General features: G+C 36.0%; 2 protein-coding genes and 2 pseudogenes across 4 annotated transcripts; all 4 read right to left on the bottom strand.

Moving 5' to 3' along the window:
• Positions 1 to 25,121: 25,121 nt before the first annotated feature.
• TAS2R16 (taste 2 receptor member 16) lies at positions 25,122 to 26,021 on the bottom strand. The gene has a single exon (XM_016125145.2). It carries the CDS (start codon positions 26,019 to 26,021, stop codon positions 25,122 to 25,124), a length of 900 nt encoding a protein of 299 aa, XP_015980631.2.
• Positions 26,022 to 49,305: 23,284 nt separating this feature from the next.
• Positions 49,306 to 175,506, bottom strand: SLC13A1 (solute carrier family 13 member 1). 3 transcript variants are annotated; one of them, XM_016125214.2, is made up of 16 exons: positions 175,369 to 175,506; positions 155,913 to 156,041; positions 147,937 to 148,073; positions 145,673 to 145,860; positions 145,010 to 145,067; positions 144,883 to 144,931; positions 120,526 to 120,677; positions 111,432 to 111,551; positions 107,179 to 107,277; positions 106,653 to 106,754; positions 103,429 to 103,535; positions 101,238 to 101,347; positions 96,306 to 96,467; positions 94,740 to 94,877; positions 93,405 to 93,569; positions 49,306 to 49,622 (listed from the first exon to the last, which is right to left on the bottom strand). In XM_016125214.2, the coding sequence occupies exons 1-15, from the start codon at positions 175,465 to 175,467 to the stop codon at positions 93,432 to 93,434; spliced, it is 1,788 nt and encodes a 595-aa protein (XP_015980700.2). In that variant the 5' UTR covers positions 175,468 to 175,506; the 3' UTR covers positions 49,306 to 49,622; positions 93,405 to 93,431. The 3 variants fall into 3 exon arrangements, with proteins under 3 accessions (XP_015980700.2, XP_015980698.2, XP_015980699.2); XM_016125213.2 differs by lacking the exon at positions 49,306 to 49,622 and adding an exon at positions 92,620 to 93,321; XM_016125212.2 differs by lacking the exon at positions 49,306 to 49,622 and having other exon boundaries at positions 92,619 to 93,569.
• On the bottom strand, positions 53,094 to 53,212 carry LOC118611174 (annotated as a pseudogene).
• A 73,316-nt stretch (positions 175,507 to 248,822) lies between the features above and the next one.
• LOC107500195 lies at positions 248,823 to 251,344 on the bottom strand (annotated as a pseudogene).
• Positions 251,345 to 288,358: the final 37,014 nt, after the last annotated feature.

The following is a 288,358-nucleotide window of genomic DNA, read 5'->3' as shown; positions in this document are numbered from 1 at the left end:
GTTATATTCCCACTTATTTACCTGGTTATATTTCCAATTATTTTGTAAAATTTTTACAAATTATACAAAACATAACATAACAATTATGCAATCTGTGGGGTATGATCCTCAAATTAAAAAGAAAAAAGTAAAACCTCATAGTATGGTATAACATTGAGTTCCAATAAATATTTGGCAGTATTACAGTCCTTAGTTTTTGGTGTTCCGATAGATTATAAATCTTATTTTCGCTTAAACTTAGAGGACTTTAATATTCACTATAAGAGCATATTATAGAAAAGAACCAGTTTGGATCTTTTTCTATGCCTCTACCAACATTCATAATTAACGAAGTCTTTCATTATTTAAATAAATATGCTGAAACCATTTGTCTCAACTACCAGCTACATATTAAACTGAATTATTAATAGTTTTGAATGGGTGGAATTTAAGAATTTATGTATACTATAACATTAAGTGTTACTAATATATATTTAAAACAATATACTTAGCTATGATTTTCCTTTTTAATTTGTATGCCATTTGATGTTATTGGAACAAAAGTCTTTATAATGGATTATCATACTTTTGTGTTTAACCACTGAAAGCACTGAATATAGATTTTAACAATCCAATTTACGTATTTTCCTGTTTGTTTTGTATTCCCACTAATCCTATTCCCTGCCCTCCTCATTAGCACCCTCTCTAACTCTTAACGTTTTGACTGGGTTGCTTCTTCAGACCGGAAGCTTGGGTCCAGTTGCCCCTAAAAGTCATTATATGTGATCTGTGGAAATCCTCTCATCCTCTCCCTTCTTCCTTCCCCTCTTCTCCTCTCCTTCCTCTTCTTCATCCTTCTTTATGCTGCTTTTGCAGAGGAGAGGAGAAGCAGAATTGAACCGATCCCCCAATTGTTCCATGTTTCTGTGAAATTTTTTCCATTTTATTTAAAAACAATACTTTCATTTTGTTCTATACTTTGCATATCTCATGCTATTAGGGAAAGAAAAATAGGAAATAGAGAAGGAAAGACAAGTGGAAGGAATTAAGAAGAATGGAGCTATAAATACAGACATTATGGAGGGAAGAGAAGGAAAATTTGAAATGGGGTTAAAAGGAAAAGATAAAAGTTGTGTTTAAAGTGAGATCCAAAAATTCCCATAAAGTAAAGGTGGAGGAATCAGAATGGAAGTTGGTAACTAACTTCCTTAACCTACCCTCATTCTTTGTAGATTTTCTTTTTGTATTTTAATCTCTATCAGTTTTCTATCTCTCTGACTTCTTTTTTCTTTATTTCATAATAAAGAAAAATTTTAGTATACCCTGACAAAAACGAACAAACAAACAGACTAGATCCTCATCCTCCAACCGCTCTCTAAATCCAGGTATGGACTCCAAATCTCCCATACCGGTACCTGTGCCCACCTACTTCAGTACCCCCACGACACCAGGCACAGAGGGCTGTCCACAGACTCAGGGAGTTATAGAAAAAACTTCATTTTTTTCAGTCTTTCATTTTCTTTAGTAACTTTAAACAAAAAAGTCTCAACTAGGGATCGTTATTGCTCACAGTTCAATAAGACAGAATTTAAAGTCTTCTTTTTAGTGTGACCAGACCACTTGCCCTGACTATTAAAAAATACTTTTCCTTAATATAAATCAGTATTTTTCAAAATTTCTTCATGGATTAAAATTGGTTCCTTTCTTCCTTTCCCTTGGATGATTTTTCCTTGTCAGAGTAGAGAGGTTGCTAATCTCTCAGCACAAAGGAGGTAGGTGTTATTTCCTGAGGGAGAGGCTGCGGCAACTTGCAGAGCAACTTCTAGTGTTTACCTATCAAGACCTTACACTGTATGTAAATACAAGCTGTGTTTCATGTAAATATGGGGATCTTTTCATGCTCTTAGAGTTGTTTGTTTAAACAATTGACTGAAATATATTTTTTTAGATGAGAGCAAATTCTTTACTCAGGGTTATGTTTTTAATTTATTATCATTTTCTCCCTACTACCTCACCTGACCCCCATATAGGTAGGGAAAGAGGACAAGGGAGATTTTTTTCTAGTAAGAATGTAGATATTACTCAGCCATAAGAAAGATGAAATACTGCCATATGCAACAACGGGGATGGATCTTGAGATTATCATGCTAAGCGAAATAAGTCAGACAGAAAAAGTTGAGAACCATAGGATTTCATTGAATATGTGGGATATAAAACTGAAAGGGAAAGGGGGAAGGGGAGGAGGTGGATAAAGGAAAGAGGGTCAAATACATGGTGAGAGAAGGAGATTAGACTTTGAGGGGGTGAACACACAATGCTGTATACAGATGATGTATTATAGAATCGTACACTTGAAACCTACATAATTGTATTAACCAATGTTGCCCTAATACATTTAATTTAAAAAAATGCAGATATTGAAAATAATTTATAAAACATATATTCGATGTGTTTTTACTTTGTGTTATATGAAACAAAATGTAAAGAGGTGACTAGGACAGTTGAGTGCACAACAGTGGCAATGTTAGGAAATATTGTCATGATTTCATATTCCTGCTACAGTTTGAAAAGCAAATTCTAAATGGAGAATAAAATCTGAACATCAGAGCAGACGCTGATCTCAGCTTTCATGTATAAAATATTTAAGTTTTCTAGAAAGGTAAATCTTTATTTGCCCTTCCTCCGGGCCTTCCTTGTCTCTATATTTTATTTGTGAAATTAGCCATTCTTCTGAGAATGACAGAACTAACATTCTACAAAAATCTTTCTCATACGGTTTGTCTCCTTAAACGATCATCTCTGCAGGACCCTTAGGTTCATGGAGATTATGTGTTTCATGCAGATCGACCTGTAACCTGGGCAACAGTGTAGACAGCCTGGGCCGAGCTATTACAGAGTGAACAATGACATTCGATGTCACAGCTCCATTTAAAGAAAAGATGAAAAATTGCCATTTGTGACAACATAGATGGATCTTGAGATAATCATGCTAGGTGAAATAAGTCAGACAGACAAAGTTGAGAACCATATGATTTCACTCATATGCAGGATATGAAACTAAAAGTAACAAACAAACATGACAAACAAGCAGAGACTCATGGACACAGGCAGTGGATTAGTGGTTACCAGAGAGAATGGGGAGGTAGATAAGGATGAAGGGAATCGAGTATTTGGTGGCGGAAGGAAATTTAACTTTGGGTGGTAAACACACAATGCAAAATACATATGACATATTGTTGAATTGTACACTTTAAACTTATTTGATTTTGTTAACCAATGTCACCTCAATAATTTCGATAAAAAATTTTAATAATTAACAAAAAGTTCTTACATGGAACAGAAACAGAGACCAGTGAAATTTCTGCCATTGCTCTGGCAGACATCAGCCTAGACTGTGAGGAAAACAGCTTGGGAAAATAGCTTGTAATTCAATACAGGTGTGTTGAATCACTATTTACCCTGCTAATCAAATTATCTGAGATTGTATCTCCTGATGGAAGGGAAGGATAGAATAGGTAAGCAGAGCCAGGAGTCAGGAGTTAGGATAGGGTAGGTGCAAAAAGTTATGAAGAAATGCAGAGGATTGTTAGAAATCAAAGAAAACTGAAATATACAAGCCCATGAATTTTCACAGAAGCCTTGTGTTTCGGAATAACTGGGAGCATAGAATGAATTGAACATTGTGGAGGAGCTGATTGCGTTTTCTCATTCAGTGTGACAGCAGGAAAGCGATGGAAACATGCAGAGAGCAGAAAGAGAACGGGGAGGGATGTGGGGCCTGGGAGAGCCTGGGAATTAGAACTGCTCAATTAAAGATGGTTAAGAGAGGCTCCTTTTTTTCTTATTTTTTTCTTCATCTCTCAGAGCTCTTTTTTTTCCTTACCATTATGTAAGCAATATATACCCGATGTTGAAATTTTGGAAAATGGAGAAATATACAACAAGAACAATAAAAATCACTTGCAATCATCCATTCAGGCAACCACATCATGAACATTTTGGTGCATTTTCTTAATCTTTTTATTTGGCTTTTATATCTTGAAATACAGTTTTAGCTTTTATCCAACTTATACATGCACAAGGCTTTAAGAGAATAAGAGTTCTGCAAAGTTTGTTAGGAAAAGCAGCACTTTCAAGTTTTAATGGATTCTTTGGATATTAGCCCCTATTACTCTAAGTAACATGCTTATTTTGCCTTTTTTAGTATTAGTTTTTGTTTTTGTTTTAAAGTTTTTGACGTTATCTCTTGAGAAAACTGAGAACCTGGCTGTTCTTTATTATAATTTTTTAAAAGGTAATAGCGTAACTCTCATGCAATCTTAAAATGAACGTATGTCAAAAACTTAGTGGTTTAAAACAATTCAACTACAATTTTTCATGACTCCATATGCTGGCTGGGCAGTTCCTGGGTCCTAAGAGAGCAGGAGCAGGGGCCTCCAGGCTTCCTAGATACGCCCTCACCCCAGCGTTGGTCAAACAGCCAAAGCACATCACAAGCTCGCCCAGATTCACCCACATTTCCCAGGTAGAGAAGTGGACTCTGGAGTGCCGATGGGAGGAGCGGCAGTGCACCCCTTGCAAAGGGTGTGGCCATAGAGCTGTGATTTGTTAGGGGACCGTTCATGATAAAATCCTTCTTAAGTTTTGTTCCTGCCAAGTTACTGTTCCCTGTATCTTTGTTTCTCTACTTTTCCTATCAGAAGATTTCTTTAAATATCTGAAGATCTTTCAAATATCTGGAGACATTGTTCGATTTGTATTAAAAGATATGACACTAAAATGCTCTTGAGTCTAAGGCCGTGCCGCTCTAAACAAGCCCGATCCAGTCTGATCTCAGAAGCTAAGCAAGGTCGGGCCTGGTTAGTACTTGGATGGGAGACCACCTAGAAAGACCAAGTGCTGTAGGCATCATCATCATCATCATCATCATCATCATCATCATCATAATAAGGGATTGTAAACTAACAAGATCCTTGCAATCTGTGAGGTCAATCAAAGGTTGCCTTGCCTAAACAAACAGACAAACAAATAAAATTAAAATAAATAAATAACATGCTGTTGAAAAGCTCTGTGCATAAGGCTTGAGTGTGTAAAATGTGGGATTCACTGCTGTGTGATCTGGGGCATTCATTTGAGGGAACCCCTAAAAGTCAAATTCCCCAGAAAAGTGTCCCTAATTTCTTGCCCAGAAGGTACACACTTGGCTGTTGGGGCTCTCTATTTTGAGTGCCGCGGAGGGCTGGTACTCTATCTGAGCTACGCTGATGTCCTGTTACAGGTACCCTCTGTTTGATCTTTTCCAAAGGACAAATCTCCAGGCTTCCACCAGGACTGGCAGAGAAATCGTGGTTCTCATTGCTCTTGTCAATAGACTTTAGCAAAATCTCTTGTTCTTCCTCCACTTTCACTCCTACTTCCAGAGGTTCCTGGGGCCTTCATTCCTTTCCTGGGTTATGTGGTGTAAATTGGTTTGCTCCTTGGATTTCTATATTACCAGTTTAGAATTCAAATTTCTTATTATTGCTGAGTTGGTTACCAAACACTTGCCTTCCACCTTTCAAAATCTTGTTCTTGTTCTCTCCCCTCCCTTTTTCTTTGTATAAGTTTATTTCTATCCTCCCACCCCTGCCTCCTTTATCATCATAATTAATGTGCTTTTGGGAGTGATGACTGTGTAAATTCAATTTTAACCAGAAATCTCACTGCTTTATGCATACTACATGTATTGTATATTAGTTCATTGTGAATGTTTTTTTCCAGGGTTTTTCTGCACACAGAGTGAACCACATGAAGTACTTGCAGTTACAATGACCCTTCTGCAAACCACAGTGCTATACCTATAGTCTTCACTGCAGAATATTTAGGTCATATGATGCCATGTTTTGTGCCACCAAAGTCACCACAGATGATTGAAGTATGGACAAGCATCTGATTAAAAGGACCCAAATCTGTGGCTGATGTCATGGCCTTTGAAGTGGCCACACACAAGTGCTCTGTCTTTATGTGTTATTCCATATTGAATGATGACTGTCATTTTTTCTAAAGTGTTAGTATTAAAAAGTCACAAACAGAAAGAAAAAGCAGTCTGTTATTAGTAAAAACAAGAGCATTAAATTTAGAGATTAGCTGAGTCAACACCATATCAGAACATTGGAATAGAGAACAAGGGGCAGCTACTGCTGATTGAGAGTGAAAAAACTGAGACTTAACTGCTTTGCAGTAGCAGCCAGTGTTCTGTGAAGCCTAGTTATGAGATAGTTGATACTGTTTACTATTTAATTAACTTCCTTTTGTATCCACCCAACAAACCCAGTAATTAGCATAAACTAATCATAGTTCTGTTCCTCGTATAATCTGAAAATAACTAGGTCCCTATAAGCCTGAGCAATGGTGAATACACTGCGACTGTTACTGTGATGATAATGATCTTAGAAGAGAGGGCCTGCAAGTGTCAGTCTTGTCTTCCAGGGGTTAGGATGAGCACACTCTGTTAAGAATGTATGAATAAGAAAAAAAAAAATACCATCTCAATTGAAAACTGGAAGATACAATTTTTAACTCTAGTTTCCCCACTGACTACTTAAATTTATAAACCATGTCACCTACTCCCTACTCCTTTTATTTTCTTTATCTGTTAACTAGAGGACTCAAAGATCTCTCCTGGTTCACAAATTCTATATCAACACACCCATGTCATCAGAGTATTTTCAGCTCATGGGAGGAGAGATTTATAAGTAGCTCTCTTTCTCATGCAGTGGCCTCATTGTTACTCTAAAACGACATTTCCTCCATTCTTTTCAATTCTATTTTTATTTCTCTGTTATCATCAGTCAAATTTTTTTCTGCTCAAATATTTCATTAGTAAATTGGCGAAGCCCAGGTAAAAATGTTTAGATGTCCACGGAAAAAGAAAAGATGTGCAGTGCATGTCAGTGTGTGTGTGAGAGAGTGTGCACACACATGGTGGACATAGGGATGAAGTGATGGCAATAGCAAAGGCAGGAAGAGGACGTGTGATGGGAACCCGCAGCATCTAGGGAAGCCTTTGGCAGGGAAAGTTTACCTTTAAAAATAAATGGATGCCTCTTGGACATAGTAATTCTCTAGTATGAAATTTAAAAAAAAGTCAATATTAGGTTGTGATACTGGATCTGGAAAATTATAAAAATTTGGTATGAAATTAATTTTGTAAACATGAGTACATTCGTCTATCCTTTAACAACGTTAAAAGAATAAGGTGAAAATACATTAAACCAAATGGCTACTGGTGGAGATTTCAAGGAGGGATATTGTAATTTGTCCCCAGAGCTTCAAAAGCCATAGTCATTTTCTAAATAAGTGAAAAATAAAAAATAAGAAAAAACAATTATGACTACAGTTTCTAAGTGAGTTTTCTTATTAAAAATGCAATTAGAGTTATTAAGTTTTTTTAAGTAGACAATACAAAACATTCTGGACAAAAGTACAGTTTTGTTTATCCCTCTAGCTAAATGCATTTTTAAATTACATTATCTCCTCAAAAAATTAAAAAGAGAACTACCAGGGAATCCAATAATCTCATTTCTCTTTATATTTATCCAAAAGAATTTAAATCAAGATCTCAAAGAGATACCTGCACTCCAATGTTCATTGTAGGATTATACACGCTCGTGGAGATATGGAAACAACCTAAGTATCCATAAACAAGACTGGATAAAGAAAATGTGGTATGCACATGCACTAGAATATTATTTGGTCTTAAAAAAAGAAGTAAATCTTGCCATTTGTGATAACGTGAATAGATCTGGAGGAGGTTATTCTAAGTGAAATAAGCTAGACACAGAAATACAAATACTGTATGATCTAATTTATATTTGGAATCTAAAATAATCAAAACACAGAAGCAGACAGTTGGAAAGTGATTATCAGGAGAGCAGGGAGAGGAAAATGGGAAAGATGATGGTGAAAGGATACAAAATTTCAGTTATGCAAGATAAATAAGTTGTGGAAACCTATTATACAGCAAAATGCCTGTAGCTAACAATACTGTATTGTATACATAAAATTTGCTATGAGGGTAGGTCTTATGTTGTGTTCTTCTTTCTCTCTCTCTCTCTCTCTCTCTCTCTCTCTCTCTCTCTCTCTCACACACACACACACACACACACACACAATGATAATAATAATAAGGGGAATAGGAGGAAGGTTTGGGAGGTCATAAATATGTTATGGCCTTAGCTAAAGTGGTGATAGTTTTATGAGTGTATACTTAACCCACAAACTCATAGAGCTTGGTATATTAAATATGCACAACTTTTTACATGTCAGTGCTATCTAAAAAAAAGTGGTTTAAAAATAAAATTAAATGTTTAATACAGGCATACCTTGAAGATTTGTAGGTTTGGTTCCAGATTGCTGCAGTATAGCAAGTACTGCAAACAAAGCCAGTCATACTCTTTTTGTTGGTGAAGGGTCTTGCCTTTAATTTGTAAAAACCTCAACATTTTTGAAGTACAATTAAGCAAAGTGCAATAAAATGAGGTGTGCCTATATTTGGCCTTTTCCAGAAAAGATTTGCTGAACTCTGCATTATGACACTAATTTCCTAACTTCAATGATTATCTAAATAATTTGGGAATGCTTTAAAAAATGCATCCTGGGTTCCACACTTAAAATATTAATCCAGTAAATTGGTAGAGGACTAGGAATTAGCCTTTTAAACACTTCAAGTAATTCTGACTAAAATAATCTTGAGCCAAACATTAAGAAACACTGCCTAATTCACACTCTCACCAACAGTACAAGAGGGTTCCCTTTTTTCCACATCCTCATCAACACTTGTTGTTTGTCGACTTTTTGTATTTTTTATTTACCTGATGATTAGCAATGTTGAGCATCTTTTCATATGGCTGTTGGCCATCTGTATGTCTTCTTTGTAGAAATGCCTATTCAAATATTCTGACCATTTTATAATCAGATTTTTTTTTTTTTTGATGTTGAGTTATATGAGTTTCTCAAAACATTGAAAACAGAATTACCATAAGCTCCAGCAATTCCACTCCTGGGTATTAATCTGAAGAAAATGAAAACACTAATTTGAAACTATATATGCATCCTTACAGTCATTGCAGATTTATTTATAATAGCTGAGATATGGTAGCAACTTAGGAATCTATTGATAGATGAATGAATAAAGAATATGTAAGATATATATATACATATACACAACGTACTCTTCACCACCAGCTACATTGCCACTCTAAGGTTCAAAGCAATCCTTGGTTTCCACTTATATATATACACAATGTATATTAGACATATATATATTATATATATACACACACATATATATATACGCACATATACACACACACACTATATATAGCTATAGACACACTGTATCTATGATATATTGTTCGGTTCCAAGAAAGAATGAAATCTTGCCATTTGTAATGATCTATATGGACCTAGGAGGTATTATGCTAAGTGAAATGAATCAGATAGAGAAAGGCAAATACTGTTTGATATCGCTTATATGTGGAATCTAAAACACAAAACAAACAAAACAGAAACAGACTCATAGATACAGAGAAAAAATTGACAGCTGCCAGAGAGAAGAGGGGTGGGGAGAATGGATAAAAAATGGTGAAGAAGAATATTAGGTACAAACTTCCAGTTATAAAATAAATAACCCATAGGGATGTGGTATACAGCATAGGGAAAATAGTCAATAATATCATAATAACTTAGTATGGTGACGGATGGTTACTAGACAGATGGTTACTAGTGTTGATCATTTTGTATACTATATAAATGTTGAATCACTATGCTGTGATTCAACATTTAGACCTGAATCTAATAGAATATCGTATGTCAACTATACTTTAATTAAAAAAATAAATTTAGAAAAGAGAAATACTGTCTACGAGTCAAGAATAAAAGCTTAAGAGGTAGTTTGTAGGAAAATTCGAAGAGCTCACCCACCGTATTTTCATCTCTTTCCTCAAAATTGAAAGCACGCTTCAATGTCTTTTGTATTTTCTACAAAAGACAAAGTTCTCCTTGTAAAAAACTCTCCATTTTGTGTAAAACAAATACCTTCCCACTGAAGTACATAGCCCCGGATATTTTACAAAGAGGCTCTCCAAGTAGGTTCAGTTTGAGATATACTCTTAAGAGGTTTGGAGCAATAACTCCGCTCCATCGGTCATGTGTTTTTCATGAATAAATTTTGATTTGTTCCTCCACATATAATTTTAAATACAATGGAATAATTTATTAAAAACTTTATCTCTTGTCCTTGAATAATCTTCTAATGTTCAGGCAAAAATAAATCAAATACTTTGCTTAGTTTGCTACCAGCTTCTCACTGAAATTTACTATAAAGTGAATTCAATATTGAATTTCTTCTGTGCATATCTCCAGAAAGGAAATTATAGTTTAATGAGTATACAGGCAGCTCTCAGTATTTAATATTTTAGTGTTAAGCATCAGGATTACCATGCCTTGATCATCGCAAATGATCGGCTAGTAACAAAATGCTGGTTAGGATAAGATATTGTGAAGAGACTGTGTTCTAAGACTGTTTTCCAAATAATTCTGATCCAAGGAACCTCATGGGCCTTGGTTGAAAGTACACATTCTGAGGAACCTCGCCTGGAGATTGATTTGTTAATCCAGAATTGTTCCCAGGAATCTTTATTTTTAATAAGAAGCTAGATGATTCTTATGATGAAATTCAGGAACACTGTTACAAGGTTATATTTTACTTAGCATTGATAATCACTGATAAAGAGGATAAGCTATATTCTTCAGACAGCACATTGTAGATGCTTCTGATTTCTAATTTGCATGGCTGAGAGAAAAGAGAGGTATGATTTGAGTCTGTACTTTCACCTCAGTTCTTTGGCTTACATTTAGCTTAGATGCATTGAGTCCTTAGATGGAGCAGTTCTGTTATATACAATCTATTTTTTAATCTCATCGAATTAAGTACAGGCCTGACCTTCCTCTCTATACTCATTTTATATATGTCTCTGTGCTCATGACCACTGTTTTGGTGTGTAGTGTCAGTATAAAGAACTTTACTTCTCTCTGTAAGCACATATTCAGTAGGAGGGTATTTGTATAACAAGTGTTGGGAATAGATGAATTATTTTCAAACTGAGGAGGGGAAAGATTCCATATGGTGCTTTTAACCAGAATCAGGAAAGGGCTATATAGTTTGAAAACATTCTCAATATTATGATTTTTATTTGTAAAATAAAAAATTATTTCCATGATTTTTATTTTAGCTAAAAGAGCAACTGATATTTTTTGATTGGTGGGGATGTGCAGAAGACATAGTGATTTTAACTAGAAGAAATTGTCTCCTGGAAGAAATATGAGTAAAATTTTAATTTTAACAAAATAAGACATAGATTAAAGATTTTAGCACTAGGATAGGTGGTTTCTAATATACTCCTTCCAATGTTAATATTCTGTGGATTTTCAAACATTCAGAATCTTTTGTTTCAAAATATACTATTCTAATTACTTCCTCTATTTTCATTCCTCCTACATGTATGTTTAATTATAGTACATACAAAGTTAAGGAGGGAAAAAAACCCTGGAGTTCTGCTTACTCCTAGGATAAAGAAAACAGAAAAGAATATACTTCCACCTATCAATGAGAAAGAACTGCGTAAATAATAAAATTATAGCTTTTCCTAAACCTATCAGAGAACTAAGGACACAAGACAACTGAGCAATCTGAAACCCGGGGAGGATCAACCTTCTTAATGGAGAGAAGAGATGTGTGGAATAAATCACTGATGACAGAACAACGTAGGAAGAGATATCAGATATATACCCTCACAGAAGAAAAGGTATGCCTGTCTCTAGGCACAAATATTACTTACCTCAATCTCTACTGTTCTACGTAAGGTGTCTGGCAGTCAATCAAAAATTATGAAACACAAGGAAAATAGAAAAGAAGAAATGACCCAAATGATAAAAGTATTTATACAGAGAATTTAATTGCTCATTAAACATACACTTTGATTTTAAAATACCGTTAGATTTTCAGGAGAGTTGCAAAGATGGAAAAAGAGTACTAATACCTGGTTTTCCCTGCTGTTAATTAGGGTACATAGGGTGCCCATGGTGCATTTGTCACAACCAGGGGTCTAACATTGATGTACTGCTACTAACTTCTGAAGTTTATTCAGATTTCACTACTTTTTCCTTAATATTCTTTTTCTGTTCCAGAATCTTACTCAAGATATCACATTGCATTTAGCCATCATGCTGCTTTAGCCTCCTCTGGTCACTGGTAGTTTATAGAACTTTCTATTAACCTGGACAGTTTTGAGGAGTACTAGTCAGGTATTTTGTAGAATGTTCCTAAATTTGAGTTTGTCTGGTGTTTTTCTCATGGCTAGGAGGAAGACCAGAGAGGCAAAGCATCAATCTCATTTCTTGATCCCACAGGCCCCTTTATTAGCATGACATGTCAATGATGAGGTTACCTTTATCCTCTGGCCGTGGTAATACTTACCAGGGTTCAGTTTGTCTGGCTTTTGACTTTCTGTTAGGATGAAGTGGTAACTTCTAAGTTCTTTATATGTGGAATAAAAATTGGAATTCCTTGTTGCAGTATTCTAGAAAATGATATATTTAATCTAGATTTCGAAATTGAATTGCTTAGAATTTTGCAAAGTAGTCTCGAGATTTTTGAAAAAAATCACTCTGTTTAAATTTTTTATATCTCTTTAGTCATTTCTAATTTTGTATAGTTTTGCTTTTACCTTTTATTTCTGGCTTAAGTTAGTTAGTGATCTGTCAACTATGTTAAAATTTTCAGCTAACACTTTTCAATTTTATTTAACTTTTTCTGTTTTTGAATCCATTACATTTTGTGTTTATCTTTAATTTCCTTTTGCTTCTTTTGTTTTCCTTTTACAGCTTTTTAAATAGGGTGTTTAATTAATTTTTATTTTCTATTTGTATTTCTATAGGCATTTTAATTGCTTTAATTGAATCTCCATAGGCATTTTAATTGCAACTAAATTGCTTTAGTTCTACCTCATAAATTTGATGTGCTGTATATTTATAGTTGTGGACAATAAATTTTAAAATCTTAATTTGTGTTCTCTCTTTACCTAAAAGTTGTTTTATTAGAATACTTTTCAATTTTTATATGAAAATATCTTTTGAAACATTTTTATTATTGTTATCTAGGTTTATTGCATCGTGTCCAATACTGTTATTATTTCCATTTGGAATTTATGGATTGTTTTTATTTTGGACTAATGTATAGTCAATTTTCATAACATGTTTCATCTACAATTAAAAAGATTTATTTTCTAATGTTAGAATTTAGAGTTTAACATATATCTACCTTATTTTTAATACTGGTTGGTTCTCATATATTTTTCTTCACTAATTATTTGTCCTTCCTTTTTTTCTTTGTTATTTTCTATGTTTCCTATCACAACAATACTGATATTGGTTTTTCTAAGTTCATATTCATTCTCTGGAAACAAAACTTGAGCAACGTCCTGGTCAAGTGATATATTATTGAAGGAATGCTCTCAGGAGAAAAAAAGTGAGCGATGCTGGATAGGGCAAGGGGGTTGGGAAAGCTAGGTAAGGATGGGATGTAAAAGCCCAAGGGGAATTCCATGCATGAATTACACCATGGCCTAGGGGACTAGGGCTTTTATACCCCTGTATCACTTAGTCATCAGCTGTAGGCTGTATATGTGGGCTGGAAATAGTCTCCTGAGGGAGGCAATTCTGTTGCTTGTTGGCAATTCTCTTAAGAGGGAGCACCTGTTAGCAGCCCACACTGACAACACTAGGAGATAAGTTCACTGACTCGATAAAGTGGATCAGGGATGGAAAAGACCATTTACTACAGCTAGTAATCTCTTCTTCCCCTTCCCTACCATAAAGTTTAAGGAAAATTTCCTCCACTGAAATAGAAGGTAAACAACACGGGGAGGGGTATCACATGTATTGCTAAGCTTACCATTTTCTTGTGTGTACTTCACATATTTATGCTACCAGCCCGGAAATTATTCAGATTTGGAATTCTTGATTTTAGCAAATGCCAAGATAGCCATATTTAATTATCCTTGTTTATGTTTATTTTATATATATATATTTTCTGGCATAAACATTCTAAGAATTTTCATGATTTATTTTCATATCCATTTCAAGTATAAATGGTAATAGATGTGTAAGGCCTATAAACTACAGGTTATATGTATTTGTGTAAGATAGTCATAGAGAGACTGCTAATCTCACTCCGTTCCCCCTTATTGCTCCCTTCCTCTGAGCCTTCACTGAAGGCTAGAAAACTAAACATGACATTGTCTAGCCTCTTTGCAGCTAGAGCTCTCTGTGTGATCCAGGTTCAGTGAAACAGAAGCACCCACCAGAGTCACACAAAAAGGAAGGAAGTGATGTGGGGTAGTGAGTGTGTGGGAAAGAGTTGATCTGGGGTCTAATGCTCCCAGGGCACCTGTGATGCAAGTTCTACTGCCTGTTCCCCAGCATCATGAATGCCAAGTGGCCATTTCTTCTGGTTATATTGCTTCTCTTTATTTTCCTAGTTCTTCCTGAAATTATGTGCTGCCTAAAAACTTGTAGTAAATTTTTCCCTCTTCAAATGATCTACAATGGATTTCACTGCCTGAAATTAAGAACAGTAATCTATAGAGTGACAGTAATAATCTTAAATATGGCAGGATTATTTCAAAATAATATCTTGGATTCTTCTCCTTAACTTTGTGGGCCCAGAGACCCATCCTTGTCAATTCTCTGGTGTTGAAAGATTAAGAAATCGGTTCATATTCTGAAACCGATACTGAAACAAATGAGACTGAAATGGGCACAAGAATGTGTGTAAATTAAATCATCAAGATATTAGAGAATTTCTGCCTATATTCAAGCTACATACTCTTAAGTCTGGGTTAAAAAAAAAAAACTGGAACTGAGTTTTGAACCCACAAACACCAATAAATCAGTATTAATCAAATATCAAAAATATAATGATAACATCACAGCACAGAGTGAATAAATCCTTGAGTTTCTCAGGAAATGCTGTCAGGGTGGTGACAAAGGTTGCAGAGCAGTCTGTCTGGGGTACCAGCCACCTGCCTTTAATGTCTGAGACCTGGATCCAGAAAAGTCTTGTTGCGCCATACTCACGTGTGTTATACATCCTCCCCTTACCTGTGCCCATATTTCAGGACCTAGGAATTTTCCTTTGACGTCCACTTAGTGACAATCATAAACTATCATAGCACGAAAGACCAAATTATAATGACGAGTGAGTGAGAGTGTTTGGAGCAAAAATTGATGGGATTTATATGGCCTTGTGACAAATCCCTCAGATAACAGCTTGAAGGACTTGTCAATAGGATTTAAAAGCTTCAAGTTGGTTGACCAAACATCTCCCTAACATGAGCAAACCTGGATAAAGATTATGAAGTTCAAATTTGTTACCTTTTTGTTTATTTAAGACCTGTTTTACCTCTTTTTGTATATTATGTTACACCTGGACTCTACCGAGACCCAAATCTTGAGGTTGGATTTGAAGACATTCACCCATTTCCTGGTTAGTTCTTAGGTTATTACATTTAGACAGAAGTAGAAGGAAAACTGATTTACTCCTCAGAAGGCAATATTATTTTCAAGTCTTTGGGGTGAGCCTCATCCAAACCACCAAGTACTGACAACACCAATCTGCCAATATTCTCAAGATATATCTACCTACACAGTCTGTCTTTAGATTTTAAGAATGAAAGTTTGTGAAACTTATCTTTCCTCTAATTTTAAACTTAAATTATAAGATTTTTTAAAATTTTATTTTATTATTAGTTTTAAGGATACAGTACATCAGTTAGACATTTATATAGTTTACAAAACGATCCCCCTGATTACTCTTTCTCTCCTCTGGCTCTCCATCTAGCCATTACATTAATGCTAACTGTATTCCCTATGCTGTGCTCCCCACCCTTGTGACCAACTGTCAACTACTAATGTGTACTTCTTTAACCTTTCACCCCTTTCTTCCAACCCCTCCACCCCCATCCGCCCAGGCCATCATCAGATTGTCCTCTATATTTGTGAGTCTGTTTTTGATAATTTGTTCTTCTTGTTCCTTAGATTCCACATATAAATGAAATCATATGGCATTTATCTTTCTCTTTCTGACTTATTTCACTCAGCACAATAACCTCTAGTTTCATCTATGTCATTGCAAATGGTAGGGTTTCATTTTCTTATGGCTGAGTAATATTCTATTATATATGAACTGTAACTTCTTTATCCAATCATCTAATGATGGGCATTTTGGTTGCTTCCATATCTAAGATCTGTCTCCCTTGCAAATGCAAGTATTATTCCCAGTCATTTTGATTTTATCTTGACTGTGTTTCATTTGCTTATATCTAGCACATTTTAATAAAAGCTAATATTTTTAAAAAACCCTACCGTTTGTGTTAAAACTAAAAGAAACATTTAATTTATGTTGTTATGTTTTATTTAATTAATGTAACCTGTCATTTTTTGCTATATTTTATCTAAAAAATTATTTGAAGAAACTTGGCACTGCATTAGAGGTTAATGCCACTAAAATTAGCAAAAAGTCAACTCACACTTGGGATAAAATTTCTATATTTTATTAAAAAATAACAAGTAATCTTTAAAAAATGTTGTTTTGGTTGTTTGAAACATGGCTAATAGATGGCGAAGGAGTCTCAAGTATTCTATTAAAAGCTCTGTCTAGAAAGTCCAAAGGAGAATCATTTCTCTCCTATTAAGAAGCACTTTGACATTATGATAGTCATATAAATAAATATTATTTAATACTGATTCTAAGTAGATAATTCTCCAGGCTTTATAAGAAAAAGTTCCCAAACTCTTTCCTCTAATGTGCATTTCTGGAATAAAAGTAAAACTGGAAAATTTTTAAAAATTGGTTTATGATTACAGTTATATCACGATTATTTTGTTGCTACAATGCCACTCATACTATCCTAGGTAGTCATTCTCTTCTCTTGCTTTTTCTTTATTTTTAGTAAGACCAGTTGTTTTAGAAATAACTTGCCACAATTTACAATAGAAATACAAGAACAATAAGGATGATTCACACAAAAATAATAACACCATTAACAAATTATAAACACATAACACCAGATTGAAAAGGAGAGCAGAACTTTAATGTTCTCCTCATGAGCTTTGAAGTACAAGGGTATTGTGATCAAGCCCAAAATTTAAGGCTGTTCTCTCTGGATTCTGGTAGAAAAATCTTGATGTCTATGGTGGCAGAAAAACTAAGGATCATCAGAGGTAAACCTTTACATTAGTCTTTGGTTTAGCTCCTTTTGAGAAAGAAATTTATCTCAGAGTCTTTTTATAAGGAGAATATAATATACAGCACCTGAAAATGTAGAGGTATTTCTCATCTTATTGACTTATATGTCTTGTGTAACAAATTTATTAAAAAGACGGAGCTCAGAGGAAATAAGTTTTCTCCAACCTCTGCCTTCAAATATATTCTAGAGATTGTTTTGGCCCACATCTTGATGACATTATAGATTCCACAGGTTTCTCATTTTCTGATTGTAAAGAGTGTAAGTCAAAATATCAATCTCATATCTAATTAAAATCGTCTTCTCTTCCTCTATCTTAAGTCTGACGTAGAGGTTGGGTACCAGCAGGGAAGAAAGTAGAGATTCAATGGTTTCACTCCTATACTACCCCCTCTTTCTTTTTCTTGCTCTTATAGGATAATGGAGTTGAAGAGGTGGGAGAAATAAAATTAAAAAGTCTTAATTGACTGATGCTACTGTAATCTGACCATTGGTGCCCTCTGTTGGGGAAGAGGTACAAATGTATGCTGTTTCCCATTCAGAAATGAGAAGATTTCTGGATTTTATGATTTCTTGGTAAGCGAGAGACACTTACCTACTAAACTCCTCTCAGCTTTTACCCCACTGTAGAAAACCCACAGCCTCTTTCCACCCAGGTCCTCTTGAAACAAGAATGGTCTACGCTGATCTAAGCAGTTCCACTGTGGATCATAGAACTCCATCTTTGTATTCCCAGTAGTGCACAGTAGGTTGACAGTAAATATTTATGGCATAAATGAGATCTCTGGAAAATTCTAAGTTCCAGAATTCAATGTTGTTCCTCATCATCACCACTGAACATTAATTGAATTCCCTGTGTGTGTAGAAAATTGTATTGTAGAGAAAGAGATTGGGCAATGTGAACGTCAGAGTGGCCTAAGATGTCCTTTTTTTTTGTCCCCACTTTAACGACTAAAATTCGACATCCATTCGTGAACAAAAGTGCCTTTGTGGTAGTTGTGGGATCCAGCAACATGTGCCAAGGAACTTAAGAGTCTTGTTCACCAAGAATTTTTTCTGACCACAGTAGTATGAAACTAGAAATCAATAAGAGGAAAGCTGACAATTTGCGAGTATGTGGCAATTAACACACTCCTAAATAACCAATGAGTTAAAGAAGAAATCAAAAGGGAAATAAAAAAGTATCTTGAAACAAATGAAAATGAAAACACAATAGCCAAAAACCTATGAGATGCTTCAACAACAGTTCTTTCAGGGAGGTTCATAGTGATAAATGTATATATTAGGGAAAAAGAAACACTTCAAACAAATTAACTGTACACCTCAAGGAATTAGAAAAAAAAAAAACAATGAACTAAGCCTAAAGTAAGCAAAAGGAAAAAAAACATAACAAAGATCAGAACAGAAATAAATAAGAGAGCAGAAATACAATAGAAAAAAAAATTGACAAAAGTAAAGCGATTTATTTAACAGATAAAATCAATGAACCTCTCACTAGACTAAGAAAAAAAGAGAGAAAACTCAAATAAATAAAAGCATAAATGAAAGAAGAGACCAATACCACATTACAACTGATACCACAGAAATACATAGGATCATAAAAACTATTATGAATACCAATGAATGGGTAAACTAGACTAATGGATGAATTCTTAGGAACATAAAAGTTGTGAAGATTGAATTAAGAAATAGAATATATGAATGGACCAATAATGAAGAGAGACTAAATCAGTAATCAAAAAACTCCCAAGAAAGAAAAGCCCCAAACCAATTGGTTTCACTGGTGAATTCTACCAAACATTTAAAGAATTCACAAAAATCCTCTTGAACACTTCTAGTAAAATGAAGAGAAGGGAACATTTCCAAACTCAATTTATGAGGCCAGAGTTACCCTGATACAAAAGCCAGATGAGAACATTGATGAACACAGATGCGAAACTCCTCAACAAAATACTAGCAAACCAAGTTCATCAGCATATGATCACACAATGATCAAGTTGGATTTACTCTGGAGATGCAAAGATGATTCAACATACACAGATCAATAAATGTGATGAGTGAGCCACAGTAATATAATGAAAGATAAAAATCAAATGATCATCTCATGATGCAAACCAAGCATTTGACAACACTCAGCATCCTTTCATGATGAAAACCCTCAACAAATTGGGTATATAATAAACATACCTCAACATAATAAGGATTACATATGAAAAACCCATGGCTAACATTATTCTCAATGGTAAAAGGTTAAAAGTTTTCCTCCAAGCTCAGGAACAAGACGAAGGTGCTCACTTTTATCACCCTTATTCGGCACAGTGCTGGAGGTTCTAGTTATAGCAATTAGATGAGATGGAGAAATAAAAGGCAATTAACTTTGAAAGGAAGAAACAAATTATCATTATTTGTAGATGAAATGACCAAATATATAGAAAATTCTAAAGAATCAACCAAAAAACTGTTGAAACTAATCAATGAATTCAGTGAAGTCGTAGGATATGTAATCAACATACAGGAATCAGTTATATTTTTATACACTAACAATGTACTATCTGAATGAGAAATAAAGAAAACAATCCCATTCATAATAGCATCAAAAACAATAAAATACATAGGAATAAATTTAACAGAGGAGGTGAAAGATCTGTAGACTGAAAATTACAAGATTCTGATTTAAAAAAATTGAAGAAGACACAAATGACTGGAAAGATCTTGTGTACATGGGTTGGAAGAATTAACATTGTTTGCATGTCTACGCTATCCAAAGCTATCAATAGATACAATGCAATCTCTATCAAAATTCCAATGACATTTTTAACATAAATAAAAAATACCCTAAAATTTCTACTGAACCACAAAAGATCATGAATAGTCAAACAATCCTGAGAAAGAACAAAGCTGAAGGCATCATACTTTCTGATTTCAAACTATATTACAAAGCTACAGTGACCAAAACAGTATGGTACTGGTACAAACATAGACATGTAGACCAGTGGAATAGACTGAGAGACCAGAAATAAACCTTAACATATCTGGTCAACTTATATTTGCCAAAGGAGCCAAGAATATCTAATTGGAAAAGGATAGTTTCTTCAATAAATGGTGTTGGGAAAACAAAATAATCACATGCAGAAGAATGAAAGTGCCCCCCTTTATTATACCACTTACATAAATTAACTAAAAATGGATTAAAAATTCAAACATAAGACCCTAAACTGTAAAGTTCCCAGAAGAAAACATAGGTAAAATCCTCCTTAACATTGGTCTTGACAATGTCAAGCAACAAATGCAAAAATAAAAAATTTAAAGGGTTCTGAAAAACAAAAGAAATAATCAATAAAGTAAAAAGGCAACCTGTGGAACAGGGGAAATATTTGCAAACCATATATCTGATAAGAAGTTAATATCTAAAATATATAAAGAGCTCATAAAACTCAATTACAAAAACAAACAATCCAATTTTTCAAAAGGCAGAAGAAATAAATACCCATGTTTACAAAGATGGAGAAATGGCCATTAGGTACATGAAAAGCTGCTCAAGATCACTAACTGTTAGGGAAATGCAAATTAAAACTGTAATGAGATTTCACCTCACACCTACCTGATGACAAGTGTTATTGAGGATGTGTAGATAAGGGAACATTTGTGCACTGGCGGCGGGAATGTAAATTGGTTCAGCCATCATGAGAAACAATAATATGGATGTTCCACAAAAATTAAAAATATAGCTACTATATGAACCACTAATCCCACTTCTGGGTATACATCCAAAGGAAATGAAATCAGGCTGTTGAGATATCTGCTCTACCATATTTATTACAGCATTATTCACAATAGCCAAAATGTGGAAACAATCTGTGTCCAACAGCAGATATGATATATATACGCACACATATATACACACGATGAAATATTATTCAGCTATTAGATAGAAGGAAATCAATCCTGCCATCTGCGGCAACACGAATGGACTTGAGGGTATCATGCTAAGTGAAATACTATATTATGTCACTCGTATATGGAATCTAAAACAGCCAGACTTGTAGGAACAGAGTAGAATGGTGGTCACCAGGGGTGGAAGCATGGAAAACTTGGGATATGTTGGTCAAAGGGTACAAACTTGCAGTTAGAAGATAAGTTCTGGGGATCAGATGCATAACAATGTGATTATAGCTAACGATATTGTCTTATGTACTTGAAGGCTTCTAAGTGACTAGATCTTAAATGTTCTTACCACATAAAAGAAGTGATGATCATTATGTGACATGCTGGAGGTACTACCTAATTCTATGGCAGTAATCATATTGCAATGTATAAGTGTATCAAATCAATATATTGTACGCCTTAAATGTACACGATGTTACATGTTAATTACATCTTTAAAAAAAAGGTAAAATAGAAAGAAATGTAATAATGGGATAGACTTATATTTGGTGCCTAGTTAATTATTAAGATAGAAGATGTTACAGAAAGGGGATTGTCCTCGAAGGGGCAAAAATGTCTAATGCAGTTCGGCATACAGAGAAATGTAAATAGCATCAGCAAATGTGAGGCGGTAGAGCTCTGCATGGATATTGAGGATACAATAAACAGATGTGTCAGGTGCAAACACTTGCATTTATGTTGGAGGTTATTGGGATTGAAAGCTGAGTGGGAGTATCTAAGGCAGATCTTGGAAAGTCTTGAATACCATGCTTCAAGATAGGTAAAATTGTGCAACTGAAGTATTTGAACCCATGTAACCTGAATGGTAGGAACAAGAGGGGCATAAAAAATATCACCAATAAATAAATTCTATGCTGTGTTTAATTAAGAGCAGACTTTATGCTAGGTGCTACCATGAATTTACTATTTTTGCCAGTCTTCTCTGCATCCCAAGGCATTCATTTAAGTTCATGGCATATTGTGTGAAGGGTGGAGGGTCTACTTTCTGGTTGCCAATGGTTTAATAAACATATGGTATATGTTTGTATACAGGTGCTGGGCTGCAGAATTCACATGGCTCCTAAATTCAATGGCACTACACACATTTGTCTAAACATTGTCCCCTAAAACCCCGGACACAGCCTTCTTTATCTTCATACTCCCTATTTGTTGTGAATTTTCATGCAATGTACTCTATGTGTGTGTGTTAATGAGTGTTAATAATGAGTGTTTTAGGGTAGGCTACTTATAAGTTGAATGACAAAGCCGCATAATAGCCCCTTGGTGCCTGAGATTCATATCTAGCTAATTCAAACTCTTAACATAATTTCTTGTTCTTTGTCCAACATTGCTGTTAATCTTTCTGAGGTATCTCCCTTTGAAATTCTAACCTTTTTTTTTTTTTTCTAAATTAAAACTCTTCGCTCCTTTCAAATTTATTCCTTAGTTTCCTCTCCTTTCCTTTTGTTTCTTAGGTATGGTATTAACTGGTCATGTGAATTTAGATATTCTTAGGTCTGTTTTTAAGCTGAGTTGGATTGAATATTCTTACTTTGTCTTTTCAGTTGAAAATGGTAAAATGTCTGTAAAAGCTCTTTGTGAATATTAGGTGCCACAAGATAAGGGAGAGTTATTATTTCTGTTTCTATTTTGTTTCTGATTTCTGGATCCCTCCCTCAACTGCCCCTAACACCCCCCACCTCATAGAGTATCATGACCTGTAGCATATCATGCACATCCAGGATAATTTTCCCATTGTATATAATACAAAGAAGGCAGAGAGAGTATTAAAAATATTTAACAGCTTCTGGAAGAATGTATATATTGTGGGGAGGGAGTTTCTTTTTTTCCTATTCTCTCTAATATGTGAAGGAAAAAGTTTCTGTTTCTTCCAGTTATCTCTGAGATTTTAGCACATGCAAGATATGGATACAAATGATCAATCACAATGATTTAAATTTCACTGGCTTTTATCCCACTTATTTCAGCAAGATCCTAAACCCTTGCAACCCATCTCCTAACCAGCCTCCTAGGCATTCCTGGAAGTCTTTCTCTGGTCAGATAACACAATGTTGATACCTATCATTTATTTTCCTTGTTTCTACTCAGTCTCACTTCATCTGGTTATACTTCTGCTCCCCAAATATCACTGCTTCCATGAGGTTCCATTATATTTCCTACTACAGTTGAACCACTGGAACTCGGGAGATGCTGAGGCCACATTGAGTACTGCTGTGAACTGGAAAAATATGCTTTCTCCCATTTCTGTGAAATAGTAGAAATGCTGCTGAGATATGCCAAATGGCACAGAGTCTTTGGTGAAAATGGTCTTTCAGTTTGTACTTAGATTTCAAATATTAATTCAAGAAATAACTTGACTGGGACACGAATTGAAGTGATAGACCCAAGAACAGATCAGAATCTCTGTTTTCTTCTAGAGAGTAAATGTTTCTTTCATAGTCAAGCTTGAGATACCTGTGTTCTTTTCCCCATAGGATGTGTTTTTTTCCTCAGGAGATGTTTCAGTCGTAATGGCGGAGCAGAAGTTCAGTTGATCAGACATGCCCAATATATATAAAATGTGAATAAAAATTATATCCTTAACTTCTAGCACCAAAAATTCTTAAAAGATGAAGCTGTCTTTAGGAAAAATATCTAGGCAATTGCCTGAAGAAGATGGAAGATGAGACCCAAAAGCCTGGAAGTTGGCTATTACCAAGATACCTTGTTGCTAGTGGGTGAGGGTGAAGAGGAGAGAAATGATGAGAGAGGTGCCTTGGGGAGAAGGTGGCACTGGGTGCTATCAGGAAAAGGACATGAAAGAAGACTGTGAATTTTGGGAAGGCTGTAATTCTAAAGAACAGGAAAATCCTATAGATGATTTTTAATTGATTACTATGTAGTTCCTGTATTCTTATCCATTTGGGAAGAGTTTTGGACTTCACGGAGTGCAGAATAGGAGTGTATATAAAGAATTTAAGCCAATGGCACTTAGATTTTATGAAGTAAGAGGAGTTTCCAAATGACATCTGAGTTATATATGGAAGCAAACCAGTTAAGTCTCAATCGGGAAATTTTTCTAGGAAGTTCATTTCAAATTCTAGTACAATACAGAGGCAACAATTCAGCCAATGGAAAAAATATGCAATTGATCCAGTTGAGTTGCCAATATCTGGGCAGTTTCTAGGATTAACCTAGATTAGGTAAGTAGTTTGCTATTCTGGGGCAGAATATAATGTTTTACCAAATGAAAATGAAAGAAGAGTTAAGTTCTGACTTAAGTTTTGAAACTTTTTCAATAAAGGCAAAGTATTTGTAAGAGAAATAAATAAGAAAATTTATGTCATTGGATAAAAGTCCACAGCAGTGGCAGCAGCAGCAGCAGGAGAGAGAGAGAGAGAGAGAGAGAGAGAGAGAGCGCCAGACCTTTTCCTGATTAAATTTAGAAATGTGAATTGGTGGCTTTGCCTGGGGAATATGCAGAGTATGGGCAATAAATTCATACTAGGAAGAGATACATATTAGTGTGTGAAGTTATGAGAGGATAAAATAAAAACAATGTGTGGACATCTTGAATTTGGCTCTCTTGTGTGAAATATACTGGGAGTAAGACTCCGGGGGTCTAGAGGACTAAGGAGAGATGGGGAAGCCATGAGAGTCAGGGCCAACCTGGGGATTATGGGAAGGAAAAGAAAGGAATGGCATAAATAGGATTGATAGTTTTAGGAATGGATGGCTTTGGGAGTAAAAGAGAATGAGGCTCACATCTATGATACATCTCTATGACAGAGAATTGTCAAGAGTAATGCTGTTGACTGGTGTTAATTTTGATGCAAACTCCATTGGCGCAGAGGTCTTGTTGTACCCAGTGGCTCAGGCAGTCTCTAGGCTCCAGCACCTTGCCCTTAAAACCTTTTTCAATTTAGGGCTGCTCAGCATCAGTAAAGTGGAGTGAACAGAGACTATAGCATAGATGACTGTTTCCCAGACCCAGAACCAACGTCTCCTATTTAACAGAATGCCTGTTATGGCGGTAAATATGGCCAGAAAGTAAGAGGTGAAGAAGATGAGGAAGAAGGCAAGGTACCTCAAGGCATTAAAGTGAGCTTTCAAGCTGGAGTCGTGATGGCCAATGTTGTGACGTTGCATCTTCCCCAAGTGTTGACACAATGAGGCTATGAGCGAGATGGTGGAGACCAGGAATAGGAGGAAAGGAATAACCAAGAAAATCAGGTACTGAAATATCAGGTACTTCTGCATCTTAATTCTCTCAGTCACAGTGTTGTTTCCAGGCAAATGCATCATGGCGATTAACTGAAATTTGATGTGATTCTTAATGATTGAAAAGATGATTGCTACACAAGAAATCATCAGAGAGCCCAGCAGCAGCTGGGGAACCAACCTCAAAATTCTCCACCTCAGCCAGAGAAAGGCGGGGTGGGCGAAGGAAGAGACTTTGACACAGTAGACAACAGCAAGCAAGCTGGTTAACCAGAACGTAAGAGTATTAGTAAATTCCCAGATCATCCCTATGTACCAAAATGTGGTGTTAGGGTTGAAATAGAAGCAAAAATTGTACAGCATCGATGACCACTGCTGAAAGAAGCGGCAGAAGCCCAGGCTGATGAAAATCATGTCCACAGATGACATCCTTTTGATTTGCATCCATTCTCTGCCCAGCACTGCAACAATTAGGCTACTCTGCACAATTATTGTCAAGGACTCAAGCACATAGATGACCATGAAGAAGATGGTGAGTTGGATGGGTATCATCCTTTTACTCCAAATTATCTTCCTGGACACAGACTCAGAATATCTGCAACAATTTCCAGATAGGGAACATGTTCCTGATCTCACTACTGTCTCATGCAAGAAAGTACCTCCTGTGGATGCAAATTTCCCCCCTGCTCACTTTTGACTTTGCCATTTCTGTCTGCAGGATTTGCTTATGCTTTGCTCACTGGTTTGTTATCAGGCCCAGATGCAGGGAAATATTTGAATGTGGATTTGTGTTCCTGAGGCGATTTGATTATTTCCATAAAAGACATAACTATTTCATAACCATGCCCTTTATTTTCTCTTTATCTCTGAGGAATCTTTAACTTACTTTCCCATCTTCTTTAAATGATATCCTCTCTTTAACCTAAAATTTGAACCACAGGAGAGATAACTCCTTCACTGTTCTTTCATGTCCTGGGCAATCTATCTATTCTGCTAAGTGAGCGCTATAGCAATGTCAACTTCAGAAACTCTGTCTCTCCAGCTTCCATAGTAGCTGGTGGTGGATGCTACAACCGAAGTGTGAACGTCAATAAAAAATACTAAAGAAAAGTTCTTACTCTGTGATTCCACCCATAGAATTGCTGGAACTCCAGATCTTCAAGTATTCCCAGCACAAGTTGCTTTCATAACTGCCCGCTGAATCCTTCAGCTCAGAGAAACCACTGCGCACTCCCCATTGCTCTCCCCACAGTCAAGGTGTGGCATCCTTAGCTATTGTTCTGTCAAGTCCAATGCCTCAAGCTTTACGTCTCTGGGAATTGTTCTTGGTCTATTGACATCTCTGTTTTGTTTTTTTTCCTCTTTACCTGGCTAGGCTCTTTCTGTCACTGCTCACATTACTCGGGATGAATAGAAAGGGGGCCACTTACTGCTAGGAAAAGCGCTTTTAAAAATTAGGCCTACTGAACAGCCTTGATGGCCTTGCTCGCTTTGATTTTTATTTATTGTCCTTGAGAGTCTCGAACCAGCCTGTGGTGACAAATGAAGTCACCGATGGTGGTAACATTAAATGCTATTGACTCTGGTGTATTATGGTTCGGTAAAATTGCAGTCCTCTGTAGAGTACTAATTAGGTACCTTGAAGAGTGTCCTGTGAGCTCACAAGCAAGTCCGACCCCAGTGGATGCAGGATGGTCTGATTTCTTAGGTACCTGCATAGGATACTGTGCCTGCCAGCTGCTTCCCTTCCCAGCAGTGTAGCATGGATCTGCTGCACCTGTCATATGCTTGCGCTGCTCAAAGGCCCATCCCCACAGGCCCATCCCCACAGCTGAGTAACCAGCGGTCTGTGGTAAAGCACACCTGTGTTCATACTCTGACCTGTTTGAGGAGACAGAAACTTAATCCCTTGCCCTTATATCCTTTGTAATTTCACCAGAGGCAAATTTGATTTGCAGTCGCACAAATAACTATAATAGCAACTTCACGAAGCAAGCTTTTTTCCCTATCTTGATTCTAGGACTACAGTTCAAAAGAGCCAGTGTCTCTAGTATGGATGTGAACACTTGATGTGTGGCACCTTGGGACATGAAGCTGGTAATTGAAAGGCTCAGAGGCAAAAAAAAAAAAAAAAAAATCCCTATAAGCATGGAACTTGTGAAATTGTAGACTTTGGGTGCTGTTTTGGACTAGAAATTAATTCATAGCTATCTAGGCAGCCTAGAAAATGAATTCAGGAAATGAGTTCAGAAAAAAATATACCAGATAGACACTAAATATTTAATTAATGGCTCGAAAATGAGAGGAGAATTCTATTAATTGTTACTTGGCGAGGGAGACAAAGTGGAAGTCATGGATCCTTTGGGTGATAAGCACCAAGTCCGTATGGACTTTAATCATTCAAGGAAGAAACAAAAACAGAAGTGATCTAATATTAAATTTAGAATTCGTGAATATAAAACAAGAAACCACTGAGCTCATGATGCAAAGGTAAACTATAGTAAAAAATTATACTAGAAAACAGAATATTAAAAAGCACATGCTTTGCATTCTAAATAAAATGTAAGAATTGAGAAATTAAAAATGAGATGACAAAATAATAGTTTGTAATTAAAAGGTGAGTTGGTTAAGATGTATCCAGCCGTAAGAAGAAAGATAAGAAATGAAGGTAAGTTAGGGAAATATGCAATAATAGCATTAACATCTTCCTTTGGTCCTGGATACGCTAAAATGTTGCCTTCCAATTATATTGTCTCATTCTGAGAACTCCCAGAACATCCCAAACCTCCATCTGTGTGTGTTTGAAGGACAGTTCACGTGGCATCCCTTGACTGTATACCACACATAGTAGTCTGACCAGGAATGAGCATCTGTCCAAAGCATCACTCCTACATTGGCCTACAGCCTGAGAGATGGCCTGGAACCACTCTACTCCACAGTGGCACTCTCTATGCAATAGTGACCAATAAAGTAACCAAGATAATCTCTTTGGGAAAGATTGAATGTGAGACCTACAAGGTGAGTCTTTATACTGGAGGTTGATATTCCTTGGTGTTAGAAGTTCAAAGCTGGGCTCTTTCATCATGTATGCATGTGAACCCTGCAAAGCTATTTCTGGGGTCCCTTGATTCAGCAAATAGAACATTAAAACACCTAGTAGATACTTAGAGAATATTTGTTGGATGATTAATGAGAACAGGAAGAGTAGACTAAAGGGCATGTGTCCTACTATATTACAAGTATAAGGGTCTCGATAATCATAAAACCAGCATCCTAACATAGTAGACACACGTACACTGTTATTATATGTGATTATATTGCTCTGTCATTCAACAACTGAAATTGGCAAAGATATAACATAAAAATGTGCCCAAATCGACAACTATTTTTTAGGGAAAATCTTGTATGTCGGGTATTTCTTTTGAACAAATCTATTGAAATTGAATGAGACAATTAGTGATTTCAAATTTTTATGCATCACATGAGACAATGTGGAGAGTGAATCCCATGAGTCGTATGCACTTCTGTGAATGTGCGTTATTGATCAGTGTTTGAGTGAGTGTGGACCCCATGTTAATACAATGTAAATTCAACAATGCTCTGGTCATACTCCATCCCCTGGTAGTGTATTTACACTATTGTAGGTAAAATAATAGACCCCCCCCCAAATATTCACATCCTAATCCCCTGAACCTGTGATTATGTTACCTTATGTGGCAAAAGGGACTTTGTAGATGTGATTAAGGATTTTGTATGGGAAGATTATTCTGGAAAATCTGAGTGGGCCCAATGTAATCACAAAGGTCCTTATAAGAGGGAGGCAGGGGTTGAGAGTCAGAGGAAATTGAAACAATAAAAGCAGAGATCAGGGTCGTGAGCCAAGGAACTCAGGCAGCTTCTCAAAGCAGAAGGCAAGGAACATTTTCTCCCTAGAGCATGGAGAATAAACCCAGCTCTGCCAATACCTTGATTTAGACCCAGACTCTGATCTCCAGGACATTAAGATAATAAATAAATTTAGTATACAGAAGTTCCTTCTTATCCACGGGGAATATGTTCCAGACCCCAGGTGGATGCCTGCAAAGTGGAGAGTACCAAACCCTATATATACTATGGTTTTTCCTATACATACATACCTATGATAAAATTTAATTTATAAATTAGTTTAATTTATAAATCACTGTGGTGATGAACAACAATAACTAATAATAAGATTATAACAATAATTGTGATAAAAGTTATGTGAATGTGGTCTCCCTCAAAACATTATGGTACTGCATTCCCTCTTCTTGTGATGATGTGAGATGACATAATGCCTACATAATGAGATGAAGCGAAGTGAATGACGTAGGCATTGGGACATAGCATTAGGCTACTATTGACCTTCTGCGAATAACTCAGGAAGATCACTGAACCATGGTGATGTCATGTCTTCCACACACAAATTTAATGCTGTAAGTAAGCACTTATGCGTCATAGCTGTAACCCTTGTAGTCTGAGGTGCAATGACAAAACTAGCAAGAATTTCTCTTCTTTGTTCTTACCATAGGTTTTTGCAACCTTGCATAGGTTTTGCTTTTCTTATTAACTTGAGAGCTTTCATCTTTTTTGTGCAAAGGAAGCATTTTACAGCTTCTCTTTGGCATATCTGAATTGCCAGCATTGCCATTATGGTGCTTTGGGACTATTATTAAATAAAATACAAATTTCTTGAACATAAGCACTGTGATACAGTGACAAGCTGATAACCAAGTGGCAGCTCCTAAGTGATTGAGGGGCAGGGAGCATATGCAGGGTAGATGCATAAACAAAGGGATGAGTCACGTCTGGGACAGATGGAGTAGGACATTGTGAGATTTTATCATGCTACTCAGAATGGCATACAATTTAAACCTTATGAATTTTTTTTCTGGAATTTTTCATTTCATATTTTGGACAGCAATTGACTGCAGGTAACTGAAATCTTAAATACTCTATAAACACAATGGAATATTATTCAGCTTTAAAAAGGAGGAAATCCTGCTATTTGTGTCAACATGGATGAACTTTGAGGGCATTATGTTAAGAGAAGGAAGAATATTGCATGAGTCTACTTACATGAGTTATCTAAAATAATCAAACTCAGAGAAGCAGAGAATACGATAGTGACTGTCAGGGGCTGGGTGGTGTGGGAAGTGAGAAGTTGTTATTCAATGGGTATACAGTTCCTGTAATGCTAGATGAATAAGTTCTAGAGATCTGCTTTACGACATAGTACCCATGTTAATAATATGATATTGTGTATTCAAAATTTTTGAGGGTAAATCTCATGTCAAGTATTTTACCACAAAGACAAAACCAAACCAAAAACAAAGGAATACAGGGAGACTCAGAAGGTGTTGTACATGTCTGTTATCTTGATTGTGTATCACCAGAGTTTATATATGTCTAAATTCATCATATTATACACATTGAATATGCATAGTTCTTTGTATACCAATTGTACCTCAACAAACTTTAAAAATAAAAAAATAATGCAGATTACAATAATAAGTGAGGCCTAGGTTCCATCCCTAATACTCTGGTTTAATTGTCTGGGGTATAGCCTGGGTATCTGGATTTTAAAAGATCGCCCTATCTAATACTGAAATGCAGCTCAGTTTTAGATTCACTGCTTTAGGGCCACCTGGTGGGGAAGGTACCTGTGTGGGTAGTAATAACAACACAACTACTAAATGTCTTACTTTGAAAATCATCTGTGGGGAGGGAAGTAAGCTCTTAATTTCATAACTATTAGTAGCTAGAAAATGACAGGAATGTCCACTTCTCCAGGAAATATTTTTGTGATCCATGCTATGAAAATGGTTCTCTTTACATATTGTTTTATCCTCCAGTGCAATCACACAATATAAATCTTGCCGGAACTTTCTTAGTTCCCAAATTTGTGAATAGGCATAAGTTTCTTCTGATATCATCCCCCAAATCTGATATATCAATTATGCTAAAAGAGCCAAAATTTTTCTGTGACTATAAACGAAATGTTTAATGCTATGTAATATTTTCAAAGCTTTCACCAACTCTCTAGGTGCTATAATAATCTAATAGCATTAGAACCTGCACATTATATAAAATCTAGGGCCTCTGAACAAAGCTGTCTTCTCTGAAGAGCCTATGAAAAGTTATACTTTATGTTCCTCTCTTTTCTCCCTGTATTATATAAATCCAGAGATAATTTAGCTTTAGAGGTAACTTAAACCTATTCTTACTTTCTACAAAGAAGCTCCTTGCTTCTTTTCAGTCTGTGACTCAGTCTCATTTTTCCTGGTATATATTTGTACTGTGGAGGAAGATTGCATCCAACCTTGAAGATTGTGGGGAAAAATGATTTCAGCCTCACCCCAAAATGAACAGCATACTTTGTTTACCTGCCGACCCTTTTATAATTCTTTTTCCTGAAAAATAGAACACCTTCTCTCACAGGTTCGTCATGGAGTTTTTTTTCAGTGCCTTTTAGCCTTTTTAAAACAATCCAAAATTTGTCATAAAACTCTGGATTCAGATGTTTCCCAATGAGCATTCAATAACAGTTCTGACTGCTATGTGGCAATGACTCCCAAATGGTGGATATTTAAAAGAATACCTGATAGTAACTAATGTGGTCCAAACACAGGATCAGACAGCATTCTCTCCTGCTTCTAATTCTACCATCAACCTGTATGGCTTGAAGCAAGTACTTTTTTTCTTTGCTTTCTATTTCATTCTTTAAATAAGAATCATAGCATTAATTTGTTCAGTCTGCAACTTATCGAATGTATATATTACTGAAACTCTGGGAGCATGCACCTATTCAAATGACAAACTGCAAATTATAGAAAATATAAGAACTATAATTTAACATTAAAATGATGCCACCCATAGGCTTTAGGCAAAATCTGATCTAAAGATGTTAACCACCATCATCATCAACAACAAAACAATTGTATTTCGGGTGACACGTGTAATTCCACTAGGCATGGCCTCTGTTTTCCTCTTTCTTACCAGGAATTATCTTTGATGTCCTAGAACTTTTGAACACTCAGGGTGCAGAGCTTCTGGTAATCTTTAGTAACATGGAGAATAAACTCCCCTCTCCTGTTATATTCAATTAGAGGGGTACAAAAGTCAAACTCATATTCTAGAGCCTCAGAGATGTTTTATTGACTTTGTCTTCCTCCCTAGGACATAGTATAAGTCCATGAGACTCGCAGGTGTTAGGGCAGATTGATACACGCTACCCTCAGAGACATTCCTCTCTTGCAATATCTAAAGCCATAGTTCCCATGGATTAACAGCATCAGCACCTCCTGGAAAATAGTTAGAAATGCAAATTCTTGGCCCTATCTAAATCTACTGAATCAGAAATTCTAGGAGTGGGACCCAACGATCTGAATTTTAACAAGTGAATTTGATGGTCCATAAAGTTTGAGAATCATTGATTTAAACAAATCACATCTGGTTCCTGCTAACCTTGAGATGAGTCAAGTCCTTATACATATAGGCTATCCTGTGGTCACTTCCAAGGATGCTCAAGTTATAGATTTATATGACTCCAATGGAAGATTCAGTTTAGTCCAAGCTGAGACTCTTTCAACATATAAAAGTGATGTTTTTGTTCTGTTTTTAGTAAATGGTATACCACTGTGAAAATTTCCTTGTTCTAAATTTGGGCTAGTATAATATTTTCAGAGATTGAGTACCTTACAGAGAGGTTTTGGAATAAATCTTTATTAAATAGTATGTGATAAAGGAGAAGAGAGATAGATGGGCTACTGAAGAGCTGTGAGAAAACTTCACTTGGCTACATTCTGTATCTTTCTCAGCTACAAGGGCAGTAATTCATCAGCCAGCCCTGGGTGCAAACAATTCTGCCAACCCTCATGGATGACTTGGATACCTCTTTAGGAAAGAGAGAACATGGGGAAAATGAAGAAAAGAGAAGGAGTAAGAAATGAAGAGAAAGAAGACAAGAGTTCTCAAGCCTCCTGGGTTTTTTTTCCGATCTCAGAATTCAGACTTATTTACAGGCTGATTAAATCTTCTTTGCAGAGGCAACAAAAGCTTTGCTGGGGCTATGTCCCTGGGGTTTGGAAACAATCATGTCTCAAGGGTAAAGATGCCAACCACATGCCATGATCCTGTTAGGACCTGTTCCCATTCCTCAAATTTTCACACCCATAAATTTATGAATATCTAAAAGATAATGTTTTTACATAATGGGAATAATCCAGTAGAGGAGGGGAAATAAATGATGCAGGAGAGAGAAGACAGACAGACAGACAGACTAACTTTTGGAGTTTTGTCTTTAATAGGCAAGAAGTGGTGGGATTTAGTCAAGCAGAGGAGTTGGCCTTTACCGTAGATAAGGATATGGTAGCAGGAGGAAAAGAAGTATACACATACTAATATGTCGATAGTGATAACATGACAGAGGTTTCTTTTTTATTATGCTTACTTTTACAGTAAAGTCGAAACAAGGTCCAATGGGTTGAGAATGAGGAATGGATGGAAATGTTGGAATTTGAAGACAGGTGAATTTTTGGAGAACAGATATTTAGGAGTCAGAGACATCTAGGGGGTTGTGCCTTGCAGAACTCTAGAGGGCAGTATTTATATACACTAGTCAGCAAGAAACTGTGGTGGGTGTGGCTATGAAAATGTGCCGCTCAGATTTCCTGCTACTGGCGACATAATTGACTGATGGCCCCAGTTTCTGCCCTTCTGGATCCACAAACACATTTATAATAAGAGCCATGCTTCCCACGGGCTGCTCTCACCTAGTGACTGACTGAGCATGGTGGGGGTAAAATGAGGAATAATGCAGATCCATTCCTGTTAGATGGGGGACTTCTCGACTGTGTGCCGTTGGCTCAAGGACACCCTTCATTCTGGCCAGAACATTCTTAGAACTGCACTGCAGTCTAATAATCTTCTTACCTAATCTTCTTTCTTCCCTCTACTCCTTTATAGATGTTGTCTCATCTCAGTCTGAATACTATCTCTCTCTCTCCAGCTTCATCCTCTTTTTGTTTCAGAGGCATTTCTCCAATAAATTTCTTGCATATCTAATACTATTTTGATATCTACTTTTTGGAAGTCTGAATAAACATAAGTAATCCTAGGAATAGTCTGAGAAACAGGTCATAAGGTAGGATTTGGGGACTGGCTCACTCGTATCCCAGTAAGCAAAGGAGACCACAATATGAGTGTTATTTCCGGCACAAAGATTCCCTGAAATAATATGGTAGCCTGCCTGGTTGCGAAAGATTTCACTCCTAGTGAAACATACCTGTGGAATGAACGGCCCTGGCAGTTGTGATTATTTAGTCATTTGAAAGATACAGAGGGAACAATATCTACAAAGATAGTCAAGTTGGTTTGTTACTAATAAGTTATATTGACACCCCAAAGAGGGAAAAGTGGCAAGTGCGGTCCATTGACAAGCAAGTAAAGGCTAAGTGTGAGAGCAAGAGGTACCTTTGGTAGATTATAATGCGGCCCTTCTCTCTTATAGTGGAAGAGCGAAGACCAAATACGATTAAGCAGGAAAATGAAGATCTGATAGTGTTGCAGAAACCCAGAATCATTTCTATATTCACCCAAAGCAGATCTGTTAGATAAAGTCAGGGCCATGGTTGGGGAGATCTGGGATACTTTACACTTGGATGGAGGATATCTGATTATCTGTTCCTGAGGATTTTGGCTATGCAAACTCCACTGAACCCTCAAAACTTTCAGCTCTTACAGGGAATGGTATTCCACCATTCTCTGTAAGAGCTAATACATCTCCCACACTGGAAGATGATATAGAGACCTCTTTCTACAAAGCAACATATACAGTCCTCTCCTGGATGACAAAGGCTGATAACAAAGGGTAAGTTCCAGCAGGACCTAGATGGGGATATGGTGAACCTGATAAAAGATGGAAAGAGATTAAAAATAAAGGGAACTGCAAGAAATTGGTTAGGTAGATTAATAGCAGATTATACTCACATCGGAGAAATGCAAACAAAAGCCATAATGAGCTATTGTCCCACACCTGTTAGAGTGGCTATCACCAAAAAGACAATACGTGGGGATATGTTGACCCAAAGGTACAAGACAAACTTCTATCTATACAATGAGTAAGTTCTGGGGATTTAGCATGCAATATGGTGATCACAGGTAATAATATTGTACTATTTACTTGAAAATTATTAAAAGAGTAGATCTTAAATGTTATCACAACACACACACACACATGAAGGTAATTTATGGAGGGGCTGGAAGTGTTAACTAACCTTATTAAGCTAATAATTTCACAATATATATGTGTATCAAGTCAGGACATTATGCTTCTTAAACTTACATATATTAAATGTCAATGCTATCTCAATAAAGCTGGAAAAAAATAACAGATTGGACCCTGCATATGAAAAGATCTGTGAACTTGAGGAAATAATAGTAGAATTTATCTGAAACAAAACAGAGAGAGAGAGAGAGAGAAAGAGAGAATTTCTATAGCACAACTTCGAGTGGCCTAATATACATGTAATTGGTGTCCCTGTAGGAGATGAGATGGGGAGAGGGGAAGGAGCAGAATGACATTTAAAGACGAACTTAAAAAAATACTAGTAGGCTCAGTAAATAGATAAATGGATAAAGTGTAATACATCCACCCAATGGAATATTATGTAGTGTTAAAAATAAATGAGCTATCAAGCCCTTAAAGACATTGAGGAACTATATTACTAAGTGAAAGTCATCAATCTGAAAAGACTACCTACTCCATAATTACAATTCTATGGTATTTGGGGAAAAATAAAATTATGAAGACAGCAAAAAGATCAGTGATTATCAGGAGTTAGGAAGAATATGGAGGATTTTTAGGGCAAGGAAATCATTCTGTATGCTACCGTAATGGTGGGTACATGTTATCATATATCCAAAGAATGTACATCAAAAGTCAACCCTAATGTAACTTATGGATGTTGGATAGTGGTGATGATGTGTCCATGCAGATTCCTTGATTGTAATAAATGTATTACTCTGGAGTGGGATGTTGATAGTGGGGCAGGCTGTGTGTGTATACAGGCAGGAGGTACATGAGAACTCTGAACTGTCTGTTCAATTTTGTTGTGAACTCAAATCGTTCTTTTAAAAAATAAAATACATTAAAAAATAATGGTAGGAAAATCGTCCAAATTTTATAAAAATTATAAACTCGTGGATCTAAAAAGTTTAATGAACCCCAAACACAAGAAGAATGAAGAAAATTATACCAAGCATATAATAATCAAATTACTTAAAACCAATGCTAATGAGAAAATCTAATAGTTAGCCAGAGGAAAAAAGATGCATTAAGTACAGAGGGAAAATTATAAGAATGAAAGAAGACTTCTTGCAGGAAATGACAGAATCCAGAAGATAGATGAGCAAAATTTTAAGGTCCTGAATAGATAAAGTCAACCTCAAGTTCTATAACCGCAAAACATATTTTCAAAAAGTCAGGTGAACTGCATAGTTTTTCAGACATATGAAAGCTGAAAGAATTCATCATTAACTGACTGACCAGACCTAGTGCTGGTAATACTATGATTACTCAAATCATTTTTTTTTCTTTGAAGAGTAAGAGAATGAGAGTGAATTATTTCATAAACTTATTTCTTAGGTAAAGACACAGTCAGAAAGGACTAGAGGTGAGATTAACCACAATTTTAAATCTTAAATCAACCAAAGGAAGACTAAGAAAATAACTATTATCACTCATCTCCTATATTAGTACAAATCTCCTGAAAAGCTGACAACAAAGCAGGGTTAGATATACAAGAGATTTATAATTTCTTATGGAAGAAAAATGGAGGCAGCTAAAGAAGGTGAGGAGATTCTTCAGACAATGATAAGGTCGACCTCTAGTGAAAAAGAGGAGTCAGAAAGGAAGATGGGGTAGCAAGAGTCTTAGACTGCAATACAGTTCAAAGAAATTTTCAGTTGGGCCAATGAGGAATCCTCAAGCCAAAGTTGTCCGGTTAAGGAGTCTCTTGTCTTGCAGGAGTGAGACAGTTTTCACTGTCATGAACAGTTCTCAGCCTGAGGCTTTTCCTAACCTCTCAAAAATATCTGCTTATTATCACAAAGGGAACCAGACGAAGGAATGTATATAGATAATTGGAAATTCATCCCATGTTGGGAAAATAATTCAGCACGAATGCTATAATGGTATTGAAACCATAGGACTCTCCTCATGGAGAAATCCATGAAGATTAACAGAGCTAAAAGTTGCCGGCTTGTGGCAGTTTGGTTTTGTATCTGGGGTATATAATGGTTTGTTCATTATTTCACGGAGCAATAGTTCAAGGTTTTATTTAACCCAACAGATAAATTTGTAAACAGTGTCATAGAAGTAAACTGTAGTGGTGGTGAGAAAAAAAAAAAAAAAAAAAAAAGGAGTACTTGAGAAAAATGTCGATTGGATATAACGACTCTGTGATTATGAAATATGATAATAAACAATATGCTGTTGCTTTGAATATCCTCACAGATTAGATCTGTACAGGATGTTCTCCTTTTTCTCTTACGTTGTCATGTGCTAAAATAGCACAGTTTTTCAAATTACCTTGGGAATGCGATGGCCTGACCAGAGAATGTTTATCAGAGGGAAAGTCCACTTGTGTCTCACCTCCCCCAGTCACCTCGGTCTTTCCCTCCAGATCCCCAGACCATGTTTTCAGTGCCCTTTCTCCTCATTCATTCTCCTGGATCCCTTCCCACTTGTGACGTCTTCATTAGCTCCTTCAGTATTACTGCTGCTACCATTCTGGCTCACCCATCTGTAGCAATGTTCTGTGAAGTTTTTTTCTGTGCCTAACCTCCCATATCTAGTTCATGGCTAGACATCAAGATTTTTCCTCTTTTATTCCTTTTTATTTATATTTCCTCTCCTAGCCTCAATTCCTTAACTAACAATAGCGCCTAACCAAATCTTTGTAGAGGAGAGTCCTTTGTTCATATGTCTCTGTCCTTCCACACAGCTCAGTGAAATGGATTTTCATCTCCTTGCTGAGACTGTGCATTTCATTTACTCCTTCATTTCATCTGGTCCCATTTCCTTTGGGGTTATATTCACATTTTCCATTATCTATCTTCAGAGGTTTTTCATACCCTCAGACAGCCTCAACATTCTCAGATGATAAAATCAAGGCAAATTAAAACAAAACAATCAGAATTCAAATCGCACAAAATTATCATGGTCTTTATTTAACCTCTAATCATTTAATGCAAAACTCAATCAAGTAGATTCTCTCAATACTTCTGCCTTTTATTTCTCCTCACACTTTATATTTTGTTTCCTCAACCATTTGCCTGAAAACTCTGAAACTATTCACCAGTATATCACCAATTATCTTCTTCTGACCTTCTTTCATTTTGCCCCTAATAATTTCGTGATCAAGGGACTATATTAGGCAGTGTGGACATGCTAACTAACCCTAAATTGCTTTTTAAAAGAAAGGTTAAGTTATTTACCGAGTGCTAGTTAGAGAATAAGTAGAAAAATGAGTAGAATATGGGTTAAAAAAACAGAAGGTAAGGGAAACAAGAATTGTGTATGGAACTAGCACGAGGGACAAACGATAATTACAGTAAGTGAAGAGTGCTAGAGTATAGTGAGAACAGAACTCCCTGGTCAGAATGACTGCGTTGGAGTCCTGGCTTCACCACTTACTAGTTCTGTGACTTTGGTCCAATTACTTAACTCTTTAAATTTGTTTTCTATAAAATGAGGATACAATTATAACCACCTCAAAAAGTTGGCTTGAGGGTTTAAAACAACTCTTAAAACAATTTAACTCATTGACTAGCACATAGTAAATGCTCAATAAATTGCCTCCAGAAGGTATAAGTGATACTGTGAGAGATGAGAACAAGGAATTAAAATTTAATTAAATTTTAACAAATTTCAAACAAAGGAATATTTAAAATAGTTGGGATTTTGTGTGTGTGTGCTACAGCACTTGTGTTAATATAATTTTGTCTATAGTACCTATTGCTCACTGCATTCCTTATGTACTTTATTTTATATGTTCTTGGAATTTGTGATTGAGACTGCCAGTTGCTCTCCACATCCATTTTTCTTCTTTAGAAATAGAATCTTGATTTTAGCTAGTTACCTTGAATTTCATTTAAGAGACTACATTCCCTAGACTCCTTTGCAACTTCATGTGACCATATAACTAAGTTCTGGCCAAAGAGATATAAATACATATGATGTGTGGAGCTTTAAGGCATTTTTCCCTTTCCCTTCCTTGTTGCCTGGAATGTGAATAAGAGAGTTGGAGCTCTAGCAGCCATGCTGGGTTATGAATCAGCCTGCTAAAGATTCTGAGGCAGCAAGGTACAAGCAGCCTGGGTCCCCAAAAACCATGGAGCTGCCATCTCGACTGAAGACTGCCTACTTTTAGAGTCCTTTTATGAAAGAAATAAACTTCTATTTTACTCAAGATGTTATTTTCTTTGTTATTTTTGTTACTATTTTTACATGCAGCTGTGCCTCATTCTGATACAGGCTGCTTTTCAGTTATCTTCCTTTGATAATTTATTTAAAACTTCTCTATTTTACTTGTGTTCTTATCTAAGATTTTCCAAAATTTACCACTAAAGAGCAGCAAATACTCCAAATAAGTTGAATTACCATTTTATTTTTAAAATATATTCTATTAATTAGTATTGTAATATTCTGTTAATTGGAAGCACAACCTCATTGTTTTCTACACTACATTAATCTCTTCATTATCCTGACAAACACAGGCAAACAATAGTTTTGCTGGATAGGAAGGTAGAAAAGTGGATAATTAATCATGCATTGAAGAGAATTTTGAAAGAATAACATTGTTAAAGGAGGTTAAAAAAAAATGTTGCTTTCCTCAAGAGTAACTTGAAAAGGGGTCAGTTATTTTAATGTAGACTTCATCATGAGAGGTAAGAAATATTGAAAAAGTAGTGTTTGTGTTCAGATGCTTCAATCTCAATGCAGGAAGACTGCCTCCTTTAGAAGCAATTGTAGTGTGTAAGTAAGAGGCCAACATGGATGGAACACAGTAATCAAGATTTAATAAGTATGGGTCACAAAGGCTGCGTAACTCGTTGAAGCTGAATTTGGAAGATGAACAACGCAGACCTGTAACCATGGAAACACAATGGACCAAGGATAATTCTAAACCTCTGATCGGTTTTTGCTTAGGATTAAATGCCACTTGAAAAAGAAAGAAAATAAAGTGCTGAGAATACCCAGAGGTACACTTCACAAACCCTTTTAAAGACAAATAAGCAGAGAAATGTTGAACATTTTCCATGACTAGAGGCAGGCCCATCTGCCAAAACCTGTCCAATCAGACACAGGAATGAGTTCTCACAGAGGAAGTGACAGGACTAGAAAAGTTTTCATTCTTCTGTTGGTATAAAAGATAGAAAATCAAAGTTACTACAGACACATGATCAGAAATGTGACTGATAGAAATGAAATAATGTGGACACTTATAGACCATTTAGTCTATCATTGTGCTGAGAGAAGAGGGCCATAACGTTACTAAAGTTCAAATTTTGTTCAATGAACAACCATTTATTGGCAACTTCTGTGTGCTTAGGACTGCATTTGGCAACTGCAGCCCGCCTGCGATGCATTCTGACGTGGACATACCGCTTCAGGAGCCATGTGAAGACGGCCTCTGGAAAGTACAATGCATTTCACAGAAGTGTTGGTACTCATGCTCAACACCACACAAGGAAACTCTCTCGGACTTTCATTTGCAATATGTTTATTCTGATTTTATACACAACTGTGTTAAATCTGAATATTTACCAAGCACCTACACAGATTAGAAGCAAAAACTAAGAAGAAACAAAGATACTGCGATAAGCACACTATGATAATAATGACAAGTGTAACTGCTGAGTACATGAGTGAGGAATAACAACAAGAAAAGAGATTTAAATATCTTTTAAATAAAAAAAATGTGTTGATAAGGATGTGGAGAAAAGGGAACCCTTGTACACTGTTGGTAGGATTGCAAATGGGAAAACAATTTGGAGGGTCCTCAAAAAATTAGAAATAGAACTCCTTTTGACCCAGTAATTGTACTTCTGGGTATTTATCCAAGGAAAATCTAAACACCAATTCATAAAGATCTATGTACCCCTATGTTCATGGTAGCACAATTTACAATAACCAAGATATGGAAGTACCTATTAATAGATGATTGTATAAAGAAGTTGTAGTTCAAATATACAATAGAATATTACTCCGCCAATAAAAAAATGAAATATTACCATTTGCTACAACATCCTGGACCTAAGAGTATTATTTTGAGTGAAATAAGTCAGACAGAGAAAGATAGATACCATATAATTTCACTTATATGTGAAATCTAAGGAACAAAAGGAACAAACTAAACAAAAACAGACACAGAGAACAAACTGGTGATTACCAGAGGGGAGGGGTGTTAGGAGGGCTGGGTAAAAATTGGTGAAAGGGTGAAAAAATACAAGTTAGTAGTTACAAAAATAGTCACGGGACCTAGAGTATAGTATAGGGAATATAGTCAATATTATTGTAATGGCGATATGTAGGGCCAGATGGGTGCTAGAGTAATTGAAGGGATCACTTCATCGATTATACAAGTGTCTATACCTGAAACTAATAAAGACTTTTTAAAAAGATGAGGAAAACCTTGAAGATAATAATTTGCAATCATTAGCTTTAGAAATTGATGACCCTACTTAACTCATAAGCCATGAAACATCATATTATATAGTGGAAGCCAATAACAGATGATAACTAACTTTTACTGAGTCTTTACTATGTGCTAGGCATTGGGTAGGCATTTTTAATATATCTATTATCTCATTTAATTCTTGAGACAACCATATACTATAAATCCTATTATTGCTCTTATTTACATACACATTAGGGCTGTCTCAGGTATTTTAATTAATTTGTAATGTGTCAGTAGGCTTTGGGGGTGGGGGTCTAATAAGTGATTCAAACTCTGGTCTCTAGGATTATAAAATCCATGCTTTTCCTATATTTTTATAGCACTCTTTCACTATCCTATGCTGCATCTCAAAAGAGAAATATTGTTTTAAACCCAGTTACTTTGTATCTAGAAGGGAGGTGAGCTAATCAAGGTATATTTGCAATGACTACATTTATTGAAAGTTTAGCATATGCCAAGAGAGAGAATTATATGTATTATTTCATTTACCAGCACAGATAAAGCAGAGGAAAACTACTAGTATCCCTATTAAACTGCCATAGAGACTAAGTTTTAGAGAAGTTTCACTTGTCCATAGTCACATGACTTAAATAGTGGAGTGGAGTTGAGATTGAGAACCAGGTATTCCTGTATCCAGAGCATGGTGTCCCTGGCTGCATGGAGAAACACTGGCTCTCTCCTTCACCTGAACTCAGACTTTCATCTCGGTCTCTCCCAGACTTCTCCAGCTCCTTTTCCTTTTAACACAGGCATTTCCCGTTTCGCGGTCCTTGCACATTTAATCATATCCTGATGGTCTGCTTCTCAGAGAATCTGGACTAACATAGCTATTTGGTATCTGCTCAAAAATTTGAAAAAGGAAGACTCACTGGTAGATGGTGGCATATTATTTTGAATTACCGAAAGGTATGGGTTGACAATCCCTTTAACAGAATTCTGTTCCTTGGTATCCAGAAACTTCCATCTTATTGTTCATGTAAAACAACAATTAAATTGGGCCTATTTAAAGTAGGGTGTCATTCTGATATTGACAAGGTCCTAAAAGAAGTTGCAGGGCATTGCAGGGTACACTGACTGATTCCAAAGCTGCGCCTGCCCTGCAGAGGGGTCCGTCCGTGTACTTGGGCGCTATATTGTCTGTGAAGTAGAGGCCAGACACTGTCGGAGGTACAGACCCATGTCCTATTTCGTGAGGACGGTCTAGTGAATACTGGTTGTTGCCTCTATTGGACTAGGTTCTGGCCAGTTTTCCTATCTGTATTAGTGTTGGGAGATGTTTTGATAATATTTTTTCATTTTCAGGTCTATTATAGCAGGTGTTCTGCTAGTTAAGCCCTATTTTAACTTGACTATAAATCTGAGTTAAAGTTAAGTGAATGCAACTTTAACCTAAATGGGCATCATTTTTTCAAAAATTTGAAGTATTCCTTATGAAAAACAATTTAGCTTTTGTGGGACTGTATAATCTCCAAGTTTCCTTGGACAGCTAATGGTCTTTGAGTCTATGTATTTCTAAGTATGCAGTGAAATCTATTTCTTCTATTGATGTAAGGCCTGTGATTTTATTAACTTGGGGGATAACAATAGATGGTCTCTACTGTCAAGCATTTTATATGTTCATGAATATAGAAATAAAAAGCCAAATGTATTTATATTCTAAAAGATTAGGTATATATTTCTTGGTTTGGACAACTCCAAAGCCAGGAGATATAAACAATCTGTGATAATTTAATCACAATCAACAAAAGTAGCTGTATCAGTTTATATTGCTGTTTTAACAATTTACTGCTAATTTAGTGGTTTAACACAAATGTATCATCTTACAGTTCTGGAGGTCAAAAGGCTAAAATGGGTTTGCAGGGCTATATTTCTGAAGGCTCTGGGGAGAACCCATTTCCTTGCCTTTTTGAGCTTTTCAGAGGCTGACTGAATTTTCTGGCTTGTGGTGCCTACCTCCATCTTCAGGCCAACAGTGTGGCATCCTCAAATGTCTGTCCCTGTCTCCTCTGCTTCAGTCGCCAGATCTTCTTCTCTGCCTCTGTTGTCACATTGCCTTCTTTGACTCTTCCTGCCTCCCTCTTATAAGGACCTTTGTGATTACGTTAGGTCCACTAGGATAATCCAAGAGAATCACCCCATCTCAAGATGCTTAACTCAATCGTATCTGCAAAGTCTCTTTGGCCATGTAAGGTAATAACATATTTACAGTTTTTTGGAGATTAGAGCAAGTGCATCTTTGGGAAATCATTATCCTGCCTACCACAGTGGTCTTCATAGTAATAGTAGATACAAGCTAAAACAATGAGAATTTTTTTAAAATGCAAGTATTCCATATTTATCTGGTGGGAGTATAAATGGTTAAATTCTGTAAGACATTTTAGTAATATGCATTAAAGAATTTCAAAATAGCTATAACCTTTGATCTCCCAACACACACACAATACTGTTTATCAGAAAGAAATTTAGTTACAAAAAATGGAAACAACAATGCATTACAAGAGAATTAGTTAAACACATTTTGATATATCCAGAATAATGTACCAAAAGCATCTTTAGCCAAATCATTTTGAAGAATATTTAAAAATATGGGAAAGCCTTCATAGTATTTTAATAAGTAAAAAGAAGAAGTTATATCTATTATATACTATATGACCCAAATATTTTACATTACATATTAAAATATTTACATATAGGCATATATAAAGGCTGAATGGATATACAGCAAAATTCTTACTCTTTACATTTCAGTAATGGAGTTTAAATAATTTTAATTTTTATAGATATGCTTCCCTATATTTTCCAGTTTCTAAGTTGAGTATGAATTGTTATAATAATAAGAATAAATATGCTTTTAGGAATTTCAGTAATCTTGATCTATTGGGATAAAGATTTTGGAGAAGTAAGTTAATTATGTAAGCATACTACATAATTATAGCTTCTAAGATGATAAAGCAGGGATGGATGAATTGATGTATGTATGGATGGACAGACAGACGGATGACTATATCATTTTAGTTGTGACCATTACAAATGCTTTTCAAGCCTCTGTTATTGCTCAGAAACACTCCGACAGACTTCTTATTTTTCTGATTGCTTTATTTTGGTATTAATATTGTTAATTAAGCTTTTACTTATGTAAAATTTAGAGGATTTACTTTTCCTGTATGACTACTTAGTGAAACTCCTTTTAAAATGTATTAATATTGTCATTGGTTATCTTGCAGTCAGATTTTAGCTTGTAGAATTACCATATTTCTATAAGCACATTATTTAAAAATGAAACCATGCAATTGTACAGACATAGAAGAAACTACTATGGCAAATCTTTGCATTGCCCCAGCAATTTTATTATATAAGGAAATGAATGCTCAATTAGCCAGAAAGCTTGAGGAGTAATCAAAAAAGCCAGTTCCCCAATTATATCAGGTAATAAACATTTGAACATTTAATACTAGTTTGTACTAAGATCATAGAAATACACTTTAAATATATACTCTTTAAATATATACTCTTCTTTATAGTACCCCAGATAGCTTATTTTTAGTAACTGGGAGACAGTCAAGACATTTTCTTAAGTCATTCAGTTATTCAATAGGTCAGCAACAGAGATTCAACAAAATTACTTTTTTCAGAAGTAGAATGCACAGTATCATTTGACCTATAATATAGACCCAGGGGGTATTAGAATTATAGTGATCTTGGAAGTGATTTTACATGGACTGCAAGCATTGCTTCTGCAGTAATCTTGACACTTTTCAGTGTTTAGCCCCAAGAAATAGGTATAGCAAATGACTAGTTTACTGCAGAATCAACTGAAAACATTCTTTCAGTGATTGTTTTAACTTTCTAGTGAATTTAAGCACTTGATGTGTGTAGGTCTAAGAAGGGAGAATCACTAGTATCATGATAAAATAGAGTATTTACCAGAGGCCATCCAGGAGTCCTGTGCCATGACTTCTGTCACTTAGCCCTTTGGGCTTCAATTTTCTCATTCTCAGTGAAGGGCAGGTGAGAATGGTCCAGGCTTCAAATGCCTAAGTGACTCCTCCGATGTCTTAGAGAGAAGAGATCTGGGATTTCAACTGGATTCTCTCTTGACAATTAAGGAATATCCAAATATGAGTTGTCAATGCCAGAGAGAAAGTGGGTAAGTATCTCATATGAGGATTTTGGAAATATATCTGAGAGAAAACAGAAGGGAAGCCTATTTTTAAATATGTGCAGAACCATCATCCAGCGGGCTAGAGTCAAAGGATCTGGGGAATGTAACCAAATGCTAGGCAGTGTCCTACGCAGAGAGGGCAGATGGCATAGGTGCTTTGAAGTAGAAAGGAAGAAAACATTGGTTCCATAGAAGATAAGACAACTTATAGTAACAGTGGAACAGGCTGCCATATGCAAGGTGGAATGATCCTTGACAGTGATCATAAGAGGAATCTAGGAAATCTGATATGTTTTGGAAAACAATTTATGGATGGAGTGAGAGATTAGACTTTAGGACTTTTCTTGCCTTTAGACTCTATTTTTCAACAATCAGGAGAATAACATTTTATGAATAGAGATGAACAGATTTAAAGTTTATTTTATTATTTTATTTTATTATTTTATTTTATTTTATTTTATTTTATTTTATTTTATTTTATTTTATTTTATTATTTGTTACATGTCTAGACAAACCATTGAGGAGTGGAATCAGATGACTATGTTTTTAGTCAAAGTTTTGATTCCCTCTAAGTGTGTGACCTTGATCAAGTCATTTGAAGTCTCTAAGTTTCCTCACCTGTAATACCTATTAGCTATCTAATTATTGAGTTTGTTGCAAGGTCAGATTAGAAAATATACATGTATGAAACCTGAATGTGAAATCCCTTTGCATTGCTGAGGGTGCTAGATAATCATTTTCTTCATGTTATTAGTTTTCTTATTATAACTTCTTTTATTGATCATAAAATAGGAACTTTCTCCTATTTTCATAACTACTCTGAAAAGGATTACTCATTTCTACTTTACGATTTAAAAATGAGACTAACTGCAGGTTAAATTACTAGTCATATCTAAACCCAGAATAGGAGACAGATTTTCTTCTAAGCATAGAGATGAAGATGCCCTTTTCAGGTGAAGAAGACATTTTTATGAGCTTCTTCATTTCAACTCACTGTGCTTGAAATTGGCGTTCAAGGTTACTGGTGTCTGATGTGTAATTTGAACAGCAAAAGGGTGAAAGCTGAAAAATGACAGAGAGAAGTAATAGAACCGAAACTAAGGGGTAATTCACAGGGGGAAATGGAGAGAGTATTTGTAAATTGCACAAGATCTGCTGGCTCCTAAGCAATCCTGACTGAGTTCAACCACTTGAGGAGCAATTATGAGATGGGAGATCACTTAATTTGACATAGATTTTATTAGACTTTAAGCTGTCTCTCTCTATATCTCTTGCAAAGGTCATATTTTCAATTTTTCCAGTGGGTGAAGAAAAAATTGCCTTTCATTAACTTCAGACATTTTTCTCTTCACTATTTGTGAAGGGCTGAGAGTTTGAGAATGAAAGTAAAAAAACATATTCTATATTTCTTAGCTGTTGGAAGTAGGAGAAGAAAATAGAAGGCAGGAGGAACAAAAAAAAACACGAAAAGATGACACAAGTCCTGACAAAAGCAGTAAAAAAATAAATCTGAAAAATTACCTGAGCCGCCCAGAATACTCACCACTTGAAAAATGCAATTGTTCTTATTACAGAAATGAAGAAAGCCACAGGGTGTTGAGCACTCAACTGATCACCGAGATGTGGGCAGCTCAGGAAAGTGTGTGGCGTGGCGTGTTGTTCCTGAGAGAATACACACAAGTATGGGGAATGGCTTCATTTCCTATACTGCTGTGATTCCTGATGGATAAATTTGTCTTTCACAAGTAATGAAAATGACTCTCACAACAGAGGTTAATGGAAAATAAAATTCTTAAAGGTTTTGTGTAAGATTGTTTTCCTAAGATTGTCATAGCACTTAAATTTTTTACTAAGTATTAATTTGAAAGGTAAATAGGATGGTAATTGAAAATGAAATGTATTAGTCACAAAGGAGAACTGTTGAAAGGAAAGGAAGATTGGTGGGTATGATGTTTTTAAAGCAGAAATGTCACAAGTTGATCTGTTTACATAATAATCATGATCATAATAAATGATTTTTACTTAATGGGGAATTGCTTAGACAAGAAAGATTAAATGTTTTGTGTGTGTGTGTGTGTGTGTGTGTGTGTGTGTAAGGAAATGAAGTTTTTAGCAAATTTTGTCATCGTACTATCTCATTTGGCAATAGAGAATGCCAGGGAACAAACCAAGAAAATTGACTTACAAGGCATGATTACCAGCAAAGGAGCATCACAAATAAATAAAAGGAAAGAAAGGATCACTGAGGAAAAGATTGCATTTTTATGGAGTCACTTTTGTTATTCCTCTTCAGAATTTAAAGGCCACCAAGCAACACTTCTCTATTCCATTTCTCTTTTAACATTCTCTAACTTTCTTCCATTAATACTGGCAAACTTCTTAAAAATTATGGAGAAGATATCTGAGTTCTAATCTCAGCAAGATAGCACAGAATATTCTAGTTTTGTTTCTCATCTTGTGACATTATGTTGTCATGTGTTCAAGTCTTGATTTGTTTAAAGATCTAGCCCAGCTATACTGAGATTTTAATTTAATGATCAGTTGATGAGAATCTTTAATTTCAGAGGTAGCACAATAATTTGACTGTAACCTCAGATGTGGAGATTCATACTGCTAACATGTGGCAAACCAAAAAGAACCCGGGTCCTGAGTCTATGTGGAAGATAACATATTCTGCCTTTTTCTTTCTCTCCTTCGAGTGAAATTTGTACTTGTAAAAACTCTCTCTCTCTCTCTCTCTCTCTCTCTCTCTCTCTCTCTCTCTCTATATATATATATATATATATATATATATATATATATATGATATCAGTGCTTCTACTTCCATATGGTATACTCAGCTATATAATAAGGAGGCATTAATAACTAAAGATAACAGGGTGCTGTAAGTTTTATGACACAACTAATATTTGGAGTATTTTCAACAATTTATTTTATTTTGATCAGTGGATTTACTCATGTTTACAACATCTAGAAATGAATTTGGGTATAGTCCATAAGGAAAAGAAAACAAATTCGTAGCTAGCTGATTCAGATGCAAATGAAAGCCCACAGGTAGATGAAACTTTCTCTTTACATTGTCTTTCTGTACATACAAAAGCTGCCTCCTGTGACAGTATCTTCTTTTTTCCAGTCTCTTCTTCTTTTCTTCTTTCAGATTCTCCTCTTCTTTAGCCTCTGTCTCCCCTGCAAGGTCCAACTTCATTCTGGTGGCAAGTTTCAGTGTCTCTGAGGTAAGGGTGAAGTGTGAATGACAGTTCCCATGGCCAGTGACAGGCTCTCAACATCCCTTAAGGCAAGAGGCTGCTTTTTCCCAGTATCTACAAATGGACTATCTACAGTATACACATTCAAGTATGTTTCATAGTAAACAAGGAAATAAACAAAGAAATAAACAAGGAAATAAACAAAGTCTCCGCTTTACTAAAATCCCCTCCCCATCACAGTAAGTAGTATCTGGGAACAAAGGAGTGAGAGGAAACAAACTGATCATCAATTTTCCTGACATTATCTTAACCCTAACATATGTGATGAGCATCCATTTCAAAGAACCTTGTGATGCCATCCTCATATTGGCTCTTGAATTATTTAGTCTAATGTAGACTTGTTTTAAAGTTGATGTCACCTTGGAAATAAACTGCTGTAATTTCCTGTACCTTCAGAAGGATGGAAAAACTGGGCTTACTTAATATTAAAAATGTCAATTCAGTTAAAAACCAATTAGTCTTGTCCATTACTACTAGGCAAAAGTGCTAATCTTATAAAATTCGGCTTTTTGTTTTATTTTTGCTGCCTACAATCTCTTCTTTTTCTGTTGCTACTTTAAAATAACTGAGACAATATGAATGGATTTTGAGATTATCAAGCTAAGCAAAATAACTCAGACAGAAAAAGTTCATAACCATATGATTTCACTCATATGTGGGATGTAAAACTGAAATCAACAAATGAACAAGACAAACAAACAAAAACTCACAGACACAGACAACAGTTTAGTGGTTACCAGAGGGAAAAGGAGAAAGGAAGGAGATAAATAAGGGTAAAGGGAGTTAAATATATGGTGATGGAAGATTTTATTTTGGGTGGCGAATACACAATGAAACATACAGATGATGTATTATTGAATTCTACACTTGAAACCTATATACTTTTATTAACCAATGTCACCTCAATAAATTTAATTTAAAAAAATGAGAAAGCATTACTTCTCACCTATTTCACTGGGTTGATATGAGCAGGAAATGAGATAGTGTATGGGAAACTGCTTTGAAAAGTACAAATAAAGAATTATATAATTGTGGAGTAGCATCTTTTTAAAGTAAGAATTCAAACGATGCCCTCCTCCCCTTTTAATCTGTGTAGGTTGAGTGCCAGGGACTACTGGTAATTCAGTCAATACTAATTTTGCTTTTTCCTTTTTTGATAGAACTTTGATTTAGTTGGGATAGCCATTTGCCCAGCTAAGAAACCACATTCTCAGTCTCCCTTGCAGGTAAAGACAGCTTCACAGATTTGATCGCCCAGGTAAAGGTAGAAGTTATTGGATAAGATCTCTGAAATTTTAAAAGAATAACTTCAGATGACACGTGCCCTTTGTCTTCTCCTCTCACTCCTTTTTCCTTCATGGAATGTGGCTGTTTCGGCTAGAATTCCAGAAATCATTTTCTGTCTTGTGGTGACTTAAAGGCTAGAAACCACCAGAAAGCGTAGTACAGTGGAAAAACTCCAGGTCCCCGGGCTCATCGATCAGAACCTGATGTGTCAAGTCCTGGGATACCCAGCTCTAGACTGGTCATGCTACACGGAAAAAGGATCTCTATCTTGTTTAATCCACTTTTTCATGTATTTATTATTCACAATCAGGGTAGTTTCTAACAGGAACAAGATCACTGTAGTATCTATTAGTTGATTTTTTAGGTACACGTATACCCGGTGGTAGTATTCGATATTTCTACTGGCATCCCATATGTGTCTTACATGTTCCACTGACATTTGACATTTGATATGCAAGTACTCTAACAATTCATTCTTCTCACAAAAATCTTAAACTCAGTGACAGGCATCATTATGCTCTTAGTCGAAGAAGCTAAAATGTGGTGCCATCTTTTTACCTCCGTGGAGGTACTAATTGTACCTTCTTGTTATCAATTCTCAACTCTGAACTTGGCTTTTAAAACCTTCTTTATCTCTTATGCAGTTCTTAGTGATCCTTCTAAACTGCCTGTAATTCCCCAGATTAACTTGAATTTAAACTTCTTCTGACTGAAGGAGTATGTCTCTACTTTTCCCCTTATCATGACATACATAGAAAATAATATGTATTTGGAGGTAAACGGATGAGATTACGTGTCTGGCATGACCACCCTAAGAACTTTTATTGTACCCTCAGCCACCTGAGAGCTGAGTTATTCGTGAATGTGTATCTAACAGATTTAGCATGCCAGCCAAATGTGGTGCACTGTTTGGTAGGAAACTTTGGCTTAGAAGATACAAAGTCAAAATATCTTAACATGTCATACAAAGCTCTGGCAGGATCCAGTCTTTGCTTTCCCTTCCAAAGTCATCTCAAGCTGCATTATTTTTCTGCTCCTTCCATCACCCTCCATGATTTTATCTCTTACCCTTTTCAACCCATGGTTATATATATACATATATATACACACATGCACAATTGTATATATGTTGTATTATATAGATCATACACATAAGATGTATAAATACATGTGTATGTATATACACACATATATGTGTTTTTGTGCATGTAATACCTATATCTATACCTATCTCTGGTAATTCTGAATTTTTTTCATGGAATTGTCAATTTTTTTCATCCTCCTGGCCTCCGCTTTCTCATATCATCCCCATCTCCAATGTACATATTAAATATCAACTAATCTTTTCAAATTCAATTGAACCATTGTCTCCTTTCTGAAGCCTTTTCTTCTGCCTCAGATATAATTGATCTTTTCGTTTGTATATCCATTAGTTCTTGTTAACACTTCTGTAACACTTTACTGCCTTTTTAATTGACATATTACTCTCCCTGTATGAGACGATGGATTAACAGAAGTCAGGGGTCATGTAACACTAATTGTTGTACCCAATATCTATTTATAGCCATGCCTGACTCATGATACTCAATAAATATTTGTCAAATATTGTTTGTTGACTTAAAAATATAAAATACTTTGGGGAAATGTTCAGAAAAATCGTTAGGCCATATTTATAGATCCTACAGGCTGAAAATGTACAAGTTTACCCTGCTTAAGGGTGCTAGTTAAAAATAAAAGCCCTCAAATGTGTCCCCCAAATGTGTCCCCCAACTGTTATACTCTATGGACTATGGCTAATTTTAAAGATGAATGTTACATTTGACATAGTTCTTGAGTTATTTTGGCTTTATCTCTCTGGGTATAGATATAGCTTTAAAGCTTTAAAATGTAAGGCTTTAAATTACTTGGCTCTCATTTGGGAAAATGAATGTTCAGCTTGCTTGAAGATCTATATTATATATATCCCTGGTATTTGGTATCTGTTAAAACCCATGACCTTTACTATTGACACTTTATAAAAATTATTGAAAAGTATTAAATTAAATTAATTATTGTTTTTTAAGGCAAGGCAACCCTCGGTTGACCTAACAGATTGCAAAGAACTTGTTGGCTTACAATTCCTTATTTTTTTATTTTTCACTTTTTATACCTACAGCACCTGGTCTTCTTAGGTGGTCTCCCATCCAAGTAATAACCAGGCTCAACCCTGATTAGCTTCTGAGATCAGATGAGATTGGGCTTGTTCAGGGTAGCATGGCTATAGACTTAAAAATATTTTAAAATCTTCGGCTCATCCCAAGAATGACAATGACTCTAGAAATCAGAGTAAAAGCAAGAACAATTTAATCCATAGAAACATCTGCACACTGGGTTAATGAATTTTTATGGAATAGATGGGAGCAAATAACTTTCCATCCTCCTTGCATTCTTTTTGTAATTTCGAAAGAATGTGCTACATTCTAAGTGCTACTTCTCATTGAGACGAGCACATTCACATCTCTAAAGAACAAGAAGCTTCATTATATCAAGGTAGAAACATCTTCCATGGATATGATGTTCTCATAAGTGATTTCCATTAAAGAAATTTTTTGCTGAAGGGAAATTGACTGTATCTATCAAAATTTAAAATGCATGTCCCTTTATGTAAAGCATTGCTTATACTACTAAGATCTGGGAAACAAATGCCCAGTAGAGAACTGATTAAATGCATTATAGCATATTCACTTTTTATAAGGGCTGATATGGAAACATAAATATCATAACATTGTTATAGTATTTGGTGGATTAAACTGGTACAAAAGTGTGCATAGAATGCTATTTTTATGAAAAAGCAAACTATTTATGTATAGTTTGTAAAAGCTTAATATTTCTCTAGAAAGATACACAAGAAACTGGTAAAAGTACTGGCTCAGGAGAGGGGGACCTGGTAACCAAAGAAGAGAAAAAAGATTCAGATATATCTTTCACTGTTTATGTATCTTACCTTTTGAATAATATCCCAAGTATATTCATTACATATTAAACAAACAAACAGGCAAGTAGGAATGTATTTCAAAGAAACTGTGTTCTTAGTTGGAAAAGAATTAAATTCATATATCCAGGACAAGTTCTCAACTAGTCAGTGTCAATAAGCTACATAGAAATGTGGCAAAAGATTAAGATCACAGACTATCTCCGAAGAGTTACTAATAAGGGTTTATGCTCTTATATTAGGAGGATGTACATATTTTTTTAAAAGCTCTAAATTTCCATAGCTTTATCAATTCTATAAACTTGAGATATAGTATATATCTATATACATGTGTGTGTGTGTGTGTGTATGTGTGTGTGTATAAAGTTTTCCTTCCTAAATAGATGATAAGTATCTTTAGGTTAGTGACTCCATTTTAATTTTTGTAATGCATCAAAATACTTACTATAGTTTCTTTAATATGGCAGGAGGTCTAAAACATTTTTATTCATTGTATAAGAAAGAGATTACAATCTTTAGTAATTCCTACTTCTTGCTTTGTGGGGTCAAAATGTAATAGTTTATTTCAGCCTGCAAATAAAAACTTAGTATCTGCCACCTTCTTTAGCAATTGAGTAATTTTAGAGAGGTATTAGCTATTAACTGAATTCATTGAGTATACTTCTCAAATAGACAGCTAGATACATTCATAAAACTATGACATCAAGGTGGAATTGTTGCTGTTTGTGATGAAAGTCATCTAGAAGCAATCCATAAAAGTAGCAACTGGATATAATCTGGCATATACTGCTACTGCTACTCATCTAGTTTAGAAATAATCTATATGTATTTCTAATATAGTTTCTAAGCATAATGTTTCTCTTACTTTAGTGTGCTTATCTGTCTTAGCATCCAGTCAATTTTATTCATTCCATATAGCTTTTTAAAGTGATGCAATGGACATTTTGAAAAGTCTCAACAAATGCTTGTTGAAAGAATTATTATGCACAGTTTAACCTCCTTGTGACTTAAGGTTCGAACAAGTTCTTTTGGGCAGATCCTAAGGGATTGATCTAGATGAGTTGCTTTACATGAGGCTTGTTTACAACAACAGAGGAAGAAGTCTCCAGAGCCAGAAGAGCTCAGGTAGGACAGAAAAGAAAAGGAGGAAGCGGAAAGAATAGCATGCTGTAAGTCTCCAGCCAAAACTTCTTGGGAGAAGGAACATGCACAAAAAGAGAATCACCTATTTTCAGGAAGAACAGGTGAAAATGGCAGAGCCGCAGCACCATGAGAATGTTAGCGTCCAGGGCCCTACTTGGTTCTTTCCAGGAAAGACTTCGAGGGGAAGAAATATGACAAAGAAGCAGCGAAGTCTTACAAAATTAGAGTTGTTTTAGAACATATGTTATTCATGGGACTCCCAGAAGTAATTGATGGGAATCTGTGTGGTGGAAGATTTAGTTGATGGATTGACGAGAGTGAAATGAACTATTACCATTATTCTGTCTCCATCAAAATGATAAGTTGGGCGTTTATAAATAAATGTAGATAAGGCATACTTAAACACATGAATGAATTTGGTAAAGAAATATCACCACGGCCATATATTCATAACATGTCAGCTAACAATTTTTTCTGAATTAAAATATATTAGCCTGTGTTTTTAGAATGAAATCAGGATAGGCATACTGTTGTTTGATCAAGTGTTAAAGCTCATGATGAATAAATATCATCTTTGTAACTAAACTTTATGGTATTTTCTTACTAAAAATGTTTTCATGTTACGGGAGGGTATGTAATAATAAGAGATTCTGTGTTTTTACTATTCTAGGCTCTTCTACTACAAAGTACTAACCCTAAAACATACACACACACACACACACACACACACACACGCATGCATATATATATATGTGTGTATTATTCCTTCATTTACAAAATAGGAATATGTAACATTTATGATCTGAGTTCTTTGGTAGATCCTTTTTCCCATTGTGAAAGGAACTGCTTTCAAATCAATGCTGTATTTTTTGTATTTTTCTTATTTAACCATCAGGCATTCAATGTTTGCTTGAATCATCAAAAATTTATTTCAGATGGCAACTGACATTTTCTCATATTAAAAAAATAATAAATCCTTGAGTCGACAGACATTTAACAGTAGGAAGGAAGGCTTGAGCTGACAGTTGCTTCCTCGCATAGGCTTTTAATTACAGAGTCAGCATGCAAGCTTTAGAAGCCCTCAGGAGTTGGTAGCTAACATTGACTCGCATTCAATCCACTGCTAGAATGGTAACAGGAAGAAGTGTGGCAATGACTGGGTTTTACTGGGAATGAAGAATACACACCTGCTCTAGGACAAGGAGTTTTAAATTCATGTAGAAAAAAAAAAAAAGACCATCATTTCATCTATATAATTTTATCAGAAAATAAATTATTTGCCATAATTAAAATTTTATAATATTTAAGGCCTTAATTAATAATTCACTGTTATATTTAAGTCTTTTAGATATTTAAGTCATATTTTTAAAATGTAAATTAGATATTTTCTTGGCCTTTTAAGTACAGTATGCTGAACAAAATATAACTTCTGTTATGGAACCCAGTGATAAATTTAAATTTTTCTAGTTTTACTACGAACGCAAGACCCTATTTTTCTAGGCGTAGGTCTTTTATTAGTTATTTTTTCTCAGCATCAGCTCTAACAAGAGTCCGGTTGATCTTTCTAAAAGGTTGTTTTCTGAAATCTAGAGACACAGATGACCAAGTTTGTTAAATTAGAAAACATTATTTCTTCATCATTGTAAATCAGTGGGCTTTTATCTAACGCTTGAAAGACTTCTTTTCCTGTAGATTTAAGTATTTTATTATTTCTCATTTTTCTGATCATTTTCCAAAAATATTTACAGAACATCTATTATGTGCCAGGCGTGGGGGAAGCTGCTATAAATGTGTCCGTCCTTTGCATGAGCTAAATGCTGCTGAACTCAAATAGTTTGGGAAGCAGAGAAGGAGGGCTGTGATAATTTTGGCCAGGCCTTTTGCATCTCCCAGCATGGTTAGGAGCTCAGGCTTTTCAAGATCTCTACCATCTTTTGCATCGGCAGAAGATTGGACAACATCTTACCAAACTTTAGATTTTAAAAATAGAAGCATAGTGTTTTTTTTTGTGGCATGTCACCCTACATAGTTTTTAGACCCTCCTGGGTGAGTGAAGTCCTGAGACGACAATATAAAAAGTTCTGGTCCACATCTTCATATAAAGAAACTTGTCTGTGAGCTTCATTTCTAAATTAAGATGACTCATTCTTAGTTTCTCTAAGTTTGTGTCCCCAATATGCTTGGCTCAAAAATAAAGGCCCCACATGAATTTGGGTAGACCAAATTTAAGAAAATATGTAAGAATAGCAAACATATGATAGGAGATAAGGGATTTTTACATCACTACTTAATTATAAATTCTTCATGGAATAAAAAGATATAAACTAATGTACAAACGGAATCCTGTTCCTATGATTTCCTCTGACACTTCGATTTTCTCTTTTAGAGAAAATCAATGGTTCAAATCTTGGCTCTTTTTAGAAGTACAACTCTAGCCCAATTAAATAAAAATCTCTTAGCTTTTTGACTTAATATAAAAGAAATCTCTGGTGACTCTAATGTATGGTACTGAGTTCAATAGATTTAACAGGCACAGTGAACAGACACTGCTTTTGCCAGGTTCCATTTCAAACAGGCATCTGTTAATTTTAGTTACTCTAGTTTCTGAGACAATTTCATTTAAACAGAAATTTGGAACAAATATAATTAAAAACAATCTGTGGAAAATTTGTAAATCAAAGGCAACATACAGGGACATACTTTTCCTCCAAAATGGCTAATCACTGACTGTGAGATGTGATAAGAGTATGTCATATGTTGATGTTTAAATAATAGCTATTAATAATAGCATTATATTGTATTATTGAAAAATTTCCATTTAAATACTAGTTGTTTAAATACTATAAGTGCTTTGGAAGTCTATCCATGTGTAATCTAAGAGTGAAAATAGTTCATAGCCTATCTTGACTTATACTTCAAATTAAAAACCTTTTGTTAAAAATAATCCGTAACAGAAAAGATATGGTGTAAGGCACTAAAAATGTATGCTCTAGAAAGAAAAGTAGGTGAGCTAGTTTCTACCTCTTTTGATTTTTTTCTTACATAGTTTTCATTTAATATAAAGGGCAATTTATAAAAAAAAAAATCAGGAAATAAGAAAGTTAGATTAGTCTTTTTTTTTTTTTTTTTTTTTACTAATATGGAAACTTTAAATAAAAGTGTTATAACTCTTTCCCCCCACCCCTGCCCCAGGGAGTCTAAAATTTCTTAAAGAATTAAATTTAAAAACTGTTGGAATCGAGAGAAAATTACTTTCTTGCTTCTTTAGAGAAACCTATACCATACCCTTAAGGTTTTAAAAATCATATTATGAAATATCAAAACTGTTTTCAGGATAATTCATTTACTTTCTGATTAATTTTTGGAACTGTTCTGGATAAAATTAAAGTGGTTTTATATACTAAAAAACAAAAACAAAAACTAGAGACTGAGAGTATCCTAGATATTTTTATGTGAACAATAGTGACCTGAAATTATTAAGATTTCAAGGAAGAGATGTGCTGAGGTTAACTCAGTGATAAGGCCTTATCTACAGACAAAAGGGGAAGGGTAGGATCTCGGGACATCATCACAGTTGAGTGACTATTCTGATGCCAGCACCTCCAACTTATCATACAAAAATGGGGTACCAAGTGGTTGTTAAGAACCAGAAGCAGATATGAGAGAGAAAGAGGGAGAGAGAGAAGAGAAGAGAAAAGGGGAGAGGAGAGGAGAGGAGAGAAGAGAAGAGAAGAAAGAGTTACTTTACAAATATGCTGCTACAAAGTACAATTGAGTGAGGAGAAAATATTCTGTCAGGACTATCAGGTGGCCTCAAGGCAGAGAGGTATTGGGCTTCTCCATATTGCCTGAAAAGTAAGACCCTTTGCACTTGACTCAAGATGGCCAAAATCTAAACTCTGCTTCATAAGCTCAAGTTAAGGAATTCCAAGGAGGCTGTTTTCTTTTTTCTTTCCTTTCTGTTTTTTATTTCCTTTTCCTTTTTTCCTCCCTCCTTCCCTTTCTCCTTCCCTTCCTTTCCCTTCCCTTCTCCCTCTGTTTCTCTGTCTCTCTGTCTCTCTCTCTCTTGAAAACCAGGCTAAGCAGGACACTTTCTCCTCCCTAAGTGAAACCCTAATGCAGGGGTTTGGCTCATAGACTGCCTGGGGCTGGAAAGGGGAGCCCTGAAAAGGAAGAAAGCAAATGTGAAAGATCAAGTCTTCAAAAGGATTGTGTGAAAAGAGAGAAAGGGTCAATTTTTGACCAGCTTTATCCAAGAGTAGAAATTTGAGGAGAAAGAGAAAATATTTAAACAAACCTCTGGGTTGTGTATGAGTATTTTCCTGATGCATCACCATGCTGAGTCCCCAAGTGACGATTTATCGTGGTCATATTAAGATCTAAGATTCATTGTTTGATTTGTCTCTACCTGCAACTCTGGTTGAACTGGTACTCTCACGTCTCATTTTCCAGGATGCATGATTTATGGTTTTAGAAGAATGGAAGGCAAACATCTTAGACTAAGAGAGAGAGTATGGAAGCTGGTCTGAAATATGTATTATAACTACTGTGAGAATGTAACATCTGGAACTTGATGTATTAGAAGAAAACAACCTCCTTGCAATCAACAGAACTTTGTCACATTTTCTCAAAGTTAAAAACTTAATTAAAAATATCCTTAATAGTTTATTCTCTTGAATAATTAAGAAAACATCTTCATACAGCTTCGGTGGCAATCTCATTATCGTTCTTCTGATTATCTTAATTCTCCTTAATGCATACTTGAATATCTTTTAAAATGTAATGGTTTTACAAATTTTGTTCTTTTTTTGGTTGAAGGCTCATCTTCCACTGCGGATCCTACAGCAATTCCTGAGGGTTGGGAAATCTTGGGTTGGACTGTACACTGATATGTCAAGAAGGAGATCTGGTAAATCCTTGTCTCTGGTCGATGATCTCATTGGTTTGTGAGTACTCACAAAAGCCATATTTCCATTTTCTAGGCTATCCCCTTCCCCACTACCCCTCACACGCAGCTGATGCAGGCAGTGTTACATGAGATACCCAGAATGAAAGTGTATAAGAAACTCTATATCAAACTTGCAGGCTGGAAATAAATTTTTATCTTTTCTTCTCAGACACTATTTATTTAGATATTAGAGTTCTTCTCTGAAAGTGTGCTGAGGTCTCCGACACTCATATTTAGACCGAAATCTTCGCAGTAGCTGAGATCAGGTCTCAGGGTGACTGGGCTACGAAGATTGAGTACATTTGGGTAACACTACTGTAAGCTGCCACCAAGAGTTTCACATATATCACTGTGTCAGGGATGAGGGAAGAGAACATTATCTCATGGTTAGAAAATGCATTGAATTATAACAGGGTTTGTAGGACTTGGGCTAAGCAGGGACTTGGGTTAACAAGATAGTCGTAAGGATGCAGCATTAGGAAATATTTTTGTCCACATTAATTTTTGTAGCAGAACACCCATCAGTCACAGAAAGAAGATAAAGAGGTGTAGTTCCTAGGCTACATGTTGAGGTCATACCTTCATGTAGACAGAAAGGTCAGTACATGTCCTACCAATGGGTTTAGGCTTAGGGAACATTGGTAAGGGTCCAACAAGCCAGATGTGCAGTACAGTTTAGTGAAACTGAAATGTTAAACCAATGCAGGTTTCAAAGATGGCCAGGAGTTCCTACCAAATGCAGATATTCCTCAGAACTCCTAAATTCTTGCTATTGGTAAAACCGCTCATGAAGTATAAAAATAAAACAGTAATGCCTCAGACTATACAGAGACACTCTGACTAGAGCTTCAGTGTGAACTTCAGGGCCCGGAGGTGAGGTCGGCACAAACCAGGCCACTGAAGCCAGATCCTCAACCAGCTAGGTCTGAGCGAGCAGAGAGGAAAAATCTTTACCTTGAGTCAGTACCTCCCAACTATCAGGCAACTGGGTCATAACATGCACACTCAAATTTGCTTTCCCAATAGCAGAATGTTTCCCAAATGAGATTGTTGACCTCGGTATGAGACCCTTGGCACTCTGTGTACCTCATCATGACTGAGACATTCGGAAGTAAATCCAGAAATACCTAGACACCAGAGAGGGAAACATTCAGTCCCAACTTCTTTGAGCTACAGTGAGGAAGAACAACTAATGGCAGAGTGCAATTATGAGGGTTAAAAAGGTAAACACCCTGCCATCCTCTCTTAGAACAAAGACCTGTGGCACGGTGGGCAGAGAGAATTAAATTCTGATGTTGCTGTGTTGGTTTTTTGGGTAGTAAATAGTTTTCCCATCTTGGTATAGGCTCATTTTTATGCCAGTTCTAAACAGACACATAGACACAAACATTCAAATATAAAAAATATATACATATATTCATACCTATGGGTACTGTGCAGGTACACCATAATAAATGTTTGTATACTTTGCTACATGTAATATTATACTGCCTAATATATATCTAAAGTATGGGTAATTTTCAAGGTGACAGAAGAGCATTTATTTATTTATTCATTTTTTTCAACAAATATTCACTGAGCACTTATGATAATTCAGATACTGTTCTGGGTGCTAGAAATATAAGTCAGATAAAATCTCTCTCCTTTTGGAATCTATATTCAAATTTGGGGGGCCACAAAATAAACAAAGAAATAGTAAAACAAATTAATTCCAGATATAAATAATAATTTCTATGAAGAAATTAAAATTGAGCAATGTAACTGAGAATGCCTGAACTGAGCTAGGCAGGTTAGGCAGGACCTTACAGAACAAAATTTTACTTGAATTCTGAATAACAGTTTATTCATACAAGTATCTAGAGGAAATAGATGAACAAAAAGTATCAGGCAGCAATGAGCTCGGCCTTTTTAAGGACCTAAAAGAAGGTCCTGGAGAGAAAAAAATGACTGAGAAAGTTGAAGAGTTGATGTTCAAGAAGAAGGAAAAGTCAAATCACTCAAAACTCAAGTTTTGTAGGACATTATAAAGAGGAAGGATTCTATTCTCTCAGCCTTTAGAAGTTGCTTGAGAGTTTTAAGCAGGAGAGTGATATGTTCTCATTTATAGTTTAAGAAGTAAGTCCTAGATGTTGCACAGAAATGTTCCACAGGGTAGAAAGAGTGGAATCAGGAGGCAGACTTTGGAGTTTCAGACTCATCAAATTAGAGGGGCCTGGGAGACACTTTGGGTACTCTAGGTCTATGACAAACAAAATGTAAAAGCAATCCTATTCAAGTACAAGGTGATAAGCCTATAAATGAATTACCTATTCACAGGAAGATAACAAAATCCTGAGTCTCTATGATGTAGCATCCTTGAAGCCCAGTATACAATAAAAAATTATTACTCATGTAGAGAAGCAGAACACTCACAGTCAAGAAAAAGGCATCAACACAACCTCCCCTCTCCAAGACAGCCAGCATGTTGGATTTATTTTCAAGTAAGATTACAAAAATGTATGGAAAATATGTTCGAATAACTAAATAAAATATTTTTTTCATAAGTGAAGAAATAAGTCTCAGCAAGGAAATGGAACCTATAAAAAAAATTGCAAATTCTAAAACTGAAAAGTATGGTAACTAAATTGAAAACAGATTTGAGAGTGGAAGAATGCATTAGTGATCTCTAAAATATACTTTTCTAGTGAGGAAAATACAGAGAAAAAGATTGGAGAAAAATGAACTGTGATTTGGAAATATGTGGGACAATATTGAGTAGTCTAATATACATGCTACTTAATAGCAAAAGATAGGAAAAGAGTGAGAATATTTTCTTTAGAAGAAAATATTTGAAAACAATAAACAAAAGTCATCAAACTTGATGAAAATTTTAAAAATTCAAGGAAGGCAGTGACCTCAAGCAGAATATTCTTTCAGCTATTAATTCAACAATTCATTGATTACTTATTGAATGCTTAGTCATTCAATGTTTATTGAGTACTGGCTGTGTTGGGCAAGAGGGAATATACATCTGAATATGGCACAGTCTCTGCCATGTTTAACCGTCTAGATCTGTAATACCCAATACTCTAATCAGGATCATATTGTCTATTGAGAACTTAAAATGTGGATAGTGTAACATGATCAAATGATAATATTTTTGGATTAAATAATTTATATTATAGAACTTAATTTCAACTGTTTCTTTTTATCTCTTTAAGCTACATTAGTAAAAAACTTAAAATTGCACAGATAGCTTATACTGTATTTATATTAGACAGCACTGATCTAGAAAATCATAATCTAGTTGGTAAAATAGGGTTCACACAAAAATAATAAAGTAGCAAAGTCTCAAATCAGATACATTGGAGCTAGACACTTTTTATTGGTATTTTTATTTTATTAGCATCACTTTCATTTAGTGTAGTTTTGTTTGTTTCTTTTGGACATGTTTTAACTTGTGTTTCTGGAGAGGAACCAGAAACATAGTAGGTATCAAAAAAAAATCTGTCATCAATAATTAACAACGGATTATTCTGAACTCAGTATAAGACGCTTGGGGTTTTAAGGTTATCAGTTTGGACTACTTCAACTCTTTATCTCATGATCCACAACAGAAAAAGGAGGTATGATTTGGTATGCTTATTTCACATTTTTAAAAACTATATAATTTAAAAATTATATTAAGCATTAATATTTAATACATTAATTATATTAAATACTAACATTAATGTTAATATTGTATTAAATATAACAATAAAATGCTTCAAAAAACTCAAGTGTTACATACAATGGAACTTACTTAACATACCATTTAAAATAGGGTAGACTTTAAAAGTGTTTGTTTTACTCTTTGAATGTCTTTTTTTACTTTTATTTGGTAGACATTAAATTAAGGAAAAAATTGTACTTGTAATCATTAAAAACTGTGTCCAATAAAACATTTTTTATTGAGTTAGGTTTCAAAGGTATTATTAAGCTAGTGAATTGAAGAGAAACTACAAAAGAGAAAATAGTAAAGTAATTTATTCATTCATTTAAGCATGTGCTGTATGCCAAACAGGATGGTAGACCCTGGAACACAACATTTTACTTGATCTATGTGATTCTTGCCCTCAAGGAACTAACAGTCCTGTACATGGTTATTTCTTTTGTAGAGTTAGCTCCCCTGCCGCCCCGCCCCCTCCCATCAAAAAAATCCTCTACTGGTTTGCTCTTTGATCTCTTAGATCTCAACATTTAAAAAGTGAATAGCGTTAAGTTCTCTCTTTAGGAGCATCCTTTTTGCCACTCCCCAATATAACTCTCCCTTCTTAAGAGGCAGCTGTGGGTTTTTGAGTTAGGGTGTCCACAGGGCAGAGGGGCTAGTGAGTGGTGAGATGGCTCAGACAAATAGGATTTCTAAAGTCTACTGGAAATGATGGGGCTAAAGATTCATGCTGACATTTCGCACAATGACTAAGGTTTCCTGCAGTTAGTAGTTGCCAGACGGTGAGATAGTCAGGAAGCCACCACTGCAGGTCCTGCTGTCCCTGCCAAGATAACAAGGTCATACTTTCACAAAGATAAAGTCCATACAAATAATTTTGCTGGGAATATTTTGTTCAAACAGATTTTCTGTTTCCATCTCTACAGCACGCCTTGGCTTGAACAGTGTCTATTTCCAGCAAGACACATATTTATAAAGGACAATGAAAATCTGTTCCTGCAGTACTTAAACCTATAAAGGTGTTTTAACAGGTGCACAAAGGTGGGAAAAACCTATAATGAAACTATTTAAATATGATTAGAATCTGACTTGTTCTAGGAATTGAAGTGTTATATACAAGGCTTCCATGTAAAGGTGGGTGGGAGAAGTAGGCCAAGGCATCTTTCTCACATATTCTTAGATTTCCATCAAAAAGATCAAGGGAACATAAAATAGCATTAAAATATATAACTGTGTTAGAAACTAGGAAGAGGTATATCCATGTGACAGAAATATTAAACAAATTTGCTAGATGTAAATGTTAAATCTGCTTGGTTATTCTGAGAAACAGTAGCATCAAAGGGAAGAAAATAAAGGAGACTCTGCAAGAAACATCCATAATTCCTGAGGAGTAGACCCTAGCAGTATTCATTACTGATTGGTATTTGCAAACACAGGCACCAAAAGACAAATGTTAAGGATACCAATCAAAAAGTTTGAGTATTGATAATACCAATGGAAAGTTAGCATGGGTTAAGAAACATAAATAATCAAAGAAAAAACCTATTATGTATCTATACAATGCAATATTACTCAGCAATAAAAAGTGAAGACCTACTATACACACTAACACATGGTCACAAAGCAAAAATACTGTGTGAAGTAAAAGAATCCAGATGAAAAATACTACATATTGCATGGTTCCATTTAGATGAAACGTCAGAAAAGTCTAGTTCACAGACACAGAAAGCAGATTAGTGGTTGCCTGAGAGTGGCATTTGAAATGAATATTGACTGGCGACCTGCACAACTGATCTTTTTTGGTTATAAGTGAACCAAAAATTATTTAGTTATACACTTAGGTGGACTTTATGGCCTCTATAATCATTTTAATAAAGCTATTAACAAAAATGAAACACTAACATCAAAAACAATTCCTAATAAGATGCACAGTTAAAAATCCAAATGAAGGAGTTCCAATCAAGATGGTGGGGTTAATAAATGTTGTGCTCACCTCCTCCTATGACCACATAAAAATTGCAACTAAATTATGAAACAGTCAACCTGAACAATGATCTGTAGACTAGCTGAACATAACCTCTGTTACTGAGGATATAAATAAGAGGCCACATGGAGACTGGTAGGAGGGCCAAAGATGTGAATCAGGCTGGTTCTACACCTATGTGTGGTGGTTGAGCATCAGGACAGATATCTCAGTTTTGTGGTCCCCACCCTAAAGAGTGAGGGGCCCCAGCACTACATCCGTTCTCCCCAGACCAGGATTTTGGTGCTGAGAAGAGGAGTCCCCACAAAATCTGACTGAAAATCAGTGGGGATTCTGACCGTCTGTATGAGACAGAGGGCAGCTGGAAACGCAGATGTCCCTTTAAAGGGCCCGCGCATAGATTCACTCGCTCGCAGGCACTCACCTGGGCTTTAGGCAGAGGAAAAGAATCTTGGGAGGCGCCAGAGACATACAGGGAAAGACTGAGTTCAGTGGCTTCAGGGTGAAGGCTAGAAGGAAAGCCACCATTTCCCCTGTGTTGAGCCCTCCTCCTATGCATCCTACAGGCAAGCACCATCAGGCCTGTGTTGAGCCCTCCCCCAAACAGACAAATCTGAATCTGGATTGGCCTGGATAATTTCACCTGGTCCACCTGGTGGCAATTTCAGATTGTTAATGGGCAACAAGCCCCACCCTGTGCTCTCAGCAGGAGGTCCCTTCTACAGCAATCAACAGGCCTCCTCTCATGCACCTTGGGAGATACTTTCAGTGTAATGTAAGTAGCCCTGGCCTGAGCTGCAGTATTTTTTGAGATGGGTAACAGATGGCCTTGGTGTGAGCTGAGTGGTCACAGGCTCAGCACAGGGAACCAACCCGAATCTGCACCAACCTGGGGAACACCAGTTGCCCTACCCTGTGACTCTTTGAAACCCTGCCTCATTCAGCTTCCGAGTCTTACAGGCAGCTAGAAGACAACCTCAAGCCTAGGGGTGCCCTGAACCTTTTCCTGAGCTGCCCTGGCCAGTACTGGTGACAGTTGGCCTTGGTTTGCCATGTGGTCTCACCCACATACCTCCAGGTTCAGCTCAGGCGGTGACCAAACATAGCTAACTTTATATCTCCTACTAGGTAGCCCTAGGCTGGTCACTGGAGTAGCTGACCTTGGCCTGCATGGGAGCCCTTCCCAAAAAGCTCCAGAACCAACACAACCAGAGACCAGCAGCATTAGACCTCAACATAGCACCACCTGATTAGCCCCACGAGTGGCACACCCAAAGAGCAGTCTAAATAGGCATGCAAACCCACTGGGGAAAACGCCACTCCAGGGGATCAGCCTCCACACAGCAGCTCATACATTGTGGGTGTGGTCAATCCTAACAGCCAGTCAGCCTGAGAGTCAATCCCACTCACTGATGTGCCGACAACAATCAAGGCTCAAGTATAATAGGAGGGCACACACATCCACACAAGGGTCACTCCTGCAGCACCTGGTGCCGGTGATCAGAAAGATTGTGCCACTGGGCCATACAGGACACCTACTACATAAGGACACTATGCTAAGATTAGGAGATGTAAGAGATCTACCTACTACATAGAAATGAACACAGAGAGGCATCCAAAATGAGGAAACAAAGAAACACATCCCAAATGAAAGAACAGGAGAATATTCCATAAAAAGAACTAAATGAAATAGAAGCAAGCAACCTATCAGAGACAGAGTTCAAAACACTGGTTATAAAGATGCTTAATGAACTTAGCAGAAGAATAGATGAGCTCAGTGAGAACTTCAACAAAAAGACAGAAAGCATAAAAAAGGTCATAAAACCATAAAAAAGAACCAGTCAGAAATGGAGACTACAACAACCGAAATGAAGAATATACTAGTAGATTGGATAAAGCAGAGGACTGAATCAGTGACTTGGAAGACAAGGTAGCAGAAAATACCCAATTTGAACAGCAAAAAAAAAAAAAAAGGAATCCTCTCCCCTGCCCCCCCCCCCACCCACAAGAATGAGGATAGTTTAAGGGGCCTCTGGGATGACCTCAAGCATGACATTTTCTTCACAAGTGTACCAGAAGAAGAGAAAAAGCAAGGGACTGAAAACCTATTTGAGAATATAATGACTGAAAACTTTCCTAACCTGGTGAAGGAAATAGACATACAAGTTCAGGAAGTGCAAAGAGTCCCAAACAAGGCACACCCAAACAGACCCACACCAAGGCACATCATAAGTAAAATGTTCAAGGTTAAAGACAAAGAGAATCCTAAGGGCAGCAAGAGAAAGGCAGCTAGTTACTTACAAGGGCACTCCCAATAGGCTATAAGCTGATTTCTGAAGAGAAACTTTGCATCTGGAAGGGACTAGTGTGAGATATTCAGTGATGAAAATTAAAATTGAAGTTGAAATAAAGAGCTTCCCAGACAGGAAAAAGCTAAAGGAATTCACCACCACCAAATTAGTATTACAAGAAATGTTGAAGAGACTTCTTTAAGAAGAAAAAAGGAAAGAAAAAAAACATAAATAAGAATAATATAATGGCAATAACTATGTAGCTATCGATACTCACTTATATGTAAATGGACTAAATCCTCCAATCAGAAGACATAGGGTGGCCGAATGAATAAGAAAACAAGACTTATGTGCTATCTACAATGGACTCACTTCAGATTGAAAGACAGATACAGACTGAGTGTAAAGGGATGGAAAAAGATATTTCATGCAAATGCAATGAAAAAAATACTTATGGCAATACTTATATTAGATAAAATAGACTTTAAAACAAAGGCTATAATGAAAGACAAAAGAGGGACATTGCATAATGATAAAGGGGTCATTCCAAAAAGGAGGACGTAACTGTAGTAAACATTTATGCACCCAACATAGGAGCACCTAAATATATAAAGCAAATATTGACAGATATAAAGGAAGAGATTGATGGTAGTGCAGTCATAGTACAGGAATTTAACGCCCCATTGACAGCAGTAGACAGATTCTTCAAACAGAAAATCAACAAGGAAACAGTGCCTTACACGATATGCAAGACCAGAAGGATTTGATATTTTTAGAGTGTTTTGCCCCAAAGCATTCTTCTCAAGTGCATGTGGAACATTTTCCAAGGTGGACAATATTTTAGGCCATAAAACAAGTCTCAACAAATTTAAGAAGATTGAAATCATATCAAGCATCTTCTCTAACCATAATGGTATAAAACTAGAAATCAATTTCAAAAAAAAAAGAAAAATACAGAAATCAATTACAAAAAAAAAAGAAAAATACACAAATACATGGAGGCTAAATAACATGCTACTAAGCAATGAAGGGTTAACAAAGAGATTAAGGAAGAAATCAAAAGATACCTTGAGACAAACGAAAATGAAAACAACCCAAAATGTCTGGGACATAGCAAAAGCAGTCATAAGAGAGAAATTCATAGCAATACAGATCTACCTCAAGAAATGGAAACATCTCAAATAAATGATCCAAACTTACACATATAAGAACTAGAAAAAGGATGGCAATCAAAGCCCAGAGTAGAAGGAAGCTGAAATAGAGTCTAGAAAAAGCAACACAAAAGATTTATGAAACTAAGAGTTGGTTTTTCGAAAAAGTTAACAAAATTGATAAACCAGACTCATTCAGAAAAAAAGGGAGAGTATCCAAAAATATAATATCAGAAATGAAAGAGGAAAAGTGACAACTGCACAGAAATACAAAGGGTCATTGGAAATATTACAAGCAATTGTGTACCAACAAATTAGACAATCTTAAAGAAATGGGTAAATTCCTAGAAATGTACAAATTGGAAAGGAGGAAGAAAACTATCATTATTTGTAGAAGACATGCTGTAAATAGAGAATCCAAAGATTCCACCAAAAAACTGTAAGAACTGATAAATGAATTCAGTAAAGTAGCAGGATACAAAATTAATATTAATAAATCAGTTGCATTCCTATAATGCACACTGATAATGAACTATGAGAAAGAGAAATCAAAGAAACAACCTCCTTTTGAAACTAATTAAAATTAAAACAAACAAACAAACAAACAATAAATAAAATGGAGTGAAAAAAGAGAAATGATCCCCTATATAGTTGCATCAAAAAAGAAAATAAAAGTACCTAGGAATAAATTTAACCATGGAGGTAAAAGTTCTATACTCAGGAAATTATAAGATATTGCAGAAAGAAATTGAAGAAGATACAAATAAATGGAAGCATATACTGTTATCATGGATAGGAAGAATTAACATTGCTAAAATATTCATACTACCCAAAGCAATTTATAGATTCAGTGCAATCCCTATAAAAATACCAATAGCATTTTTTACAGAACTAGAACAAATAATCTTAAATGTTATATGGAAACACAAAATACCATGAATAGCCATTGTAATCTTGAGAAAGAGGGACAAAGTTGGAAGTATCATACTACCCGATAACAAACTAGGCTATGCTACAAGTCTATAGTAATCAAAAAAGCATGGTACTGGCACAAAACCAGACACATAGGTCAATTGAAAAAAAATTGAGATTCCAGAAATAAATCCACACCTCTATGGTTATTTAAGCTATGACAAAGGAGGCAAGTATAAACCATCTATTCAATAAATGGTGCTAGGAAAACTGGACAGATACATGCAAAAAGAAAAAAAAAAGAAACTGGACCACTTTCTTACACTGTATACAAGAATAGACTCAAAATTGATTAAAGACTTAAATGCAAGACCTGAAACCATAAAACTTTTAAATGAAAACATAGGCATTAAACTCCATTATGTTGCTCTTAGTAATATTTTTGTCTGATATATCTTCTCAGACAAGGAAAACAAGAAAAATAAATAAATGGGAATATGTCAAACTAAAATGTTTTTGCACAGCAAAGGAAATCATCGACAAAACGAAAAGACAACCTATTGAATGTGAGAAGGTATTTGCCTCTGATACATCTGATACGGGCTTAATATCCACATTTATAAAGAACTCATATGACTCAACACCAAAAGAACAAACAATCCAATTAAAAATGCGTAGAGGACCTGAATAGGCATTTTTCCAAAGAGGACATACAGATGGCCAATAGAGATATGAAAAGATGCCCAATATCACTAATTATCAGAAAAATGCAAATTAAAATCACAATGAGATATCTATCACCTCACATCTATCAGACTGGCCATCATCAATAAATCAACAAATGACAATTGTTGGTGAGGATGTGGAGAAAATAGAAACCTTGTGCACTGCTGGTGGGATTGCAAACTGTTATAGCCAATATGGAAAACAATTTGGAAATTCCTCAAATAATTAATAATAGAACTAACTATGACTCAGTAATTGCATTTCTGGGAATTTATCCAGAGAAAATCAAAAGACTAATACTAAAAGATATATGAAACCTTGTGTTCATTGCAACTCTATTTACAATAGGCAAGATATGGAAACAATCTCAGTGCCCATCAATAGATGATTGGATAAAGAAATGGTACATATATACAGTAGAATATCACTCAGCCATTAAAAAAATAAAATTTTACTATTTATAATGATGTGGATGGACCTAGAGGGTATTATGCCAAGTAAAATAACTTAGATAAAGATAAATCCCATATGATTTCACTTATATGTGGAATCTAAGGAACAAAATAAACAAACAACACAATGAAAACAGACTCATAGATACAGAGAACAAACTAGTGATTGCCAGATGGGGGGTTGGGGAGCTGAGTGGAAAGGTGAAGAAATTAAGCAGCACAAATTGGTAGTTACAAAATAGTCACAGGGATGTGAGGTACAGCATAGGGAATATAGTCAATAGCATTGCAATAATAACAATGTTTGGTGCCAGGTGGGTACTAGACTAATTGGGGCGGGGGATCACTTTATAAATTATACAATAGTCTAAGCACTATACTACGCACTGAAGCTAGTATACAATGATATCGAATGTCAACTCTAATTGAAAAAAAATAAAATAAATAAATGAAATCTAGAAAAAATTCTAAATAAATATCAACTGAGTCTAAATTAATAGAGTTCAGGTGGATAATGTAGGATAAGATATGCCAACAAACGTAGATTTTTCTCTTTTACACTATTCTACCACTAAATGGTGGAGTAAGTCCTGTTTTTATAGTAGATTTGAAAAAAATAGGTAACAGTTGTTAACATTTAAACATTTTTAAAATTGTATGTCATATTTGAAATCAATGTTTCTAAATATAATTATACTTTACACATTGGGCTAAAGTTCCCAATATCCACCGCCCCAATCCCAGTCATCTTGGCTACTGCCATTTCTTTGGTATATATCTTTCAAAGCCTTTCTTGTACAGTTATATATGTAGCCATATAATGTATATACTGGTTTGTTGGTTTTTTAAAAAATGTTATTTTAAAGTTTGTATAATAAGATAATGTTAGATTCATTAAATGAGTTGAGACAACTTCCCTCTTATTTTAGCCTGTGGAAGAATTTATAAAATATGGAAAATAATTGTTTCTTAAAAGTAATGAGTCACCCCCAATACTCTTGTAACCTAAGATTTAAAAAAGTTCATCCATCCACCAGATTTTCAAGATTCTCTCCTCTATCTAGGTTCTCCCCTTAAGTTTCAATCAACCATGAATGCAGTCAGAAGACCAGTGGTGTCATATTGCTGGAATCACAAAGCTTAGATGAAAAGGAAGGGCCAGGTCTGGGCTTCACAGTCATGGACTTCTAAACTGCACAGGGCTTCTTTCTGGCTCTGCTATACCCTTGAGCTCTGACTCTGTGAGATGGGCAATAGGGAACTGTTACCCTGCTCTGGTGTAATTTTCTCCAATAAATGCTGTGCTGGGCCTGGTATTTGTAGTTGGGTTGTAGACCTTGTTTGCTATTTAGATGTATATCAAGCTGTTCTTATTAAAGCTTATTATAGAAGGTTTATAATAGTAAAGAATGTAGATCTTATAAATGGAATATTGATTAAATGGGTTACATATAATAAAATATGACACAATAAATAAAAATCATATTTTTCTAAGAAAAAAATTTGTTTTACTTATTCTACAAGCTATATGCCTATACAAGCTATATATATTTTGTTACTAACAGTCAATAAGACATTTTTTTCTCCATGAAAGATGTGTCATGTTACTTTAAGGAATTAGTAACGGTACCTAATATTGATAAAATGATTCTCTTTCATGATTTTGCATTGTATCTAAAACCTATGTTCTCTCCTATTTAAGTTTTTGGTCATAAAAACTGAATAAGACTGCAAATAATTTAGTGCTAACCAAAACAGCCCCAAACATATGCCTGCATAGGTGAAGCTGAAGTATTTCCTTCTGATTAGATGGCCATAATCATAATTATTATGGAAATGTTAAAACTTGAGTAAGGGTAAATGTGGGCAATCAGAGCTTTTAAAAAGCAGTAGGAATATTCAGTTACAAGATAAATAAATTCTGGGTTCTAAGGTTCAGCATGACTATAGGTAACGATACTGTAAAGTGTAATCAAAAAGTTGCTCAGAGAGTAAATCTTAAGTGTTCACAGCACACACACAAAAAGAAAGGTTACTATGTGAGCTGATGAAGATGTTAACTAACCTTACTGTGGTGATCACTTCACGACACACACACACACACACACACGCACACACACACACTCTACATCTTAAACCTACACAATGTTATATATCAACTGCATTTCAATAAACCTGGAAAAGAAAAACACACACACACACACACACACACACATATAGGAACACTAAGAAACCACACTTCTTAGAAAAAGCAGCTCTGTAAGTGGTTGGCTCTGAGTAGCTCATAGAGAAGTAGCAATTAGGGTAATATTCCAGCCCAGAGGGTAGGTAATTTTTGAGGGCTGGAGGTAGAAGTGAAAGTGCTGTGGGGAACAATTTATGCAGGTATGGATGATTAATCCCAGCAGAGGTCTCATGGATGAGTATTAGCAAATGAAGATCCGACTACTGGGAAGTGAGCTTCTTTCTAACTTATACTTTGCTGGTATGATTAGAAGTACGTGGAGTGATTCATACACAGAAAATTGTTCCTTAAGCAGCAGTTCTTTTATTTGGTAGGACAGGTGTTCTGATTGCAGGGATGAGAGTTGACTTTCATTCAGAAGCAAATTGTCTCAGTATCCATTAACCTGCAGTTAATTTTATTTATATGATGCCTCTGGCTTCTGGGTACCTAAAGGAACATAACTCAAATCATGTTTTTAAGACCAAGATGTTAAATAAGCTTCTCAACTTCCTACCTCCCCAAGAAAAAAGCACAAGGGGTCAGAGGAGAGGGGGGTTCAAATTGGTTTCATTTGAAAATGAACTTTGTGCTTTAATCACAATAGTCAGTAAGATTGGGAAAACATATTGACATCATGTAGTTTTTAAAACTACGTATTTCAATGGAAATCTGAAGGAAAACTCCCAGTGCAATCATTCTGCAGCTAAACCTTCTTGTATGAAGTTAAAATACGTTCATTTTCCATCAGATTTCGTTTTGTAGAAAATCATACTGTGAAGATACTCTAGTTAGTTCAGTAGTAACTAAAATGGACCCATGACCAACACAGGCTTAGCCTTCCACTCAGTTTGCTTGACTTTAGACAGGCTTCTTCCCGATTCCAGGTTCCTGACCTCCATTTCCTTGGAGCATTTACTTTAAAAAACATTCAAATTCCTCCTCTGCTCCTTTGAGATATAAACCTTATAGAAGCCTCCTACCAGGTGTAAAACCCAGGAATGTCTTTCTCCATATCCTTGCTCTTATGGACCTGCCCTCACGACTGAAACCTTCATCATGAAATATTTTTTTATAGACACATCCAGATTTATAATTCCTTAGAAATGCTTTTAGCAATAATCCTTTCAGAATTAGCATATAATAGTTTGCTTTCAAACATGCTTTTAAATGAAGTCTAAAGCCTAACGGCGTTGTTTTATCCTAATTAATAAGTTTCTTTACAACATTAGTTTTTGGGGGGAGGATTCTAAATCACTAAAGTATTACAATCTTTTATAAAAGTTTTCGTTAGGTTTTCCTTCAAGTATAAAAATATTTCTACCTACCCAAATAAAATTTTAAAATGTGTATTAGAATCAGATTCCTTTCTATACTAAGAATTAGGTATTTAGAATTTCAATAGCATTTTGAAAAGTAGGAAGTATATTTTTACCTGAAAATAAGAAAAGTCATCCAACTTTCTACAAAACAGAGAATGGAAGAAACTACCAATTATCACATAAGAGTTGAGACAGAGGACTTCGTGAAATATGTTTTTCAATAGCTTTTTTTTTTTTTTTTTGCAAAGAACACTGGTAAAGCATTTAGTCTGTGTCTTTGAATTAATAAAACAAGTCTAATCATGTTGTCACCTATTTCTAGAGTATTGGATCAGGATTAACATGATAATGGTGGTAAATCTGAGAATCTCAGATGAACGGCACTGAGTAAGAAAGTATTTATCTAAGTACTGGTTAAAATATATTCACACACATACAAACACACACACACACACACACACACACTTCTAACATATACCTCTGTGTATATATGTGTCAGAATGGATTCTGCATGTCTCTGTGTTATCTAGAGCAGGGTTTCTCAGTCTCAGCACTACTGACATTTTGGGTCAGATAATTTGTTATGGGAACTGCCCCATGCATAGTAGGATGTTTACCAGCATCTCTGGTCTCTATCCAATAGATGCCAGTGGTACCCTTCATTCTAGTGTTGACAACCAAAAATGTCTCCAGATATTGCCAAATGTCCCCTCGAGGGCAAAATCACTCTGGTCTAAATCACTGATTTTGAACCAATGTGAGGGAGTTTGAGCATAAGAATATTCATAAATTAGGCTAAAAGGAAGCTTTTGAACTAAAAAAGAATAAAACAGTTATTTTTTTAAGGTAATAGTTGAAAAGAGACTTTTTTGGAGAACTTGATAAGGAAACCTAAAAATTTATGTTGGAGAAATAAAAGGACAGGAATGACTTTGAACAAAAATGATAGGGAAATTGCCCTTTTGATAAGTTGTTATGTTGATTAAGGGGGTACTATTTGAAGAGGAATAGTCAATAGACCAACAAAACATGGCGAAAAACCTAGAAACAGAAACACAAGATACTCTAACATTTGCGGAATCTGGGGCAAGGGTGCAAATGGAAAGCCATGTAATATGCCATATGGTTAAATATTTAATCGAGCCAGTGAATAATTAAATGATGTATGTTTTATCTTTTTACCTTGACACATATACTTTTATAATGACCTAGAAGGCAAGGTGTAGATTTATAATTCTTAGATTCCTGGAGTTCTATGCCAGAATGTGGTGGCATAGGAAAAGTAGACCTCTAAATCCAACTCCTGAGCCTTAGCCCAACCTTGTTCTCTTTGCAATATTTTACAGAGGTCTCATGCACACAGGTGTGTGGAAGCCAGAGCCCTAGCCTGCACACCCAGACCCCCACGATAGCCTCCACTGGGCTAGCTCTCATGCTTACTAATGGTATGGTCTGCTCATGGGGGAAGTAGGTTGTGCAGGCCCTATAAGTAGGGTCAGAGTTGTTTGGGCAAAAAAAAATTCTGGGATCCAAATTATGTATCTATCACTAGGTAGGTTTAAAATTGGGAAATGGGCTCTGGATGGGCATGCCTCTTACCTTATCATCTCCTCTCACCATAGGAAGGATTATAGCTGGAGGGGAACCAGAGTAGACACTTTGAAGCAAAGTTCCTAAGCTAGAGGATCTTCTTCTTGAAGTCTATAGGTGGTATTGTACAGACATAAATGGGAATGTTTTTATATGACAGAATCTTTCAAATCAGTGGGAAAAGATGGGAGCATTCAACAAATAGTATTGGGGTAATTGACTACTTATATAGAAAAAAAAATGTATCTTTCCCTTAAAGCAGCACAAAATAAATTCAACTTACTTTGAATAACAAAATACTAAAATCAAATCTTTAAAGCTTTATTTTCTTTTTCTTTCTTTGTTTCTTTGTTTTCCTTCTTTCCTTCCTTCCTTCCTTCCTTCCTTCCTTCCTTCCTTCCTTCCTTCCTTCCTTCCTTCCTTTCTTTCTTTCTTTCTTTCTTTCTTTCTTTCTTTCTTTCTTTCTTTCTTTCTTTCTTTTCTTTTTAGCATAAGTGGATAACTATGATCTCAGGGAGGGTAATATGTTAGACCACAGGGGAAAGTCAGACAGATACAACCCAAAACTATCAACACAGAGTCATAATTGATATCCTAGTGAGACATTTAAAGGAATATTCAGTAATTCTCTAAACGTTCACTAGAATAAAGTTTAGAGTCTCAATTTAAAGAAGAGAAGTCTTAACTTGTTTTAATGAACAATGTAATTGTTATGGCCGCCCTACTGAGGTTAGTTGACTGTTTCTCCTTCCTGCTAATTTGGCTTGGAAGCCAGCTAATAAGCCACACTAGCACAAAGAGGGTACGAAAAGTTGTACTATTCACACAGTGAAGCTTTCTGGGGAGAGCAGGGCAGGCTCCCAAGCAGATTTTTTAAAAAATGATAACGACAACCCGGAACCGCAGTCTAATCATGAGAAAAAGATCAGACAAATGACGTTCTACAGAATACCTGACCAAACTCATCACGACAGTCAAGATTATCAAAACAAAGACAGTCTGAGAAACTGCCAGCCTAGAGAAGCCTAAGGGGATATGAAAACTTAATATAATGTGATCTGGATGGAATACTGGAATGAAAAAAAAAGGACATTAGGTGAAAACTAAGGAAATCTGACTAAAAGGACTTTAGTTAATAATAATATACCAATATTGATTCATTAATTGCAACAAATATACCATACTAATTAAGGTGTTAATAATGTAGAAATTGAGTGCAAAACATAAGAACTCTATATTTTACACTATCTTTGCAATTTTCTGTAAATTTAAAACTATTCTAAAAATAAAATTTATTTAAAAAAACTATTAAAATTTTATTTAAAAAACATAAAAAATAAAATAAGATAAAAAACAGAGAAGAAATTCAATGAAAGAGAATACAGACCCCATGTAGGGATTATTTTTATAAAGGAATTTAGCATGTGAACAAGGTGGTTTTATAAATCAATGAGGGAAATATTAGACTTCTAAAGTAATATTATTGGGGCAATAGATTTATTCATATTGAAAAATTAAAAATAAAATCCTATTCTCAGTATTAGCAAAATATACATTTCAAGTGGATTAAAAACAAATGTTAAAAGCAAAACTTAAATATTTTGAGAGATATTAGAGGGGATAACTTTCTAATAATGGAGGAAGCCTTTTCTTAAATAATGTACAGAATAGAACAAACACAAAGGAGATAGATGAATATGATAAAAATTAATGAGGAATTAAAGTTAACTTAGTGAGGGTTTAAGTGTAAAAACATCAACTTGGTAAAAAACAAAATAAAGAGAAAACACAGTTTTTCACCAGGACAATGTATATGCAACTCAAACAAGTGTCAAAGGATTACAAGCAAGAATGTTAAAAAATTTAGAAGTCAAACAGCAAAATAGAACAATAAATGGGAGGAAGATATGAACGATCAATTAATAAAAGAAGAAATTTAAAATATTCAATCTCATCAATCATCAAGGAGACACAAACTTAAATTATTAAATACTAATTACTCATTCATCAGATTGGCTAAGATTATAAGAAAATTGCAAATATCGACTGTTGCGAAAAATGAGGGTAAATGGAAAAAATCAATAATTATGATGGGAGTGGAAATTGGCATAACTCCTATCTAGAGTCACATGGCAATATATAGTGAAGCTGAAGATGTACACATAACTCTAGGTCTCTACTACACAGAAGTTCTCATGAGGAGTCATGGATAAGCCTTTTCATTGTGGTGTAACTCGTAATAAGGAAACATTGCAAATGATGCTAATCCCAGCATATACCAGTGGAGAAAATGCAAATACTTTATGGTATATTCTTACAAATAAATCTTCTACATTCATTATAAATGAATGAAAAATGCTTATTATCATGTCATATTTTGAATACATATTGTTAAGGAAAATATATAAATTAAAGGAATATGCATAAACATAAAATAATAATAAGATAATCTCAAGTCGTGTTTATCTAGTTATAAAATCAAATCCCTAAAATTTTTAGCTGTTAAGTTTTTATTTAGTTTAAATAACAATAGAAAATGCAAAAATAAGATTTACTTAATAATTTTAATTATTTCCAACGTTTTTTTCACTCACTAAAATTAGTGAAATTTTACTTTTTATCAACATCTGCAAAAATTGAGAAAATGACAAAATTTAGAATTAAACTTTTATTCAATGTCTATTTTACTGTGTCTATATTCTTTAAGTTTCTGAAAATTATATCTTCAGAAAAGCTTTTTGTCAAACAATATTTTACTTGAAGACAAGGACTATTTTGTCTTCTTTTGTTTTCATTTCCGTGACCTCTGCCCTCTGCACAGGTTCTAGAGAAATCACTCCTAAATTGCTGAAGGAATGAGTAGTGTGTCTTGGTCACTATAATCAATTGCCTGTCAGCTGTTATGCCCTGGTAGCTATAATGCAATGTTCTTGCTCACATTAACATTATCCCTATGTTCTGAATTATTTAATATTTTTGCCAATGTGATCAATTTTTAAAAATTCTACTTGCTTTTAAACATAGAATTTAAACCAGATTTTGTTGTAATAGCTACCTTGTTTTTTTAATTATTTATGTTCTGTAAATTAGATTACTATAATTTATAATTATAATGAAGTATATATAATTAAATATCTATTGGTAATTATCAACTGGAGTTAATTTCCCCCCACCCTGATCTGGGGACATTTGACAAAGTCCAGAGATATTTTTGGTTGTTGTAGAGTGTATGAGGATGGTATCTGTACTTTTCTCTTATTTGAATGTAGACAAAAACTATTAAATAAACATGTACAGGCAGTGAATATAAAATTGCAAGACTTATTTATAATCTACAGTCAATGGAGAAACTTTGAATGTATTAAAGGCCAAATAATCAGTTACATTTGGCTGTCTTTGCATATTTCCCCATAGCCCATGCAAATAATGACTGAAATTTTGCTAATCTAATATGTCCTGGCAATCTCAACTTAATTTTAACCATAAGATCAAGAGGAAAATGCTGAACACTTGTTTATCACTAACCTTACAGGAATTGAATCTGAACTAAAATAATTTTCCACCTTTAACAAAACATCAAATATATCTCACTGCAGGAAGAAAGCTACAAATGTCATTATGACTACTGTGAAATAAAATATTCATATCCAAAATATGTAAGTAAATGCAGGTAAATCTCCTAGAACCAGGCCTGCTGCACAATAAACACTCACTAAGTGTGAGCTATTATAATTATTAACACTAGGTTCTATTATAGTAATAGTATCTATTGATACTATTAAATGTAATAGTATTTTATGACTAACTGAATGAAGGAAGCATAACCAAATAAAGGAAGCAAGAAGGAAAAACTCAATCCGGAAGTCCTCATGTTGCTGATTCTGAACATTAGGAAAAATATTTTTGGGAAAACCCATCTACTTATGAGAGGAATATATTCTTCTGAGATACTAGTACTACTAATAGCAACACACAATTGTCATTCTTTGTGTTCTTTAAGCAACCCCTTTTCAGATTCAGAAAAAGCATAAGTAATCCGAATAGATACAGAAATCTGAGTGAAAAGTCAGTGACACATGCCATCTCCCAGCAAGAGCAGATGGGATGACAGTTTTTAGCCATGTTGAAACAAGTGAAGGGAGGCATGCACTGAATATAGTGAATTAGTTGAATGTTGTATGGAATTCCACAAAAAGATTAGCTCAGTTGAAATGTATTTGTTCTGCTAATGGAACATCAAAAACGAAAACCAGCATGGGACCTATAAGAATAAAACTGTGGAATCTTATTAAAACGTGCCAAACAAGATTGTAACAAATATAGCACAAAAGAAAATGCATATTGATAAACCACAAATCAGTTGTTAGCAATAAATGCTGAGAGCATAAAGATGTACTGGCAAGTAATACATAGAACATATGTAACATACACAATGTAATATACAATTTATGTAGTATTAAAATATCTAAACATATGGGATTATTTTGAACTATCCTTTTGCTATTTGTTGCTAATTTCATTGTATTGTGGTCAGAAAACATTGCACAAAATTGATTTGTTTTAATTTATTGAGACTTGTAAACTACATCATAATCAATTCATTTGTAAAAAAAAAAATGGAGAGGTAAGGGCATAGTTACAAATACAGTAGATAAAATAATAAGGATTATATTAGAAACTTTATTTCACTAACTTTGAAAACTAAGGTGAAAGTCACTCATAACAAATTTTTCAAAATTTGAATTGGTTTATAACATCAAAGTAGAATCAACATTTAAAAATCTACTTACTAATCGAAAACCTAGTTGGATAGAGGGATGGACAGATGGACAGATATGTGAAAAAGCAAGAGGAGTAAAATGTTACTGGTAAAATCTAGGTAGTAGGGGGAGAGATGTTCACTAAAATTCTGTCGACTTTGTTTTTTGAGAATTTTCATAATAACATTTTTGGGGAAAACTCCAGGTATTTATGTAGTGAATTTCTTTCAAGTCTTGGAAGAAAGACAATTCTTTTTTAATCTAAATAATTCCAGAAAATAAAACAAAGTGAGGAAGATACTCAAGTCACATAATACAAGTAGTATATCCTGGATAATGAAAATGAATAATAGTTAAGTACTATTATTATGACATTTAACAGACAGAGAAATTGGGGGTTAAAGAGTTAAGTACCGAGACCAAAGTAACTCAACCAGAAAGTAGTACTATTACTCAAGGCTTGGCACTTCTTACTCCAAATCGAGGCTCTTAACTCTTATTTTTTACTTTCCTAATCTTAAATTAGACAGTAATACTCTAATAAGCTAATGCAAAGGCATTTTGAAAATATTTTGATACCATTATATAAAAATCTTCCTGTTGCACTCTTTTAATGTCTCTCTTCGCCTTCCTTCCCCACCCTGAGGCTTTCACAACTCCACCCGAACATTCACAACAACAGCTTGGTGTGATCTTGAAAATCAACTGATCAATGAGATTTTCATATCAGACATCTTTATGCACTTGTATTTGTCCTAAAAGTGAAAATGTGAACTAAATGGTCTTTTCCAGAATGCTATTGTTTTTTATTTTTTTTCTTTTGTTACGAATGACAGGAACTAGAACAAATGATCCTAAAATTTATATGGAGCCATAAAAAACCCTGAATAGCCATGGCAATGGTGAGAAAGAAGAACAAAGTTGGAGGTATCACACTACCTGAAATCAAACTATACTACGAGTCTACAGTAATCAAAACAGCATTGTACTTGCATAAAAACAGATATATTGTTCAGTGGAACAGAACAGAGAGTCCAGAAATAAATCTACGCCTATACGTTCTCAATATATGATAAAGGAGATAAGAATATACAATGGGGTAAAGACAGTCTCTTCAATAAATGGTGCTGGGAAAATTGGACAGATGCATGCATGCAAAAAAAAAAAAAAAGAAGAAGAAGAAGAAGCTAGACCATCTTCTTACACAGTATATAAGAATAGACTCAAAATGGATTAAAGATTTAAATGTAAGACTCTAAACCATAAAACTTTTAGAAGAAAACATAGGCAGTAAACTCTCTGATATTACTAACAGGAATTTCTTTTCAGATATATCTCCTCAGGCAAGGAAACGAGAGAAAAATAAACAAATGGGACTACATCAAACTAAAAAGTTTTGTGCAGCAAAGGAAACCATCAACAAAAGAAAAAGACAATTGACTGTTGAGAGAAGATATTCACTAATGATACATCTGATAAGGGGTTAATACCCAAAATTTATAAAGAACTTATACAGCTCAACAACAGAAAAAAACAAAAAATCTAATTAAAAAATGGGTAGAAGACTTGAACAGATACTTCTCCAAAGAGGAAATACAGATGGCTAACAGACATATCAAAAGATGCTCAAGGCCACAAATTATTAGTGAAATGCAAATTAAAACCACAATGAGATATCATCTCACACCTCTCAGATGATTATCATCAATAAATCAAAAAACAGCAAGTGTTGACAAGGATGCAGAGAAAAGGGAACCCTCATACATTGTTGGTGGGATTGCAAATTGGTACAGGTGCTATGGAAAACAGTATGCAGGTTCCTCAAACAATTAAAAATGGATATATCTTTTGACCCAGCAATTGCACTTCTGGGTATTTATCCAAAGGAAACCAAAATAATAATTCATAAAGAGCTATGCACTCCAATATTCATGGCGGCACAATTTACAATAGCCAAGATATGAAAGCAAACTAAATGCCCATCAACAGATGATTGGATAAAGGTAGTAATATACACAATGGAATATTATTCAGCCATTAAAAAAAAATGAAATCCTACCATTTACAATGACATGGATGGACCTCGAGGTTATTATGCTGAGGGAAATAAGTCAGATAGAGGAAAGATAAATGCCATATGATTTCACTCATATGCAGAATCTAAGGAACAAAAAGAACAAACTAATCAAAAACAGACTCACAAATATAGTGGAAAATTTGGTGATGGACAGAGGTGAGGGGGATTGGGAGGCTTGGAGAATGGGGTAAAGGGTTAAAGGAGTACGAATTAGTAATTGATAATTGGGCATGAGGATGGGGAGTACAGCACAGGGAATGCAGTTAGCATTAATACGATGGCTAAGTGGAGGGCCAGGGGAGGAAGGGAGTAGTTGTGAGGATCGTTTTATGAATATCGTAGATGTCTAACCAATGTACTGTATACTTGAAACTAATTTAAATAAATTAATTTATAAAAAAAAGAATGACAGGAATATTTATTACAGTGATGCATTTTCATAAAGAACTCCGAGAACCTATCACAAGGTCTTGCTTTCAAATAATGCATTGTACATTGGATTGAGTCCGCCAACAAGTAATTCTAACCTCTGAACAAGGGGAATACCTGATTTTCCAACTCTTTCTAGAATTCTTGTACATACTGTTACAGGAATTTAGAACAATTGAGAGACAGAAGGCACTGTTAAATCATCATGTTATATTTTTTTCTTAGGGAATAAAAAGAGTGATTAGAAAATGTCAATAGAAAATTTTTGAAAAATCTCCTAATTCACAAGCTGACATTTCTTTATGGAGAAGTTATAAGATACACTGGTAATGATCACTTTGATAATTCAGATACTGTTGCTTTGCTTCTTAGGAGGCACTTAATCAGACTCTAATAAAAATGAACAATGTAAAAATTGCTCAAGAACATGCAATTATGATGTGATGCATCTTTCAATTCACACACTGATATTTTGAGTGCTTTAAAAAGGTACTCCATCAGCCATCCAGATAGTAGGATTACAAAAAAGATGGATTGCGAAGAATAAAAATAGGAAGAGAAAAACGAGTCTCGATATCACTCCTGCATGTGCACCCATCTCTCAGTTCACCGAAATTCAAATGTAGCTAGTAAGCGATACTTGTACTTCAAATAGCCAATTGGTCGACAGAATCTTTCATCCCAACGTCTACATCCACACTTTTTTAACCATAATTTACTGTTTGTAGTGAGAGGCCTTAGAATGACGTAAGGAATAAATATTTACAGCTACTCTGTCACCTCAATAATGCAAAACATCATCAACACTGAAGAGGCGCTCAAGGCATGCCCGGTCAGCTTGTGTGGCCAGAGACACTTTAAGAATTTCACTAGACCTAAGATCTTAAAAGGACCCAAAACTCAGCGCAAAGCAAAGTTTGTTTGTTTTTTAATGTTGAATAATAGTCCATGGTATATATGTATCACAGTTTGCTTAATCATTTACACTGTTAAGGACATCTGTGTAATTTCTGATTTTTGACTCACTAATAAGCAATAAATATTTGTAGGTAGGTTTTTGTATGAACACACATTTTTATTTATTTTGGATAAATGCCCAGGATCCCAATTGCTGGGTCATATGGCAGTTTCATGTTTGGCTTTTGTCAAGAAACTGGAAATCTGTTTTCCATATTGGCTGTACCATTTATATTCCCACCTGCACTGCAAGAGTGATTGAGTCTCCACATCCTTGCCAGAACTGGTGTTCTCACTATTTTTTATATTAGCTTTTCTGACAGGTGTGTAGTAATATCTCATTGTGGTTTTAATTTGCATTTACCTAGTGGATAATGATGTTGGACATCTTTTCATATGTTTATTTAACATCTGTGAAATGTATTTGCATTTCTTTTGCTCATTTTCTAATTGGATTGTTTCTTTACTAAGTTTTAAATGTTCTTTATATATTATCAAGATTAGTTCTAATAGCGATTTGCAAATATTTTCTCTCATTCTGTAGTTTGTTATCTTCCATACTCTTCATGGGGTCTTTTGCTGAGCATAAATTTTAAAATTTGATGTCCAATTTATTAGTTTTGCTTTTATAGACTATGCTTGCAGTGTCAAGTCTAAGAACTCAGACAAGTCGTAGATCCTGAAATTTTCTTCTATATTTTTTTTTCCTGAAAATTTTATAATTTTATATTTTACATTTAATCACTTAAGTCCATCATCTATTTTGAGTTAATTTTTGTGTAAGGTTTGAAACTTAGGTCAAAGTTTTTTATTTTTGTTTTTCCTTATCTATGAATGTTCACTTCTCCAGCACTATTTGTTGAAAGGCTATTTTTCCTCCATTAATTTTTTTTTTCCCCCTGCACCTTTGTCAAAACTCAGTTAAGCATATTTATGTGGATCTACTTCTGGGTTACTTATTTATATGTGTGTCTACCCTTCACCGATATCACACAGTTTTGATTATTGTAATATGTCCTGAGTAGAATATTTAGACTGGCTCTGTCTTGGCACTCAAAAATCTAAATCTAAATAAAGTCTATTTTAAACTTCCTTAAATGCTTTTATTGGCTATATAGAACCACCTAGGTACTGATTCAATATCCATGATATGTAAAGAACAGATTCAGAAGAGGTTGTATAAAATATGCTTACATATTATAGCAACTAATATTTGAGTGCTTTGTATCATCTCTGCTTTCTATATGTTTTTTTTTTATTTTCCAGGAGCCAAGCCATACCAAGGATTATTGCTAAAAGTACTTTCTTGCAAAGTAACTTTATATTTTGTGAAGTACTTGACTAATATCAGATTTTAAAAGGCAAGCACTTTAGGGAATTGTATATAGTTTTGTTTGTTTACATTCTTTAGTCAAGTGAATATATGAAGATAAAGAAAATAGATGTTTGTTGCTTTCAGTTTTATATCCCACATATGAGTGAAACATATGAAAACTCAGATACACGGAGAGCAGTTTAGTGGTTACCAGAGAGAAAGGGGGAGGGGGAGAGGTAGATAAGGGTAAAGAGGGTTAAATATATGGTGAGGGAAGGAGATTGACTTTGGGTGGTGAACACACAATGAAATATACAGATGATGTATTATTGTACACTTGAAACCTATATAATTTTATTAATCAATGTCACCCAATAAATTTAATATAAAAGTTTAAAAAAAGAAAATAGGTGCAGGAAATGGGATGTAAATAGTGGCCATTGAGACTTCCATCTCCATGGGAAGACTGAGATTCTTTATAACCTTCACAATTCTGGCTTTAAGAAAAACTAGGAAGCAAACATAAGTAACACTAGCTTTTGGGAGTATATTAACTATAAATCTGGCTTCAGCCCAAAGTATAAATTATCTATCAAGTGAAATCTCACATATAGTCCTGACCACAGTTGCAATGATAAGAGAATATCAAGTTCCAGTCCTGATGATGGATTCTAGCCCTGTTCAAACTCTGAGGAGGAGCCACAGGCAGGTTCTGGAGGAGAAGGAGGCCATTACATAGAAATCTATTAGATTCCATGAGGATAAGACTGTTCATTCCCAGTGGACCCCTGACTCTGACCAAAAGCAATGACTCTTCCAGCTAATATGAAGATTAAAAATTTATGGATAGGAATGGCAAGGACTATAGTCAAAAATGATTTCCCAGACCCTGATGGATAACCTGTCATGATTTATTATTCTTTAATATGATTAACAGATGAATCCCTCTCAAGAAGCATGAAGGAGGAAGGATCCTGGAAGCTTTTCTGGAAGCCCAACATTTAAAGATATAAAATTGTTGGAGAAATTGGAGTCTTCAAACTGGAAATAGACTTCATGGCTGTTATTGTTAGAAGGATTGAACATACTATCTTTAGAACACCTCTTCTCTTCAGACCTAAGCTTTTCCACCAAAATTCTCCCTCATTCTCTTTCAGAATAACTTGAAGTTTGGTGAAAATAATTGCATAAAATATAAGGTCATTTTCAAGCTTTACTTGAAATTTTATTCCTAGGTCATAGAACATGGAGGAGATATAGATAGGTATCTATTTTTAATTTCTTTATGTAGGAGCACTGCAAGAGGCCACCATTTTTAGAGACTCTAACAAACACAAGTATCTGACTCTTCTGAAGAGTCTAAGCACATTTGCATCTCTTAAAAAAAGGCAGTGTGTCAAGAAAGAAAGGTGTATTAAATAATTTTTTTAAAAGACAGAATTACAGAAGCTAAGCAGGGTCGGGCCTGGTTAGTATTCGGATGGGAGCCTACCTAGGAAGACCAGGCGCTGTAGGTGTAAAAAGTAAATAAATAAAAACCAAAAATAAGGGATTGTAAGGTGACAAGGTCTTTGTAATCTGTGAGGTAAACCAAAGGCTGCCTCATCTAAAAAAAAAAAAAAAAAAAGACAGAATTAAGCTATAAGAATAAATAAGAAAGAAAAGTAATGGAAATGTTCGCTATTACATGGATGCAAGACCATGTCAATTTTTTTGGAATGAAGGAGAGGCTACATGGTATTTCACATAATTTGGTAATCTTTAGTACATACTTTTTACAGAACAGTAACCACAAAGGCATAGATTTTGATTCAGTGGCCCAGCCATTGACTTGTAAATGAAGGGAGGTGAGAGGGTGGGCTCAGCGCACGCAGCTGGTATGCAGAGCAGTAGCTGTCCAGGTTCACCAACGACCCTGCAGAAAATGCCCCAGACAGCCCTGACTATCTAAAAATCCCTAAAGTGAAAACTACTAATGAGAATAATTTAATGGAGTGAGAAGCTTATTTGATAACAACATGCCACATTATTCCAATAGGATAGTGAACTTGTTTTCTTGTATCGTATATAGTGTCTAAATTTTCTTGTGTTTTCCTTGTGTGCTGAATTTTGTAAAGGGAGATTCATTTTTTTAAAATGCACATTTTGTTCACTGTTTTACTTCCAGTGTTCTCTCTCAACTAAGGAGTAATTGGGTAAAAATTAAATGATTCTTTGGAAATCTTTGCTAAGGTGTTATGACTTAGAGGAAACATTCTAAGTTAAAATTAACTTATCTATTAAAGTCAGTATTTTAATTCTAGCTTTTTTACTCCATATGTTTATCAGTTTGGTTATTCAGCATTTCTTACTGTGTCATACATCTTTCTTGAATCATTTTTCTTCATCCTTTGATATGTGGATTAGAAGTACATTCATGAGCTTTGGTTCATAGCAAGCTCTTTTAGTTTTCGTTGTTTGAAAATTCCTTAGTTTCCTTTCATTCTTTTTTTTTTTTCTTTTTAGGTGAGGCAACCCTTGGTTGACCTTGCAGATTGCAAGAACCTTGTCAGCTTACAATCCCTTATTTCTTCATTTTTTTAAATGTCTACAGCACCTGGTCTTCCTTCCTAGGTGATCTTGCATCCAAGTACAAACCAGGCCCAACCCTGCTTAGATTTCGAGGTCAGACAGGATCCGGCTTGTTCAGGATAGCATGGCCGCAGACCCTTTCATTCTTGAAACATAAATTTTTCTAGATATATAAATCTAGTTTGATAGTTCTTTGTTTTAGCACTTGAAGATATTTAACTGTTTTCAACTCTTCTTGAAAAAGTAGCCACAGTCTAATTGAAGTTACTTGTACATAGTCTGTCTTCTCCATCGTCCCTTCTTTCTCTTAATTGGTCTACTATTTCATTATCATGTAGGCAAGCATAGATTTTCTTTTTTCTCTTTAAATTCTTCTTTGAATTCATTATGCTTCCTGAAAATCTTGATTGATTTATTAATGTTGAGAAATTGTCACCCATTATATCTTCAATGATTGTCATTCTTTTTATTATTTATTCTTGGAATAAATATAATGCTACATTATATTTATCATCCTAGCTTGCATTTTTTAAAACATCCCTTTCAGGGTTCTATTTCTTTGTCTATCTCTGTGCTGCATTCTAATTAATTTTTTTTATAATGTGTCTTCCAGTTCACATACTTTCTTTTCTGGTTTGTATAGTGTGTAACTTAACCTATTGATTAAGTTTTAATTTAAATCATTATACTTTTCATATCTACATTTCTATTTGACACTTTTTCATAGCTATCTGGTCACTTTTCACAGTCCCTTATTCTTTATTGTATTTGTTTTCTATTGTTGTCATAGTCACTTAAAACTCATTATATTAAAGTGTTGAGGTTCAAAACCAGTGTCAAAGGACTAAAATCAAGATGTCTACAGGGCTATGTTGCTTACTGAAGGCTCTATTTTAAGAATAGTCTTATCATGTTGTTGATAGAATTCAGTTCCACACAACTATAGGACTGAGACCTCTGTTTCCTTGCTGAGTTTTAGCAAGTGTAACTTCTAGAGGCTGCCTGCATTTCCTGACGAGTGGCTTCTTTCATCTTCAAAGCCAGGAACAGTGAGTGAGTCCAGTCCTTCTCCTGTTTCTAATCTCGCTGATTTTCCATTCTGTCTCATCTCACTCAACTGACTCTTCTGCTTTCCTCTTCTGCTTTTAAGAGTTCACATAATCACATTAATCCCACTTGGAAAATCCAGGATAATCTCCCTATTTTAAAGATCTGCAAAATCCCTTCATAGCAATACCTAGATTAGTATTGGATTGAATAACCAGGAAACAGAAATCTTAGGAGGACATTTTTAGAGTTCTGCCTACCACACTTATATATCCAATACTCTCCTCGAAATTTTTAAACATTATGCTTCCTCATTTTATACTCTGTGTTTGATAATTAGAGTATCTTCTGTTTTTGTACTTTGGATTCTGTTTCTTTTGTTAATGTTGGCTCTTGCTCAATGTGCTTTATGTCTTGGCAGGTTTTGCGAATTTTGATTATAATCTTAGAAATTCTTTGAGCCTCAGGTTGAAGGTATTCCTTCTTTTGCCAGGTACTTGGGAATACTACCAACCTAGGAGAGTTTTAAAATAAAGGTGTAGACGAAAGTTCCCCCCGCCCCCCCCACACACACACACACATACACACTGGTATTGAGATTTTTAACCCCTGACCTGTGTGATTATGAATTTTCAAGGAAGATTCCATCCAATGCATAGGCCAAAAAATTGAATTTCTCTTGATGTTTCTCTCTATGGGGTGTTTTTTTTGTTTGTCCCCCCTCCCCACCCGCCCGCCCCCTTAGATCACATTTTCCACTGAGAAGATAGTCTTTTGAGATCCTAACTCTATATAGTTTTCTATTCAACTCCTGACTTGCTGGTGTCCTAGATTTGTCTCCCATCCCTTGTTCTCTGTGTACCTATTAAAATAAAATTGCAAAATCTCTCAGGATTACCATTTGTCACTTTCAGTCCCTGCTTAAGTCTCTGGATTCTTGCTGGTGCTTCACCATCTTTTCTTTTTGAAGACTTCCATTATTTTCTTGCTGATGCAGTAATGTATGTTATACACTATTTTTTAAAATTATTATTTGTCCTCTAGAAGGTCTCGCTCCTCCCACCCTCCAATATTTCTTTCACTAGACTGTCATTAAGAAAAACCTCGTTATTTTTTTAAAACCCTATGTCATTTTCTTCCTAGACAAATGAAGATCCTCATATTTAAAAAACCTTTTAACTTCTACTTTAGTCATATGCACTTTTTACTGTTTACTCCTGGGCTAGTCTATCTCACCTCTACAATGGGAGTCTTTGATTTTGATATTTGCATTCAGAGTTTAGTAATCTTTACTTTGACAAGAGTGCTTCATTTGGAAATAGCATGGTTAACAGTTACTGAAATAACAATTATTAACTATTTTCCTTTTTATATTATGTTAGAGTAATAAAACTGATCCTGTTTGGGTTTACTCTTTCATTTCTAATACGACCTTCCCCCCCTAAAAATAAAAATAAAAAGATTCATTTGGTAAAATCCACTCAGTCGAACAAAGATAATAGTCATTCATTAACTAAACCAAAAAAAATTTAGAACGTGTCATCACAGAGCTTCCTATTAAATATTTAGCTATGACATAGATATAATAATATATCATACACATGTCAATTAATGTACCATGATATCATTTTATTAATTTTTGCTAATAGGTTTAAATAGTAATATTGGCTATCTCTCTACTTCCCAGGCTGAAAAGGAGAGAACAAATCTTAGGTAAGAACTAAGGTGAAAATAGTGCACACTATTTGAAAGGAAGGAAGTCTGAATTCTAGAGATGCTGACATGCTCAGAGGCAGTTTGGGGTGAGTGAAGGATACACATATGCCAGTGAAGCCCTTCAGGCACTTGCATGAACAGACAGTAAATAGACAGTGAAATTGCTACTATTATCTAGACAAGATCTAATGCTAAGTAAAATACTGGAATTTAAGATGACAAAGATTTCCAGTTAACCTTAAGTAGACCAAGGATCAAAATAATAACAAAAACACTATCTACCACAAAGTGGGAAGACAAAGATTTGTTTAATTATTCGTTAAGACTGTCTTTTGAAACTTTCAAAGACAGTACCCAACTCTCAAACTAACAGAATTTGAGAACTTGATATAAATGGGGCAAATATAAAATGAGTGAGTTAAGTCATTTTTGATATATCAATCAAACATAAAGACATAGCAAGAGAACTGTATGTCTCACTTAAAAAAATTTTGACGAAGTATTATTTTTTCTGTAGTCAGCTGGCAGCTGTTGGAAGTAATTCATTACAATGATTCAAGCTGAAATGTTTATATTATATTCTTGAGAGCAAAACTTACTCATTATAATTTGAAAAGTCATTTCATTTTTTCATAATGCAAATGTATTCCTCATATAATATAATTCAGCAATGATAAATTGAATGACCAGAAAAAAAGAAGAAATGTAATAAACACTATGAATCATAAATAAATGTGTAACATATGATGGGGAAGGAAACAGGTGAATAGAGTAAACCTAGAGGATATACACAAAGCAGCAATATTATATTTTAAAGTTTAAATAATTAATTTTGAGCTGATTAATTTTAAGAAATTATTAATCTTGCTTTGACTAATTAATATGATGAACATGGGCAATTTATTATATTTAATTTCTTGAAGAACTATTCCTTTTTTAAAAAAATCATTTTTATTAAATTTAATTTTCAAGAATAACTTTATAAATGATGTTATTTACAAGAAAAGCAGGCCAGAGTTGATGACTTTTATGAAAATTAAAAAGAGCAAAAGTGGTTTTTAAATCTTGTCTTTTATTTTTAGTATGAGAAGTTCTGTGTTTTAACTTCTCCATCTTTTCCTAACTATACACTTTATTTGTTTTCTATTGTTATTTTTTCCCCTTTAGTCTAATTTTGTAATGCCAGTAGACTTTATTCTTTCCCATCCTGTGTGCCAGGAGACTATTCTCTTGCTACTTTTGTTTGAATGTTCAGCTCTCTTCTCTTTTTGGTTTGCCCATAAATAATTTATATTTTATTTGTAAATAATCAACAGTTTTAATTTTTCTTTTTTAATTTCTCTCTGGTATTTCATTTTAATACTGATATAATTGAGTTATGTGATTTTTTTCTATGTCTTTATACATAGTGATAATTTATTTAAATTTCTGAATTTCCTCTTTTTAATACATGACATCATTTATTTCTAAAATAAGGTAAACGCTTAAGTAAAATTGTTATACGTATATATAAATGTGTTAATAGTTTTACAGCGTTTAGTTTTCTTAACTAACTATATTGTGCTAATAGTGCAAATGATAGCAAATTTAACCCATAGCTCTACAAAATGTATTTTTCAGTGCACTGAGATCATAAAAGTGTGAATTACATTGCAGGGCAAGTAGAAATTAGTTCTTATCTGTGAGTTTTCTGTTGTTAATGGATTCACATTTATTTAAACTTTGCTTTTACACCATGAGATGACCACACTAATTCCCTTGAACGCCACTATGGAAATGATTTAGCCAAGTACCTAATTATCTTGTATATTTTATTTTCTATTTATAGCTTCATGAGAAGTTTCTCAAATAATAAATTGACATTTGAAATGGTACACTGAACCCAAACTGCAAGATGAAGCCAATGACCTAATTTCTTTGAAGGTCATATAATAAATTAGTCTTATAATGAAACAGGATACATATGGTCCATGAGCAAAATCACAACCATGGGCTTCTTGATGAAGGAAGGCACGTAGATGCTCTTTGGTTGAATCTCAAAGGAAATATGGATTCTGAGTTATGTCAGCAAGTTTTGGGTGTTCACTGGAATTGCAGCAGCTATACCAGGACGGAATTAAACGTGTCATCAGTTTTTTGGAGCTAAATCTTGCAGTGAATTCTTAAAAGTTCCCAAAACTCACCACGGGATGGTCAGAGATTTGTTCTTGTCATGGAATGGTATCATTACTTATTGATGGAGCCCAAGAAGGGTAGGAATTGAGGTCAAATATAGGCACAATCCAGGTGAACATACCAAGCATCACCACAGAAACACCCACAATATTAACGCCAAGTCCAGCTTTAACCTTGAATAGGAAAGAGTGTAAAGGTCAGTCTCCAGAAAAGAACCTGTGGGAGAATTGGAATACTGCTGCAGAAGGCATATGTCAGATGCATGTGCATCTGAAACAATTAGTATGAATTGTTGATTTCATAAAACAGGTTTTTCCATTTATGTCAAAAGAGAATCTGTTCCCAACAAAGTGTCATTTAATTGGAAAGTATCAAAGAGGTGCCTCTTAGGAATATACTAGAGTCATTCTGATTAGGGAAAAGTCCCTTTAAATATCTGCCATTTCATGTTAAATCAAAATTTGAGTTTTATGGTTTTGTATTTCAGTGGATAAGGTTCAGGTCAGTATTTGATAACTGGATCCTTCATAGTCAATATTATTAATAGTTGACCAGTATCCTCTTACTGAAATTTAATAGTGACTTCTATTCATCTTCCTTAGATTTCCCAGTTTTCTAGCTTTGACATCATCATTCTGGAGTCCATTAAACAATTTCAAAGTTGCTTTCTATTTGGTTATAGTCCTTTTTGGTTTGGTTTGGAAGTTAGCAATCAAAATTGGAGGAAGACCAGAATATTCTCGTTAGTTTTTGACGAAGGCTACTTTCATATTTTGTATTTGGCAAAAACGTGCATGTTTTGTCACTTAAAATTTCTATTATTATCTGTCTGTGCTTTCACTTTAGATGTCACTTTTAGAACCAGAATAAGAAAGATGATTTTTTCATCAGTTGGGAGCTAAGCCTCATGGCTTATTCAGAGCAAATGTCCATTGCATAAATGTTTGCGATAGAAAAACCACAAGCTTGATTGCTAAATTTCATTAATCCTATTTCTACCTTTTGCTTAGACCAATTTAGATTAAGATCTTGACATGTAAGTTTAAGCCACTGTGTTGAGCATATTCTATGCCCTTTTCCTTCACCCGGAACACTACTGATACATTTAATATGTCTGTATTCATGACTATAAATTCTAATGACATGTTCCCTCTGGTTATCACTCTTCGAAACAATTCTATAGCCAGTCATGCACTCATTTTTGGAAGTGGAATTCAAGCCATGCTTTTCCTGGCGGTCTACTAGTGTGTAAAAGGAGAGATTACCTAAGCTGTTGCAAACAAACAAACAAGCAAACAAACAAATTGCTATTGGACCCATTGATAGTCTTTCATTTTACTTACCATGTCAATAACTTTTAGATGGCCATATGAAAAAATTATAGCATTAGGTGGATTTGCTACTGGTAGGAGGAATGCAAATGATGTACATAGAGTAGAAGGTATTAAAATATAAAGAGGGTTCACGTGAATGGCTTCAGCCTGTTGAATAAGATAAAAAAAAGTCTAAGTAAAATTTTGAGGTAGGCACCAAGCATCAAAATGAGCAAAAAAAGCAGGTTGAAACCTAAAGACATAAAATTATACACATAAATGCAGTTATAACTTGAAGACTATTTTTCAGAAAATGTCTCTTCCTCTTGTTTATGTTTATTGGTGCCCATTTAAGCATTATAGCTCAGTTTATTTTTTAAACAAAGTATCATTTATTCCAGAAACTAAAAACAGCAACCATTTATTTATCTAACACAAGGTGCTGTGCTAAGTGTTTACATATATGTAAAATATATGTGTTTACATATAATATAAAGTTTACATACATTATATATAATGCACAAAATACTATAATAAACTATATTTACAACTCAATTTTCACAATGACATTATAAGATAGCTTCTATAGTCCCAAATAATAGATAAAGAAACTAAGGCACAGAAAGATTAAATTAACTTGTTGAAATATCCAGCTGGCAAGTAGTACGGCTTAGGGTCTCAGGTCTCTCTGGCTCCAAAACTCTCATCATTCTATTAACTTTACTGCCTCTGTGACATATATAATTAAAAATTTGCTTCAGGATCATCACAGAAGAAGAGTTATTATGATTATTTATCGCATATGTTTCTGACTGCTCTATGTTGAAAAATAAAAAAAGAAAAAAACAAAATAATGTTTTGCCAATTTCAACTTCCTACATTTCTTTTCTAATTTGAAGCAGTAGCTCAAGAATGCCAACATATGCCCCTTGGGCTGGTAGCAGAACAATTCCAGAAGGGCAATCCTTCTTAATTTAAAGTGCTTTTCTTTCACCAATCCCATCTGTCCCAATAAGAAAAACATTTACTTAAAGCTATTTCTTGTAATTGCTAGCTAGGTGAAGAGAAGAAGGGAAGACAATCTTTCTCTCTCCTTGCAATTCTGCTTTTTTACTTATCTTTTAAAATTCTTCCCTGGGGAGTAGAAAACTGTATTTAAGATATTTAAGCTTGAAGCCCGAAGTGTAAGTCTAGCTTTTCATTCACTTGCAAATCACTTCTATCAAGCCTTTCTCAGAACTTCAGAAATATTCAAGAGGGAGAAGTGTCAGAGTTAGAAATCTTAAAACTAAAGTTACCAGGAAACACTGAATCCCAAAGTTTTACAGCTGGAAAGGACCTTCCCATTTATCTGCAAATGAAAAATCTGAACTGAGAGAAGGTGGGTAATTAAGACTGTGCTGCATGAACAAGGAAGAAGAGAGTCTTCTGAGTTGAGGTCTCCTGAAAAATATTAATGCAAATAAAGACCACTCTATATGTTACTTACAGGAGGACCTCAGGCCCAAAACAATTCCACTTCACAATATCAGAACAAGCAAAGTAGAACACTGCTCTTTCGATGAAGAGTATAATTGGTATAAATGAGATACTCACCAATGGAGATAATATTGGTAGAAGGAGGGTAATGGTAGCTGGATTGCTGGCTACCTCTGTTAAAGATGTGACAAGCAAAGAAGATATCAGAATTACTAGCCATAATGGTAATGAACTGAGAGGAGATAATTTATTTCCTATCCACTTAGATAGTCCTGATTCCTAAAAAAAAAAAAATTGCAATTCTGTTATTCATTAATAATTCATTTTAATAGATATAATTTAATTTTTTAAAAAAGCATTATTTGCTCTAAGAAATCAGTTTCTAAAATATAATCTTGATCTCATATGTTTTTGTGGTTTGATAGATCTGGGTGGCTTTGACATGGAGAAGCTTTCAGTTCTTATTTTAACACTATAAACATGCTTTAGAAAGTTTAAATTGTCTCCCACATTTTTCAATTAAATTTCATTCTTATGTAACTAATATATGTGGATATTTTAAAGAGTAGTACTATAGGGTTTTAAAAGCAGCCCTCTGGTCTACCTCTTTCCACTCCTAAATTGTGTTTTCCAGAGGCAACAATTTTCAATCTATATTAGCTATTTAGAGCTAGGTGTAAGTATTTGTATCAATTTTTCAAAATTAGTTTTTTTCTCTTAATTTTCAAATTTAGACATTATTTGCCGACTTCTTAATATGTTACATAAAATTTCAGCTTTTTTATGCCACCTACCATATTTACATTTTCTGTCCCTCCATTCCCTTATACTTACATATCAACATTTTTGGTTAAGTCAATATTTAAAGTTTACTATTATGATTATATCAATATTGTTTATACCTAAGTCAATTAATGTATTGTGATTATATTTATTTATTTTTTGTTTTACTATTGTTTGTTTTGTTTGTTTGTTTTTGCCAGAGAATAGTTGCTTCATTTTTTTGCTTGGTTTTCTAATTACCTATCACTAATTCTTCAGCACACCCTCCAGTAAAACCAGAAAACTCCCCACAAGTAGACAAACATATCGGATCATTGTTCTTTTTCATTTTCCTTCATGAAGACATCCATTCTGGAGTACTCCCTCCTTCTGCCCCATCTGGACTAGCTGCCTTTTATATCTATTCTACTGTTATTCTGAGACCTCTCTTCACTAGTGTGCTATAAATTCCCTTCACCTGCCTCTTGTGTGGGAATGCTCTCTTGCTAATTCCTTTGTGTTGGTGGAGCACATTCTTCTATAGCTTTCTGAGAATTGGTGCAGGGGAAATATCTTTTTTTAGTTTCTGCATGTCTGAAAAATCTCTTTATTTTCTTTTCACACTGTTTTTATAGTACAGCTTTCATGAAATTTTAGACTTAAAATATCTTAGACTTAAAATATTTTAGATTTAAAATAATTATCACTTAACCATTGTTCTATTTCCTGTGGTTTCCAGTTGGATTCTTTAGAAGCCTAATGATAGTCTGATCTTTGATCCACATGCGTAGTACAAATAAGTCAGCTGTACTCAAATTAATAGGTATGTTATTCTATTATCCCTCAAATGGAAGGAAAAAAATTCTCTATGAGATTTCAGTGACCTACTGCATGTATGAATCTTTATGCCCATGACAAATTAGGATTGGCATCTTTTAGAAAAGCTCTAATTACAAGCAGCATACTCTTTGATCAAAGATTGGCAAAACATCCTCAGATATGGATACCAGATATTATATATGTTATTTGTGATTTTGATGTATGTTATTGTTTATTGGTCTTGACTTTTAGATGGAAAAAGTCTGCCCATCATTTAAGTCACATTGGTACAAATTCATCCTAGAATATAACTACATAAACTTTAAAAATATATTTTTATCTATGTCTGACTAGATGCAGCTGGCAAAGGTTACAGCACATATTGTCCCCTTTTCTCTGGAGGTTGGGATTGTATCATCACACCCGGAGTTCTAAAATTCTACATGAAGTGCTTTGAAATCGGGCACTTAGTAGCTCTCTCACTCCAGAATGTCCAAGTCTTCAGTTCTGGGAAATTTTTTGCATTAGTTTTTGGAAATGTTCTTCCATTTCTATTTACTTTCTTCTCCTTCTCCTTCTCCTTCTCCTTCTCCTTCTCCTCCTTCTCCTTCTCCTTCTCCTTCTCCTTCTTCTTCTCTCCTTCTTCTTATTTCTGAAACTCCTAGTTGGCTGTTGGACATAGTGGAATGATACTCCAGTTTTCTTATCTCTTCATTTTTTATGTTACCTTCTATACATTTTTTGTTCTCTTTTCTGGAGTATGTTCAAACTATCTTTTAAGTTTGATACTGAATTTTAAAATTTCTGTTATAATATTTATCTTCCATGGCTCTTATTTTCTGTCTATGCCTTTAAAAAATAACATTCCGTTTTAGTTTTGTGTGTTTACCGTTTCTGATATCTCTTTTAGGCACCAATAACAGAGTTTTAAAGTTTTCTATTGTTTCGCATATTTTCATTGTCTTTCTTGTGTTCCTTTTCTTTTTATTCTATGTTACTGGTTGTTGTATCAAAGGCTTTTCCAACTATTTGATAACCTAGCCTGTCTATTCATGTTTAAAAGAGAGGCAATAAAAGGATAATTGGAAGCTCTTTGTGCTGAGGCAAAGACTCTTGAGAAGAAGTCTTCGCTAGGTGATGGAGTGTGAGCCAATGTCTCATTGATTCAATTTTGCTACACAGTAAATTTAAATTTTCTTCTGTGGAGGAGAGAGAATATGTGCCTGTCCATTCAGGACTGGAGAGAATATCTGGGAGGCTCACAGTTCCTTATACACCTTTTAAAACCATCTTTCACTTTTAGTATGAGTTTTTATCCCAGCTGTCAATTAATCTGCTGCTTTCAATTTCTAAGCTCTTTCAGGATCCTGTGTATGAATTGGCTTGTTTCTTGTTGGTTCATCCTTTTGCAGGCTCATAGTTTTATCTTCTTGTATTTTTTCTATAGTACAAAGTCAGTTGCCTTTCAAATATCCTCTTTCCATCTTTTAAATTTTATTAACAGCTCTTATATGCATTGTTCCTGCTGTAAGTTTGCTTTCTTTATGGATTGACACTTTTTTTGTTCTGTTTTGGCCACTTTAGTGGAGAGCTGAGAAAAATAATGTTAAATCTTCCATGTTTCACTTAGGAGAAAAATTTTGAGGACTGTATGAAAAAGAGAGAGGAGGAGTTATTCACTACTAAGAATTTGAAAGTGACTACCAGCTCATGAGAGTTCAGTCATGTTAAAACATATCAAGGGACATTTAAGACAGAAAGAACTGTAATGAGATGATTGCTTTAGCAGTTACTATTTCACGGATTCCAACTAGAAGGGTTATCTATTTCTGGGCATTTGCTAAACTACTCACAATTGGGAATAAATTTTAAAAAATCAACTGTCTCCAAATCTTTGGAAAACCATTTTCTAGGGGCATATTTGTCAATAGCCATGTTTTTGTAGCACATGGTTTCAATCTAATCACTTTGAGGTAGGGTTATTCTGAGTATCTCATGGAAATCTGATTCTATGTAGTACTAGGATTTTTATAGCAAGTTAGATGTCCTTCCATGGTTTCCCTAATTCTTCCAATGAGAGAGACTACTACATCAGACTAAGTCCAAACCTTTTCATTTCCTTAGACTTTGCTATTCTAAGGTTTGGCCAATGCTTTTAAAACCACTTTGAACATCTGGGTCCAGTCCAGACATTCTGGGAAGGAGGAATGAACAACGTTCACATCAATGTCAGAATTGCTGATTCTAATTTCCTCACAATTTAAATGAGCAGACATAGGAATGGAAGTTATTTATTCTGAGAAACCAGTTATCATTATTGCTGAACCAGGAGAAAAGTGTATCTGTCTTATATTTCTATCATTTATATTTGAGCAGTCTATAAGGCAAGCCAAATCTAGACTGAAAATAACTTTGTAAGTGGCACTCTGAATTGCACCTATTACTAAGTCTCATTGCTGAAAGCTCAAGATCCAAATACCACAGAGAAAACCTGACAATAAAGTCAGGAGCAAAAACCAGTTTCTCTATGGATTTTAAAAAGAGAACAGAACAGAGAGTTCTTTGTCTTGAGAAGTGTAAAAGTTTAACTTCCCAGAAACTAAAAGGCTGGATAGGACATCTCTCTCACTGTTCTTTTTAGTTTGATGACTAAGAAAATGGAACAGCCATGAGTTTTGAGTGTTTTGTAGAAAACTAGAAAAATCTAGAAATTAGTCAGAGTAGAAGATTTTCGCGGAATTTTTGGAGGAGATAGTTTTCATCCAGCAACCCTACAATGTTCAGGGCAATTTCAGGGACAAAGATCTTCCCAGATTTCTACTTTATATCAGCTGGATAGATCAGCCAAAGAAATGGCCAACTCTATTCCTCATGGTGGTTTTAGTTCTTCCAAAAATTAGACATAATATAACATTAGTCCTGGTTGTGTGATATTCTCTCTAGAATTTTTTCAATAAGTATGTATTTAGTAACTTTATGCACTTACTATGTAAGAAATAATGTAATAAATATATAATGTTGTAAAGTACTAATATTTCTTATTCTCCTTCAACATTAGAACCATGATATATTGCACAGAACTCTAAGAGCTACTCAAATTCATCATGAAATAAGGTAAAAATATTATAAAAATGTTTCACTAGGAGTCACTGTACATATGATTTTTATATTGTTTTTTCTTACTAAGCTAGTCTTCTAATACTGTTTCATGAAATAAGAATTCTAATATTTGCTTTATTTCTTTTGACACGCTGGTACATTGTTTATAAAAAGAATGTTTTATGCTTGCAGCCTGCAAAAATTTTTGAACTCTGAACTGACCTCACTTGTGTGGTATACTTGTTGCATGGCTATTGAAATCTATCCCTTTACAACACTAGAATGAAGTTAAATATACCAAAAGCTTGGCTAACCATCTTCTTTGGAACAGCCTAGTTAATTGTTAAATATCTTAGACAAGAATATTACCTCACAGCCATCTGCTAAGGCAAACCCTCCACCGACAAGAATGGCTATGTCCCAGGGCATGAACGACTGGAATTCTTTCCAAGTAATCAGAGGAGAGTAGTCAAACGCAACTGCGGAAAAAAGCCCTACAGTTACCCATAGGTCGAAATGCGATAATATGACATCTTTTTTCTCATCATCTTAGTAGCCATCTCACAACAAGTTTTTAGTATTCCTAAGTTGTTTTTAGATAGGGGATTTGATCTGGATGGAATTTTAGCATTGGTCTAGGTGGAAGATTACATTCTTTTTTTAAAAAAAAATCATATCTTGGAAAAATTCTTTGGCTCATGTTATAGGTAGAGTTAGATAAATTATAACATCATTTATAATGGTATTCATTCATTCATTCATTCCACTATGAGTAACACAGTGTATTGGACTGTATTGTTCTTTGCTATACAAAAAAATGTAATATTTCTTTGGTTCTCATAGTATTGAGACAGCGTTATAATTTTTATTTCTTAATATTTACCTGAATCTTTACTATTTTTTCAAATCATGAGAGGGTCATAATAGAGTCTTTGGATTCTAGTTTAAAGTAATTCAAAGTTCAGGTTAAATAATTTAAGTATGATTCATGAGACCCTTAAAATGCTCGTAAAGCGATTATCATACTGATTTATCTTGATAGTTGGGTCCTGATGTCTCCATGGATTTGTTGAGAAATAGGGTCATCCATGAACATACTATGCCCACTTAACGTTATGTGTAATAGGCAGTCTTCTACCTGATGAGATCTTAAGGTTACTAATAAGCTTCCTTCCTATGCCTTTTTCCCAAACTTAAACCAAATCGACCCTTCACTGTTGACTGAAATTTTTCTATTTTTTACTTGAATTAAGGCCATATATCCTGTCAAAATGCAAACATCTCTGACATGTATTTTTCATGTAAATTTTAACATATTATGTCTTATCTGTCATGTTTAAACCAAGTGTGAATGTGTTTATTGGGAGAAAAAGAATCGAAGAATGAAAGGGATTGGTGGATAGGGGCAAGGCTCTCTGAGCGGGGATTCAGAGGAGGGAGCCAGGGAAGTTAAGCCAGGCACTGGTTCCTCAACACATGCCCCTGCCAGGCCATAGTGCTTTGAGTCCTCAGAGTCTCCTAGGAATCACTGCTCTGTATTGCAATATCTCTTATAACACGCTTTGAGAATTTCTAGTCTCAATGGAGAACAAAAGGCATTTATTCCTATATGGTGCTGTTTACATGTATCATGGCCTAGAAATCTGACTCATTAGTTATTTATTGATTCTGACTCAAGGAGCCCGGTGGGCTAACCCAAGAGCATGAATCCCAGGTCTATTCCAGTTTTTTTTTTGTTTTGTTTTTGTTTTTGTTTTAAAAAAAGAAAAAGTAAAAGAAAAAAGAAAAACAAACAAACAACAACCCCCCCCCCCCACACACACACCACCACCACAACTCTACTGTATAGTCTATTTCCAGGCAATTTTAAATCATTAATCCTACATTGGCAACATAAGAATCTAACTACCCAGATCATGATGTGGTAATATAAAATACAGACGTGGATGAAGCCTATGTTCAAGAAATGTGTGGGGAGGAGGAAGGAGCATACTCACATAAACGTGTGCATCTCTTTGTCCATGCTTTATAAAGACAATGGGTGCTCCTGCTGAATACCTTTCCTTTCATTTGTGGCACTAGGCTATGGCTAGTATAAGGCCGATTTGCATTTTCTCCAAGACTGCTCTGAGGCTGTAAACACCCTTCCCCTTGAAGCTCTTCACCTTTTTAGATTCTCAACATAAGTATCAAGGGCTCATCACGAAGTAATGACTTATAAGTTTTTGTTCCTACGTTTGCCCATGGTAAAATTAGTTATGATTATGGCAGGGGAAGCAGGTTTATCATGGACAAAGTAGTTTCACTCCTGGCAGAATCCTAACTATGGTGCATAAGGAAAACTACTTCTCACTTCTGCAAAGTAAAATGATCCTTCTTGTAGCAAGAGGATGTGTGGCTGCCTGAACAGCGGATGCAGTGTGCAAACAGTGCATGTGCTAGCCAGGGGTTGTGTCAGCATGTCCATTCCTTCTGCTCTAAGTACCAACTGAAACCAGTGGAATTTTGCATTTTTTTGTTCTTCTGTCAAATTCATTCAGAATTATAAATAATACTCAACCAATTTCTCCTTCAGGTGTAGTTTTAGTCAATGTCTTAGCTGGGATAAGAAAGAATAGGAGTCCTATGAGTAAGGCAACAGTTGAATCTGTAGCAAAACCAGGATACCTAAAAAAGGACAAATGTGTACATTAAAAAAATGGCATCAAGAATTTGCCGGAACTAAACTCTAATCGACTACACTAATTGCACATAAGTACTAGTGGTGGTATAAGTTATTTATTCAGGATAATCTGCTATAAAATCTATGGATTTCCAACTAAATAATTTGTCACTAAATAATTTAGGGGAACTAAAAATCTCAGACCATGTTTCCGTTGTTTTCATATAATGCTGACATACTAGGCCAACATGGCGAATTTCCCTTTCAGGTAAAGCTTACAGATCTTGTCTTTGAATTGTTTTTCTGTTTTTTTTTGTTTTTTAAAATTATATTGGCAGAGAATTAAGGTTGAAACAATTGCTGAGATAGGCAAAGTCCCATATAATTGATTTATAACAAAATAATATTGAATTGTGGCAAGGCATGGATGTTTCTAGAGTCCTCTAAAACTCTTCTGTAAATTGTGAAAAGGGATGGTCTGTTTTTCTAAGATAAAACATCTGCTTCTGTGATTATAAGCCCAAGCCTTATCAGAAAAATGAAATCAACCCATTTAATGCTTTTACCCTATGAAACTCAATCAAGAATGTTAATTATTAGAATGGCTTAGGAGATGCTCATAAGTGATCACTGTTCAAATTAAGAGTGATTCAGGAACAGATGGAGTCTTAGAATCACCGGGCCATTCCAGTAAATAAGACAGGTTCTCAGAAGCTTCAACAGTTAAGGAGCACCTGGAGACTAGATATGAATGAAGCAGGCATAAATTAGAATTCAGTTATAAAAGTCAGCAATATTTAATTAGAGAATCTTTGTAGGCTGAGAAGAAATTCTTCCATCCTATTATTTTGATACCTTGTAACTCAGCAATGTGTACATACTATAGAAGCTCTCCACTCCTGTAATTTACTTTAAAAATCTAAATAATCAAGAAAATGTATTACTTTATTCAATCTGACAATTTTATAAAGCAGTTTGTTTTCCCTAAATATAGATTTTCTTTATTTCATTGTTGAGTAAAAGCTACCTCAGTGTTATTTAGTCAATAAACTTAACTGATATTTATTATTTCATTGTTCCTTATTTCTTTTGTTTTAGTTATAATTTTTTGTTGGAGTTTTGCCAAATTGGGTCAGGCATCATGTAATTTGATTTTGTCTTTATGAAAAGACACATTGGATTCAGTCCAGATTCAAACAGATGGAATGAAAACATCAGGTGGTAGCTATAAATCTCGATCTAGCATTCTAGCTTCGGAACTTCTAAATGCCTAAAAACTCTACATCACAAATATAGTCTACAGAATATATACTTTAAATAAAATCAAGCTATAAATACTAAAATAACTTATTTTCAAATGGCTTTTAAAACTCTTATTATTTTATTATAAGTTTATTTTTATTTTAGTTTTAGTTCATTATGAACTAGGTTAGGGTGTCTCAATGTTACCAAATACTATGCTTATACAAATTCTATTCGCTTTAGTATATTGCCATTAGATTTATATCTTCAAATCTTTTCCTCTCTCAAACCTTTGTTTCTTTTCTTATTGTTCTCTCAGAATTTTAGGTAACATGAACACCTGCCCATAGCAAAAACGCTTTGTTTTTTGGATACAAACTAAACGTCTTCTGAATTATAGTTTTTTCCTGTAAGAAATAGATATTAGAAATGGGTTATATTGAATTTACTATTGGGATTTCTGCCAGATTTTTATTAGCTATTGTTTGATTTCACTTAGTTTTTACACATATGTTTAGAGAAGACTCTTCTTTTGTAGGATGGTAGGGATGGTATTTTAAAAAGGAGAAAGAATTTTTTATGTTGGTATAGGCCCTCTTACAAACTACAGAATACCATCAAACCATTAAACAATAGTTTGATTTGAATAGCTAGCTTTGAATAATTGGAGGCTGTCTTTTGTTTAGACCTCTCAGAGGGAAAAGTTTTAGTCCTAAAGGAAACAAAAGTTTATAAAGCTGAAGTCTTTGACACATGCTACCACATTGCATTGCTGCATTCGTGTGCTACTATGAATTTGAACTCAGCCTTTGTACCCTTAAAAAATTTTGGTAATGCCTGTATAACCAGAAGGCTCTGATTCAAGATAAAGGAATTTCTTTGTCTCATTGGGAAAAATACATTTCACTTAAATAATTTTGGTTTCTGCCCCCAAAATACATGGATTCTTGCTGGGGGATGTGAGACAGGAAGTCCGAATCAGAGATCTGCTGAATTTAGGAACCAGAGTACTTCAGTGAAAGGCAGATTGGGAAAACAAATCTCAAAAGTATGGTATTTATAATGGCATGTAGGATGGTCCTTAATTTAGAAAATTATGCTACAATCTTCCCCCTCATTTCACATGACTCAGCAGCAAGTGCTGGTATATAAGACACTGAGAGATTAAATTAACTCTGACCCAGCTTCTAATATTAGTTTGTAAAATCAGTCTTCTTACTTATTCAGGAATTCCTTATCTATAAAACAGGCATAGGTTTATAGTGAACCAGGGCTAAATGGACATAAATAGAGGAAAAGACAAGATCCTGAGCCAAATAAATAATCCTCCATAGAAGTAAAAAAAATTAAATTGGCAAAAATTACAACATATGAATTCATATCAGGTTAGTAAGAAGCATTGAGTAGCATTTATTTCACATAATAAACACCTATATTGCACTCTATATAGGGAGAAGGGTGGCACTATTCTACATGCTAGCGTTAGCTCCATTTTCTAGATGAAAAACTTGAGAGAGAAGTGTCCTGCCCAGAGTAAGTGGAAGAGCCAAGTATGGAACCCAGTGGTGTGGCTCCAAAGTTTATACTCCAAACTACCATGGAACATGGCTTTCCTGCAGATTATATTTCTAATTTTGTAAAGGGGGAGATAGCCTTCTCTAAAGAGGCCTGATTTTTAGTTACATGGTAGCTTCATTATCTTAACTGAAGCCCTACCTTATATTTCATTCCTTGTCATTTTTTTCCTATAAATATTAGGATTAAAAAGCCTTTTAAGTGGAAAGAAAGACCAACTCTCATATAATCTTTCAGAGTTATAGGAACCACTTCGAAGAAAAGCAGAGGAGGAAGGGCCGACAAACATAACACGTAATGCTTACTCTGAAAAAAGAACAGACCAACCAGAAACAAACCCAGGATCTCGGCTAAACCATAGCAAGGCCATTACAATGAAGAGGACCAAGGTCACAGTTTCCTGATACCTGTGGGAAAATTCCAATCATTTCATTTATTTTCTCAATCAGGACATTTGTGGAAACTTCCTGAGCTGTTGTCAGTAGTAATCTTACCAGAGCACTGAACACTAAAAACTGAATGTGTCAATAATTTGAGAGGATCAGTGCAGTTAAAAAGAACTTTATTCTTCTATGAGTCTGTCAGCTCCTTGCCATTCCACCTAGCAAGTTTTTAGACAAAGAATATATTTTGTCATGTTGAGATTAGCACTCACATTCACAAATAAGCACATTTGGGGCACTTATCGAGTATTATTAATAACATTACAGACAATGACGTGCTTATTTGCCCTCAAATAAATAAATACTTGCAGTATAAAGGGTGTGTGTGTGTGTGTGTGTGCGCGCGCGCGCGCGTGCATGCGCGCGTGCACGCGCACGTGAATCTTACCTTATTGGTCCAAGTTTTTGGTATTCTTGTTTAATCACCTCAGCACAAACTTTTTGTTCCACTGTTTTGGTCTTGCCACATTTAAACATTTCCTTAAAACTGAAAAGAATAATTAAGCCAGTTAAATAAAAGAGTCTCCCTTTATAGACTATAAGTGTGTGAGCGCTAATAACAGAAATTTGTGCTTTTTGCTTACACCTCCATTTCCATCTTTAAATGCCCTGTCCCCTCTTTTCTGTTTTTGCCTGGTTTGCTCAATTTTCAATGCTCAGTTTTTGTTCATGTTTTCCATGAGCCCTTCCACCGATCTCTTCTTTATTCAAGTCCTTTTGCGCCGTTAGAATTTTGCCATGGACCCCTCATCTCTAATTTAACACTTTATTGTGAACTTGATTGTTACATATTTTTAATATCTTTATTGTATATATTGATTGTTAATTGTTGCACATGTATAAGTTTTATCTCACTAGTTAAATCACGTGAGGGCAGGAGTGGTGTCATAAACGTTTTCTTTGGCCCAGTATCTCTAAACACTGGCATACATGGTGCATAGGTGACTCATCAACTCAATAGTACCTTCGTCACATTTACAACAGTTGGCTGTCAGGTCTATCAATTTTCACAAAATGTGCTAAACTCAAGTTATACTTTAGGGCAGGGAAGTCACATACACTGATCATGGACAAGTAGTCCAAATTATATCTATTCTCAGAACTGAAGCCAATGCTATTACATTATTTTCTTCAAGTTTCTTTACTTCTTGTGTCCTAATAGCTTCCATTAGATAATTTTCAAACTTATTTTCAACATTAGCTGCCAGTCTCTATTTTTTTAGCTGCTTATTTTAGTGACCCCCTTCCCTGGTGACTAATTTTTCTGTCTGGAAATCTAGGGTCTTCAAAACTCCGAATAGTTTTTTTGTGAAGCACTGCTCTAGACCTAGACTAAAAAAAAAAAAAAATCCTTCTAGAGGAAGGAACAAATGGGGAAATGGCTAGATTCTTATGGATTATCTCTTGAAATGTCTATGAGTAGTTCAGTCAGACTACATTGTATATAGATATAAAAAGCACCTCTGAGTGCATATCCAAAGGAATTGAAATCTGGATCTCAAAGAGATATCTGCATGCACGTGTACATTGTAGCATTATTCACAATAGTTAAGGCATAGAAACAACATAAAAGTCCATTGACAAACAAATGGATTTTTAAAAAAGTGATATATACATACAATAGAATATATTTAGCCATATAAAGGAATGAAATACTAATACATGCTACAGCATGCACGGACCTGGAGGACATTATGCTAAAGTGAAATAAGCCAGACACAGGAAAACAAATATTGCATGATCTTTCTTATATGTGGAATCCAAAGTAGTTAAACACATAAAAGCGGAGAGTAAATTGGTGGTTGCCAGGGGCTGGGAGGAGAGGGAAATGGGGGTAGGGAGCACAGACCTTATGCTAATGTTTTATCCACAAAAGGAAAAAGGAAATAAAGTAAATGACGCGTGTGGAATCTTTTGGAAGTGATGGATAGGTTTATGGCATTGCTATTGATGATGGTTTCATGGCTGTGTACTTGACACCAAACACCAAACACATCAAGTTTGGGGTACATTAAATATCGACAGCTCTTTGTACGTCAATCATACCTCAATAAAGCAGTTTCAAAACAGAATGAAAGCAAGGGCACTTTCTTCTGTAAAATTGCTTAGCTAAACATGAAAATTTGTGAGAGAATAAATAGGAAGACTGAGGCGGTGTGAAAGGTAGATATCACACAAAGACACATTTAAATTTATTTATTTATTTATTTATTTATTTATTTATTCATTCATTCATTCATTCATTCATTCTATGACTCTGCTACTCAAACTTGTTTGGACTATTATTCCCTTTGGAGGAGCAGAGTTTATTCAATTCTTAAGTCATCCATCCTACACATTCACAGCTACTCTGGCACATACTCTGACCATGAACATAATTAGATGGATGTTGTTGATTTAAGATTGATGAGGTAATTTTTAATTTGTATAGTCTCAATTAAATTACCGACTAGTGGCAGTCTCAAAATTCTACCCGTTGTCATATGTAAATGCAACTAGTATAAGAAATGAATCCATGGCCCACCTTGAGAACCATATGTAGACTGGAAAAGTAAAGAAAGAGGTGAGTCACCTTTGAAACTGTTTTCCATGCTGGAGACTGCATATGTATTTGCCATTTTGGTTGGGAATCATAAATAGTTAAGTCAAAAGTCAAACTGGCCTTACTGTAAACGAAGGTTAATACCTTCACAAAGGAACTGATGAGGCACATCACAATGCATCTGCCTCTCCATTTAAATAAGTTCTGTGGCACTGATAGATGAGCTTCTCCTCCCAAGTATGTTGGGGCCATTTATAACGTGTGAGTTAACTGTGTTAACAGCCAATGCACTAATCAGAATGTATGGTGGCCTGCCAGGGGAGTGGCTGATAATTCCTGCTTGTCGGTCTAAAACCCCTGGAGGTGAACACCCTGACAGACTGTAAAGGACACTGAAAAATGTGCTGGAGCATGAAGCTGCGTGTCCACTATTGCTGTCTAGCCAATAGTGGACAACAAAGGGACTGTTTAAATATGCCACTGACTGTGATTTATGGACGTTGCCTAATGTATGCACTTCACGGGATTTTTTTCCTCAGAGAGAACATATTTCCATATGTCCACCCTTTATCTTCTTGAATTTTTTTTCCTTTTTAAGTGGGGAGCCATTTCCAAATAATGAGAATGGTTGCAAATATATCTTAAAAAGTCATTATATATAGCAAAAAAGGAAGGAAATAGCTGTGGGTCTGTGAGAGGATTCTTCCTCCGTTGGTTGGGGTTTCCTGTCTCCTGCACCCTGCAATGCTACCTGTACGACTGAATAGACCCCCACAGGCTTGGGTTTCCAGGAAGGGGTATTTAGTACACAGCTGGCCTCTCCCCACTGATGCCCACCTGCTGAAATCAGTGACATTCCACACATTTGCTTCAGCAGGAGCACTGCCACATGCTGCTCCCACAATCTGGACAAATAGATTTTAAAAAACCCCATCAGTGCCATCTCCCACAACTAAAAAAAATTGCGCAGTTCTAGAGAAAAAGCAGGTGGAGGAACGGAAAGAATATCAGTCTTTATATGACTAGGGTCGGAACATTTTGGCACAGGCAGGAAACAGCATCTGATTGTGGTGTTTTGCTTTTCAAAGGAAGTACAAATAGCCGATGTCAGTATCACCTGCTTGGTGGATAACTTGCTGCTTTCTTCACTGGTCCTTAAAATTATTTAAATGAAATCCTGTAAGAATGACCTGAATTATTTTGTTTTTCAGGAAAAAATCCTCAAGTTTTGATAATATATAGCCTTTTCCCCTCCGTTTTCTGAAGTATGGTGATATGTGTTGAATATATCATGCTGCATTTTCTATTTTTCTGCGGAGCCCTTCATAATTTTAAATATTGGCTGTCATTTAAGTCATGTAACTCATTGGTACTTATCAGTCACCAACTTCAGTCCCAGCCAAGGTAATATTTGCAAATTCTCTTTGAATTAGTGGCTCTTTATTGATCAGTGTTTCTTACCTTAACCTTTGTGTTAAACTTGAGCTTTGTTAGAACTACAGCGTTCGAAGTGATCTTACTGATCTTGCAGTTAAATTCTATCATTTTACAGTTGAAGACGCTGAGACTGAGAATGGATCAGGAGTTGCAAAGATCACTCATTTGGCTTGTGAGAAGCCACAACTTTGTCCCTGGTCTGGTTCGTAATCCAATATTCTTTCCGCAAAGCACACACTCAGATCTTTATCTTTTCAAGGACATGTCAATTATTGTGTTAAGACAAAGCTGGAAGCCCTGAATGTTACAGTTTCAAGTAACAACCTGAGGAAATCCCTACATTAAACCAAGAGGAGGGCAAAACGTCCTCAAATTCACTTTAACAAGGTGAACTGGGTCCTCATCATTATGAGCCTCTGGCCTATGAATATCTTATTGGTTTAGGACTCAGAGGAGATCAAGATGGATTTGCTTTCCACAAATGCTCTTCCAATACTGTTGATAATATTTAGAGCATCCTTGAAATATCTGCTTAGATGTGTCAGTTTTGTGCGGAAGAGAAACACAGCTTCACAGAATAGGTGAAAGAGGAAGTGTGAGCAGCTGAGAACTCAGAACCTAGACACCTTCATTTATCTGATTAACATGGGCTATTTACTTACTTGAATCCCAGGAAAAGCCACTGAAGCCAGATCCAGGACAAGAACAAAATAATAATAGCAGCCGGGAAGGAAAGCATAAACCATGATCCAAAGTTGATGCAATGACATTCAGGGTAGCGCCTGTGGGAAGATATGGAAAATTGTTCACAGAAGGAGTACAAGTGGAAACCTTCCTGACAGTCAGTGGGAAGCAGTCGGTAGTTTCTTGTGCTAGCAGCCAAAGGAAGACGCAGTGGATATTCACCAGTAAGAAGAGAAGTTAGTGTTACTCCTGTCTCTTGATTCTGTAACTGCATAATTATCGCTACTTCCCACAAAACGAGAGTGGCTATGTTATGATTTCTGCTTCTTTTATTCAAACTGCAAGGACATGCTCATTAAAGACCCTAGAACAGTACCTGAAACTCATTAAATACACAAGAAATGGGTATTCATGGGGGCATGTGTCCTGGTGTTAGCAGTGAACTCATTGGTATTTGAATGAGGAAAGACAAATAAGCAGACTTAGAAACAAATGAAAATTAATTTAATAGAACTGAATGTTATAATTTCACATTGATAGTGGGCACCCCAGGTACCTAGAAAAGGACTCTGATCCAGTCCACATTGTCCCTCATAGCAGTTTTTCTGTTTCTTCTGCCTCAGAACAATTGTAGTAATCATACCAGACATATGCTAGTCCTTTCTTCCTAGAATTAGTGCTGTGGGGCTCAGTCAAATGGAATAAATCTGGACCAGATAAAATTAATTAAAAGTTCTATAGTAAACATCAGCATTTTCTTTATCTTTCCTAGTTATTTTCAGCTTCTTACCTCGCATTATAAGAAAACGATAGCAACAACAACAAAAAGTCAGGTACAAGCACGGTTCCTTTGGTAACCTCACATTCATTGTTTCAAAATGTAGTCCGAATTCCAAATAAATTCTCATATAGTTATCTATTTGATGACTATGGGGGGCGGGGGAAACAGGAAATTTGAAAAACAGTCTTTTATGTTTTTTTCTTGAAGCAGTAATACAAATACAGAATTGGAAATCTGGAAAGTACAGAATATATACAGAAGTAATAAAAATACCATTAACATATTTTTGTTATTTTTGAAGTCATAAAACATAGACAACTTTATAAAAATGATAGATTTTGCAATCCTTGTTTTATTTAAATCACATCTGTATTTTGCCATTGGGAAGAAGATCATGTAAATAAATGTTTCAAACTAAATGTATCAACATAAGCTAAATTTATGTATTTTAGAGCATTTCTTCTTCTATTTTAGGATGGATCCTAAATAATACAAAGACTTGGAAAAAAACAATAAGTTTTCAAAACTCTAGGTTTCTAATATTTTCTACAATTTCTTTGAGCTTAAAATTTGCTTATTGCCCCGAGTCTTATAGTTAAATTTGCAACTTGAGGGTGATTTTTATTTACCTTGAAGAGAGCCAAGGATTAGCTTACATATTCATGCATTAGAAAAATGACAAATAATAAATAAGAAATGCTAGAGAATACATAGAATTGATGAATGGAAAGATGCTTTATCATGTCCATGAGGCTCCATTGAGAATTAATTGCTTGCTTAAAAAAAATTGTTTTCAGCTTGAAAATAAGGGGAGAAAAGTGTAAGCTTATTTCCCATCAATTTATTGAACTTAGATTACAGGTTGATGGTCTATGCTATTCTGTCCAGCCTAAAGACATTTAGAAATGTTATTTAGATTAGGTTCCAAACAATGTCCCAAACCCAATTTCATTTTTCACCATCTGTGGCTCAGACTGCATTCATTGTTTGCCCCACCCACTGCAGAGAATCCTGTAAGATTTGTTCAGCTAAAAAGGAGATTTTTAGAATTTCTGCCTAGAGGGATAGTTCACTTAGAAAAATAAAAGCCTGAAAAAGCTAAACTCTGTTTTGTTTTTGTTTTATTCTTCAGTAGTAAGAAAGTAAACATCGCACAGCACTGTGGCCTTCTACTTCTACCTAGAGTGAAAAGTTTGGATGAAAATGGAATGAATGCCATACTCTAAAAGATATTTCACTGTCGCGTTTCATTTCCCACTTCCTCATACCCTAAAAGTGAAGCGGCTGTAAGTATCTGTCTAAACCAAATATAGATTTCTTCCATGAGCTATGCATAGACATTTAGTTATGATAAGATTCCTCCCCACCCCGCCCTCCCCATCTAACACTATGCTTTGGGTGTCTACCATGTGCCAGGTACTCTTCCAGCTATTGGGGATATAGTAGTGAATTAGATGGACATCGTCCAGGCTCTCGTAAAGTTTATATTTAAATGAGGAACACAGGCAATAAACAGGTAGGGATATAATGGATCAGAAAATAAAACAAAATTATGTAATTAAAAAATTACTAGGAGAGTAAGAAATTTTACATAGTATGGTCAAGGAAGGTGATATGTGAGATGAGATCTAAAGGGCAAGAAGGAGCCAGTCATTTAAATAACTGGGAAACAGCATTCCAGACAGAAAGAATAGCAAGTACAAAGGCCCTGAGGCAGGAATAAATTTGGAATGTTGGAGGACCACACAGAAGGCCAGCAACATGAAATAACACCTAAGAAGCAGCCAATAGGAGTCAGATACATAACATTATAGGCCATCAGAAGGAATTCAAAGTTTAGTACAAATGGGTTTGGGGTAGTAGGAACAAAGTAAGTAAAGTAGTGACATGATCAAATTTAAAGTCTAATTTAAAGTTGTTATTTACATAAGCCATGTTGGCTAGGTGGATTCTCAACATCAAAGGCAACAAGAGTGGAAGCCAAGGCCTGGTAGGCAGCGTTCCTAAGATTCCTGCCCCTGGTCTACATGCTTTGTACAATCCTCCCCACTTCTGTGTAAATAGAAATTGTGACTTTGACGAGATTTCATTGCAGTGGTTTGGTTCTTTTATGAGAAAAGTGAAGCGACTTTGCAGAGGTAGTCAAAGTTCCCATCAGTTGACTCTGAATTAATCAAAGGAAGTCATCTTGGGTGGGCCTGGCTTAATCAGTTGAGCCCTTAAAAGAGATTTTTCTGCTGGCCTGAAAAAGCAAGTTTCCATGTTGTTAAAAGAAGGGGCCATGTGGCAAGAATCCTGGGGTAGCCACTAGTTGCTGAGAGTGACCACATGCCAACAGTCAGCAAAAAAAAAAAAAAAAAAAAAAAGTGCATTTCATTAATTTAACTACAGGGAACTGAATTCTGTCAACAACCAGAAGGAACTTGGAATAGGACCCTGAGCTTCTGTGGTGATTACAGACTCAGCTGACACTGATTTCAGGCTGGTGAGATCTTGAGCAAAGAATCTAGCTAAACTGTGCCTAGACTCCTGACCTGACCCACAGATAATAAAATTGTGAGATAATAAATTTGTGCTGTTTTAAGACACTAAATTCAGAGTAATTTGTAACATAGCAATAGAAGACAAATACACCTGGAAATCAATTAGAAGACAAAGGTTTGCAGAGGAATAGAGGAGAGAGAAAGTAGAATGAATTTTAGCTTAACTTAGATTGGTAGTAGCGAAGATGAAGAGAATGCAATATATTTGAAATATATTTTGGATTAAATGTAGGAAATGGAGAAAAGGTTCCATTTATTGAAATAAAATCTGAGGGAAGAATTGGTTAGCAGAAGTGTGAGGAAGTGGTGGATCAGGAATGCTGCTGTGGACATGTTAATTTGAAACGTCCAAGTGGCCTTGTTGGATAGGCGGTAGATCAATGATTCTGGAACCGAGAGGAGAAAGCAAGTTAGAGATATAAAACGGGGAGTTACCGACACTCATTTCATAAACCATGGAAATGAGTGTGATAATTTTGGGAGTAAATGGAGACAAGAAAAGGGAATGCACCTGGGGGTACTCTAAGTTTTAGAGATCAGGCAGGAATGTAGGAATGAGCAGATGATCTAACAAAAATCATGTGAGAAAAAGATTGTATTTCTGTTGTATATGGGAAGACACTGAGTGTCAGAAAGTTAAGTGATTTGTTCAAGGTCGAGTTGGATTTTTAACCCAGGAGGAGTGTTTAACACACAATCTCTTTTAATTAAAGCATACTGTCCTCAACTCCAGCTCTCAGGTAAAAATAGAAAATTCCATGTACATTGCAAAATATCCATAAGCTACAGTACAAACTTGATGTTTGAAGGACACTTTAGAGCACTATGGAAATGAATGCTCCGTAACAGAGCTGTGCTTTGATCTGAAGCATGGATGCACACCAATGTTGAAACTTAGGAAGACAGTGTTGTTGTTGCAGTTCTTATGCCCAACTACAAAATGATAAATAACACTAATGAAATACACAGTGATGGTCTCAAAAGGATGGATGTAGCTGTGAAAATTTACAGCCTTGAAACAGATTTGGGCCATTAAGATCACTATAAGCTAGTGTCCACAATGATTATAGTCCTTTTGATTAATGACTATTTTGATTACTTCTGAGTCAAAGCCACTTTTCAGTTTTATATTTGCACTCTCCCAGAGGTTCCTTTTCAAATATTAACTACTTGTTATTCACAAGCCACGCTTAGATTTCTAGCCCCAATAGTGGAAGTAGAAGCAGCAGTAATAGAGTAGGATGATTGACAATTTCCTATGTGCCAGGCCCTTTGCTAAGAGCCACATATGCATTATGCCATTTAATCCTCATGATAATGTAAACTATAGTTTTGTCCCCATTTCACAAATGAAGAAACTCATGTTCATAGAAATTAAGCTAATATATGGCAAGATTGAAATCTGAACCAAAGTCTGAGTCAAACTCTGGTATATCCAAATTTTTTCTACGGTATTTGTCAGAGAAATTCTTTCTGGGAAATACGTATTGCTCATTTCTGAAGGGAACAATTGTGGTAAGTTTTGAAGACAGCTATTGCTAGGTGACTGGTTTAACTTCTCCCTTTGTAAGTGGCCAGGCAGAGAGGTTAAAGATGTGGGCTTTGAATTTACCGCATCTATAAACTAATTTAATTTATCATTTCTTGGTTTGTAAACGTATAGCAGTTATTATTTAACACATAATTAGTAACAGTGACAGTGCTAATCACTGGTGATACAACTTCCTTCCAAGATGCCTTGTATACCCAAGTATTTCACAGCTGATACCCACAGACTGAATAATATACTTTGATAATCAGCAAGCTATGAAAGTTTACTTGTGATAATTTCCCATCCTTAATCTGGTAGATTTATTTTGTGTGTTTAATAGCTGTTGTTTTTGTTAAATGACATTGATGCATCAAAGCTGCTCTGTTGTGAAAACAGTAGTTGTCCCTAATAATATTTCCCTTATAACTTTAACATTAAAAGATGATTTAGTTATTTAGATGATTCCCTAGAACAGTCAGCACTTTGTTGATGTCTTCGATCAGACCATCTCAGCTAATGTTCATTGATCCCTACCTGTGTCCCTTGTGAGATAAAGGAATAAGAGAATGATTCATGAAGCCTTTAAAGCTTGCAGTCATCAGGGGTGGTGGTCGTGCATGTGTGTAGATAAAACAAGTTTACAGAAATGTGAACACAGTTTATGATAAGAGGAGGTGGAGATAGCGCTTTAGGAGTGACTGAACAGAGTTTGAAGTGACAGAGCATCTACAAATAGAGAATGAAATTGGCAGAACAGGTGGGCCTTTCAAGAACAAGAGGAGGAAGAAATGGGTTAATCACAGGGTAGTATTTATTAAAAATCATGTTAGGACAGGAGGAGATTGGGTAATGACTGGAAGAGTCTATCAGTGGAAGAGTGGATAAGAATCATGTTGAGCATTTTAGATTAGAATTTTGCCAACATGACCTCCTCATATAGAGTCTGTGAGGCAACGAGGCTGCAGAGCGGAAAAGGCACTGAGACTCAGGCTGTCTGCCTCTGTCCCCCACTTCCTCCGCTGACTAGTGATCATCACTAAAACTCTCTGAGCCTTGGCTTTCTCGCCTGAGAAACAAAGAAGTTGTGTACATGATTTGAAATTTCTCCATCTTTACTTGTTCTCTTCTTCCCTTACTTTATCACTCAGGGACATAGGTCCTTCTTTCTAAGACTAACATTTCTACTCTTGTTTCTAATTCCATGTCATTTCTACCAAACTCTCAGCCAATCAATATTCTCTCTCTCTTTTTTTCAAAGCCTCACATTTCTCTCTTTTTACTATCTCCTTTTCCTGATCGTAAAACCAAACTGACATCTGCCTCTCTGCCTCTGGTTATACCGTGCTTGTTTTTTTCTTCTTTTCTTTGTCAAACTGGAAATAGCCATTTAAACTAGCTGCCTTTCCTTTCCCATTATGAACTCACTCCTTTAACTCTCTTCAGCCCGAATTCTGCCCCAGTCCTCACAATTCCACCGAATGTGCCCTTGTAAAGGACTCTGATGAGAATGTTTCTCAGCCATCATCTATTTGACCCTTCTCCTACACTGAATGCTCTTGACTCATCCTCCATTTTGAAAATGGTCTTCTTCTTTGGCTTTCAAAATAGATTTTCCATCTACCTTGATTAACTTTGCTCATCTTCTTTCATGTCGATATTTCCTAAGAGTCTAATCACATCCCAATTCTAACTTTTTTCTCCATATGTGACCATTTCTACAGTCAAGATCTTAATTTCTGTATTTTTAAAAATAGTTCCCAAATTTATAACAAACATGAACAATGCATTTGCAAATGCCTGCTGAAAATCTTGTGAATAGTCTCTTAGCATGCCATTTCAATATATCCAAACCCAATTTATTAATTTCTTTCATAAACCTGCCATGTCGTCCCTAGAAGTTCATGGCATCGCTTATCTATCTAGCCATATTGGCAAAAATTCCCGAAGTTGCCCTCTCCTGTCGTTACCCTTAAATCCTCCTCCCCTAATTACGTACCACCTTCTGACTGTACAGTGTCCTCAGTCTAAATCCTCCCGTCTCCTCATAACTAGCCTCGTTCTGCACCTCATCATTTGTCGGCACTCTGGATAGACTCTTACTTGTCCTCCTGTCTCCAGAATGACAATATCTGCACACTGCTGTTCTAAGCTGTGCAAGAATATGCACAGACTATTTTACTACCTCCTCCCAAAATCTATTACAAACTTTCAGTGCTCTAATTTTATGAATTATTTGCATTAATTTCTTCACGAAATGGTGTTTACCCCTTTTAAGATTGTACCATGTTGTATGGACACGTTTTCTCTAGTAATCAAGGGATGTAGCCACATCCAGGAGCAGCTACAGCTGCAGTCCTTTTTTAGGGCACATATTCAATTATATTTCCAGGGAGGTAGTTTTTAGGGAGACAGATTTTAGAGGTCTGACTGATGTTGGTTTGGTTCTCACTCTGTTATGTCGAACCTCAACTGTCTCAACTCTAATAATAATCAATGTTTATTGAGCATATGCTTTGTGCTAGGCGCTGTCCCACGTGCTATTTCTTTCATGTAAAACTCAAAACGACTTTCTAAGGGAGGGATATTATTATCCTCTTTTTTCTGGCAAGGTAACAAGTTTAAAGAGATTAAGTAATTTGTCCAAGATTACCTAAATTTGTAAATAAAAGAGCTGGGATTTGAACACAGACATTTTAACCCCAGAGGCTATGCTTTTAATCACCATTAAAATACCATCTATATATCCATCTACAGCAAGGATATATAGGATATGTGTTCACTATAATATTTGTAGATTATCTGGAAAGTGCTCAGTACATGTCACTTTACCTTTTCTCCTATATGTCAAAAAATAAATAGTTTTTACATACATATGTTTTATCTAGACAACTAGATGGAATCTTCCTTCTGGTAGGTTTTATTTTTTTCATTCTCCAAAAGAATTCCAAGCAGTGCCTTGCATATTGTAAGTCCTTAACAAACGTTTGTTGATTGACTGAGTGAATGAGTGAAAGTCTGCTTTTATTTCCACTGAATAAAGTTTAGCTTCCTCAGAATGTATTGCTTTTTTTTTTTTGGTGTAAAAAAGAGAAGATATATATATATATATATATATATATATATATATATATATATATCTGTGTGTGTATACATATATATACATATATGACTATATATATGTATATACAGACAGACAGACAGATAAGGCTCTGAAAGGTGTTATCCAAACTCTTCCTCGCTTAGTTTATTTGTAAGATGGTGCCTTTCTCTTAATGTCAATGATAGGAAATCATCGACTGTTAGAATCGTGTACCTTTTGAAGCTGGGTAAGAGACTCAAAATAAATTTGTACAAAATAATCACTGGTATTGCTCAAAATGATGGCAAGCAGTATCAAGAAGAAAAGGTGAGATTATTGTAGTGGACTTAAAAATAAAGGGCAATTTCTCTCCAGCACTAAAAATCTGGACAAAAAGAAATCTTTTTTTTCCTGCAGTTTTGTTTATGAAACTTTTCCCAATGAAATTGAACGCATTAATTCCAGTGTTGCTTTGGGATGCTGTTGTATTTTTTTTAGGGCTAATATTTAATAAAATGTCTATTAAACATCTAGCTTGTTTAATGATGTCAATTATATTTTGTTGCATAAAGATATTTCCCCTTTTCTAGTATTTCCTATCAAGAGGGAATACTTTGAGGTTTTTTTTCTCTAGTTTGAATATAATTTCTAATGTTAAAACAAACTTTTGAAGAAAAAAATCACTAAAGTTAAAGTACATTTTAAACATTTCTAAATTTAAAGAATATTTGGCTAAATTCCCATGACTAAGAGAATTAGGAAATTATACAATTAGGAAAAACAGTTACTGAAACATTTTGCTCAAAGTGCTACAATGCTCTCAATCTGTCGTTGCAAATGGATTAATGCCTTCAAAAAATTGGTCTAAATTTTAGAAAAAGATTTACAGAGAGTACAAAAATGTTATATCTCCTGAACTAATTTGAGGAATTTATATGCACCTGTTAATTTACTGTCTTGCATATTTAACTCTTAGTGGAACGGAAGGACTCTAGACCTATGAATGTCCTTATGGGGAACAAAGGAGAGTTAACTCAATATAGCATCTCTGTTCTTGGAGTCTCTGAATCAGGTAAAAATAATCCTTGTAGGTTGTGTGCTATTCATTTTAAGTCACCAATCCAGTAATATTACTTACGTATTGAAATGCTCAGCGAAGATCAGGTTGGTGGAGGTACCAGTGATTGTTGTCAGGCCACCAATGGTAGAAGAATAAGCAATGCACAAACACATAAGTTTACACATCATGTGGTCCTTCTTTGTTCGATATTTGGTTCCTGTGACTGTATTCTGCCCAATAAGAAGATGTAGTATGAGAACAGCTGTATTAGTGGTCACAACAAGCAATAATAGCATCTGTTATGGACTGAATGTTTGTGTTCACCCCAAGTTCATATGTTGAAGCCTTAAAGCTCAATGTGATGGTATTTGGAGAGAGGGCCTTTGGGAGGTAATTAGGGTTAGATGAAATCATAAAGGTGGGCCCCTAGTCTGATGAGATTAGTGCTCTTATAAGAGGAGACAACAGAGATCTCTCTCTCTCTCTCTCTCTCTCCCTCTCTCTCTCTCTCTGTCTCTCTCTCTCTGTCTCTCTCTCTCTGTCTCTCTCTCTCTCTCTGTCTCTCTCTCTCTCTCTCCCCCATGTGCAAAGAAAGAAAGAAGACAACCATCTACAATTCAAGGAGAGAGCCCTCACCAGACATGGATACTGCTGCACCCTGACCTTGGATTTCTAGTTTCCAGAACCATAAGAAATAAATTCCTGTTGTTTTAGACTTCCAGTCTATGGCATTTTGTTATTGCAGCCTGACAGTACCACATTTATTTTTTCCATCAACAAAAATGTAAAATAAAAATATTTAACCTGAAACTAATGGAATATTTTAATAGTTTCATTTATTTTTTTCATGCTTTTTCTAATCCCTAAACCAACTCTTCCCTTTTTTTCTTCCCTTCTCACCATCGCTCATGAATCTTTCCACTGTTTTTCTGCTATACTGGTAATTCACAGTCAGTAAGCTCCTCAACCTCTTTTTGGAGACTTTCTCTACCTTGGAGACTTAAGTGATGGCCTCCAGATACCACTTCTGAAATTGAACATTCTTAACCTCATATACTTCAGCATAGAGAGATGGAGTCAGTGACCTCCTTGTTCCCCAATATCTCCTTCAGAACATTAATCTTCTACTACCATGAAAATAAATTTATTTTTCTTTAAGGATCGTAATTTGGGTATCTTTTTCTCCATTCTTTTGAACATGATAGTCTCACCTCCTGGTTACACACTGCTATTATTTAAGATGACACTTGCACATGGCACACAACACTCTTCCATCCTCAAAATCCTGTCAGCATCTGGATAGTCATAACATGGTCATGAATAACCCTTCATATATCCTTGCCTCACAGATTTTTTTAACCTCATTTCCAGAGACCTTCAACTCTGCTCTACCTCAGTCACCCTGTCCTACAGCTCCATCTTGGACAATACCACATCCTCAAATGGCTCCATCTTGGAAATCACTATTTTGTTTTGTTTAAGAATAAAACTTTCTGGGTAAAAGACAAAAGCAACTGGTCCATGAGAAACAGGCACCTCTTCCCTGTTGGCAGTGAAAGTGCAGCTAAAACTCCATTAGGTAAAGAGATTCAACCATGACCTTCACTTTCAAATTTTTCAAGTGTGTGTCAAATACTAGTCCATTGATCCCTTCTAAGTCTGGAAAAAAGATTCTCAAGTTCTGCGAATGTAGTTTCTCTATTTCGTTATCTTGAGGTTAGCGAGAGGCTCCTCCCTACCTTGGTGGTACAGGTTAGAGGCAGTTGGGGAAGATATTACAACCTGTTCCAAAGGTTGACTACCTATTGGCCTTCTTGTTTTCAAAACTAAGTTTTGGAGCCTAAAACTGATTTTTGGTCATTTCCCTTGCAAGCCCTGTGTTAGGATAATGCAGGAATACTTACAGTATATGCTTGATATTATAGTTCCTCAAGGGTAGAAAGGGTCTCATCTTACCATCCTTTTAACAAAGAATTCTGCTCCTTTTCCACAGTTGCTGCTTCTGGCTTTGCTGTTGAATTACTCCTATCCTTGCTGTCCTCCAGCTCTGCTGGTAAGTCTAGGTCCCTGAGGCATCTATTTATTCCCAGTAGATTGCTCCTCCCCTTTCTTTAGTTCCTTTCTTATACAATTTAGATTCCATAATAAATCAATGCAATAACTTTCTTTTTTAGGCATTCTTAAGCCACTTTATTGAGGTATGGTTGACATGTAAAAAGCTATACATATTTAACATATGCAACTTGATGAGTTTGGGGATTAGTATACAACCATGAAACCATCACCACCATCAATAACTTTCTTAACAAAACCCTAAACTCTCTTTCTTGTCTCTCTTCGAATAGTAGTTATTAAGCAAACTTTCAACTTTGGATGAATCCAACCATTTACTTTCTCTGTGTCATGTCTGCCCATGAGCAGCCAAGTACTGTTGGTGAGAATTACACACAAAGTAGAGGAGATTAGGTTCTCTACATTCATGATCATGAACTTCAACTGCTGTGTCTTTGCCAATTCTCTATCCTACTGTGTTTCTCTGACCCAACTGCCCTGTCTCCACAAGAAAATTTAAACCTTTTCTATTCTCTTCTCAGTGCTCCTTCTCACTCTTCACAGGTAGCTTCACCTCTTATTCCACAAGTAAAATAGAAGCCAGCAGTCAAATGTCTCACTGTCAAATGTAGAAACTTACTTGCCTCTGACATGCCTTCTCTTTCTCTGCATTCATAATAGAATAAATGTCTTCCTTCCAACTTCATTTTTCTGGATTCCAATCCTTCAGGCCTTCTCAAAAACCTTAAACAGTAGGCTTTGCTGGAATTTTCCCACTAACATGTAATCATTTTCAAGTCATCCTTACCAAAATAACAAAAGCTTCTTAATCCTCCCCTCAATTAAACTACTGCCCTAACTCATCTCCATTTTCACAGCCAACCTACTCAAAAAGAGTTGTGTACATTTCTTTAACCACTCCAATCTAGTTTCTGTCTCCTCAATCCACTGAAAATTCACTTGCTATGATTACCAATAGCCTCCACATTACTAAACCCAACAAATACTTTTTAGTCTCGATTTTACAGACCTCACAGCAGTGCCCAAAAGAATTGATCATGCCTTTCTGCTGGAAACTCTTATTTGGGTTTTCATAATATCTCACCCTTCTGGTTTTCTTCTACATCTCTACCTGTTCCTCTGTCTCCCTTGCCAGTTTATTTACCTTTATCCTTCCTCAAAACTGAAATTTCTTGAAACTCTGTCATAGGCACTTGGTTCCTTCTCACAATAATATTTCTCCTTAGGAAATCTCATATGTTTTCATTGTTTTAATGAATATAAAAATACCAGACTACCAAACTCCTGTCTTCAGCCCAGACTGCTCCTTTTAGGCCAACTCATCAGATTGTCTGTTCAACATAATGTAAATGACTTAAATAAAACACCAATCCCAAAATGTTAAAAACCAAATTCATTATTTCCTCCCTCAAACCTAGTTCTTCTGCAGGATTAACCGACTAAGATAATAGCATTACCATCACCATAATTACAAACATTTATAGTGTGCTTAAGATGTAATAAACACTATTTTAAGTTGAAATCAAATAAATGGTTTATTTCCTGTTATTCTTACAACACAATGAGGTTACTACTATTATTATCCCACTTTACACATGAAGATACAAGACCTAGAGAAGTTAAGTGACTTGTCCAAGGTCGGAGAGCTGTCATGGCAGACTTAGATCATAAAACCATGTAGAGCTCAGATACTAAACTAGATTGTCTGTCCTCCTCAAAATCATCCTCTTCCTCATCCCACTAAGTCCTCTCAATTTTATCTATTTAAATTTGTCTAGACTCTGTTCAGGTTGTTCCACCTCCATTATCATGCTAGTCTAAGTTGACATCATCTCTGATTTGGGTTACTGTAATAGCCTCCTTCTGCGCTTCCTTGCACCAATTCTTGCCTATTTCTACACACTGCAGTCTTTTTAAAAAATCTAGATGTATTTATGAAATATACAAACAGAAGGATTGCCATGTTCCATACAGTTAAACATGCTGTCTGTGACTGAACCATCTTTTTGAGGCATCATGATAAGAATAAATTTCTACTCACTAAATGCCACCCTACATATGGGAATGGTATTTAGCATGACAGGGTCAGGTGCATTGGACTGTAATTTGCCTTTTACTTTCTAATTAACCTAAAGGTTAGCTCCCAGGGGTATCTACACTTTACTCAAAATAAATTAATTTACAAATGTCTCCTTTGCCTTATGTGCCTATGTGAAAATGACTTATATTCCATATGATAAAGGTTTCCATTAAAAATCTGAAAAATGGTAAATAAACAAAATAGCAAAATAAAATTATAAATGCTTATGAGTGAAACAAAGTGAAATTTAGAGCTTAAGTATTAATTATTTTACTATAGGAAAAACTTCAGAGGCAATCCAGAAGTGATGTATAATTTTGAAATTCTTAAATTGATCATAAGGAAGTAAACTTAAAGCTGTAATGTGTATATAATTTCTCATCATCACATTAAAATTTTCAGAAATGCAAAGTTAACAATTTGACTTTATATAAAAGCTTACCAGCAAATGTGTGAATATATGTATATATAACAATGATACAAAATGCATTGGAAAATATAAAATCAAAAATCAAAATAGGAAAATATCAATATATTTGCCATGCTTTACCCTTTATGGATTTTTCATGTATTTTTCTTATTTAAAGACCTTTACGAAAGGGGTCCCTAGCCCCGGGGCTGTGGGTCAGTCCTTAGCCTGTTAGGATCCTGGCTGCACAGCAGGAGGTGAGTGGCAGGTGAGAGAGCTAGTGAAGCTTCGTCTGCATTTGCAGCCGCTCCCCAGCACCAGCATCACCGCTTAGCTCCACCTCAGCTCATCGGGCATTAGATTCTCATAGGAGACCCAGTCCTTGGTGCCAAAATGTTGGGGACCACTGCTTTACAACATACATTAATGCTACTGCACCTAAGGTGATGTTTATGTAAAACACACAGACAAGTTAGAAATGTTAAAAATTCAAGGTAAATTCAAATTCTACAGTAAATTGCAACACTAGCATCATAATACAGTTAAAAGAAGGCGTTTGGGAGGTGAAATGGGGTGTACCACTTTTGCTGTCTGCTAGTCAACATGAGCCCCATGCAGTCAGTTCTACCGTTATTTTGCTTAGGCCATGTGATTGCTGGGCTGAACTAGTTGAAGAGATGATATGCTGTAATAAAGGGTAAAGAATGAGGACCAGAGGGACAGTATCTACTATTATTTTATTTATTTACCTCTACGGGCAATGGGCACAAAAGTAGAACTCTTAAAAAAGCCAGAGATGAACCAATAATTGAGCCAACGATGGGTACAGAAACTACAAAAAAGGAGTTGAGGAAGGCCCTCTGCAGATTAGTTAGCTCTGCAGTAGTTTCAACCTGAGACCAAGAGTTTGAATCTCACCTAAGAGTGAGTTGGAATAAATCATCTGGGGTAGAAAGACCCTGAATGCATGTGTTTGCAGGTATTAGAACAACAAAATAATCACTGCATTTCTCTATAAGTAGAAGAGGAATTTGGTGCATGTCTGTATTTGTGTGCGTTGCATTTTCTCTTAAGAATTTGAGAAAGGAAAAAAAAAAAGAATTCCGAAGTAAAGAAGGGAGGCGGAGCAAAGCATCTAGAGGAGTGAGGCTGAAAACAGGCAGGGAAGAGGAGGCCAGAGAAACTCTCCTGTGCTGGTATAATGCCATATATATATTGTAAATGGGAATGAGCTTGTTTTATAGTTTCATGATGATATTAAATATTCAGAATGATGTTATTTTTAAAAATAAAAATATATATCCACATATGTTTATATGCCTAGAAATAAGATTGAAATGAAATATAGCAAAATGTTAACAATGGGGGGTTATGGGGATAATTGCTACCTTCTTGATACTTTTTTGGATCATCCACAGTCATAAAAACTTTAATATATGAAACAGTCATAGGCTATTAGAGCAGACATATATTTAGAGATTTTATGATATGAACATCTCATTTTTTTCAGAATAGCAAAATGAGTCTCCATTGTGATACAGCTGGTCACAGCAGAATCGAAGCCAGACACAATGTATGAGTTCCCTCTCAATGACTTTCTTTGTATCCTCCTGTCTTCCAGAACACTTTTTATTTATGCGAGTTTTTAAACCTACATCTAAGACTTTACATTTAATTCCATTTCACGTTGCTTTCACCACAGCAGTTGTAACCTATCATGTTTTTATTCAATCCCAATCGTGTCAGACATTTGTATTTTGCGCAAATACATGACATCTAAGCCTTTGTGAGTATACCTCCCACAAATTCTCCTAAGTGACTGAAAAAAATTTTGTCTAGGACATGACCAAAATCAAAATTCTATGACACCGTCACAGGGGTGGTGCTCAAGGGACATTTCAGAGCAGAAATTTTGCTGGTCTAGGTATAACTCACTATTGCCACCTGGTGGCAGTGATTGCAGATTCCTCAGACATGTTGCATATTTCCAAGACCAGGTGTTAAAAACACATACTTGAATCCACATGGACTTAACCAGTACTCTACACAGCGCTGTGCATAACAACTCATTTGGGTGAGTGTGGCATGAAAACATTAGGGTTTCTATTTACATTTAAATAATTATGCAAGGCTAATAGCACAAACTATTAGTTCCTGCTTATCATTTTCTGCTTGCCAAAAGCAGCCAGTTTAAAAGCTTTAGCTCTTTGAATATTTATTTGCATTTACCTAAATCTTTAGCTCTTTGGATATTTATTTGCACAAACTATTAGTTCCTGCTTACTATTTTCTGCTTGCCCAAAGCAGCCAGTTTAAAAGCTTTAGCTCTTTGAATATTTATTTGCATTTACCTAAATAATATTGATATGACGCCATCTCTTGATTTCTCAGTTGTAGGCATTATAATTAAATTTGAATTATGTCAGATGAGGAGAATACAGCTTTCTTTCACAGCTTCATTCACTGAACACACTGACACTTTTTATGTCTCCATCATCGTCCCGTTATGGCTATAATTATAATTTTGTTTAGAGCAGAGTTCGATGTTCCGAATGTTGTCTAGGAATCTATTAACAGTTGAGCAATATGATATTTATTCATTCTCTTGTTTTGCACTCCCCTCATATTCTTACTTGCTGAGTTTTCCAGGTACATATCACTAAATCAGCCCTAAATATTCTGTGGTTGTTTAAATCTTCTCTTAGAACAATTAACTGATAGGATAGGTACATAATACACATCAAATATTTTACTAAATTCATTGCCTCGGAGATGTCTCTTCTAAAGCCTTTTTGTCTGCCCTAAATCATTTTATTTTCTAGATCTGCAACAAGTTAACTAGACATTAGTCATACTCTCACTTCATTGATAGTTTGACTGGCTATTGATTTCTAGATTGGAAATAAATGTTACTCAGAATTTGGAAGGCATTATTTCCTACCATCTCTGAGTTTCCAGTGTTGCTATAGAGAACTCTTCAGCCATTTATATTTTTCATCTTTTTTAAGGAATCTGTTTTTCCCCCTTTCTGAAAACTTTCTCTTTTATTTACCCATGGTATTCTGAAATCTCAGTATCTTTTCCTATGTGAGTCTGTTTCATCTCTTATACTGGCATGCAGTAGGTATTTTTTTTAATAAAAATCATATTTTTTCATTAAGAAAATTTTCTTGATATCCTAGAAACATGGTGGAGTGAGAGACATTCCCAGATCTCTCCCCTTAAAACAATAATAAGCTGAATACCTAAAACTCAACAAAAAACACCCAAACTGCACACCAGCACGTCTGAGCATGGAATCTGAGCATAAGAGCTACCACAGGACAGAACCTCAGGTGTCAGGCAGTGGACTGGGAGAAATAAAGAAGCTGCCTCTCGCATCTGGAGCTCCTTACAGGAGTAGGAGGAGAGGAGAAGGTACAGTGACTTCCCTGAACAACCCTGCCTGGGACATTTGTGAGTTCCACACAGTTGGCAGTAGGGCCCAGTCATCATGGCAGAAAGCAGAGAAACAGGATGGCAGGAAAACAACAGTTGATCTTTACCGGCCACAGTTGAAAGACCAAGGCTGAGCCAGAGCCCCCAAACCCCAACTCAGAAGGCCCCTCCCCACTTACCCTCTGAGACCAAACACCACAGAACCCACAGGGGAATCTGAGCAGATGCTACTGAAACCGTTGCTAACACTGACAGGGACTGAAATGAGAGTAGTGAGCATGATTAAATATCTATCAAAAAATAAAAAGGCATTGTTAAGGCTTTATATCAAGCGGGGATCCAAGAGGCTTAGATGCCACCTATTAGAAACCAAAAGAAAAGCACTTTCTTTGTAGCAGGCTAAAGAGAGACCTTTATATAACGAGTCTTCTTTCTGGAAAAAACAGCAGAATATACTTCTATTAATGTCCAAGTGGAGAATAGTCCATTAAACACCATAAACAACCAAAGTGACAAGGCGTCTCAGAAAGAAAGAGAAAAATCTCCAGAAAATAAGCTTGCAGATGTAGAAATATATGACTTAAATGAAAGAGAATTTAGGATGGTACTTCTGAAAAATTTCAATGAGATCCGAAATGAATCATATTAACAATTTCAGGAATAGATAAAACAACTAGATAAGCAGAATGAGTTCTTTAGCAAGGAGACTGAAACGCTCAAAAAGAACTGAATAGACCTTCTGGAGATAAAGAACACACTGCAAGACTTGAAAAATGAAATATTTAACAAGCTTTGGAAATAGAGTCGACCAAATGGGGGAAAGCATCAGTGATATCAAAGACAGAAATCTAGAAATAAATCAGAAAGAAGAAACCGAAGAATGAAAAATAATAAAAGAGAAATACAAAAACTAACTGATACCATCAATAGAGGAAACATAAGAATAATGCCCATTACCAAAGGCTAGGAAAAGGAGCAGGGATTGGAAAGTATTTTCAGACAAACAATTGACAAGAGTTTCTCAAATCTAAAAAATGAGCTGGAGCTTGGGATTCAAGAAGTCGATAGAACACCCAATTATCTCAGCTCAAAAAGGCCTTCACCAAGACACATTGTATTAAAGTTATCAAAAATCATTGACAAAGGGAATTCTCAGGGCAGCTAGTAGAAAAAAGACAGTAGTAACCTATAAAGGAAAACCCATTTGATTATCATCGAACTTCTCAGGGAAAACCTTACAAGCCAGAAAATAGTAGAATCAAATATTCAAAATATTAAGTGAAAGAAACTACCAGCCTAGAATAATGAATCCAACTAAGCTCTCCTTTAGATATAAAGGAGAAATTAAGACCTTTCCAGACATATAAAAATTGAGGGAATTCTCCACTATGAGGCCTGCACTGCAGGAAATACTGAAAGGGGTGAGCTCAGCTAAAACAAATGACAAAAAAAAAAAAAAAAACCAACAACAACAACAAAAAAACATAATTAGGAGTAAGGCGACCATCAGGCAAATAGAAGCAGAGGACTGCAATCCTTACTAAGAACAGGACATTATAAGCTTAAACAATAAGAAGAGAATCGCTATAGCAAGATAGTAAAGAACATTCCGCATACATAGGGACAAATTGAGACAACAATGACTGAAAAGGGGAGGATTCGAAGATCCGTATTTGCAAAGGGTAATGGAGAAGGCACGGGCAGAAGAAAATGAATGACTGTATATGTGTGTGTGTGTGTGTGTGTGTGTGTGTGTGTGTGTGTGTGTGTGTGTGTGTGTATCCTTTTTATATTCATAATGGTAACCATACATCAAAGAATCAGAACTGAAGTATATAATGTAAAACAATAAGAACCAGAGAGAAAACCCACAAAAGCCAACCAAAATAAAGAAAACAGAAACGTAAAGACAAGGAAGCAACGGGAACACTGAGCTACCAGAAAGCAAAAGATAAAATGGCTATAAGAAGACCTCGTATTTCAAAAATCACCCTAAATGTAAATAGACTGAACTCACCAATAAAAAGACACAGAGTTGCAGAATGGATCAAAAAAACAAAACCCAATTATATGCTGCCTCCAGGAGATATATCTCAGTTCCAAAGACAAATATAGACTCAAAGTGAAAGGTTGGAAAATGATATTTCAAGCAAATGGCATTCAGAGAAAAGTGGGAGTAGCGGTACTAATATCGGATGAAATAGTCTTCAAAATAAAAAAGGTAAAGAAAGATACCAAGGGACACTATCATAGTAGGGGACCTAAAAACCCCACTGTCAGATATGGATGGATCATCCAAACAGAAATTCCATAAGGAAATAACATCCTTAAATGATACGTTAGACCAACTGGACATAATAGACATTTACAGAGCCTTTCATCCCAAAACAGCTGCTAATACATTCTTCTCCAGTGCACATGGAACACTCTCAAGGATTGACCACATACTGGGACACAGAAATAGCCTTAAAAACTATAAGATGGTTAAAATCATATCAAATATATTCTCTGATCATAATGCTTTGAAACTAGAGATCAACTGCGAAAAGAAATCAGGATTAAACCACATACTACTGAAGAATAACTGGGTCAGAGAAGAAATAATAAAGAAGATCAAGAGATACATAGAAACGAATGATAATGATAGTTCAACATATCAAAACTTTTGGAACACAGCGAAAGCAGTCATAAGAGGAAAGTTCATATCATTAAACGCCTATCTCCAAAAACAAGAACAAGCCCAAATAAACAACTTAATGCTTCATCTTAAAAAATTAGAAAAGGAAGAACAAATGAAGCCTAAAGTCAGCAGAAAAAAATAAATTGTCAAAATTAGAGCAGAAATAAATGAAATTGAAAACAGAAAAAATAATAGGAAAAATAAATGCAACAAAAAGCTGGTTCTTTGAAAAGGTTAATAAAATTGACAACTCTCTGACTAGATTCACTAAAGAAAAAAGAGAAAGGATGCAAATAAACAAAATCAGAAATGAAAAAGGGGCAATTACAAAAGACACTGCAGAAATGCAAAGGATCATACAAGAATACTATGAAAAAGTATATAACACCAAATTTAATAACCTAGAAGAAACGGACCAGTCTTTAGAAAATACAACCTTCCTACACTGAATCAGGAACTGGAAAATCTAAATAGATTCATCAGCAGTATAGAAATTGAAACAATCATCAAAAATCTAACAAAAAGTAAAAGCCTTGGACCAGATGGCTTCACCAGTGAATTCTACCAAACATTTAAAAAAAATTTAATACCTATTCTACTCAAACTCATTTAATGAGGCCAATATTACTCGATACCAAAACCTGGTAAAGATAACACAATAAAGGAAAACTACAGACCGATATCTCTCATGAACACAGATGCAAAAATCCTAAATAAGATATTAGCAAACCGAATACAGCAACATATTAAAAAGATCCCAGAGGCACAGAGATGGTTCAACATATGCAAATCAATTAATGTGATACACTAGACAAGAAAAAGATATAAAAAGCATCCAAATAGGAAACGAATAAGTCAAATTGTCACTATTTGCAGATGACATGATTCTCTATATAGAAAACCTTAAAGACTCCACAAGAACACTACTAGAAACAATAAGCAAATTCAGTAAAATTTCTGGATACCAAATCGATGTTCAAAAATCCATAGCATTCCTATATCTTAATAACAAAGTGTCAGAAAAAGAAGTGGAAAAAATAATTCCTTTTACAATTGAAACAAAAATAAAAATAAAATAGAACACCTCGGAATAAATTTAACGAAACATGTGAGGACCTATATAATGAAAACTACAAGATCCTGTTAAAAGAAATTGAAGAAGATACAAATCAAAACCACAATGACATACCATTTCACACCTGTCAGACTGGCTGTAATCAGCAGGACAAGTAAGAACAAATACTAGAGAGGATGAGGAGAAATAGGAACCCTCATACACTGCTGGTGGGACTGCAAATTGGTACAGCCATTATGGAAAACAGTATTGAGGTTCCTCAAAAAACTAAGAATTGATCTACCATATGATCCAGCAATCCCTCCACTGGGTATTTACTTCACAGACTTGAAAACTCATATCCGTAAAGGTATTTGCACACCAATGTTCACAGCAGTGTTATTCACAGTGGCCAGGACATGGCAGCAACCAAAGTGTCCTACAATAGATGATTGGCTAAAGAAGATGTAGTACATATATACAATGGAATATTAGCCATAAGAAAGATGAAATACTGCCATTTGCAACAACATGGATGGACCTTGAAATAATCATACTAAACAAAATAAGCCAGACAGAAAAAGTTGAAAATCACACGATATTACTTTATATGTGGGGTATAAACCTAAAAGCAACAAATGAACAGGACAAACAAATGGAAACTCATGGACATGGACAATGGACTAGTGGTTACCAAAGCATAGGGGGGAGGTGGGAGAGGGAAAGCAGACTGGGGAAAAATTTTTAAATAATCTTTTCTATTAAAACAAAGAAACAAAGAAACAAAGAAACAAAGAAACAAAGAAACAAACAAACAAACAAATAAATAAATAAATAACAAGTATATCCTAAAAAAAAAAAAAGAAAATTTTCCTGTATTTTTAATGTAACCTTCTTGGTTTTCTCTATTCTTTTTTTGAAACTCCTTTTTTTCTTTTTCTTCCTATTTTTTATAAATTTTACATTTATATTTTATATCTTTAAAGTTTATATTTTATATATTTATTTTATGTTACATATTTTATTTTTATCTTCATATTCTTCTTTTGTAGAATGTCATTTATATTTCATGAGTCTAATATCTGTTTACCTTCCTAATGGATTAACGATAGTTTCTTTCCTTTTCTTGTGTTTTCATGTTCTTGCACAGTCTCTTTCCTGCAAGCTTCTGTTCCCTTTTTGTTTGTTTGAGATTCTTTCTTGCCTAAGACTTTCTTCAGATATCCAGGAATATCAAGTTGTTTGCCCTTACTTAAGTCAGTGAAAAGCCAGTTGAAAATTCTATACATGTGCTTTGGGATTCGTTGTCGATTGTGGGCTTCACTGCAGTATCATCTGACTGGGCTCTTTTTTTTTTTTTTTTTTTTTCACCCAATGTTATATATTTTTATCTTCCCGCTTGTGCTAACTGTACTCCCCAAGGGAAAACCTCCTGATTTCTTGCCTGCTCCTGGCAGCTGGAGGTATAGGCTTGGCTACTGAAGCCAATGGGGTGGAAGTTAGGGTTCTCATCATTCAGTGTATAAACTGTCACTCAAAGCCCCTATTTTCCTTGCGAACCCTCCCCGACCCCTGAACTGTGTCTGGTTCTCCTTATTGCCTACTTCATCATGTCTCAATGAAACACTGCTGTTTGGTGGAGGAGGAACAGTTGCATCCATGTAGAGCTGGGGACGAAATCTGAGAATTTAATTGTTTCATAAGCAACTTTTTACTTAACCCCACTTTTCAACATTTAAAAAACTTTGAGGGTAGCCGCTATGTAAATTGGATTATTTATTGTCTTTCCTCACTGTTGACATAGGATGTCACTTTTGTGTGATAACTGAGTCATTTCTTACTCATTCTTTTATTTTCCAGGTACCAAAATGATTATACTGTCCTCTCCTCCCTTGACATTTTTATAATTGTGATCTATGACTTAAAAGGTTTACCTGTCTTTGTTTTAATGGAGATTTAGGGTAGAGTGAAGGTAAATGAGCCTATTCAATCTGCCATCATATTGGAAGATGTGATATATCTGTTTTTACCTTAAAAAATAAATGAACATTAACAAATAATTAGTGCACAGATTGACCTTGGTGCCTTCATGGTCCATACACAGTGAATGATATAGGTAAAAGGGGAGGGGAGAGAAAAAGCTGTATAGTGTGCAGACTGATTGATAGTGGGGCCCTGTCTCCTTTGTTTGCTCTCAGCATACTGAATTTACAAGTGCTTAGTTAAGTGGATAACAGATTATGCTTTCTATTTTTAATTAAACCAGACCTCCTATAATGTGCGTATGGCTTTAAATTATTACTGCAGGAAATGATTTATGTAAAGAAGCTTCAGAATGAACTAATACATAATCTCCTTCTACTCTAAATATTATCTCTTCAGGAAGATCTGGTAAAGCTCTAATCAATAGTAAGCTGAACAACACAGAGAAGTTGGTAACGAAATTGAAGTTATCAACAAAACTCTTTGAAATATGATTTATATCTACTGTAGTTAATAAAGAATTATATTGCATGTTGTAAACTGAGATATTAGTTTATACAGTAATATTATGATGAATGGATAGATATTAAAAATTTAGCACGCAAGACAAGAGGATTCTTCATAAAAATTCTACTTTTTCAGCAATGTTGAAAATCAATTACATTTAAAATTATTTTATAAAATGTTATTCTTCTAATTATTAAATATTTATGTTTCCTTTGTAATTTCTTAGTGAAGAACAAAAAGTAAAAATGTACGTGCTATTGGGGAAAATCTTGGGTTGTTTTATAGTGATAAAAATGACCGAAATAATATATAAATAATATAGCAGATTTCTCTATCCAGCTGCATGACAGATTAGATTCCCTGCCAAATGAAATGCTGTTTAAAATATTTAAAAGCTCCTTTAAAAATGTATCACTAAACTTATACTAATGTAAGAAATCTGCCCCGACCCCAATAAAGTGAAAGTGGAATCTTAAGTGAGTGAATAGGCAACTTTTTGATGGAGGATTTCAGTTTGTTCTTATGCAGGGAGAGCTAGAGATGGCAAGTAATGCCTAAGGCCCGCCCTGTGTGGGGAGTTGCATAGGAAAACGCATATAAAGATGGTGTCTTTTGCGAATTGGACAGCAAGGAAATCTCATGCTGACTTAAGGCAAAACATAATGTACCCTGAAAACTCCTAACTATGAGTATTTTAAACCTTAATTGGTATGTATATTAAAATAAAAATGGTACTATAATTCAAAGCTCTTCCACACAGCTGCAACCCAGGACTTAAGGAATTCCCATAAAAATTTCAAGGAAAATTAACATTTCAATATTTAAAAGCACAAAACGGGCAAGAAAATAAGCCATCAAAAGTGAGAACCAGCAAAAACCAAGAATAGGCCTGAGAGAGAGAGCGATCCAAGACTTTGAGACACTAGAGTTAGACACAGAATATGAGTAAATTTATTTTTGATTAATAAAATTAGAGAAGGGATGGGAAATATGAATAAGGAAAAAGAGACTACAAAGATTACCAAGCAAACCCTCAAAAGAGACAAGTAGAATTTATAGAAATTAAAATTTAGGTAACTAAATTTAAAAACATTTTTTTTGTTATTGACATATTATTAATATATTAAAGAGATGTTAAGAAGCGTGGAAGACAAAGTTTAGCATATGTTAAACTAAAGACTCAGAGGAAATAATAGCTGAGAATGCTCAAGAACTGTTGGAAAAGACCTACACATAGATTTAAGTGTGCGTGTGCACACACAGACACACAAATTTTTAGAGTAACCATTGAGAAATGAATGAAGGAGAGAGGAAAAGAACATTCAGGGAAAAAAATGAAATTTGGCATTAGAAATTCTAAATTTATAAAATTGCAAAAAGTTCAAGTGAATCAACCTCATCCAAAAACTTTCAAACTGGAAAAAATGCAAAAGCGAGCAATAGGCTTTTTACAAGATACACCTAAAGTATAAGGACATAGAAATATCAAAAGTGAAAGGGTAAAGAAATGCCAGGTAAAAATTAGCCCCCCCAAAAGCTGATATTGGTACATTAGCATCAAATATACTCTAAGACCCTAAAACATTAGTATAGATTGAGAAGGGCACTGTAAAATCATAAAAGTGTTAATTAATCAATAATATATAAGTATTCAAAACTGGTAAGGATATAATAACATAACCTAAATAATCTAAAAATATATAGATACCATAACTGACAGAACTATCACAAGAAAGAGACATATCCATATCAAAGGGATATTTTAACAAAACAGTTTCATTAAGTGATAGGTTGAGCAGAAAAAAAATTGGTTAAGTCATAGATGATTTGAAAAGCACAACTAGCAAACTTGATCTAACAGACTTGAGGATGGCAGAGCAGTGATAAAAAAAAAGTCAGGGTTATCATGATTATGGAGCCACTAACCAGCCTATTTCTATCTCGTTAAAACTAACGCTATTTTGGGTTTTTTGTTGCAGTGAACAAGTAACTAACACAAGTGATAACACTAAAAAGAAAACAGGAGATAAATAACACAAAATTCTGGACTGTGACTATCTTAATAAGGGGATGAATGTGATTATGTGAGAAAAGACATAGAGTCAGAGAAAGGATCATGGAGATTTGGAATTATGTTCTATTTCTTAAGCTGAGGTATGGCATATCCCATTTTATTCATTTTGTTATTCTTTAAATTTGTCATTACATTTTATAAATATGTACAAAACATTTTATAATCAATATATAAAAAAACAATTAGAGGACAAAATAAATGTATTTCTTTGTTAGGAAATACCATTAGAAGATCCATAGAAAAAACACTGCTGAGGATTTTAAGAAACAAAACACAACAGTAGAATACATGATATAGTGTGGGAGGTTTACTGTATAATTAGAGGAAAGTACAGATGCTTCCAACATGGCTGAGCTTATGTTATTTGCTAGATAATATTTCAATAACATAAAATGTGAAGAACTACATTTTGATGATTCAAAAATTAAAGATATATGTGAGAAAAGATATCATCAACAGTCAATCATTTTCTAAAAAACAAAATGTTTTGTGGAAACACAGCTAATTATAGCCATCAATGGATCTAGGGCTTTGACTACAATAAGAATTGAAATCTGGAGTGAGGTCATGTTCACAGAATGGCTACTCTGATTCTTCTTATAAAATGAACATTAAATAAATTCTTTATTCAGAAGTGACTTTACCTTACCATCTGTTGCCACCAACTACTTTCTTCTTTCAGAAAATATCCCTGGCAAAATTTCAGACGGATTAGGTTTTACCTGCTTGTCTGTATCTGGGCATTTACTTTCACTCTAGACTCTTTGTGGAGCATATTGGATTCCCATTATGTGTCAGAAATTTAATCATTTCTTCTGATATAATACCATCGAAAATGAGGCGTCTGAATTTTCAGTTGAATAGGATGAGCTCTCATAAATTGGATTAGTGAGTAGAGTAGCTATTATTTCTTTTAAAATTTCAACTTTATCTTGGCACAGGAAACTGCCAAGTTAAAAAAGACCAGGTAAGGTAGAGACTCTCAGCTACAAGGTGAATTAGGACCAAGGAGCCAATGCAAAACATGGCAACTACAGTTGAGAGAACTGCGCTGCACACTTGAAATTTGCCAAGGGAGTAGAACTCAAAATTTTCACACACACACACACACACACACACACACACACACAATAATTAATGATAAATATATAAGATGATGTATGTACCAATCAACTAGATTGGGGGAACCTTTTTATATCATGAATATGTACATCAAATCACTGTGACATACATGTTAAATACCCCACAATTTTTCAACGTTACTCAGGTACAATTAACAAATAAAATTGTGACATTAACTGTGCACATCACAGCGATCTGACACATGTATACATGATGAAAAGGTCACAGCCATTTAGCCAATGAACACATCCATTACCTTACATACTTTTTTTTTTTTTTTTTTTGGTGAGACATTCGAGTACAATTCTCCCAGCCAATCTCAACAATACAATGGTGTTATCAACTGTATTCACCAAGTTTTACATCAGATCCTTGGACTTTATTTATCTGATAGCCAAAGGTTTGTACCCTATTACTAACCTCTCCCTATTTACTCCACTACCCCCACTTTTTGTGTAAAAAAGATGCAACCACTTGTGGTACTCTTTGTCCATATGAATTTTCCCGTCCGGGGGCTGGGGGAGGGGGGGGGGGGGAGGAGATCTCTCTTTATTCTTCTAGGAGGGAGGGAGGCGAGTCTCCCGTCTTCCAACGAACACTCAGACTCCCTCCCTCCCTCCTCCCTCCTCCCTCGTCCTTCCTTCCTTCCTTCCTTCCTTCCTTCCTTCCATCTTTCTTTCTTTCTTTCTTTCTTTCTTTCTTTCTTTCTTTCTTTCTTTCTTTCTTTCTTTCTTTCTTTCTTTCTTTCTTTCTTTCTTAAAGAAGATTACACATATAAATGATACCATGAAGTATTTGTTTTTCACTGTCTGGCTTATTTCACTTAGCATAATGCTTTCAAGTTTCATCCATGTTGTCACGAATTACAGAATTTCCTTCTTTCTTGTGGCTGAATAATATTCCATTGTATATGCACACCATAGCTTTTTACCCATTCATCCATTGGTGGACACTTAGGTTATGTCCATACCTTGGCTAGGGTGAATAATGCAGCAAGGAACATGGAAGTCCAGATATCTCTTTGAGATAGTGATTTAATTTCCTTCAGATATATATATACCAAACAGTGAAATTACTGGATGATATGGTAGTTCTGCTTTTAAGTTATTGAGGAAGCTCCATACTGTTTTCCACAGTGGTTGCACCAATTTACATGGGTTCCTTTTTCTCCACATTCTCACTAACATTTGTTTTTTCCTGTCTTTTTTATGCTGTTGTGATTCCTAAAAGGTGAGTGGTAGCCTGCGCCGCTCCCCTGCCCTCTTTCTCTCTTTCTCAACATCATCATCTCTCTGTAAACCATAAGATTTGGGTGGATGAGTGAAAGGAGACACCTAGGTTATGTTAGGCGAGAAATCAGAAGCACTAACAACTTCACGCAGTCTAGGAGAAGAGAAGAATAATCAAAGAGAACCAACTTTTGTTAGTAGCACCTACCCAATCTGATCTAAAACATCTTTTGCATATTTGATCTAGGGGCCAGATATTCTAGAATTGGGATTGCCTTACTTGGAAGTACTAATGACTCTCATCTCTAATATTCTGAACCATTCCTGTTGCTGTTATCTGGTTCTCTGAATTCTTTAAAAAATGCTTAAAAGTGCTATTCTATAGGATTTGATTTTCAGTAATAAGGATTTTAACCCCCAAACTAAACAAAACCTAATTATAAACAAGATTTAATTTGTTTAAGAAAATTTTCCCTTTGAGGAACTACAAATTATATACAATGAATAAAAAATAATTATCTCAGATATTTATTAAAAGTATACTTATTTTATAATTCTTTTCAATTGAAGATGGCTGGAAGTTTAGAAAGTGAGCTAGTGTAAAAATCTGGGGTTTTTGTTGAATAATACTAGTGCTTGTAAGGAAGGGGAAAATCTAGCAACTTTATTCTTCTTTTGGTATGTAAAAATTAATTTTGAGAAACCTGGAACTCATTTTTCATGGAAATAATATGAGCGGTGATCGGTCTCCCAGTTTTCCCACTAGAATCTGACAAATATATACCCCCGTGTACTGTCACTGTTCTTTTTAGGTCTTCCTTTCTTCTTGTTACTTTTCTTCTCTAAAAATATTTCAGCTACTTTTGGAGAAATAAATGCAGGATTTATGGGCTAAGCACCTACCCACCACTTTTATTCCAGGCACAAGAAGAGGGCTCTGCTAATGTTTGGGAAATGGGGAGAAGTGAGAAGGAAATATGGCGAGTGATGGAAAACCTTTCTTTTCTAAGTATGCTGCATAGGAATCTGACTCTTAGGTATGAGTATTCCTTAATTAGTTCCTGGAATCTGAGGAACTGCTGAATATTTAGCATCTTCAAAACCTACATACAATTATTGCCATCAGTATCAGCAGCAACAGTAACAATGGCAAAATTATTATTATTGTTATCTATATTGGAACTTTGCAGTTCTATTAACAAGAATTTTCAGGTTGATGATTTTTAGTTCTAAACTCTTATTTTCTTTCCATCAAAAATAAAAGTTATCTCCCAAATAGTCAAAGCAATCATGAGAAAGGACAAAGCTATCACATGAAGGTATCACACTTCCTGATTTCAAACTATATTACAAAGGTATAGTAATCAAAACAGTACTGGCTTAAAAATAGACACAAAGATCAATGGAACAGAATCGAAAGCCCAGAAATAAACCCTCACATGTATGGTCAATGAATATTTGCCAAGAGAGCCAACAATACTCAATAGGAAAAGGATAGCCTTTGTGGTGTCGGGAATATGGGATAACTGCATGCAAAAGAATAAAATTGGACCCGTATCTTACACCCCTCATGAAAATGAACCTGAACTAGATCTCAGACTTAAACATAAGAACTGAAACCATACAGCTCCTAGAAGAGAACATGGGGGAAAATCTTTTCCCTGGACTTGGTAAGGATTTTTTTGGATAACATACCAAAAGCAGAAGCACAAAAGTAAAAATTAACAATTTGGACTAAACTGAAAAGCTTCTGCACACCGAAAGAAACAATCCCAAAATGACAAGGCAACCTAAGGAATGGGAGAATATATTGAAAATCATATAAAAGGGGCTAGAATCCAAAATATGTAAAGAACTCATATACTTCAAGAGCAAAACAAACAAACCAACCCAAACAATGAAATTTAAAAATGGGCAGAGATAATTAATACAAATTTTTACAATAAAAACATATACATGCTCAACAGGTATGTAAATAGGTGCTCAACATCATTAATCATCAGAGAGATGCAAATTAAAAATGCAGTGAGAGATTATTTCGCATCTGTTCGAATGACTAGCATTGTAAGAGCATTGTGCTAAGTGAAATAAGCCAGACAGAGAAAGACAAATACTACATGGTATCATTTATATGTGAACTCTAAAAAAGCCAAATTCATAGAAACAGAGAGTCAAGGGGTGGTTATCAGGGGATGGAAGGAAGAGAAATGGGGAGATGTTGATCAAAGGGCACAAATTTCAGTTATGAGATGAATAAGTTCTGGGGATCTAATGTACAATATAATAATGCTTACATACTTGAAAGTTTAAAAAAGAGTAGGTCTTAAATGTTTTCAACACCTACACACACACACAAAAGTAATTATGCAACATGATGGAGGGATTAACTAACCTGATGGTAGTAATTGTTTTGCAATATCTAAGTGTAGTAAATCAACAAGTTGTGTACCTTAAACTCACATAATGTTATGAGTCAATTATATCTCAATAAAGCCTAAAAAAAAAAGTGATATTAATCTGATCGATAGTTTTATCTTTCATCTTTTATCAGTTTGTTTCACTTTTTATAGTTCGTATGCAAAATGAGTTGTTTTAATGTAATTGTAACTATTTGAGAAAAATGTTACTGAATTTATTCCTTCGCTCAGCAAATATTTACTAAATGCTTACTCTATGGTAGTTACCTGTTCCAGATATTTGCAATATAAATAAATGTAATGAAATTCCTGCCCCTCTAAATCTCCAGTATATTACATAGTTCGTATGAAGGTAATATATACCTTGAGGAAAGTAGGGCACGTTTAGGGAGATTCAGAGAAGGGATATACTGGCTTCAATAAAAATGGGTGGTCAGGGTAGGCATCATAAAGAAGGTAATATTTGAACAAATGTTAAATGTATGTTTGTTAATATTATTATAATCACTAAATTTAGAACTTATTTGGTAGGAATTCTTAATTTTCTTCTAATATTGGGAAATTTCTGCTTGCTACACACTAAACTTTACATAAATAAGTGTGTATGTTATTGCCCTTAGAGAGAAATATCCCATAGAATTTTTAAAAGTTAAGTAAGCATACAATTTTAAAAGATGAAATAAGATTATTGATTATCTTAGATTGATTTAATTGTATTAGTTGAGAGACTTTAATTAAATTTAGGAAAAATTCTTAATTATTTAGTCAGCAAATAGTGGTTTAAATATATAAAATTATAGTAATTTTCACTAGAAATCAAATCTATTTTTAATAGGAACATGGTAAAATAATTCGAAGTACTGAAAATATAAGCTCTTTATTTTTTTCTCTCTTTTTAAAAATTTATTTGAAACCATTCCCCCTCAAAGGTAGTCAGGGTCTTTTCTGAATTGTGGTTCAACTTTAAAGCCAAACCACACAGGATTTATTTTAATTCAATAGAATGTCTCATCTACTTCAAGAAGAAAGCAGAAGACCAAAATATTTACATCTTCTTCCCATTTATAGCTAGATAAAATACAGCTATTTCTGCATAACTGAGTGTTAAATTACCTAGTATAAAAACCTGGCAAAGGACAGGTACAATTTATTATAATCATAACACAAGCCATATAATATGTTTTTTCTAAGAAGATTTATAATTGTTAAAAATCAAAATGTATCCTTAATGTGCAATCTGTAAAATAATACTTTTGTGCAATCTCTTATAAAGAACATTTTATAGAGCAGAAAGTTAGCCCTTAATTTTTCCTTTACATAAAGTTGAATTTTAATGCATCAGGTTCTGGAAAGACCATAGAATTATCGTTCGAAGGTCTTGCTCTCCTCTCTTAAACTCAGATCTCAATTGCTACTGCCTAAAATGCACTCAAATGATCTTACTTTTCTCCATTTAAAACTTATTCCTCCCTCTGTGTTTCCCATCTCAATCAGTGGCATCACAATCTAGCTTTACCCAGTTGACTGTAGCAGAGGCATCTTCTATACTTCTCTTTCTGTCACCCCCGAAGTCTGATTAATTAAAAAGTCCACTGAAGTCCATACTCTCTGCCCTTCACAATGTTGCCACAGTAAGCGTCTCAAATGCAGAACTCACCATGTTGCCCCAGCTTCAAAGCTCTCTGTCTCCCCTAAGATAAACTAAACCCCTTTGCACAGCATTTTTAACTTGGCCCGACCCAAGTAGACATTTCACTTTCCACAACAACACATTCCTAGTACCTATACTGGAGGTGTTTCCTGAAAAAGTCCTGTTCTCTACATATTTAGTCTTTGAATCCATTGTATTTTCTGAATAGACTACCTCTTCCTTTTTTACTCATTCAGTTATGAAGAAAGATACATATCTATGGAATATCTCCTCTGTGTCAGGCAATGGACTCTGCCAGGGGGTTAAATGGTAAACAAAGTGGATACACACGGTCCCTGCACACGTGAAGTTTGCACTGCTGTGACTGCACATGCCATCTTCCTTCTAGACTCAAATCTCTTCTCCTATGCCCAGGTTGAACTAGTTTCTCCAGCTTCTGGAGGACTAGGCCTCTGTGCTTACCTTTGTTGTGGTATTTACATCACACTTATTTTTTTTCAAGTCCATCTTCCCCACTAGACACTGAGCTACTTGTAATAAGGAGCGGGTCTGATCCACCAATAGACTTTCCTATAATCCCTAGGACAGTGTTAGCTGTCAAATTAATTTGAAGGGACTTGACCCAAAATTGAAGCATTATGTCAGAAAACTGGGCTTCTGAAAATGACCACAGAAAATTACTGAGTGCAAGTATATTCTTTTTGTTTAGGCTTTACCATTTCCCTAAAAGCCCATTGTAATGTATTTTTCTGTAATTTACCTGGTATACTGTTAATTTTTTATGTTTTAAAAGAATGACTTCTATCCCTAAAGATGATAGTGTTTTTATAAATTTATATTCAGTTCTCATCTTTAAATTCTTAATGTACACTGTAAATAATGGCTTAAATCATATCTTTGTATTTGTTTTCTCCTGACACAGAAATTGCTCTTTCCTTGAAGATTTCTGTAAGTAATGAGAGGGTTTTCTTTTTCCTATTGAGTCGTGTGCTAATGCATTATAGCCTGAGGAAAAACAGATGCCCCACTCTCTTATCCCTAATGCCATGGTCACCTTAGGACTATTTCTATGCAGGATTAGTTTTCAGTGATCCTGAGATATATTTCTCCCAGTACAAACTAGTATTATATTTTTATGTTGATTTATTCTGGGGAAATAAATTCAATGTCATAGTTTACAAGAGTCCCCTTCCTTTAATAACTAGAATAACTACAACAACTCTTCCATAAGTATTTGACAGTAACAACTCATGAATTCTGCATTGAATTTTTTAGTGACAGTGGGGACACTAAAGGTAACTGGATTGTTATTGCATGAATAGGAGTTGCTCTAATTTATAACCTGGAAGAAAGGAGGACATCCCTCATGAAAATCAGGCCACATCAGGCCAGTGGGATTTTAATAAAAAAAGAAACATGATTCTCAGCCTGGAATTATATTTCTTTAAACTACATATGTTAAATGCCATCATCAAGAACCTAGCAAAAGGAGAAAATAATGATGTTAATTTTCAGAGCCTAAAATGTTTCCAATCAGGATGTTGGATTCAGTCTAACCGTGAAAGCTTATCAAACTATTGCACTGTAGTTTGGCTTAGGCAAGCAAAGTAATTATAGACAAGGAAGTAAGTAAGAGTTTTAAAAATGTATCCATATCTAACTACAGGTCTAATATAATTTCATGTATAATTATTTAGAAAGAATCAAATTTAATGTACCTTTTCCAACTCCACCTTGCTTGAAATTTTCCCTGCATCATTACTGTGTCTGAAAAATAAATTGACCCAGTTTATATCATTAAAATGTAATTTGGAAAATCCTAATCAAAATGTCAATATTCTTTACCTTGAAACTGATTTTGTTTTCTCTTTTTTCTCATTTGCTTCCTGCCCATTAACACATTCTGTAAAAGTAAAAGAAAGATAATTTAAAGGAAAGGTTATCAGTGCGTGTGTGTGTGTGTGTGTGTGTGTGTGTGTGTGTGTGTATGATGGAAGCGTCACTAAAAACTGAAAATAAACAAATTCACCTGTACTAACATAACTTTCATTGAGTATTTTATAAATGCAAATATCCTCCAATACTTTTTCACTGTGTTAGAGCATTTTATCAGAGGCAGAAATAACCACAGTAAAATGAAATGCTATTTCCAGACAGAATGTAGACATTAAAGATTCCCAATATTATGCAGGAAAATTACTTCAGTACAAAAGAGTAACCTGAGGGTCTATTGATAAAGACATGAGAGAGAGTTCCATCAGACTGGCTGCAGGATAGCAAGGGCATTCTTCATTTTTTTGTTAGAAACTGTAAATTCAATCATTAAGTTAAGGTAAATATTTGGGCAATGTAATTTCCTTGTATCAATAGTGAGAAATATGGAAAGAGAAAGGATAAATTCACAGCATGTATGTATAAACAATTAATTTAAAATATAACCCAGATTCTTGAGTTTATGCCTATTGCCAATAAGACTAGACCCTCTGTGGCCATATCAGCTTGTGGTACCATCTATTTCCAGTCCATGATTGGTTGATCCACTGAAATAAGTCATCTGAGTGGCTTCGACCTCTGCCTCAGCACTGATGATCTGCTGTGCCACAGCCTCCACGATGGGCATCACCATGGCGGTAGTTGAGGTGTTGCTAAGCCACATAGATAAGAAGGCAGTACTGGTCATGAACCCCAATGCCAGCCTGAAATGAGAGGTCTTTTAGTATGAGGTGTGCTCCTAGCCTAACTAACTCTATACTGTTTAACTGTGAAGGATGTTGTTTGTGAGTTGGGAAAATGAGGAAGGTTAGTATTCCTCCCAGGCGACGAACTCTGAGGACAGTCATAACCAGGTAGGAATTAAAGTGGCATATGTAAGAGTGGAATATTTACAAGATTCGTCTCCCTGGAAACCATAATAATCTTCTCTCCCAAAGCAGAATAACAATTAAATGTGTAAGCAACTGCAAGTTGGTGGATGTTATAATAGCTTATAATATGACACCAATGTTTGAATGCCTTTTACAGATGACACAAGTTATCTTCAAATATTAGTAAGATGAGGTGCAATCATCTTTTGAATTGTGGATCCCCTATTCTTTCTTTTATCTTTTTGTCATACCTCTGTTTATTAATATGTTGCCAAAGAGGCACAAGAGTAAGGAGAGAGATTAATTTTTATAAATCTGCCTTTTACATATTCACTACTCTGGTTTAATGTGTGGTGGGTAGAGGAAATTGTTTAAAATCACTTGCTAAAATGAAGTTTCAGAATATTTTGTAGATTCTGTTATTTGTACTCTCCTGAATCTGACATCCTTGCCCATTGTCAAGAACTGGACACATTACATTGTCTTCTGAGTAGTTCTTCTTTCTAAAAAATAACATACCTAAAACTATAGGATTTTAAACCAAGTTTACAAGCCTTCAAAATCATACTTGAGAAGAAACATGATTTCTTTTGAGAAGGAAGTCTCCCAGGTAATTATTTAGAAGTACATCTTTCCATAATGAGCCATTTATGGAATGCTCTAACTCCCTTTTAAACCAGGTGTACAAAAAAAAAAATTGCACTATAAGTTTCGACTTCAGATAAGGTGAATATTTTCTATGTGTAAAACAAAACTTTTTAGAAATCGACTTCAAAAAAAATGAATCTTAATAGAAAGAAAACTAGAAATGCTTTTAACATAAGGCATTAGCATGACACAAAACCTTCCAATAAAAAAAGGCTGGGATCAGAAAAGTTCTCTATGTGGTGAAATTCCTTAAATTGAAAAGCCATTTAGTGGCATAATGGACAGGACTCCGGCTCCACTGTGCAGTGACTACCCCATCCCCTGGGGTCAGTGAGCAGATGGTCAAAGAAAAGAGATATCCCAAGAGACATGTTATGATGTTTTTAAATAAAAAATATTTTTTAAAAATATGTTTCATCTGAGTTATTTAATTGTTTGATATTTAACAAAACAGTTGCTCCACATATGACAAACACAGATGTGGTTATAACCTAGAATGAATTATGCAATAGAATTTGGCATAATTTTCTTATTTTCAAAGAAAGATAAGAAGGGAAGAACCACCTGAAGCTTTAGAGCATAATTTCATTATGCAAATAATTATGACACTGAGAAGTTTTTAGCTTGCTTCTATATTAAGAGGTGGAATTAAAACTAAAATAGGCAATTAATTTAATGGAAAATTCACTTCAGTGGGAAAATCACTCAACTGAGTGATCTCACATTCTATAGATGAAATTTCTTATTTGAGTATTTAACTTTGTAACAGCTCATTTAAAAAGAAAAAGAATTTTTCTTGGGATTTTTCTGCGCATATTTGTATTTTGTCAGTAATGTCTTTGTCTTTGGTTCTTAAAATCCTCCCTGTGATTAAAGATGCTCTTGAGCAAAGCTTAAATGTGCAATCAACCAAATAAACAAGATGGGACTGAAATTGACTCTGAAATGTATCAACCTTGTCTGTGGAGGTTCAAGGCTTCTCTCAGCTTTGACTCCTACAGTGCATAAAAGGTGAGAGAGTTGTGTGCACTTATTCCAATCTCTCTCTAATTAGACCTGTGGTGAGAGAAAAGTCGTTTTTCTCCCCTCCTACCACTCAAGTACACTTTACATCACTTTCATATTTTCAGAGAAAAAAAAAATCATGACATATTGTAGTACAAATGATTGCCTGGATATGCATTACTTATTTGATTATTTGCTCTGCACAAAAATGGTCTATTCAGAATGCAATCCTGGAACAGTAAACACAGTACTCACCATGCTGGGTTCACACCTACCATCATGACCATTCTCAAAGCAATCCTTTTGTGCAAGTTCCATTTTTCTATTGATGTTGCTAAACAAATGACTCCAATTAGCAGTAGGTGAAAATCTTTAAAATAAGCAGATGCTACCTGAAATTAAACCCATGATTATTTATGTTGGTGAGGGGAAAGCAGCGTTACATGAGAAAGACATTATTTCGCTGCTCTTAACTTTGACCTTCAACTACATAATCCTTTTATTTTGTTGAGAGAAATATAGATGTGTTTGAATACAAATTTTAATATGTTCTATATTCTTGCCCAGAAATAGTAGTCTTAAAGGAAAATATACAAAAACAAACAAACAAAAAACGAAAACAAAAAACAGAGTACCCAGGATAGCAGGTTTTTAAATAGCTAAGTAACATCAGGCAAATGCCTTCTATGCCTTAATTTCTCCATCTGTAAAATTGGACTAACTGGTTCACGCTCCTATGGTAGAGTGGCAATGACTGATTAGGGACAGTCCGGAGCCAAGCTTCCAAATCGCCAATATCTTCATTATCATCCAGTATGGCATAACTTCAGAGTCACTCCTCGTGTTTTAAATGGTTATAGTATCAAAATTATTCATTATAAAATAAATACTCTTGAACAAGCCAATATTTTAAGCCATTTTTAGCTAACACCATTTAGAGATTCGAAGAATGTACAAACAATGTGGGCAACCATTTGTGGCAGTATTTAACAAAGAATGCTCTTATTTTTCTTAAAAAAGAAATTTGTGATTAAATAAATTTAGAAAACATTGAAATCTGAAATATTAGAATTTTCCTCTCTGTAGGCCTCCTCGAAACCTTTAAATACTAATACATAGTGTTACTCTCCAAGAGTGGATTCCATATACTACATATTTTTCAAACTTATTTGATCATAGAATACTTGTTTTTCAATTTTTAGGTGGAGTACCTCATGGGACAAATACGTAAGACCTGACTTCAGGAAAGGCTTGGCTAAACTGAATCATAAGGCTGTGCTGAAAGAAAAGGGTTACAAAAGGAAGCATCTCTTTTAAAAAAAATCAAATAATATCTCATAGAGGGAATGGAAGAATTAGAACAAAACTGTTCTAACATTATGAAACCATGAAGGGATGAGAAAATCAATTGTTATGATGATTTTTCTATCTTGAATTGCATCTACATTTTTAATACAGTTTACTGAGCTTGGCCTGATTTCCAAAAAAGTAAAAATTAAAAATTGCCCTTGGATCAAGGTGGAAAAGTGGACATCTTTACGTTTTATGAAAAATTATTTTATCAGGCTTTTCAAAGTTTACATTTATCTCTTTACACTTTGTAGCAATTGCATAATAGAAAGTAAATAAATATGTCAATTTATTATTTCATTTATTGACTATTCTAACATTAATAAGCATCTACTATGTACCAAAACTGTCATTTGAGCAGGGGATATGGGCATAAATGCCTGAAGGCTTTCCTTCTTCACATCTCTTTAATTCTCAAATATCAAACTTTCCTGAATCGATCCTACTATTTTTCTGTATTGCAGAGTCCTGTTTGTTTTCTTCTTGGCATATCACATTGTGTAAATACTGTTTGTTTACCTGCTTGTTACATGTCTTCTCTATTACACTACACATCCTGTCTAGACCAAGAATCTGTTTTGTTAGCTGCTGCATATTTGGCACCTAGGTTACATTTTATGGTCTCAATTTCTAGCTCTATGTGACTAAAATAATGCCTGGTACATAATAGGCATCCAAAACATATTTGTTGAATGAACGCTGAAGACATTAGAATATTTATATATATACAGGTAAGTCTTCTGAGTTTCAGACTGGTGTATGTAACTGGACATTTCCATTTGAATTTTCCAGAAGTATGTAAAAACTCAACATACCCTCTTCTGTGGTGATTGAAACTTTTATCTACCTACCTGCCTGAGCCAGAAACCTGAAGGTCAGCACCATTCCTCTTCATTTCAATGTGTGTAACTAAGTTCTATTGTTTCTAGTTCCTTCAAATCTTTTGATTACCTGCTTTTCTCCACTGACAAATTGCTACCTTAATTATGCTCCTCACCATTTCTCACCTGGTTACTATATGATCTATCCTTTCCTAATCCACCCCTTGCCATTGTCAAAGTCACTTTTCTAAAGTGTAAATATGATCACATTATTTCCTTTCTATACTCCCTTCGGTGGGTCCCCTGACTATTAAAACCAAATCTAATCTTCTCAACATGCCTTACAAGGTTCTTCATCATTTGGTCTCATCTCATCTCTCCAGATTAGTCTTTCGGTCTCCATCAATTTCTCCCTATATGTAAAGTTCTCCAAACACAGAAATGCTTTAACACTTTCTTGTCATTTACCTGAAACAATACTTTTCTCTCACCTTAGTTACCCCTAATCTTCTTTCATAGAGGAACTTAAATGTCAATTCTTCCAAGATGCCTTCTCCAGCCACCACAAACTTGATTGGATGGTACTCCCTTTTGTTATAACATATCTTATTCTTTATAGTGGCCATTTATTTCCTTAACTATTGCCTTCATTTGACTGGACATATTTTGAAGCCACAAATCTGTTTTATTGATCACTGTCTTTATGAACTTAGGACATGCCTGGCACATACTGGTACTCAATAGATGTTGAATTAATAAGTCTCTAAACTCGAGGAGTTTAAAGGTAATTAGAGAAGGAAAAAAAGTTAACTAAGAGTATAAAAATGTATAATAGATGCATGATAGCTACCTCTTCAAGGTATAGTTGAGCTTCAAAGAGTAAGTGACCACTTTTTCCTAGATATGTCTTTTTATAGGATTTGATACTTGAGTTGATGATTATAAGATAAATAGATATTTGAGTTTTCCTCTACCTTTGTCTTTTTTACAATTTTGTTCATGGAACTAAGCCCTACTGACCCTATCTCACCAATACTCTGATAATTAAATGAGAGGATAAATGCATAATTTAAAAATACAAAAAACACATAGAAAAAAAGTCATTATAGTAAGTGACTAAACACAGAAGGAGGTCCAGGATCATGAGATATTCTTGTTAATATGTCTTTAGATAATAGCAACCATTGACAGACTTTGTCTATAAAGGATTAGGTAGTAAGCATTTTACACTTTGTGAACCTTTTTCCACAACTCGGTTTGTCTTTAAAGAGCAAAAGTAGCCAAAACCAATAAGTAAATGAATAACCATGACTGTGTATGTTTCCAATAAAAATTTACTTTAAAAATTGGGTCGCAGGCTGGACTTGGCTCTCATACTCATGATTTGCCAATTTCATAATAGATTATGTGAACAAACTAAGGCCTGTAGTTCAGTTGTCTTAATAAAATTCGTTGTTAAACTTAAGAAGGAATTTTCATGTTCTCTGTTTTCTATTGTATTATCTATTCTTTGTTTTTCATCAGAGTTGGTCTATTTACAGAAGAACATTAGCTATAAGTAGATGAGTTTGTTTGTAGTCCACTTGTATAGGAGGTAATATGACAAGTGTTATTGGTTTGTAAATGACATTGATAAATGTAACTATATTTGAGGCAAAATTGGTATTTCAAATAAAATTTCTAATGAAATTTAAAATCTGTTTGGAACATCAAGGTAGTTACAGTTCTGTTTCAAGTGTGATTTCATCAAAAAACCTGAGCTTTTATGATCAGAACCTAGGTTCTGTCTTAGCTATACAATTTATAACAATTTAGCAACCTTTCTACAAGACAATACACTTATGCATGAAATTAAATATTACTTCACACCAAGTTTTTGAATTAAGAGCCTATATTTTGTTGATTTTTTTTAAAGAAAATATGTACTTACTCTGTATTGCTAAGTCCAAAGGTCAATTTATAGTTTTCACATTAATTAACCTATTAGCAGATCTGACACTTTGGATCATTGCCTCACCCTTAAAACAATTGCTTCGCTTGGATTTCAAGACTCCATACCCTCCTGGTCTTCTTCCTACCTCAATAGCCTATCGTTCTTGGTCTTATTTGCTAGTACTTTGTCTTCTCACCAACTTCCTAGTGCTGTTGTTCTCCAGAGCGCAATCCTTTGTCCTTTTTGCTTTACTACCTTCACTCACTCTCTAAATAATCTCATCAAGTCTGAGGGCTTTAAATACCATCTATTTGCTGATGGTTCTCAAATCTGTATTTCTAGCTCAGCTCTGGCTCATGAAATCTGGACTCATTTGTGCCTAATTTCTCACTCAGCATTTTCACTTAAATTAAAATAGGTATTTCAAACTTAATGTCTCATGCTGGACTCCACGTGTCAGTCTCTCTCCCACAAGAGCCTCCTTTGCCCGCAGTCCTCCCATTTCAATTGATGGCAGCTCCATTTTTCTGGTAGGCAGATCAAAAAGCCATGAGGTGTCCTAGACTTCTTTCTTTCTTTCATATCCCATATCAAATCATTCAGAAAATTTATATAAAAATATATCTATAAAATATATGCATTATACTAAATATCCTTATTAATATCTCTGGTCTCAATCACTATGGCCTCTCACCTGGATTACTGCAAAAACCTACACCTGTCTCCTTTCTACCTTGTTTCTCAACACAGTAGTTCAAGTTATCCTTTCAAAATAAAAGTCAAAAATCCATTGTATCACACTTCTATTCAGTCTCACTTCATTCAGAGTTAAAACCATGCCGTGGCTTTTGTTTGGCCCTTTATGGTCCAACTCCTCTTCACATGATCTCCCCGAAATCATCTTCGATCATTCTCTCCTTCATTCACTCTGTGGCAGTCGCACTGCGGACATGCCTACCTGCCTGAAGCTCTTTGCACCGGGTATTTCCTCTTAGGCAATGGTTGTTCCCCATACATTGAAATGGCCACCTCCTCATCTCCTGCAAATCTTCGTTCAGGTATTTTCACCGCATAGAGGTCTATTCCAATTATCCTATTTAAAACTGCAACCCTCTCCTGATACTCATTCTCCTGTTCCTTTTTCCCCCGTATTATTGTTTGCTGTCTCTTTTCTCCTAGGAAGACAGAGACTTTTTGTCTATTTTTATTCATTGATGTATTCCAAAGTTCCTGGAAGAATCCTACCATATAAATATTTATTAAATGTCTAAGTAAATGTGTAATATAACATCTATATGTACATATGTATATCTTCACATTTATATATCTAAAATTTATATATAAATAAATGTATATATACTATTTAGAATATCTAATTGGACATACTACTAATAAATATTGTTTGGAATATCTAATTGGGTATACTAAATATTTAGCATTTCAAATTTATTCAACATATTTGAGAAAAATTCCGTACTTGTTGACATTCTTTAATACAATGAACTTAGATAAGGATATTAAAAACATATTATTCTCTTCGATTACAGAGTCGAGATCCCAAAATGCTGCTGTAGGCTAGAATGATCATTTAACACCATCTAACACTTTAACCGGGAATATTAAAACTCATAAGACTACTCATAATATTAAAACCCATAAAAACTCATAAGACTGTTTGATACTTAGTTTGCACCATTGTTTCACATTTATTATTTGATTTGATTGTTATAACCCCTGGATCGTGTGGCATTATCATGCCCATTACGGAGGAGAGAAAAAAAAAGAGTTATTAAGGGACATGATCAGGATCATACAAGTAATTATTGGTGAATGTGAGGTTTTAAGCTCAGGTCTTCTGACTAAATCTCTAGCCCTTTCCTTGTAGCTTTGGCCATCTATTTCTGAATAAAAGTTCAGTTGCCCTGTCTGGAGAGAGGATCGCAAGACTAAAAAACAGTTTTCTCTCCTTAAAGCCCTAAGGACTTTGATTTGTTGCAAGCTCCATTTAAACTTAACAGGTGAAAAAAGTCACATAAAATTTAAAACAAATTTAGGCTACAATACTAGAGGGGAAATGACAAACTCAGTTTAGCTTTGCAGCAGTCAAATGTTTCTAGAATGATCGGTTCACTTTTGTCAATGTACTACTACTACTACTACTAATCATAATAATAATATTGACCAAGATATTGAGTGCTTACTATGTGACAGACATTACTAACTGTTTAATCCTTCAGTCTCATTGACAAACCAGCGGTAGTTCCAGCAAGAGAAAAGGTGATGAAGGTGACGATAGAGGTGTGAGTAGGGGAGGGGAGGTGGTGAGGAAGGGAGTTGAGGTCTAAAAACCATAAAGCCTGGAGGCAGGAAGACTTAAGGAAGAGATTCCATTTATTTTCAAATCCAAGCAGCATTATCATATCAGAAGAAAGATGAGGTTTATTTGTGGAATCTTCAACGTCGATGTTGAAGAAAAGTTTAAAGAGTCAAAGTGACTGAGTTTCAGACTTGGGCTCCATAAAGCTGAGTCATTTAAGTGTTGAAATTCAAAAATGATATGGAATTCCTGGTAGGGTATTCGAAGACTTTAGGAACCTCCTGGGCGACCTCATCTGTAAGAGAGATTGTGGAGGGGAATCCCTGCCCAGGCTGGAAGGACTCAGACCTCCCTTCTAAGTCTATTAGGATTCTCAGACTGTTAAATTAGCCTGAGGCTGATACTTTCAGGGATAAAAGACTCTTGAACAAGAATCTGCAGCCTGAGTTTATGCGATAGCCTGCTGGCTACAGAAATACCCTGTGATTCCAATTCTACTTGTTTCTGTCTCAGTCTCTTGTAAAAAGTTAATATAGTCAGTTTGATTACTATTAAATCTTAAAAGACAAATCTTAATCTTAAATTAAACTTAATTATCTCTGACAGTAGGACCACTGAAGCCAGCAGAACAGGGGTTTATAATTAAACACCCTATTTGTGAGGACTTGCCAACTCCTTTTTAAAATATATATCCTTTATTGAGAGTCATATAGCATGTTAGAGCATTTGAGAAACTTCTTAAAGTATAGCTCGCAGATTCTGTGGGACAGCAGAGCTTCAGCCTGTGGGTGAGAGGAAATAAAGTAGAGCTCTGGCTATACTCTCTTCTAAATCAATGATGCTTAGAAGAGTCAAGATTACGAGGGAGGGGGAAATACAGTAAGAGGAGCAGAAAGGATCAGGAATGCAAAAAGATGGACTCTAAAATGGGGTAAGAACATGAACATAAGAAAGGGAATAATAGCTTCTCCCACAGGGTAAAAAAACAAAACAAAACAAAACAAAACAAAAAAACTGTATCACAGCTTAGTTAAAAAGACAACTCTCCACCTACATTATAAGACAGATGAGCCTCATGATAGCAATATTGGACCCTGGAAGAAGATAGAAGTTCAAAGGTGACAAATTACACAGACTGGCATCTTGAACTTAACATCTTTCCTGAGAATGTTTCAGCTGTGGTTTACACAATTATGTGCTGGGTGGCTGGCAACTGCACGGAGATAGTTATTCTGGTTTCAATACATTTCATGCTTTTAATGGGAAACTGAATTCATTTTCCTCAGATGGGTACTTTTAGATTGCATGAAGGTAAGAAGCACCTCTCAGCATGAATAAACTCCTCTCAGCAAGAACAGAATAGAAATACACGTGAAAGCTAATTTGGCTTTATCTTTTGAAATAGCAGGTTTCTGGAAAAGAAAACAGGGAAGCTTTTTCTTCATTAAAAACAACAATTGCTTTCCAACACTGTGTCAGACTGAGTTCTGCTGAATACAAAAAGCTTATGCAGAATGTGAAAGAGTTGCCCTTTTGTTGGGAGAGATGCGCCGGGCTTAGATGTTGCCTGGGAAGACTAGACATGCATGTTTCCTATTTACATGCATGATGCAAGAAGCTGCAGCTTGTGTTTTGTTTTTGTTCACCCGAAGGTGAACATGCATGCGGAATTCTAGAGCAGAGAAACAACTAGAAGACTTATGTAGGAGCCTTATCGACAGGATTATTGTTCCTTTTAAATATAGCCTTTCTCAAGGAAAATATCAGCATAAAATAAAAGACTATGACAGACATTTGCAAGAGAAGTTACCTGCTTAGAAGGCATGATTCCAAATAATGGGAACATCAAACCAGGCAGCAAAGCTGTCACTGACAGAGGCAAAGCTTCCGTAAGCCAAAATACGGCGACAACGAACAGCGTGTAGGCACATTCTGCTTCCTGGAAAAGACAAAACGCAAGACGAAATGACGAGGCTGGGAAGGCATCATTCAAATTGCAATTACGTTTGCTTATTTGCGCCATGTCACAGAGAAAGTGAGAAGAAACTCTGAAGGCCTCAGCACCTTTGAATTGGGCCGTAAGCTGCTCCATTTCTTGGGGGTTCTAAGAGCCAAAATTTAACGCACATGAAAAACCAAAGACATAAAATTAAAGCCTCATTCATTAAGTTTCCTTCACATTTCCTTTAAAACAGATGGCAGCATATAGTCAACTTTCTGTGCTGCATATCAGTGCATGTGGATGTTAGTGCTCACCTTTATTTGGCCTATGAAACACACTCCTAGTTCTGCTGGAGTGCGGAAATGGTTAAGTTACGGCCTTTTTTCAAGTAGGATACATCTGCCTTTTAATTGCATTCCTTGGTGCCTGGTTAGTTGGGACCCACAAACGCCTGCCTTCCTTTCCTTCTACTAAAAGGGGGAAATCAACCTTGTACAATCAACAAAGTACAAGCAAAGTACTTGCTTGTACTTTGTTTCATAGATGGAAGGACCGTGTCAGGTTACATAGCATAGCTGAGACCGAATTAGCTCTTAAGCGACATGAACCTGGAGGTGAAGAACCTTCTGCTTTGCTTCTTAGAAAGACAGCTGCTCCTAGGGAGACACAAGTAGACTCAACAGGATTGAGACTCTTAATAGAATCTGCTGCTTTGCTGAAAATAAGACTGCGGGTTTCTGCTTTAGGGCATTGTTAAGAAATGGTTGAAATTCATCATTATATTTGGCTTATGTAAATAATTGTGATATGAAATCACCCAGTGAAATCACTTAAAACACACTAAGTGATCAATAAAGATTATCATTTATTATATATGGCTTTATTTGGTTCTCATAATGCTCAATCACTGCAAAATTCTTGGCTGAATTTGAAAAATTTACAAGAACTGTTTCAGTTTAATGAGGTATTTTATTTATGATTTTCCCAGGGCAATAAAACTTCTAGCGCCGCTGCTCTCTGATTCAGGCACCTTGGGTTGATTCCTCCGGGCTTTGTTGTTTACTCGCCTAGTCCCTTCATTTTCATTGGGTTTCTAAAAAATCCTTAATAAAGCAGAATTATTTCATATCTGTACTGCATTATCATTTTAAAAGAAAAAGAGTAAAGGTGTTTTAATGTTGTTAGTTTTGTACAAAGTCTGCCTCTATAATCTTGACAGAAAGTAAAATAGTGAAACAAAGCTGAGCCTTGACTGACCCTTCCTAACTTGCTCCGGAGAGAATTTGTGAGTGCTAGCTTAATTTAAAATGCCAGTATAGGAGAAAGACCAGGCTCGCGTTTTCTCTTAGTTAGAACACACATGAATATTCTAAAAGCTCCTCTTTATGACTTTATGTTTTCTATCATAGGATAGAAAGCTATCAAGAGCCTAGATTTCAAAGATAAAATGACCCTTTACCATCTTACTCTTTAGGCACAACCAATCAGCCAGTCTCAGTCCTCTCTCTTCCTCTGTCATTTTACCTGTCACATCTGCCCCTCGGCTTGTACCTCACTTCTTCCACTGCAGGCAAGGCTGTTCCAAAACCAGATCCAGAGACTCATGGACATGGACAATGGACTAATGGTTACCAGAGGGGAGGGGCTGGCGGGGAGGGGAGAGGTAGATGAGGGAAAAATAATTTTAAATCATTTCTTCAATTAAATATAAATAAATAGAGAGATAGATAAATAAATATAAAATTTAACTGTTTAAAACAAAACAACAATAACAACAACGACAGCAACAAAACCAGATCATCTTCCAAGGATCCACTTTGATTTTATCATCCCTTCGTATACATACAGCCAGGTTAAGGGGCTAGCCACCCTGACGACTATCTGGAACACCAGTTCACAGGTGACTGCTAAAACATCAGGAAAAAAAAAAAGAAAGAAAAAGAAAAAGAAAGAAAGGAAGAAAATATGATGCTAACTAATTCTTTTCACTGCACGTAACGCCTGCCATAAGGGGTGAAATTTCACTTCGACGTGGGTCTACTTTATCTAGACAGTCATACTCTGCTCAGATGGGGCCACACTGGGGACAGAATATAAAACAAAACTTCCAGTAGTAAATCGTTAGCTTGTCTGGAACACTTTCACATCTTAAAAGGCTCGATCCTGATTTAAAACAATAAAGTCAGTGATTTTCACTTGTTGAATGCAAACAGTTCAAAATCCTCATCTTGCATTCAAGGTCATCTTTAACTATAATATGACTTACCCTATTCCTTCCTGACATCACATAAACTCCTATTTTTAAAGAGCCTTCTTTACATATCTTCTTGATATTTGGGTTCTGAGCCTTGCTCCTCATCATATACCCTTTTCCTGAACTCTAATTTATAATATTCAGCCAGGCTTAGTTATTGCAGTAAGTCCCTAGATGACCTTAAGTTCCAGCTTCTACTGCCTGAGACCATATTTTGTACTCTTGAGGTCTTTGACCTAGTTTGACTATTTATATTAAATAATTGCAAACCAATGGTCAAGTTTAGCAAGAAAATGTAATTTATTTGATTCACAATGCTCTGTGTGTGTGTGTGTGTGTGTGTGTGTGTTCAATTTGAGCCAGGATTTATAAACCAGCAGATTTAAAATTAATAATAAAATCAGAATTTCTGGCTTCTCTTGAAAAACTAAGAAATTTGATAACATCAGGATCATATATTTCCATGCCAATGATTCTCCAGACTTGAGAAAGGCTTACCCTTTAGAGACTAAGTTGTACTTTTCCAGTTCTGCTCTCATAGTTTTGCATACGAGTCCCAGGAGCTTATGACTGTGGCTGGTTAGGGCACTATATCTGCATTGTTCCTAATAGCTGCCTTCCTGGAATTTGTAGGAAACCCCTTATTTTCCTCTATCTTAAGGAAGCTCAAAGTCTAGAAAAGGAGGATAACAGATTCCCTTCTGATGGGTAGGATGGCCATCCGTCCTGGTTTTCTCTTGATAGTCCTGGTTTACACCTCTTGTTTACGCCTGTTGTTTCCTCTGATTAGCAACCCTTTTTATTCTCGAAAGTGTTTCTCTTTGGCTGATAAATTATACAGTCATCCTATTGATGGGTCCATCCTAGAAATACCTCCTTTCTACTTCTTGTTTTCTATTTGTGATCTTCCTTAACCAGACTTGGAGTCATGGGCAGGAAAGTGTTCTTTCCCAACAACACTCCTTAGGCATTCAACAGCAGATGGTTAATCTGGGCACAATGTCAAGTATTTTCTTTTAAGAATCTTATATTCAAATATATAGTGTTATTTGATTTTTTAAATCAAAGATCTGTGAATATTCTTGTTACAGAGGAGAAAGAAACAAAAGATAGAGGAAAACATTTCATCTTTTTCTTTTATTTACATATGTTCAAAAAAACTATATAAGGACGAGTAATTTTTTGTGAACAGGTTCCTCTTGTGAAGAGAAAACTCAGAAGTTGTCTAACCACGCTGCAACTCAAAAGACATTGTAGATATTTTATTCATAGAACCAGCTTGGAAGTAGAGTAAAAAATTGCTTTATTTTCTCACTGGAAATTCTTAGCGACCCATGATCTCTATCTATACCATCTTTGTCTCCTGTTGATCTCTTTGAATTTTTTCTCTTCCCTCTTTCTCTACCTTCTTAGCAAGGCGCCTACTCCTAAAACAGAACCAGACCACTTTTACGACCACAGCTACTACGACAAGCAAACAAAGATAAAACAATAAGAGGCCAATCGTCAAGTATGTAATACTGTGGGGGAATTGTTTTGCCTTCTCTTCCAACTCCTCTCGAGTCTAGTGAAAGTCGCAGGTACATTTGATGCCTTTATTAAAATGAATCTGCAACTATAACAAGTAAAAATTTGAATCAAATTCTATTCTAGAAATAGCAAAGGATTTTAGTAGTATGAATTCTTGAATTGAATGAGGGCAACACAAATAATGTCAACTTTTATTTTATTCACTGAACAAAATATAGAAAGAAAAGATTGAAAATTATAGAAAAATATAGAAAAAGATTTAAAATTATGAGTAAGACAAATATTACAAAATTTTTGAAAAATTATTATTCCTTCTCAGAATACTATATGAAATGAGGGGGAGTGGAAGTCCAGAAAACTTCCTCAAAAACAAAAATATCAGTTTTCTGTTCAAAAATCTATATACGCTTTTGCACTTTCAAAAGTAACATCAAGAAGTATAGCAAACAAACCACATCGTCAGACAGAGCAGTCATGCAGAATACAGGTATCATCATTTCCATTAGATAGTAGGAGGTATAATGTCACTTAACCAGGGTTTCCTGCTCGGTATGTGTGCACCGTGCCTCCCTGCATCAGTTAGGGCCATCCTCACCTTCCCTATTGTAAGAAGCCCCTCTTACTCTACGAGAGATGAAGCTATGACAAGCAGACTGATTACCAATATGGATGGAAAAATTCCTATTCCCTGATATTTAAACATTTTTGAAGTATTAATAACCTTAGTATATTTACTAAGAGTTTTCAAAATTATAAAATAATATAATAAACAAACCTGTACACTTCACATTCTTAAAATATTGAGATCTTGCCACTTTTGCTTAATTTTAAAAAAGTAAATAGAACATTCCACATCTAGTTCAAGACATACATATACCATTCCATCATTTCTTTCTCTTCTGTCAATCCTCAGTGTCAATGGCTGTCTAGAATATGGTCTGTATCCTTTCTATGTTTTTTTTGATTTTGACATATGTAGACATTAATATATTAATAAATAATGTGTGGTTTTAAAATTAAATAAAGTTTATCATATATATCATTTTCAAATTTTTTTCACTCAGTAGTTTATGTGTTCCAAATTCATGTTGATACACATAGACCTACTGTTAATCCATGTCAAATGTATATAGTATTTCTTTTTATGAATATCTTACAATTCATTTGTCTGGTTTCCTACTGATGGTGGCTTGGGGTTCTTTCCTACAATTTTTTTTTGTTATTATAAGGCTACGAACACCTTTGCACCTAGCTTCATGTAGACATAGGAAGGAGATTTCTTAGCTAGAGTATAAAAGTGTGTGAAATTTCTGGGTGAAAGGAATATGTTTAAATTTTACTTTCTATGTCCTATTATGTTTTGTGTTTTTACTAACTTGTGTGAGAAATCCTTCAAATATTATACATTCCCGTGGGGTTTTTTTTTTAATGTTTAAAAATTAATTAATGTGTAAAAATTTTCTTCTCAAGTGTAGGGCTTAATTATTTGTATAGAAATCTGATACCTCCTACCTCCCCGCAAATAGATAGCCAAAATACCCTGTTTTTTTCTATTGGATGGTCCATTTTTTTGCCTACTAATTCATGTTGCTATGTATTTCCTATGTCAGATTTCTACAAATGCAGGCACCTATGTTTCTGGGCTCTTTATTCTGTCCCTCCGCCACAATACCACATTGCAAAAATCAATTCTTGAAAAATTATGAAGTTCTTTTAATGACTATAGCTTTTCAATAAGTTTTATCTTCTGTATCTCAAGTCCCTCAACTTATATTTTTCTCAAACTTGTCTTAATAGTTTTAGGTTTTTACCATTCTTTTTAAATTTTAGATTTTTATTCAAATTACAATTTGTAGAGTAAGAAAAGGTGTTAAAATTGTTTGATTTATGAACTTTTCCATCCTTTTGATATTCACTAAATTCCTTATATTTTGTAGTTTTTTCCACAAGGGTCTTAAATATCTTTGTTAGATATTGTCATTATTGTCAAGAATGAGAAATTAATCTAATTATCCATTTGTAGAGATTCTTTTTTCTATTCTGTTTGGTAGCTTAAAATTTTTGTCTAGTTTTGATGGTCTAAAGTTTCATTTACAATGTGTCTAAATGTGGACTAATATTTAAAAAATGGTTTTGTACATAGAAATGTATATCAGTCTGAGAACTTATATATTTTTTTTAATTCTGGAGAATTCAACCTTTATTACTCTAAATATAGTCTCATCTCTATTCCTACTTTTTCAGGAATACCTTTTACATGTATGTTGAGAATTCTGAATTCATCTTCCAAATTATTCTTTTACTCAAAAAATATTTGTTTTTCAGCCTGATTTTTAGTTGAATTCCCAATATTTTTTTTTTCAGTTCATTTCCAGGATTTCTAACTAGTCATTTTTATTTGTTCTTGTTTCATATTTCTTTTTCTACAAACAGCTTTAATGAAGTATGATTGATACATAAAAAACTACAAAACTACACATATCTACACAATTTGAGGAGTTTTAAACATATGTACCACTGTAACTACCACCACGAGCAAAGTAATAAAGATACCCATCACATTCAAAAGTTTCCTCATGCCCCCCTGTGTTTTGGTTTGTGGGGCAGGGGTGGCGGGGGTGGGGGTAACACGAGACTTACTCTCTTAACAAATATTTTAAGTACGCAAAATTAACTGTTAACTGTAGACACTATCTTGTATAGCAGATCTCTAGAACTTATTTATCTTACATAATAGAAAGTTTATACTCATTGAACAATTCTCCATTTCCCCCCTTTCCAGGCCCTAGCAACCATCATTATACTCCCTACTTCTATGAATTTTACTATTTTAGATACCTGCAGCATTTGTCCTTCTGCGATTGGCTTATTTTTCTTAGTATAAGGTCCTCTAAATTCATCGATGCTGTCATAAATGGCAGGATTCCCTTCATTTTTTTAAAGGGTGAATTATATATGTGTGTGTGTGTGTGTGTGTGTGTGTGTGTGTGTGATATAGATGAATGTGATATATATTTATATATATCCATTGATACACATTTTGGTTGTTATTTTGGATATTGTTAATAATGCTGCAGTGAACATGGAAGTACAAGTATTTCTTCAAGATACCGATTATAATTCTTTTGGGTATATACCCATCAGTGGGATTGCAGGATCATATTGTTCTTTTGGATAAATACTCATAAGCAGGGTTGCTGGATCTATTTTTAATTTTTTGAAGGACCTCCATACTGTATTCCATAGTGACTGAACCATTTTCTATTTCCACCAATAGTATACAGGGGTTCTAATTTCTCTGCATCATAGCCCATCATAGGCAAGGCTCGCTTTAAAATAAATAAATAAATAAAACCCGTATTAATAGGTGTGGGGCGATAATTCGTTATGGCTTTGATTTGTATTTCCCAGGTAATTAGTAATGTTTTCATATACTTATGGCTATTTGTATGTCCTTGGAGTAATGTCCATTCATGTTCTTTCCCTATTGTGTATTCTTAGCACCCTTTGTCAAAGATTAGTTGACCATATATGCATGAGTTTATTTCTGGGCTCACTATTCTGCTCCATTGGTCTACATGCCTGTCTTTATGCCACTCTGATATTGTTTTAATTGCTACAGCTTTGTAATGTATTTTGAAATCAGGAAGTGTGATGCCTCGACCTTTGTTCTTTTTGCTCGAATTGCTTTGGCCATTTAGGATCTTTTGTGATTACATATTAATTTTACAATCATTTTATCTATTTCTGTAAAGATTGCCATTGGTATTTTGATGGGGGTAGCACTGAATTTGTAGAGTGCTTTGGGTAATATGGGCATTTTAACAAAATTAAGTCTTCCAGTCTATGAATCCTGTATGTCTTTCCATTTATTTGTGTCTCTTTAATTTCTTTCATCAATGTTTTATAGTTTTACAGTTTTCAGTATAGAAGTTAAAACTCCTGGTTAAGTTTATTGCTAAGTATTTTATTCTTTTTGATGGTATTGTAAATTTTATTTTTTGATAGTTACTTGTTAGTATATAGAAAAAACTGATTTTTGATGTTGATTTTGTATCTTGCAACTTAACTGAATTTATTAGTTTTTACAGTTTTTTATTGAGTATTTAGGATTTTTGATATGTAGTATCATGTTATCTACACAGAGATAATTTTACCTCTTACTTTCCAATTTGATTACTTTTATTTCTTTTCCTTGCCTGATTGCTCTGTCTAGGACTTCCAATACTATGTTGAAAGAAATGGCCTTATTCCTGATCTTAGAGGAAAAGTTTACAGTTTTTTACCACTTAGTGTGATGTTAGCTGTGTGCTTGTCATATATGTTATTTTTTATGCTGAATTTCACTCCTTCTGGACTTAATTTGCATTTAGTCAAATGGTTTGTTTGCATCTATTGAGATAATGGTATGGTTTTTTTAAATCCTTTATTCTGTCAATGTGCTGTGTCACATTAAGTGATTTGTGTGTATTAAATCACCCTTGCATTCCCAGGACAAATCCCACTTGATCATGCTGTATGATCCTTTTAATGTGCTAATAAATTCAATTTGTTACTATTTTGTTGAGGATTTTTATACGTATATTCATCAGGGATATAGGCCTGTATTTTCTTTTGTTGCAGTTTCTTTGTCTGGGCTTGGTGTCAGGGTAATGTTAGCCTCATAATATCATTTTGGAAGTGTTCCTGCCTCTTCAATTTTTTGGAAGAGTCTGTAAAGAATTGGCATTAATTCTTCTTGAAATATTTGGTAGAATTCACCAGTGCAGCCATCTGCTCCTAGGCTTTTCTTGTTGGAAGGTTTTTGATTAGTGATTCAAGCTCCTTACTTATTATTTGTCTGTTCGGGTTTTCTATTTCTTGATGGGTTGTATGTTTACAAGACTTTATCCATTTCTTCCAGGTTATCCAATTTGTTGGTGTGTAATTGATATTATCTCTATTAAAAAAATACTTTGTTATTCTTTTTGTGGATTTTTCCCTCTTTCCTTAGCTACTGATTTCCCTATTACTTTTGTCTCATTTGGAGTGTTTTAATCTGTGTTGATTTCCTTATGGTCTTTCTTAATTTTCTTATTGTATTTTCAAATTTTATCTTCAGATTTATATTGGGTGGTAGTTGTTTTGTTTTTGTGGGTTTTTTTTTCTTTCTGTACCTATTATTCTTTATCTAAAAGTTTTACAGTTCCCTCCAGCTAGCTTTGAGCTCCCTAAGGGCCTGTCCTGCCAGGACAAGGAAATCCAGTTATCTAGCTGGATCAAGTAGTTAAGAGTCAGGTACAGACTGGGAATCTGAGCAGTGTCTGCCCTGTGAATACCACCACAGAAAGTGATTAATCTAGCTCTTTTTCTCTTTCACAGCTGCAAGAAAACCATTCCCCAACCATTAGTTTGTGGCATTGAACCTGACTCTGACCCCAGGATGATGTAGGAGTACTTGAAGCCATAGTTTCTCACCTTTTCTCTACTTACTTGCTTTTCTGACTCATTCTGGTCTACAGAAATACTTGCTTTGTATTTAGAATGGAGAAGGGAGTTTGGGTGGGGTGTGTGTGTGTGGAGGGAGTCCTAACTATATAAATGTCATCTAAACTGCTGATCTTAGCCTTTATAGATAGAAAAAGCTTATTAAAAAGAAAAGGTATTTGCCAAGTAAATTTTTTTTCTTGTAATCAAAGTAAAAGGATGGCAAAATAACATTTATGAATGCCTACTGCATGCCAGATACGATTCTTGGTGGTCTATATAACTTACCTTATTTAGCTCCCACTAAAATTTCATGTTGAACTAAGGATCAATGATCACATTGCTAGTATTTGGTTGAGTTGGGATTCAATCCAAATATAAGCTCCCTGAGAGCATAACTTATTTTATTAACTGCCCTATTCCAGCTCTTAAAATGCCTGGCATATAGTAAGCACTCGATAATATTTAATGAATGAACAAATGTTTCTTCTCTGTGTTCTTTCTACAATTGTTTTTATTCATATATCTTGACCCCTACATAAAACACTCAATCACTATCTTATTCATAGTTATTTAGCATAGGAACCTCTTTCTTTGCCTTGTTCTCTTTTCTGTTTTCTATTTGCCTAGCATTAGACATCTTGACCCTCACCCCAGTGGGAGAATGTCTCTACCTTTCTCCTAGAAATCATATCTCTCTTGTCAACAAACTAGAATTGAAATTAAACTATTTACCTGCATAGGCTAATCCCCCATAACTGACATTCTCCAACTTCCTCAGGCTCCATTTAACAATATCGTACTCATACCCTGTCTTAACCACCTCAACTACGTGCAGCCAGGGCACTTGCTGCATAAGTGGAAAAGGCAAATGAAGCTATGTCTGGGCAATTTGGATAATGCTACTCCCTCCCCCTGCCCCAAGTTCTGACTGTCAAATTATTTTGGCTGATTATGTTTTAAATTATAGCTCCAGATGGAATTAAAATATAAATTAGGCTTCAAAATATAGTGTTTTTTTCACTCTCCCCCTTTTTTAACAATACACTGATATTAGGAAGTAATTTGGCTGATGAATTAGTATGTATGTGGATATGCTCTCTCAGCACAGCTTGAGAAAAGTAGGAGCAATCATGAGTTTCACTCACTGCAATTGATTTCTAAAGAGAATGCAAAGCAATTAAGAAAGGAGAAAAATCATGCATTCTAAATCTGTGTGATACAAAAAAAAAAACCACACACTATTATTTGACAAAGCCTGTAAAGAGCATTGCACGGTTCGTGATACACCTACCCCTACTGCTGTACTGATTTCTTAAGACTCAATCCATGTTAATTGCAAAGCTTGAAATGACTTGGAATACTGTCATCTTGGAAGATGGAGAGTTAGAAGGAGCTCAACTGCGAAGTCAAGGACAATTAATTAGCATTTCTTGTTAGTTTTTGGCCCAAATGGAGAACAGGGAAAGGCAATTGATGGCTCCTCTATGCTAAATACTGGAGAATTTTTAACTCCTTCTTTTCATTTAACTTCTGCAACCAACTAGCGACAGAGATAAACCATCCTCACACCCCATGCACACAGCAGAACTGGAAATAGCCATAGAGACCATTTAGTTCCCCCGCCTGACTAAGCATTAGAGTGTGATCAAAACAGTCTGTGGATTAACTTGCTTCAGAAACATGAGGAGTCTGTTAAGCATGCTACATCCTGGACTTCACATCTAGACGTTGAATTTTAAACAAGTACTTCGGGTAAATTTGGGGCAGCTGATCCATAGATAATAGTTAAAACTCTTTAAAGAGTCTCAGTCATTTTACACATGAGGAAATGGTGCAGAGGTAGCATGACAGAATCACTTGGGGAGTTTTTCAAAATATGCTAGATAAGTCAAGACAAGTCGAGGCTACTGTGGCTAAACTCCCTATATCTCAGCAGTTTAAACAACCAAAGTTTATTTCTTGCTTACACTGTCTGTCTATCATGAGTAGTGGTTGCTCTGCAATGCAGGCAGAGGGGGACCTCATCTCAATATGTACATTAGTATAAGGTGACTGAATGGGTAAGAAAACAAGACCCTTACATATACTGCCTGCAAGAGACTCATTTCAGGTAGAAAAACACACACACAGACTGAAAGTAAAGGGATGGAAAAGATATTTTATGAAAATAGAAGAAAAAAAAGGCAATACTTATACTAGACAAAATGGACTTTAAAACAAAGGCTATAACAAGAGAGAAGGTGGACCCAATAATCCAACTTCTAAACAGACTCCAAACACTACTACGAAGGGACATGTGCATCCACATATTCATTGCAACATCATTTACAACAGCCAAGACATGGAAGCAACCTGGGTGTCCATCCATAGATGAATGGATAAAGAAGAGGTGATGCATATATACAATGGAATAATACTCAGCCATAAAAAAGAATGAAATCTTGCCATCTACAACAACAATGTGGATGGACCTACAGGGTATTGTGCTGAGTAGTGTAAGTCAGACAGAGAAGAACACATGCCATATGATTTCGCTTACATGTGAAATCTAAAGAACAAAATAAAAGAACAAACAAAACAGAAACAAACTCATGGATACAGAGAACATTTGGTAGTTGTCCTATGGGAGAGGGTTTCGGGGGTGAGTGAAAAGAGGAAGGGATTAAGAAGTACAAATCAGTAATTACAAAACAGTCATGGGGATGTAAAATATAGCATAAGAAATATAGTCAAGAATATTGTAATAACTATGTCAGATGGATACTGAACTTACCGGGGCGGTCACTTTGTAAGTTATATAAATGTCTAATCGCTACGTTGTACACCTAAAACTAATAGAATATTGCATGCTGACTGTAATTGAAAAATAAAAAATATATGTATTTAAAGCAAAATGCTTTTGTAATCCCAAATGCAGGAACAGTAGAGAAAGGCAACCCATGTACAAGCTTTTAAAGATCTGATATAAATACTGTTAAACAAGCAATGTCATTGACGGTCTAAGGAGTCAGACAGACTTGTGTTTAAATTGTCCTGCTCCTTTTATACACCATGTGACTATGGGCAAATTTTTTAACTTCTTTGAGTCTCTGCTCATCTGTAAAGTGGGGATGATAATATTGACTATTTTTAATGGTTTTTATGAGGCTTATAGTGAACATTCACATTTATTATTGTTACCAAACTAGGTGTAAAAAGGTATCATGAAAGCAAAAGATCTAGTTGGAGAAACACCCTGCTGTTATACCAGCATTCATATTCCGAACCTTAATCATTCTTTTTGCTATATTTAAAGTTCCTTCTTTTCATCACCTTCTCTTTCCTGCATCCTATCCTTCCTACAAGATCTGGCTTGTTCTCCATGTCCTTCTGCCACGAGAGATTGTCAGTCCATTAATTCAGCATAGCTATCAACAGTCTACCATGTTACAGGCACTGTGTTTGGTGCTGGAGGAAACTAATTAAATATGTTCCATGTTCTTGGGACAGGCTAGAGGGGGAGCAAAGATAAAAGAAAAATGAAGTACATACTCTAGTAGAAGCCAATGTATCCATGACGCAATGAGAATATGGAAGATGATACTTAGTTTATATAGCAGCCTGAGCTGCCTGTCTCAAGAACAGGGCAAGAGAAGAGGGCATTCCAGGAAGAGGACGCAGCTTGTGCAAAGACAGGAAGGCACTGGCCATGGGTATTCTAGGGTCCACAAATAGGGAAATATTGCTAATGTAGAAAATGTGAATGGGTAGGTAGCACTAGGGGCCTTGGGAAGGGTTGTTAGGACAAATAAATAGCAAAATCTTAAAGACCTATCAGCGTATATGCTTTTTGTTTAGATATTTTCCCCCTGTAAATGAAAAGGAGCCACTGACAAAGTTTGACCAGGGGTCTATCAGGACTAGGTTGGCATTTTAAAAATAGTACTTTGGGGGAAAAAGTATGAAAATGGTCTATGAAAGAAAGAGATGAAGTCAGCCTCAAGGAAAGCAGTGCCAGCAGAAACAGAGATGGAGAAGTACGTTGGGGTGATTTAAGACTGAGTGATTGGGGTTTAGGAATATCTGAAGCATCTGATATGATACCTGGGTTTCAGGCCTGGAAATGGGGTGAAGGGTATCAGATTCTCTGAGAGAAGGGAAATAGGATCAGTAGGTCATGGGCAAGTGGAACTGTGTGTGGTTGGGGGAATGGAGGGGCTGGAGGCTGATGAGTACTTAGAGGTTTATCTACTTGTTAATTACACATCTATAACACAAATGATTCGTTTAAATCATCTGGTGTAGACTTATAGATTACTTTGTTTTGTCATGAATGTTTGCCATAGCATATATTGACTTTTCAGCAATCGTGCAAGCCACTTGAAAGCAGAAACATTAAACTCCTAAGATCCCACAGTTTACTTAGCACAACACTTTGGGCTCAGCAACTTTTCATAAAATATTCACGAGATAAAAATATATCAAATTTGGATTTTCTGGTTTTGTTCATCTACCACATTATTATTAGCATGATTTCTATTTTTTCTTTTTCTCATCCTCCATAATTTTGATGCTTTCTTGTGTCTAAAATATTCACTTTTCTTAGAGTTTACAACATTTCCACCTTTATCTTAATCCCTACAATATTTTCAACCAACATTTAAAATGATATCAACTGTTTCTATTAATAGATTTAATTACTTGATTTGGCCCTTTAGAAGTTCTTTATGTTTTCTTGGAAATTGTCCCCTCCCTCTTTTTTAAATCCTCTCCCACTCATTTTCATTTTCTTTGTCAGACTTCCCAACCTACCACTTTCCTCCTTCTAACTAGATCCTTTATCCCTTTAAAGTTTGCATTTCTTTACAAGCACTGGGTTTCTCCCATCTGTTTAGTTTATTTAGATTTAGCACCATAAGTCTTTCATTATGTATTGTTTCTTTTATTTATTATAATTGATATTCCAACTTTGAAATTCATGATGTATAAAATGAATATATTGTGAAGGAAACAGGCAGCACACGACAGCTACAGAAACAGAGCTGGCCCTTAAAGCCATTTTCTCTCTCCCAAACCCCTGTTGTTCAAGGGCATTAATGCTCTGATGTGTCAGTCTCCCACTCTCTTCTCTTTTCAAGTCTCTCTTGGTGCAAAATATTTTCTAGAGAAATCCAGAAGCACCTCAGAGAAAATTGAAATCTGCTCTTGTTTTTACAATCACTCAACTGGGGAACGCTGGTCAATCTCTGTGTGGCTGGCTGTTCCCTTGTCTCCTTATCTCTAAAAGGGGTCTGAATTACTGGATTAACTAGAAGGAGTGAGACATGCCTGGAGGAAATGCACTCTATGAACCTGAAATATTATTGTTCAGTTTTCTCCTCTTACTGATTCTCAAGCAAACCTGGCCTTCCTTTATCTTTATCTATCTATATCTATATCTATATCTATATCTATATCTATATCTATATCTATATCTATATCTATCTATCATCTATCTATCTATCTATCTATCTATCATCAAGAAATACAAAGAAAAGCCAAGAACTGGAAAAATAAGTAAGGAAATAGTACAGAGTAACTGAGAAGAGTAAAAATGAACATGATGCTAGAAATATTCATAAAGGAACGATGCCATACAGAGAATGTCACTGAAACTGTGACATGTAGACTAGGCCAGTTTTTTACCAGTTTTCATCTGGGAATATTTAAGAAATTTCCTCTCCAAAATGAGACAAATTCATTGAGCTTATTAATTTCATTCAAATGTTTACATAAATAGTAATTACATTACAGGGTTGTTTTACTGATCACTACTAATTGGGGAAGGACTAAGACTACCTTTATGCCTACATGACAGCTAAAAAGACAGCTTTTCTGATGATTCAGTGTTAAACAATAAAAAAAAAAATAAGATTACATTAGCAAAGCAACATTTACTCCAATGTATTAGGAGTATACTGACTACCACCGTGGAGGCTGTAAAGATACAGATTCATTTGTGGTTGAGATCACTGGCTCTCGAGTCAGACAGATGTTGATTGGAAATACCTATATAACCATGTTTTTAGTTATTTACTTGTTTCTGTCTCCATTTCTAATCTGCAAAGTTTGACTAATAATACCTAACTCATAAGGATTAAATTTGAGTTTCTATTTGATTTATGCCTATGGGCTTCTGGGCTGAGTCATATTCTCCTTTGCTATAAAAATATTATTTTCATGAAATGAAGGTATCTAGGTGCCTACCAAATGTCATGACTCATGGTGAGCATTTGGGCACAGGTATGAAGGGAAGGTGCATCGTATCCTGACAAACTGACATGACCAGCTTGTACTGCTGGGACAATTCAGCAAATGGCATACATATAAGAAGACCACTAATTCAGTTCTCATAGGCTGATATAGAGAAAAAAAAATGGAATAAGCATTGCTAAGAGAGTTGAGTCACTTTAAAATAGAGTCAGGAGGCTATTAAGGAAGTGGGGCCTGTACACATCTTGTGCCTCAGTTTCCCAAACTGCTATTAAGCTGCTAAACCTGCTGCTAAACTAAGCTCAAAGCTGAGTCATAAGCATCCTGGAACAATCTCTATCTGGTTGCATATGGACTTTACTTCCTCTGGTAGTTTTCACCTCCCATGTTTGTATACTAGAACTAACCCATTCCTGTCAACCTAGCCAGCAATCCTTCATTTGCATGAAAGAATTACATTCTGTGGTTTTTGCCTTTAAAAACGCTGCCTTTCTTTGCTCTCCGCAGAGCTCAGTTTGGATTGCTACCTGGGTCTGCCTCTCTTGGATTGCAATCCTTTTGCTCAAATAAATGCCTTTTGTCCTTTATTACAGACTGAACCTCTTTTTTGGTTAACAAGACCCATCACCAGTGGTTAGAATCACTGCAATTTTCTACCTTCAAGATATTGAGTAGCATGAGGTCAATTGAGAAAATGGCTAAGCTTTATGTCTTCTGTGGTTTGACCTGTTTAAAGCATTATCATGAAGAGAAATGCCTGAGTTGTTGATAAATGATTCCAAACCACACTTTATGAAACTTTTCAAAACAGAGGGCAAATCTTTAAAAACACAAAATACAGGCGGGTGGGGAGGGAACATTGCTAAAGCATAAATTACGAGTTCTGGCAAAACCCAAGTTCGAATGAAGTTTCCACACATCCATATGGCCTTTGTTGTGTCACGTGTCTTTGAACACCAATTTCCTCAAATGTAGAGTAAGAATGATAGAACATACGTGATTATCTTGTTGGTTTGTAATGGTTATAAATAAGATAATTTAGGTAAAGCATCTGGCAGAATGCCTGGAACAGAAGCATGCTCTGCTAAGTTCTTCTCCTTCTCTTTGAATATTACACTGAAGAATCACTTAAAGTCTCTCATCACTGATGCCAAATTTTGATTTGAGATGGAATTAAAGTAAGGGTCAAGGCCAGTCTATACAAACAACTGATTAACTGGTAGGAAAATGAAAAAAAAATGAGCCAATGATTCATTGTTGGTTCTAGATTGTGTAATTTTATTGTTTTTATGAAGTGAAATTGATGTTTTGTTTTTCTTGGATCTTTATTTGTCCTGTTACTGTGTGTTTAGAAACATAGGGTTCTCCAGTTTGGTAACCCAAAAGTTATAATAAAATTATTTGCATCCATGTCGGTGTAAACCTCTATTTAAATTTCATACCCTCCAAAGTGCCAGATTTTCTGAAAAAAAAAAAAAATTCTGCTCTCATAGTAAGCAACAGTTAACATAATATTCTTTGAGTTTACTTATCATTTGATTGAATGATTAAATATGCATTTAAAGTAGCCTGATAGTTAACAATAAATTGATTTGCATCTACACCAAAGTCAGCCTTTACTTAAACTGTATTCCATCCAAAAGCCTGTTTTTTTTCTGCAAAAAAAGTTCTATTTTCATTGTAAGCAACAGTTAAAATAATATTCTTTAATTTTTAGTTGATTAAAAATGATTAAATATACATTTAGAGTAGCCAAAAAAAATGAAATCGTGTTATTGTTGCAGGAAAAAGAACCCTCCTATTAACATTATTTGAGTTTTAACAAATGAGTTGATTAGAGGGAAAGGAAAGGGGAACACAGTTCATCAAATGCCAGGCCCTTAGTTTCCCCACAGACCTAACTAACGTACACTTGTCATAACACCTTGAAAAAAAAATCAATGACTGCATTTCTTAGCAAGAATGTACTTTCCAGTTAATGAATCGTGCACTGAAATCATTGCCTCTTATTTATTTACTTATTTTCTCTTTCAGAGTTTATATTCATTTTCTTTGAAAATTATGGAAGATAATCAGTTTCATGGGTTTATATGTCAAAGTAGCAGCATGAATGATAAGTAATCATGGCCTAAGTTTGTTTAACTAGTTTAATTTCTTATTTTTTCTGCTGTAAGGATAGACTTATGCTGAAACTCAGTGGAGAAATACTGCAATATAGTAGGTGTCCAGGATGAACCAGGATGAACCAAGATGTGCTCATGGTAGATCCAGCTAGGTCTAGGGGATATGGGACCAGGGGAGTTGGAAAGAGAAAATGCAATCCAGATGGAGTCTAAGTTTTCAAAGGGGGCTGAGGGTGGTCATTCAGATTAGAGCCCTGTGTCCGAGACACAAATTTATCACCTGGTGGTTGCCAGAGATTTTTAAGGAGTGCTGGAGAGTAGCAGAAGTGGGAGGAGCAGGGAAGAGAGGGAAAGATTAGAGGCACAGAATTTGTAAAACAAAACCAACCAAACCAAAACAACTGACTGTGCCTGCTGTTTTCATTAGAAATCCTGTAAGAATTTGGAGGCTCAGAACAATGTTTAACCAAAGGGGATGAGGAGTTCTTCCCTCCACCCACAGAGTACTAGGAGGCCTTGGTGCAAGGAGAGGCCCAGCCTGGGAGGCTGCAGCTGGGTGGTTGCCCCTGGCACGAAGACAACCCGCAGTTACAGGCAACAGAGGCCTGTCCCTTTGACAGCTTTGCAGGTAGAGGATACCTTGACAGAGTCGAAAAAGACTTTTCATGAGCTCACAAGAACTTTCCTCAGAGAGTCCTAGATTAGTGGCCACCTTCTGAGGACCCATGGTGTCATAATTACAGCAATTCTGTTTAATCTAGAGTGACATAACCTTGAATAATGCTTGTTAGAGGGAAACATAAGAATGATTCTCTTCTACTCAGAGAAAAGGTATCACGAGGTTATGAGAATTACATCAGCTGTGGAGTCAACACATTTGGGAGACTCACACTGCCCACTTACTGTATGCCAGCCACTGGTCCGAATAAGTGCTTAATGAGCACTTACTCATATTTAATTCTCACGGCAACACTGATACTATTCCAATCTTACATATGAAAAAAACAGAAGTGCTGAGAGTTAAAATAACTTGCCCAGGACATGTAGCTTGTACATGGTAAGTTTGAGACTTAAAGCAGAAAGCCTGGCTCCAGTGTCTGTCCTCGTACCAGTAAGTGATATTTGTCATGCCTGGCATATTGAAGGTGCTCACTAAATGTCTGCTTATTTAAATCATTTTACTAAGGGCTTAAAAATGTATTGAGATTATCATTTTTGGACTTAATAGACAGACTACATTTAAAAGCAAACAGAAAAATGCTTACAGGTATACCAAAATGGAATACGAGCTGGAGTGACCAGAACATGGCTTAGTAATAATGTATTAGATTTTCTGATTAACAAAAAAAAAAAAAAAAAAAAAAAAGATCATCACATTTCTCTCTAGTCTCAGGGGAAGGGGCTGTGCTAACCCAGGATGCTCCCTGGAGAGTAGTAACTTGAACTACAAGATCTCAAGGGTTGTACCTATCATCTAGTTGACAGGAAAAGAATAAGTCTGATTGAATAGACTACTTAATTGTTCTAGTTAATGACACTGAGAATCAATCAACGTTAATCATTAGGAAGGAGAAAAATGATCAATGTACGAGCATCCTTCCTTCAGCCCCAAAGGATCACCACTCATTCAGCTCTGAGCCAGGCAATTGCACAGCAATAATGAAGGACAATTAAATAAATCAGGAAATCCACCAACCTGTTCTCCAGGTTCACTTACCTTGTTGCGGAGGATGATAGGCAAGGGCAGTAAAATCAATAGAGTAAAAACTATAAGGAGAAATCGGCGATAAACCAAAATATAACTAAAGAGTTTCATTGTCCTGAGTGGGTGCCTTTGATAGTGTTCTCCTCCAAATAAGGCAGATGTTAAATAACCAGCCTGGATTAATATTTCTCTAGCTCATCCTCTTCACTCACTGCCCTAGAATGACCAACATGAGTTAAAATTAAATCTCAATCTTTATTGTTTTACTGTCACAATTAACTGGAGAGATAAGCCTAAGACTGGAAGAAATCAAAGACCATTTGCTGGTACGGCTTTTGAAAGGTAAAAGTTGTTCTTTTTCTATTTTCTGTGTTCACATTAACTGGAATACAGACCGGCCAAGTGTAGGAGAAGGCAAAATAGTAAGACTGGCTGAGTTTGCCAACAATGAGGCCCCTCCAGCCCTTTTGATGTCCCCTGACTTCCAGGCTCCCTAACGGGAGAAGTTACAGCACTTAGGTGGTGCCTTGAGCAAGTCTCCACTGGGTGCCTCTGCCGCCCTTTGAAGGAAGCTCATTTTCGACACATGAATTGAAACAGTAGGAATTTCAGTGTGTGGTAGTGTGAAAGGGAAGGGTTTTGATACAGATGGATTTCTCTGGGGCTTCTCAGACACCATACTGAGGCAGTGTTCTGCACTGCTCATGTGAAGTGTGACTCAGAGAACTCTTGACCTCTCCCATTCGGGAATCCTCTGCTCTCATTCAAAAGATAAAACACCCTGCTTCCAACATTGAATAACATTTTCCTCCCCAGTAACACACTCAATTACACAATGATTTCTTCGCTGTTTGAAAGCAAAGTTTTGCATATTTCCTGGACGCTGTTGCTTCTTTTGATAAGAAACCAAAAGTCACTGTGAAGCCTTACAAACACCTGCCCCTGCAAGACTTTTCCGCGATTGAGTTGATACTATTGTGCTGATACTGACTAGATAATTACAAGGGAATCTGCACAGAGATGAGTCATTCGGGCCATCCGTGTGTGTGTGTGTGTGTGTGTGTGTGTGTGTGTGTGTGTGTGTGTGTGTGTAGATGGAGACTGTTCTGACGGTGATATGGAGGTCGTATTTTGAAACTTCTCAGGGCTAGAACTCTGTTTTTCATTATGCTATAAATTGATCATCCAATAAACCTCAATTAAGCAACTACTATGCACCCAGTCCTAGGTATAAACAAAACGCATTTCTTCTATAATTTATAGTCCGTTTTGGGGGGCATAAATAACTTTACATTTAGCTAATCTACGGTTATCATTTAAATCTTATTTCTAATTCTACACTAATGTAATTCCGCTTTCTTTTCCCATCAGGAAAAATAATTTTTTCACCAACTCTCCCTGTATTATTAATGTAAATGAAAAAGTATTTTTTTCTCCCTCTAAAAGTGTAAATTTGTAAAGACATCACATATAGTGATTCAGGCAAATCAGAATAGTAAACAGAAAAAGTCTCCAAACCAGAGAGGCACATTTTACTGTGAATTTCTCAGATGAAAGAGAGGGTAATTATTAATAATAACAGTAATAAACCATGAGCAATAATAGGCAGTAATAATAGTGTTACAAAACACATTAAAGGAACTGAGTTACTTAAAACTGCTTCAATATTTATTTTTTTTATATAACAGATAACTGCTTCCCCCCCCCCCCCACTATTTTTTGAAGAAAAATGTTTCTGTTTCCTGATTTCCCTAGGCCACCTGGTGGGGAGAACATTTAAGCTTCACTTTCCCCTCCGAGAAGATTTTACTTTGTGACATAACACCAAAACTAAAAAGGCATTCATGTGACATTTAATGGAAATGAGGAATTTATTGTGCAGGGAACAATACTACTCGAACCAGACAGGGGCTGAAGGAAAAGCACTTGACATTTGTCAGCACTTGCTTTCTGTGCCCTATTTTTCCTATTCTGGTGCCCATTTCTCACTAGACAAAGGCTTGCAGGACCCTCCTATTATGGCCTGAGGCTCTAGCCAGTTTGATCTTCTGTGGGTGCCTCTTATTATAAAATGTTTCCAGTTTTTCTTTATGTCCAGCCAATCTCCTGTTCCTAAGCAATTTTCTTTCTACTGCCATAGAGAGAAAAGATCTGAAAAATAATTCACATTGAACCCAAATGACTAATATGGGCTGCATACCTCTGCAAGAGTTACCAGAGAACGAAACTCTAACAGGAGACTCTGGGTCCCTTGGAAACATATCTCAGGGTGTCCTTCAAATGACAGCACTTTGTTAATCAGCCCAACAATTAACATCCACATCTTTTTTTTTTTTTTTTTGTAAAAAACCCATAAATATCTCTTAATGCATCACAATTGTGCTGTTTTATCTCTCTGACCTAAAATGTACCATGCCATTTGCATAATCATGGATTATTTCATTTAAAACATATTCTTTACAACTATACTATAAAAAAATAGGAAATATTGCTCATTCATTCATAGATATCTACTCTGTGTCTGGGAGTTTGCATTTACCACCTCAATTAACCCTTAAAACTCAATACTAAGTGTGTATGTATGTATTGTTATTATTATTTTTATTTTACACATTTGAAAACTAAAATTCAAAGAGGCCAAGTAAAATACCCAAAGTAGAAGTGATATAATAGTGATTAAAATTCAGTACTTTCTGGCTCCTAAGGCGATGCTGGTTTTTTTGGTACTATGTCATGTGCCTACCATAAGGACTATTAATTTGATGCTAAACACTATATTATCACATTAAACACTAAACCATCACATTTAGAGTTTGTATACAGGCACAGGGTTTGGTTGGCTAAGGGACTGTAGCTCCAGAGCTTGCTCTCTCTATCATTGAACCTTATAGTTAGACATAACTTATGTGAAACTCAGGTTTAGGCATACAGAGAAAGAAAGATTCTTTCTTTATATATTTCTGGGTACCTTCACAAAGAAGTTTGAATGTCCAAGATGCTTAAGGTGTGTGGACAATTAACATGAGGGCAATGATACCAGCTTTCAGGCGGCTTCTCTCAGGCTTGTTTTCCAGTTGTCTGTTTCTAATGCCACACTTACTCCTAAATTTGTGCTGTGCTTCAGACCTTTGCCTCTTCTGAGAAATCACCTCCCTTCTCCGTCTTTAAATCCCACCCATCTTTAATGTTAGACCTTATAGACTAGTCTCAAATCCACTGCTTTCTACAAATCCATCCTGACAATTCTAGTCTTTGCCCAAATTCCCAAACCCTGACTTTCTGTGCAGTTGTCCAGGAGGCTCCTTAGTTCAATTATATTCAGATAATCTGGGCACTTGACAAAAATACAGATTTTCTGCTCTATTAGATTAAAATGGAAATCTTCATGTTTCATTGACACCCTATATAGTTTTATGTGAACTAACATTTAAGACTCAATGAGTTAGTATCTGTAAGATATATTTTGCCCTGTGAGTAGACTGACTGACTTACATTTTCCACTATTTTAATAATGTATATGTATATATATATATATATATATATATATATATATAGTAAAATTTCCGGGCTCACATCAATTAACTGCACCAGTTTTCTTTTTAACTTTCTAAAATAAAGGAAAGGATAATCTACCCTAGAGATTCTAGATTCATACCAAAAAAAAAGTCCCTGAACACCTAAATTGGTATCATTTATTATTAACTCCAACTTCAATAATCATTTCTCCAATGCTATGAAGTAAATGACTGACTGAACAGATGAAAATTGAACTGTGTCCTATGAGGTGAGGACCTCAACACCAATGAACCGAGGAGCAAAGCAAATTCCAAAAGAGGAGGCCCTATCTCCAGCGGAAGCAGCAGTCGCCAGGACACCTGCGCACTGGAGCCCAGACGTGACCAGTCATCCCCTCCACCTGCGTGTGAGGAATGTTCTTCTCTTGACCAAGCCTGACCATATCTTTTACCGAGGCCCTCTGAAAGATGGAAGGGAAAAATTCAGAGATGAAGGAAAGAAGAGTAAGGTTGAATGTTGGGGAAAAAATGCAAGTGATGAAAGAAGATTCTGGAATATTTAGCATGTCATTAGAAAGGAAGTTGATTAAAACTGCCCTAGAATGTCAGGAACTCTGTTGATTCCCACTCCCTCCCTGTTTATTCCTCACTCCCCTGCCCAGTCTCCTTACACACAGTCATATTCTGGTAGTCTTGACACATGGGACATCATTATAATCCTCATGAGAACATGTACGGGATTCAGAGGTGAACCCGGGTTTTCTAGATGTAGCATTTATCGTCAGCCCCTGGATGGGAAGGCAGGCCAGGTTTAAGGTGCTCTGGGAGGATTACTATGACTCTAGAACTTTTAGAAATGGAAGCCAACGAGCCGTCGAAATAGATTGTGTAGAACTACCATATGATCCCAGCTGCTCCAAACGTTCACTCCTCTTGTTAAGTCGTGAGGATTCCATATAGTTCAAATTAGGCAGTCAAAAACTGGTTTTAATTATAGCTAGAGAACCCAGTTTAAAGAAACTAGTCACATAAAAATTTTCCTTGGTAATCTCAGTTCTGCTATGAATTCACTGTTGCTCACAGCCAAACGTGTCTGTTTTCCTATCTCGGCGGGGGTGGGGGGGTGGGGGGTGGGGAAAGATGTTTCTCACTGTGTTTACCACCAGAAATATTGTCCCTTTGAGCCTGGACTATCTCTTGTCCTTTATGACAATGAAAAGATAAAGTGTTAACATAGTTCCTAATGGTGATTTCATTTTAAGTGCAGTAAGTGACATTGACACAATCCAGTTTACTGTCAGGCTGACCCATCTTCCTTGGAATTTACTTTTACCTAAGTGTAGAATACTTTACAATATGTCATTAACATGAATACAGGAAGTTAGCCAGGCTGCTCGTTCGCAGTAATTTTCTGTTGGCATAGCTACAGCATTCAGCGCTCTCCACTCCCTGGCTTATTCTTTGGTTTTGGTGGCTGTGGCTTCAAAACGCTTGCTGACAGAGGAAATTCATTGGTCAGAGAAAGGAAAGGTATGCCCTGGACTACTTATGATCTTATGAAGAAACATCAAAATTTATTCTGTTATTTATGCTTACATTATTTTATTTTATTTTATTTTTTACCGTAGATTCACAGAGGGACATTTTCAAAAAAAAATGTTTTCTTCTCAATTTATGTTACAGTTAAACTACATAACTGACAGACCATGAGGACATGGCTTACTTTATACTTTTGGCCTACCTAAACATGATATGAAATGGTAGTGGTGAAGAGTAGTTTGAACTCTAGACCCAAATAAAAATTCTTTCAGTGAGTGAATTGATGTGAATAAGATACTGTGCCTTCACAAGGGAGCTGGCCATCGGCATGGAATAGGGAAGACGGCACACCCACAGCCAATGATTCCTAGTGGCTCAGTAAAGCATAAGACACGTGCCCTGAGAAGGCAATTAATTCTGACTGCTCTGTTACTTGTCATAACAATCTCCATTTTCATAGTCCCTAAAATAACTAATTATAAAGTCTCATGGCAAGTGTCTTGACCCGATATAGCATTCTCTATTTTGGGAGAATCATAGTATCTCTGGTTTGGAAAATTGTTCTTGCCCCTGTGAAATATTGATGCCTAAAAGCTCATTCTTTTTCAGCCCATTCTTGAATACTTCTAATGATGGATGACTCATCTCTCATTTCAAATTTTAACATTTTCTTTCCTTTTTGTTAGAATTTTTACCCCTGACATTGTGCCAAAATTTGCCTTCCTGTAGCTTCCATTTACTGCTTTAATTCTGCTTTTGGGGAGCATCAGTGGAAAAAAAAATCAAACTACTCTTCATATGACAGCCTTTATATACTTAAAGTCTTATCCATTTTGCTTCAAATATCCCTCATGTCTCAAATTTTAAGTCTCTTCACTGTCCTAGGCATGTTCTGATTAAGAATCTGGAATAGTTATGTTTTCCTATATCCTCCACCTGGTTCCCGGGTTCAGCTCTATTGCAGATGTTCTGGATGCGGTGCTTAGAGGAACGCAAGCTTCATTGCAGAATGTTTTGCTTCCCCCCAATACATAGCTGACATAGTTTGAGCTTATTACCCAATCGAAAATATTTTTCTATGTACTATAGCTAAGTAATCTCTATCTTGTCATCCTGATAGATACGGAAAATTTTCCCTATTAATTTCTATCTTGTTGGATTTTTACACGTTTAAATTGCCATGACTTCTTTCATTCATTGCATAAACGTTATACACAAATTTAACGATAGTTCCCTCCATATTTTTTATTCCAAATCACTGATAATATATTCAACAGGTTCCCTTCTCCAGATACCTTCCTTTAAGTAGATGCTTTTACAATAGAAAGCAGCGTGTGGATACTACCACTGCACTGTTTGCATTCAGTGGTCCATTCTGGAGTATGGCCCAAGATTGACACTGATGCACAGTTAATAACAACAGTTTTTACTTTGTTGATAATCGAGAGGGCATTTACCTGTCTCCTGTCCTTGAGCATAAATATATTTCTTATAAAATTTTTGAAATCTACCTTCCCAGAAATTTAGGTTACACTTTTGATTATGTTTACTCTTTTGCTCCTTAGGTAGCAAAAATACCAAAAAGGACATAAACGGTTTTTTTCTAAGACATGTTATTTTCAATTTCACTAACCAATTCTTCCTGTATACTTTGAAATATGTATTTGTCTGGAGAAGAAGAGTTAGTAACTATACTTATCGCATCATTGATTTCTCCAAAGAAAGAAGGATTACCTTTCAATAGTTATTTAAAAATTGGAAATGTTCCTGTTTTCTAGAAAGGAAGTGTTATCAGTATTATGCACCTGTGAATGAACAACTTTATAAACAAACATTCAGGAAAACACATGTGGAATTGGTATGGACCTAGTAGTATCAAAAACCACTAGCATATCGCCTCCTGGCCACTCTTTCCTCTCTTTTCTGCTCTAGGGATATTATCTCCTGGGAAGACACAGCATCAGCCCCTCTGGAATTTCAGCAGAGGCTTCTGGGAAAGAGAGAGAGTCTGGACCAAGAAGAACTATGGCTGAGAGAGTGACTGGAACTCAGACTCTGCAATTTTAAAGACCCAAGGGAAAAAAAAATCTTTTTCAAGACTATGGCTATAGCCTCCAATCACCTTTCCTCATGGCCAGATTACTTTTCTGTGGGTATCCCCCAGATAAATAAATTTACTTTCATAGGCTTCACTATTTTCCTTTTAAAAATCAAGGATTTGCATTATATGATCTCACATTTCTTCCAACACTTTCATCCCTGTTTCCAGGATTTATTTATATTCAAAGAATTACTTTTCAGTACATAGATTAAAATTTTCTTTTCAATAAATGTAGAATTCTCAAAAATTCCTAGAAGAAGATAGTAATTTCTAACCTTTGATGTTACATATCTTCTGAAAATAAAAAAGCAATATTAAAAATATAAAAGAAGCTATCCAAAGTCAATCCAAACAAGTAGTCAACAGATTTGTCACCTTGCCATATAGAACCTCAGGAAATCCAATCAATATAGCATAAAGGAAACTTTAAGATGAATTCACGTAGAATCATTTACCTTCTCACAGACCCAGGAGCTTGCTGTGATTACTCATCTTAGATGTTTTCATAGAGACTGAGTAAACTGTTGGTCAGAATTGACTTCCTTGCCACATGTTTGCGCTAATTATCTGACAGACAATGCTTGGTCTGGGAAAATGCACTTTGAACTTGTGTGAAAGGCACAACTAGTCAAGACTAACTTGGAAGTAATGAAAGTTGGGTCAAAAGTAAAACTACCCTGGTGAGGGTACCAAGACAATTCACTGAAGGAAAGAAGAGTCTTTTCATCGAACAGTGCAAACAAGACAATTGGATATCCAAATTAAAAAAAAAAAAGATAAATTTGGACCCTGCCTCATACTACATACAGAAATTAACTCAAAATGGACCGAAAGACTAAATTTAAGAGCTAAAACTAAAAAACTCTTGAAAGAAACATAAGTTTAAATCTTCGTGACCTTGGATTTGGCATTGAATATTTTCGTATGACACCAAAAACACAAGTAACCAAAGAACAACTACACAAACTGAACTTCATAAAAATTAAAAACTTTTGTGCTTCAAAGACACTATCAAGAAAGTGAAAAGGCAATCCACATAATGGGAGAAAATATTTGCAAATCATATGTCTGATAAGGGTCTAATATCTAGAATATGTAAAAAACTATTATGACTCAATAATAAAAAGACGATATAATTTTTTAAAAATGAGCAAAGGATTTGAATAGACATTTCTGTAAAGAAGATACACAAATGGCCATTATGCATATTAAAACATCATTAGACACCAAAGAAATGCAAATCACAACCACTAAAGAATACTACTTCATACCCTCTAGGAGGGCTATCATAAAAAAGACAACAACAATTGTTGGGAAGAATATAGAGAAATTGAATCCTCATACATGATTGGTGAGAATTTAAAATTGTATAGCCACCTTGGAAAATTATTTGGAAGTTTCTCAAAATTATTTGGAAGTTTCTCAAAATAGAGTTACCATTTGACCCAGCAATTCCACCCTTAGGTATATACCGAAGAGAAATAAAAACATGTCTGTACTCAAATGAATGCTAGAAGCAGCTTTTTTTCATAATCGCTTCAAAAATTGGAAACAATCCAAGTGTCCATCAAATGATGAATGCATAAACAAATGTGATATATCCATACAATGGAATATTATTCAGTCATAAAAAGTGAAATTCTAATACATGGATAAACCTTGAGAACATTATGACAAGTCGAAGAAGTCAGACACAAAAGGCCACGAATTGCCTAGTTATATTTCTATGAAATGCCCAGGATAGACAAATCCATAGAGACAGAGAGTAGATTAGTGGTTGCCAGGGGCTGGGGAAAGGGTGGAATGGGGAATAATCACTAATGGGCAAGAGGTTTCTCTAATAATTTTGGAAATATTCTGAAATTAGATAGTGGTGATGGTTGTGCAACTTTGCAAATATACTAAGCACCCCTGAACTGTATACTTTAAGAGTGAACATTGTAGTATGTGAATTATATCAACTTTAGAAGAGATGAAAGTCAAAATTACATGACAAATGTGAAATTATTTGAAAAGTATCAAGTACTTCATCAGCAGTTCTCAAACTTTTAGTCTCAGAATCCCTCTACATGTTTATCTAAAGGTTGTTTTCTAATGTTCTATTAGAAAGTCAAATTGAGAAAAATTTTAAGTGTTTATCAATTTGTTTAAAAACAAGAATAATAACCCTATTACATGCTAACAGAAATAATCTATTTAATAAATATAAATTTACTTTCTAAAAGGAGAATAGTGGTATTGTTTTATTTATTTATTTTTTTGCAAATCTCTGTAGAGAATGAGAACTATTAGATTTTACATATAATCTATTTCCATGTCACATGTCATGTTGCCTCTGGAAAACTCCTCTGTATACTTGTGAGAGACGATAAAGCAAATAATGTCTTTATCTTATTATAAAACTAGTTTTGACTTTGCAGACCCGTTTGAGGGGGTCTTAGGGGCCCACAGGGGTCCCAGAACCACATTTTGAAAAGTGCTGAACTAAACAAATATGAGATATGTTACTATTACTAGAATAAAGTTAAAGGTTCCATTACATTTGATGTTGATGAAAAAAAAGAAATCTTCATACTCAAAGAAGACTGCTATTAAATAAAAAATATATATATAACTTCAAATTCTAGAACACGGACTGTTCTATGTTACGATAATCACAAACACAGATACCATTGTGAACTGAAATATTTTATTGTTACAACCTGCATACTTTTGAGAATAAAAGGGATACTGTTAATAGTTATTCTGACAATGTCCCGAGTAAATTGCATTGTGTGGTCTGTTTAGCTGGGGCAGAAATTGAGAGTTAAGCTGAGTCTAGAAATAAAGATTTTGGATACTTGGAGGGTCTGGAGAGAGTGTTCTGGTGTGGTAAAGGAATGGAGGCTGACCTGAGAGATTAGCTGATGGTCTAGAGGACTTTTGGAAATCTGGAGAGCTTACAGAATTTTAGGATGAACTCAGAATTTTTCTAAAAATTTTAAACATTTGAAGTAATCTATTTTTTGATTATCAAAAATTAGGTTGAGTGACAAGACTGTCTCTATTAAAGAGGGATCTTATCTCTGATCCTGAGAGATTTGCTAATTCATAGGCCACAGGGCTTAATGGGTTAAGGGAATAATATACATTTGTAGTGAGAATAACTGAGAGATCCATCCTGCCTCATCCAGCAGAGAGGACCACCAGATGGAAGCACTTTAATTAAGGCCAGTGTCCTTTCCTGGATAACAAAACACGCAAAACAAAATGCCTTCAGATACCAGACTGTCAGAAACAAAAGGAAAAGCAGGGAGGATGTAGATGAGAGGGAAAGTAGATGGCCACCCAAGGGCGGTGGCCATCCTCAGCTCCAGTTTGTTGGCATGACACACTACAGGTCCCCGTTTATCACATTTGCTTGATTATTCAAAAAAAGTCAGAAACATTTATGTGAAATGTCCTAATATTTAAATGTCAGCAACTGATTCAATATGACACTAGTAGAATTAAAGACATGCATGTGATCGTGTTTGTGATTCTTCCAACCTAAACTTTGTTCTATGACCTATAGGATAAGTCTAAACCTAGCTAGCCACATATCACAGGGAGCTTGGATGGCTCATGGCACAAATCACCACCATTAATTAAGAGAAAACATCATAGGCATGTTTAATTGAGGAGTCAGTTGTATTCTTGTGTTCTAAGGGAAGCAGTTTACTGTATGTTGTAGCTAAGTACTCTCTGGAATATAAGCTGATTCTACCAGTGAGTTATGCCTGCGAATGTACTTACTGATGCATTTAGTATTGTAACCAAGATGAGTTAAACAAATGCTATGCAAGTCAAACTGAAGCATCTTCTAACACAAACCCTTATATCAGAGATGAGCAACTGAGCCTCGTGAACGAGAACAGACTTAAATATGGTCACAATAAGGAAATGTTTTTCTCAAATCTGCATCCCACTAGACTTTAATATCATGTTACAATGTAATTGTAGGTACATTTCAACAGTGTATTCTATGTCCATTCCTTACTTATAAATAATATACATTTAAAATCATATCAAATATGTATATACATGTAATAAAATATGTTAAGATCATGCAGGGAAAAAAAAATTGTGATACTGACTTTGCTCAATGTTTGCCATTCTGACCTTTCCTCTGGATGATCTAGAACATGAAACACAATGTTTCCCCCCCACCCAGGGGTTGAGTATTTATCATAGCATCAGTAGGATTCTGCTCCTTTAAGTGGTTAAACAGATTGAGACAGCCAGTGAATTTGATTATAGATTAGGGTCAGTGCTTTGAAACTAGTGCCTGCAGCAGAATCTGAATGAGGTGACCTATAAAATCCATAGGCCACTAGGATCTTTAGAGAGAGGAAACATCAGCGCCCAAGTTACTCAGCTTAAAGAAAAAATAAAAGAGAAAGAGGAAGAGAAAGGGGAGAAAACAGATTGAAATGTCAGCTGCAAAATCATTCAACTCAACTGAGTTTAGACGAAAATCTTTGCAGTTGTCCAAATGAACCCTTTGAGAGCTCTCTTTGGCACACGGCAAAAATAGCACTATGGAAATATAAAGCCAAATGGGTCCTGCATGAGTGGTTTGCAGCAGGGCCCACTGACCCGCACTCCTGTGTGCAGCCAGGCTGAGGGCACCAGCAGTGAGCCCTGGCACTTGGCAGTGTTGCTTATGCTAGAAGGACAGATGGCAGGCAACTCAGCAGGCCAAGGAAATGAGTGCTCTTGGGCTCACTGCTTTGTCACATGATGGGCATCCTCTCCGGTGGAAAGACAGAGGTGTGACACACCAGTAAATAATCAGCCAGATTTGAAACCTTATAAAAGGTGTTTGTTTTATAAATGTGTCCATTGTTTGAATTTCTGTTACTTTCATTTTGTCTAATTTGCATTCTTTGTCAGTTCTAATGCATTTTACAGCTTTCTCCTTTCTTCCTTAGTTCATCTTATCTACTGTTATGACTTTAACTGCCTTCTAACAGCAGATGACTCTGCTCTTTCTCTTGGGCCTCTCTCCAACTGCCTGCCAGGACTGGAACACCTCTGAGGTTAGCTGGAAGTCTCTAAATAGCAGACGTGTATTCATTTCCATTTCACCAGTGAGCAAGTGTATCACTATTCACTGCAAAGTTCTGTAAAAAACTTAACTCACATTTCTTTTTGGGTCTCTTCCCATCCAGTTTTCTGGGGGCTCCATCTCCACCAGCAGCACCCCTTCCCCTTTGCATCCTTCCAATTCCCATGGTCTTTCAGTCAGATCCCAAACATCTTGCTTATAGGGCATACTTAGCGATAAAAATCCCCCAGTATGTGCTTGCTACCCTTGATTTAAAAGAATCTCCCCTGTATTAGCTCCTCAGGTTAGAAGAAAGGCAGGGTCAATCTGGAATTGGGCTCTATGGGTTATGCTAAGATTCTGAGCTTTGGAAAATTTAAAGTGTATGAACTTTAAATTAAAAGTAATTTAGAGGAGCAAGTGTTTAAGAATTCCAATTTTGGCTACAGCTTTCAGGATGAATTAGTAGGGGGCCTTCTATTTTTTAAAAAATTATAATTAGTTGAATTTTTTCATTACATCTCATTTCTCAAGTGCTTGTTTTAGTTTCTCTAGTTGTTAACTTTTAGCCTCTTGTAATTTTTAAAGTAGCATTTTTTTCTATTATGTTATCCTAGCTCTCTAGTATCTATCTATCTATCTATCTATCTATCTATTATCTATCTATCATCTATCATCTATCATCATCATCTATCATCATCTATCTATCTCTCCCCTAAAACTATATATTAAATCCCACTTCTTCTGGAAACATTCCTTTTTAGTGGAAGAGTAGGTAGGGGAAGGAACAAAAGAAAAGAGATAGCCAAAATACTGCTTATACTAGAAAATGGGTGGCAGCAACATTCAAGGGCTTTATCATACTTTTTTTAAACTTCTTTCATTTATCGGATGTTTTGGTAAATCCTGGGGATATAAAGACTAAGAAGATGTGGTCACTGCCCTCAAAAAGCTTACAGTATAACAAGGGGAAATGGATTGTGCTAACAACAACAAGGAACTATTTTAGAGGCTATGATCAAAAACTCCTTAGGGGACAGTTTAAGCACAAAAGTGGGAGTGGCCAAATATATTAGGGGAGGGAGAGACGGTGGAAGTGCTTACCAGGAAGGAGACAACACACAGCCTTGTTAACTGAGTAGGTGCTTCCAGGAGAACATCTGGAGGAAGGACTTTACAGACAGGAGGTAGAAATGTCAGGTCCCCCGTGGTATTAGAGACCTGTAAGGAAGCACTTGGCTGGAACAGGTGGGGTACCAAAAGAGGTAAAGCTGGATGGACTAAAATGGCTAGGTAAATTCGTTCACTCATCTATTCTTTTATGATATATTAAGCCTCATAACAAGTATCAGGAACTGTGCTAGGAGTAGTAGAGATAATGCAGATAAATAGGATAATTCTTGCCTCTGAAAGGCTTTCAGCCAGATAGGTGACGCCAGTGTCTAAACATAATTTTAGCAGTGTGATAAGTATTAAAATAGAGATGTGCAGGACACATTGTGGGAAGAGAGGGGAAATATACATAATTTTACCAAGGGGAATTTTAGGGAATAAAGGTCCAGGGTAGGCTAAGGCATGAAGAAGGAGTGGTGTCTACTGGACAGACAGAAGTAGAGTTAGGGAAATTCCAAGCAAACAGTATAGCACTAGAGAAAATGGCACATACAGGGTCTTACATGTTTGCTGTGCCTAGATCATAGTGTCTGCATCGGGAAAAAAGGAGGGCAAGAGGCTGGAGAAGTGATGGAACCTAAATGGTGATAGCCCCTGAATACCAGGTTAAGGAATCTGGACTTTATTCGGTAGGCAGTAGGGAGCCCTGAAGAAGTTTAAGTAGAGGAGTGAGAAAATCAGGTTTACCTTTCAGAAAAATTGCTCTGGGGTTATGTGGAGCAAGAAAACGTAGCCAACTTTCCTGAAAGGAGATGGGTGATACATAGAACCCGTGGGAGAACTGAAGACTGAGGCTCAAGGCTACTTGGAAGAATGACATCCCAAATCATGCTCAGAACTGGCTTCATAGGAGATGGCCACCTGAGATGCAGCTGATGCTGGATGCTAGATGTAAGGTAAATGCGTGACATGCCGAGAGAAGTTTTAAAAGCAAACCTTTATTGGGAGAGCGCTCCCGGGTGAGGTTCACTGGTCCCAAGAGGAGAGGGGCCAGAGAAGTCATGCCCTGGGACGAGAGGGCGTAGTTTTCATAGGGTTATGTGGCGGTAGGGTATAGAATGGGGAGTGTCAGTTGAGCATCTGGGTTGGGGTAGTGGCGCCAGGGCTTTAGGGTGGGCCCTTATCAGTTGGGCGTCCAGATTTAGAGTGCGCCTTTATTAGTTAGGCATCAGGATTCTGATTTCAGCCTGGGAGGTCTAGATTCCCATATGAGGCTGGGAAGTCTCCAGGTAGGATCCAGCTGGCCCTCCCCTGCCGACCTAACACACTAGAGTGACCCTGTTGTCAGAACTAGACTTCCTGCCACAACACTTGTCAGAATGTTGGAATGGAACCTGCACAGAGCCTCCTTTCTCTGCTTACTCACTTTGGAACCCACATATTGCATGGGTGAACCTAATTAATACGGCCCAGTTTCCATGCCGCTGCCCTTACTACCGAGCAGCCACAGAAGGTAGATTTTGGGGTTTTATCTTAGGAAGGCAGATTCCATAATGCTAGAAATTCTCCATAGCACAGCAAGTCTGGCCCAAAGGTGCTGGAGTTATGGCAGACAGCCACCTCACCTGCAAGAGAGTTAATGGTGAGTTGGAAGCCAGAAACTCTGAGAAGAGTTCAAAACATACTTTAATAGATCAGGTGATACATTAACTCTGATGCTAACAGTGAGAATAAAAAAAAATGAATCAAAACTAACTACATAAACTTTAAGGAAGTGAAACCTACAGAACCAGAAGACAGATTAGATAAGGGATCTGAGAGATAATAGGGCCATTGGGGACCTGCCCTGAGGGACAAAGAGAATGCTAATCTTAAATAGCAGTAGGGGGGAAAAAGGCAATTAATAAAGACTGGTGAAAGTGAAAACAGGGGAATATATACTTTGACATTTAAAGAGTTTGTTTTTAGTGATCTAGATACTTGCTTTTTGGATATTTTGTTTTCTAACAATACTGTCTAAATGAGATAATTGTGTATTTATAAAACCCTTGGTAATGTTCAAGGAATTGGGATACTCGCCCAAACACATAAATCTTTTCTCTTCATTCAGGCACTCTATAAATTCCTTGGGGATGTCACTGTGGGGAGGTGGTAGCTCTGATTTGCCCCACTCCCCATCAAAATGGCAGCCAGTGAACACACTCCTTGCCCATGTTGCGGTAACTTTGATTGGCAGGTGCCACTTTCCTCCAGACCAGATACACAGAGAGTGATGCCCTAAAGTAGTGCAAAGACCTTCCTATATGTTGTCTGCTTCCTCAGAGCTCCCACAGTGCTCCTTGGGACCTTTGTTTAACAATCCAAAGCTCTTTCCTTTCTCATCAGTGGAATTTGGACAGTGAGAAGCTTCTTTTCTTTATATTTGAACCCAGAGAATATAGGCATTCATTTCCTCTTGGAAGCAGTTACTGAATAAATAAGGTCCCTCCAGCTCTTTACAAAGATCTATCTTCATCGATTGCTTTCATCTAGACAGTTCTGCCTAGCTACTGTGCTGTGGCCTCAAAAATCTGCCTTTCATCTTTTGATTCCATCATTCTTATAAAAACAAACAACAAACAATAAAGTGCTCCTGACATCTTTGTACTGTCATAAAACCTGGACAAGTGATTCTAGATTTCTCAAAACAATTTTAGGTGTATGCAATATATGATCTGATGAACAAAATATTAGCTGTGATGTGATAGACAGAGGCTCAGGTTTGGAGTCACCAGCCTTGAGTTTTAAACGTAGTTCTGCAAATTGATTTTAAGTATGTAAATGTGGGCAAGTCAATTAGAATCTCTGACCATTATCTAAGAGACAAGACTGTCTTGCGGATGTTGAGACACTAGTGGAAATATTTCGTCAACTGCCAAGAAATGCACAGATGTGTCACTCATGCAGCACAGGAACAGAATGAATATGATGTACTCAGAACTCATTACAGCCTACAAGGTCATGGGTCATCTGGCCACAGTAAGGAAGCCTTTTCCTCCTTTGCTCTCTATCATCTTCCCCTGTCATTATACCTTGGCCACCCACTGACCACACATTCCACATCAGGGCTTTCCATGGCTATTCTCTCTGCCAGCAATTCTCTGCCTTCTATTCCTGTTAGGGTCTAGCCCAACTATCCCCTCATAGTTCCTGTGCTTCTGCTTTATAGCATTTCTCAGAACTGTAATTTAACGAACATTTCTGTAGTTAATAGTATGATGTCAGTATTTACCATCCTACTATAATTTCTATAAAAGCAGAGGTGATTTCTGTCTGGTTACTGGACAGACAGATCTTAGGTCTTTCAACAGTGCTTGGGATAGAGAAGGCACTCAATAAGTGTCGTGCCCTCAGACTTTCACGTGTTTGCATATTCTGACACCTCTGATAGGCAGAGCTTTCTCCCTGCTTCAACTAGATACTCCTTCACTGAGTAAATCAGCTCAGGGATTTCTTCTATCAGATGTTTATTCTAGGTCCTGGGTAATCCCTACATGCCCCCAGTAATTTGTATTTTCCTCTATTACAGATGTTAGCAGATATACTTGACTGTTGTTAAAAAATTCTGATGTCCAGGCGCCACCCCAGATCAATTAAACCGGTCTTACTTGGTTGAAGCCCATCATCATCATTCTTTTTTAAAGATCTCCTATTATGAAGCCAGGGTTGAGAACCACTGGTTATTATACTATATCCTTATTTTCTATCAACATGTCTATCTCCACCAGGGTGGTTCAGGCCTCTGAAATAAGACTTTGTCTTATTGTTCAATTCTCAGTATCTAGCATAGAACTGAGCATTTTGTGAGTGCTCAAAAATGTTTTTGAATAAATTGGTTAAATGAATGTATGTCATGGGAATAGAAGGAAGTACATGCCAACACCAGAACACTATTACATCAGATAAGGGTGGTAAGAGAATGCTTTATTAAAGACAAAGGTTTCTAAGTATTACATTGAGGAATTCTCTATTTAGTGTGAAAAACCTTTAGTGATCTATTGTCGACAAAATTCAAGATGCTTTTTTCCCTCTTGGATAATACAACAGGATTTCAGTTATACAGAGAGCTTTCCATAAGTATTTGTCTGTGAGAGAGAAATTAGATTGAGAACTATTGTGAAAGCTGACACATGTACGAGTTTCACATACAAAAAGGCAAACAGGAAAACAATCGTGTTTTCCTTTGAGTACTAAATGTAGAGCAGCTGAGTGGGATACTGTTTGCAGAAAATAAAAAAAGAATAAAGTTCAGTTTTTCCAAAACTATTGTCAAGAACTATACTGATTTAATCAGTGGAAACTGGTCAAAACACGAATAAATAGGTTAATGTGTAGGGCATTCTACTTGCCTGTAAAACTTGGAGTTTCTATATTTTAGAGTAGGGACCTGTGAACTTCTTGAATTCATATCTATGTGCATACATACTTATTCCTAGGAAGCCAGAATATGACTTTCATTAGATTTTTGAGAGGCCATCTTCCAGAATAGGTCATACTAGAGGAAGTTGGGGGCCTCTACTGGCCACTATGGCAATAGCTTGGTGTGGACTAGGAAACCTGACTCAGCATGGGCAAACCTGAGACTCTTCAGCCTTGTCCACAGTCTCCAGTTCAGCCACGCAGGATTAGCCTGCTTTCCTATGTCTTTATTTTACAGTTTTATCATTAGTTTCTATGCAGTTTATATCTACCTTATTTAATTTAAAGTCTCAGAATTTTCATTATCCCAACACTCACCCATCTTCATCTTGTTCCTGACTGCTTTTTAAGTCTCCTTTTCAAGATTGCTTCTTTTACTTTATGTTCATAATATATATAGAATGTTTCAGATTGTGGTCTACAATCAGACCCCAAGGAAAATTGATTTTCAAATGGCAGATAAAATAAGAACTTAACTCGTGAACTTAAAATTTCTTTTTCATTGTAAGTATCATTTATTTAAAACTATATCTCCTTAGAAGGAATCATGGTAAGCCAACTAGTTTCATGCTTACTTTGAACGTTTTTTTTTCTTCCCTGAGAAGGGGAGACGTTTGAGCATCACTAAGTTTAAGAACTTAAACTTGTAGAAGAGAAGGCAACATCTTTCTAAAAGATGGGAGATGAACCACAAAGAGAATGAATGGGATCGAAGACAGAATGAGCTACAAAAAGATTAGTACTTAGATGTGTCCTTAGATGGAGGTCATGAGTGACTTCATGTGAGAACACCTTCCTGAAGGTGTGGGGATGGAAGACAGAGTGAAGTGGGTTGAAGGGTTAGTGGGAAATGAGCCAATAGAGGCAGTGAGATGGTCATCTCTAAAGGTAAGCAGAGAGGAAGAAACAGTGCTCCGGGTTGCTTATTTATTTGGATGGAAAGACCTGTATATGCTGAAGGAAAGGAAGAAATGGAGGAAGAATATTTTAAAGGCAAGGAGGGATATGCAATGGCATAATGTATCAACATGATGTTTTATTCGTATTTCATTATATAGTCTCTTTGAAGATGAGTTGTTTACTTTTCTTAGTAGAGTGATGTATAGTAAATGCTCTATCCATAAAGCACAGCCTCAGGAAATTAATATTAAGTTTTTATCAAAAAGATAAAGATTTCTAATTCTTCACTTCAAAAAAATATCTCTGTATCCTCACCTCTGTACCCCTCCCCTTTAATGTTGGTGGGAGACAAATATGTTCTTGTTTCTAAAGCAAACACATTCACCACTGGTCTTAGGCCCACAGGCTGTTCACTCTTTCCAGCATTTTCAATCTAACTACATACATGTTTAATTTAGCCCTGTGTCCCCCAAATCTTGAACTAACCTTTAAAATCAACATTTTATTGCTCTCAATCTTTTATCCCTGAAGTTCTCAAAAGAGTATTTTGTTATCTCTTAGTTCTCAAATTCTATTTGCTTATCATCTCCTGACAATCTGGTCTTTGTTCTATTTGCCTTTGCAGGTCTCCTCACCTGCCAATGAGAAGAAAGAGAATCTACACACTTTCCGCCTCCCCACCCTCACTCACCGCCTGCTCACTTCCCTGACTCTGTCTGTAGCTGTGTTTCACTTGCTGCTTGCTTTGCCCCATGAACTTCTTTCTCTGTTTTACATTATTATCATCTTCGAGTTTGGATTTTGTACACAGTAGGTATTCACAGCGGCATAACACAGAGTGCAGAGGTGGAGGGCGACACAGCTGCACAGAATTAGCATGGTGTGTTGCAGTTGTGAGCAAAGGCCCTGTGATACTGTGATTTATAACAAGAAATATATTTTATTCTTTGTCCTGGTTTCTGGCACAGAACTCCTAAAACTCTTGGAATTTCCTAAGCATGAGAGCTAAAAAGGTGTCTTTTGTTATGTTAATAAGGTGACTTTTGGACCACACCTAAGGACAGGGGCTGGTTGCCAGGAGAACCAACCATGTCATCAGAGAGTTGCAATTTTCAGTTCCATTGTACCCCACCTTAACCTCCTGGGAGATTGAGTTTAATCACCAATAACCAATGATTTATTTAATCAGTCATGGCTCTGTAATGAAGCCTTCTCCAAAAACCAAAAAGACAGGCCCCAGGGAGCTTATGGGTTGGTGAACACATGGAGATTTGGGGAGAATAGTGCATTTAGAGCAAAGAAGCCTCATGCCCTTCTTCCCAACCTTGCCCTATACATCTCTTCCATCTGGCTGTTCCTGAATTATATCTTTTTACAATAAACTGGCAATCTAGTGAGTAAAATACTTCTCTGAGTTCTGCGTGCCACTCTAGCAAATTAATTGAACCTAACGAGGGGTCCTTGGAATCTCTAATCTCTAGCTGCTCAGTCAGAAACTCAGGCAACAACCTGGGTTTATGACTGGTGTCTGAAGGGATGAGGGTGAGGGGAGAGGAGAGTCTTAACCCTTAACCGGTGGAATCTGATGCTATCTCTGGTAGGTAGTGTCGGAATCGAGTTAAATTGTAGGACACCCAGCCGATGTTGGAGAATTACTTGGTGGTAGGAATCACACACATTGGAACTGCGTGATCAGAACTTTTAGGTTCTTAATTTAACCTTCTTGAGTTTACATTCTAGTTCCTCCACTTATGACTCCTGTGATCCCAAGCAGGTGACTTACCCTCATTCTTAAAAATGAAGATAATAGTAGTTCTTAATTCATACATTTAATACAAGTGGGTTAAAGCATTGCACCTGGTATATAGTAAACTCAATGTTATGTGACTTATAAAGAAAACTACATTTTTTTAAATTAATTTAATAAAATAACTATACAATAGGCATGGTCTTCTAGTGAACAGCATCATTATTCATCCAGTTGTAAAGACAAAATCTAGGAGTTTCTTTTACAAATTCCTCTTCTTTACCCATATATCTCATTCGCTACTAAGTTTTCCTGTTTTTTTTTTCCTTTTTCATCTCCAACCTATCAACAATATCAACGCCACCCTAATTTAAGCTACCTACCGTCACCTTTTGCCTCCTAACTGATGTTTCAGAATTCATTCTTTCTGCCTTTCAATCCTTCTTCGCATTGTTGCAAATATGACTCATCATTTCCCTCTCTCCCTCTTCACTGTCTTTCCATTGCTCTTAAGGTAAAGACACAGCTGCTTAGTGACCTTCAGATTTTTGTTCTGCCTTCTCCTAACTCCCTCCCCAGCTTCCTCATGCATTATGTTTCCTGTCACTTCATGTGCTTCAGTAGCCTTGACCTTCAGTTCTTTATAGTTATTTACTTTTACCACAAATACAGCATTCATATATGCTCTTTCCTTTGCCTAGAATAAAATTCCTTCCTTTCTATGTCTGCTTAATTTATATTTATCCATAAAACTCAATTTGTTTCCTTAGGGAAGACTTCCTTGACCTTGCAATTTTACATTAATCTGTAAGCTCATATTATTAATGCCTATCCTTTATCCACATCTAAGTTTTATGAGGACTTTCTATTTCCCCCCAAAACCTAATATAATGTATGTGCTCAAAAATAATCAGAGAAAAACAAATACCATGTGATTTCACTTATCTGTAGAATCTAAAAACAAAATAAATGAACAAAACATAAAGAAACCTCATAGATACAGAAAATAAACTGATGGTTGCCAGATGGGAAGGGAGTTGGAAGGATCAGTAAAAAAGGTGAAAGGGAATAAGAAGTATAAATTGCCAGTGATAAAATAGTCACAGGGATGTAAAGTACAGCATAGAAAATATAGTCAATAATACTGTAGTAACTGGTGAGGTTCCAGTCAAGATGGTAGAGTAGGAAAACGCTGTGCTTGCCTCCTCTCGCAATGACATCAAAATTACAACTAAACTATGGAATAGCCATCATTGGGAGTTGCCTGAAGTCTAGCTCCACAGAAGTCCTTCAACTGGGGATACATAGAAGAGGCCACCTTGAGACTGGTAGAAGGGGCAGAGATACAAAACGGGCTGGCTCCACACCCGTGTGTGGTGGTTAAGAATCAGGAGGAATATCTTCACTTGGAAGAGTGAGGGTTCCAAGCTCCACACTGGAATCCCCAGCCCAGGGTTCCAGTGTTGGGAAGAGAAGATCTCATAACTTCTGGCTGTGAAAACTGGTGAAGATTATGGCTGATTGAGACACAGGGCTGAAGAAGCCACTGACATTTATTTTAAAGGGCCCGTGTAGACCTACCACTGCCAAACTCACTCACTCTGAGCTCTAGCATGGGGCAGCAGGTCAAAAGGTGCCAGAGGCATACAGGAAGGAACCCAGTCGTCTGGCTTCAGAGTGAGGATTGGAGGGGCAGCTTTTTTCCAGACAGAAGTGCTAACAGGATCCATTGTCCCTTTGTTGAGCCCTCCCCCCACCCAGCATGCAGACATAGGTGGCCACTATATCTGAATTTCCATCATAGCTAACACTGGTTGCCCCACCCTAGTAAGTCCCTGAGACCCTGCTCCTCCCAATGTGCGGCCCACCCAGCCACTTCTGGTGGATTTTCCAAACAAATGGCTTGTCTCAGCTCATGCTGCAGACTTTTCTAAAATCTCACAAAAGTTCACAAAACCTAAACAAGCATCCTCTGGCCTCGCTGTGCCTTTATCTCTTGCTGAAAAGTCCCAAGCTCAGCACTAGAGGCAGCTAGCCTCAGTTTGTGGCTTGGCCTCTCTAGGCACTTCCAAGCCCAGTGGTAGCCATCTGTGTATTGCTTGGAAGCTCATTCCAGGTGGCCTCAGGCAGTGTTCAGGCTAAGGCTGAATTTGGCCTGTGGCAGGGCTCCTTACAGGAGGCCCCAGGTTACACCCCTAGTGGCCAGCTTCAGTCTCAGCCAGAGCACCACCAGGGGTTACATCTGAGGATGAACACCCAAAGGGCAGACAAGGCAGGCACCAGAGCCCTGCTCAAGTGGATTCTGCTCTATAGGGTCATCCCCTGCATAATAGCTCCTCTACTGGTCATCACGATAAATCAGCTTGAGGACCAATCCCTCCCATTGAGGTGCAAACAGCAGCCAAGGCTCAACTACAATAGGAGGGCACATACAACACATACAAGGGACTCACCTGGAGCATGTGGTTCAGGTGGCCAGGAAAGACTGTACCACTGGGACCCACAACACACCTATGTATAAGGCCACTCTAATAAGTCAGGGAGACATAGCAACCCTACCTAATACATAGAAAAAAACACAAGTAGGCAGCCAAAATGGGAAGACAAAGAAATATGTCCCAAATGGAAGAACAGAACAAAGCTTCATAAAAAGAACTGAATGAAATACAGACAAGTGATCTGCCAGATGTAGAGTTCAAAACACTGCCTAAAAAGATGCTCAATGAACTAATGATAAGAGTAGATGAACTCATGAGAACTTTAACAAAGAGATAGAAAACATAAAAAAGAACTAGTCAAAAATTAAGAATATAATAACCGAAATGAAGAGTTTCTTAGGAGGAATTAACAGTAGATTAGATAATGTGGAGGATCGAATCAGCTGCTCCAGCCCTCAACCTGAAGCCAGACAACCCAGTTCCTCACTTTATGAAGATAAGGTAGCAGAAAACACCCAATTAGAACAGAAACAAGAGAAAAGAATTTAAAAAAAAGATGAGTATAGTTTATGGGGCCTCTGAGACAACATCGAATATACCAATATCTGCATCAGAAGGAGAAGAGAGCAAGGAATTGAAAGACTCTTTCGAGAAATGATGACAGAAATATTCCCTGACCTGGTGAAGAAAATAGATGAATAAGCCCAGGAAGAGCAGAGAGTCCCAGATCTAAAGAGACCCACATTAAAACACATCATAATTAAAATTAATAAAATAAAATAAATAAAAATTAAAAAGGTTAAAGAAAAAGAGAATCTTAAAAGCAGCAAGAGCTAAGCAGTTATCCACAAGGGCACTCTCATAAGACTGTCAGCTGATTTCTCACAGAAACTTTGCAGGCCATTAGGGAGTGGCAGGAAATATTTAAAGGGATGAAAAGTCAGGACATATAACCAAGATTATTCTACCCAGCAAAACTATCATTTAGAATCGAAGGACAAATAAAGAGCTTTCCAGTCAAGAAAAAGCTAGAGGAGTTCATCATCTCCAAGCCAGTATTACAGGTAATGTTTGAGGGACTTCTTAAGAAGAGGAAGGAAAAAGAAAAAAAAATTAAAAATGTGAATAATAAAATGTGGCAATAACTGTATATTAGCAATAATTATTTCAAATGTAAATGTATTAAATGCTCCAATCAAAAGATAGGGTGGCCAAATGGATAAGAAAATAAGACCTTTATATATTATGCTGACTCACTTCAGATCAAAAGGCACACAAAGACCAAAAATGGAAACAAACAAACAAAAAAGCTGGGGTAGCAATGCTTACTCCAGACAAAACAAACTTTAAAACAAAAGCTAAAACAAGAGACAAAGAAGAACCCAGTAATCCCACATCTGGGTATTTATCTAAACAAACCCCAATACTACTTCTAAGGGTCATATGAATCCATATATTCATTGCGGCATTATTTACAGTAGTCAGGATATGGGGGCATCCTGGATGTCCATCAATGAATGAATGGATAAAGAAGAGGTGGTAAATATATATATGGAATATTACTCAGTCATGAAAGAGAATGAAATCTTGCCATATGCAATAACATGGATGGAACTAGAGGGTATTGCGCTGAGTTGAGTAAGCCAGACAGAGAAAGACAAATGTCATATGTGGAATGTAGAGAACAGGATAAACAAACGAATAACAGAAACAAGCTCATAGATACAGAAAGCAGTTTGATGATTGTCAGATTGGGAGAGTAGGGGAAGGGGAAGGGGATTAAGAGGTACAAATTGGTAGTTACAAAACAGTCATGGGGATGTAGAGTATAGTATGAGGAATATAGTCAGTAGCATGGTAATAATTATGTATGGTATCAAATGGGTAACTAGAGTTACCAGGGCGATCACTTCTTAAGTTATATAAATGTCTAATCACTGTGATGTACACCTGAAACTAATAGAATATTGTATATCAACTATAATTGAAAAAATAGAAAAATTTTAAAAAACATTATAATAACTATGTATGGTGTCAGATGGGTACTAAACTTATCAGGTAGGGTCATCCATAGGGAATACAACTGTCCAATTACTGTGTTTTACACCTAAAACTAATATAATATTTTATGTCGAAAAGTTATTAAATCAATAAATGAATAAATTATTCCTGTAACTGAGCCTCTGTTCACTCAGGATGTGTGTCTTCCTTCAAAGATCTTCTCCCAGTCTACCTTCTTCTGATTCTTATACACTTTAACAACCCCAACTCAAGTCACCCCCTGTCTAGGCTGAAAACTGCTTGAAGGAAGGATTCTTGACTTTTTCATCTCTGTAACTTCCACAATGTAATATTTTGAATGTAGCAGATGCTCAAATACAAAAATAAGTGAAGAGAGTGTGTGAACGAACGCATGACATACTCAACCTACATTGTTCTGTTACTGACTCTTATTTCCCTGAGCCTCTTGGCTATCTAATTTTGTATAAGGCTTTTGCTACCTAATATTATTCTAATTTCTTGACTAGTACCATCTGTAAACTGTCTGACCCAGCTTCAAGCTCCTTACCATGGTTAGCACAGATTCCCGGTATAGTGCTACGCAAAGCAGATCTGCCCAGTTGTTTTACGGTCCTCCACAGCACTAACTTTCTGCTCTCAACATGCTCTTTTTCACTGTTCCTTACAGATGCCATGCTCCTTCCCATCTCAGGATGTGTGTATGTGCTATTACACTTGTTGAAATGCCCTTCCTCTTCTCCTGCCTGTATTTTTTAAAGACTGACTTCATGTACTTCATCCTACTACAAAGCTACAGCGGTCTGTATTGTGCACAGAGGTTTAGAGCCAGACAAATTCTCCTTCTGTGGATTCTAGCATTGTTAAATCTATGACTTTTGTTGAATTACATAACCGCTTCAAGACTCAGTAGCTTCATTTATAAAATGGGACTAATAAGAGTCTGTTGTTTTCTCTTCATAAGTGGGAATAATAAATAGGGTTGTGATGATTAAATCAGAGAAGGCACGCAGAGTGCTTTCCACAGTACCTGGTATATGGTGAGCATTTAATGTTAAATAAATACTAGCCATTGTTGTTAGAGTGATAGCAATTGATAATAAAAATTTAAAAACCTTTGGCTATTCTGCCCACGCCGATCTCTCTTTTCTCGGAGTTTTATTGCACTGAGTCACCCCCCATTTTGGCTGTCCTTGTTCTCTTATTATTTCACACGTGTATTGTTTTGCTGCCTCAATTCAATTGTAGGCTACTAGAGGGCACTTTACACAAAGCCAGCTGCATAGTAGGGATGCTGTATACAAATTTGCTGATTGGCTGATGGGTTTCACCTCCCGGCTGCTAAAATAAAACCTCATAATGTCACCCAGGGAAACAATTGAGACCAGGAGGGGGCCCTTTCTGAATCCTCCGAAATCTAATTAAGTGCAGGAGGTTTGTGCTGTAGTACCAGGCACAATGTGAGAGGAGAGCCATTAATGTTCTTGTTGAAATCAGAATGGAAGTCATTCCTCACGTCAAATGTCCTAAACCTGGCCTGCAGTGCAAGATGTGTGCTATCCTCCCTATAAATTTGTGAGTAGTGCCCTTTCGATATTTTGCTTTTGTAAACATTCATTTGTCTTCAAATTGGAACTTTCTTTTCTAAAGCCACAGATTTGTTTGCTATCAACACCTGTGATATGAAATTCTTTCATCATACTGACGAGGATAATTAAAAACATTCACCACATCTCATGGAAAATAGAGTAAGGATGATCACAAAACATCCAGAGAACAGTGAGGAATATAAATGAAGAAAAGCCACTTCATTCATTTGTTCTCTGAACTTGTTACAAATGCTCCCATCATTTACCTTTTAAAATATATAATTCAACACTCATAAAATCTGGCTTTAAAAGATGAATGTGTTACCCAAAGCAGTCCTAGGAAAGTGAATTATAACTACTAGGAAAGAGGCAAACTTCGTAAAGGATTTTGTGAATGCTTTGGAGGGTTTCACTCCCCTTTTCAAGTATTCATCTAAATTCCCCTTTCCCAGTCACCGGCACTGCAACCATCTCCTGGTGTTCTGCTACCTTGTCTTGCTAGAGCCACTTTTGTCTTCTACACATCCTCAACAACTCATTTAGGCTTTTCCTCTTTACCTTTCCAAATTTACTTGGCATCTCCAAGTTGCATGCTAATCTAACACACTGATATCAACATGTGTCACATTCCTCAGTAGCATTCGTAGAATAATCAATATTTGTGCCTGATACTGTGTTTACTTACATAATCTCATTAATCCCCCAATACTTCTATGAAATAATCATTCTTTTTTCTTCTATACAGAATGATAATGGTGTATCTCAACACCAAATTAGCCATTTGCTAAACCAGTGAAACATGGGACCCTCTCATGGCAGGTACTTTTCATCGCCAGTGTCTAAGTCAGTTTAGGCTGCTTGCTGTAACAGAATACCATAGACTGGGTGTCTTAAACAACAGACATTTGTTTTTCACAGTTCTGGAGGCTGGGAAGTCTTAAATCAAAATGTCAGCATGATGGGGTTCTGGTGAGAGCTCTTTCCAGCTGGCAGATGGCTATTTTCTTGCTATATCCTCATATGATGGAGAGAAGGTTCATCTCTGTTGTGTCTCTTCTCATTGACACCCTCCACCCTCATGACCTAATTACCTTCCAAATGCTTCACCTCCAAATACCATCCTATAATGGATTAAGGCTTCGACATATGAATTTTGGGAGACACAAACACTCAGTTCATAGTAGTCGGCATCCTGAAGTTGATGCTTCTCCAATTTGGGCTGCTATTAACTCCTTAATGTAGTTTTTCTTAACATCTAAACATCTATTTGTGCTCTGTGAGTCTGCCTTTAAACCCCTTTTATCCTTCAATCTTTTTCTCTTTATTTCATTGACTTAATTAGGATGACACATTACTCCACAGTTGGCTCCTCCAATGCTATTCTCACACCTATCTTGCACTTACCACTGGATATTCTGGCATTGTCTGCTCCTACATTCTAGTCAGGCAGGCTAGACCTCAATACAGAATAATATATACATTTGCTCAGCTCTCACCAGCATCAACTGGGTGCTTAATGCTGTGTGACAATTCATTTATCCAGCTTTTATTAATTTGCTGGTACCCTGCTTCCTTCTGGCAATGCATAAACTTGAAAGTAGTGGGATAGAAAAACCACTGGGAAATGGGCAATACAATTCATTTTGTCTCTTATTAATTATTCCGTTCTATCTATTTCATGTGCTTATGTCAAACTTCCTAACCTAAGTATTGTATTAGCAAGCTTCTTGATAACAGAAATAGTTAAGAAAATAGACTCTGGAATCAAGATGTCTCTACTGAACACGAGGTTCAACATATACAACCTATGTGACTTTGGGCAAGTTACTTATTCTGTGCTTCCATTTTTTTAAATTTATATAATGGCAATAAGATTATTTCCCCTGTAAGGCTGTTGTGAAAATTAAATGAGCTAATGCATGTAAAGTGCCCAGCATATTATCCAGAACACAGTAATTACAAAATGAGTATTACCTGCTAAAATTACTGGTTATTATTATAATCACTGCTGAATCTATAGTGGTTGCTTAATAAATACAACTCAGCTGAGATGTAAAATGATTCATCTTCCTCTAATTGAGGCCACTTCATGATAGTCACAATGACCCATGAGTAGTAGATACAATTTTTAATCCACTTGCCGCACTTTTGGGAGTTAAAGTATCCGTTAATACTTCTACTGGAACAGCAGACATAAACTGAATCTGCTCTCCAAAAATCAGAATGCGTGGTCACGTGAAATAACCTTAGGGAATGGTTTTCCATAGCTGAACTTAATAGCTCTGGGACCTCCTTTTCCAAATTGGTTTCAAAGATAAAACCATTTAGCAGCTGGCCAGAACTTAATATTGCCTAAGAGTTTATTATCCAATGTACATTACAATGCTAAATTATTAATTCTCAAATCAGTAATCATTAACTGTTTTTTATTCATTGTGTTCTTGTCATGGGTGGTTGTCCATGCATGTTTATTTATAAGTGAAACCTGACCCAGAGTTTCTGGATAATCAAAAGGTGAATTCCCTAACCAGTATTGGAAAGTTCAGATTTCTGTCATTATTCACACGTAATAATGGTATATATATATATATTGTCTAGAAACAGCCATGTAAATAGATCTCATTTTTATATTCCTCCCGGTTGGTTTGGGTGGGTTATTTATTTATTTGTTTGTTTGTTTGTTTATTTATTTATTTATTTTTAGATTATATGTCTCTTTTATAGTAAAGGCCAGGTCCTGAAGGAAAAACAAAAGAAAAAAAAAAACAACATTAATATGTGGTCTTCAGTTAGAAGAACATCTGATGTGTTGATACCAAATAGAGTCTTATTAGTTCTGTCTTTATTCTAACTTTCCTCTCTCCCATTCCCATCCAGTTACTTTAAGCACAAAACACAATGAGGGCTTCATAAATATTTGTTAATGGATACCACCATGCTGGCATTAGAAAAACCTTAGGTTATGAGCCATAAAAAATATAATCCAACTCATACTGCCTTGTTTTCTGTAGAATCATTTTCATTCCTGTCACAATAAATGAATAGAGCAATGAATTCTGAGTCTCCATATACAATTTTTCTAAAGGGATATTCATCCACAATGCCAAAAGTGAAAGGAAAACAAATGATTTTTTTCTCTTACAATGACCCACCTCAGAGAGTGCCAAAGGCTATTTCATTTTAACTAGTAATTTATAAATTTTGAAAAATGCCCTTCTTCTCCCCACATTTCCATTTTGTCCTGTCGCCACCCTCACCACCATGAAAATAACAACAACGAAAAAGAGTCAGTGGGTAGCAGCCTTTGTCTCAGGGCCCTTACTTTCATTGCTAAAGCGGGGGGGGAGATGTAATTTTCCTCCCCACAACCAGTGCTGCTCTCAGAGCTAGTTAAAGCTTTCTTTGGGGCAAGAGAGAGTTTGCAGGCTCACTCTAGGGAAATTAGAGACCAGAGACAAATGACTGGTGCCTCTTACTGCCTTCTTGAAGACATAGATCCAACATCTGCTACTGGTGTTTAAGACTGTCATCAAAAACAAAATGTAGGTTTTTGGATTTTTTTTTTTTATTAATAACAAGGTATTTTTCCTTGTCTGTGTAGATAAAACTACTGATCCAATTGATAGAAAGCCTTATTTATGGAGTGGTTTTTACTTATAGTAGAATTGAAATTATGGCCCTCATCAACAGCCTTTCTTCAGGGTTGTCTTGTGGACAAACATAGAACATACAAGGATAATGGCTGGTTTTAAGACCACTCTGCAGAAAGCCATCTTCACCATTAGAGATATAGCCCATAACTCACTGTACTCATTGTAGAATCTCAGTACTTGACTGCCTCAACACTGTAAATAATTACATCCAGGCAGCTAATACTGAGATCAATTGACAAATCCAGGAGAAAAAAAAAAAAACATAAAGAAACAACCCAAATGGTCAACCCAAATTTTCTGTTTCGAGTATCGTGAATTCCCTATCTCGTGCATGATTTCTTGATGAGAGTAGAAACCCTTATGCTTTACTTTTGTACAACCAACTCTTCATATAGATTACAGGATACAGGAAGGTCAAGCAAGACTAGTATCTAATTAAATGAGATGAGACCTTACACTCCCGGGATAACCCCTAAACAAAAGTCTATTCACATCATTCACATTCCCATCCTACTCCCATCCCACTTCATCATCCTAGCTTGGGCTAAAATGTTACTTCTTCTGGGAAGCCTTCCCTAACCAACACTCCTTTCACCCCACCCTACTCCAGCCAAAAAAAAAAAAAATTAGGTACTCTGTTATGTGCTTAAAAATCTGCCAACTTCCCTTGTTTGTAACTACTTGTGGAATCAGGGGTATCATCGCTCAGGTATCTAAGGCTTGTTCAGTTCAAGGACCCCAAAGCACAGGTATGTCTCTTCCACACTCACTGCCCACTTGGTTTTCAGGGTCTCTCCTTTGGATTCATGGATGTCCTGGTATATAATGTGTGTTTGGGGGACCAGCTTATCTAATAAGAAGACTAATGATATACTAAGTGCACAGTGAAGGAAAATCACATGGCAGAAGTAGGAGAAAAATTCACCATCAATTTAATTACCTAGAATCTTGTAATCAAAAACATCTGATATTTTAATATCAGCACATGTGTAAGTTAGTGTCATTGAAATATTTAAATTAGAATTATACAAAAGAGATATATCAAAACCGTGTTATTTTGGGGGATTTCTCAAGATTATAATCTGGCCTTTGGGTGGGTATGAACACAGGGAAGCTAGATGGAAGCCCAGACAAGTGTCTGGCAAGGGTGAGCATGCCTCCCACTGGCCAGGCAATGGCGAGATGCTGGGGCAGCATCCTCAGAAGGGGAACCGACTGCTGTAGGTCTTGGTGTAGATGATGGACCATTTACTCCTGGAAATACAGGCAAGGATTCAGCCTTCAAAGGGCTCCTGGACTCTTGAGCATACTTTTTATGGTGCTTATTCCCTAAATCCAGTCGCGGTTCTTCTAGAATGTTCCTGGACAACTTCTCAGGATTCATCCTCAGGACTTTGCTGTGCATCCTCTCAGTTTGCCCCTTTACCCTTATTCTCCTTTTTCTTTCTTTCCTGTCACATGCTGTCATCCTCTTTATTTTTTTACCCTGCCCCAATGCCTTTGATCATTCACAACAGATCACCCAGCACAACGACTTTCACATATTTAAGGAATATTTTAGAAGAGGTTATTTGGTGGTATTTTTCTCAGTTAAATTTCTGCTGCTAAAAATAGGAATAAAAAAGCAAAAGAAGCTTGTTGACTTTTCTTTGAATATTTTTTCCTGATGCTCCTTTCCATCTTGCAGTCTGGTGAGCACACTTCACTGATGAGTTAGGCAAACAGTTACTGTATTATGTACAAACTTCATTAATTTAACATTTATTTGAGAAATTTGCTTGAGCACCTTCTTGCCTCATAGAACTTACAGTCTGTAAGGCAACGAACAACTGAAAAAAAACCTAATATAATTGCAAATCGTGGCAAGTGCTATTATAGCAGGTATGAATCATAATATGCCTGAAATATCGGATTAATTTGTTTTCTTAAAACAAAATGAAACCTACTTCTGAACCCCGTACCTATCAGGCTAGGAAATTCAATCTCAGTCATTTTAGGGGGTACCTCTTCCTCCTCCCTAGAGTTACAAAGAAACCCAAGAGAGTTTTTAAGTTGCTTGGAACATGGGGGAGGCTCCTGCAGTCTTGGAACCAGCATAGCTGGGATTAGATTGCTGAGGTCCCTGTTTGCGCCTACACGATCCTGGGTGGGCAGGCAGCCTGTTGCCCCCACGGTACACTTGAACTCAGAACTCTTAAATGAAGCAATGAATCTAGTTCTAAGGGACCAACATTCTCACACACGCAGTACAGAGTCCGGCACATGGGGACTCTGACCCTCCCTGAGAGAGCGCCAGGAAACCGGAATCACACCCGCTCCTCGGTCCCTTTCCCAGGGTTTGGAGATGTTCTCTTCTGTCCTCTAATCCCCGGCTTCAAAAGGCATCAGCCTTTCTCCTCTCCCTTCTGGACTACCTGGCATAATCTCCTCTTCGAAAGTAGGCCTTCCAGACATGGGGAGAGAAAAGTACAGAAAACAAAACACAATAGCTAAAGGTTGTTCTGGACCCCGGTTTCAATGTTGGGTGGTTTCCACACCACCGACAACAAACAATTCTCGACGCCAGCTGGGTGTCCTGCAATTCAACTCAACTCCAATGCAACCTATCCACTCAAAGACAATGAGTTAAAGGTTTGGTCCTACAAGACTCCCCCCCACTTTGGATGCCAGTCACAAATTCAGATCGTTACCTATTCTTCTGACCAAACTGCTCTCGATCAGAAGTTCCAATGGCCTTGCCTTGGGTTCAACTAATTTGTTAGAGTGGCTCACAGAACTCAAGGAAACATTTACCAATATTTACCAGGTTATTATAATAAGCTATGATAAAGGGTACAGATGAACATCCAGATGGGAGACGTGAATAGGGCAAGGTATGCGGGGAGGGGCACAGAGCGGCCATGCCCCCTCCAGTGTGCCACTCTCTCCGCACCTCCACGTGTTTGTCAACGTGGGAGCCTTGGACCCAGTCTTTTCGTGTTGCTATAGAGACCTCATTACATAAGCATGATTGATTAAATTGTGGCTATTGGCAATTGAACTCAATCTCCAGCTCTTCTCCCTTCACTTTAGGTCAGCGGGGTGGGATTGAAAATTCCAACCTTCAAATCACATGGTTGGATCTCTGGTAACCAGCCCCTAGTGTGGAGTGCTGTCCAAAAAACACCTCATTAACATAACAAAAGGCGCCATTATCTGGCTCATCACTTAGGAAATTCTAAGGGTTTTAGAAGCTCTGTGCCAGAAACAGGGGTGAAGACCAAATACATATTTCTGATTATAAATTGCAATATCACAATGGCTTTTATAATTTTGATTCTTCTATATCGGCAAAAAGAAATGCAAGGTAATATCGTTAATATGCAAGACTCAAAGAAGGTTACACTGAAAGATAACAAGAAGAAGCCTATAATATGAGAAGTCAGACAGGGCCTACCTGGAGACTGAGAAAGGTGAAGAAGCCAACTACAGAAGGAGCTGGGTAGGGGAGCGCTCCTGGTAGGGAGCCCACCGTGTGAAAGGCCTGGAGGTGGCCCAGAGCTCTGAGGGATCCTAGACAGAAACATCAGTTCAAAAGAAGCTTGTTAGATGATGTGGAGTGTTATAAAATCAAGTTGGAGAGATAATAGGGAATCTTTCCAAATACTAATCACTTATTGTACTCTTAAGTGTAGCATCTCATATAATCCTCACAACTTGTCTTCATTAAGAAATTCTATGTAACTGGCACAAAGACAGATTTCCCAACCTCATCGGTGGTCCCCAATCTTTTTGGGACCAGCGACTGATGCTCCTACGAGAATCTAATGTCTGATGATCTGAGGTGGAGCTGAGGCAGTGATGCTGGTGCTGGGGAGCAGCTGCAAATACAGATGAAGCTTTGCTCACCCGCCTGCTGCTCACCTCCTGCTGTGAGGCCCAGTTCCTAATAGGCCATGGATCAGTTCTAATCCACACACCAGGGACTGGGGACCTTTGCTCAAGATGTTCACATTCTGAGGAAGAGACACTATAAAACATTGTGTTGAATAAACTATAAAACATCGTGTTGAAGGTGAATGACATAAGCACCAGGAGCTATCAGAACACAGAAGGAGACCTAATCCAGAGTGGAGGAACTACGGAGGCTTTCTGCAGGTGTGGCTTCGGGCTGCATCTTAAGGAAGGCATCTGGCAAAGAGGGCAAGGCATCTCATTCAGTTGGACTCACATGTATGAGGGATCAAGGAAAGAGTCCTTTGTTCACTTAGGGAATGCTAGAAGTTTCCCACAAGTATCAACAGTATCATTCCTGAGGACTTGGTTAATTGGTTAATTCATGATTTGGGAGAGCATGGACTCTGGCTCCAGTCTGCCTTGGTTGGAGTCCTGGTTCTTCTATTTCTTCTTAGCTGGGTGATAATGAGTTTCTTTAAACTCCTTTACAGGTTCTTCATCTGTAAAGTGGGGGTAATTATAGTGTCAACATCCTAATGTCATTGCCTTGAGGATGAAATGAGAAAAAGAACTGGCACATGAGTATATCGTATTGACTATGTATTTCCTATGCTTAAAAATAGCCACAAGCAGGTCCTAAAACATTCTTTTTCATTCTTCTTTGCTTCTTTTAAAAAATGTCACACTCCATTCTTATTATTACATTTGGAATATTACAAGTGGAATAAGCTGAGTTTCCCTCTTTTTTTTAGGAAAGTAAGAAGGAGATGCTCCTCCCTCCCACCACTTTGTGGATACTCCAACGCTCTCTCATAAGTTCAGGAGTCTTTATTCCTTTGATTATCATTGTATATATATCGTCGTGTCTAAGATGGTAGGAGCTTAATAATATTTATTAGATAAATCAATAAATGAATTCTGAGGATTCAAGAACAAAGTATTGTTCCTAGCCAGTACATTCACAAATCATACCAGGAATATAGTAGAATAAACAAGTCATGACTTGTATGACTTGTAACAGAAGAAAGGTTCAGCTTAAAATAAAATACCTGAGTGTCCACTTTTACATCATTGCACAGTCAGATTTAGAAGCCTACCCTAAGCTTAAGGTACTAGTCCAGCATGAAACAAACTCTTTCAGAATCTAGTCACACTTCATCTTGTCAAGACCTTGGCGAATTTCTTATCTGGGTGACATATTTATCATTTCTACCCCATGAAAAGTCATCAGCAAGAGTTATTAATGTTCTGGCCTCCAGTCTAAATGCCCCCGTTCAAGTCTCCTCAGGACCCCGTGTGAATGTGGGGGCGAGAGGAGACCACTCACTGAGAGTCCCACCTGCAACAGGCGCCCTTGCTCCTCCTGCATCAGTTACCGTGAGACATTTCCTTTTTGTTTCTTATATAAAGCTTTTTTTTTTAGCCCTAATGAAATAGGAGACACAATTCAAAACCTCGTACTCATACTAGTATGTGTTTTCCTTAGTATATATTCTAGCTTAAAGTGTTGCAAGGAATAAAGACTCTTGAGTACCCAGTGCAAGCTCTACGCAAAGTTGCAAAGTGGACAAAGGTTGCTTCTGATACATCTCCCTTATCCCTCTGGCCCTCCCTCAGATTCTGTGCCATATGTCCCAAACCCTGACTCTAACTCTAACTACTCATGGTTCCCTTCCACAATGCCTAGCATAGGTTTGTAGTTCCCCACTCACCAGTCTGTTCTTTATTTACTTGTTCTATTACTCATCTGTTCAATCATTCATTCTACAAATATTTTCGAGCACATTCTATGTGCAAGACACTGTACTAAATGCTCTGGATACAACAGTATGCAAGACAAACATGCCCTTCTCTAGTGGTACTGCATTTGGTAAGGGGCATAAACAGAAAGCAAGTAAATGAAATAATTACCAACTTTGGTGATGCTATTAAGGGAACAAACTGGGCAATGAGAGAAAATAACAAAGAGAAGGCTACCTTAAGGTGGTCAGGTAGACCTTTCTGAAATTCAAAGGGTAGAAAGAAACCAACCATGAGAGAACAGAGGAAACATGTCCACGAGGTCAAAAACACACACAAAAACTTCAGATAGGTACAAGCTTTGCAAGTTTGAGAGTCTGGAGTAAAATAAGTGTGACCAGAGCCACACTAGGAAAATGAAATGAGATAAGGAAGGAAGACAGATCATACACAGCCTATAGGTCTACGTAAGGAGATCAGATTTTGGGTCCCATTTTGAACTACCTCTTAATTTTAATGAATAATTTTATTCTAAAAGCATTTAATACTATTGACATTGGAGTCAGAAAAAGCTAAGTTTAAATATTGGCTCTGACACTGTATCTTCTTTCCGAATTTGGATAATAATACATCTCCTAGAGGCTCGAGGTAAGAATTAAATGAGATAAGGTATGTTTAGCACCTTTAACCAGATAGTGTCCAATTAATAGTTGCTAGTATTATATTAGTTAGCTAATACTGCATAACAAGCCACCCAGAAATATATGAACTTAAAACAAAAGACACATGTGTACTGGTCAGCTGAGAGTTGGTTGGCCTACACTAGACTTCACTGCTGGTTGAGCTCTGGTCTTCTCCACTAGTCATTCTGGGGCCCACGCTGAAGGGACAGCAGCTTCCTGGGTGTACATATGGCAATGCCAGAAATGTAAGAGGTCAAGGTCAATGCAATCGCACTTCGAATCTGCTAATACCCCTCTGACAAAAGCAAGGCACACGCTGAGCCCAGAGTTGAAGGGCAGAAAATTGCATCCTACCCACCCTGAGTCTCAAGCAAGTCACATGCCAATCCCATATGTAAATATTTTGAACAATAATTTAATCTACCCCTAATACTAACATTGTTACCTTACTTAGGAATGCTTGTGTTTTCATGAGACTGTAATTAACACATATAAAAGAATGAAGAAAATCTATAGCAAATAATGAAATCTATAGCAAAGTAAGGAACAGTTTCTTTTTATTCAATAACTGTCTGACCACACCTCTGATCTATTTGTTTTGCACATTTGGAAATTAGTACTTTATTACATTTCTACCAGAAGTCATACTTGTATTTTCCTTTAAAAATCATTATTATAGAACCACTGATTGATTCTTATGTAGGACTTACTGTTTTTCAGAAGTGACTTATTATGCATAGGCCAATAGAAACAAAATACTGGACTATTAGGATCAACTTAATTGTCTTTAGGAATCAAGAAGAGAGTTGCGTGATCAGGAAGCCTATGTGTAAACTTTCTTCTCTGTAACTTCAAGCCAACCACTCAGACACATTTTACAGAAGAGGAAATGAAAGAATGGAAAGCTGTGCACCTATGTAATAATGATTAGGAGCTGGGACACTCTCCCACTCTCCATGAATGTGTGTGTGTGTGTGTGTGTGTGTGTGTGTAATAAACTAAAACACATTACAGCCCAATTCCTGATGAAGCCAATCTAGACAAATTACCTTATTTTGGTGCCATGACAGCTTAGAGAGAAAGGCATCCTCCATGCCAAAATCCATTATGAGAGTAGCTTTCTGTAGCTCTCTCCACAGATGCTCCAGAGCCTCAGAATCACAGAGAGAGCTGAGAGGTTGTCTGGAGACTAAACAATTACTCCTCCTCAACTGTGCTTGCTTTTATAAAAAGCAAATAGGACCTAAAGCGAACAAAATTGCCAAAAATAGCATTTGAGTTTTCATTCACAGGTCTTTGAGGGAATGTTTATCCCAGAGATAGACATTAGCTTGATTTTTATAAGGTATGAAGCTGGAATCACTTTATGTTAGATCTCAGCAAAGATGCTATTAATTTTCATTTATTCTTGAACCATTAGAGTGAGGAGAAAAATCAGCATTCTGCGGCTTAAATTCTAATTATGTTCGAGGAAATAATTTGTCTACTTCAAAATCTCCTTGACTCCATATTTCCCTTCACGTCTTCTTCCCCCACCAGCCTTATTCCAGAAATATTTTAAATGGAAAACAAAAGTTATTTTATACTGATAAGACAAAGAAAAACTCCAAAAGAATATCTTTGCGATATCTGAGTATTTAATAACGATTTTCCACGTGGACTAATTCATACTTCCTGTTTTGGTTCATTACCCTATTTTGCTCTCTTTACCCTTGCTGATTAGAAAATATACACTTGAGTGGTTGTATTAACCTAGAAACTACACCTAATAAGGTTAAGGTGATTTTATGAGTATAAACAATGTGCACGAGTGTGTATGTGTGCTTGGTGCAGATATGGTTGTTAGGAGGTGAGGGTTAGAGGTGGGGAGCCTAGTCCGAGACAAAGCTGCAGAAATTACCTATCACCAAATGAAGAAATAGCTGGTGAGCCATCTTAAGGAGTTTGAATTTTCTCCTCTGGACGTGATGAAGCCATTTTGTAAGAAGTCTGGGAAATTCTTTGTTATGTAATAGAACTGATATGTAATATGACAGCACTATGAATTGAACCAAAATGTTTGTTCTGACCTTAAACAGATATTGCAGGAGATTAAAAAAAAAAAAAAAAGTCGGGAAAGAACTCTTGGGGAGAGTTTCCTACACAGAAAGAGGCTGCTGGGGATAACAAGATCGAGTTCAAGACCCCGCCCCGTCCTGCTGAGGTAGTCAGGCCTTGTACCCACATTAACGCCTCAGATCACCAATCCTCCCTCTTATGAAGTAAGTGCAACAACTGCCTCTCACCCTTGTCAGGAATGTTAAGTGAGACAAAACACAAACAGAACAACATTTAATAACCTCTGACAAGCTGATCTAGCAGTTAATCCTTTCAGCTCTACCTTCGAACTATATCCAGAATCTGACCACTTTTTCTCACCTCCATAGCCTTCATGCTGGTCCAAGCCATCTTCAACTCTGTCTGCATTATTGCAATTACTTCCTTTTATTTTTTAATATTTTTTTAATTTTTAAATTATAATTGACATACAATATTATATTAGTTTCAAGTGTACAACATAGCAATTAGGCATTTATATAACTTACAAAGTGTTCACCCTGATAAATCCGGTACCCACCTGACACCACACATAGTTATTACAATATTATTGACTATATTCCCTATGCTATACTTTATACCCCCCATGACTATTTTATAACTACCAATTTGTACTTCTTACCCCATCCCCTTTGTCACCCGACCCTCCATACACCCTCCCATCTGGCAACCATCAAAATGGTCTCTGTATCTATGAGTTTGTTTCTGTTTTGTTTGTTTATTTATTTTGCTTTCTAGATTCCACATATAAATAAAATCATATTGTATTTGTCTTTACCTGACTTATTTCACCTAGCATAATACCCTCTAGGTCCATCCATGTTGTTGCAGATGGCAAGATTTCATTCTTTTTTATGGCTAAGTAATTTTTCACTGTTGCCATTACCTCTTAATAGGGTTTCCTGCTTCCAACTTTGCCTCCACCACCAGCTCCCTTTATTCTAGCCACTACAGAGTAGCTGCACAGACTCTTTTAATACGTAAGTTGGATCATGTTGCTCTTTAACTCAATACCCACCCACACTGGCTTCCCACTTTCACCCAGAAAAAATCAGAGTCTTTACACTAGTCTAATGACCCTATATGTCCTGCCTACTTCCCCCTTCCACTTCTCTGACTTCGTCTCCTTCATGAGTTTTTATGCTGTTCGTTAAACAATCTGAATATCTTCCTGTCTCTGGGTCTTTGCATTTGCTGTTCTTTTTGCTTGGAATCCTCTTCCTACAAATGCCTACTTTGCGCTCTCCCCATCTCCCTTCTTCATTTGACATCTTTAACAATGAGGCTTTATGAGATCACTCTATATAAAATGCAGGATTTCTTTTACATAATTAATCAATGTAGTTCAATTTTTAAGTGTCCATAATGACACTAACTTAAAGTTGCCTTTCATTCTGTCTTTCGATCTTCCTATCTGGAAAAGTTACTTTGTGTTAGGAAATGCTTAAGTATACCATTTGGTTTACATCTCTAAGTTCCTTCCTAGCATTAAGCTTTTGATATTGCCCTTTAGTCTCTTCTACATTGCATTAGTATATAGTTCAGTCCTCAAGGACTGTTGTTTCTGCTGTGTGTCCCACTTGGCAGCCCCAGCCTATCCTAGACCCATCCTGGCTGATTTTATTGAGATATTTAGTTATCTGTGGGTAAGTCTGCTTCTCTTATGGAACTAATAAATATCAGGTAGGCAGGACAGCAGCAATCTTTATATAATAATAATAAGATTAATAATAATATACAATAATGATAAATAATCCTACACTCCTCGTGCCCTTCATCTCGCTTTATTTTTCTCTGTTACACTTGTCACCTATGATGCACTGTATATTTATTGGTTTATTTTTTTGCCCATTTCCCTCCCTCATTCCCCTCCCCTAAAATGTAAGCCAGGAAAGAAACTTTGTGTTTTGCTCACTGCTGTATCCCCAGGGCATGGAAAAACGAACATAGTAGACACTCGATAAGTATTTGTGAAAATACTTCTAAATAAGTGAATAAATATTACTTATGAACAGAAATTTTCAGGAAGCCAACGCAGTAGCAATTAGATTTCATACATCCTTATATGTAGACGTTCTACCCCTTCTGTTTCATCCTTCCTTGAAACTCATGCTGGAGATCATCTTTGAAGAAAAAATTAAAGCATATGTGTGTGTGTGCATGCACACACACACACACACACACACACACACTCACACGTAAAAACAATTCCAAAGACACAGAACAAGATCACTTCAGTCTATCAGTCATAGGATGCTGAAAATATAATAGGGACTATGCCAAGCATTTTATATGATGTGCTCATGGTATCTCTAGTAAAAAGAGTAAATAACTTATCCAAGGTTCCACAGGGAACAGATTTGATCAAGTATGATCCCACAACCCATGCTTGTAATTCTATACTGACTACTTTAGTCTTCGTCATGCCTGAGACCTCTTCTTGGATACATAACAAGAGTCCTGTGCATTTGTTTCTTTGCTGGTGTAAATACAAGACACTGTAATGACTTACATAAAGAATTATTAGCAACTAAGGCTTCTGTATATATGTGGCTTGCTCTACCAGACTTGTGTAAAGCCACAGGGTTTAACTGTACGTACTACATTTAACCAGAAAACATAAAATTAATTTAGGAATTCAATAAAACTGTGCCTAAAATATGATTTTAAGTAATTAAGTTTCATACTGGGATTTGATTTGTCAGCTATCCTGTAATGGGAAGAAAAATAAGAGCTTTTGATGAACTGAAGAGAAGACAGAGGAGGTAACTATGTTAGAAAAGTAGGAGAGCTCTTATGAGAAATTCTCAAGATTAAGTGGGCGGGAAAATGGGAGAAGGGCAGAGACCCAAGGCAGGAGACACAAATGTGGCATTGTGGCAGGAGAGAGGAATGGGAAAGAAGGAAGAGTGTGGAGAAGTTTTCAAGAGTTGTAACAGAAGCAAAGCATAGGGAATATAATTAGCATTAATGTAATGGCTAGGTGGAGAGCCAGAGGAGAGAGAGAGCGATTAGGGGGATCGTTTTATAGACTACATAAATGTCTAACCAGTGTACTGTATACTTGAAACAAATATAGAAGTAATTTTTTTTTAGAGAGTTGTAACAGGTGAAATCTTCAGAATTAACAGTTGGGGGTGAGGAGTCCTGAAGGACTGAGAAGCATCTCAGAGGCCCAAGAGGTTTCCACTTACAAAATTGAGTGGGAACTTAGATGGTGCCATTAGTTGAGGTGAAGAAGATCCTGTTTAGTGAGTTCAGTTTCATTGATGTCAACTAGTTATCTAAAGGTTAATCACTTAGTTATAAGTTCATTGTGTTGAACTACCATCCTGCAAGTTTTGGTTGTGTTCACATAAATTTTATTCAAGTATCTTTGAAATGTTAGCTAAATCTAGATTCCCTTTGCATATTCATTCCTCTTATCTACCAATCCAAAATTGAAAATAAAATTAACTTTATAATATAATATTATTTAATATAGTATATTGTAATATAAATAATAATATAGTAAATAATATAATATAATACTTGCTATGAATAATAGCTAACCATTACTGAGTACTCACTATGGGCTACACATGTTGTCTACTTCTATCCTTATGATAAACGCAGGTCAGGTAGCATTGAAATAAGGCTTTGAGTGGTTAAAAAACTTGCCCAGTTCACATATAAGTGGCTAAGCCAAGATTTAAACTCATGTTATTTGATTCCAGACCCAAAGCCCCTAACAACTAAAGCAACTGCTTTTTGTTTTGTTGCTTTCTCTACTCAGTCTTCCCAAATCATTTGTTAAATTATTAGAAATTTTTCAACACCTGTAACTATTTTTCATATAATTTCTACTAACTATATTTACTTTAATGTGTGTAGACGAAACATCATTTTTAAATATATAAAAAGCAAATTTATTCTTTTAATTTAATCAAAGGAATTAGAGTTATATAGGTCAGCAGATTGATATAAGAATATTTTTATTATTCTTCCTCTCTAAATTATGTTTACTTTTTTATTTCTTATGATTGAAATTTTCACACTTAAATATTTGTCTTGATACACATAATTAAATTTAGAACAATTTAAGCTTAAATGGCTAAATCTTGACAGCATTAAATTTAATGCATGAATTATAATGATAGACTAAGATGGCATATAATTTTAGAATAACACTCCTGAAATTTTACTCTCTGTTGCCTGAGCCATGCTAATTTGATAGATTTGAAAAGAAAAAGCTCTGTGCTTTGGAAAAACACAGCAGAAAATTGATGAGCATGAGTCTGGCATTTTGTCATTCAAGCGAATATGATAATGATGGTTTCATTAGGCAAAATAATAAAGTGATAGTTTCATATGATGAAGGAACACTTCTGCCTCAGAGAATTTAAATGTCAAGCACCTGGATTCCCAGATATTTATCAGTTTCAGCCACACAAAACCCTCTGCTAAACTGTGCTCTCTGAAATAATAACTTTGAAAGGTGTTGCGTAGTTATAGAGCAAAGGCCAAAACACATAATCATCCCTGGGTAGGGTGGGGAGTGTATTTCTTTGTCCATTTATTAAAATCAATCTATATTTACTTAAGTAGCATATCATAATCTAGATTACTTCAGGAAGACTGAGGAAATGAAATTCAGTTGTGACCTTCATTTTCAAATAGTTTTTAAATACCGTTATTCCTTTACAAAGGTTATTTTCATTTCCTACGCATATCAATTTCTTCAAATGTAAACAGCTTGTGAGTGTGTGTTTTTAGGTGGGAGTATCTTTCTTTCGGGAGTAGATCTTTCTCCCCAATTAGAAACAATCCCGGCTTCCTCCTATTGTCCATGATTACTGGTTTACAGAAGGCCTGGCTTTTGTATGGAAGCCAAGTTCCTGAGTGGCCAGTGTTTGTTCACCCACTTACTGTGAAACATAGGTGTCTTGGTGCCTGGTAGAACAGGTAAGTAATTATTAAGCTTCCTCTTTCATTGTCCTTCTAAGGTCCTGCCTTCTTTTTGGTTAAAAAACACAATGTAATAATCAAGCAGTTTTGACCTATTGAGAAAATGGCTTTATTCAGGTAGTGGTGAATTGTTTTTATCCAGTTCTTCAGAGCAATCACATGGTGCACACCTGCTTATGAACAGTGAGTGGCAAATAGTGCCAACTTCCTGTGCCCTATACCAAATGAACTTTTCATCCAGAGAGTTCTAAATTCCAGTTCTCTAAAATTCATATAAGTTAGGAGCAAAACACGGAAGTAACTCTGAAGTGCCTGGAGGTAAAACATCATTGGTATGCAGCAGGGTCCCACCGTGGTTGCATTTCGGGATCACTTGAAGAGCCTCAAACACAGTGATGCCTGATCCCTCCTCCAGAAAGTCTGCTTAACTAGCCTGGAGTATGGTCCAAGACTCAGCAGTTTTCCAAGCTGCTCAGGTGATTCTAATGTGCAGGCAAGGTTGAGCTCTTCCGGTCAAGAGACTTGCCCATCACTTGGTCAACAGGTGCTCCCTGTTTGAATCACCTTCTGGCTATTAGTCATATTCCACAAATATAAGAGATCACTTCACTGACTTAATTACTTAAAATTCTCAGAACATAACAAAGCACAAGCTGTGAATGTCAATTTGTTGAAAAGTACTGTTGAAGGGGAAGGAAAATATTTAATTTTTTTTTTTTTTTTTTGCATTATAAAATCAATCTAAGCTTATTTGCAAGAGATTTAGAAAGGACATTCAAGTGTTTTTTCTTGTGACCACTTTATTACTATCATTTTTGGAGGTAAAAGCAGGAAGTTTTTACTTTTTGGTTATTGGTTATTAGGTAGAATATTTTAATGTAGAAAAATGGTAAATTCTACCAATCATTTTAATTGGTGTTCTCATTACTTTTAATGCAGTGAGCAAGGAGTGATTTATTGGCCTCAGTTATCATTCTGGAGGTGGTGACATTTAAGGGAATAGAAAGATAAAAAAGAAGTCATGACATCTTATAGAACTCAAGAAATTTTTTGCCTAGATGTAAAGAATTTATGGCATAAAAAAAAACTGGGATTCTTCTGAGTTATTCCTATAAAAAGTAAAATGAAAAATATATTTGATGGTAAATGTTAGTATTTGCTAGAAAATGTCACTTTTATTTGGAAACCTTGGTATCCCGTGATCATAGCTAGATGTCTAGGTCAAAAAATCTCATATTATTATCTCAGTATCTGGATCCTTCCTGATCCAAACAATTAGAGCCTCTCAAATAAACTGAAAGTCACCATATGAAACATTTTTTGCTTAATTGAATTTTATACCAGTTTTCCAGATTTTCTTAGGCTTTGAGATGGCATCATTTAAATCTCTGAGCCCAGGAGAAGTTCAATCGAAAACTGAATTTTCTACGAGTCAAGATTCATGTGTAAACATTCCTGCCAGGATTTCAATTTTTTTTTTCTAGAAGCATTCATGAGTTATACGTATACACGGTGGAGCCTAGAGCAGGCAGGAATCTGTCTAGCCTGGCTGTGTGGTCACTGAAGAGTCGAGTCGGAGAGACAATCTGGGGACAGCAGGAGAAAGGACATTCTTAGGAATGGTGCAGCAAAGGGATGGGCTTCATTAGCATTTTTCAGGGGCCCAGTTTAAATCTTCTGGCACTAAGATCAGGCAGTCAGTCTTGATTTAAATGTTACCAAGATCTCCATACTATGTACACCTCTGCTATGACATCTAGGGCCTTTGGCTTTGAGTTAATGTGATTTATGTCAGGTTATAGCTCCCCTATCACACAAAATAACCTGCGTATTCACCCAACATTATATTGTAATCCTTTCCTTTAAGATCTGAATAATTCGTTTGCCTTCAAAGTATGTCCTGACTTCATCTTCTTCTCTATAGTTTTACTGCTGCCACCCTAGTCGAACTCACCACTCTGTTGCCTGGACTTCCGGCATAGCTTCTTATGAATGGTCCCCTCTCATCCACATCTGCTGCTCTCCTCCCCCACCCCCACTCAATTCTTCGCACAGTAATCAAGTGATCTTCGCTCCGATTATGTTGCTTCTCGTCTTAATTCTCTCCTCTTAGAATAAAACCCAAACTCCTTATTACAGCCCTGCCTTCCTTTTCAGCCTGACCCCTATCTTCTCTTTCGCTTCTCAACAATGCAGGCTTTTCAGTGTCTCAAACCTGTAAACCTCTGAGAGCCTGCAGCCCTCACCTCACCTCAAGCCTATTGATTTAAAATACAGTGTTCTCTCCTTTAAGTCAGATGCAGAGATTAAACCCACAGATAAATTATGCATTTATTGGTCTCTCAATTATCTCAAAGGGTTGTAGTAAATATTAAATACATACTGAAGTACTGACAGCTGTTGCATTTATATTTTGTTTGATCCTTTGAAAAACCAAACATATTAAATACACACACACACATATGAATGAAACACTCAGAATATATTTTCTAAATTGAGTTAAATATAATTTTAAGTCTATTTCTTAGCAAGTTTGATTAAAAAGCGATTATAAGCAGCTTTAGGGGTGGCTGGTAGAAACTTGTAAACAGGCAGCAGAAAAAAATAACAAGAAGAAAAAGAGAACCAAGAAGTCAAACAACAACAATGACAAACTGGGCTGGACTCGTTGAGTGTAATGGCCAACAGCCCTTTCTACATCAATAGCCCTAAGAGCTCGCCTGTATTATGCAGCCCCAATCCTTTGTGCTTAGAGCTATGTTCCACAGTTATTAAGGAAGTTACATTTTGACCCAGGTATCCTGCTTAATGTAATAGAGAAATGACAAAATATATTTAAGAGATATTTCCATCTAAAAGATTAAAACTGTCAACCAGAATATTATACTTCAATTACGTAGACCACCCACTTGTGTGGAAAATCCAATTCTCAGTTTTCTAGGGCTGCTGCAACAAATTACCTTAAATTTAATGGTTTAAAACAGTGTAAATTTATCATCTAGCGATTTTGTAGGTTAGAAGTACAATACATGTTTAACGGGGCTAAAATCAAGGTGTCGACAGTAGTATGCTCTGTTCTGAACGTTCTGGAAGAGAACCCATTTCTTTGCCTTTTCCAGCTTCTAGAGGCCACCCACATTCTTTGGCTCCTGGTTCCATTCCTTCATCTTTAATGGCAGCAATGGTCGGAACAGTTCTTCTCGTACAACATCACTCTGACCTCTTCTGCCTGCCCTTCCACTTTTGAGTTCCCTTGTGGTTATAATGGGCCTACCTGGGATAATTCAGGATAATCCCCCCTTAAAGGATTAAAATAGGGAGCTTAAATCCATCTGCAATATTAATTCTCTTCAGCCAAGTAACTTTAACAAATTCACAGGCTCCCGGGATTAGGATGATGATGTCTTTGGGGCAGAGTGAGTAGGGCATTATTCTGCAGACTGTGTTATGTATTTAAGTAATGTTTATTTGTTGAAATAACTAATAAGAAAAAAATACATTTGAGACATCATCAGCAAAATAAGAAGATAATCATCAAAATAATAATATCCACCTCCCGGGATTATTGTGAATAACAAATGAGGAAACATTCATGAAAAATTTGGGGGGAAACTACAAATTCCTCTTAAAGTTAAGTGCATATAATGAATCTACGTAATGTGAAGGAAGTTCTGGAATCCACACTGGCCAAGATTTTAGACTTGCCAAAATACCTCTTCTTGTCGTGGGGTTTGATAGTAGAAGCTTCTTCAGCTATGTAACTGTTCTTTTTAGCACCTAAACTGAGACCCTGCTATTACTACTCCTGTGGAAGGAGGACACAGATGCCGATAGGTGGTGGGATCCCAGAAGGGATTTTCTCAATGAAGGCCTCCCAGTTGAGTGAGTCCACACTCAACATCTTCCTAGTTCCCAGCTGGCTCAGCAGCAGGGTGTCCAGCATAATATACAATGACCACACCTTAGAAGCCAAGTATCAGTTGTGCAAAGACTCTTATATTCGTACTGAAAGTATAGGTCCCATCTATACGGCAGCACATAATCTACAACGGTGCCAATATATTGATCCTTCGACCCCAGCGTGCTCTCAGTATATGATCAATGTCTATGTTGGCTATGATGCAGAGAAAAAGAAAAGCTGGATAACACCGCAAGTTCAGATAGTTGTCTTGGTGTCTCCCTCACCCCTGTTCAGTAACCTGAGTGACCACCAGGGATCTTCTGTGTCACTTCAGTGGTTTCAGATGGAAACTGTTTGATTCTATCATATATATTGCATTCTCTTACGTCAGGTGTTCTACTAGGGAACATAAAAAAATATCTCATACTAAGGAGTTCACTTTGATCATATGTCAGTAGACTTCCGTCACCCCCAAAGAAATTTTGCAAGCACTGTCTTTGGATCCTGAAGCAGTCGGTGATGCTAGTATTTCAGTCACGTGAGCAAACCCGAGATTAACCGCCTTTGGATCCTCCCTGCCACGTCTGTGACAGTCTTCTCCACCACTACCTCAAGTCTACCCAATACTTTAGGTCCACTTTTTAGACTTTCAGTGAAAGAACATAAAGAAGTTACAAGTTATTTATTCAACAATCAATGATGCAAATTTTTATTATTGTTTTTGAGAATGAATTATTTTGAAAATCTTGCATATAAGGTCCAGAGTCCATAATCGCCATAAAAAGAACAACTCCAAGTGACAGTCAATTGCATTTTGAGCACATACGATTTCTACATCTTCTGCCTCCAAACTTTTGCTGAACAGTTTGCTATTAAGGAGTGAGGGATCAGCCCTCACCTAGTGATTTGCCTTAAGATGTAAAATAGCTAGCACTCACTCTAAAAGCTTCTTTCTGCATAAAGGTGGCAAATTACCAACTGACTTTCACAATTACTCGAGGGCAGATGTATGTATGTATTTGTGTTCATACATATGTATTAGACACCTAGTGAACACCAGAAAAAAAAAAAACATGTTTAACACGTTTAACAACTTACTTAGCCCCACCTCCTTCGAAGTGGCTAAATGAATGTATTGCTGCTTATTCCATGAGTTCCAGATGTGCTTTAATAGCATCAGATATTTTTCTTTGGGGACAAATCCACAAAGGTAAGGTTATATTCTAATGCTTGCCTTGTTTGTCCCAGCAGCAGGCAACCTACCAAACTGAAATTGAGTTTTTCCCCTAGACCCTAACTTCTACATTTCTGTTCCCATTACAACTGTCACGTAGAATTCGGTGTAAGACTCACTATTTTTTTTTGGCATCTTCCTGTGAAATATTGTACTATGGATTCTGAAAGAGTGACTAAAATCCCTCAACACTGCTCAAATACCAGGAATGAAATTATTTACCTAAGGGAAATTACTGTGGGGGAGAGCAAGTGTATTTCCATGTTCTATAAACAATCAGAAGAAAGTCTGAAGTTTTAGGAATGGCAACAGAGGAAGGGGAAAAAAACGACTATCACATTTCAGAGGCAGCGAGTCACCAGTGCTCTGGGCATGAGTGAAGAGCCAAAGTGACCTATTATATCATTGCACTATGAGTCCCAAAGGGAAAACATGAGGGCATCCTAGCTAATGTTGTCTTTACAAGTATGTGGCACTCAGAGGGATTAATTTGGTCTTTTTAGGATAGGAAAAAAAAAACTTCTTTACTTATAGAAAGAACAAAATAAAAATGACCTCAAATTTATGGTATGAATGAATGATAGGACTTGAGAGGGGAAAATAAATATTCAAGCAAATTGCAGAGAAATGTGGCTAGGTAAATTCTATCACACAGAATTTCATTCTGTAAGCCCTGATACCAATTGTGAGACTAAGAGGCCAAAAAGAGCTTTCTTAGCAAAGGAGAAAAGGTCAGTTTCTTTTGAGTCCTCCAGATCTTTCCCTGTGTAGTATAAATCATGCAGTTTAAATAGCTCGGAATTACTTTTAAGAACTGAATTCTATGAATATCTCTTTTCTGACCTGCAAAGTGCTTCAGAGCTGAGGACATCAGTAAACAATTTGAAATGCAATCTTCTTCTACTTCCCTTACTCCAGTGAAAAGAATCAGACCAAAATGAGAGATGCTGTCACAAACCAGACTTGATAGTATTTTCCAGGCTGGTTCTTTAAAAGATACATTAAAAAATCTGCATTTTAAAAAAGGCCAAGCCCACTTGATTTCAACAGATTTGTGCCAGGAGCCCTGGGCAATGTGGCACAACTTAGAGCCTATGGTCTCACCTTTTTATCTATTCTCCTTGCTGTGGAATTTTGAGAGTAGTTAGCTTTTTATTAAAATGAAGGAACTAGACTAGATCTCTATATATTTTGGGGGGGAGGGGAGGCTCAAAAAATTGAAGATTCTTCAACACTTAGGACTTGTTTGCTTCTAGCACAATTACTCACACACACAGAGCATATGAACTTAAGGCATCTGGCTTTTATATGATGTCATGATTGGGGTTGTCTATGATTCCAAACAAACGAACACCCCCAGGAGCATTGAATTGTGTGAAGTGATTGGATTATGGACTTTATTAGTGATTAGAAGAACAATTTGAGAGATTTCTCTGAAAAGAGAATTCACCCGTCGACCTACTATTCATAAGCACTGGGCATTAGAGAAAAAAGAATCTCCATATTTACGAATAGACAAAAGAGTGTCAATGAAACAGGTAATTTAGAATAAACCTGGATAATAAGAGAGAAAAGATGTGTGGAAGAGTTTTGGGGAAAAAAAGAGAGATTGGAATGGGCAGGAATTAAGGCAAATCAGAATAGCACATGGCCTTACAAAAAGAGTAAAAAAAAAAATCAGTAGAAAGAGTTGAGCTTGTTTTTACATTCCTCACCTAGAAGATGATGTTCCTCATACTGGAAGAAGTAACTGAGTTTCACATACTTTCATTTTTAAAAATCCTTGAATTATAAGGAAAGAAAGATCAGAAAGAAAATAATGTCTAAGCAGAGTCTTAATGGGATGAATTAAATTTGTCAGGGAGTTTGGGCAGAGAAGTTTATCATCATAAATGTTCAATTTACAATTCAACCATTACACTTTAATATATCCTGAGCTTTCTACCTTCCCAATTAAAAAACTTACATTTGCAATATAAATGACAAGCAATCCTGAAACATGCTTAGTGAAACACAGTTTTATTAGATGTCCTTAAGACTGTCATATAGAAAATAATGAGAAATCATCTACAAATCTCTTGATGGATCTATATTAACACAAAAAGGTCTTGCAAGTATATATCCTCTTGAAAAATCAGAACATGCTTTTAAATTAATGATACAAACAATACAATTTAAAAGTGAGCAGAATCCCTGAATAGGTATTCCTCCAAAAAGGAAACACTGATGGCCAACAGACATGAGAAAATGCTCAAGGTCATTCATCAACAGGAAAATGCTAGTTGAAACCACAATGAGATATCACCTCACACCTGCCAGAATGGCTTTCAGCACGGTTGAAATCAGCTTTCCTACTCAGACTGACTGGAAAAATTCAATTCATCCTTCAAATCTCTGCTCAGACACTACTTCTTATTTGGCATTACTTCCAGACCACTCCCAAAGACCACAAATGAGAGTTTTATCCTACATGTTCACTTATCATTATTTGTTTACCATCTCACTCACCCAATTATGAGCAGCTTAAAGATAAAGAAGATGTTTTACTCATCCTTGTATTTTGATTATTTGGCATAGGGTGTGGTCAGAGTCGGTTTTTAAATTTTCTTGAATGAATGAATAAAAGTAAACTAAAACATGGAGATATTTGCCATTTTGGAGGATGAACTAGTTCTAAGACTTCAATACAGCAAAATACACAGGAAAGAAATAAGTTATCATTTCAGGGCACCTACTAGAGTCAAGACAATCATGATACGTGATAAATTTTCAACTACAGTCACATAACTTATTTACTTTGATAAAATATTTTACAAAAGTGCCCATGCATTTGCGTAAGTAAATTTTTTCAATTCCTTTTCATCACTTTCTAGGCTTTGGCATCAGTCTATGATTCAAACCTTGGACCACCCACAATTATAAACTTATTTAAAATTTCTGAGCCCCAATTGAAAGAATAAAAAATTATTGGCCAATTCCACCTTTCCATTATTCACTCAAAATTCTTTTGTCTCTATTTCCTCACCTTTAAAATGAAAATAAGACTTATAGAATGGGCTATTATGAGAATTAAATTATATATATATATATACACACACACACATATACACAAAATGAACATTGTATTGCCTGGCATATAAAAGGTGCTTTATAAATGGTAGCTATTAATACTATTGCAAAGAGGAATGTGGCCTGAACCAAAAGATACTGCATCTCCCTTTCTCCTTGTGTCTATACAGGAAAAACATTTCTCATTCCATTTTTTTTTCTGTCTCTATTTAAGTATCAAAGGATTCATCATCCATGTTATAAATAAAATATCATATTACTACAGTATGACCTGTCATAAATGTGATTCTATAGATACTAAACAAAATAAACTGTCATCAGCTAGAGAGAACAAACAGCACAGTTTACGTTACCAGCTGTGTGATTTGAGGCAAGTTACTTAAACTCTCTGTTCCTTGTAAATTGAGGATAACAGCACCTATTTCATAAAATGTTGTTATGATAAAATGAGAACACACATCTCCTAGGATATTGCCTGCATTTTATAAGCTCTACATAAATGTTTACTACTATCATTATTCACTTTAAATCAATAAATACTGAAAATGTTAAAACAAACAAAGATATACAACACAATCTGGTTAGCATTCCATCTATTCCTTGATACTCTAACCGTGGGAGAAAAAGTGAGATCCATTCCTGACCGTTGTGCTCTTTGAATCACAGCTGGGCCCTAAGAACGTTATCTTGCATGAGACACCACATGTCCCCTTAAGTGAATCAGGAATTCTAAGCCTGCTATATTTTTTTCCTAAAAATGTTTCTGCAACAAACAACTTTTTAATGCAGAGAAAAAAGAATAAATGGTATTTAAAATTTAAGAGCCACAGTAACAAAAAGTTTCAAAGGGAAATTTCATGTTAAGTTCAGAGGTGGAAGAGAGAATACATGGAAACATTTTTTTTTACTTCGCTAGTAACTTTATGAATTCCCCTTATCATTTGATTTTTCCATCAAGTTTCTCTATTTGTTACATCAGAGCTTGTTGCTATGGAGATGACAGAGGCAGCATAGACTCACCGGCATGGACTATTTTCCAAACAACTAAGCATCTTTCTCTCCCATGAAAGAAATATATCTCTGTCTCAGACATTCCTTGTATTTGCATTCTGAGAAATAAAAGTAGATTTCACATGCTGTATTTACCAATGAAATGGGCAATTTTAAGTGGTAAATTTCTTTATAAAATATTAGGTACATTTGGAGAAAATGGATCTATTGGTAAATACTCTGATTTACATTCAGCATAAATCTTATTAGCCATTATATTCGGTAATGTTTTTACAACTCAAAAAATTATTATCACATGTGCTGTATTATTTGATCCACTCAACCTTCAGTGACATAGAAGAATGTGGTTTATTTTCCCATTTTATAAATGAGCACATGGAGGTTCAGAGAGATTAGTTTACCTAAGGGAAATGGCAAATATTGGAATTTGCACCCAGGTCTCTTGATCATTCCCCTTCAACTTGTACCTCCCCATATCCCTGGGTACAGGGTTATTTTCAAGTTTAGTGATGAATAATCTTTCTTTTTCTTCCTCCTCATAACTAACTTTATTGAATGGTCACAGTTTTATAAATCTCAAGTACTGTCTATATATCAAAGTTATCACACGGAGGAGGTAAATTAGGAAATCATTGCTACTGTGAAAGACAATGCATTAAATTCAAATATATTTGTAGTATATTTTTTTATCTGTTCACCACTAAGTACTTTAAGGAAACTAGGAAAACTTAATTGAAAACCAAAAAGATCTGTAATAAAAGTAAGCAATTAAATTACTAAGCTATATTTGTTTTATTCATTGCTTTATCTCCAATACTGAACATAGTAACTAGCTTGCAATAAACACCCAAAGAATGATCTCACTTTATTCCATAGTAGCAGGACTTCTATTTTAATCTGGGGATATTGCCATGTAGGTAAAAGATTACATTTCCCAGGTTCCCTTGCAGGTAGGGGGAAATCACTGCAACCAATCACATGACTAAATAAAGAGCATTTTGTGAACTTTTTGAATAGCTCCTTTAAAATACAAGTGTGGCGGAATTCCACTCTCAGGAATGATATGCTATGTAATTCACAACAACTGCACAACTGAAAACAATTAGAAAAGATGAACAATATATTGTAAAAAAAATAAAGCAAGTGCAGGTGTTAGAGATTTAATAAGGCAGGGAAAAATTTAGGGCCAAGATCCAGAAGAAGGAAACTCAGAGAAATGAATACAACACAATATATGATGATATATTCCCCACGAGAATGTTTCCATCAAGGTGTGGCAAGAAACAGGTGGCACACTCAGAAGTTAACTGAAGTGTGCTTAATGATGGGGCTAAGCAAAACTGTGGGGATCACTAAGGAAAAACAGTAAGAAAAGCACAGTGAAGTCTCTAAGGTTAGAAACAACGAGGAAGCCACAAGTGCTATTAGGACTAAAGGAACAAGAAAGGGAACAATTCTTTGAACTTTGTAGAATACTGCTAGCAGTAGAAAGATAATATAGTGGGAAACAGGTGAATCTAGGGGCATGAATGGGCTATACAGCACAGGACTTATGCAGGTTCCAGAAAAGTTCTGAGAAGCTGAGCAGAGTTTTTGGGATGGTCCTTGGGCTAAAGCAATAGAAACTAGAATGCAAGACCCTCCCAAGAGAGCAGTCCTGATAAACTACTGAGGCGTTAGGTTGGGGCTATGAGGAAATACACTTTTAGCAAAAAGATGAAGCAGAACTAGACCGGGCCTCACAGAAAAGTATAGGAAATTGAGCTTCAAATCATCCTAATTCTTCATTGTATTTAAATGATCCAGGATTGTTATTGACCCTAGTTGCCAGCCAGGAGCAAAAATAAATTCTCTCTCTTGAAGAAAGCATCATTCTAACCCTTAGATTACACTGACAAATTAACTATATCTAACATGTTGAAATAAATAAAAGACTGAGAATCTCAGCAAAAACTTATGAAAAGAACCATTCTAATACTAAAAAAATAGAATAACTGATATTAAGATCTCAATTAATGGATTAGTAGCATTTTATTTACAGGTTAAGAACAAATAAGTGAAGTAGAAAGTAGGTCAGAAGACAAAGTCAAGAATAGAGAAAAATGAGGGAGACAGAGAAAGGATTAAGAGACACGGGGCATATACACTGACTGATGTATGTATAATGGAATCCTACAAGGAGAGGGAGGGGGAGGGAGTGGAAGAGGCACAAAGGAGTGTGGGTAGGAGGGGGTGGAGCAGCAGTAGTAGCAGCAGAGGAGGAACCGGATGAGGTAGAAGCAACATTTGAAGAGATAATGGTTCATAGTTTCCAAAACTGATGAAAGATATCAGTTCATAGATTCAAGAATTACTATAAATCTTAAGCAAAATAAATTTGAAGAAAACCAGACCTGGGCATATTGTAACAAAACTGTTCAACATCAAAGACAAAAAGAATAAAGGACAGATTACCTTCAAAATTTCGACAAGTATTACTGGTGACTTCTCAGCAGGAACAATGGAAGCTGGAAGAACAAAAATGACTTTCAAAGTACTTGAATAGAAAGTAGCTACTTATAAGAACATGGATTAGTTCTCAAAAAATAATACTGCATGAAAGAATCTAAACAGAAAAGAATAAACTCTGTATGTTTCCATTTATGAAAATACAAAAATAGAAAAAGCTCACCTATAATGGCAGAAATGGGACTACTATTTATCTTTGGAGAAGAGGAGGAGGCTTTGAAGGCTGGGAGAGGGCATAAGAAGGATTGCTAGGATGCTGGTGATATTCTATCCCTACATCTGGAATGTGGCGACTTAGGCGAGTTCCCTTTGTGATAATTTATTGATGTATACTCATAATGTAGCACTTTTTTTATATGATTGTTATGGTCAATCACGAAATTAAAAAATAGAAAAGTGGTTTCTCTCTTTTTCTCTCCTTCCTCTTTCCTGCTTCCTGGAATGCAGACGTCATGGGTAGATCTCCAGCAGCCACCCTGGGCAATGAGGATGAAGGCAACATACTAGTGTGACGAAGTATTGATTTGAAAGATGTCTGGGTCCCCAACTACTTAATGGAACTTTAACATCAGTCTGGGTGGTCTATATCTCAAATTCATTTACCTGAGAGGAAATAAATCCATAGTTTATCTAAGCCAGTCTTCTTTTGCATTTTTATTTTACCCACAGCAAACCTAATTCTAGCAAACACAACTCATAGCATACTCTTACACCAAGATACCCAGTTCTTCTATCCCCATCTTCCCAATTTAATTACATATTAATTTTTCATTAACTTAGTACCAACATTTACATTATCATAACTATATAAATATTAATAAAAATTACACTTCTCTCTCCATGGGAGACTATAGATTGGGAGATTCATTCACTTCTTTCTGGGTACACTGATGCCTCAGCACAGTTGTACTTTAGCTCTAATAATGGTGCTCTGTAAAAGAAACACAATATTTGTGTCTAAAAATTGCTGGCTCAGACTGTAGGCTCACCGGTGAGAATGACTGAGTGGTTCTGGAAGTAAAACAAACAAACAAACAAATAACAAAACTTCGCAGTAGTCTGTGCACCTGCCACAGTCCCTTTCTATACACTTAAGGCTGCCCAATCACTAAAAATGAATTTATCATAAAGGTAAAACACTGGTATTTATAAAGACATCAATAAGAAAACTGTGTTTTATATCCCAAACTAGAAGATTGATATACAAAAATATCAGAATAAAAAATATTGAAAATGATTTGTAGACTATTTAAGGACTTAAAAATATCTCATGTATTTAAGTGAAAGAATATTGTGAAACAAAAAATTTTATTAAAAATGGGAGAATATATTCCTAAAACATTAATGATGACAATCTCTCATTATATAATTTTTATTTTCTTATTATGCTTTTTCATATTTTTTTAATAGTGTAATTGTTTTACATTTGAAATTAAGAGAATATGTTATCATAGAAAACAAAGGTAAAATTATGAAGAGCATCCTTAAGGCTAATATAGTCACTTTAGGCTCCTCGCAAAGTAAGAGAAAAGGCTGAAACATTGCTCCTCTATATCTTCTGGTATTAATTTATGTAATAATTAGTAAATGCCAAGGTAAAACATTTAAATATCTTGAAACAAAAGCAAGGGGAATCTTAACCACCAGGATGAAAATGCCCAATTAACTTAAAAAAACAAAACTTCCCCACTGAATTCTGTGTTGTGATTAAAACAAATGTAACACTTATTGTGTGCCTGGACATTAAAAGACATAATGCAGGATCCAGAACTATAAAAACAGTGTTGAGTCGAATTAATTTACATAAGCACATGTGGTAAACATCAGCTGAAAGACAATGAAAAGGAAAAAAATAAAAATTGTGTGTTAGGTTGCATAGCAAGATTTCTAGCTCTAAGGAGGCTTTTGCACAGTATTCTACCTACATTCATAATAATGTAATTCCCACATTTTGACTACATTCCTTCTGTGTGAAAATCATTATGATTGTCTCTGTGAAAAATGCAAAGCTGCATATTCTCTGACCTAAAGACACTTATAATCTAGTAGGGAAAATGAACGCAACTAATCCTAGGCAAGGCTGTCTGGGAGGTGATGAGAGAGAGAAATATAAACAATGTTCTCCCAAAGTTTAAGTGAAGAGGAGAACAGGTTTTGTCTTTATGAATAATCTAAAATAGGAAAGGAACTTCTCAAAAACAATGTTTTTACAAATGAAAAGTTGTTAAATAAACCTAATATGGAAGGAAAGATAATGTAAATTTCTCACCAGAGTTTGGAAATGAGAACGGAAATGAACAAAACGAGATTCAATTTGACAAACAAAAGGGAGAAGGCGTACAGATATCTGAAAAATAGTCACTCAAGAGCATGAAGTATCCAGTGAGCAGAAACCTAGAAAATAGCATTCCCCCAAACCAATGGGCTAATGCATGACACATCAGTTGCTGCTCAGAATTTCTACCCAAAGGCGGAAGTTAGGGTACTCAGTAGGTGCAGGAGATGAAGGGACCTCTAGGAATACAGCATGAGTGGGGATTCATACTAGTGAAATCACAGCTAGAAAAGAACATTCCATTACCTCAGGAAAAAAAAAAAAAGATAATAACCACCTTAGAGTCATCAGAAAATGCATTAAAGATCTTTACAGAATCAAGAACAAGGGGGAAAAAAAACCCTCCTTGCTTAGATAATGATATCATTTAAGTAAAAACCAAGTGTAAGTATAGTGGAGAGAAAAGCTTGAACAAGCCAGAATCTTATGAGGAAAAAAGGGAAGCTAAGCTAAGACATTGACAAAACCATGTAGCATGGTGTGGTGATTCAGAAACTGTAGCTGATGGATGGTAACTAAACTTACTGTAGTACTCATTTAATATATATATATATATTAAATCATTACGTTATACAACTTAATCTTATACAATGTTATATGTTAGTTGATCTCCATAAAACTGGAAAAAAAATTAATCTTGCAACTAAAAAGAAAAATTGATTGCAGGCTTTTTAAGTAGACATACAACTCTAATTAAAATGAAGAGTCTTTATTAGTATGTATGTTTACAACATATGCTCATTTATTACCAGATGTCAGGGCCTACAGTACCATCTCATTGAAAAAAGAAGACCGTAATCCTGGGCACCAAGGTTCAGGATACTGAATAATCACTTGATTGAAATAATAGCATCAAAAAGGACTAGACAAACCAAGAGAATTCTTGAAATAAACACAGATAGTGATGTAATGCCAGAGAATACTGTTTCATTACATGCCCCAGTGATCTCATGAGGCCAGTGTCCAGCCTGTTTGGGGACAGATTTCCTGGACACTTTAGTTTCTGTTATTACCAAAGCTCAGCCTTTTCCAAGACCTCCCTAAAATTTCCCTCTTCTGCACCTCTCAAACATGAGTGCTTCCTCCTCCTCACTTTCTGCACTGTGCTTGCTGCATTATGACGCTTCTAGTTTTTAATATCACAAATCTTTTATAAATTTTTCCTTGAGCTTAAATTTTTCTTAATTAGTCAGGAGTTTGAACATGGTTCAGCATATCATTTGTTAATAAATGCCTTGTTTTCTGTGAGCGAAAAACCCTCAAGGCATCGCTACCTCTGATAATAGAAATAAATTCGTTGGCTGACACCACCGGTCATCTTAATAACTGACTGAAGTAAGAAAAGTGACTGACTTCATTTCAGGCATTTGTTTATTTCAGACTGATTAACTCTTAGGTAACAGCTGGCCAGATTGTCACTGTCATCACTGAGAGCTTAGTTGATGGTGTGGAGCTGCCGGTTTGTTTGGCCCAGACTGTGGTGTTTCTGGCTTTCAGGGATTTTAAGCTTGCACGCAATTAGAAAGCATGTTTTTTTTCTCTCTCTCTCTCAAACATATGAATCCAAAATAAGTAGACGTTAATTCACAATGCAATACTGAGAAATTGCACAAAGGTAAATCAGACCAGACAACATTGTCTGACGAATTGCCTCAGGTGAGTCTTCTGGGTCACCTGCTCTATAGTTCACTGTTAAGATCATGTGGATTGTGTACGTCAGGCTCCACAGTGAATTTATTTCAGTTCTCCAGCTGTCTGCATGTCAAGAGGGAGGAAGGAGAGTCAGTGCACGTGAACGCAAGGCGCTTTCGGCACCCAAGCCTAGAAGAGGCTGTGGTGGAACAGAAAAATGCCTGGGAGTTTTGCTCTGCTAATGTTAGTTTTAAGATACACACCACAGAAGTTCTTTTTCACTTCAATCGATTACTTTTCCTCTGAGGAGGCACAGATCTTTACTAATATAATCTTTATTTACCAGCTGTTCTACTCATGTTGCAAATTCTATGCCATCGAAATATAATATCAGGGAGAAAAATATTGAGGAAACTTCTTCGATCATTTAATAGTTGATGTTTTCTTATAGCTATATGAAACTCACCATCTGTAAATGTTAGAGGAAGATATAAAGTTATCAGACTATCAGTAGAAGCTACTAGAAAATTTAGTAATTGTCAGATTAGAGATGACAAGGCTAATATTACCAAAGCAGAAAATAAGCCCTATTCTGAAAAACAGAAGTATGAACTTCTGTCTTCTTAGTCCTGCAGTGTTGATCTGTCTGACTTCCTCACTCCGATTGATAGAGGCAAGAGGCACTGTGCCCATAAGACTTTGCCAGTGAGAATTATGCTATAATCTTCTATCTATAGATTTGGAGGATAATTAAGATATAAGTAAGAATTTGTCTCTGATTATTACGGCTCATTTTTCTAGTTCTTACATTGATAAAAAGCAGTGCTTAGCAGGGAAAACCCCTACTTATTCTACTAATAAATTGCATCAAAGGGAATTGCCAATATTCAACCATTTTCACCTACAAAAATAGAAATTTCCTGCAGTTCAACCTAATAGGTGAAAGCGATTTTTCTACAAATCTTTGGTTTAAAATGATTTTTCTAAATTCTGATATGAAAACTTTCCCAAATGAATTCCAAAGAATTCCCAAATGCTTTTCCAAATCCTTCTGACTTTCTCCAAAGTCTTCCTCCTATTTTATGATCTGGTGGTGAACCCTCCATGTGGTCATGGAGATAAAATTTGTGAATGGTGTGGATTTAGACACATCTTTCATTTCTGGCATGCTACCAGAACTTTGTTATAAATATCCCAGGACTACCACAACAAAGCCAAAAGGCCACATGTCTTATGTGCTTTGAATTAAATGCAGCAGTTCAGCAGAGACTCTCCTGTCAAACCCCAATTGCCAAACATACATGACCCTGGAGGAGGAAAAGGATAAATTGAAAGGAAAGTTTAAAATATGTACCTCACTTGCAAATATTTCATAATGTATTATTATGGTCATATTAAAACATACACACAGTATTATAACAGAGGCATAGTGCTGACCTCTATTAGATCTACTTGAATGATGGAAGATGATATGGTATTGATATAAAGCAGAAACAGAGGCAATGATTTGTAATCTCTTTGCACATGATGCCCATTTGGTGCCAGTAGCATAATCAAAGTCTACTGTGGCTAAGAAGGGTCTGTGTGTCTTAATGTATAGATTTTTTAAATTATTATTTAGGTATGACAAGGCCAACAGATCAGGAGGTGACTGCCGTTGAAAAGATAGTTTTGTTATACTAAAATACAGGGAATTACCATGTCATGGCAGGGGGTGAGGCCCACTGGGAAGCATCAGGGTCAGTCAGGAGGGAGACAGAGAGGGGCAATATGAGAATGAGCCTTTTTGTGGTTTCCACAGGAAGGAACAGGCGAGACAGGGTAAATAGCCTTAAAGCTGGCCAGTTTGAATAATTTCACTGGGCTCTGGAGGAGAGGGACTGTCCCTAGATGACCGGTATCTGGTCCTGGCAGGTGGATAGTGACTGGGAGTATGAGAGCCCAATAGAAGAGGTGGTTAGGGATGTGGGCTCTGGACTGAATGTTTTGTGATTGAAAACCATGCTGAACAAGTTGCTTGCTGTCTCTAGGGAGTTGGTTAACTCTAGAAGGGGCAGCCTCTTCAGAGCCAGAAAGGCCTCAGATGTCAAAATTTCAGAATACAGAAAACAAAAGACATGGCTAATACATTATATTGTTTAATAGACTCCCTAGGCGTCAAGAGTCATGGGTTCCTATCACGACGGCTCTATCAGTAATTATCTATGTAATCTTAAAAATCATTTCGCTAGCCTTTAATTCTTCCACTGGTCAATTGGACATTATTTGACAAATCTTTAAAATATTTTGGTATATATTTAGCATTCTTTGAATTATAATCACCAGACCTAACTAAGACTCTTGTTTAGGGCAAGAATTTGGATTATAAATCCCTGGTAAATTTAGTCTGCTATAGGAAAATTTGTTCTGAGTACACCGGTATTTTTTAGACAGTCTCCAAAGTAGACAAGTTGTTACTGCAACATTCAGTCTAAAATATACAACTTAAAAGCTAGAGTATCTGATATGCCCCAAGACTTCCTCTAACCACATCAAACTTGACTGCCAGGATTTGTAAACTGCCAGGTTCAATCCTCCTTCAGCAGCACACTCATTTTTACTGACTGCCGACATAAACAGCATCTGTATTTTGTCTTCCTTTTGTTTAGCTTTTATATAGCAACAAGGATATGGAGAGCTCACCAGAGAACTGGCAACAATTAACTTATGCATAAGTACCAATTACCAGCCCAGCAATAGTGTGTCTTAAAGCAAAATACAAATGTAGACTTGAAATTATATGATGAGATTCAGGACGTTGTTCTCAACCATATGGGAAAGTGCTACTCTATTTCTGGATCATACCTGAAATCATATATTTCTCAAAACTCTGTCTTGGTGCCTCCGCCATGTTAGCCCAGGTTTGTGATTTTTGTGAAACGTGCATATTTCTGACATTTCTAATATATAAATAATAATCCTTCACCTTTGCTACTTCTAAATAGAAAACTCTGTTTAGACCTTATTCAATATCTTTATTTTTCTTCTTTATATGTTTTTGCATATTCTGAATTATTTGCAATGAATAGACACACATTCCTGTTATAATGGAGAAAAATGAAGTTTTTTTTTTACAAAATAGATATTCCCATATTCTCAGAGAATTTTGTGAAGAAATTATTGAACATTATGAAACTTAAGCCAAATGTAAAATGCTCACTGTTATGGTTTCATAGATTATCATACAGGTTGTACAGGTTGTTTTTCCTCTTTGTTTAAGAACTACAGTCCCAAATTATTAAGATCTCTGGGATATGGATAATATTTAAGGCAATAAAACCAGCCATTTTGATGGAGACTATAAGTAAAATCGTTTTTGGTCATAGCTCAGTAAAGCAGCCCTATATTCTTAATGCCATAAGAAGTGAACTAAAAGGAGAGAATTTCAGTAGCAAAAGAATTAAAACAGTTCATCAGCCACTGCTAAAGTCTCGGTTCAAAAAATTTCTTGGTCCTCAGCCCCTCAGGGTCACTCTAGTAGGCAACTGGGTATGATGATTGTATTTCAAAGGTCACTTGTTTGATTAGAGTACCATACTAATGAGGTCATGGGCCCAAGAACATTCTTTTTACCAGATAGTTTTACATAAGGAGCAAGTGTTTTGCCTCCACAGACCGTGCCAGTGTATCCAGCCAAGCCTTCTGTAAACCCAGGGTTCACAAACAGTGGTGCCTGGGACTAAGCATGTGAAGAAAACAGCGCAAGTCTATAACCACTACTTTCGAAGTATCTTCAGGTTTGCTCCTGGAATAATAGGTCAAACAAATACTCCTGTGATAACAGCTTTAAATATAAAGACTAGGGTTTCTAAGGTGGGACTAGAGTATAGACAAACCATTCTAAGTATATCTTTTAAGTAAACCATCTAAACCTCACCGCTCAAAGCAATGAGGAAGCTCACGTGGCATAGCAACCTATATTATCTGATATCAAAGGGGCGAAATAACTTGTGAATTTGATGCTTCGATGTCCCCCCTAGCTTTGAAGTCCTGGAATATTAATGTGGTATGTAAAATTTGAAGTTAGAAAACAAAATAAGTTCCTGTATAAGTAACTGTCATGGCTGTCACTCTATTTAATGTCTTTGTGCTCATTCCTATTTGTTATCTATGTCAGACTTTGCTGTTTTCACTTATTTTCATGAGTTGTTAAAAGAGAAAAGATAGGAGAAACTAATTTAAATTGGAAACTTTCAAAAGGATCCATATTAAAGAATGAATATTGTTATTACAGACATACTTAGTAAAGTTTTCTCATTTCCTACCACACAGGAAACTCCCAAAGGCTTTATTTTAGCTGCGAAGCATGTCAATAACACGTCACAAATATCTTACAAACATGCTTAGAATTAAAATTATTTCACTAATTAATCATACTTTGAAATGTTTTGAAATCATAAGTCAAAGCTCTCTGTCAAGGACTAAAACATTTTTAAATACACAAATCTCTATAATACTCTTTTAAGTGAACATTATTAGCCCTGTTCCAAAAACAAGTCTTCTGAATGGCCATAAAACATTGTGGTTTTATAAGTGGAGCCAAGGCAGACAGGTAAAATGATTCCTAGATCATGGTGCTAAGTTTTATCTAGTTAGTATTTTTATAGGTTCTAAGATGAAAGGTCATATATCTTCCTATAGATAGATCAACTACAGCATAATTTTGTCAGTTGGATGAAAGATAATTGACTGGTATATTGAGAATTAAACTCTAGGTCTTTGGCAGCGAACTCAGTTTATGACACGGAGTGTCATCATGGAATATGATCATTACCTACAAAGTAAAAAGGTAAATGTTTTAATGAGAACTATTTGGATAATAGACTAGCTAACTAGATTAAATAAGATATCTGGAAAGATTATAATAAATGCAAAAAAATGAATATGATATTTGATGGAGTCATCACTTAAATTATTTATTTGTCATCAAAATATGCAAAATGATGACAGATCATTTTTTAATTAAAAAACACATAGCATAGGCTATAACCTCTTAAATTTTTAAGTGCACAATACCATATTATCTAGAAGCACAATGTTGCATAGCACATATCTAGAAATGTTACATCTTAAATAGGTGAAACTTTATCTTTTGAACAGTGACTCCTCATTTTCCTGACCTCCAGCCCCTGGAAACCACCATACTATTTTCTGCTTCTACGAGTTTGACTACTTTAGATACCTCATTTAAGTAGAATCATGTAGTATTTGTCTCTCTGTGACTGGCTTATTTCACTTAGCAAAATGTCCTCTTAGTAAAATGAAATATTTGCACTCCTATGCTCGTTGTGGCATTTTTCGTATAAGAAGTGAAAGCAACCTAAATTCCCATTGACAGATAAATGGATAAAGAAAATGTGGTATAGACATAGAATGGAATATTATTTAGCCTTAAAACAGACATATCTCTTCAGTCTGTTAATTTATCAGTTCCTCCTCTATCTTCCCCTTTTCAACCTAATTGTTGAAGAAACTAGCATTTGTCCTATTGTCTGAACATTGTCATTGTACCCATTAGTGCCATTTAACATGTTCTTCTGAACTCCATAGTTCTTAAATTGGTAGTTGGACCTAAAAGCCTGAGCAGAATGAAGGTATTTTTTTTTTTCTAGAATACCTTATAGAGGCAATGTTTTTCCATTGGGGCACGAAATGTCCAACAGTCTATTAAGAGTGATTCTTTACTTCTACTGTTTCTTCTTCATTTTTAGCTAGAATTATTTTATAAAAAGAAATATCTCCTCTATCAATACCATAGGAAAGAAAGGATAAGGGATTTATTTCTTCCTTTATTTCTTCCTTTATTCACTAGTTTACTTTTCAGTTTGCCTTAAAAATGACAAGTTAAGGGTCTTTTGTTTTGTCTACTTTTCAAAGTATTAAAACATATTTTAAAGAGTTTTATACTGGTGAACACTTGTGCTGTAAAATATTGGGACTCTAAGGAAGCCAATGTACGGTATAAAGTTGTCACTTTGTGCTTTGTATTCCTTACCCTCCCAAGTAAATTTGTCCCAAATTAATAAAAAATAACCAAAGAGAAAATACAGAGATGGGCCAGGTTTATAGGTAGAGTTTTCAGTATTAAAAAAACTAGTTAAGCCTAAGGGACAGAACCTATAATAAAACTGAAGGCATCCCCCTAAGAGACAAGAATTTTTTCATTAAATTACCTAAATCTTAAAAAACAAAACAAAACAAAACAAAAAAAACCCGAAGGCATCCTTCTGGGGGTTTAAATGTTAAAAGGCAGGAAATTTCTTAATTACCCATAACATGAAAATTTTTTACCTGTTCACCTTGAAGATTAAGAAAAAAATGAAGAAAGATCATGGTCAAGGAAGACTCTGAGTGGCCAGTGCTCATTCAACCGGGCCCCTTCCTACCAGTATCTTAAAAAGAGTTTGCTGCTCAGCATCCTTCCGCATGGCATACAGCCAGGTTCACGGCTGCATATAGTTCTAGCGGGTCAGAGAAGAGAACGTTTTCCCATCAATATCTGAGAGTGGATGAAACTAAAATAAGAGCCTGACCAGGCTGCTGGCTTGCTCATCTCTTCAATGCCTTGCCAAAGCTGATGGCATAAATTCACGTCTATAACTCGGTAGTCAAGACTACTATAACCTGGCCTATTCTAAGTGTGCTAACTAGTATCCACTATATTTCTTTCACAGCCTCCCCACTAGAGTGGTGGTAATCTAGAAGAAAAACCATCAAACCACTACTCTTCTCTAATCACACTTAAATTCCTCTATCCATGTCTTGCTCACGTTGCTCCATTTCTCTATTTATCAAATGCCTTCCCACCAAATGTCATCTCTGACTCCTCCATCCTCAAGTCACAATCACTACCTTCTACCCCATGGTAGGCAGGATAAGGCCTCTCCCTAAAGATGTCCATGTCCTAATCCCTGGATTCAGTGAATACATTCCCTTACGTTGCAAAGGAAAATTAAGGAAGGTTGCAGATGAAAGTAAGTTTGCTAATCAGCTGAGGTTAAAATACAGAAATTATCCTGAATTATCTGCACAGGCTCAATGTAATCACAAGAGTCCTTAAAAATGGAAGAGGGAAGCAGAAGTGTAGGTCAGAGTGATGTGATGTGAGAAGGACTGGACCCATCATTGTTGGTTTTGAAGGTGGAGAAAGGAAACCGCAAGCCAAAGAATGTGGGTGGCCTCTTGACCATGGAAAATTTGGCAAGGAAACAAATTTTACCCTAGAGCCTCTAGAAAGGAATGCAGATGCTCTGGCACCTTGATTTTAGCCCATGAGACCTCTGTTGGACTTCCCTAGAGAACTGTATGATAACACAAAGTGTTGTTTTAAACCACTAAGTTTATGGTAACTGTTAAACCCGCCATAGGAAACTAATATACTTTCTTTCTCACATGGCAGTTTGTGCTGCTATTAATGCTGTGTAGTTGGAGATAGTAAATGTAGTGTATCAGAGTAAGATTATACCTGGATTCAAATTTCCGCTCTGCTACCTCTAAACTATAGAATTCTGAGTGATTCAAGGAATCTCTCTGAACCTCACTTCATGTCATATAATCTGTGTACAGCCTTCCATTGCACGTAGCTCCTGTACTTTGAGGTATTTATCACAATTATCATTAAATAATTAATTGAGGGCTTAATTAAATGTATGTTTCTCCCCTGAGATAATGGTCTCCCCAAGAGAAGGAGCCCTAACTATCTTGTTAATTACTTGTATCCCTAGCACAAAGCCAAAAGCTAAGCACAAGCAGGTATATACTTAAAAATATTTGCTAATTGAATAGATATAATTAAATGTACTACCTTGGGCATGATATAAAGAATACTGCCCAATATAATATCAATGCATTCGGAAAGTAAAAATGAATTCACTGCACCCAAATAATCCAGGGCTTTACAGGTCATCACTCAAGAACTTAATAATCTCCTCTTTTTAAGCCCCATTTTCTGAGTTATTATTGCCCCCTCCCCCCAACCTATCCTGTTGCTTTCCCATTTAGGAAGAATTTTCCTGTTAGGTGTACTTAGCACTGATAAAGTCTTATATTACCTTGTATAGAATTAACATTTTTATAATATTTATTCTTTCTAAGAATATGGAATAATTTTCTGTTTGTTAAAATTTAATTTTGTATATAAGTATTTTAAGGGTTATCATAACTTTTTTTGCACCTTTGCTAACTTTATACTCTTCTGTCCCATGTTTTAGTTGTAGTATATCTATTTATTCAGAGCATTTAACATTTACATTCTACCTTCATTTTCCACCTTCATTCTCATCTTTATTTTACTCTTAGATGTACAATTAAATGAATGCAACAATATTCACCAGAAGTCCTTTTGCTAAAATTATCTCTTGATTAGATAAAGACTATTCTCTAGCATATTCTTCAGGAAGAACTTGTCAGTGCAACTTCCCTGAGCTCTCAATGGTTAAAATGGATTTTCTATAGCTGTGAAAATTGAAGAATAGAATATAAAACCCTTGGCTAACATGTTCTTTGAACTTCTAAAAAATATTACTCTACTTTTATCTAACAATAGTTAACAATTTCTAGTCTTTAAGTTTTTGAATTTCTGATCTGTGGTTGTCTTTTAATATCTTCAGTTACTTGTTTAATTATATTGAATTTATTTTTCAGCATTGTGTTACAATTTTCTTCTGCTTTAAGCTTCTTCTCAGGGCAAGACGATTATCATTAACTTTTGCAACTCTTCCAATTTCTTGTCCCTCATTTTTTTAAATAAGAAAATATTGCTCACTATCTCATTTAGAGCAGGATAAGAGAAGTTTCAGTATCAATATAAAAAGTTGCACAATTTCCCATTATTACTGCATGGTAGCACTTCACCTCTTACAACTTGATTTTCTCTCCCTGGGACTCAGATGTCCCTCTGCTATCAAATAAACCCTCTAGCTGATTGTCCATTACCTGTTTTCAATTATTCTTTCTAATGCTGTCTTTAGTATTAGAAATGATGGGAAATTGAGCATTTTTCCCCTGGAGCTATAACTTGGCCATATCTTACTAGCTGAGCTGTACATATCTAAAATCAATAACCTCAATTTCTTCCTACATTCCCTAAGTTTTAAAGAAAAATTAGAATGCTGTAAATAAATGCGGTACCAGATGCACTCCAGCAAATGATAGCTCTTGGAATAGCATCTGAAATAACAATATGTACTCACTTGGAATTCAGAAATGAAAATGTCCCAGTGCCTTGCTTCATTACTGAAGGGAATCAGCCTTATACCACAGCAATTGCCTGTTCCCACCAGCTGACAATGAAATGAATACTCTGTAGGAGCTGAGATGATTGTGGCATTAAACTTAGCAGTCTCTCCATGATCCTGCAAGACTGCTACTGAATCTAAACTAAATCAGTTCTGAGAAGGCTCTGTACAAAACTTGTACATCATTTAAAATCTGGAGGGGAAAAATGAGTGAAATCAAATGCGTTAGGGAATACATTACCAACTAGGAGACAGTTCAGGGATCTGTTTCAGATCAGACTGAGAAAATAGGACAGAAACAGCCAAACAGCCTGAAGAGAGCTGACATCACCCGTGAAAGCCTGAGAGATTGTTTTATTATTGTCATCAGTTGCAATGATGATGATAATAATAATGATCTGGCGTTCAGTGGACACAAAACAACACAATAGCAACAGCATTGGCTATAAATAGAAAAGCATAATAGCGATTCCCTGGCTAGTAAGCCTGGCATCTCAGTCACCCAGACTATGACCCAGAGCAGGGACACTGAGGGAGTGAAGAGTCGACAGATGAGATAAGCTGAACCCTGACTCTGGATGGAGACCATAGGTCTTAGCTCTCTTATCTAATCTCTTGCATAGAAGGTTAATGAGTGAAAAATTAGTCCTAAGGGTACTAATTCATATCTCTCGGTAAAAGCTTTCTAAATATGACATCTCATTTAAGATTCATAACAATGCAACCAATTAGATACCATGATTTCCATTTTATATGGGAAGTAGCCGAGGCTTAGAGAGGTTAAAATTGCCCAAGTCCTGGGGAGGAAAGAAAAGAAAACACTGATTGGAAGCCCGGTGAAGCAGAGCCTCAGTATGCTGTATCGAGGACCTCACGAAGCCAGAGAAGAAAATGAAACAGAAGATGCTGGAGGCTGTGATCTCCCCAAGGAAACTTCCTCATCTTCGTGGCCCTGCTAGAGTCATTCCCATCTTAAAGAAATTGGAGAGCATAATAAAGATTGGGCATCACACGTGAATGTATGACATGATAAACCTGGTTATGGTTTCTACTCCTATCTGCAAATGAATAGGCCCAGAGAACGTAAGGGACTCAGGGATTCAATATACAAAAAATTCTGCTAGTTAAGATAAGACTAAGTTTAGCTCTAGTAAATAACATTCATAGCTAAAATATAAAACTACTTATAAGTATGAGAAGTACTTCTGTGGCCACAGTGCACCTCATGTCTGTGATATTCAGCCTCCATGAATGTTTTTATAATTCTGAATGATGCCAAACTTCATTTTCCAATGACTATTAATTACATGAGAATTATGTTTGAAACAGTATTGTCCTGTAAGTCATTTCTTTTTACTTTTTCACTTCTGTCCAGAGTGTATTTTTGCAGAATCTCTTATAATTAGGTTTTGTGAAACCACTCAAACATAGTGACATTTTAGCATAGGATCATTAGTCTATATTTTTAATAAATATATAAATTTGTTGTAAGTTTGAGCCATCAAATTACTGAGATGTATGATTAAACATTATATTTGGTTTTATCTATTTCTTTTGCATCTCTATCAATTCTTGCTTGTAGATTTTGAAGTTTTGTTTTTCAATACATCTAACTTCAAAATATGGTGAATTACTACTTTAAAAATTATATTGTAACCTCGTTTATCTTTAATGATGCTTTTTTTGGTTTAAAATTTACTTTGTATGATGCTAATGTGAGTATATCAATTTTCATTTGTTCAGGAATATCTTTTGCCATCCTTTGACTTTTAAATTTTCCTTGTATGATACTAATATAAGTACACTCGTTTCTGTTCGGTCGAGTATCTTTTACTACTCTGCCCTTCAGAAATTCTGGATCGTTATGTTTTAGATATGTCTCTTATCAATAAGATATAGCTGAGTTGTGTGTGTATGTTTTTAAATTTAGTCTGAAAAAAAAATTAACTAGCCCAATCTGCCAATTTTTCAACTGGAGCATTTACTTCATTTATATCCACAATAATTTTTAATATTTTGAATTCATTTCTGTGGCTTTGTTTTTGCTTTCAACGGTCCTTTTTTTATCCCTTGTTGCCTTTTTTGGGGGGTGGATTGATTTTTTGGTCATTCTATCTCTTCTCACTATACATTTGGAGAATTATATACCACATTGCTATTATTTTAGTAGTTACCTTTAACTTTCTATCATGAGCACTTAGCTTCTTAAAGTCTGAAATCAATAAATATCCTATCAACCTCCAAATGATACAAAGATCTTAGAACACCAAACACATCTGACCTGTTTGATATTGTTGAGCATTTTAGTTATTTATGGTTTTCCTTTTCTTCCACAACACAGTATTGTTGCTGTTTTCAAAACAATGTTTGTTAGAAAATTCTTGGCTCCTTATTTCTTTGTTCATATCAGATCATTCCTCTATTATGCTTCTTCTGTCTGAAATACCTTTAGTTCGGAGACATTCTCTTACACAATTTCATTGCTCTTACATAATTTTCTCTTATACAATTATCAATACCAGAAAATAAACAAGACCACTATCTCATCCGTATATCTTATTTAACCTTTGCCATTTTCCCCAATAACATTTATTTCATGCCTGTCATCTCCTTTAAGCTGGAAACATTCTTGACTTCGTCATTTTTCATAAGCTTGCCATTTTCGAACAGGACAGGCCAGCTATCTTATACAATGTCCCTCAGTTTGTGTTTGATCATTTCTCATGATCAGATTCTGGAATCACCTTTGGCAGGATTAATACTGTGTTCTTAGTACCTCATATCAGCAGACACATGGTTTAGGCTTCGTCCCATTGCTGGTTGTGTTAACTTGATTTGATTAAGGTGGTGTCTGCCATGTTTCTCCACTATAAATTGATAAATTTCCATGAACGAGTAAGTATTTGCTTACTTAAATTCTTAGCTTTTATTATTAAGTAACCTATCTTTATTTTTTAGTACTTCAGTGAAAGCTTGTCAAGTTCAACTGTTTTTCTCAAATGGCTGAGAATGTAAGCTTGACATATTTGAAAAATAATTGTAAAGCAAAAAAGAAAATACATTTAAGAATGAGAATAGAAATTTGGGGGATTTCTATCTAGTTTCCTTAAAATATCTAAGTTATAAGGTTGTAATAAGAAATTTTGAAAGAATGGTAGAATATTCCTATACGTGCTTTCAGAAGAAAAAATGTTCACCAGTTACCTCAACCTATATAAAACCTGTGCAGAATATTATAAAATTAAGAACATAGCTAAAGACATATGGTGTATTGCTTCCCTGTAAAATTTTATTTGCCATGCAATTTAATTTTGTTTTTATTATCATAATTTTTTCCTTAAATTTTCCTTTCAGGTAATTAAAAATTATTTTCCTAAGATAATAAGTTGAATAGTTGCTTAATCTATTTTCCATATTTTAATTACATTAAAAATATTTTCAAAACTGTTAAATTCACTTTGATAGATGCCTCATTCCATAGAGTTTCAACTTACACATAGGTTAAGTTTTTATCATTTTGGAAACAATCTAGTATTGTTTTCTTAATTTAGTCTTGTTTGAATTTTTCTTGATTTTTTGATCCAGCTGTTACTTCAGAGTATATATATAATATATATATATATATATTACAAATAGGTCAGTTTTCTTTACCTAAATTTACTTTTTTCTAGAATAGTTTCATTGAATAGTGATCTACAAATATATTCTTCAAACTTTCTGCATTTTGAATTTATATAGATTTTCTTTGTTCTGTTATACAGGCAATTTTGGTATGTAAATAATGTGCACCTAACAAAGAATAGTCCTCATATATAGTTTATAAATTTTGATAAAATAAACCTTTTCCAATCATTGATCATTCATTTTCTCTATGTTCTTGTTTTATTTTGAATTTGATGCAAATAGTAATGAGCAAAAATCATCATTCTATGGAGAACTAGTTCTCCACAGACTCAAACCTTAGGGCCACTATTTACGTGTGACCTCGGTCAAACTACCCAGCCTGAGGTGCCTCAGTCTCATTATCTTAAAAGTGGAGATAATAACAGTATTTACTTTATACGATTTCTGTGAAGATCAAGTATTTAAGAGATTCACTTAAAACATGCACATAAAATCAGTACTATACAAATATTAGCTATTATTACTATTTTGCTTTAAATTCCACTTGAAATTTATATTCATTTTTTTCTTGTTTTCCTTATTCAAACTTTCATTTTTATTTTTCTGCTTTAGTGTTATGTTAGAGTAACACAAATTACTGCATTGTATTCTTTATTTACATAAACAATATTTCATGAATAATTTAGGCATCATTCACAGAAATAATTACTTTGCTAGTCTTATCATCTGTCATTCTGTACTTGCTTTATTTTTAAAGTTACACTTTTTGGGGGGAAAGTCTATTGTCTGTAATTACATTTGTTATCTTTTTTTTTTAGTTTTGTAACTTTAGAACTTTTATTATGTTTTTTGTTTGTTTGTTTACAAACCCTTAGATTTTTTTTTTCTATTCACTGGTCCATTTTTGCAACAAACACATCCAAAACACTATATAATAAAATGATTTCCAACATTTCCAAATGAGAAGATTCCTCTTGGCTTCACTACCGCGATTCACACAGAACTTCCACAGCAAGCACATCATTGGAAGATCTAAAAATGCTCACCCTGTGCTCTAGACTGCTTTGGAAATGCGAAAACTAATAACATAATTGCATTAGCACCTCTAAATACATAGCAACATTTTAGAAACCTTGAACTCTATCAATGCCAAGAGGGTTCAACACTGCTTTCCCTGTCGCACTTAACGGAACAGGTTGTAGGGACCAGGCGAAGGACTGCATTATTTAAATGACTAGCTGTACAGAAATGGATTTTAAAAAGTTACAGCTCAGAATTGCTTTTTTGGTACAATTCACACACATTTGTAAGTACCAAGTCACCACCCAGTTTGTTTACTCGGATTTTCTTCGCTTGGATCGCGCTGCGCTGGTGATGCCTTTAGCAGAGGTGGAGGCTGAAGCAGGCCGAGAGGGTCGCTTTTGATGTTCGTTTTCCACACTTTCAGAAGCCACAGTTGGCTCTTCAGCTTGGGAGTATCTCCGGCTTGGGGTTTCGGACCTTTCAGTTACCTTTTAGGGCTCACTGTTTTGTCCAGAGACTAAGGCAGCATTTGCCTCGAGTTCTGGTCTGGCAACAGACTCCTTCAGAGTTGTGCCCTGAGTTTCCTCTAGAACTACACATTCTGCTAAGGAACTGGTGGTCGGTTTGAAAATTCTGGCAGTTCAGGGCCTGAATGGTCCTAGTTAATTCTTTGTTCTCCAGACAATGGCTGCTGATTGGCCTCCTCCAGACCAGCTGGGTGAGTAGCCAGGGTGCTTAGAGCTTGCTGACTGTTTTTCTTCTTCCGAGGGCGTATCTTCTACTTTGGTTTATTTACGTTGGTATTATTCTGATTATCGTCATCCAACAATGGGCTCATTAGTGTGACATCTTTATTTACTGAGAAGCCTGGATTCTGATCCCAGGACATCTGATGCCATTGGGTGCTCCAGGGAAAGGTGCATTGAAAGGCACCCCATAGCCTGAGAAGTGGTTTTTCCAAGGCGCCGTTTCTCTTCGTGGCCTGCACGTGTGTGTGTGTGGGGGGGAGGGAGAGGTGGGTGGACCATGTTGGTTTGCTGCTTGCTAATATCAGGCACCATTTGAGACAAGCTGACATGTTATTTGCTGTAGAAGCAGGATCACCATGCTGCTGCACCATGTATGAGCTGCGCCCACATGTCCCAGGCCCTGGTGGCCGCAAGACCTGCCCCTGCATCCCCATCACCTTAGAAGGACTGTTATTCGCAGACTTGTGGGGCAGCATCTGTTCTGACATCTGTCCTGTAAATTGCACCGTGTTTTCTTGCATGTTGGAGATGGTCGCCTCATTATCTGTGCTGGTCCGAGCATGATGTTGAATTGGTTCTGAGGGTTAAACTGTTGCTGGTTTCCCTGCACCTGATTGGTCATGGTTTGCTCTATTGTTGGGTTCTGCTGGAGTAAAACTTGCCCCTGGGGCTCCATTATCTGGTTATGTGACACCATCATTTGTGGACCCTGATGGGGGAGCATCAGCTTAGATGGGGTCATCCTCTAGGGTGAGAGCCCAAGATGTTAGTTCTGAGGGTTCACCATCATCTGGCCCTGTGGCATAAGCAGGGCTCTTGAAAGGATCCTCGTGTTCTGAGGGTTCAAGCTTCCTTGTTGCTGAGCCATCTGGCCTTGGGAGGGCATGGTCTGCTGGTGCATGCTCATCATCTGAGATGGTGAGACCTGCTGGGGTCGGCCTTGTATGTTGCCCAGGCTCACCAGACTACGGGTTGCTCATGTTTCCATGAATTCTCAAGAGGCTGGTCTGCATCATGCTTGGCAGTTTGTGGGACACCTGCATCTGGTTTTCAGGAGGACCAGCTCCTTGACTATCTGCATGCTGGACATTTTAATTTGCTTGCCGCTGAGGGGCTCCTGAATCCTCAGGGGTGGTGATTGTGGTCAAAGCCACCTGACCTTGCATAAAGCTCGGATTGGCTGCCCTACTGTGAAGTCAGATGGGAGGCATTTAGGCATTCCCCCCAGACCTGGATGTTAACTCTGCGGCCCCTGGTTTGGTGGTTGCTGCTGCATCACCATGAGTTAGATGGCCCGTTTCCCTGTTGAACCATAGGATTCCAACCCAGAGAGCTGAAGGCTGCTAAAATCCCTGGAGAAGTGAGTTATTTTGAGGTGGCCTTGGTCCTATCTGCTGCTGAGTTTGGTTAACTATTGGGGAGGATGCAGGGGGTTCCTGCTGGAGGGAGGAGGGTGAGGAAGCAGAGACTCATTGGTGAGGTGGGGCTGCTGCAGGGGGCTTGGATCGCTGGAGGGCCCCCCCTGTGAGCTCCTCATCTGAGCAGCTGTGAACTGGCCTGAGTTGCTCATCTGAGGAAAGTTTGTATGGGCCTGTGAGGCTTCCTGGCTGCCAAAGGAATACAGACTTAGGGATGGATTCTGTACCAAGGCAAAGGATGTCTTGCCTGGAATTGCTGTTGCATTGGGCCAGGCAAGGGAGCCTTCTTCAACCCTTGGTTTGCAGTCATTGTGCCCAGAGAACCCTGGGCTAGAGGAAGTGGAAGGGCTCTGGGACGCAGCTGGCTCCAGCCTGGAGGAACGAGCACCTGAGTTGGGGTGGTTCACGGGTCGAATTCGCTGTGGCTGTTGCTGCTGCTGTTGCTGCAACTGGGAAGACTTAGCTGGGTTCATTCGTCTGTTCACAGGGATGGGCTGCATTAGATGGTGCCAGGGAGCTAGAGGCCCTGAGGGATGTCTTTGGTGCTGTACACGGAGCCCAGAGAGGAGTGGGTGCATTGCACCTGATGAGGAATCCTGGGTGCAGCTCCAAATTGGAGCCTGGTGCCATCATGCAAGATGGCACGTTTCCACCCTGGTGTATCATAACAGGTCATTCTTATGGAATCCTCCAAAATACTATCACTTTTTGTGTCATTACCTTCAAGTCCAGAGTCAAAATCCACCTCTGGGTCTTCCACTGTCGATGAACCCAAAGAGGTATAGATAGATGTCTTCTAGGTTTGGAAGGTCATCCAAAACCATGGTGAAAATTATCCCAGAAGCATGTGCCAAGTGGACAATAAGAAAATCAAAATGTCTTTCTTAATTTTTATCATTCGTTCAAGCCATCTTCTATGTCCAAACAAGTGGGCATTTTAGGGCCTGTATTTCAAGGTAGTAGCCAATAAAATTCTGAGTACTAACCCAGCCCTCCCAGGGGGCACAGAGAGCCCACCTAGGCTCTGTATCCTCACGCCCTCTGTGACTCCATCTGTCTGACCATCCTCATGTGCACCTGGCTGTCTGCAGCCTGAACTAGAGGGGCCTCTTATTACGCTATTTTTGAAAACATATTTAAAATGGAATTACCCACCACAACTATTTCCAAGTTAATCATAGATTTTGTCTCAAACTCAGTATATGATCCTTTTTACAAGAGAAAAAGCAGTTGCATTTTTAGTTTCCCTCCTCGCTTCCTCTGATCCCTGCTTCCGTAGTCTAATCCAGGGACATGTTTTAGTGGGATGGAGGAGAGGGTTTAATTGAGCCCGGCTTTTGGTCTGACAATTAACTAAAATAATCAACTATGTTCCTCCCTTTTCTTAGTCTTATAATGTCTTCTTGTTTCATCATGATCTGCTCTCCCAGCTATTTTTCTGTTTACTTAAATTTCTGCAGAAAAAGAAAATGGCTACTTTATTTATTGATTTTTTTTAATGGCATCTTCTTTTGCGTTATAGGATGTGATGGAGGCTGCTGTTTTGTTTGGGAAAACACGTCAAAGCAAAGCGCCATCTAGAAAGAGGGTGAGAATTTGGCCTAACTGAAGTACTCTCATAAATAATAGGAAATACAATGAAATTTGTGGGCTGGTGTCATCCTCTCAGGGACACCATGATTTTGAGGAGGTAGAAGGATTGAGAGAGAAGTGAAATGAAAGACAGGAAACTGCTCTCAGGGAGCACAGGCCTCAAACGCTTAGGAAGGGAGTTAGGAGATCTCTGTAAAGGGCAGAGGTGATAGACCTTAGCAGCAGTGATTCCTCAGATCTAACCTAGAGTTACCTTTGCTTTGTTAAAATCCCTTCCAAGATTCATTGTGACTATTATCAATCATAGCCTAGTATTCGCTGAGACCTAGAGGATGACTGGTGTGAAGCTGACCTGACCAGCAGGTATGCAGAGTGGTGTAGAGATGGACAGATATGTTCAAAAGACCTAATCAGGGTCTGGAGAAAGAGGGGAGAAGTAATTTCCTCCACACATGTACCCCTATGTCTCACAAACACTCTGGAAAATGGGACTGGATTTCCCACAACCAACCATAATAGGGTTGGATGTTAAAACAAACTGTGGCCATGGAGAACAGAAAAAATTAGAAAACTATGGTTATATTTAAGATAGATGTTTTTCCTCCTAGATCATACCTAAGTTCTTAACAGATTTTCAATTTGAGAATGAATTTTCTTTTAAAAGATGACTTTAAAAATTGTGAAAAACCACTAAGTTTATGGAAAAGAATTTCATAAATACAATAGTCTTTTTTCTTATTTCAATTCCCCTTTGCAAGCATAGAATAAAACATAGGTATTAAACTCATGGACCTTGGATTTAGAGAGGATTTTATGACTTTGACCTCCAAGGCAAGCAAAGTAAAAACAAAAATAAGCGAATTGGTCTACATTAAACTAAAAAGCTTCTGTACAGCGAAAGAAACCATCAAGAAAAGAAAAATGGCAACCGACCGAATGGAAAAATATATTTGCAAAACAACGACTCCCATAGGGGCTCATATTCAAAACATACAAAGAGCTCGTACAACTCAACAACAAAAAACCAAACAATTCAATGGAAAAATGGGCAGACGACCTGAACAGACACTTCTCCCAAGAAGAGGTACAAACAGCCAACAGACCTCTGAAACAATCTCAACTTCACTAGCTATTAGGGAAATGCAAATCAAAACCACAATGAGATACCACCTTACATCTGTTAGAATGGCAATTATCAGCAAGACAAGTAATAACAAATGTTGGAGAGGATGCAGAGAAAAAGGACCCCTCACACACTGCTGGTGGGAATGTAAATTGGTACAGCCATTATGGAAAACAGTATGGAGGTTCCTCAAAAACTAAGAATAAAATTACCACATGACCCAGCAATCCATCTTCTGGGTATTTACCTCCAAAATTTAAAAATGTTTACCTGTAAAGGTATATGTACCCTGATATTCATAGCAGCATTACTCATGGTGGCCAAAACCTGGAAACACCTGAAGGGTCCTACGATAAGATGATGAGATAAAAAAAATATGTGGTACTTATATATAATGGAATATCACTCAGCCTAAGAAAAGATAAAATACTGCCATTTACAACAACATAGATGGATCCCGAGATTATCATGCTAAGTGAAATAAGACAGAAAAAGCTGAGAATCATGATTTCGCTCACGTGTGGGATAGAAAACTGAAAGCAACAAATGAATAAGACAAACAAACAAAAACTCATAGACACAGACAACAGTTTAGTGGTTACCAGAGGGAAAGGGGGAAGAAGGGGAGGTAGATAAGGGTAAAGAAGGTCAAATATATGGCGACAAAAGGAGATTTGACTTTGTGTGGTAAACACACAATGCTATACATATATAATGTGTTATTGAATTGCACACTTGAAATCTGTATAATTTTATTAAGCAATGCCACCCAATAAATTTAATTTAAAGAAATTACAAACAATTGTGAAAGACACTCTCTAATACAATAATGGTTTTAAACATTTTGGAGTCAGAGAGCTTTTTAAGAAAAATGATAAGTTTTTTGTTGTTGTTGTTATTTTTGTGGGGGTGACCCTTTCATCAGAAAAATGCATCTTCATTCATATATACAAAATTTTGTCTAAAATTTAACCCTTGTTAAAAACCCAGGAACTTATATCATTTTTTCTTCCTCCTTAAAATTTGATAATTTCACATGGCAATTTGTTTCTATTTCCTGCTTTTTTCATGTCACAATGAGTACCTTGAATTTCTAGTCTCATTTTATTTTTAAGTTGCATTTCCTTCCCATAATATCCTTGATGATTGATTGTTTTATTCACTCTATTTTTTAGAAATTTCTATTATTTCTATTAATCTGCTTTCTCTTACATCATCTTCTCTCACATTCTCTTGATATGTTTTAATTGTGTTCCTCAAATCTGTCTTTTGTGAGATGTACTAGAAACTCCTTACGGAATAGAATTATTCTGTTCGTTACTTCATCCCCAGCATCTTGTTCAGATGCTGGGCATGGTTGACACTCAATAAATATTTGCCAAATGGAATTAAGTTTTACTAGTCTTATATTTTGCATCACACATTCTTGCTGTCTTCAGAATTATTAAATTTCTTAAATACCAGAATATAATCTGTTTATATCTGCTGAAGAATGACTAATAAGTCTTTTATAAAATATTCATGGGTTTCTTGTGAATAAGTGATCATAAATTTGTTAGCCAGGCAAGGACATCTTTGAAACAGGGGAGCAGGTCCATTAATATTTATGCCAATACCAGACATAAGAGGAACTGTGCTGGACAAACCGGGATATGTAGTCATTGTGCATATCAGGTGTTAACTAATCAAACAAGGAGGCCATTAGACTGAGGTGGTTCTAATACCTTGGCAGCCTACTTATGTAAACTAAAACCAAAGTCAGGGTCAATTTCTGTAAATGCCCCAAGGGGAGAAGAACAACCAGCCACCAACATGCTGGACATTTTGCGTGGCTTTTGCAAATCAAATAATTAGCCAATCAAATAATTTCCTTGCTTTGCTTCCACATCTTCTCTATAAAAATCTTGCCCTCTGTTTCTGTCAGTGGAGAGCTTCTGAATACTTCTGGTTTAGTGCTCCCCAATTCAAATCAGTTTTGCTCAGATAAACATTTAAATTTTTAAAATAAGCCTCAGTTTATCTTTTAACAGGAAGAAATTATTTCATGGGTAAGGCTGATATTACAGGCTGAATTATGTCCCACCCTGATTCATATATTGAAGCCCTAACCCTTAGTACCTCAGAATGTGACAGTATTTGGTGATAGGGCCTTGAAAGACATAATTAAAGTTAAATGGACTCATAGGGGTGGGCCCTAATCCAATATGACTGATGCACTATAAGAAAAGGAGATTAAAACACAGGCACAGAGAGAAGACTTTCTGAAGACAAAGAGAAAAGACAGTTATCCATAAACCTAGGAGAGAGGTCTCAAATGAAATCAACCCTGCTGCCATCTTGAGTTTGGATTTCTACCCTCCAGAACTGTGAGGAAATGAATTTCTGCTGTTTAAGCCACCTCGTGTGGAATCATACAATATTTGTCTTTGCATCTGGTTTATTCACATAGCATCATGTTTTTATTGTTCATCCATGTTGTAACATATACCAGAATTTCCTTTCTTTTTAAAGCTGAATGATATTCCATTGTATATACATATCACAGTTTGCTTATCCATTTATCCTCTGAATAACGCTTATGTCGATGGGCAGGAATTTTAATTTATTTTGTTGACTGCCACATCTCTAGCACTTAGAAAAGTTTCTAACTTATGTTAGGATTACTTGTTCAGTGATTATTTATAAATAAATGAATAATTAACAGTTAAATATGTGGACAATTAAATGTCCATTGAATAAATTGTAAATTCTCATATGGGTCTCCTTCCGGGTCACCTGTGTCTTCTCATCTCTCATGTCCTCTCGCTTTAGCTTTCTGGTTCTTTCTTTTACTATCTCTTCAAAATCCATTCTATTAACCTCTTCCATCTTTTTCTAATCTGTCTCTCAGACAAAATCAATAAAACAATACAACATTTAGGTAGCAATGCTGGATAAAGGCCCGGTTGATTGATCCAATAAGTAGTACTTCATCTACATCATGCTGGCCTTTGTGCTAGCATTAAAACCATTATACTTAGTTAATGTTGTCTACTGAGATCTGAATTTAGGACCTTAATTTCATACCTTTAAAATGCTGAGCATTACGCAAATGAAGTTCAGGACTTAAAAGTATTTACTAAAACTGCTTAATTCAAGCAATACACGTTAGCATTGAAAATAGTGATAAAGCTTAATGTCTGTATTCATCTAAATTAAAAGTACCTTTGAAGAGCATTTTATCATATTCATGTATCCCAAAAACATGTCTGAAAGACATCAACTTCAATCCCAGGTCAAATGAGGTTGGCCACATTCAGGGCAGTATGGGGATAGAGCAATTTGCAAGGCCTAGAGTTAAAAATGATTGAGGGTATATTATTCATTTTATTTTGAAATTGTTTGCTGGCTAGAGTCTAGTGTATTTTGTTTCAGGTCTTACTGGATTTTATAAGCACCCAAAGATAGGAATTTGTAATGTCAACACTGACAGAACGATAGCTCTGTTGGGTCCAACTATTCAATCCTCCAACTGAATTTCTTATTTTCTCTCTTACTTTGTTATACATTTCAGCACTATAACTTACAAAAAGAAATTATCGAGGCTTTCTTGTCTTTCTTTACTGGATCTAGAAATATTATTTTATGTCATATCTCCTTTTTCTAAAAAATAAACCAAGAGCCCTGTGCACTTCATCTTTTCGAATTCCGAGATTCCTTAATCAAGGTTTGCCTTCATCCGAGCACAGTGAACAGAAAGTAATCTGCATTTCTTAACTCATGTCAGCAGTTATGCCCTGGTGGATTTGATATTGGCTGTGGCAGATTCCATAGATTTATAGGTGCTTCATTGATAGCACATCATATCTCATTGATGTTTTAAAACAAAAGAACTGTATTAAATACAGAAGAAGGCCTCAAAGTAGAGAGCAATAATAGTATGCAGATCAGACAGGAACAAAATCATATGGTCCAGTAATGAATTACACTTGCTACCAATTAACCATCTATGTAGTTAGGCTGGATAATTGCCTAAATAGGGCCACTAGAGAATCCCCAAAGTGTCTTTTCTGTCCCCAAAATATTACCCTTACATATAGCTGTTTCAACCAACGTTCTGTCCCACTTAGCTTGAAATTCTCACCATCTCTTCTGGGTTATACACTGTCTAGTTTTTTGCTTAGAAGCATTATTAAAGTTTATCAAATGATTGAAACAGGTGAAAAAAGTCTACTTCATAATTAGCATGAATTATTATGTGAAATCAGCTCATATCACCTTGAACACATCAGAGGTTCAAGGGAGACTGAAGGAAACAAGGTAATAACAGGTTAATGCAAGGTGAACCTGAAATATCTGAATATCTGAAACTGCTAAAGACATTTACTGGTACCTTTTTTTCTTATCAGTCATTCGTTCTTGATAAATTTGTAAGTGAATGCTGGACATAGGGTATGAAAAATTCCAGAGACGTTAGGCAGGTAGCGTAAAGGAAATTCACCTCAATTCAGTTTGAGGTTGAAATTGTGCTAGTCTGAAGCTGAGTTTAGTCTGTATGTAGCCAGGTCTATTTCTGGTTTGTGGTAACTGTCAGAGTTAACTCTTTAGTCTTCACATCTGAAATCCTAAATCATCAACTAGGTTGTAATCTCTGAATTTCATGTTTGTCTCCCAAACTCTGGTCAGATTTCAAGCCTCTCAACTATCAGTTACAAACTGGCAAATGCCTTGGGGTGGGTGGGTGGGGGGAATAGCAATGAATGAACGTTATGCTCACTCACTTTTCTTCCCTTCTCATCAGTAATCTGGCCCTGAGTCCATACTGCCTTGGAATCTCTGTGATGTCTTCAGAAGGAGAGAGGGAGAGAGGGAGAGAGGGAGAGGGAGAGAGAGAGATAGAGAGGGGGGGGGGGAGAGAGGGAGAGAGGGAGAGAGAGAGAGAGAGAGAGAGAGAGAGAATGAGAGAGAGAAAGAGAGTTTTAATACAGTTTTTCGGCCTTCTAGTTTTTCTCAGAAGGATGATTGTCTGCCCCAAACTAGTCTGCCCTAACTGGACGCAGAAGTCTTGGTGAGTATTTGGAGTTATCATGTCATACCAAAAGAGAAGTCAAAGACAGAATAAGCCGTTATGTTTTCGTGTTGCTGTTTAGACCTCTGGGAATCGCTTTTCTACTCATCAGCGTAATGTTTTCTCAGAGCCTCCTCTTGTCTCATGGCTGCCCTCTGAGAGCCAGCCCTTCAGAAACATTATGGCTGCTTTGGCAGCTTCTCAGTTACAGTAAATTATTGTCCTATTTTTTAAATCTTTTATTCATCCCTATTCTGTGACCTCTGGAATTCTCTTTGAAGAAACCTATAAAGAAATAAGCATTGGCCTGAAAAGTTGAAAGGCTAAGTATAAGTAGTAGTTCTTTCGCAAACTTAGAGAAAGATCATAGGCTCATGGAGTTGGAAAGGCCTTAGAGAGCGCAGCCACCTCTCACACCTCTCACTGAGAAGAAGCTGCCTTGCCCAGGCCCCACCCTGCTGGAGAAAGGAACAGTCAGTGTCTTCTTCCTGGGCAACACTCTTTCAACAATACTCTGTTGCTTGAAGTAAATCAGTTACTTCACAGGAAGATTTCTGTTGACTGGTAACTCTTAGATTCTACAGTTATAATGACCCTGCTCCCCATCGAAAAAAGACTTTTATGATTGTTACCTATTACTCTCACTCCATCCCATAACCTAAACCTTCTCTTTCAGATACTGGTGTGGGGTGTCAAAAGATGACTATGATTTTCAAACTTACATTAATGTGTATATGAGGGTGTTGTTTTAAGGCAGCTCTCTGTGAAACAGACATTTGCATGCAGGAAGATTCCTGGGAAACTTTGTAGGAGAGTGTAAGATGGGGGATTGGGCAACAGATTGGGTTTAAACTGGGCGAAGTCACAACAAAGGCTCACACAGTCCTTTGTGTATTCTGCAGCATGAATCGTGCTCTCGGAGTTCTCCTTCCTTTAGGGAAGGGGGTCAGATCTCTATCTCCCTACCCAGGTAAGTCAGCCACTCGTGTGATGATGCAGGTTGACCTCACAGGAAGGTCGTTGCCTTGAGCAAGTTAGCTAAGGACTTTCTTGGAGAGGGACTCAATTGAGAGTCATCAAATGATAAATCTGCCAATCTCCAATCATGGAAGGGGACCCTGGGCAGCATGTTGCAGCATCCACCACAGTTTCTCACTTAAACCAAAAGCTATAACAAGTAAAAATTAAAAGGAAGGAATGAAAAATGGAATCCAAACAAACTAAACTGTGTCTGTCTCTCTATTCGGTTGTCCTTAACATAAACAGCAGATAGTAAGAGTCTGGAAGTAAAATAATCTAATGGCTTTATTTATAGATGTTTTGCACTTGTTATCAAAGACAAGGCATTAAGGAGGCATGCAAATTTCCCATTCATCTGTCCTGAAGAAAGCTACCAGTGTTCAGATAATTGCTTTCTAAAGGGTACCTGCATTGTTTTCATGTTCCTTGTGCAAGTTTTACTAAGAGGCATAGTGGAATAACAATACTAAAGTAAAAGAAATTAAAGCAGAGATATCATCCTCCAGCCATGGACATCATCATGTTTAGAGCTGAATGAAGGGTCACTTAACAGTCAAAAGGGAATGTCTGTTAACTTTAGCAATGACTGCAACTATCCATTAATATATTTAATGAAAGGAATTAATGTTCTTCAATAGAAGATCTTTCATGTTTATATCCTTATTGAATTAGTTTAAGAGCATGAATCAAGCACATAACCTCTAAAATTGTCAGATTCTCAAATTTTGAGGACATAATGATCAATAAGGTGATTTTTAATGATTTATTTATACACATTTTCAATGCTTTCAGCTGTCTCTCTTCTGGTCAAATTGAAAATGAAAGTAAGTTTTTATTTCCATCTTGAAATTTCAAAGCATATCTCCTATCAGTCCTTAAACTATCTTCATTTGGGTGTGGGTGAATGTGTAGTTATTCTCAGAAGTTGAATTGAACAGGCTATTACTTGAAGTCATTACGTTCTCAGAGAGAATGAAGAAAAAATATTTCTATGTGAGAACATCAAATAAGAAATTAAGGATCAATTTGAAGGATGGGAAAAAATGTCCTCTTTATCTGTGACTTCTTCAACCTGCCTGAGAATCCTGACTTTTTTATACCCAGTCTAAACCAGAAACAAGGGTTGCTGACTGGAGGACTATAAAGCCATCTGATTTTCTTGTGTTTTCAAAGTCCAGCTTATGAGGAAAGCGATATATAATTAGCAGATACATATGTATAGTATGATTCAAGGAATATCTCAAAGCCATACCTGGTTTTAGAAAGCTTTCCCCAAACAAGCTTGCAAAGTTTTGGCCTTTTAACCTATCCAGAAACACCCTTTATTGGAAGAATCACTGGGAATTCTGTCACCATTAAACATAATACTTGGAAGGAATCCATGCGTTGGGGTAATTTTTAAGCACTTAGTATCCTGCACATATTTGATGATTAGATATTTTTGTTATTGTTGTTAACAGAGAAATTGGCAAGTTATCTACTGAAGAGTTCTGAGGAGCTGATAGAGCAAAGTAGGTACTTTTCAGTTAGAAATGAAGGACTATAAAAAGATTGGCAAAGAGGGGCTGTAGGCGTTTGATGAAGGGAGCCTGAGAATACGTGGCCAGGAGACATAGCCGAGAATATAAAGACATATTTCATGGACTTCTTAGTTTTCCCAGATGCCAAGTCTGTTAGCCGGCCTCCTATTTTCTAATGCTCACTCAATAACTTTCTCTGACTTACATTGTGGGTCCCTTGTACCTTTTTACACTTTTATGTTTGAGAACATTCCTTTCTCCTAGCTCTGAAGACTTAATTATTCCCAGGCACAACAAAGGACCACACTAAGAAGTAAAAAGTTAAAATGTTGCCAATTATAAGCAACGTATTAGTTACTTATGTTTTTCTATCAAAGAAATAACAAGATCAAGAGCAAAGAAGCAGCTTATTGTCTTCTATTTCTAAATTAATTACATATTTTTTCCTCATTCATTCTGAACATGGATCATTAGTAAGAAACTGATATGATTATACCTTGTAACTATTGTAATTTTATAGTATAATATTCTATTGAAAATTTCTCCAATGAATCCAGTAATTGTTCTTTTCATATTAAGACTCTGTTTCTAAATATTTGATAAACCTTGTTTCAAAGCCTTTATTACTTTTGGTGAGGAAGTGGGAAAAAAATCTGTGATTAACCAGTGTAAAAGCTCAAAGCTAGAGTTTAAAGTAATAATGACCTTCAGAAGAGTATCTTTGAAATGAAATTCATAATGTATATTTCAGTCTACGTACAGATGAGTTTCTCCTGTAGTTGTAGCCTTCTTTTATGTGGGATAGTTTGTCAGCTGGTCATGCAGAAGCTAATGTGAGCATTGATTCTGATTCCTTGATAAATTTTGTTTAACATATTTCATATGTATCATGCATAGGGATAGAAACAAAATTCTAGAAAAAAAAACCGTGTGTGTGTGTGTGTGTGTGTGAGAGAGAGAGAGAGAGAGAGAGAGAGAGAGAGAGAGAGAGAATTGGTATATGTATGGGGAGCGCATATTCATCTAAATGTTGTAAAATAAGAATTTTTAATGAGTAGACCTTACAAATCCGAACACTTTCTACACATGAATTTCCAATCTAGTTTTTCAGAGGGCATCACTATCTAAATCTTAGCAATAGAAATGCATGTGTTCATATAGTATCACTTTTTTTTAGGCTTCAGTTATTTGAGTGGAAAAGGCTACTGTCTAAAGTTCTAAGAGCTAAACTTCAGAGCACACTAGAACTTTGAATGTTCTGAGATTTAATACAAGCAATTTCCTCACTCTTTTGCCTAGCTGGTAAGTCATTTACTCCAGCAGGTAAATATTTTCTTTTTAAAAATTCTTCTTATGAAAAAAAAAGAACCTCAAAATATAGTTGAAATACAGCACTATGAACTTGCTCCCAATACAAACCTACCAAAATAGAAAAGTAGTTGGCTTTTTAACTTAAAGCCCTGTGGGAAAAAGGAAGGAGGTGGTAAATTTTACCTTAGAAAGATGTATCTAAAGTCTTTTTACTACATAGAAGAAAAACTACAAGTTATTGCATGGAGAGAGTGTAAACTTTGGTATTAGTAGAAGTAATATATAGGTATACAACCTGCTTTGGCATTAGTAGAAGTAATATATAGGTATACAACCTGTGTCCAAAGAACCTAGAGAGCAAAATAACAGTTTGTTCTGGAGTTGAATACCTATTTCTATCCCCTCCCCACTTTCAAGCTCTAGCAACAGAACAGTCCTGTTGGAAGCTGACAGTCCTGAGTCCAGGTTACAAGCATTCAAACCATAAGCACCTGTGTGTATGTCTTACACAGAACGAAGAGGAAAATGATTTTCAGAACAAAAACCATAACCAGAAAGAGCTGTTACATAAAAGAGAGAGCCCAAATTATACCATGCTAGATAAAAGTCATGACATTTCCTTAACTTGTGGATGCGTGATTCCAACATAGGCTTCCATCTTTCTGCCTCTCAGGAAATCACATGGTGTTGGGAGAGGCCTTGGACTAGATCCTTCTGCAGCAAATGTCCTGGCCGTGGTAGCATCATTACCTTGACCTTGCCAATAATGATCATGACCTTGCCAGCAGTGATCACCATGAGGACCATTTTGTAAGAGTGGCCTTCCCTTCAGTGTCCGTTGTGGAGTTGGTCACCAAGCCTCGCTTTAGGTCATCAGTCACCATCATTATGTTTGGTGTTCATTATCCAGACCCTCCAAACCCTTCAAGTAAAAAGAGCTGCCTAAACCCCATTATTCAACCAGGACACATCTGAGCACTGAACGAACTTTTAGTGCCATCCAAAGAAATAAAATGATTGAAGTTTTAAACTTTGACATGTAATGGAAACTTTATTGCTAGCGCAACACTATTCTCAAAATTTAAATACCTCCTTATGGAAAAGACCCCATTTTATGCAATATTTTAATCCCCAAAAGAATGCAGAATAATTCGATAAAAAGCAGTGTATTTTGTGCAACAACCCATGCCACTGACAAGAAAAGAGAAAAATAGCCCACAGGAGTCCAGACTGAAGTGTGCCCAAAATTGAAAAGGAAACAAAGAAAAAGAAAATACAATAGAAAAATTCATTATCTTAGTTATTGCAGCAAAATTATACTGGTTTGTGACTTATCAATCACAGATGAAAGATGTAAACAACACCAGAAATCATCCTTTCAGCAGAGACGTCAGTCATAAATGAGGTTTCATCATTTATATGCTTGTCCAAAGTGGTAATTTAGAACTACTGCTACCAGCTCTGGCTGTATCCAGAATGATAATTATGAATTAAGTGGTGAGCAGATGCTTGGAAGGAAAAGTTTGCCCTGGGTTGCCAGGAGCCTAAGGACTAAGCTAACAATCCCTATAAACCATTTGTCTAAGAACAGAATCATCGACACGGACACAGTCTACCAATTTGCTAAACATTGATGAGCATTAGCCAAGACATTACAAATATGGACAATTTTAAGAAAAGAAACTACCTCTGATACATAATCCTTTTTTTGATTTTCTTTCTACGGATCTGTGCCTACTCTGAATACCTTAAAGCAACAACTGAAAATTAATTTACAAGAAAAAGAGAAACAGGCTAATAAAAATTGTATTTATAAGCTCACAGCAAGAAGTATGTGCTTAAAATGGGATTTATTCTTTCTTATTGTTATTGGTATGGACACTTAATTTTCTCCCTAAAATGAAATGAAACTTTTCGAAAATGTATGGCTGCTTAGAGAGTGGTTTCTCGCATGCCAAGCTGTGTTAGCCAAAGTTGAGAATAAATTATCAAAGAAATCTGACCAGTACTACCCTGTAGTTCATACAAAATAATACTTAACTTTCTACCTACATGAAGCAACCGCAGGATGACTATTGTGAATGAGTTCACTGCATCCCATAAAATAATAACCTCAATTCACAGACAGATAGCATTCTGCCTCCTAACTCTCAGTTCTGATTAGTCTGTTTGTACCTTCTCTTTTTCTCATACTCTCTCCATTGCTATTCTCTAAAAATATCTTCCTTATTCTGAAGTTGGAAGTTTTGCTCAGCTACCCTCATGGTCTCAGTTTTCTCCTTATTTTTGACTCTGCCCCTGGGATTAATACTGCTTCCTTATAAGCCCTTCTACATGACAATGACAAGAATCAAAGACTGTCCTCTATGTTTTCAGACTGTCGATACCACATGTATTAAATAATATTCATCACTTAGAATGAGAATGATGACTGGTATTGTTTCTACAATTAGGCTTAGATTTCTACCTTTTTCGCTTGAGAGTATATTGAGATTTTTATCCAAACAAATTGAAAAATATTCGACTAATGATTATATAATTTAAAATTTTTAAGATGAAGAATTGTCTTTGTGATATTGTGGCTTCTGATAAGTATTTCACCATTGATTGGGAAAAGAGATTTCTGGCCAATAAGTTATGAGTCCCTATATTAAAATAAAAAAAAAAAATCAGTCCATTAAAGTAAGGGCCCATTGGAATGTAAGAAAATAAGATAATAATAAATACTATCATTGAGTGCTTACTATGTGTCAGAGACTGTGTTTGTTATTAACCCATGCATAGCCCTGTGACAGTGATTGCTGTCTCTGAGAAATCATGTCATTTGACAAAGTTCTACTGTCTTACTCAGCCCCTCACATCTTTAAACATCAAATCCATTTTATTTGTTCCCCATGACTTAATTATATATCACATTAATTCGAGGGACACTATTTTATTTTGATAGAACATAAGCTATTATATAAGGAAATATTTGATTATAGACTTTTACTATAATTTTATTTTACTCCTGTAATTCTTACTAGTAAATGGCTCTGGGTTTGAGATTCTTACATCATAAGGCTGAAATCTACACTCGTTTTTCCTTTGTGCTGCTTAAGCCTCTCTCTCTGCAAGGTTCAGAGAAAGCCAAACTGTTGGCAGAACTGTGTGGTAAGTTCTGCTAAAAATTCTTTGGTAACCCACACTCTGTTTAATCTGAGGGGCAGGCAAAAATGAGAGACTTTTCCTTATCCATCAGGGTGGTGATTCTGATGGTAAGGGAAACACTGTTGAGGGAAAAGCAAAGCTGAGTGCCTAATAGGTCATCCTTTGGGAGGAAAATGGCAATTATTTCTACTCCAGAAACTCAGCTGGTCACCAGACAGTCATGTGAAAACGAATCAAGTTAATTATCTCTTTCTATGAAAATGTGCTTCTAGACATACGAGTTAAACATTAGGACTTAGAGATTCCAATTCTCTAAACTGCCTACCTCAGAGAATTACTGCAGAGGGAGAAACATGTATAGAAATTATTCAGAGGTGAAGTTTCTGTTTATAAACAGAAACAGGGCCCTCGTTCTTACATGAGATGTATGGATCACATGAAGGAAGTTTCCAGTATCAACATTAGTCTTTATTCTTTCTGTCTATAAGGCAAAGAGTTGGCAAGAATCCAGAAGGTTAAAGTCAATTAAGACAGGCACAAAATAATTGTTTTCTTTAGTAGAATTCTGAACCTCTTTACACCACAGATCTTGTCTTATTAATTTTAGCATCACCAGAGTCCAGCACAGAACCTAAGCAGTTGCTCAATTTATGTTTGTTAAACTGACACAAAGTGAGAATCAAATGAGATGACCATAGTAAATGCTTCTTTAAACATAAAATTATATATATGATATTATAATATTGAATACACAGTTCTCATCATAACTTTATATGCATTTTAATTTTTACAACCCTAAAATGTTCACTATTCTTATTCCCTACTTTAGAGGTGGGGAAACTGAAGAGTAGCATAGCTAGTAATGGACCCAGCTGGGATCTGAACCCCGGGGTCTGGTTGCCCCAGAGTCTCTATTCCTACCCATTAGTCTATACTTGTACCTCATATGGTCTCACAGGAGTGTTTTCTAAAGCCACTGTATGCTTGGTCATGCATGCAGCTGTCATTTCCCTTACTATGCTGTGAACTCTCGAACTCTTTCAGGAAGGATCTGAGGGCTACTCACCTTTGAATCTGATCTCATAAAGGCTAGAACATACCGAGATTCATCCGTTTACAGTTGAATAAATAATCAAAACAAAATCCTCACCTCAGGGGAGAGGAGAAGCATAATGGGAATCTTTGGAGGTAGCACAGAGGTATGGAAAGTGATTATGCTTGTGATCTGAATTCTCAGAAACAATGGCATTCATTTATGTGAATATTTCATGACTAAAATCCCCTAAGAAAGAAGATGCAGGGGCAATACCCGAACTAGGACCTAGACCAAAGCAAGGAAACCTGAGCCCTTTTGGGTAAAACCTGAAGTTTACAGAAGGAAAGTAGAGTTTTCTCAGGGTCAGGTGTAATTGGCAACAATCCAAATAATGCTAGGAGAACAGCAGCCAGCTCAGAAATTTCTGCCAACTGGTAACATAGACGAGAAATCTTTTCCCATGTGGGCCTTTCATCTCCTCCCATTAGCAGATTGATTATTAGTTTACCAGATCAGTCAGTTGGCACCTGTGAAACAATGTGCAGAATGGGATGGCTTTAGTGAGTGGAGGAGAAAATGTAAGCAGCACAAGAATAACGGCTTTTAGATACCAGTGGGCCCAGTGGTGGGAGGTGGCATTATAGGGCTGAGCATGTCTCTGGTGATGGAGAACCTGAAGGCATATCTAGCCATTTTTCGTACTTATAAGTGTGCGTTATGAAGATGTTTTTTGATCATGTACATAGTAGACAAAAGACTTTTACTAAGTATATGAAGACCTGAGCTTTCTACAAATTACACAACATTGAACAAGTGGCTATGCTTTTTTGGATCTCGGTTTTCTCATCTGTAAAGCAGGAAGAAATTGAACTAAATGATTTTTCTGGTTCCTTCCTGCTCTAACAGGCTAGAGAAGCTACTACTAGGTCATTGGGGCCAAAGTCAACTTGAATCACTCCGCTGTTAAAAAAGAAGAAAGAAAACAAGAAAAGTTTTGCTAAGAGTTGGTAGCATCTGAGAAGGCAGAGGGCTAACACAGCCCTCCCCTTGTCCAGTATTTCTTTTGTCCTTCACTAACTGTGAAGTTGCCTATTTTAACATCTTCAAAATCTATCCAAAGCCAAGGTATTTTAAGTACTCAAAAACATAAAATTAAATTCAAAATCACTGAAAATCTTCTCAAAGGAGGAGCTTTAAAAGGATATGCATGATTACATTCATTTTAGAAATCCCTTCAACTATTAAAAGCAAACATCACAAAATCCAAAAATAGTTCTCGACTGTGCCAGGGCTTAGCACTGTGTCAAATATGCAACCAACACAGCGAAAAATTATCTTATAGGTTCTTTAAGGATGCAGTTTTCTAAATTCAAGTCCATCTTCTCTTCCAAGAGTGTTAAATCTGAGATGAAAACAAGTCACATACACAGAAGGAATCTAGAATCATAGTCTATTTATTTACAAATATGTACTGTTTCTATGCCATATGGTTTGAACAAAGACATCAAAAAGTGAAAACAACAGCAGGTCTCAGGCAGAGCTGCCACAGAGATAGCTCAGCTCCCAGGTCTGGGCTGCTCTCAGAGAAACATCCACTCACAGTCTGTTCAATCGCAGGCTCTTCTGTTCTAAGAACCTATCTACAGAACTCCACTTTCCCTTTTCCCCTACAGATGAATTAAATTCATGCTTTACACACCAGGCTTAAAAAAAAAAAAAAATGACCCTTCCCTGTTCCAGTTGTCCTTCCTTTCAAGAATATTATTTTGTCTGACTATTCCAAATCTATTTAGAATGATAGACGGCAAGTGGGGACCAGACATGAATGACAGACGTGAGCATTTTGTCTTCAGGTGTATCATATTACATATTTCTGATGCCTCTGCTCTTATTAGTGACCCCCATCTTAGCCCTCTGTTCCCTCCCCTGCCTCCCAGATGTTCAAGGCTCCTTGGTTAGGTTTCCTCTTCTGTCCCCCTCCTCATCACTGCTGATAGTCCAATCTCTTCACCCCTGTCACATTATGGTCTACACCCACTTTATAATGAGATAACTAGATCCTTTTTATTGTAGACATTTCTCTTCTCCTTCAATCCAGACTGGTTCCCTCTAGGCCTGATGCATGGCTCTCAACCTGGGACTTCCCTTTTCCTCTCTCCCCTTACCTGGAGACACTAATTTAGTAGAATACATTGATTTAGTAGGATGTATTCTTCATTAACACCTAAGGCATGGAGTCAAAAATAAATGTTTAAGACTTTAAATGTTTGAAAATGTGTTTTTCTGACAAATCACTGGGCTGGGTATAGAATTCTAAGTTAAAAGTAATTTTTCCCTCACAATTTTGAAGATATTTCCCCCATGTTCTAAGTTACAATGTTGTTATTGAGAAGTCTAATGTTATTTTGTCCTCAATTCCTTAAATGTCAATTAATTTCATCTCTAAAAGCTTGTAGAAAAATTCCTGTTATTTCTGGCGATTTGAGATTGTATTCACTGCACTGGACATTCAGTGACTCCTTTCATTCTGAAATCATATGTTCTTCAGAGATGGAGATGTCACTGGATTAATTCTTCAGCAATTTTCTCCCCTTTGCTTTTCTCTGATTTCTCTTTTAGGAACTTTTATGAGTCAGTTGGGTCTCTTGAATTTATCATATTTTCTCTCCCTTAAATTTCTTTCCCTTTTTTTTTCTATTTTCTCAAAGATTTCCCTGACTTTATAAATCTTTTATTGATTTATTTATATTTTTCATCTCTGAGATCTCAATGTTTCTCTTGCTGCTTTTAAAATATCATTCTGTTTCTATTATATGTACATAACTTTACCTATCATTGTTTCCGAGGATATAGACTTAAATAGATTGTGTTAAAAGATTCTTTTTTTTTGTTCTGTTTTGTTTGTTTGTTTGTTTGTTTGTTTTTTGATGATTTGGTTAGTTTGTCTTTCAGCTGTCTTTTTAAGTTGGAGACCTTTTCAAACTAGAGTAATCCATGGCTGTCCATCCATACTAAAGAATGTGGCACTACAGAGCTACTCAGAAGTACAAACTAGCAGACTTCTAAAATGTTAAAACTGGTGCACACAGGTTTCATGTCTTTGCTAGATATTGTTTGAGTACTACCTACCATCGTGTCTTTCCTCCATTCTTCTCTGTCCTACTCCATGTCCCAGGAGGCTGACTGTGATAATAACACTTCTTGGCTCCATAAACAACTGCACTCAGATGGGCTGACACTATGAGGATATTGATGAGCAGAAGGGGACAAAGGTCAGGGTCTTTTCCCTAATACACTCCCTGCTTCAGCAGAGTCTCCAGCAGTATTCGTAGCTCTCTACACTTCAGTCTCTGCCGTGAGGGTTTTATTCTGCTGTTATATTTCTCACTGGCCTCTATTTCTCTCTATTATTCCTTCAACCCTTCAACCCTGGAGATATAATGGCTTCCTATTGTTGTCGTTGCTAGGTAACTCATCACCTTTCATTTGTTCCTCTACAGACTATAAGTAGTTCTTTCATTAACCTCTCTTCATTTGAATCATCTAAAATGAATATGCTTTCCTACCAGTATCCATAGATCTTTCCTTTGGAACACTTAAAATTTCTCCAGAAAAGAATTCTGTAATATTTATCCAGGCAATGGGAGAAGCGTATGCCTGACTCTGAATGCTTACACAGCAAGGAGCATTGGGGTGGGGGTTCGACTATCCCTATGTCATCTTTATCTCCACATTATCATTATTTTATCGCAGTAGCTCTCCTGGTCTGCTGTTATCCTGGTGTTTTTGAGATTTACTCTCTACAAAGTAAAGTTCCAGTTTCTTGGTGAGATTGGGCTACAGGGGTGGAGGAAAGGATCTTTAGATCTAATCGCCTCTCCAAGAGGATTTTAACCAAAAATTTTTTTTCAGCACCATGTCTCATCCCAGTCTTGTGCAGTAATGGGTGTCTCTAAGTCCCAAATCTTTCATGAGTTCCATGGTATGAATTAATCTACTTACTAATATATGCGATATGCATTCAAAGCTATAAATTTCCCTCTGAGCACTGCTTTCTGTGTATTCCCAATTTTTGATAATTTGTGTGTTCATCTTTATTTAGTTCAAAGTATTTTTTTAATTCTTCTTGAGATTTTTTTTTGTTTGATCCATGTGTTATTTATAAAATATTTCTATTTTATTTAAATGCTTCAAGGTATGTTTTATGGCACAGGAAGTGGTCTATCTTGGTGAATATTCCATGCGACCTTAAGAAAAATGTGTATTCCCCTGTTTCTGAATGAAGTACTCTAGAGATGTTCATTATCCAGTTCATTGATGGTGTTGTTGAGTTCAACTATATCCTTAACGATTTTCTGCCTGCTAGATCTGTCCATTTATGACAAAGGAATGTTGAAGTCTCCAACAGCAAGAGTAGGTTAGTCTACTTCTCTTTGCTGTCTGTCAGTTTTTGCCTCATGTATTTTGATGCTACACATACTCTAAGGATTGTTATATCTTCTTGAAGCAGAGTGGGAAAATAAAAAGGTCAAATAAAGACTTTTATGAAGTTTACAAAGTACTTGTGTTATAAAACCATTCCTCTGTGTCCTCCACTGCTATGAATTATGAATCTGTGTTTTCAATACATTTATAGTATAGTTGGAGACACTGAGAATTGCATAGATATTATGAAAAAGTGAGGAAATTGTATGAAGTGCTTCAGCAGAGTAATGAACAGGGCACTTGGTATAGAGACAAACAAATTAGAGAGTCTCTGTCCACAAAGAGCCTACATACCACAGGAGGATCAGTAGAAGAATAAAGCAGAAAATAATGTACTAGATACTGCAAAGGTTTGTGCAGAAATAGTGAATCTGAAGCTGAATGACACAGTCAGGGGCAGACAAGCCATTCAGTGCAGGTGCAAGGAAGAGTACAGTGAGAAACCATGCAAGGTCAACCCAAGAGTAGACTGTGGAGGGACTCGTGCACTTTGAACTTCATCCTAAAAATTGTGAAGAGATTTTCAAGAATTTTAATATGAGGTGTGGGACATAAAGAGACTTCAATTTTTAGAAGACCACTTGGGAGTATTACAAAGGATAATGAAGTGGGGGCAAAATGGGAGGTGGAGAGGCCAGAAGAAAAGTGATTGCAGTCCCGTCATCACAATTACTCAATGTTGATATGGCTGTAACAATGGCAGGGCATGTAAAGATGAAGAACAGAGCAGGGCAGATATTGCAGTGGATGGTTAAAACCTATAGAATCTGGTTATGAGTTATTGGTGTGGAGGAGGAGGCACAATAAAAACATGATGAATACAATCTAAAATTATTCCTAAGTTTCTGGCTTGAGCAACTGATTTCAAGGGACTCAAAGGCCTTTTAGAGATATTAAATGCATACAAATGATGTTTGGAAAGGTAAGACTCAAGAGCAAAGAGAAAAAACACATTGAAGTAATGGGCCTAATACATAATATTTGCTTATGTGAGAATATTAGAGGCTAGACATTTCTAGTTAAGACCAATTTAATTGAGTTCTTAGTGCTTGTCTAATGTCTACAACACAAGGAGGCCAGAGGAAGCTTACAAACTCGAAGGGAAAAACATAATCCTTGTGCCAGAACCAAGGCTGGATACACACGAAGGGTTATGAGGAAATTAGTGGATCCCTCAGTGAAAGTCCTGGGAAACACAACCTACTGGACTGCTCAGTGCCCCATATGGGAGTACACCTAACAGCAACAGGACATATCATCAAGATGTGCCCTTGTAACTGCATCTAAAATGTAGCCAAATAGGCAAATCTGTAGAGACAGAAAGTAGAGAGAGTCCTGGTTACAAAGGACTGAAGGGATGTGATTGCTTGCTAATGAGTAACAGGGTTTCTTTGGGGAGTGATGAAAATGGTGATGATGGTTGCGCAATCCTGTGAATATATTAAAAGTACTCAATTCCATGCTTTAAAAAGGTAAATTTTATGGTGTGTGAGTTAGATCTCATTTTTTTAGAAAAGGAAAAAATAGCCAATACGCGGGGCCCAGGTGTCACCAACCAAACCATGTGGGGCATCTCCTTATCTTCAGACCTTTGGGCCACAGCACTGTCCTCTGAGCTGGGCTCAATGCATCTCACTGGAGACCTTCTGCCTTGGCCAGTAGAAGCTTTGTTTAAGCCTTTATGACACTCCTGGTCACCTACAGCTTCTCTTAACCTTAAAGGAGAACCTGTTATCCAGGGACCAAAGCAGAAGGAACAGTGAGAAAAGACAATCACTTCAACCAGCTCAGATGAAAAGTGTCTGCAGCTTCTGACTGACAAGCAGCCATTTTCTATAGGACATCAAAACTTACTTTGTCAAAGAAACAAATGCACACAGGAACTTACACCAAACATATACCTACCAAAGAATTATGATCTCTGTCTCCTTCATCTTCATTATGTTTAAACCTAATCAATTTCTTCTTTAGGTTAGAAAGTAATAATGATATACTTAAATTTTATTTTAGTAAGATTGGAATGAGTTTTCCTCATCAAAATTTAGATATCATATGTTTTGGGCTAACATGACACAATGAAAAGATCATGGAATTCAAAGTCAGTAAGATAGAGAGGTTCACCAGAGGTAGCTTGCAGTCTCATACAAATTGTATGAAACACTATAAGCCTTTGTTTCTTTAAATCAAAGATAATACCTACTTTGAAATATTAAATACCATAAAACATGTAAACTATCTAGTAGCAATTGGCCAGATGTTTTCAATGAACATTACTCCATTCTTTGTCATGGCAAAGAAAGGTATAGTTCTCTGATCTTTTTTTTTTTTTTTTTCCTCAATCTCTCCAGCCCCTGCCTCATCTTCCCTCTCTCTCTTTCTCTCTGCTATAGTTCTTTAAAAATCTGGAGTGCTTGACTCTTGCGCTAAAAAGGAGATAAACAATTTTAAGATTTTATAAGATTCATTAAATGTCTTATTTTTAAAAAATGAGAAAATGACCTACCTACTATATTTTAGTTTTTACTTGTCTGTGAGTCATGTAAACATTGAATGGAGAAAGAGTCTAGTAGCTCAGTGCTTTTCCATTCCTTAGGCATAATAATATAGCTGAGAGGTCTCACTGGCCCTTTCATCATCATTTTCATCCAAGCCATGTTCAGATAGGATATCATTTGCATGTTGGCAAGACAGTTACATTAATATGCAGTAATAAAAAAAGACAGAACCCAAACAAGGAAATAGAACACCTTTTTAATAACCGATGCATTAGATGAGAAAGTTTTCTTTCATGAGGATATGTTACTTGACTTTCTGAAGAGACAAGTTCATCAGATTTAATTTTCAAGAACTGATTACATTTTTTTTCTAGCCAGAGATGGTTTGATTTGACTGAAGTCTGGTTAGGATGCAAAGAAGCTATTAAAATGATTTTCAGTATATTTTTCTAAAGAGCAGTCCATTAATTGCTTGTGAATGTCATCCTTCAAACCTCCTGCTCTATTAGGCTCAAATCAGAATTATAAGATTATGATGTTTTTATTGATATAATTAATAACAAATGTTACTTGTTAACTTGGTTTTTTCCAAACTGGACATTTGACAAATGTCCCCAGGGCCTTGCTCCAGTGAATTTAATATAGATAGGAGGCACCATATCGACCTCAAAAGATGAAATCAAGAACATTACTGTGGAAGGAATAAAAAGTAGCAAAAGCACTTTACCAAGTTTTGGAAAAGCAAAAAATAATGATTTTTAAAACTAAATCTTTTTAGATTTCTCTGAACACCATGCTCAAATAACTTAAGACATCTGTTCAATATATAACATCAACTGAAATGTTAAAAGATAGTTTAAAATACCAGAAGCAAGGAGAGCACTACAAAAAGCAATAATACTCAACACACAGAGATTAGATAATGAAAAATAAAATAAAATAAACCCACCACTTTGTTTCACTGCTCATTCTACAACCAAGAAAACCTAAGGAGAAACAGCAATGAAATTTTTCTGCCCTATTGTAATTCTACAAACTTTAACCATAAAAACTGTATCCAAATGTGCACCAATGAATCTCAGTTGCAAAAACTCACTGGCAACTAGATTCACAAATGTAGTTTAATGGTCCGGAATAAGATTTTAAATCAGGCTACATTAATTTGTAATTTGTCCATGGGTTGCACTGATGTTTACCTTCAGGTTATTTGAAAGAAAAATCGAAATGTAGCAAGGATTTTTTTTTTTTTTACTTAAAGATAAAAGACAATTTTCCAGCTTTAGACATTAACCTTTACTGTGCTAACCCCCAGCCTATATGAACAGGCAGGATGGAGATGGTAGGGAGTGAAGTAAAAGAGGTGAACGCTGGTGTCGACTTGACCAGACGTAATCGCTGGGTAGCTAGAGATGAAATTGGGTTCCATGAGGCCAGGGTAATTGCCATTTTATCTATCCCATTTTACAGATCAGAATCTAAAGCCGAGAGGTTACGTAGGCAAAATCCCACCCCTGGGAATCAACTCTAAAAATTGATTATAGAATTCTAATAATTCTAACAATTCTTAATTTTTGCCTCTAGCCCACACTTTTCCTATGAGGCCATCTTCAGAAAGACAATGCAAAATTTTCATAGAGTACTTGCTCAACAAAACACCTCCAGGGTTAACCACCCCCTCTCCCCGCCCCGCATCCAACGAGAAAAATGAGAGTTGGCCTTATAGCTCAGGGCTCCCCACCCCCGCTCTCTCTAGTGCCTCTACTGAGGCTGTGCTTTTCTCTCAGTGCCACTCAAAAACACTAACGTGAACTGAGGAGGTCTCAACAGCTGGAAATGAAGATGCCCCACTTCCCTCACGTGTAAAGGGCACCTGTATAGATATATATATAAGATGCTTGTTACGAGATGAGTATAGGCTAATTAGAAGACAAGGGCAGGATCAGCCTTACTTTTACCCCTCAATAATAAATATAATGAAAATTTCAAGCAACTATGGAGGAAATTTGAAAGAGATGTTTTTAGTCAAGAGGACTTTCAGAGTTCTTACATCTTAAACCACATAGCGGGGAGTCACACTCACAAACGCATACGCATACGTAGATCTATGGAGGTGGAACATGAATCGATGCCTTTTTCTGTATCCCTTTTCTCATTTTTAGTACTTCCACACCTTGTGTCCTACCCCCCACCTGGGGTCTCTAGCTACCTAAGCCCTACCTCGACTGTGCAGGATACTTTGATGCTCAATATCTTTGTTTCCTTTAAAATTCGCCAGTCCTATTCTTAGTACTCTGCTCCTTCTTGGAAAATTCAAACTTAAGTATCAACTCTCTCTGATAAAAATGATGCTTGATGATTACTTTTAAGCTATGTAGATATTCTTGAGAGGATCACAAATACCACTTCTGATAGAATGCTTATGTGTTTCTGTTCAGACCATACCTCAGCACAATAGTTCCTACATCAAACTATCTTAAAAAGTTTTTTTAATTAATTCTATTTTAACTTAAAAAACAATAAATACAATCAACATTTTTAACTAGGCAAGTAACTTGATCTTTGTTTAAGTTTCTTTTAAGTTAAAAAGACCTGAGCAATGTTGCCTAAATTGGTAAAAAAAAAAAAAAAAAAAAAAAAAATTTATAGACACTTCAAATGTTTCAACAATTTGGCTATGACTTAATCTGCCTAGTTATAAATTTACTTTGGCTTTATCTTCAAATTTTCATTTGTGTTTTATAATTATTGACAATAAATATTGAAAACTGAGAGTTCAATGTATTTGAGGTCCCACTATACCTCCATTCATATAAATCAGAAAAATAGAGTCTTGTAGGTAAATCCTACTTTGGAGAAAATGTGAAAAAAAAAAAAAAAGACTAAACTAGGGATGCCATTTGAATTACATATATCAAAATGTCATCAAATCCTTTACACCCACTGTATAGTCATTAGCTATTTGCCTGGTATAACCAATTTCAGTTCACTTCCGTGAACTTGCATAAAGGTTACAGATCAAAAATAAGGTACACTAATGAACATTGATAAGAAACAAAAGCTAACTCTAACTAGCATAAACATCGTTGGCTTTGACATTTCCTTAAGAAATAACCCTCCAAGGAAAAGTTTTGTGAATAGGTTGCTCAGACAACTAAATTTCCTGAATCTCAAGCAGTGACTCCTTATGCCTTATAAAATAAAGCATTTTGATATATAATTATCAAACTGTAATCTTGGAAAATACCATACCTTTTACAAGAAAATACAGAACTATAGGGACTAAAGTCTATGGTGACTAAGTCATTCTAATATAAAGATTTGATAGTAAAATTTCACCAGTGTGTCTCCATCACTGTCTAAAGGACTGGCTAATTATCACTTAGAAAGTCTTATGATGGAGATGACTGATAGTACTCCTCGATTTTAACTATAATTTTAATTCTCCCAAGAGATGGCATGACTTCCTTACTCTACTCCCAGTAGGAAATACAATTTACTGACCAGCTCCATGGAATTCTAGTCTACTTCTTAGTTATTTTTGGTTACAAATGAACAAATAAGTGTTATTGTGCATGTATAAATTCCTTCAGGGTGACTTGAACTTCCAGAATTTATTTACCCCTGACTAAAATGAGAAAGTTTGGTTTAAGTATCTGCAAATTGGAGCATATGTGACCCCGACTGGAAGCAGACACTCTGAGAATCGGGCTCTAAGAAGCAGCTCTATCTTTTGCATGACACTTTCCTTGTTACTACAGCAAATTTTAATTTTTAAGATTAAGCATCATTAATTTCATCCTTTTTGCATGCATGCTTAGGACTAATTAGTGTTGTCTTGGTCTCACTTTGGGAAGGATAAATCACCTACATATTTATGCTGATGTCTTAAGAAAGCAAATTTGTAGTCCAGTTAATTTGAATAATATGTGCCAGACGTGGTTTTAGAAGGCAATAATGCCCTGAAACCAATCAGTAAATGAAAGAAAATAGCAAAAAAACATTATGGGGCTCTCATTTCCAGAACAATAAGGACTATATATGGGACAAAGAGATACACCTGGCACAATACAAACATCTAGGGCATTTCGTGGGACAAAGCCCAGGCAGGGGTTTTAGGTCAGACAGAACATGCTCAATTCATAACTTGGTTACTCACAAAACCAACACCTGTTACCAGTTGCTTTTTTTTTTTTTTTTTTTTTTGGAGCCAGATGATGCTTTAGTGGTGAGCTAAATCAAATGCTTACTACTTTAAATGAGAGAAATGTATGCCAGAGGTTTCAGGATTTGCCCACAATCATACTGTCTCCTTGAGTAAGCTGGGACCTTCGGATTGTTTATTTAGACCTTTCTATGCCCCATCCTTTTATCATTTTAACTTACCCTGAGGGGCACGACTCATGCTCTTTAACCTTTCCTGTGGTTTCATCACTTAGAGGCATTATATTAATCAGAGGTAGATAATTATTTTTTTGTCATTCTAATTAACCTCAAATTGACTAGCATTGGCTCCTAACTTTCTTAATCCCCCTGAGTAAGTCTAATAGAAAAAATTGAATTATTCAGTTCAACATGTGTTTTGGAGGTTTGTGCATCTGCCTGGGGTATGAGGAACCACCTCAACAGCTAGAAAAAGTAGAAAAAAACTAAGCCATGCCAGCTAACAAGATAAAGAAATCGCCCATAGCAAAGATAGTCAGAAACCAGGCTGCAGGTGCTCTGTCTTTACTCTTAGGTTAAAAAAAAAAAAAAAAAAAAAGTCTTTGAGTAATTACTATCCTGAGGCAAAGTGAATATGTATTTCTTCATTTTAAATAGTCCCAAATTGTATCTAAAGAATCTTTTCCACAATAGATAAACATTAAATGAAGAATGACTCTCATCTTTTATGTATCCCACCATATGTGAAAATAACTCATGAGAAATAACAGTTTTCGAAACTTTTGGTAATCTTTTAAATGGCATCATAGACTTTGTTTTCTTTGGTAAACAGATTTGTCTACTACCTCTTCTTCCATGTATACAATTTAATTAACCAATTCTGTTCATCGAAGATACAACAGGAAAGTGTAGAGAGAGTAGATGACTTGGGACAGTTTGCCTGTGAGACAACTCAATGCATATTCCCGTGGAGTGTGTCATCCGCATCATCTAATATGAGGAACAACATATTTACCTCAAGCCAAACTAATGTCCAAGGTTAAATGGTGCTGGGCAATCTTGAAGTCACTACTAAGATTTCAGGACTCACCTTGGAATTAATGCATAACTTTTCTTGACATCTCATTCATTAACTCATAAAAATATTTATTGATTAAGTATATGACAAGCACTGTGCTAGGTGCTAAAAAAGCAAAGTCAAATGTAACGAGAGTCCTGCCTTAAAGAGCTCATAGGCTAGTTCCAAAGTTCTTATTTAGCCCCGTCACACCAGTGTTATTTAAAGCTGGTCTCCATTCTGACTGGTCGACTCCCGTGCACTACTGGTGTTTAAATGTTTTGAATAGCCTCTACACTTTGCTGTTTGTAGTGTAAATTTCAGGAAAATGGAAGAACTTAAAAACGTGTCACTAAGTGAGTTTTAATAAAGGTGCATTCAAGGTCCAGTGGGAGAATCCCCAAGGAGTGGTGAAGTTTACATGATGGCATTTGAGAAAGCTTCATGGAGAAGAAGATAATTGGAGCATTAAAAAATAAAGTTTGCAAATGAGGGGTAGGAATGGGGGAAGGGACTTGAAGGGGTAGGAGAAGTCTGAGCCTTGTCAGAATTTCCAGGGCAGACTCTTTCTCACTGAATAACATTTGGAAGTAGCTAAGGTACTACTACTACATGATACATATTATAATTAAATACAGCAACTTCGTTTAGGTGTTTAAAAGATAGGACTACCTTTCATATTTACCCAAAATATTCAAGGATATATGACAGCATTGTTTAAAAATAAATAAAAAGGTAAGAAGGCAGTAAATAATTGGAGAATAGGGAAAATTAGTCAAGAGTTTCTTAGATGAAACCTTCCTTTAACTTCCCCTTTCCTGGATGCTAGCCTTCACCAGTCATGGAATTCTGGACCAAGGATGCTCATGAGGAACTGTAGGAAAATGTATTCCAGCTGCCTGCCATCCTGAACTGGGGCTTATAAAACACTAAAGGGCAATAATAATGGTGAATTATTCTGTCTTGTTCCAAATGATTTTTAAAGTTTTTGGAGAGCTTTTGAATTGAGAGAATGATTGCAATTCAAAATTTTAGGAATGTGAGAAAACTTAAAATGGTGCTATTATTTTAAAGTTGAGGTACCTTCATTCTTAATACATATTATTTTACAAGTCCTTACATATTTCAAGATCTAAATTAATTTTTAAAATGTTCTTAGAGGCCTAACTTCTTTATTTTAACAGAAATTAATGGACTTACTTAAATGTATAAATTAAATATATATTAAAATATCTAATAATAGAGAATGTTGCATGTAAGCATGTTAAATTATACTTTGTGAGTAAACAAACTTAGAGCTTATGAAAGATACCAGATGAAGAACCAGAAGTACTGCCATAATTTGACTGCAAAGATAGTGAACACGGGAGCCTAGCTGTGCACTATGCCTCGATCCTGACCTCTAGAGGCCATTCTAAGAATGACAGGGTTTCTAACACTTAACAGTTGACAGTTAAAGCTCTGAAATTTGTCCACGTGCTTCAATTAACTTGTCCCAGATCACAGTAAACAAGTGAAGAAATTACTCCGGAAAGAATAAATCCAAACTTATTTAGTTTCCAAAGCAATCCATAATATTTTTCAACTGGCTGGAGTTTCTGACTTATTCAACTGTTACAATTAATACTTTATTCACTCTTCCTTCTATTCTTTATGAAAAACTACATTTCACCAACATTCTCATTTTATTACCAGCAAAATGAATATTATCAACAAAAACGGTTCTCGGTTTTCCTGAATGATCGTTTAATCTCTTCCTCCCGATGTCATTTTCAAAATCTTTACTTATTTTTGTGAGTCTACCCTCAAGACTTTTATTAGATACCCAGCTGACATTAAAGATCATGTGTCAGTGAAGAAACAAATGTATTTATAATACACTAGGGGAATTTCATATTACTATAACCATAAGCATCCTGGAAAATTACACTTAATTAAATGAATTAGCTACTAATGAGATTTTAAACAAACAAGTTACTAACAAGATTTAAATAACATGAAGAAATGTTACTTAAAGCTCACTAATAACCTCACACCTCAAAGTGTTAATTTAACAGATAAATATGAACAGGATGGTGTCAGATGTCATCCTGTAGGATCTCGTTTTTCAGGAACTGACTATTAAAGCTTGTGCTGGGCACATGCAGTTCAAATTTTAGGACTAAAGATCTTACAACTATCAGGATCAACTCTTCTCTGACGGGCTTGTTGAGAAGCACCATCCTGACAGGACCTCACATAACTACCACCACACCTCCACCACTACCCACCAAATTCCCCCTTCTCCACTCCCAAGATATGTAGAATGTGAATCTACAAATGATCAAATTTGAGGGCTGCTGAAGGTGGTGTTATTAGGACCTCCTACCTTGCTAAGTATGATATTATGATTTATAAAAAATACATGTAGAACCAAAACTAAAATAGAGTCACTTATATTCGGGACAAAATGGAGTTGGCCAACACAGGAGCATTAATGAAAAATGAAACTTAACCTTACCTAACATAATTTGCAGGAATTTACAGCTTTTCTCGGAATTTAGCAGAGGACGCCAGCCAATCCCCAAATGCCTAGTCTGTCCACACCATCTCTGGACTTCCTTGTTCTCCTCACTCAGCTACCCTGATCGAAATAAGAAAGAAGGTCAATAGGCAACCAATCAACTAAAATATCCAAATAACTTCAGCATCCACCCCATTAAAACTTTTTAGCCTATGAGCATATGGGCTCCTGTAGCCTTAAGTTTCCTGGCTTGCAGGTCAAAACCCTTGCGATAAACTCATCTTTCTGCTTTGTTTTACTGTGTGCAGAGTTTGGTTTTTGACATATATTTAGTCATTCAGATAATATATCTCTCATATATATTTGGTCTTCATCCATGGACCATGGCTCACAGCTCCTAAACATTTTGAAATTTACTGAGTAACAAGAGCAATGGAAGCATCTTTTCTTATATTTGGTCTCTTGTCCTCAGTTCCTAAAATCCATTCAGAGCCTTAAAGGTGAAGCAGGTGTCTCCTTATTCATAATAAGCCCCTTTCCACCACAACCGGGTTTATGTTAATGAGATGACTTTTGGAAAGCACCTCCGGATTGGGGTTGGTTGCCAGGGGAACCAATCATGAACAGAGACATAGGATATTTCAGTCCTACTCCCTGAGTTATAGGGGGAGGACAAGGGCTAGAGGTTGAATCAACCACCAATGGTCAAAATTTAATCAATAATACTATGTAATAAAGCCTCCATAAAAACTCAAAAGGAGGGGGATCGGACAGCTTCCGGGTTGGTAAACACCTAGTGATTCAGGGTCAGTGGTGTGCCTAACGTATGAAAGCTCCACACCTGTTCCCCATACTTTGCCCTATGTATCTATTCATCCGGCTGTTGATTTAGATCCTTTAATATCCTTTGCAATAAACTGGTAATCTAATGAGTAAATGGGTTTCCTGAGTCTTGTGAGCCGCTCTTGTAAATTAATTGAACCCAATAATGGGGCCATCGGAACCTCTGATTTATAGCCACTTGGTCAAAAGCCCAGGTAACAACTTAAACCATTGACTGGCATCTCTGATGGTCTTACGGAACCGAGCCCTTTCCCTATGGAATCTAATGCTATTTCTATGCAGACAGTGTCAGAATTGAATTAAATTGTAGGACACCCAGTTGATGTCTGGAGCATTGCTCTATGGAGTAGGAGGAAACTTCACTCCTGACATTGTAATTAGGTGCAAAACCCAAAATACCAAGGTTCACCATTGCAGCACAATGAATCAAAAAGGTAAATCATTCAGAAGAATGTGGTAAAAGTCTTCCGAGAATCTTGGTGTCTAGGAGAGCTAATTGAATAGTAAGCATCCTGTAGGGGATAGAGGTCAATGAACTGGATTTGCCGCATGTCCACACGGAACCTTTGTCAAAAAGTTGGAGCAGCAGTTACAGACAACTAAGGGAATGACCTCTTGATACAACCAAGGACACAGTTGTGTTTTGCAACTCTCTTTGCCTCACTCCATCACTAAAGGAAGGGAAACTCTGGAAGATTTCCTCCCTCTCTGTCTCTCTGTCTCTCTGTCTCTCTGTCTCTCTGTCTCTCTGTCTCTCTCTCTCTCCCTCTGTCTCTCTCACCATATCTGGTGAAATTCACCAGATAGATAGAGAGATATATAGGTAGATAAATATAGAAATAAGATATATACAACAAAGAGCAAGCAGAAAGAGACTTCTCTAGCCTCAGAGATACATATATATTTATATTCATTTACATATTTATATATAGAGAAAAATGATTATAAATCAACATTGCCTTCAAGCAGCTCACCATCTAGTAAAGTCAATATCAGTATTTTCAAATATAATACTAAAAAGTCACCTGTATAATTACTTAGCAATTTGTCAAAATATACAGTCAACAGATCTGCTTTCATATGTTGCACCTATAAAAACCACGTATGTGCTAGTGTCTTCAAAAACATCTATTTCAATTCTGTTTCTTTCATAGAGTCTGGCCCAAGTGTGAGCTACATATCTGCTGGCCCTTGAAGACAATCTGCAAACACCAAAAGCTGTTTGTAGTCTTCCTCACTTGTTGCTGATCTCTTGCTCCAGTTCATTTCATCTTTTTATCCTGATTTTCAGGTTTGCTCTTATTTTTAAAACTTGCTGTTGTCACTTTAGACCTGGCTTTTATATCTGATCTCTTTGGCTCTGGCTCATGGCTGTGACTTGGATTCCCCAATCTGTTCTCATTGGTTATTAGCCCTGGTCAAACGCCAACAAAAATGGGCCCCTCTAGGCTTAACTACCCAACTTCAGCCACTCCTCTAGACTTAAACATCGCAGACCAATTAGCACCCACAGAAAAGTACTAATTATTTAAACTCCACAAATGTACCCATTTATAGTTTTTTTCACCCTCGAAAGTCTTGATGAAATGAAAATGGCAGAACCTAAAGATTATTTCCAGTCTTCTAACCATTATTCTTAATCTAAAAAAGCATATCCTGTGACAATGCAAACTAAAAACGTAAATAATAAAGAGTCATGATGTCAACTTAAGTGTGCTGAACATAGGCAGGCCTGATGCTCCACCATTACTACAGAGCCCACTGGTCTTCACTGAGACCAGTGGCACTCAAGAGGTAGGTCCTGTGCCCCAGCCATGGGACCATTTTGAAGTGTTATGGGGGATTTTTGGTTGTCAATGATTGTAAGGTGCTATTGAGTTTAGTGGGCATGAGCCAAAGATTCAATGCATTAGATTATCCAGCAAAATAAAGAATTGTCCGACCCCCCACTCAACGTCGTACCTGACATTAACGTAGGTAAAAATCCCGTTTGTAATTTTTTGAGCCTAGACCTCCTCTCCTTATAACAGAAATACATGAAGTATTTTACACAATTTTAATGATACCAAATTTTCTGGGAATGCTGCTACCATGCAGGTTAAGGGACTGTTTTGTGTTTTCAGAAATTTAACAGGAGTTGTTCATTTCACAAGAAGACATCACAGACAGCAATGTGGCTTGTGGTAGTTGAGTCACTAACACAACATATGTATCAATCTGCATTAGTAGCTATTGTATTTGTAGTGATGCTACAAATAATCAAATTATTTCCTTGTTATATCTTTAAATATAGCCATTACTGATTACTTACTTACTAAAATAGATATTATTTATTATTTAAAAAATCACTTTCCTTTTATTTCTCATAGTTTAGTTAAGATGTTTTATTGATTCATTTTTTAAAATGCATACATTATCAATTAAGAATAATAAAAGTGGTGTCGTAAAATATTTTTTTTTCCAAAAGGGACATTGGGCGTGGTATAAACTGAGAACCACTCAACTGGTTCTATTTTAAAGTTCCAAAGACAGTTCCATTCTCTTACATCTTTACTATCAGTTCCTCTACCAAGTAAATAAAACCAAACAAATTTATCTAAATATAATCGAGCCAAAGATAGGAAACAATATATTCTAAATAGGAAAAGAGATTTAAAGGGATGGTTGATCAAATAATCAAAAACTAATTTTTCCCCCAAGATGTTGCTGGGTGAAAGCAGTCTCTCTAGTGTTTGGAGTTGCATATACTACTAATGAGGGGGGAAGCTCAGATTCATAAGGATGTCAATTCTGAAGGTGACGTATAAGTGAACAGAATAACAAAATTTTCCTTAAGAAGTGAAAATTTGCTTTCAAATTATTTCCTATGTCCATGTCAGTGTGTTTGTTCAGTATCCATTGTGTTCACAAGAGAATCAGAAGAGAGGGTGCCTTCCAGGACCCCCACAAATCAGTTTCCCAGCCCAAGTTGGCTAGAGTCACAGAATCAAGCAATGGTGTAGAAAATAAGTTAGAAAAAAGTTCTGCTTGTCTTATCAAGGACTCAATGTCTTTGAGGGAAAACAGCTTATGTTAGACATAATAGCAAAGATTGGCAAACCCGTTTTAGAGAATATTTATTAAAGTGTTTCTATTTTACTGAAGATATTCCTTTTAGTATAACTAAGGGAATAAAATTTTTAACCTCCTCATAAATGCTTTCTCACAAATAAGAGCTGGGGAGACAAGTTTTGTTAACCTCTTTCCTTCTACACAGATGGAGGAATGTTCCCTCCCACATAAAGGTACTGAGGGGGTAATTCGCATTGCCAAGCCATAGGGTAATTTCCCATCTCTTCTATTTATTACAATTACTCTTGGAGCTGGGAGGAACATCTCAATTTTTGATGAACATTTAAAAAATTATGTTTATTCTAATGTTTTGCTAAGTTTGTACAAATTAGCCAATTAAAATAAATATAATCATCATCTAGAGGTAGCTTTGAGAATAATCATTAATTAAATAAATTAGCTATTTTATTTTACTGGAGAAGAAAAACATTTTTTAGAAAATAATTTTTTTAATTAATAGATTTATTCTTCAAGCTGAAGGTATTAGCATTCACATTTTGCTTCTGCTTTATAGCTAGACATCATTTTTGTCATTAAGACAAGGAAATTATGACTAACTCAACAATAGGAACATTGCCTGGAAAAATGAGTGTTTATCTCATTAAGGCTTTCAAAATGACTTCTGAGATGATGATATATTATTTTACATTCCAGGAAAAGATAAGACAACTGTAACTATAGTTACCAAGTGTATCAGGGACCCCTGCTTTTCATAATAGCCTCCAGATTAAGTATTTATTCAAGGAAGTTGTCATGTGAACATGCTTAGGGGCAGGAGGTTAAAGAAGACTTGAAATGCACCTGTCACAAACATTTTAATATGCAACATTTCTTATCTTCATTTTTTTCCATAAAATACTATGTACTTTGAAAACCTCTTTTAAGAGATAGCTTTCCTTGAGTTGTCTAGGACAAAAACAATTAAATGGCCTTAGTCCTGGTACAACGGGTATTTATTTTCCAGACGTCACATGCCCAGGATGTTACGCTCATGGATAGCCTTGACTTGCTTAATGTTTTTAACTGGAAGGAAGGGACTCCTATTGTTTTAGCAGACAGAAAGCAGATGCCCAGCTCACCTTGCTTCCCTTTATTACACCTCCTCTATTTACTTCATGGAGATGTGAAATTCCAGTGTGCTGGGTCACTTCTGAAAGTAGTAATGTCAACACTGGGGCTGTGCTGTAGGCTGTATTATTTATTCTACATATTGGTAATTGATATATTTGGCTTATTCATAGATATGAGAATGTAGGATCTAAAATCAGATACCTGAATTTGAACACTGTTGGATGTTTCACTTACTAGATTTGTGAGCATAACCAAGATAATCTCTCCAAAACTCTATTTCCCCACCTATAAAATGGAGAAAATAGTAGTATCTTCCTTACAGGTCAGTTTTGAGGGTTAAGTGAAGTAATTCAAACATAGCACAAAGTATAGAAATAGCAAGCACTCAATAAATGTTACCTATTGTTACTGTTGTTCATGATTTTACATATTCATATCATAGCATTCGGAAGTTAAAATTACATTAGGGGGTGGCTCCATAGTGTAGTGATTAGCACATCTGCTTTGCACACAGAAGATGCTGGGTTCACGCCCCAGGTGGAGCCACAAACCATGCCCTCGGTGCACCAGGTCCCAGGTGCACACCGTGAGCACGTGGGAGGGGATGCCCCGCCCTCAGAAATCCACTTCTTAAGGGGAAATGGCAACATCCATGGGGTGGAAGTGGGGGTGGGGGGACTGCGGGAATTAAAGAGGGGGGAAATTACTTTAAAGAAGAAGATATTCATGAATGTTATGTAAACCAACTGCTAGCTTTCCCTGCTTCCCTGCTTTCTCTCTGGAGCATTAGGCAAATGGGGGTCGTCTAATGGCTTCTCCTAAATCATCCTCTTAGCACTCTGTGTGCTCCTCTGGGCTTCCCCTGCTTCACTGAGACTACTGTCCTTGATGCAGTGTTAATGCCACAACCGGGGCAAGACTGCACCTTCCTTAACTCCCCATTACGTCACTGTCCACAGTGCTACCACGCAGGCTACAGAAGTGTGCCAAAAGGGAGAAAGAGTTAAAGAAATTCGAACATTGGCAAAACATTAAAATCACATGGTAAATAAAAGGATGACCACAGTCCCCAGGGGGAAAAAAGTCATTTTTTTTCACAGATTACTTCTTTGTAGTGACAACCCAGCTGTTATCTTTGCTTCTCTGCCTTGACAGCTGGCTGGCTTTCTTCCTTCTCCTCAAAGAGTGTCTCTTCTTTTATGCTCTTACAGAGTCAGTATCTACCACCTTTTTAAAAAATCACACTTTCTTGTCCATAGGGGTTGTTTCTTCTAAGGATCTATGTCCCTTCTCCCTTCTCTTACTAAAATGATCCATAAGACATAATGTACAGTGACGCTTTCCCCAGACTTAGTTAATCAGTTTGGAATGACACCTTGAGAGAAAGCTAGTAGTTATGCACATAGACAGTAGAACAATCTAGGTTAAGCTTTACCTCATTGAGGCTCAGTATCTTCTAAGATTTCTCTACCAGTATTAGGAAAAGAGAAGATTCTTTACACACACCACACACACACTTCCAAAGGAAGGTGGTTAAATTCAGAGGCAGTATAATATTGAAGAAGTATTTTCCTAAAAAAAAAAAAAAAAATTCAGTCCATAACCTACAAAGATGGCAGCCTGTCCTATTATGCACAGAATCATCAGTTCTCTTGTATTCATCTATTTGTCATATATGGATTATAATCCTACCCTCAGGCTATTCATCCTTGTGGGATCTCAACTCCTCTTGGAGAACTGCAATTATCTCTCCTGTGTTAGCAAGAAAGTTTAGTGGAACCAAAGAACTATGCCTACACCTGCTATTGCTCCTCTTCCAGGAGCCAATAAGAGTCTTAATATACAGGAAGACTCTTGATTTTATGGCTAAATTATTGAGGCAACTTAGGAGAGGCAATAAATTTCAATTGATTCCTTTAGATTTTCTAGGTATAAATAATAGCACAGTCAATTATAACTAAGATGTTTCTTATCTAATATTTATGCCTCAATTTTCATGGCCAGTTTCCCAGAGGGAGCAATCTTATATATACTCTTTAATTACTGAAGTTGTCAGAAAAATAAAGATTCAAATATTATTCAAAAATATTTGTTTTTTGAAAATTACCACTAGTCCAATAGAAATAGAATGTTGTTTCAAATAACCAAGAAAGA

This window comes from Rousettus aegyptiacus, unplaced genomic scaffold, assembly GCF_014176215.1.
Source record: "Rousettus aegyptiacus isolate mRouAeg1 unplaced genomic scaffold, mRouAeg1.p scaffold_m13_p_13, whole genome shotgun sequence".
NCBI classification, from domain to species: Eukaryota; Metazoa; Chordata; class Mammalia; order Chiroptera; family Pteropodidae; genus Rousettus; species Rousettus aegyptiacus.
This window is presented reverse-complemented; position numbering and strand designations above follow the sequence as displayed.

Coding starts and splice junctions, on each gene's coding strand:
- SLC13A1 (XM_016125214.2), bottom strand. CDS start 175,467: ATGAAACTCTTTAGTTATATTTTGGTTTATCGCCGATTTCTCCTTATA. Junction 107,278..111,431: donor TGGCTTTTCCTGGGATTCAA/GTAAGTAAATAG, acceptor TATTCTTTTCAG/TTTTAAGGAAATGTTTAAAT. Junction 94,878..96,305: donor TACCAATATTATCTCCATTG/GTGAGTATCTCA, acceptor CTTATTCAACAG/GCTGAAGCCATTCACGTGAA.
- TAS2R16 (XM_016125145.2), bottom strand. CDS start 26,021: ATGATACCCATCCAACTCACCATCTTCTTCATGGTCATCTATGTGCTT.